This window comes from Triticum aestivum, chromosome 5A, assembly GCF_018294505.1.
Source record: "Triticum aestivum cultivar Chinese Spring chromosome 5A, IWGSC CS RefSeq v2.1, whole genome shotgun sequence".
Lineage (NCBI taxonomy): Eukaryota > Viridiplantae > Streptophyta > Magnoliopsida > Poales > Poaceae > Triticum > Triticum aestivum.
The window spans coordinates 171427134-171715491 of NC_057806.1; positions in this window are offsets into that span (position 1 = coordinate 171427134).

A 288358-nucleotide genomic window follows, 5' to 3' on the forward strand; every position below is an offset into this window, starting at 1 on the left:
GGACAGGAGTACTCAGACACTATTAAACTGGAGTATAACTATGAAGGTAAAAGGCTCCTCCGGTTTATCAGAGGGCTAATGGTACAGATTGTCTATACAAAGTTAAACCGCTTATGTTGGCATGGGGAGAAACAGATTTCACAGAGACATATGACAATTTCGGATCTAAGATAAGATAGAAAAGTAAAAATAATTGGATCTAGAAAGGGTGAAGAACCGAAGCAACTTATGAAGGACTAGATCAATTCTTTGCGCATAAGGATTTGTGGTGATAGAAGAAGAGTAGCTACGGCAAGGAGTACGTCAGGTACGAAATATTCACCTAAAGACCATGGAAGAATAGCACTGAAAGCTCTGATGAACCTCAAGAACAGCGAAGAGTAAGGAAACCCTAATGGATCTAGGAAAGAAGGGGGAAAGGACTTACTGCGACCGCGGAAGCAGCGGAAGGGCGCTGTGGAACTCTGGTGCGAACAGGTTGATGCAGCGGCCGACGGCGAAGCAGAGGCGAGGTTCGAAGATGACGACGGCGCTCGGGTGCGGGGTCATCGAGAGGAAGAAGAAGAGATGAATGGGTAGAGGAAAGAAAAGAAAGGGTCCTCTGCCCCTATTTATAAGGCGAAGCGATAAAACAGCAAGTGCGGGAATCGAGGAGCCCAAAAATGGATAAATTAATAAAAATGTCACCTTGGTGGCTGAATACACATTAAATGAAGGTAATCGTCGACATCAATGAGTAGATGACGTCAGGGCGGTTTATCATCATCTGGAAGTATGACGTCACGGCGGTTTACAAGATCAAGGTGAAGATAGGAGGGAAGATTTTTTCTTAGTGTACAAGATTGACATGAACAAGTTCAAACCAATCTGGGGCCTAATGTTGGGGATATTACTACTGGAGGTAAACCGGCCTTATGTAACCGGGTTAACTCCTTGAAGATCAGAAGCCCATGAAGATGCAAGGATGATGGCGCTTCACAGAGGCCCAAGGCCCAAAGGCGGGTTAAAGCCTGTAAATGTAAACCAACCTAGTCATGTAACTTGTATTGCAAGATAGGAAGGATAGAGACCGAACCAGATACGTGTATGACCCGGCTTCGGGACTCTGTAGTGCGGTGGGCGTCAACCAATGTATATAAAGGGACGACCCGACAGCGGTTTACGGATAGACAACAACTCGAGAGCCATACAAAGCGGATTATCTCCCTGGCCTTCGAAACCCTAGCATTACCAATCACAACTAGACGTAGGCTTTTACCTTCATTGAAGGGGCCGAACTAGTATAAAACTCCACGTCTCTCCTTGTACGGTTTAACCCCTTTAAGCTAACCCGTAGCGATGGCTCCACAACTAAGTCCTTTCACAAGGACATCTGCCGTGACAAACCCACGACACCAATCAATTCCAAATTCAAGAAAAACTCAACTGCCTCTGAAATTGCAAATGCCACTTAATTTCAAACAACATGCATAGATGCTTAGCTAATAATTGTAAAACATTCCGAATTGAAAATTTGGGATGTTACAAAATAGCAATTGAACAATATGTCTCTCCCAACACAAGAATCAACAATAGCATGTGGCACATGGTAAACATGGCAATAGCAACAAGGATCTCCACCAAGCATGCAAATACACATAGAAGTAGTGTAATGGCGAATCACATGTAAGTGCAAGCAAGGGTCACAATTTCATGGTAAAGTCATGTAAAGAGGCATAACGTGCAAAGTGAACACGATAGAATGGGCATAGGATGACAAGTGGTAAATAGCCCATATCCGTGTGAGAGCCAAGTAAAAGAGGTGCGCGTAGTAGTTGCGCAAAGATAACAGTGGTAAGGACAATTTACGGAATCCCAAATCGTCGTTTCTCTCAAGATCTCGTTTCATCAACTCTTGGGATTGTGAAGTTGACGAGTATACATGAGTACCTACACAAAACAAAGACAATGTGAAAATTGTGTGTGCGTGGTATATGTACACATCATCCATCATGATGCGCATGTGCATGTGTTGGTTAACACAAAATAGCCAATGCTCAAATGAATGAGATGCATGATATAAAAACATGTCATCCATCATGAGAGGTTTGTTGTTATGCATGGCATAATGGAGACTCAAATTGTGTAATGCGTCATGAGAGATATGTAGAGCATTGATATTCATGGAATGCATATGGTACAAGCAATTAGGGGAAGCATGAAAAGGATAGGATGTATCAAAATCTCCTAATATGTATGAGGAAACTATGGGGGTCTCCTCATGAGCTTTAGTGGAAACATCACATGGAGAATATTGACAACATCCCAAACAATGCATATCCGAAGCAATGTGTTCATGGCATGTCAAAGTAAATGAATTGCGCAAATCATGTAAAGGAAGCATGGCAATATCATCACATGAGAAACAAAAGACAATGACCATCATCTCGTCATTTATGCCATAAGTGCAAATGGGATTTATTTTAATGGGGCATGCATAGTTACTATGTTGAGATTGAAATGATGCAATATGGGAGATCTCACTCATAGCATATGACAAGTTCAATGGATTGTCAAACATGACATGACCAATATAATTTTCACATGATATTCTATGGAGTATAGCATCACAACTAGGAAACTCAACATGCTCATCATCATATTCATCATAAATGGGTAAGTCATGACATGAGGAATTCGCACTAGCATGAAGCATGGGTGGATCAACATCATGCAAGCAATCATTGGTGAGATAGGACGCTAGTGGGACAAGAGAAGCACCACCACCTATGTTACCTTTGGAGCATTGCTTATGTGTTCTAGGTGAGGTGTCGAAGATCAAGTCGTGGTCATCTTCATCTTGATGGAACCATGTGGGGGTGCATCATCGTCCACCATGGCCATCGTCATCTTCATTGGAGGTATGGACTCATCGAGGATAGGCATGTTGTCATGTAGGAGACCTAGCACCAAAGAAGAAAACACACTTGGAGTAGAGGTTAAGTGATTAGAAATCATAGTGGCCTCACGTGCCCTATCAACTACCTCACTCACTAAGTGTTGTGGCTCACTCACTGCCGGTAAGATGCTCTCACTCATATGGTTGGTGGAGTCACTCAAATGGCTCTCAACCGCACATAGGATGTGTGGCATGCTCTCAAGTGTGGGGCTAGTAGTGGTCACACTCATCCTCTCATAGGAAATGCACTCAATGTCATATATGGTGGAGTCACTCATCTCACTCATAGGTTGGTGGCTCTCCTCACATGGCAATTGGGGCATCTCATCATATGTGGGTGTCAGAGAGATGTATGTGCAAACGTCTCCGTGCTCAACTCCTATCGCCACCTTGGTTGAAGGGATAGTCCCATGCTCAACCTCCTCATCCATAACACCTCCAAAGATGAATGCCGTAGGATATGGCAAAACATCACTCTCATCCGAGACCAAAGAGAGGGTCTCATGCGCGGTCCCATAGCTTGACTCGGAGTAGGAGACATATTGGGGCACCGTCTTCATGTTTTTGAAGAGGTACATACTCACCGCCGTGGTCGAAGGGGATGGTCCTTGCTCGACTGTCTTGTCGCCGTCTTGTTGTAGGAGGCCCATATGATGTGGTACCTTGTATCTCGTCTCCATGACCGAAGGGAATGTCACATGCTCGGCCATCTTCCTTGAGGGGCTTTGGAAGATGGAAGTGTCGCCCTCGCTCGTAGGTGGTCTCCTTGTTGTTAAAGATGTCGATGTAGGTGAACTCGTGGGAAGTAGGCGAAGATGCCATACTTCCAAAGGCAAAGATGCCTTGATAACACTTGGCGAAGATGCCGAAGTGGTGGTGGTAGCGGAAGCTTCCTCTTGGTGGTGGTCATATCGCGGTCTTCTCTTTTGCTCATGAAGCTTGGCCTTAGCGTGAAGTAGGGCTTGTTGGGACTTGTGCATTTGCGCTTAGCGAGCATCTTCATGATGATGGTGTCGTTGTCGTGCTTGAGCTTGTAGTAGATGTTGTTCGTCGTCATCATGCACATGTTGCTTGCTAGTGACTTGCCCTTCATGACGATGTGGATCACGAACGTGATGGTGGTCGCCATGTAGATGTGGACGTGGACGACTTGCACTTGCATCTCTTGGGTGCTCCGTAGATGATCGACTTGCCCACTATCGCCTTGAGGATGATGAAGGGGAAGAACGGTTGATCAACAAGGTACGAATCTCCTCCATCCTTGCATCTAGCTCCTCCTTTTGCATGGAAAGCTTGTTGTCGAAGTAGTCCCTTCTCCTAGCTTCGGAATGTCGTAAGTCGGTGGTGATGTTGTCGATGACTTGCATTGCTCGTTGTAGTCCGAAGTGGGGAGTTTTGTTGTTGTAGTTGTACGCGCCATCATTGTTATGGAAGACCGGAGATGAAATGCCTTGCCTATCCATCAAAAGACTCGAGCAAATATGAGTGGGAGAAAGAGAAGAACTATACCAAATGTACATTGACCTATGTTGAAGATGGATCAATGATCACTCAATAATGTAACAAGGAAATAACACAATTGGTAACGATCTTGTCAACTTCTCACACCTACACAAGTAAGGCTTATAGTGGAGCTCGGTGGGGATAGTGGCACAAAAATTTGATGCAAAATGTTAGCAAGAGTCAATAATGTTGAAAGAGATTCACAAATTCGCAAGCAAAACAAGTAGACCAATAGCAATATGTGGTACATGGAAACACACACACAGATAGATAAATGGGGTCGTGCAACCAAGGAATGAGCACAAAATGTGGAATCCACGGAGAACGCTCGTGTTGCACAACTCTAGAGAGACGCTAGCATGATTGCTCAATAGGCAGATACGACACTTGTGCACAACCTATAGGAGACAAAAATGCAACGACTTCTATCCCAAGTATGCTATATGTATGGTATTCTGGTGATATGATCCAAGATGATCTAGTATACAATATTAATGTAGTATGATGCTATGGTTCTTGCTTATAAGCTCTTTTGCTTATCTTTTCCTTTTGCTTAAAAGCTTGTTTGGCTCTTTCACTTGTGAACTGTTTTCTCATGCAATACTTCACGAACCAAGATAGCAATTGTGTATGCTTATGACAACCTTGTGACACAAGACATGATACCAAGATATGCACCACAATGATATGGTATGTATTCTATGGGAAGTATGATCATTAATGTGCACAAGTAATGTTGCCGGAAATACTCAAAGGATAGTATCGATAGGAAAGGTATGCAAAATGGTCTATGGGGTTACCAATGCAATGGCAAGAATGTATAATGATGAGATATCACGATACTGAGATGATACACAAAGTTGATGACGAGTCCGTGGCGAAGATGAGCGGTGGTGATGTCGATGTCGAACCGTTCCTAGTTAGTCGAAACACCTTAGGAAACAGAAAAACCGCGAACTCAAAATCTCAAATGTCAAATGGTGGTAGCGGAATGCGTAGGTGGTTCCGGAGTTAGCAATGCAGAAGTGGTGGTGGTGGTTGATGACGAAGCAACCATCCCTAAGTAGCCGAAACACCTTAGGAGACTCAAGTCACCACTCAAGCAACCACAAATGCTAAGGGGAACAAAATGGGTTAGGTTGCGAAAGTCGGTGGTGGTTATGCGGATGACATGGTGGTGGCCCTAGGCAAAGATGCCAAAATTCCGAAAATTTTATGGAGTCAAATGGTGTTGGAACCTATCTATATGGATGGGGGATGTCAATAGCTACTCAACGAGCTAAAGAACGTCAAAATCAGACTCCGGATGTGAAAGTTATGGTCAAAACGGTGAAACTCGGAACGCTGAATCTGGGAGGGGCAGCAGTACTGCTTGGAAGGGCGATAGTACCACTTGTGGAGCTCAGTGATAGTACCGCTTGGGGGCGGTAGTACTGCTCGTATCGGGAAAATTTGCAGATCTAGATCGGGATGGACTTTGGGGCGGAAATGGATGATTTCGGGGGCAAAATTTGACGGATTTTGTGGATGGAAGGTGGGGAAACTTGGGAAGATGCTAGATCCACTCGAAAGTAAGCAAATCCATGGATCAAAATCAACAAAACATCATCTAACCAACAAATTACAAATAAATTTGGGGGCTATTTTTGGTGGGTATTTTTGAAATTAGGGAAGAACACAACAAAATTAGACTAGAAAACAAGGGGATAGGGGCTCCAAATTCGTGATCAACCTTGCTCTGATGCCAAGATGATGTAGGGTGGAACCTATACGGCCGATCTTCCACGAAAGGATCGGATCCCGCAAAGAACACAAATAGCACGAGGGGAAACACGAGATAATCACTCAAACCAACAAGAACGATCACACATATGCTAGATCCTCGAACACAAAAAAGATACATGATCTTGCACGAAAGGTAACCGATTCTTCTCCGAAAGGAGGTCTTGAGGTCTTCCTGTTAGGGGTCTTGAATCCAAGTGGATCTTCTCCGAAGAGGCGACGGTCCCTCACGAAGGAGTAGATCTGGATGGATGAGTGAAGCTCTATCTCACATATGAGCTAACACAACGCTAATCTTAATACGGAGCTAGGGGATGAGTGTTTATAGTCCAAGGGGTAAGTTGGGGGTTACACGGGTCGTAGCCCTGTTACTGCGCGCAGGCAAAGCAGTTGTACCAGACACGGGGGCGGTTGTACCACCTGGAGCTCTTGTACTAGTTCCTAGAGGTCTTCCCGGAAGTCAGTAGCAGTTGTACTGGTGGTTGGAGCGGTTGTACCAGTCATATGGCTATTACGGGGACAAACTGGGGTGGTACGGGCCTTGCACCGCTCGATTACAGAAGCTGGACCGGTAGTTGGGCGGTAGTCGAGCGGTTGTACCGGTGGACCGGTAGTTGGGCGGTACATGGGCGGTTATACCGGTGGATCGGTAGTTGGGCGGTACATGGGCGGTTGTACCTCTAGCTCTGCACTGGGAAAATCCCTCTCCATGATCTTGGTGTCCATGTTGCATTCTCCTTGTTGGTTCCTTGGTACCTAAGCACACAAAGTGTCCTTGTTTGAGGTAGTAGCCATGTCCCATGTGGGTCCAAGGGAAGTTTAACAAGGAGAGAGTTCACCTTATGTCCAATGGCACATGTTTGAGGTCTCGTCGTACGTCTACTTGGGGCTTGGGGAATAGTCGTAGTGTACATGGGGATGATCGTAGGATGCTTCGCATCAAGAATCATTTGTGATGCACACAATCGTTCAAAGTGAATGGTTCGGCAACACCACATGCAAAGTTTCCCTCCACATTCCCAAAATTTTGGCCTACCGCCAAAATATCTACCCCGCCCCTTCCCCCTTCCCCACCCCATTTTCTCCCCGACCACAAGTCACATTTCCCCTGTTTTCTGCTTCCTTGCTTCCTTCCTAAGCTATAGCTGCTTCCTTGCTCTCGCCGTCTCGCATCCTACTGCCAGGGTCGCCATGATCTTCTTCAAAGACCTCTCTAGCGGTTCCTCCTCCGGTGACGACTCCTTCACCACCCGGGTATGCCTCTCTTCTCTCTCTCGGGCTATGACTTGGAATGATGAATTTTTACCCGGTGGTCGATTTGAGTGATTTCTTCCTCTTGTAGCTCCCTAGGATCACCAGTGGCAACGAATGGAGCGGGGTGGCTGGAGATCTATCTGCTCGTTGTCACCATCAATCTCCATGCATGAAGCTAGTAGCATTTGAATCTGTGGACAGTGGGGGGAAGTTTCTGGCATGTGCAGAGAAGGTTAGACCCTCTTTCATTGTTACCAATCATTTGTTAGATGTGATTCAGACACTGTCACTGTCACAACCCATTCATACCACACCTTCAACCAAACGCATCCTAAGACAGTGTCACAATTTGTACCTAGTATCTAAAATGGTTGCCATCTCATCAGCGGTGCCATTAGAAAATCGTTTGGCACCGGTTCAGTAGTTTGTGCAGCCAACTTTGGTCCACACATCCGAGAAGCCAAGCAGTAAAATACTAAATCTTTATGGCACAAAGTAACTGGCCATTGGAGAAACTAGGTGTTTCGGAGTCTAGGTCCCTGATTTTTTCCGCTGCATCGGCTCGCGAGTGCAGGGCACCGGTGCGAGATGTAGTAACATCTTCACACCAGTTTTGGCATTCATAGTGGACGGCCTTAGTGCTATTAGTTGTATGTTACTAAATTTGGGCATGTACACACCTGTTAGTATCAATTTGCTGTCATCCAAACACTGTCACTATGCTGTTGCACTTATATTTACCTTCCTCATAAAATGTTCAATTTGTTATTTATTGTACATGAGTAAGAACTTGTAGCATTGTTGTAGTAAATTATAGCTTCTGATGTTCCAGAGTTTGGTTGTTGTCTCAGTAGCAATTAATTCCTTCGCACATTGATCTTTTTGAGAAGATATGTCATAATTAACATGTTTCTTCAGTTTTTCAAAACACGCATTGGTGATTTTCTATGTTGCTATAAACCCATTTCCCCTACAATTGTCACTGATCTAGTTTTTAAATATTATAGGATGAACGGAAGTTCTTGAGCATGTATGAGTGGGTTGATCAAGAGTGGCTATAGTCTTTGAAGATGTGCCTAGCGAAGCTCTTGAGCATGTATGAGGAAGAGAATAAGGTAGGTGACAATGACATGTACCCAGGGTAGGGTCATAGGCCTGACCTAGACGCCCTACCCAAAGACACTGCCCTAGAGTCAAAGACGTTCAAAGTCCAACAAAAGATTCTGACTGAAATCACCTTTGAGTGTAATCCACTCGACGAGTTGTTCCACTCGGATACCCCAATTCCACTCGATATGATCATTACACTCGACAGTACAAAAATCACTCGGAGCACAGAAGACTTACAGTCGCCCCAGCATGGCAACGGTCAGGCGTTCACTCCGTAGTCTTAAAGGTCATTAATAGTCATTTATAGCAGGCGTTACTAGTAACGTCCCTGCCTTAACTCACATTGAACCCTGTGTAACTGAGGGTTGGAGGTGTCTGGCGCACTCTACATAAGCCACCCCCTAACTTTGGTACAAGCGTTCGCACCCCCTATAACTCACACGCATATTCCAATCGACAAGCCTCCAAGGCACCGAGACGTAGGGTTGTTACCTCTTCTGAGAGGGGCCTGAACTCGTAAACCTGCGTGTACAACTTTACCATAGCTAAGGCCTTGCCTCCTCCTACGTACCCCCTACTCTTACTGTCAGACTCACTGCCACGACAGTTGGCGCCCATAGTGGGGCCAGGCATCTTAGCGACTTCCTGTGAGGTTGCAATTTTTCTGATCTGCATTAACATGGTTTCCGGCGGTGGTTTGGCTTTGGGCCACGAGATCCGTCTCGGCACGCTTGTCTTCATCGCCGACGACTCCGCATGGCTCCAAGAAGCTCCCCTTGACGTCCAGGCCCTTCCCGTCCGTGGGGCGGCGCATTTCTGCGTGAGTGCCTGCGGCGTCCTCGTGCGGCAGCCATCGACCCAGTATCGGTCGGTTCCCGCGGCATCCGGTCGGTCGTGGCTCTAGCGGTGGGTGAAGCATGCAGTGGCTCGCCAGTCGGCCACCCCTCAAGTTGCGGCTATCGAGCCCGACGAATCTCTCTACGGACCATTCCACCTGTTGACTGGTTCCGCAGACACTCTTTCCGAGTGCGGAAGCAGCGACCCTGCGGTGGAAGTCCTCATGGTCAACTCGCCTCGCAGCCCGCCTGGGTTCCGTGGCGGCGGCGACGGCGGCCCGTTGTGTGGTCACGACGAATATCATCCCCAAGCCCTCACTTCGGAGCAAAGGGAAGAGCTGCATTGTCGCAACATGGAGGCGCTCCATACCCCCATCATTAGGGAGACCTCTGAGGCTCAGGCCTTGGAAGCTGCATGCCTGACTACCTTGGCTGAGTGCGCGCGTCTGGAGAGTCTCCAATATTCACTCGACGAGCGCGCCCGTCGGCAAATCCCCGAATTCAGTCGACGGCAATGACAATTGTTTCCACTTGAACCTCAGGTATACCGCACTCTGGTCCAAAATCTTGCAGCTGCAACACGTAGAGCAGAGTCAATTCAGCCGTCTCATTCAGAAGCCGGTAGAGGTTTGCTGCAGATTCGAGTGCTGCTCCGAGTAGCAGGTGAACAAAACTCGGCTGTTTCTCAATTGTGCAATAGAATCCATAGCAGATCTGTGGTTGCAGACATAGTTCAGTCAGCACATAGTTTGAGATCGCCTCCGCGGCATGACGATCGTGGTCACCGCCACGATCAGTACCTTGGTCGAGGCCACGGACAATATGATCATCGATATGCCCATGATGACCACCGTCGAGTGCCTACACCCCCTCCGAGGGGCGGACCGTATGCGCCCCGACGGTATGATGACCGACATCCGTATGGTGATGAACGGAGGGCTCCAGCCGACCCAAGAGAGCCTAGGATCGATTCGAGATCACTCGTCGTACAATGTTTGGTCGTCAGGGGCCGGGCTCACAGAGAAGGACAAGACATAGACCGTCCGACTAGAAGCAGAGCATTTGTTTATGGGCCCAAATGTTTCAGTAGAGCCATCCAAGCTGCTAAGATCCCTCCCAACATCAGGTTGGTGTGACGGGCATGAGTAAGTTCATCGGCGAGTCGAAGCCTGACACATGGCTAGAAGATTACCTAGTGGCAGTGCAGATTGGTGGAGGCAATGATGATGTAGCCATGAAGCACCTCCCCCTGATGCTTGAGGGTTCGACCAGAGATTGGTTGAATCAGTTGGCCACTGGAAGTATTTTCTGTTGGGAAGAGTCAGCCCGAGTGTTTATCAAAACATTCGAGGGCATCTGCAAGCGACCTGCTGTGCTGACCGAACTGCAACATTGCGTTTAGAAGCCGAATGAAACTTTAAGGGATTACATCCAGAGATGGTCTACCCTTCATCACGTGGTATAAAATGTGTTAGAGCACCAAGCAGTCTGCGCTTTCAAAGAGGGCGTTCGATACAGAGAGCTCATCCCGAAGTTTGGTCAGCCTGGAGACATGTCTCTGGGTCGAATGATGGAAATTTCCACTCGATGTGCAAATGGTGAGGAAGAAGACCAACTCCGTAACGGTAAAGGGAAGCCAGTCGACCAGGACACTTGAGGTGGAAACACCGGTGGGAAACAGAAGCGCAAGGCGGAAGCTGCAGGTTTCGCAGAGGCTGCAGTTCTGAACCAAGGAAGTTCAAGGGAAAACCTAAGGGGCCGTGGGTGCCCAAAAAGGTGAAAGATCAGTCAGGCAACAACATCCTGGATTTACCGTGTCACATACACACGAAGAAGGATGAGGAGGGTAACCTGATTTTACCCAAGCACACCACTCAACAATGTCGACTCCTGATTCAGCAGTTCCGAGAGGGCCCGCCCCTAGAGAAGGACTCTGATAAGGAGGAAGAGAAGGAAGAAGATGATGGTTACCCCAATGTCAATGCTACTTTGGTGATTTTTGCTGACATCGAGAGCAAAAGTTGACTAAAAGTTATCAACAGAGAAGTGAACCTGGTTGGTCCTGCAACTACGATGTATTTGAAGTGGTCGAAAACTCCCATTACATTCGACCCATCCGATCACCCAGTTCACATTACTATCCCGTGCGGCAACCGTTGGTGGTTGACCCAGCCGTAGGGGCACCCGACTAACCAAGGTTCTCATGGATGGTGGCAGTGGATTGAACATTCTGTATGCCGAGACCCTCCGAGGGGTGGGCATTCCGATGTCCAAGATAAGTGAGAGAAACATGTGATTCCATAGAGTCATCCTAGGAAAGAAAGCAGATTCACTCGGTCAGATCACTCTTGATGTAGTTTTCAGTGATTCAAAAAATTACCGCAAGGAAAAGTTGACATTTGAAGTAGTGGATTTTCATAGTGCCTATCATGCTATTTTGGGCAGACCCGCATATGCTCGTTTCATGGCCCGCCCATGTTACCTTGATATGTCTCCGTCGTATCTACTTTTCCAAACACTTTTGCCCTTGTTTTGGACTCTAACTTGTATGATTTGAATGGAACTAACCCGGACTGACGCTGTTTTTAGCAGAATTGCCATGGTATTGTTTTATGTGCAGAAAACAAATATTCTCGGAATGACCTGAAACTCCACAGAACATCTTAGAAAAAATAATAAAAAATCCTCACGAAAGATGAAGACCAGGGGGCCCACACCCTGTCCACGAGGGTGGGGGGCGCGCCCCCTACCTCGTGGGCCCCCTGATGCCCTCCGACGCCAACTCCCACTCTATATATTTACTTTCAGAGAGAAAAAAATCAGAGAAAAGAAATCATCGCGTTTTACGATACGGAGCCGCCATCAAGCCCTAAAACCTCTCGGGAGGGCTGATCTGGAGTCCGTTCGGGGCTCCGGAGAGGGGGATTCGTCGCCGTTGTCATCATCAACCATCCCCCATCACCAATTTCATGATGCTCACTGCCGTGCGTGAGTAATTCCATCGTAGGCTTGCTGGACGGTGATGGTTCGGATGAGATTTATCATGTAATCGAGTTAATTTTGTTAGGGTTTGATCCCTAGTATCCATTATGTTCTGAGATTGATGTTGCTATGACTTTGCTATGCTTAATGCTTGTCACTAGGGCCAGAGTGCCATGATTTTAGATCTGAACCTATTATGTTTTCATGAATATATGTGAGTTCTTGATCCTATCTTCCAAGTCTATAGTCACCTACTATGTGTTATGATCCGGCAACCCCGAAGTGACAATAATCGGGACCACTCCCGGTGATGACCATAGTTTGAGGAGTTCATGTATTCACTATGTGCTAATGCTTTGTTCCGGTTCTCTATTAAAAGGAGGCCTTAATATCCATTAGTTTCCAATAGGACCCCGCTGCCACGGGAGGGTAGGACAAAAGATGTCATGCAAGTTCTTTTCCATAAGCACGTATGACTATATACGGAATACATGCCTACATTACAGTGATGAATTGGAGCTAGTTCTGTGTCACCCTATGTTATGATTGTTACATGATGAACCACATACGGCATAATTATCCATCACTGATCCGGTGCCTACGAGTTTTCCATATACTGGTTCTCGCTTATTTACTTTCCCGCTACTACTGTTACAATCACTACAAAATACCAAAAATATTACTTTTGCTGTCTTTACTTTTGTTGCCGCTACCACCACTATCATATTACTTTGCTACTAAACACTTTGCTGCAGATACTAAGTTTCCAGGTGTGGTTGAATTGACAACTCAGCTCCTAATAGTTGAGAATATTCTTTGGCTCCCCTTGTGTCGAATCAATAAATTTGGGTTGAATACTCTACCCTCGAAAGCTGTTGCGATCCCCTATACTTGTGGGTCATCATACCTGTATCTTAAGTTGAAGATGCTTGGACCAAGAGGTGTGATCGCAGTCACAGGGAATCGACAGAGGGCAGAGGAATGCCTCCAGAAGGGCTCCAAGATTGCTGACGAGCAGATGGCAGCGGTGGAGTTGGAAGAGTACCAGAAAAATGCCAACCCAAGTGATTTGTTGCGAGCTAAGAAGCCCGCTTCAGATTCAACATTCCAATCGGCTGGAGAAACAAAGCCAGTACAAATTCACCCAGAGGATCCCTCTGCTGCTCCGACTCACATTTCAACAACACTCGACATCAAATAGGAAGAAGTGCTCATCCAGTTCCTCTGTGAGAACTGGGCCATCTTTGCATGGAAACCATCTGACATGCCAGGTGTACCAAGTGAACTGTCTGAGCAGCGTTTGCATGTCGATCGGTCCACCCTGGAGAAAAGGAAGGCAATTGGCGAGGAAGTGGCTCGGCTCCTGTCAGCTAACTTCATTCGCGAGATATACCACTCCGAGTGGCTCGCCAATGTCGTCATGGTCCCCAAGAAAGATGATTCACTCTGCATGTGCATTGATTTCAAGCATATTAATCGGGCCTGCCTAAAAGATCATTTCCCTCTGCCCCGCATCGATCAGATTGTCCACTCGACTGTGGGGTGTGAGCGTTTATCCATTTTGGATGCCTATTTTGTGAACCATCAGATCCGTCAAGATGGGCCCGATGAAATAAAAATGATCTTCATCATCCCTTTCGGGTGTTTTTGCTATGTCACCATGCCTTTTGATCTCAAGAATGCTAGTGCCACGCTCATGCACATGATTCAGAAGTGCCTGCTCACTCAAATCAGTCAGAACATGGAAGCTTACATGGACGACATCGTGGTAAAGTCACACAAGAGTTCTGACCTGCTGACTGACCTCGCTGAAAACTTTGCAAATCTAAGAAGATATGACATCAAGCTCAATCCATCCAAGTGTACATTCGGAGTCCCAGGAGGAAAGTTACTCGGTTTTCTCATTTTCGAATGAGGAATCAATGCTAACCCAGAGAAGATTGGAGCAATTATCCGAATGAAACGCCCCATCCACGTGCATGACGTACAGAAGCTTACAGGTTGGTTGGCTGCATTGAGTCAGTTCATTTCTCATCTTAGTGAAAAGGCACTGCCTCGTTACTGACTGATGAAAAAGTCTGATACATTCGAATGGACTCCTTGTAACACCTCGGATGGAACTTGCCATATTTGTAACTCTGACTCTTGCCATTTCCAGCTTTATGTTATGAGATTCCCTTCGTGGTTGGGTTTTTGTCTTTGTTTTGCATTTTGTTCATGTCATGCATTTCATATCATGTGATCATGCGCATCTCATTTGCATACGTGTTCGTCTCATGCAACCGAGCATTTTCCCCGTTGTCCGTTTCGCAATCCGACACTCCCACATGCACCCGGCGCACCCCTCTTGTCTCTTTTCATGAGCGGGAGAAAAACTTTCTCGGAATGGGTCGAGATTTTTCAAGTGGCCTTGGTACATCACCGGTAGACCGCCTGTCAAATTTCATTCCATTTGGAGGTCGTTTGATGCCCCAACGGTTAACCGGGTAACCGCAAAAAGCCTCTTTTGTGTTGCAACCCAACACTCCTCCAAACAACCCAATAACCCATGTAGACAACATCCATGTTCTCCATCGTTGGATCACGACCGTGTGGGCGAAAACCGCACCTCATTTGGACTCTCCTAGCTCCCTCTACCTATAAATATGTGCATCTCCCCCGAAATCCGGGTAAAAACCCTAAAAAAATATCCCACGCCGCCACCGGACACGTCCGACCTTCGCCAGACGAAATAGCCGCCGCGTCCGTGCCAGTCCGCTGCCACCACATGGCAACCGCCCGCCGCCACCCGCCGCCAGTCCCGCGGGGCCCGCAGCCGGCCCGCGCGGCCTGGGCGCCGCCCATCGCCCGTCCCGCGCCGCGCCACCCATCCCCGCGGCCCTACACCGCCGCCCGCCGCCTCCGCGCCCGTGCCTCGTCTCCGGTCGCCTCCTCCGCCGCCCGGCTCCGCCCGAGCGCCAGCGAGCTCCTCCCGCCGGCGAGCCTCGCCACCGCCGCCGTTCAACGCCATCTCCGGCGACCCCCGCTGCCTCTCCTTCGTCTCTAGCGAGATCCCAGAGGGTGGACGAGATCCACCACTCCCCCAAACCAAATGCGCCCCACCGACCCGGATCTCTCCGTCCGGCGTTGACTTTTCGCGGTGGTAATTTCTTCTAAGTCTTTCCCCCTGATATTTGTTTATGCCTCCTTCACCATCCTGTATCTCGATGACTGTGGCTCCAAATCATGGATATGATATGTCGAAATGTTCGTCCCCTTGAGCTCTTCAAGTTAGCAGCATTTCCATGCATGTTTACTGTCCATGATTATGCCATTTTCATCATTGCAAGAGTGCTATAGAATGTTAACTGTTGGTTCTTAACAGAACATGGTGATTTGTCATTTTTGTTGCATTTGATGTGTGCATCCTTTGAGCATGAGATCTACACGTGTTTTGAACTACAACATGCCATCTTTAAAGGGGTGCAAGTCTTGTATTTATGTGATCTATGTGGTGACTACAACAAGCATGCAAAGTAGTCTCCATGATGTTACTGTTTTCAGGGACTTAGGATTTTGCTAAGTCTTTTTCCTGCTGTTATTTTGATGCCATGTAAACTTGATGCTACCATGAGATCCATGCTTAGTTTGAGATACTTCAGTAAGGGTGTTTTCAACATGTGGTTATGCTCTATCCATTAATGCCTCTGTTTGCAATTATGGAGTGCTTTACCATGTCATTTTATTGCTCTACTTTTGCTATAAAATGTTCCTGGCAGATTGTTAACATGTTAATCCATATTGCCATGGTTGTTGCTAGTGATGCATGTACCCTATGAACTTGCTATTGCCATGGTTAGCTTCATGAAAATGTCTTCTTGGTGTTTGTATGCTTATGTTGTCATTTAATGCATTGTGGTGAGTGGTATGAGCTTCCAAAGTTCCTATCATGAATTTGTATATGCCATGCTCTATTTTTCTTCCAAGTCTGGATCTGTTTATAAAACTTGCTATGTTTACATGGGTGCCATCATATCTTCTCTGCCATTTTGGCTCATGGTCAGTACGGGAGTTTTGTTAAGTGCATTTAGTAGAATCATGCCATTCCTTTTTTTGCTATGATATGTTCCTGTAGCATGTTTCTTTCTTGCTCTAAACATTGCTTCCTGATGTTGTTTATGCCATGTTAGTATTTTCACTAAGTCTGTGAAACTGATATCTTTTGCACTTTTGCCATGCTTGTTTGAACCTGTTCTTGTGTGATTTAGCCGTAGCTCAGTATTCATGTTTTGTCAAGCATCTCATGTACATCACTGCGATGTGCTTTGTTGCTATGTTGGAGTGCAGTAGCTTAGTTTCTTGTTGCATTCTAAGTGCCATCATGCTGTTAAACATAGATTTGCACCATTCTTGTGTTGCTTGTCATTTGCAAACCGTGCATCCGTTTCTGATGATCCTTATATCGATTTCGACCGAAATCACCTCATCTTTCCAGCAGCATATTTTGTTTGCCAAGTTGATGCCTTGATCATTCTTTCCCTTATGGAGCACGCATATGCATTGCATATCATATCTTGCATATCATGCCATGTATTGCATCATGTTGCTTGTGCACTGCACCGTGATGGATTGTTGTTCCATTGCTTGTGTTCTTGCTTTGGGTAGAGCCAGGAGACGAGTACGTGAATGAGGAACCTGTTGAGTACGCTAACGAGGATCAAGCTTTCAACAACTGAGAACATTGCAGGCAAGATGACCATACCCTTGAAATCACTTCTATCTTTGCTTGCTAGTTGTTCGTTCTATCGCTATGTAGCGCTACCTACCACTTGTTATATCATGCCTCCCATATTGCCATGTCAAGCCTCTAACTCACCTTCCTAACAAACCATTGTTTGTGTATGTTACCGCTTTTGCTCAGCCCCTCTTATAGCGTTGCTAGTTGCAGGTGAAGTTTGAAGTTTGTTCCATGTTGGAACATGGATATGTTGGGATATCACAATATCTCTTATTTAATTTAATGCATCTATATACTTGGTAAAGGTTGGAAGGATCGGCCTTTTGCCTGGTGTTTTGTTCCACTCTTGCCGCCCTAGTTTCCGTCATACCAGTGTTATGTTCCTTGATTTTGCGTTCCTTATGCGGTTGGGGTTATGGGACCCCCTTGACAGTTCGCTTTGAATAAAACTCCTCCAGCACGGCCCAACATTGGTTTTAACATTTTCCACCTAAGCCTTTTCCATTGGGTTTTCGCGAGCCCGATGGTCATCTTTATTTTAACCCCCCGGGCCAGTGCTCCTCTGAGTGTTGGTCCAAACTAGAGCCCTCTACAGCGCCACCTCGGGGAAACTTGAGGGCTGGTTTTAGTTCTATGGATTGCTCATCCGGTGTGCCCTGAGAACGAGATATGTGCAGCTCCTATCGGGATTTGTTGGCACAGTCGGGTGGTCTTACTGGTCCTGTATTACCATTGTCGAAATGCCTTGTAACCGGGATTCCGAGACTGATCGGGTCTTTTCGGGAGAAGGAATATCCTTCATTGACCATGAGAGCTTGTGATGGGCTAAGTTGGGACACCCCTGCAGGGTATAAGCTTTCGAGAGCCGTGCCCGCGGTTATGTGGCAGATGGGAATTTGTTAATATCCGGTTGTAAAGAACTTGACACTTGACTTAATTAAAATGCATCAACCGCGTGTGTAGCCGTGATGGTCTCTTTTCGGTGGAGTCCGGGAAGTGAACACAGTCTTGTGTCATGCTTGAACGTAAGTAGTTTCAGGATCACTTCTTGATCACTTATAGCTTCTCGACCGTTGCGTTGCTTCTCTTCTCGCTCTTATTTGCGTATGTTAGCCACCATATATACTTAGTGCTTGCTGCAGCTCCACCTCATTACCTTATCCTACCCATATGATTAAATAGTCTTGATCTCACGGGTGTGAGATTGCTGAGTCCTCGTGACTCATGGATACTTCAAAACAATTGCAGGTGCCGATGATACCAGTGCAGATGATGCTACTGAACTCAAGTGGGAGTTTGACGAGGATTCCGGTCGTTACTATGTTTCTTTTCCTGATGATTATGTGACAGCCTGGGTTTTTGCCCTTTCTTATTTGCTTGATTTTTCATTTGAATTTTTTTGAAACTTGGGGTTTTTGAATCTTTTCATACGGACTTAAACACTTGGGCATCCTTGGCTTTCACCCAAGTGCTTCACTTCCCTCCTAAATCATCATTTCACTTCTGACCCACCCAAAAATAATCTTTGGAATATTTTTCTTAAATGAAAAATATCCATTTTCTTTCAAAAACCCTAAGCCACATCTATTTGCTTCAAAGCAACCCCAATTTTTATGCCTCAGAAAAATCTGAGAAAATTCACAAATATTCTGCGAACCCTAGTGCACCTTCCTGAGCAAAAATATTTCATCACTTTCTGGAATACTTTTGCTACAGAAAATCTTTTCTGTTCTAGACAGAAATGGGGATTTCTACAACAACTACCATTTTACTTGCTCCATTTGACCTGAACTTTCTTGTGCATCTTTACCTTAGTAACTTATAACTAGCCTCCAAAGCACAGCTTCAAACTCCAAGCCATTTGACCACAGTAACATCACAAAGTTACTGACCAGAAACTTACTTGGTGTGTGAAAACTTCTCTACTGCACCTGCATCCAAACCAAATCGTGGTAACACTCAAAACTACCACGAACAACATGCCAGACATTGAGTTTATGCTTAGATCGATCTGATGTCATAGTTCACATGGTGACCACGTTCATCCAGGCGTGCTGGCATGCAGCCGACGCGCTCTGCGACGCGCCCGAGCCTTTGTTGCTCGCGTGCTCGCTTCCCCACCCGCCCAACCACGCCAAACCTCGTCACCATCATCGTCTCAATGTTCTTAACTCCTCCCTGGCGCTCGCCGACGCCGGAGCTCGCCGCAACGAGCACGAGCAAGGTCCGGCCAGCCCAACAGTGCGGAGTGCACTGTGCTCGTCACCATCCTCTTAATCCTGTGCTCGTGTCCGCCAGCCCACAGTGGCCGCATGACCTCCGTCGCCTTCTCACCCTCTCAATGATGCCGCTCGTCGCCGGGCGCTGTGGACAGGTGTCCACCTGCGGAGCCCGAAGCACCCTCGCTGCTCGCCTATAAATAGAGCCCTCCCCAGCCTCCTCGAGCACCATCCAGCACTCACACACACCCCACAATCGAGTAGGAAGCCGGAGCCCAGCCGGGCAGGCCTCGGGCTGCCGTCCCCGAGCTCAAGCTCGCCGGCGATCCCCACTAGTCTCCGCAATAGCTCCAGCCCCTCCCAGGACTGGGCGACCCCTCCAGGGCCTCCGTCTCTCTCCGGTGAGGCCGTCTCGCCCGCCTGGAGCCCCTGCAGTGGCCTCTGCTCGCCGTCTTCCTCCACGCCGACGACCTCCACGTTCTGCCTCCGCTTGCGAGGACGACCTCCCCTAGCTACGCTACGGCTATGGGCAGGTGTGCCTCAATCCCCTCTTGCCATCCTTCCCCCTCGTCTGGGCCAAGGAGCCCTCGTCAATGGCGAGAGCTCCGGCGAAGCCGCAGCCCCCTCTGTTTCCTTCTCCCTCTTCCCCCACATGACTAGCGGGGCCCGCAAGTCAGCCACTCTGTACGCGTGCGAAGCGGTACGAGTGGTGGCGCCCCTGGGCTTTACGCCTTCGACGTCACCCCCAGTCTATTTCTTTTATTCAAATTCATTTGAATTTAGAGAACACTTCATACAGTTATAACTCTTCAACCGTAAGTTGAATTTATTCTTTTTGCATCATGTTCTTTGATAAGAAATCTAGCAGCTCACCAAAGATGAGATTTTTCTGAGCTGTCTAGAATTTCTGGCGATTTTCAGAAGTGTTATTGATATTTTCTTTTTGTGTTTAAAATTATTTTCAGAAGGTGAGTCTTGTCTTGAGGATCACCAGGAGGCTTGTGAACCTCATCTGCACTAAGGCAAGCCACAGCAACATTTTCATGATGCCATTTCAATATTTGTGATTTTCATACTTGAATGAAATGATTAATCCATGCATTTAAATAATTATTGAGTTATTTATATTTTGTTAAATATTGGTTAGTTGTTATGCTTGATTTACAGAATGGTTGAAACTAGTTTAGTGGATAAAGCAAGTTAAGATTTATTTGAGGTGATGTTAGGAATAATTTTCTTATGCATGTAGTAATTATTTAAAGCTACATTTTTCCTTTATAGATTGATGAAAATTTATTAGAAAATAATCTGTTAAATACTTGTTTAATCATATTACTTGTCTTACAGAATGTTTGAACCCAACTTAGTGATAAGAAAATTAAGAGTTGTTGATAGTGAAACCTTTTTGACAAGCATATGAGAAATTTACCGGAGTTACTTTCTTGCGTAAGAAATTAATAAAACTTGTTGCAAAATATTTTGGTTAAGTTGTGAGTCATTTGAGCAAGTAGAGTAATTTGAGTTGTTGACGTTATGCTTGGTGTGTATAAGGATGACATCGGTCATTTTTATCATTATATGATGCATGTGTTGTTTTGCATTTCATGGCATGCTATGACACCGGTCATTTTTAGTTTAAAATTAAACCTGAATATAACTCAACTTGAATATACCGTTGACTGGGCCATGGTGCCGCTGAATCGAGTTTCTTTCCAGTGCAACCACATTTGCCTTTGTGGGAAGGCCTTGATTCGGTCCATTGACACGGCCTCTGGTCGGTGCCTCCATCTAGGGAAGGTTATGTCGTGCTTGCCCTGGCCCGAGAAACAGACATAATGTTGTCTGCTCGTTGATGAGATTATGGTACCGAGTCCCCGAGTGGGAGTGTTTTGATCACGACGGTGGTCGGGGTGTCTTTGGTAAACATGGGCCACCCAGGACCAGCCCGTTGGGGATTTGGGTCGGAGTGGCTAGGAGAGTATTGTGGCAATGGAGGGGTTTTGTCGGAATGCTGTTGGTCCACCCGAATGGGAGTGCGAGGCCATGGGTTCCGTGGTGTGGGTATAGTGCGCTACCTCTGTAGAGTGTATAATCTATCGATAGCCAAGTCAACGGTCACGGACACCTCGTAGTAGGTCCCACCATGAGTCAACATTTAATAAAAATTGCACACTAAGCTATGAACTTTGCATTGTTGATGGATGGCAGAAAGGCCATCGAGGCATTTGGGACCAAATGATGGTCGTGGTTATGATCGCCGTAAGAAGCATGAGTTGTTCTTGAGAAAGACCACTTTGGTGGTGTGTTTGTGATCCAGAGATGATCACGGTTGGTAAGCTATCCCGAGGGACGTTCGAGCATGATCACAACATGTTGACATATGGTGTTGCATTTTTAATAATTGGTTAAATATCATGATATTGTTTGCCATTATGATTATGCCTATTGTGAGCTTGCAAGTACATTCAATGTACTGACCTGGCGTGTCATGCCAGATTTCAGGAAAGTATCGTTGGAAAGGAGCGCTGTCTGAGTCTAGATCGTGTCCGCATCGGTGTCCCTGTGATATGGAGCTTCCTCCACGACGTTATTCCGCTGCCACGTAGTTGTTCGGATCGAGGCCCCTTTATGTTCACTAAATAATGTACATATTGTTCAGCCACACCGAGTGTGCCCCTTGGCCTCGACAACTGTTGTAATGTAACTCTGTTCTGCTAGCATCAATAAACCGGTTGTTATTCTGTACCAGGATGTTGTGTCTTGCCAGAAGACATGGTCTCTTGGTTGGCAATACATGGTAAACCGGTCGCTCTGAGCCGGGGTGCCACAACGCTTGGTATTAGAGCCGCGCTGACTGTAGGCCACGCTAGACTATGAGCCGTTAACTGGACGCTAGATGCGAGTTTTAGTTGAGTGCCGGTAGTAATTTGTGCTGATTGTTGCATTGCATGCATTCGGTTTATATATTTTTATGCTAACCTACTAATGGTTGTGGGTGTAGATGGCTCCGGTGTCGTATCCATGCCAGTTGCAGCTGATGTCGTACACGTCACCGCACCTCCTTCGCAATGTGTGGCGTCGGTTGTACCCTCTCGGAGACGACCCAGTCTATCGTGTGTAGCGGGAGCATCTAGATGATTCAGTATATGAGTATCACGCAGTGGTCACTCTGTGCACTAGTTCCGATTCCAGCTCTTACACTTGCACCTCTCAGAGCGGTTATGCCTCCACTGCTTCTCAGGCTGTCCAATTTGCTGCATTCGAGGTCCTTGTCGAGCTTCGCTACAACAAGGTCCGAATGCAGAACCACGCATGTTTCTACTACTACCCATCTCTGCACGACAACGGTCGTGTCCGTTTACCTCTCATTGATCCGGAGTCTAATAGTGTTGCTAGCCACCTTGCTCATTATGTCACTGCTAGCTATCTCATGATCCACGAGCTGGCTCGAGAGCTGACTCGTACTGCTTTAGCCACTACTTTGGTCACTTCTAGATCCGCCACTAATCCATCTTCACTGGGATTTAGCCCTTATGTCCCAGCCAGTTCTATCTCCCCTATTTCGCCGGTTACTCCCCCGACTAGCACGGGCGTCTCGGCCGCGAACCCTCTCAGTACTCCTGCCGAGTGGGTCTCACTTCTTGCTACCCCTGTAGCCCCGATGCTTCATCCTACCCCTGCCCCTGAGGAAGAGCCCTCGAGGCAGTGCCGTCGTGTTACCTTTAACCCGGAGGTTTCCGTTAACCACATCAGTTCGGGATCTGAGACCACTTCAGGGGAGGACGCCGCCGCACCAGCAGAGCAGTAGTATCTTTGAGTATTCGTAGTTGTCTAGATGATGTATGGATGTAGTCATATGAGTCATGATGTTTCGTTGCATGTATGGGAGTAGTGAACTAGTCATGTTGTTTACTTTTCATGTATGAGTCTATGTGTAATTATGTTGAGACTTTATTCGCCGTTTTTTTCGCTCTTCTGCTTTCTTCCGGGATTTGTCGCTGGCTTTTCTCCAATTTTATTTTTGGGTGTTTCTCACCTCGATTGTGTTGTCTTGGGAAAAATTCACAATAGGATGACGCGGGGAGGCAGCAATAGCTACGTTCGTGAGGGAACTCTTATTCATCATTCCGCACGACAGGCAGGACATTCTCCCGAGCCGTACGTTCAGCCACCACCTCCACCGCCTGATCCTCCCTCCACCGAGAAAATTCTGCATATGTTTGAAGAGAAAAGGAACAATGATCTGATTAAAATATTGAAAAGTGTTCAAGCTATGGTTGGCCAGAATGGAAATCAGAATGGTCATCACTCAAAGCTGTCAGATTTTTAGAGGATCAATCCACCTAGTTTCAGTCAGATTGTTGACCCGTTGGATGCCGACGATTGGTTGCGCACAATGGAGAAAAAGCTTGAGATTGCATGTACTGAAGGAAATGATAAAGTTCCATTTGTAACTCATTACCTTGAAGGCGCAGCTGCCATATGGTGGGAAAATACAAAGGCCATGTGGCCGATTGATGAGGAAATCACCTGGGAGAAATTTAAGGATAAGTTCTGAAAATATCATATCCCTACTGGAGTTATGAAGGCCAAGCAGCGTGAATTTCTCGCGCTCATCCAAGGAAATCGGTCTGTGGCTTAATATCTACAAAAATTCAATCATTTGGCCCATTACTCTCTGTATGACGTGGCCACCGAAGAAAGGAAGATTGACAGATTTCTTGGAGGTTTAAATCCGCAACTTCGGTGTGCTCTCAGTATGTTTGATTTCACGGACTTCCAAACTCTGGTAGATAAGGTGTTCATTGCTGAACGGGAGCACAAGCTTATATCAGATAATAGGCCTGCTAACCACAACAAGCGCAAGTTTGAGCCAAAGAAGGATGGACAACCTATGCACACGGCTCGTACCTGGCAGCAGACTCAGGTAGAATACATGCCAAATTGGAACCAGAATGTTAAAAAGACCACCACTCTAGTCAATAATATTGTGATCCATCCAATGCATGAGGAGCATCAGCGCAATAATTCTTGTTTCATTTGCGGGCAACACGGACATTATGCCAAGCAGTGCCCCAAGAACAACAAGACAAATGCCCTAAGTCGGCCGCAAGTCAATTTTTTGGAGTCGCAGCCAAACCAGCAAAACTTCACCGGGCACGTGCATCATATCTCCGCCGATGAAGCCCAAGAGAAGCCAGAAGTCGTCATTGGTATGTTTTCTGTTAATGACATACCTACCATAATTTTATTTGACTCTGGGGCTTCCCATTCTTTTATTTCTCGGAGTTTTGCCGCCCAAAATAATTTTCCTTGCACAATTTTGAGCAAAAATATGCTGTTACAAACCCTGGGATCTATAATCAAGAGCAATCTGGTCTGCCGTGATCTGGAGATCAATATCAACGGGGCCTGCTTTCCAACATCTCTTATAATCATTGAGTCTGAAAAGTTGGATATTATATTGGGTATGAATTGGTTGACCAAATATCAAGTTTGCATAAACTGCGCAACCCGAGAAGTCAGTCTGACCAGTCTGGATGGGCAGCTCACCAAATTCTATGCTCGCAAGAATATACCCAAGCCAGAATTAGTGTGCACTGATGTGGTTGAATTGGAATTTATTCCTGTGGTCAGTGAGTACCCTGATGTGTTTCCAGAAGAACTGCCAGTTATGCCACCAGATCGGGAACTGGAGTTTGCCATAGATCTTGTGCCCGAAACCGCACCGTTATACAAGAAGTATTATCGAATGACCTCATCAGAATTAGTGGAGCTAAAGAAACAGCTTGACGAATTACTCCAGAAAGGTTATATTCGTCCCAGCTCTTCACCGTGGGGATCACCTGCAATTTTCGTGGGCAAAAAGGCTGGTAGTCTCTGTATGTGCATAGATTACCGCCAACTGAATGAGGTCACCATCAAAAATAAATACCCGCTGCCAAGAATTGATGATCTGTTTGATCAGCTCAGTGGGGCTAAGGTATTCTCTAAAATCGATTTACGGACCGGATATCATCAGCTCAAGATTAAAAGGGAAGATATTCCTAAGACCGCATTCACTACTCAGTGTCTTTACGAATATACCGTGATGTCCTTTGGTCTCACCAATGCCCCTACTTTCTTCATGCATATGATGAACAATGTATTTATGGACTTCCTCAACAAATTCGTGGTAGTCTTCATCGATAACATCCTCATTTACTCCAAGGGTGAAGAAGAACACAAGGATCACCTCTGAGCAGTACTACAACTGCTTCGCGACCATCAGCTATACGCCAAGTTCAGTAAGTGCGAATTTTGGCTCAAGAAAGTTGGGTTTCTCGGACATGTACTATCCGCCGACGATATAGCCATGGACCCGAGCAAAGTAAAGGATGTGCTCGATAGGGTACCACCCACGACCATGACACAGATCCGGAGTTTCCTCGGATTAGCTGGATACTATCGCCGTTTTATTGAAGGGTTTTCCAAAATTGCTAAAGCCATGACGGAGGTGCTAAAAAAGGATACAAAGTTTAGGTGGACAAAGGACTGTGAGAAGAGTTTTAATGAGCTGAAGATACGACTGACAACCACACCTGCATGGACTCTTCCAGACATTTACCGCAGCTTTGATGTGTACTGCGATGCCTCCAGACAAGGTATTGGTTGCGTGTTGATGCAAGACAGCAAGGTAGTAGCATATGCATCACGCCAGCTACGACCTCATGAGGGAAATTATCCTACTCATGATTTGGAATTGGCGGCAGTGATTCATGCATTAAAAATTTGGAGACACTACCTCATTGGAAAAAGGTGCCAAATTTTTACTGACCACAAAAGCCTCAAGTACATTTTCACTCAGCCAGATTTAAATCTCCGTCAGCGAAGATGGTTAGAGTTGGTCAAGGATTATGACCTTGGAATAAATTACCATCCAGGCAAGGCCAATGTCGTTGCTGATGTGCTCAGTCGAAAGCCAGTCAGCTAAAATGTCATGTTAAAATCATTGCCCACCAAACTCCAAGAGGAGATCGCTCAGCTCAACTTGGTCATCATAGAGGCTGACCTCGCTAATATTTGGGAAGTTACCCCCACACTTGAGATTGAGATCCGCAAGGCCCAGCCAGCTGACACCAACCTACAAAAACGTGCCAACGGCCAGATGGCAAAGTAGGCCTCTGACTTTTCCAAGGAAGAATTTGGTACCCTCTGATTCCGTGGATGCATTTGTGTGCCAAATCAACCGGACTTGAAGAAGAAAATCCTGTCAGAAGCCCATTTCAACATAGTGGAAAAGTTTTCTGCAGTTACTCTGATAAAGGAAAGTACCTTCAAGCATGAGGAACATCTTCTTGGCAAGACCTCCCAGATAAGTTTCCAGTTTGTCTCTCTTCCAAGTGAGAACATCAATTTTGTCAGCTTCACGACTTGTTTCTTCGCTTCATCAACATCAGTTTTCAAATTGGCATTCTCTTCTTCCAACTTTCCGACTGAAGCCAGCTTCTTTTCAGCAAGTTCAGTCTTCTCCCGCGCCGTCTTCTGCGCTGCTGCAAGGTCAAGATCCTTCTGCTCCAGAGCTTGCTTCATTTTGTCTAAAGAAATAACATTCTTCAAACGAGACTGGATTTGACGGTTTTCACTATGCACATTTGTTCAAGTGAAGTCACTCGGTTCAAAGGATGAAAAGGAAAGGATGACAAAGTGAGCAGTCGACAAATTGTTACCTCCCATGATAGCGGCTTCATCCTGGGCCTTCTTCAAGTTCTCCTTGGCCAACTCCAGGCCGAGATTGAGTTCAATTTGCTTCCTCTCCAAGTTAGCGTACTTGGTCCCAAGTTCACAAGCTCTCCGCAATTAACAAAAAGACAAGTCAGTCGACAGAAAGAAAGATCAGACACATCCGAATGGAAAGTGTGCAAGTTCAAATAGCCACATCAAAAATAGTACTAAGACTGCTGCCAAATCGCACATTCATCAAAAGTCTCGGGGACTACACCCAGTGGGTGCACTTAGCGTGTCCCCACTGATTTGATTTACCACTAGGCATGGTCCGCCCAGCCCGAGTGGAAGAAGTAAAAAAAGAAGAGAGAGTTATAAGACCACCATCGACTGCCAGCAGTCAACAATGGTCTCGGGGACTACACCCAGTGGGTGCACTTAGCGTGCCCCCACTGGACGAAGAATTCACTCGACACGACCTGTCTGATTCGAGTGAAACGAGTAACAAACATATACATGACACACCCAGTGGGTGTACAAATGTAGAACAGATTGACATCTTACAAATAATAAAGCAGTAGTTTTCAAGTAGCATATCCTAATAGAGCAATGGTCAAGCTGAAAGTCAATCAAAAATCAACAATCAACTTACAATCCCACTAACTCGGCGTTGGTTTGGAGGGCAGAGCTGGCATCATAGGCGTCCTTGCTCGTGTCATACACCACCTTCGTTCGATTCATCATTAGGCCTGCCTGGATCATGGCCTCCTTGGCAGCTCGTACTTAGTCCTCCGGGACGTGATGAGCAACAAAGAGAGGAGTTGTCGGATTAGGTAACAGACGAAGCTGAAGCTTGAAGTTGCACAGTTGGAGCAGGATCCTGAGCAGTCGACACCGAAGGCCTGTCTACCGACAAAGGAACAACAAAGGAAATGGAAGCTTGGACTGGATCATCAAGTTGCTGAATGACTGGCATAGACGCAAAATGAGGCACTTTGCTAGTTGGCACCCTCCTGCTCAAAGTCCGACCCCTTCTCCCTGTGTTCTTTTGAGGCACTTCATCATCATCATCATCGAGAAGTTGGATGACATTTGATGGCACTGCAAAACACTCGGCCATAGGAATTCAGTCGACCATCAAAAACAGTTGGCGAAGTAAGAGCATGGCTGTGGAATCATACTTGCACGAGAAGTGGCCGTGTCTGCGGTTTCCGCGTCACCCCGCTCCTCGTCAACATCCATGGAGGTTACAAAAGTAGTAACACTGAAAGCTCTGAATTTCACCCGGTCAAACAAGAAAAGAGATTTGCAGTAGAGACGAAAGGGAAAGAAAGGAACACTTACGTTGAAGCCACAGACACAACTACCTTGATCCTAGGCATGGCCTTCCGAGGCTTGGGTGGGGAAACTTTGGGCTTCTTCATGTCACGCCTAATATGCGACTCTATCCTAAAGGAACTCGAAGGTCCCACCAAGGATAGAATCGCATATTGACACGCTTTTGCAAGGTGGATATCATTACATTGTACCATTACATAATAGTTAGGATACATACGAAGGCATAGAATGCCACATGAATACATCAAACATCATACATGAGAACAACATCCGACTACGGATGAAACACAAACATAAACTCAAACGACATCCACCCTGCTAGCCCAGGACGCCGACCAGGAACCTATCCCCAGATCGACGACGAAGAAGAAGAACTCCAAAACAAGTAAATATCGCTCTCACGTCATGATCATCGCATTACCTGTACCTGCAACTGTTGATGTAGTAATCTATGAGCCACGAGGACTCAACAATCCCATTACCATGGGTGTTAAGACTAGCAAAGTATAATGAGTAGGAAAGGGGTAAGTTGTGAGGTTGCAGCAGCGACTAAGCATGTATGGTGGCTAACTTACGAGTACAAGAGTAAGATGAGAAACTACGCAAACGGTCGGAAACTAGTAATGATCAATAAGTGATCCTGTCGTGGAATTGTCACGATAGATGTCCTAGTTAAAGGACTTAGTCGTGGAGCCATCGCAACTAGGAAGCTTAAAGAGGTTAATTGGGAAAAAGGATGCGAGAGGTTTATACTGGTTCGGCCCCTTGCGGTGAAGGTAAAGCCTAGTCCAGTTGTTGTGGTATTGCTAGGTTTCGATGACCAAGGAGCGAAATACGCTAGCTTGGCTCTCGATCTGTTGTTTCTTGCCCTAAGACACCGCCTGGTCGTCCCCTTATATACACGGGTTGACGCCCTGCGGCCTATAGAATCTCGGCCGGCTCATACAACGTGTCCGGCTCGGTGACGTCTTTTACATGCCTTAGTTTACAAGTCTTATCATACATGGCGGTTTATACTCATGGGCCTTAAGCCGCCTCTGGGCTTCGGCCTACTACAAACCTTATAATAAACCGTCACCTTGTCTACTCTTCAGGCTTCCTTTAGTTAACCCGCCATTGCTATTGACCCGGCCCCTCCTGGGCGGGTCATTCCTGGTAGTCATATCCCCAATAGATCCTGAACTACTTAGGTTCAAACATAATCCAACTGTGTTCTCCTATCAAACTTCCCTAGAAAGTGTCAGACACGGTTACGCACGCGGTTGGTGTATTTAATTTGAGTTTACTTCAAGTTCACTACAACCGGATATTAACAAATTCCCATCTGCCACATAACCGCGGGCACGACTCTTGAAAGATTAAACCCTGCAGGGGTGTCCCAACTTAGCCCATGAAAAAGTCATGATCCTCGGAGACAATCCTCCATCGCGGGACCCTCCGATCAGACTCGGAATCTCGGTGCACAAGACATTTTGACAATGGTAAAACAAATCCAACAAGACCTCCCAGCGTGCCGACACCCTGATAGTAGCCGCACTTATCTCGTCACAGGCCACGTCAGGATGGGGCATCCTACGAGTAAAACCAAAACCTCGAGTTTCCTCATGGTGGCCCTGCAGTCTACCCATTTGGGACCAACACCATCAACACTGGCCCCCTGTTTATGTAGAAAGAATCCTCGGGTTCATGACGCCCTATGCCAATTGATTACCTAGTTCAATATTATTATGGCAAATGTTAAAACCAATGTTGGGCCTTGCTGGAAGAGTTTTATTCAAAGCGAACTGTCAAGAGGGGGCCATAAACCCTCATCGTGTTAGGGATGCAAAATCAAGGAACATAACATCGGTATGATGGAAACTAGGGCGATAAGAGTGGAAACAAACACCAGGAAAAAGGCCGAGCCTTCCACACTTTTACCAAGTATATAGATGCATTAATTAAATAAGAGATATTGTGATATCCCATGATATCCATGTCCCAACATGGAACAACCTGCAACTACACCGGCAACTAGCAACGCTATAAGAGGGGCTGAGCAAAGTGGTAACTTAGCCAAACATTGCTAGGACTGTGGAAAATGGTTAGAGGCTATCATGGCAAATTGGGAGGCTTGATAAACAAGTAGTAGGTAGCACGACATAGCAACATCATCGAGACAACTAGCATAGCAAAGACAGTAGTGAGATCCAAGGTGACGGTCATCTTGCCTGAAATCCTACTAGGAAGAAGATCGAGTCCATGAAGAAGACGATCCCACATAGTCGAACGAATCCTCACAATCGCAATGAAACAAGAACTATCGAGAAGAAGCAAAACCGGAAAGATGCAAACAATATGGTAAACACACAACACATGATACTCAACCAATTATGATGCATGACAAGGCTATATGATGCTACTCATGTCAAGAGATGATGCATATAAGAACAACACATCAAGGCAAGTTTAAATGAGGCCAGAATCAACATATAACAATTCCGGAAACCCCCATATGCAAATTTCGAAATTGGCCCAGATCTGAATAACACATTATGTTGAAGTTGTTAAACAGCAAGTTAAAGTGCACCAACATGATCATGCGTCTTTCTAGTCAAGTTATACATAAAGTTCATTTAATTCGGAGCTATAGACTAGAAGATATGAGCAAAACAAGTTAAACTTGGCATTGATGCAAATTCAAGCGAAACAACATCACAAACACTCCCAAACATGGATTCAACATGGCATGATGAAACTACATGCAAAACCAAGCCAGTTTCATATAGTGCATGCTCAAAACGGAGCAACTGTTCAACACATGCACTCAATACAAGTTCCAAACACAATCTGCCCAAAACAACAACTAAGTACTTTGCAATCAAGGAAACAACATGCTACAGGAAACATATGGACACAAACGTGATATGAACTCAAGGTACAGACTACATGCTTCAAATAACAACAAGATTCATATTCATAGGCATCAGGATTAATCCAACATGATCAAAGCAAAAGGTAACTTTATAACACAGATTATGACAGTGAAAAACATGGCATACATGTGAGCAGAAATAACATGTTGACATGTTGGAGGCATGAAACAAGCAGGCTACATGACAAGATCATGGCAAAACAAAGCATGGCATTAAAGTATAGGTTAAACATGGCAAAACATGGTTACTAAGAATCTCCATATAACCCCTAGATCAATGGCATTCATCAAGACAAGATTGCAAGACATAACAGATTCTCAGACTTAGCGGAATAAACTGAACATGGTAGAAACATCGGCAAGTAGGCATGTTTGCGAGCTTGGTTAACTCAACATAAAGGATATCATGGCATGTGAATGTAACCAACAGTAAGAAGGCATATTTGTACAGCTGCTCATGTCAAGAACATGGTCATAGGATGCATAGAACACTAGCTATTCTCATGGCAAAACTGAACTTACTGTTAACAGACTGACAACAACATTATTTAGCAATTTAAGGGCATAATAACAACAAGCTACAGTGGGCTGTAAATACAAACAAGGGCATGGATGGATAGAGCATAACAAGATCTACAAAACATCCTTACTGAGCATCTCCATATTATGCATGGATTCACTTGTATCATCAAGTTAACATGGCAACATAATGTAGCAGATTCAGACTTAGCAGAAATCACCAAGTCACTGAAATTAGCAACAACAAGTACCCTACTTTGCATGCTTGTGCTAGTCACCACAGGGCACATAAAAATGCATGAATTGCACCACTATAACGATGGCATGAAGATGCTTCTAAACCATGTTGACATGATGCTCAAAAGATAATCACACAAAATGCTATGAAAAAGAGAAATCAACAAGTTACAATAGTTAACAACACATGACACTTTTGCAATGATGACTAAGGCATCAAGATAAGTAGTAACAAGCATGCAAACTATACCGCCATCTAGAGCACTCAGAGATGAACAATTTGACATATCATACACAACAATCGGACTCACAAGAAGGCAACATGATGCTGATATGGAACCTGGGAACTTAGAAGTTTTTCCGGAAAAAACAGACGGGCGCGACTTAGGTAAACACCACGCAGGGCGAGGGATAGGGACGGACATGGGCTCACCTAGTGGGCTTGGGCCGCTGGCGCTGGGCCTTGGGGAGGCCGCCGGCATGGTGCGGTCGTTGTCCTCCTCGATCCCTCCTGGATCAGGGGAGGAAACGCCCTCGGGGCTCCGGCGAGGTGCCCTTGGACGGCGAGGAGGCTAGGATCCGCCATACCCGGACAGGAAAAGGGCAATGGCGGCGGAGACGACACAGATCTGGGCGCGTGGGGTCGGTGTGGCGTGAATCTGGCGGCTGGCGGCGGAAGCTCCGGTCGTCGATGGCGGTTCCTGCGAGGCCCACGGCGGCGACAGGATGAGAGGGAGCCGAGGGATAGAAAGGGAACATCGATGACGACTTGGTTCACCTGGCGGCGTGGCGGAGAGACGGCTCGCCGGCATTGCAAGGCGGGGTCGGGCGGCGGCGCGAGGTGGCGCCTCAGGGACGAAGCCGTGGGCGGCGGCGGGCGCTAGTTCGGGCCCGACGGGCCAGATCTGGGCTCGCGGGGCCGACGGCTGCGGGAGAGCCGATTGGGTGATGTGGCGGCCTAGGGTTGGCCGGGAGCGACGCTTGGGTGGCGGCTGCCCTCTGGCTGGCTGCCAAGTGGCGCAGTAGAGGTGGAGGGTGCCGAAATTCGAGGAGGAAGCGGCAGCTGATGATTGGGGGTGCGGAAATTGACGAGGAGGGGGCTAGGACGTAGGGGAAGGGGCTAGGGTTCAAAAAATGGACTAGGGGTTGTCCGTTTATAGGTAGGAGGGGCTAGGTTTGGGGGTTTTGCTTCGTTTCGGAGTTGTTCGATCTCCATTGGATGGTCCGAAGTTGAGGGGGTAGGTAAGTGGTCTAGTGGGCTGTGTAGGAGGCCTTGGGCTGAGAAAAGAGAAATAGAATGGCAGCCCGACATGAGTTTCTACAGACCGAAAACGTCCGCCGTTTGACCGGCAACCATGCCGCTATATGTTTAACGGTTGGGCTATCAAACAAGGTCCTAATGTGACGAAACTTGACAGGCAGTCTATCTACACTATAATAAGATCACACGCCAACTTTCATCCCATTCCGAGAACATTTTTATGCCACTTATAAAATAATATTTCGGACGTGTCATGGGCGCGTGCGAGTGTGGAAGGGCTCGGAACGAACACCAGAGAGAACTGGGTGACCGGGACGGATGCAAGTTTTGAAAACATGAGGATGCAATGCACATGATGACATGGCAAAATGCAACACGCAAGCAGATGACATGGCAACGATGACGAATAACAGGAAGACACCTCGCGTATTTGTTTCGGGGCATTATACTTCATGGCCTTCTCTGATGGCTCTAGAGTCGACATCCGAGTGTGTTTCGGGATCTACGCACTCGACGCAGCCACCTTGCCACGTTCCCCTGCAGTGTCTTGGGACTATTTGGAATGATGCTCTGAGCAGGATGTCGAGTCAACCACCTCGCCGCTACTCGAGTCCTTGTTATCATCTTCACCATCGTCTGCATATTCCCAATCAATACTGTTAGCATCACTCTCCACTCCCTCCTGGAGTTACTCCCTGTTTGGCATCAAATAGATCTTGGTATAAATATGCAAGACATAATCTACAAGTATCAGTAGAGTTCAAGAACAATTACAGACTGAAAGGAAAAACACCCGGTAATTCGAGCCTAACCTCTTCTGGCTCGTTGTCGGCATCGAATGGAAGAACCCTCCTGTACCCCTAGGGTTATCCTTGTTCCCGGTGATGCTTTGCAGCCACTGAGCTACCGTCCTTAGCAACCTCCTCCTGGTGGATCCGAGCGGTGTACTCAGAGCCCGAGTACATCCACATGGGATGGTCACGAGCTTGGAGAGGTTGGATGCGTCGACTAAGGAACACCTCCAACAGATCCATGCCAGTCACACCCTCACAGACTAAGTTGACGACTGCATCGACTAAAAGGGACAGTTCACCTTTCTCCTCTGGGGTTACAATCAGTAAAGAAGGCTGGTGGACTCTTTCCGTGGTGAAAGGGGGAGGCCGGTCGACTGACTAGGAGTCGGGATGTCATTGTAGTAGAACTAGGTCGACTGCCATCCTCTGATTGACTCGGGAAGTGTCAGGGGAGGAAAAGTTCTTCTACCCCTAGTTTGAATCCCTAATCCCCTGCACATCTGGATCACGTGCGTCTTTTCGTCAGTCGGGTTAGCCTTCTTCACCGTCTGAGAATGGCAAGGTGAAGATGTGTTTGAATAGGCCCCAGTGTGGCTGGCACCCTAGGAAGTTTTCGCACATGGAGATGAATGCGGCAAGATATGAGATTGTGCTGGGGGGGGGGGAAGTGATGAATATGAGCACGGAAAAAGTTCAGAAAACCCTGAAAGAATGGATGCAGAGGAAGAGAAAAACCTCGCTTGACCTGGGTGGTGAGGAGGACACGCTCACCCTCACGTGGTTGAGGCTCGGACTCCCCCTCCAACAGCCTCTAGGATTTGTCAACGATCATGCCATCGACAGCAATCTTCTCCAGGTACTCTTGCACGACGGTGGAGCGGATCTAGTCTCCCTAGATCCAACTAGGAGGCAGACAGAACCGCTATGACGACCCCCTCGCTGTCTTCTTGCCTTTCCCCACCGCCGTCACCTTCTTCATGCGCTCCAGGGCCGCAGTCTTGTCCTTCCCCATGGCGGTGGAGTGCACGTGGGCTAGGTGGAAGCGTCGAAAGCAGAGGAGAGCGTGGGGGCTAGGTGGGCCCGAGCAATCTCATCACATCCCGCAATAGGCGCTCGCCTTATACATGGTGAAAAAGCTGGCGCAAAGATCGAGACGTCCCCATCTACTCGCTTCGATTACTGCAGCACGCTCTGTCCCGCACGCTTCTCCAAAATTTTGAATCTCGTGAAACCCGGGAACCGTAGAACAATCAATCGCGTCCAAGATTTCATATTTTAATTCACTCGAAGATCTACGACATAATTCACTCGACGACCTCATAATCTATCAAGGCGACTAATGCACGGGTAAAGTTCCAATATGATCTATAGACTCCGATAAAATGGCTCCTAAGCATAGAATCGAGTGAGAGCCAACTTCAACCCTTCTTCGCTCGAACCTCAATCCATTCGGGGGCTAATGACAATGACATGTACCCTGGGTAGGGTCATAGGCCTGACCTAGACGCCCTACCCAAAGACACTGCCCTAGAGTCAAAGGCATTCAAAGTCCAACAGAAGATTCCGACTGAAATCACCTTTGATTGTAATCCACTCGACCAGTTGTTCCACTCAGATACTCGGTCAGGCGTTCGCTCTGTAGTCTTAAACGTCATTAATAGTCATTTATAGTAGGCGTTACCAGTAACGTCCCTACCTTAACTCACATTGAACCTTGTGTAACTAAGGGCTGGAGGGGTTGGCGCACTCTATATAAGCCACCCCCTCCTCTGGCACAAGGGTTCGCACCTCCTATAACTCACACACATATTCCAGTCGACAAGCCTCCGAGGCACCGAGACGTAGGGTTGTTACCTCTTCTGAGAGGGGCCTGAACTCCTAAACCTGCGTGTACAACTTCACCGTAGCTAAAACCTTGCCTCCTCCTACGTACCCCCTACTCTTATTATCAGACTCACTCCCACGACAGTAGGCTTAGAGAAAGTGTTGTCAACACTAAAGAATATTTGAAGATGCGGGATAAAAAGAGGAAGGTGGAGAATGAGCTCAGTTTTTTAAATCATACTTTGCTAAGATGGTGTTGGCAAAGGAGGAGGCACTTTCCTAGTTGGCCAGTGCAAAACAGTTTCTTACTGAACTGAAAGTAGAGGTGGATAAGACGAGCCTAGATGATCTCGATTAGGGAAATGAATATATTGTTCTAATATTGTTCTTATGAAATTGAACTAGCTATATGTTGTACTATGTTGTTTTCATGTAGCTATCATACTGTGATGTTATAATATATTTATGTGCCTGATATGAACTTGGTAAATAGCTGTTCGATATGAAATGTGAATTTGTGTAATACCAGAATTATTAATTGTAAACTAATAAACCTGCTAAATGTGTCACGGAACTTTGCAAACGGTTCTAGCAGTAAAAGCACTTGTGATGGATAGCCCAATGCCACACAGTTTTCTTCATCAAGTCGTGTACGATGTAGTTGATAAAAGCAAACAGTTAACCAAGGCAGAGCGTGTGTGATAGTTACACCTTTCACACATGAGCCTACACATAAAACTGTGTGGGATGTACATACGAACGGAAACGTCTTACCTGGATTGAGTGTGTGGGATGTACATAAGAACGAAAATGTATTCCTTGGATTGACTGTGTGATATACATACGAACAGAAACATTTTCCCTGGATTGACTGTGTGAGATGTACATAAGAACAGAAACATATTCCTTGGATTGACTGTGTGTGATATACATACGAACGGAAATGTTTTTCTGGGATTCACCGTGTGGGATGTACATACAAACATAAATGATTAGGTTTCAATACCTCGCCCGATTGCACATGATCTCATTTTGCCCCCGCCTGTGTCCCCGGAGGGCCTATCCCTGATGATTTATGGGTCGTGTGCGAAGGACCCCCCACTATCGCCCGCACTCACTTGGCGACGGTGCCAAATTCCGTCGCGGAAAGGGGTTAAAAACCGTTTGTATGGCACTGACACGTACCAGTGGTAGCAGCTGAACTTCTTTATATGCTTGATCTAGTCATATAGTCATATATGCATATCTTGTCTTGCAATATCTTTGACTTTACTTGAGGTCCTTACATATAATCTATATAAGATCCTTCAATCCTTGTAGTGGGGACTTATATTCAAGAACCAGGGCAGGTTAATAACCCAATGACTCATGGTCATAAAATTTTGAACAGACCCCTTGGCGGGTTAGGACTGCTAAAAACTCAATTTGGAGCAGCGCGAACCCGGACCTTCTCTGATCCAGCAATTTATAACCTTCATATGATGAAGAACATAAGATTCCCGTAAAAAACAAGATACAATATATATATATATATATACACACACACACACACACACACATGTATAACTCAATACATATAAGCCGGATGTTAAAGCCCGACCGAAAGAATCTGGCCTTTTAAGGCTCAAACTCTTGCTTTCATGAAGCATGGCTTAAAAGCCTTGGTTTATCCTCGCTATTGGTAAGTTGGCCCTCACATGACTTTAAACCGCCGTTTTAACCTTGAATAGTTCAGGGTCACAAAGGATTAACTGCTAGAATACGGCGGGTCATCTTGTTCGGAGTAGCATCAAGCATACAGGTAGGTATAACCAATAATGTGGTGGTTCGCCGAGTCAAAAGGGTTTTGTAAGCTAAATTCATTGAGTTGGAAGCCCCCTAGTGCCCTTATGATCAATTAATCAAGACTCAAACTCAGAAATTTTGAGATGAAATGGTAGAGGCCCCGATTTGGGGATGCCAACTTTATATTTTGATCATAGAAAGCTATATACATTGACAAAGGTACGTACAATGGTGAGAGCCAGTGGCTCAAGTATAGTAAGGCCGAAGATGAGCAATATTCCAAGGGCTGTTGGTCTCTTCCTCGGAGGTACGTGACCTCTTGTGCTCTCGTATATCAATAAGATAATATGACCCATTGTTTAGATTTTTGCTGACACAAAGGGCCCTTCCCAAGGAGGTGAGAGCTTATGCATACATGTCTGATCCTGATTCAAACAGAGCACTAAGTTGCCCTCCTGGAACATCCAACTTTTAACCCGGCGGCTATGATAGTGACACATGTCTTGTTGCTAAATCGCTGGGCGAGCCGCCGCCAGATCACGTTCTTCTTCCAAAGCATTCATGCCATTTTGACGCGCCTTCTCACTGTCTGCTTCAAAGTAAGCCACCACCGTGGGCGAGTCATGACGAATATCACTCGGAAGAACCACCTCGGCTCCGTAAACCATGAAGAAGGGCGTGTATCCGGTTGATCTGTTGGGGTTAGTCCTGATACTCCAAAGAACTGCATGAGGCTCTTCAACCCAACAACCCGATGTTCGCTCTAGAGGCACCATGAGCCGGGGCTTGATCCCCTTTAATATCTCCTGTTTAGCATGCTCAGCTTGCCAATTAGACCATGGGTGAGCTAGTGCTGATACATCAAGTCGGATATGCTCTCTCTGACATAATTGTTTCATAGCACCCTTGGATAAATATGTCCCATTATCTGTAATGATACTGTGAGGATAACCAAAGCGGAAGATCAGTTTTTTGACGAACTGAACCTCAGTCGTTGCCTCACAATTGCTAACAGGATCAACTTCCACCCACTTGGTAAATTTATCAACTACAACAACAAGTGAGTTTTCTTATCCTTAGAACCATATCAAGCCCCCAGACCACAAACGGACAAGTTATTGGGATCATCCTAAGCTCCTGAGCCGGTACATGAGTATGCCTTCCGAATTTCTAACAACGATCACACTTGTGCACCAGGTCCTCAACATCTGCATGAGCCATCAGCCAGAAGAATCCATGCCTGAAAGCTTTAGCCACTAGAGACCTTGATCCGGCATGATGACCAGAGTCCCCAACATGAATCTCATGAAGAATCTCACGACCTTTGTTAGGAGAAACATGGCGTTGAAAAACACCCGTGACACTGCACCCGTGTAACTTGCCATTAATGATTGTCATGGACTTATAATGCATGATGATCTGTCACGCCAAAAGCTCATCCTCTCGTAACTCGCCCCGGGTCAAATAAGCCAGGTAGGGTAGCGTCTAGTCAGGAATAGCATGGAGAGTCGCCACCACCTGTTCTTCCGGGTTAGGAATAGCAAGGTCTTCCTTGGAAGGTAACTTGACATAAGGGTTATATAATACGTCAAGGAACACATTGGGGGGAACCGGCTTACACTGCGACCCAAGCCGAGATAATGTATCAGTCGTCTCGCTTTTGCATCGGTCTATTTGATCCACTTGGTACCCCTTAAAGTGACAAGCAATGTTCTCAACTGCTTGGCAATAAGCCGGCATCAGCGGGTCCTTAGAATCCCATTTTCCTGCGACCTGTTAAGCCACCAAGTCTGAGTCACCAAAACATCTAACCCAATTCAAGTTCATCTCCTTGGCCATTCAGAGCCCGTGGAGCAAAGCCGCATACTAAGTTGCATTGTTAGTAAAAGGAAACATGAGCCTTAAGACATAACAAAACTTATCACCTCTTGGGGATTCCAAAATAACTCCAGCCCCCGAGCCTTCCAACTGTCTGGACCCATCAAAGTGTATAGTCCATATATGTATTATCCGGCTTCTCCTCAAGTGCTGCAGCTCTGTCCAATCATTAATGAAATCCACCAAAGCTTTTGACTTGATAGCCATTCGAGGCACATACTTAATATGATGTAGCCCAAGCTCAATTGCCCATTTGGCAACCCGGCCAGTAGCCTCTCTGTTTGGTATGATGTCTTCCAAAGGGGCTGAACTGACCACTGTAATTGGGTGTCCAAGAAAACAATGCTTCAACTTGCGACTCGCCATGAACACGCCAAACACAAGCTTCTGCCAATGTGGATATCTCTGCTTAGATTTTGTTAAGACATTTTTGACATAATAAACCACCCGCTGAACTAGGTACTCCTTACCCGCCTCCTTGCGTTCGACGACAACCGCAACATTGACGGCCTTATTATTAGCCGCCATGTATAGGAGCAAGGGCACTTTGTCTATAGGAGCAGCCAAGACAGGCAGCTCAACCAACTACTTCTTAAGTGCCTCAAACGCCTCATTAGCTACATTGCTCGAAACGAAGAGGTTAGTTTTCTTCATCATCAGATACAAGGGGATTGCTTTCTCTCCAAGGCGGCCTATGAACCGGCTTAAGGCTGCGATGTGACCCGCTACGCGCTGAACAACATTGATACATGCTGACTTAGAAAGAGAGGTTATAGCCTCAATCTTTTCCGGGTTAGCCTCAATGCCTCTCTCTGAGACCAAGAAACCTAACAATTTTCCAGCTGGCACACCGAAAACACATTTCGCCGGGTTAAGCATCATCTTGTATGCCCTGAGATTGTCAAATGTCTCCTTAAGGACCTCAAGCAAGGTTTCCTTCTTTCTTGACTTAACCACAACATCATCCACATAGGCATGAACGTTTCGGCTAATCTTCTTGTGAAAACAATTCTGAACACAACGCTGGTAAGTCGCCCGAGCACTCTTCAGCCCAAAAGGCATAGACACATAACAGAAAACCCCAAAGGGGGTGATGAAAGCTGTCTTTTTCTTGATCTTCCACTTCCATCTTGATCTGATGATAACCAGAATACGCATCCAGGAAACACAAACTCTCACATCCCGTCGTGGCATCAATGATCTGGTTAATGCAAGGGAGATCAAAAGGATCAGCTGGACATGCCTTGTTAAGATCCATATAATCAACACACATGCGCCAAGTTCCATTCTTCTTAAGCACGAGCACAGGATTAGCCAGCCACTGAGGGTGAAACACCTCAATGATAAACTCAGCAGCTAGGAGTCGGACCACTTCTTCTCTAATAACCTTATGCCTCTCTTCATTAAAATGACGAAGGAATTGGTGAACAGGTTTCATCTTAGGATCAATATTAAGTCAGTGCTCAGCAAATTCTCTCGGTACACCTGGCATGTCAGAAGGCTTCCATGAAAAAATGTCCCGATTCCCATGGATGAACTCGATGAGCGCGCTTTCCTATTTAGAATCCATCCCTGTCCCAATGGTGAGTTGCCGAGATGAGTCACCAGGACAAAATCAACTTGCTATGTATCCTTGAGCGACTTAAACTTGAGGTGCAGGTCAGACTTTGTGGTGGGTTTCTTTAGCAGGGTCATATCAGCTAGGCCAACATTATCCTTATAATATTTGAGCTCCTCTGTGGCAAAAGCTGACTCTGCATAAGCCGCGTCACCTTCCGCACATTCCAGGGCGACTTTCCGCACTACAAAAAAGACACATCCGTGACATTTTGGGCCGAACGAATTTTTTTCTGTCATACTTATGACACTTCTATGACGATAATTGTGACAAAACCCGGTATCATCATAGATGTGGTGGGGTCCTACTTCTATGACAAAAAATCATGACAGAAAATGGGCTTTTCTTCTTGGGCGGACCGGAGACGCAGCTGCATGACATTCTTTGGGCCGTCCATGATGGAAAAAATCGTGGTAGAAGCGAGGGCGAGGAAATTATCTGGGAGTTCCCGGTTTCGGTGGGTGGTTGGGGGCCAAGCGATGCACGTTTCTCTCGTACACATACGTGGGTGGGTGCGAAGATTTGGGATCTAAATGAACCCGAGCGAGGCGTTGGGCTCTAACTGAACTCGAGCAATTGCACTAGCTACGTTATTGAACCCGAGCGATCGATCCCTTGTTGTTAACTGAACCTGAGTGATTCCTTCGCTACTACTGCTAACTGAAGCTGATCGATGCTGCCTCTGGATGAACAGTGAGCCTTGTCGGGGGATTGGATGAACAGTTCCCGGTGGGGGGTTTGATGAACAAGAACCCGTGGTAGTAGAGGCCGTTGTCGCTGGATGAACAGTACCCCGATCGATCGAGCCGGTGGATGAACAGGACCCCATGGAGGGGTGGATGAACAGGACCCCGTGGAGGGCTGGTTGAATAGTAGCCGATGGAGGGCTGGTTGAATAGTAGCCGGTAGGGGGCTGGATGAACAGTAGCCCGTGGAGGGGTGGTTGAACAGGAACCCGTGGAGACGGCTGGTTGAACATTAGCTGGTGGAGGAGCGCGCGGTGGAGGTTGGATGAACAGGATCCCGTGGATGAACAGTCGCAGGTGGAGGCTAGAGGAGGTCGATGATGGATGAACAGGAGCCCGTGGAGGCAGTCGATGGTGGATGAACAGCACCCCGTGGATGCAGTCAACGGTGGAGATGAACAGTATCCCGTGGGGTCCTGTTTTGCGGTACACCACACCCATTCCGATGAACAGGACCCTCGTTTCGACCGTAGCGCTCCAACACAAGTCTGTTTCCTCCATTTTGTGGTATGCCACACCCCTCCCGATCAACAGGACCCCGTTTCCACCGTAGGAGGTCCGTTTCCTCCGTTTTGCGGTACGCCAGACCCCTCCCGATGAACAGGATCCCGTTTCGACCGTGGCCGGTCGAACAAAAGGCCTTTTCCTCCGTTCTGCGGTACACCAGACCTCGTTTCCATCGGCTGTTTCGTCGAAGCCAGTTGGCTCCTGATAAACACGATGACGCATTCCGTGCCGACCCAGCCGGTTGCCTCCCCATGAACACGACGACGACGCAGCTTCTCCGTTCCGACCCAGCCTTGTACACGAGCCCTGGCCTTATGTATGTGCGAGTAGGCATTCGAGACCCCACCCGTATGTACGTACGAGGCCGTATTTTCTTTCTTGCACCCTGGCCGTTGTACATACATGTACATGCTACATGCACGCCTCTTCTACGACATGTGCGCGCCTATACTATGACACGTGTCGTTCCTTACACGACTATGGTTCATCGCTGCAGGCTGCAGAGAGACCGATCATATGTACGTACATGTTCGCGACCAGAATGACAACGCTACCTACATTTTGACCAGGTGGGTCCCGACTGTCAAGCACTTCCTTGCATGCGAAGATATAGCTGGTGGGTCCCAGCAGTCAGGGGGAAATGTTTTTGTCGCGAAATATGGTGGCCCATCCGGTGGGTCCCTGTTCTCAGGTCGAGGAATCATTATTTTCCGTGTAATAAGGAGGCACTTCCTTGCTGCGGTCGTGGACCCAACCATCAGCCTCTCCACGTACATTACTCTTCCGATGGATGTCAGTCATTGACCACATTAACAACGCCGCGCCGAGAGCACCAAGGCAGTGCACGATGGCGAGGCCTAGGAAGGGGACGACGCGGAGCCAGGGAAGACGTGGCAGTGGATGCCCACGTGGAGAGGAGTACGAGGGTTCACTAGTTCGGCTGCGGTGTGAGGCTGCCGTTGCCGCAGGGCCTGGCCAGCGGTGGGAGTAGTAGGGGGCGGTGAGGCCTCCGCGACAGCACAGCTGGCCACGGGAGGCAGGAGCAGGCGCACGACCAGCGCTGCTTTGGGCGGCTGGAGCAAGAAGACCAGAGGTTGAATAAGCACTGCGGCCGTTGGATGGACATCGTACAGTCACTGGAGCTAGAATCGTTCATATTGACTAAGTTGACAAAGCCCTCCATCCCCGTCAACTTAGTAGGCCCACATGTCAGCCTCCCACTATGTTGGGTCCCAGCTAATAGGGGGAGTATTCATTTTTTTGTGCGTAATAAGGAGGCACTTCCTTGCGTGCGAAGATATAGCTGGTGTGTCCTACCTCTCAGTGGGGGGAACATTTTTTTCGTGAAATATAGATGCCCTTCTAGTGGGTCCTAGATGTCAGGTGGAGGAATCATTATTTTGCACGTAATAAGGAGGCATTTCCTTGTGTGTGGCCGTGGATCCAGTGTCATCCTCTCCACGTACAGTCCACACCCGATGGATGTTGTTCGTTGACCACGCCGCGCCGAGAGCACTAGGGCGGTGGAAGACGGCGAGGCCTAGGAAGGGGACGATGCGGAGCCGGGGAAGACGTGGTAGTGGATGCCCATGTGGAGAGGAGTATGAGGGTTCACTGGTTCGGCTGCCGTCACCGCAGAATAATAGGAGGTGTGGGTGAGTAGAGGGATGGCCTGGCCAGCGGTGGGAGTAGTAGGGGGCGGTGAGCCCTCTGTGGCAGCATAGCAGGCCACGGAAGGCAGGAGCAGGCGACACGACCAGTGCTGCTTTGGGCGGCTGGAGCAAGAAGACCAGAGGTCGAAGAAGCACGACGAACGTTGGATGGACATCGTACGGTCACTGCAGCTAGAATCGTTTATAATGACTAAGTTGAAAAAGCCCTTGGTACGCGTCAACTTAGTAGGCTCACGGGTCAGCCTCCAAAACGGTGTGCCCCAGATGTCAGGGGAAGGAATCATTTTTTGGGCGGCTGAAGCTAGAATATCCGAGATTGAAGAAGAAGCACGACATCCATTGGATGGACATCCAACGACCACTGCTGCTAGAACCGTGTGTTAACTATAAGTTGACAAAACCTTGCATACGCGTCAACTTACTTTTTTTAGGGGATGTGTCAACTTAGTATAGGCCCACAAGTGCGTGTCAGAGAACTTATAGCCCATTTGCGATTTGTAAGAATGTACATCCCATTTTTAAATCTAATGGAATTTACTACAGCCCATTTACAGTTTGTTAATAGTACAACCCATTTTCTAGCAAGGACAACGATTAATAATATCAACCAACCATTCAAAACAAAATTCAAAAAAAAATTCCCACATTTTGATGGGATCCGAAATATTTTTATCCCGAAATTTCTAGTCAGATTAAATACAATTTTAATATAAATTTGTATTACGTAAAAATCCAACGAGACATTGCACGCGCAACAATTAATGAAATTAAAATTTTCAAAATGCAAAAATAATATTTTATGAAGTAATTACATGTTTGGTGCATTTTTTATAGTTATTGCCTAGTTTTTATAATTACATCCCATTTAATATTTATTAAAGCCCATTTTCCTATTAAGCCTAATGCATCTGTCCTAGGAAAGATTTGCAGCCCAGCGGGGCGGAGAATAACAAGTTGAACTTGCGTGGGTATTCCTCAAAAAAAAGTATAGGTGGTCTGGCCATTTTCAGCTTGAAAAAAGTTAATATCTGGGCTGGATATCAGGCCTGGGCTAGACGGGCCATAGCCCGCCCAGTTAATACCCTGCTCCCCTCTGAACAACAACGAAAACAGTGCTCAAGAAAAACTCTGAAGTGCTCACACCTCAAAAACAAAAATACTGCTCGAGCTGCTTGGTCCCAGCGGTTGGCCGCTCCTTGTGCAATTCTCTCATTTAGTGACTACATAGGTTGACAATGGTGTGGGACCGTGATGTCAGGAAACCAGGAGGAAGCAAAAAATATAGTTGTACATAATAAGGAAGCACTTGCGTACGTACGGCGATGGCCCTAGTGGGTCCCTACTGTCATCGAGTCAAAATAAAGTCATCTCCTGAATCCTCATGTTCATTGACCATGTTGACAACAACTCGAAGGACGACGGAGAGGGCCTCGCGGGCCCTACGGATGGTCTGATACAGCGTCCGCTGCTCATTCAGGAAGCCGGGATCATCAGACACCTATGAGCACCTTCGAGAGACTGAGACGGCATGAAATGGTAAGGCCGCACTTGGGAGCTCTGGTTTATTTCACACTTGTATTAAGATACAAGTGCAATTTACTCATCATCGGAAACAACGCATAAAATACAGGCGTTATGAAACCGAGGGCCCAAGGTCTGTAAGTAAAACCGGCAGGTTACGCGTGTAATTTGAGAGACCAGTGTATATTTTACTAGTCGAAATCGACCAACTAAGCGCTTCGCCCGAGACAATATGCTTTTATTTAGAAGCGTTGGTTTTACAAGCAGTTTTGGTTGGAAAACGACGATCCAATCACGGCCTAAAATGATGAGTTGGTCAGAAGATCATATGGTTTCACCTCTAACCTACCTGAGTTGTCGTATAGGCTATGAATGAAACATAAGACAATGAACTTCTTAAGCACAGAAACAACAGAAGAGGATGATCTTGTTAACATGCAAATCACGGGCATTAGATCAACATGTAAAACAATATGAAGCATTATTCTCAGGAGGCGCGGTGAATAGCTCGTGATGCCGCATGCCACAACATTCCAAGCTCAACTTTGCAATAAAACTCACAAGGCCTAGAATTACATGGAAAACATTCAGAACAAACTCCTAAAATACCTTACATAAGTCAACATTCATGTGACTATGCATCTCAGCAGAGTAAATATTTACTTCTGAACTGAAGACAGGAATAGGAAAAAACGATCGATGTTGCTCACAACAAAGGGCGTCCCACTCAAAAATATCAAATGCATGTCTTCTGGCTAACATCAATGAGCAAAAATTGACAAGGTTTTACAATTCCAATATATTAAACTAATGTCTTCTTGCTAATATCAATGATTAAACTTTGACAAGATTTTCCCATTCAAAATATGTAATGCCTATGATTGTGGAACAGGCAGGGTTTGTCATCAGTTTGTCATCTGATAGTCTGGTGGCTCAAGGTGATGACGAATGATTAGAGAACCATTCGATGTATTGTGTATGATGAAGTATTATGGAGGACACGAACCATCTAAACATTTTGTGCAGTTCCACTAAAATCAAACTGAGCATCGCTGTGGATTTTGTATTTATATGCTGCCAGAAAACAAAGACACATGAGCACACACATGAATATTGGCCCAGTGTCAACCCACCAATCGGTGGACAAACAAACTGAAAGTACAATAAATAGATTACCATACCCAGATTCCCATCATTGTTGCTTAGAGTGACATTGACAAACTTGGCATCCTGTCCTGGCTTCTTGGTACTTGTTTGCCCAGTGTTCCTCTGAACCAAAAGTAAAGCAACTCCATTCAAACATATAGTCCGGTGGCTCAAGGTGATGACAAATGATTAGAGAACCATTGGATGTATTGTGAATGATGAAGTATTATGGAGGACACAAACCGTCTAAACATTCTGTGCAGTTCCACTAAAATCAAGCTGAGCATCCATGTGGATTTCGTATTTATATGCTGCAAGAAAACAAAGACACATCAGCACACACATGAATATTGGCCCAGTGTCAACCCACCAATCGGTGGACTAACAAACTAGAAGTACGGTAAACAGATTACCATACCCAGATGCCCCATCATTGTTGCTTAGAATGGCATTGACAGATTTGGAGTCATGTCTTGGCTTCTTGTACTTCTTTGAGCACTTTTTGCCAAGTGCACTCCACGTGTTGTAGAGTTTCCTATGCTCTCTACAGACTAGTCATGTCACCAGCGTCTACTAATACTCTGTAAAGCTTCTCGATCATTCCTTGTGTAATGTAGCGCAAACAGTGACTGCTTCTTTCTGCAAAGTGGTAAGACCTACTGGACCCACTAATGCAGTAGTTTGCCTTAGACACATTGGCTCCTTTTGTGCAGTTCAACTAAAATCAAAGTCGGAATAAAACCGAGCTTTAATTTTGATATCCTTATTAGTGGAAGTAGGTATAAGGGAAACTATTACTAAGAAATAACGGTTGATGACTTGTACTCCAAGAAGAAAAACAACTACCGATCCACCTTATCTTAATGGGAAACAAAGCAGGAGAGTAGCAATTCTCAATTAGTGTGATTCATTCATATTAACTGAGACATTATCTTAACAATGCCTTGTTTCAACATGTATAAAGAATGACATAGCAGAAAAGTACCATCCTAAAACAATACGACTGATTTATTTTAACAGAGACATTATCTTAACAATACCTTGATTAAACATGTAGAAAGAACTACAAAGCAGGATAGTACCATTTGTAAAACACTGTAACTGATACGTAATAACAGAGACATTATCTGAACAATACATTTCTTAAACATGTACTCCGGCTGATCCCTAACAGAAATGGTACTCCCGCCGATCCCTAACAAGTGTTGCAATTTTGAACTAAGATTTAGTAGTCAATTCTGAGGAAAGTCGGTACTGACCTTTCAATACTATGATTTGAAACAACTCGTGAGGAAGACCTAAAACAGATCTCAACACATATATGGAAATCCGGTCTCCTTTTGTGCAGTTCCACCAAAATTAAGCGAAGCAAAATGTCGCAATAGCAACAAGTTGAATAGATATCCCTGTTTTAACAAAGGCAAAAAAGGAAGCAATTACTAGCCAATAAAGGAGGATGAAACATGCAGTCACAAAAATGGTAATCCCGCCAATCCCTAACAAGTGTTGCAGTTTTGAACTAAGATTCAGTATTTAATTCTGAGAGTGGCATTGCTTAATTTTACCAGCGGCATTAGATTAACAAAAAGCATAAACAGTTCCAGGGGAGAGTGGGTGCAACAACAACATGTGCTTCCATCTACTTATAAAGGGGGTGATGCAGAGTTTGTTGTAACAAAGCAACAAGCATCATGTCTGGGTTGGTCCCATTTTTGTTCACTACTTAATGGGAAAAGACAGCAATACAATAGCTTCAATTCATCATTTATTTAAAATAGTACCAATACAAGGACCACAACATCTCAAAGCACACTGCACACAATCATGTGGATGAAGGCCTATAGTGACCTTTCATGAGACGACCAACATAAAATACGAATCTACCAACACGAATAGGAAATGCAATCTCGTTTTGTGCAGTTGCACTGAAATCAAGCAAAGTTGCCGGTGTGACATTTAAGTTTGCTATAGCAAAAAGTTGAATAGATATCCTTGTTTCAAGAGGCAAAAAGGAAACAATTACTGGCCAATAAAGGAGGATGAAACATGCGGCCACAAAAAGAAGCATCTACCTTATCTTGATGGAAAACAAAGTATAGGACAGTAGCATTTCTAAAATGGTTGCATTGATTCATATTAACAGAGAAAGTCTCTTAAAACAGTTCATTCGTTAATTCTGAGAGTGGCAATGCTTAATTTTACCAGCGGCATTAGATTAAGAAAAAGCATAAACAATTCCAGGGGAGAGTGGGCGCAACAACACCATGTGCTTCCACCTACTTATAAAGGGGGTGATGTATAGTTTGTTGTAACAAAGTGTCGGCGTCCTGGGAACGGGGGTCCCCAGACTTGCCTGCTTGTGGCCCACGGCGTGGCTCCACTAGTGGCCCTATACGGCCCATCTTCACCAGCAAACACCCAAGACCCTCGCGAGGCGGACGACGCAAGACCTCCTCGGGGGCGGCCTCACCAGGCTGGCTCGCCAGGGGCAGAGAGATCAAGGCAAGGGCCATCTCGCGAGGTTCCTGTCACGCAAGCCATGACGGCCAAGGCCAGGCGGGCACCAGGCGGGCGCCAGCGCGCAGTGTCCTTGTTTCCTCTTTGGTGCTAAAGAGTCAAGCGCAGGCGCGGAGTCCCGAGGCATCAAGTAAAGGTTTCCATATCGGTGCAACGAGACCAAGACCAGCAGGGCGGGAGGACGGAGGTCACCGTGGAACCCAGGACGATGTCATCACCAGAGCCTTTGGCAGGCGAAGACCATCTTTTGTCAGGATAGCTTGTACTAGCTATCTCCCTTCAAAATTGGCCATTGTGGGATCCCTTCCCGCCTAATATCTGGGAGGACCCGGGCCTCTATATATAGGGCTAGCCACCATCGTAGGAAAGAGAGACCGGGGGAAGGATCGGCACACCGAGAGAGAGGGACGATCCTGTACCGCATCAAATCACCAAGCACAAGAGCACCTCTCCTCGGGAGGCTGTTCTTCCCTTGTAACTATTCATCCTCAGCCCTAGAGGCAATCCACCACACCACACTGGAGTAGGGTATTACACCACATCGGTGGCCCGAACTAGTATATATCTTGTGTCCCTTTGTTTTGCGAGTTCGACGCGCTATGCCTTGAGATTGCGGTGAGGGCTTGAGCTAGAGGGAGGAGAGATCTTCGTGCGCACCCCAGTGTTCGAACCTCAAGGGTTTTGCCGAACCCGAAATCCGACATTTGGCGCGCCAGGTAGGGGTGCCCTGAAGCTTTCCTTCCGTTGATCCGCGTCCCATCGCTCCACCACATCCATGTCAGACGCACCCCGAGCCCGCACCGAGCGCCGGGTCGCCCTCGCCGACCATGTCGCTCAGACAGCCCCTGTCGGCGGGCCTCCCCGTCATTCTCCGTCCCCTATTTCCAACGCCGCTACCGACCCGGCAGCAAACGAGCAGCAAGCGTCCTCACTGCACCCCTCCATGCGGCGGGATGACCGCACCGCTACCCCGTCGCTGACTCCGACTGGCTCATCGTCCCACGCTCGCCGCACACCCACGGACGTGCAGGCTGAGCTGCTCATGGCATGCTAGCTCCTGTGCTACCGCCCGGTCGACGACCTCTACGAGGACAGGTTGGACCGCATTGCTGCTGGAGGCTCTCCTGCACCATCCCTCTCACAGCCTCGCCCACCTCCAGCCGCAGGCGGTGTAGCTCATGGAGCGCCTCTGCCGCCTCCGCATCAAGATGGCGCCCTCGCGCAGACGCGCACAGCTCACGGAGCACCATTGCCTCCTCCGCGTCAAGACGGTGTCCTCGCCCCAAGATGCGCGGTCCCGCAGCGTGATCCACCACGCCGTTTGCCCACGCATGAAGAAGTTGCTGGGGGGTTCCCCTGCCGCAAGAAAACGCTCCAGCGCTCCCGGAGGCACGACAAGACCGCTTGCCGCCTGTGGTGGCGATGCGCAGACATCAAGGGCAGGCTCCGCCCCTGCAGAGGTCCCCGGTGGCCACCACAGGCGGTCGCGCCATCGTTCCTGAGCTGTGTAGCGTCGTCTGGCCAGGCAAGTTCAAGTCGGACCTTCCTCCTCGCTACGACGACACTCCCGATCCCGTTGAGTTCCTGCAGCTCTACGAGCTAAGCATCGAGGCGGCCAACGGCGACGAGAAGGTCATGGCGAATTGGTTTCCCATGCCTATCAAGGATGGCGCTCGCTCGTGGCTCCTGAACCTGCCCCCAGGCTCGATCACCTACTGGGGTGAGATGCGTGACCTGTAACACCCCATATGTAACTTGCCATATTTGTATTCCAACTCTTGCCATTTCCGGCACTAAGTTATTCTATTTACTCGTTGTCGGGTTTTTGTCTTCATGTGCTTTTGTCTTTGTCATGCATCTCATATCATGTCATCATGTGCATTGCATTTGCATACGTGTTCGTCTCATGCATCCGCGCATTTTCCCCGTTATCCGTTTTGCATTCCGGCGCTCCTATGTCCTCCGGTGTATTTTTTTACCTCTTTTCGTGTGCGGGTGTTAAACATTTCTAGATTGTACCGAAACTTGCCATGCGGCCTTGGTTTACTACTGGTAGACCGCCTGTCATGTTTCGTGCCATTTGGACTTCGTCTGATACTCCAACGGTTAACTGAGGGACCAAAAAGGCCTCGTGTGTGTTGTAGCCCAACACTCCTCCAAAGTGGCCCAAAACCCACCTAAACCTCCTCCATCATCTAGGTCCTTCGATCACGATCGCGTGGCCGAAAACCATGCTCAATTTGGAGCCTCCTAGCTCCTCCTACCTATAAAAGGGCCACTCCCCAAAAATTCCAAATCCATTTTGCACCCTAACCCTAAATTTCGCACCTCCGCGCACCGGACGTGTCCGACCCGCCCCGGACAACCGCCACTGCCGCCCGCGCCCTACCAGGACGCGCCATGTGTTGCCGCCGGGTCTCCCCCGCCGCCAGCCCGCTCGGCCCGGGGAGAGCCCCCGAAGCCCGCGTGCGCCCTCGCCTCCTCTCTATGCCGCCACATCTTCTCCTCCCGCGCCGGCGAGCTCCGCCACTGGCGGCCGAGCCCTGCCGCCATTCGCCGCTCCGCCCCGGCGTCCGCCGCCTCGCCGCTTCCTCGAGCACTGAGCCCCGCCGCCGTCCTCCTCCACGCTGTCGACCCGCAGCCGCCGCCCTCCTCCTCGACGCTGGTGCCAAGTCCGGCGACCTCGGCAAGTCCGGCGACCCTTCCGTTGAAATTCGGTCTCCGCGCGCTACAGTAACCGTCGGATCCAGATCTGGATCTCGGGTTGACTTTCTCCCCGAACCCTAATTTTCTGCATTCTTCATCTGCTCATAACTGTGAAACCGTGGCTCCGATTCGTGTGTGTAGCATATAGAAATGTTCGTCTCGGTGAGTACTTCAGTTCATCTCATTGCATAATGTTCATTTGAGCTCATCTTGATTCCCTAAATGCTGTTGGAAGAGTGCTAGTTTCTGTTAGTTTCAGGTTCATATCAGTAATTGGACATTTGTCATTTTTGCCAGGATTAATGTGTTCATGCTATGATCTTGAGATCTACATGTGTTTTGAAGTATTCCATGCCATCTTTACAGGGGTGTATGCCATGTATTTTTGTGATCTCTGTGGTGACTAGCACAAGCATGCAAAGTATCCCTCTCAATGTTACTGATTTCAGGGACTTAGAAATATTCCAAGTCATTGCCCATGTTTATATTTTTATTCCATGTGTTCATGTTGCTACCTACTGATCCGTGCCTCTTTTGAGCATGATCAGTGAGGATGTTTTGTAGATATCATGGTGCTCTATCCATCCATGTCTTTGTTTGCATTTATGGAGCACCCTAGCTTGAGTCAATCGAGCTCTACTTTTGCTATTAAATGTTCCTGGCAGATTGTTAACATGTTTAGCAATTTTGCCGAGCTTGTTGTAATTGATCCATGCATGTTTTGTTGTTTTTCTTGCCATGTTTAGCTTATATGCCATGTCTACTTTCTGGGTGTATGCTTAGTTTATCATGCAATGCCTTGTGGTGAGTGCATCGAGCTCGTAAACATGCCTACTTGATATCTGTTTTGCCATGTTCCAGTTTTTCACTAAGTCTGAATCTGTTAATGATAATTGCTATGTTCACATGGTTGCCATTGTATTTTCTGATCCCTTTTGGCTTATGGTTACTAAGGGACTTTTGTTGTATGCTTTGAGTAGCTTCATGCCATGCCTTGCTTTTCCATGATATGTTCCTATCGCATGTTGTTACCTTGATCTAAACATTGCTCCCTGATGTTAATTCCTGACTTGATGTTAATTTCACTAAGTCTGAAACCTGATATCTTTTGCACTTTTGCCATGCTTGTTAGAACCTGTTATTGAGTGAATTAGCCGTAGCTCAGTGTTCATCTTTTGTCAAGCATCTTGAGTGGATCCCTGCCATGTATTGATTTGTCATGTTAGAGTGTTTTAGCATGTTATTCTTGATGCATTTAGATGGCCTCATGCTGTTAATCGCAGACCGATGCCATTTTTGTTTTGCTTGTCATTTCCAAACCGTGCATCCGATTCTGGTGATCTTTATATCGATTTCAACCGAAATCAACTCCTCTTTCCAGTGGCACTCTTGGATTTACAAGTTGAGGCCAGGTTCAATCATTCCTTTCCAAAGCATGCATATGCATCGCATACCGCATCCCGCATATCATGTCATGTTTTGCATTATGTTGCTTGTGCATTTGCACGTGGTTGATTGTTCTCCCTTTGCTTGTGTTTCTTGCTTTGGGTAGAGCCAGGAGACGAGTACGTGATCGAGGAGCCCGTTGAGTACGTTTATGAGAATCAAGCTAACGTCAACTCAGAGAACTTTGCAGGCAAGATGACCATACCCTCGAAATCACTTCTATCTTTGCTTGTTAGATGCTCGCTCTATTGCTATGCCTATGTTACGATACCTACCACTTTCTTATCATGCCTCCCATATTGCCTTGTCAAACCTCTAACCCACCTTGTCCTAGCAAACCCTTGTTTGGCTATGTTACCGCTTTGCTCAGCCCCTCTTATAGTGTTGCTAGTTGCAGGTGAAGATTGGAGTTTGTTCCCTGTTGGAACATGTTTATTGTTGGGATATCATTATTATATCTTGTTTATCTTAATGCACCTATATACTTGGTAAAGGGTGGAAGGCTCGGCTTTATGGCTCGTGTTTTGTTCCACTCTTGCCGCCCTAGTTTCCGTCATACCGGTGTTATGTTCCTTGATTTTTGCGTTCCTTACACGGTTGGGTTATAATGGGAACCCCTTGACAGTTCGCCTTGAATAAAACTCCTCCAACAATGCCCAACATTGGTTTTACAATTCGCCACCTAGCCTCTTTTTCCCTTGGGTTCTGCGGACTCAAGGGTCATCTTTATTTAAACCCCCGGGCCAGTGCTCCTCTGAGTATTGGTCCAACCTGTCAGCTGCCGGTGGCCACCAGGGGCAACTCTGGGCTAGCCTAACAGAACCGTGGACAATCCGGTGTGCCCTGAGAACGAGATATGTGTAGCTCCTATTGGGATTTGTCGACACATTCAGGTGGCTTTGCTAGTTTAGTTTTACCATTGTCGAGATGTCATGTAACCGTGATTCCGAGTCTGATCGGATCGTCTTGGGAGAAGGAATATCCTTCGTTGACCGTGAGAGTTTGTGATGGTATAAGTTGGGACACCCCTGCAGGGATTTGAAATTTCGAAAGCCGTGCTCGCGGTTATGGGCAGATGGGCATATGTTAATGTCCGGTTGTAGAAAACCTTAACCTTAACTTAATTAAAATGAATCAACAGAGTGTGTGGCCGTGATGGTCTCTTTTCGGCGGAGTCTGGGAAGAGAACGTGGTCTCGAGTTATGCTTGACGTAGGTTGTTCTAGGATCACTTCTTGATCATAGTTCATGGATCGTGCCTTTGCCTCCTCTTCTCGCTCTCTTTTGCGTATGTTAGCCACCATATATGCTAGTCGCTTGCTGTAGCTCCACATCATACCTTTTACCCTTCCTATAAGCTTCAATAGTCTTGATCGCGAGGGTGTGAGATTGCTGAGTCCCCGTGACTCACAGGTTACTTCAAAACTAGATGCATGGACCGATGATACCGCTCCAGGTGATTCGACTGAGCTCAAGTGGGAGTTCGATGAGGACTCAGGATGATACTACATTTCCTTTCCAGATGATCGGTGGTGGTGCCCAGTTGGGGCAATCGAGGACATTCTTGCATTTGGGGTTTATCTTTATTTTGGTTCTGTAGTCGGACCTCGAGTGTAACTGGATGAATGTAATGTTATTTATGCTATTGTGTGACGTGGCGAGTGTAAGCCAACCATGTTACTCTTTTCCCTTATTTATTACATGGGTTGTTGTGAAGATTACCTCACTTGCGACATTGCTTTCAATGTGGTTATGCCTCTAAGTCGTGCTTCGACACGTGGGAGATATAGCTGCATCGAGGGCATTACAAGTTGGTAATCAAAGCCTTCCCCGACCTTAGGAGCCCCCTGCTTGATCGAATCGCTAACGTTGTTGAGTCTAGAAAAATGTTTTGAGTCATTTAGGATTATATATATATCAGAGAGTAGGATTCTTTTTACTCCTCAGTCCCTTCATCGCTCTGGTGAGGCATCCTAACGTAGAGTTTTGACTCTTGTCTTCTCAAATTTCACTAAATTATTTTTAGGATCACACGAGTATCTTGGAATCGTTCCGATGGTTTTGTGATGAGAACATTGTTCTTGGTGCCTCCTGACATTTAGGGGTTGTGGCAGTGTCCCGGGGATTTGAGCTCCAAGGTGTTGTCGTCACCATTTTATCGTTGCAATTCTGGAATAACTGAGTTTTGCCGACATCGAAAATCTCTTTTATGCAGTTGTTGGTGAGATAACCTCGACGCCACCTAGTACTGGGGCGGGAGTTCGGGAGTATCGCCATAACTCATATAACGGATGCTTTTCGAAGGTTGAGGTAAATGATTTACGAAGGTTTCTTGGTTATGTGTTGAAGGATGGATACAGCTGGATGTAGGATTTGCTAGCTTTGGGTAAGATATTATGCTTCCCCTATATCCCCAACACCTGATTGCATAATCGGAAAGGTTCGGGAGTTTCATAGGTGGAAATTCTTGTAGCTCTACTATTTCTTCCGCGGATATTTGGTTTGTGATTGGGTAATCCACACCAAGTATTTGTTCTTGTCCATACCTTGTTGTTTTATTCTTCTACCTATATCTAAGTGGCTTCTCAATTTATGGAAATGTGACCATTTCAATTGTAATGCATTCGTTCATTTTGTTCGGATGTTAAGACTATATCTTGCAATTTCAATCCATTTGATTTAGCTTGATTATATGTCTGTCACGATGCTAATGGATGTCACCCTCTTCAGGATGGCTCCTCCAACGCGTTCTAATCCTGAACTGCCAGCACCACCTCCAGCTCCGGAGGCATGGCAAGCTGTGATGGACGCTACCAATGCAAACATGCAGATGCTTTTGCAACTCTTGCAAGAGCGCAACCAAGGGAATCATGGTCATGGCAACAATCAGAATCAGTTTGCTACACTCAACCAGTTCCTCACTAACCAGCCAAAGACCTTCAGCTACTATGTTGAGGCAATAGACGCTGATGATTGGCTCGTGGATATCCGCAAGCATTTTGAGTGCAGCAACGTCAGGCCTGAGGACTTTGTCAAGTTTGCTTTGTTCCAACTCAAAGACCAAGCTACTGAGTGGTATCAACAGTACAAAGATGCCAGAGGAGGCCGTGTGATTACCTGGGATGAATTCCGTCAAGACTTCAAAGCTCACCACATTCCTCAGAGAGTTGTTGAGAGCAAGCGTGAGAAATTCTACAACCTAAAGCAAGTCCTCTTGTCTGTTACCATTACAACATCATGTTCCAGAAGCTCGCCCGTTTCGCTAAGCAAGACGTCCCCGACGAGAAGAGCATGATATATCAGTTCAGAGGTGGCCTTAGAGAAGATCTCCCACTTCCTCTCGTGCTTTTCAAGCCTCAGAAGTACGATGAGTTTTACAACATGGAACTGAAACAAGAGACTGCTCTGCTGAAGTGCGATGCTTCCAAGAAGCGAGTCAGAGATGCGACTCCTTCTTCCTCAACTCCGGTGGTAACTAAGCAGCAAAAGTATTGGTTGCCTCCTCCTCTTCCATTCCACCAGCCATATTAGTAGAAGAGCAAAGGTGACAGTGGATCTTCCCACCCACCCAACCCAGGCTTTCAGAACAAGACTTCGTCTCATGCTCCAAGATCAAGTGCTCCATATCACCGTCTGCTCTCGGAGGTCATGTGCAACAAGTGTCAGCAGAAGGGTCACTATGCCAACAAATGCTTCAATCAGAGGTGTCTTCCTCCTCTTCCTCCCGTGAGATCTTCTAGCAAAGCAGTGGTCAAGCATAACCCCAAGTATTCCAAGGTCAACATGATGAACGCAGCTCAGGCAGAGGACTTGTCAGATGTCATTATGGGTAACCTTCATGTTAACGATATTCCTGCAAAAGTTCTTTTTGACACTAGTGCATCGCATTGTTTCATCTCAAGACCATTTGCATCTAAGAATGAGTTGGATTTTCAAGTTCTCCCTAGACCGATAGCAGTTGTCTCTCCGGGTAAACGCATGAACACTAACTCCATGGTTCCGGATGTTACCATCACAATGGGTGACTACAAGTTTCTGTCTTCTCCTACTGTTCTCGGTGACTTGGATATCGATCTTATTCTTGGAATGGACTGGCTTTCTAAGAACAAGGCTCAGCTTGATTGTGCTGCCAGGCAAATTCAATTGACACATTGGTCTGAGGATGTTATCGTCTTGGCTGCTCATGATGATACCATTCGACTGTTTTCTCTCAACGAGAAGGGCGAGCTGGATGCCATCTCTTAGATTCCAGCCGTTTATGAGTATCAAGACGTATTTCCAGAAGAGCTTCCGGGAATGCCTTCGCACCAGCCAGCTGAATTCATCATCGATCTTGAGCCTGGCACGGAACCTGTTTGCAAATGTCCTTACAAGCTTGGACCTGAAGAGTTGAAGGTGCTGAAGAAGCAACTCGATATTCAAGAACGTATGGGTCTCATCCGACCAAGTTCTTCTCCATGGGGTTGTGGTGTTGTTTTCGTCAAGAAGAGGGATGGAACGGACCAACTTTGTGTCGACTATCGTCCGTTGAACAAGAAGACTATAAAGAACAAGTACCCACTTCCCAACATCAATGAGCTTTTCGAACAACTCAAAGGTGCTCAAGTATTCTCCAAGCTTGATCTCCGTATGGGCTATAATCAGATTCGCATTCCTGAAGAAGATATCCCTAAGACAGCATTCAGAACAAGCTATGGTTCATATGAATACACTGTCATGTCTTTCGGCATTGTCAACGCTCCTCCAACATTCTCTCGCATGATGAACTTCATCTTCAACGCCTACACAAATGACTTCGTCTTGGTCTACCTCGATGACATTTTGGTCTTTTCCAAGAACAACGAGGATCATGCCAAGCATTTGAGATTGGTGCTGGATAAACTCAGAGAACATCAGTTCTATGCGAAGTTTTCAAAGTGCGAGTTTTGGCTCGATGAGGTTCTCTACCTTGGACATATCATCTCTGCCAAGGGCATAGTTGTTAATCCTGAGAAGGTGTCTGCAATTGTGAATTGGAAACCACCTCAGAATGTGAAGCAACTCCACAGCTTCCTTGGGCTCGCAAGCTTTTGTCGAAGGTTCGTTGAGAACTTCTCTAAGATCACAAAGCCTCTTTCCAACCTGCTGCAGAAGCATGTGAAGTATGTATGGTCGCCTGAATGTGACATCGCTTTCAAGACCCTGAAAGAGAAGTTAGTCACTGCTCCAGTTCTGACTCCTCCTGATGAATCCAAACCGTTTGAGGTCTTCTGTGATGCTTCCCTTCAAGGTCTTGGTGCAGTGTTGATGCAAGAGAAGAAAGTTGTGGCCTATACCTGTCGCCAGTTGAAGCCCAATGAAAAGAACTACCCCACTCATGACCTCGAGTTGGCGGCAATTGTCGATGCTCTTTTAACTTGGAGACATCTCTTATTGGGAAGAAAAGTGGACATCTTCACTCATCATAAGAGTCTCAAGTACATCTTCACTCAGCCAAACCTCAACCTCAGGCAAACTTGTTGGGTCGAAATGATTCAAGAGTATAATCTGACTGTTGAATATACTCCAGGCAAGGCCAATGTAATTGCTGACGCATTTAGCAGGAAGGCTTACTGCAATAGTTTGATTATCAAGCCTTACCAACCTGATCTTTGTGAAGCTTTCCGCAAACTTAATCTCCAACTTGTTACTCAAGGATTCGTTGCCAACCTCCAAGTCTCTCCTATTTTGGAAGATTAGATTCGTGAGGCTCAACTTCTTGATGCTAAGGTGAAGAAGGTGAAGATTGGGATTGCCAAGAGTCAACCCAAGTACAAATGCTATCGTCTTGATGACAAGGATACTCTATTCTTCGAGGATCACATTGTTTTTCCTAAAGGTGACCTTCATAAAGTCATTATCAACGAGGCTCACAATCCACTCCTCTCTATCCACCCTGGAAGTACAAATATGTACCAGGACCTCAAGCAATCGTATTCATGGACTTGAATGCAGCGCGAGATTGCTTAATTCGTGAATGAATGTGATGTCTGCAGAAGAGTGAAAGCAGAACACCAACGACCAGCTGGTCTCCTCCAACCTCTTGCCATTCCAGAATGGAAGTTTGACCACATTGAGATGGACTTCATGACTGGATTTCCAAAGTCCAAGCGTGGCAATGATGCTATATTCGTTGTCATCGACAAGCTCACTAAAGTGGCTCATTTTTCTTCCTATCAAAGAATCTATCACAACAGCTCAGTTGGCAGAGCTATATACCTCCAGGATTGTCTCTCTGCACGGCATTCCGCAGTTGATATCTTCAGATCGTGGCAACATCTTTACCTCCAAATTCTGGGATTCTTTTCAGAAGGCCATGGGCACCAACATTCGCTTCAGCACAACTTTTCATCCTCAAACCAGTGGCCAAGTCGAGCGAGTAAATCAAATTCTTGAAGATATGCTCAGGGCTTGTGTCATTTCTTTCGGTATGAAGTGGGAAGATTGTCTTCCATATGCCGAGTTCTCCTACAACAACAACTTCCAAGTGAGTTCGGACAAGGCCCCATTCGAGACTCTCTATGGCAGGAAGTGTCGTACACCTCTTAACTGGTCAAAGACTGGTGAACGTCAGCTTCTTGGCAATGACTTTATCATAGAGGCAGAAGAAATGTGCAAAGTCATTCGTGATAATCTCAAAGCCGCACAATCGCGCTAGAAGAGTTACTATGATAGCAAGCATCGTGACTTGGCTTTCGAGATCAGTGACCTTGTCTACCTCCGCGTCTCTCCAATGAAAGGTACTCGTCGCTTCGGTATCAAAGGGAAGCTTGCCCTAGATACGTGGGTCCTTTCAAGATCATCAGCAAAAGAGGCGATCTCGCCTATCAACTTGAGCTTCCCTCCAACTTTGCAAACGTGCACGACGTGTTTCACATGTCTCAACTCCGCAAGTGCTTCAAGACTCCTGACCGCACCGTCAACTTCGCAGACATTGATCTCCAAGAAGACATGTCTTATCATGAGCACCCAGTTGCTATTCTTGAAGAAATTGAGGGCAAGACTCGCAACAAGTCTATCAAATTCCTAAAAGTCAATTGGTCACACCATTCCGACCGTGAAGCCACCTGGAAACGCGAGGATCACCTCCACTCTGAGTACCTGGAGTTTTTCCAGTCCTAGATCTCGGGACGAGATCCTTTCGTAGTGGTGGAGTGTTGTAACACCCCATATTTAACTTGCCATATTTGTATTCCAACTCTTGCCCTTTCCGGCACTAAGTTATTCTATTTCCTCGTTGTCGGGTTTTTGTCTTCATGTGCTTTTGTCTTTGTCATGCATCTCATATCATGTCATCATGTGCATTGCATTTGCATACGTGTTCGTCTCATGCATCAGAGCATTTTCCCCATTGTCCGTTTTGCATTCCGGCGCTCCTATGTCCTCCGGTGTCTTTTTTTACCTCTAATAATGTGCGGGTCTTAAACGTTTCCAGATTGGACCGAGACTTGCCACGCGTCCTTGGTTTACTACCGGTAGACCGCCTGTCAAGTTTCGTGCCATTTGGACTTCGTTTGATACTCCAACGGTTAACCGAGGGACCGAAAAGGCCTCGTGTGTGTTGCAGCCCAACACCCCTCAAAAGTGGCGCAAAACCCACCTAAACCTCCTCCATCATCTAGGTCATTCGATCACGATCGCGTGGCCGAAAACCATGCTCAATTTGGAGCCTCCTAGCTCCTCCTACCTATAAAAGGGCCAATCCCCGAAAATTCTGAATCCATTTCACACCCTAACCCTAAATTTCGCTCCTCCATGCACCAGACATGTCCGACCCGCGCCGGACAAGCCGCCGCCGCCGCCCGCGCCCTACCAGGATGTGCCACGTGGCGCCGCTGAGTCTCCCCTGCCGCCGGCCCGCTCGGCCCGGGGAGAGCCCCCGAAGCCCGCCCGCGCCCGTGCCTCCTCTCTGCGCCGCCACGTCTTCTCCTCCCATGACGGCAAGCTCCGCCACCGGCGCCGCTCCGCTCCGGCGACCGAGCCCCGCCGCCGTTCGCCGCTCCGCCCCGGCGTCTGCCGCCTCGCCGCTTCCTCGAGCACTGAGCCCCGCCGCCGTCCTCCTCCACGCTGTCGACCCGCAGCCGTCGTCCTCCTCCTCGACGCTGGTGCCAAGTCCGGCGACCCTTCCATTGAAACTCGGTCTCCGCGCGCTACAGTAACCGCCGGATCCAGATCTGGATCTCGGGTTGACTTTCTCCCCGAACCCTAATTTTTTGCATTCTTCATTAGCTCATAACTCTGCAATCGTGGCTCCGATTCGTGTGTGTAGCATATAGAAATGTTCGTATCGACGAGTACTTCAGTTCATCTCATTGCATCATGTTCATTTGAGCTCATCTTGATACCCTAAATGCTGTTGGAAGAGTGCTAGTTTCTGTTAGTTTCAGGTTCATATCAGTAATTGGACATTTGTCATTTTTGCCATGATTAATGTGTGCATGCTATGATCTTGAGCTCTACATGTGTTTTGAAGTATGCCATGCCATCTTTACAGGGGTGTATGCCATGTATTTTTGTGATCTCTGTGGTGACTAGCACAAGCAAGCAAAGTAGCCCTCTCAATGTTACTGATTTCAGGGGCTTAGAAATATTCTAAGTCATTGCCCTGTTTATATTTTTATGCCATGTGCTCATGTTGCTACCTAGTGATCCATGCCTCTTTTGAGCATGATTAGTGAGGATGTTTTGTAGATATCATGGTGCAATATCCATCCATGTATTTGTTTGCATTTATGGAGCACCCTAGCTTGAGTCAATCGAGCTCTACTTTTGCTATTAAATGTTCCTGGCAGATTGTTAACATGTTTAGCAATTTTGCCGAGCTTGTTGTAATTGATCCATGCATGTTTTGTTGTTTTTATTGCCATGTTCAACTTCTATGCCATGTCTACTTTCTGGGTGTATGCTTAGTTTATCATGCAATGCCTTGTGGTGAGTGCATCGAGCTCGTAAACATGCCTACTTGATATCTGTTTTGCCATGTTCCAGTTTTTCACTAAGTCTGAATCTGTTAACGATAATTGCTATGTTCACATGGTTGCCATTGTATTTTCTGATCCCTTTTGGCTTATGGTCAGTAAGGGACTTTTATTGTATGCTTTGAGTAGCTTCATGCCATGCCTTGTTTGCCATGATATGTACCTGTCGCATGTTGTTACCTTGCTCTAACCATTGCCCCCCGATGTTAATTCCTGAGTTGATGTTAATTTCACTAAGTCTAAAACCTGATATCTTTTGCACTTTTGACATGCTTGTTTGAACCTGTTATTGAGTGAATTAGCCATAGCTCAGTGTTCATCTTTTGTCAAGCATCTTGAGTGGATCCCTGCCGTGTATTTTTTGTCATGTTAGAGTGCTGTAGCTTGTTGTTTTTGATGCATTTAGATGGCCTCGTGCTGTTAATCGCAGACCGATGCCATTTTTGTTTTGCTTGTCATTTCCAAACCGTGCATCCGATTCCGGTGATCTTTATATCGATTTCAACCGAAATCAATTCCTTGTTCCAGTGGCACTCTTTGATTTCCAAGTTGAGGCCAGGTTCAATCACTCCTTTCCAAAGCATGCACATGCATGGCATACCGCATCCCGCATATCATGTCATGTTTTGCATCATGTTGCTTGTGCATTGCACGTGGTTGATTGTTCTCCCTTTGCTTGTGTTTCTTGCTTTGGGTAGAGCTGGGAGACGAGTACGTGATCGAGGAGCCCGTTGAGTACGTTTACGAGGATCAAGCTAACGTCAACTCAGAGAACTTTGCAGGCAAGATGACCATACCCTCGAAATCACTTCTATCTTTGCTTGCTAGATGCTCGCTCTATTGCTATGCCTATGCTTCGATACCTACCACTTGCTTATCATGCCTACCATATTGCCTTTTCAAACCTCTAACCCACCTTGTCCTAGCAAACCCTTGTTTGGCTATGTTACCGCTTTGCTCAGCCCCTCTTATAGTGTTGCTAGTTGCAGGTGAAGATTGGAGTTTGTTCCCTGTTGGAACATGTTTATTGTTGGGATATCATTATTATATCTTGTTTATCTTAATGCACCTATATACTTGGTAAAGGGTGGAAGGCTCGGCTTTATGCCTGGTGTTTTGTTCCACTCTTGCCGCACTAGTTTCCGTCATACTGGTGTTATGTTCCTTGATTTTGCGTTCCTTACACGGTTGGGTTATAATGGGAACCCCTTGACAGTTCGCCTTGAATAAAACTCCTCCAGCAATGCCCAACATTGGTTTTACCATTCGCCACCTAGCCTCTTTTTCCCTTGGGTTCTGCGGACTCAAGGGTCATCTTTATTTAAACCCCTGGGCCAGTGCTCCTCTGAGTATTGGTCCAACCTGTCAGCTGCCGGTGGCCACCAGGGGCAACTCTGGGCTAGCCTAACAGAACCGTGGACAATCCAGTGTGCCCTGAGAACGAGATATGTGTAGCTCCTATTGGGATTTGTCGACACATTCGGGTGGCTTTGCTAGTTTAGTTTTACCATTGTCGAGATGTCATGTAACCGTGATTCCGAGTCTGATCGGATCGTCTTGGGAGAAGGAATATCCTTCGTTGACCGTGAGAGTTTGTGATGGCATAAGTTGGGACACCCCTGCAGGGATTTGATCTTTCGAAAGCCGTGCCCGCAGTTATGGGCAGATGGGCATATGTTAATGTTCGGTTGTAGAAAACCTTAACCTTAACTTAATTAAAATGAATCAACAGAGTGTGTGGCCGTGATGGTCTCTTTTCGGTGGAGTCCGGGAAGAGAACATGGTCTCGAGTTATGCTTGACGTAGGTTGTTCTCGGATCAGTTCTTGATCATAGTTCATGGATTGTGCCTTTGCCTCCTCTTCTCGCTCTCTTTTGAGTATGTTAGCCACCATATATGCTAGTCGCTTGCTGCGGCTCCACATCATACCTTTTACCCTTCCTATAAGCTTAAATAGTCTGGATCGCGAGGGTGTGAGATTGCTGAGTCCCTGTGACTCATAGATTACTTCAAAACTAGATGCAGGGACCGATGATACCGCTCCAGGTGATTCGGCTGAGCTCAAGTGGGAGTTCTATGAGGACTCAGGACGATACTACGTTTCGTTTCCAGACGATCAGTAGTGGTGCCTAGTTGGGGCGATCGGGGACATTATTGCATTTGGGGTTTATCTTTATTTTGGTTCCGTAGTCGGACCTTGAGTGTAACTGGATGGATGTACTGTTATTTATGCTATTCTGTGACGTGGCGAGTGTAAGCCAACCATGTTACTCTTTTCCCTTATTTATTACATGGGTTGTTGTGAAGATTACCTCACTTGCGACATTGCTTTTAATGCGGTTATGCCTCTAAGTCGTGCTTCGACACGTGGGAGATATAGCCGCATCGAGGGTATTACAAGTTGGTAATCAGAGCCTTCCCCGACCTTAGGAGCCCCCTGCTTGATCGAATCGCTGGCGTTGTTGAGTCTAGAAAAATGTTTTGAGTCATTTAGGATTATATATATATCAGAGAGTAGGATTCTTTTTACTCCTCAGTCCCTTTGTCGCTCTGGTGAGGCATCCTGACATAGAGTTTTGACTCTGGTCTTCTCAAATTTCACTAAATTATTTTTAGGATCACACGGGTATCTTGGAATTGTTCCGATGGTTTTGTGATGAGAACATTGTTCTTGGTGCCTCCTGACATTTAGGGGTTGTGGCAGTGTCCCAGGGAGTTGAGCTCCGAGGTGTTGTCGTCACAATTTTATCGTTGCAATTCTGGAATACCTGAGTTTCGCCGACATCGAAAATCTCTTTTATGCAGTTGTTGGTGAGATAACCTCGACGCCACCCAGTACTGGGGCGGGAGTTCGGGAGTATCGCCATAACTCGTATAACGGATGCTTTTCGAAGGTTGAGGTAAATGATTTGTGAAGGTTTCTTGGTTATGTGTTGAAGGATGGATACAGCTGGATGTAGGATTTGCTAGCTTTGGGTGAGATATTATGCTTCCCCTGTATCCCCAACACCTGATTGCATAACCGGAAAGGTTCGGGAGTTTCATAGGCGGGAATCTTGTACCTCTACTATTTCTTCCGCGGATATTTGGTTTGTGATTGGGTAATCCTCACCAAGTATTTGTTCTTGTCCATACCTTGTTGTTTTATTCTTCTACCTATATCTAAGTGGCTTCTCAATTTATGGAAATGTGACCATTTCAATTGGAATGCATTCGTTCATTTTGTTCGGATGTTAAGACTATATGTTGCAATTTCAATCCATTTGATTCAGCTTGATTATATGTCTGTCAAGATGCTAACGGATGTCACCCTCTTCAGGATGGCTCCTCCAACGCGTTCGAATCCTGAACCGCCAGCGCCACCTCCAGCTCCGGAGGCATGGCAAGCTATGAAGGCCGCTACCAATGCAAACATGCAGATGCTTTTGCAACTCTTGCAAGAGCGCAACCAAGGGAATCATGGTCATGGCAACAATCAGAATCAGTTTGCTACACTCAACCAGTTCCTCACTAACCAGCCAAAGACCTTCAGCTACTATGTTGAGGCAATAGACGCTGATGATTGGCTCGTGGATATCCGCAAGCATTTCGAGTGCAGCAACGTCAGGCCTGAGGACTTTGTCAAATTTGCTTCGTTCCAACTCAAAGACCAAGATGCTGAGTGGTATCAACAGTACAAAGATTCCAGAGTAGGCCGTGTGATTACCTGGGATGAATTCCGTCAAGACTTCAAAGCTCACCACATTCCTTAGAGTATTGTTGAGAGCAAGCATGAGGAATTCTGCAACCTGAAGCAAGGCAGCTTGTCTGTTACCAGTACAACATCATGTTCCAGAAGCTCGCCCGTTTCGCTAAGCAAGATGTCCCCGACGAGAAGAGCATGATATATCAGTTCATAGGTGGTTTCAGAGAAGATCTCCAACTTCCTCTCATCCTTTTCGAGCCTCAGAAGTATGATGAGTTTTACAACATGGCACTGAAACAAGAGACTGCTCTGCTGAAGTGCGATGCTTCCAAGAAGCGAGTCAGAGATGCGACTCCTTCTTCCTCAACTCAGGTGGTAACTAAGCAGCAAAAGTATTGGTTGCCTCCTCCTCCTCCATTCCTTCAGCCTTATCAGCAGAAGAGCAAAGGTGGCAATGGATCTTCCCACCCACCCAACCCAGGCTTTCAGAACAAGACTTCGTCTCATGCTCCAAGATCAAGTGCTCCATATCACCATCCGCTCTTGGAGGTCACGTGCAACAAGTGTCAGCAGAAGGGTCACTATGCCAACAAATGCTTCAATCAGAGGCGTCTTCCTCCTCTCCTCCCGTGAGATCTGCTAGCAATGCAGTGGTCAAGCATAACCCCAAGTATGCCAAGGTCAACATGATGAACGCAGCTCAGGCAGAGGACTTGTCAGATGTCATTATGGGTAACCTTCATGTTAACGATATTCCTGCAAAAGTTCTTTTTGACACTGGTGCATCGCATTCTTTCATCTCAAGACTATTTGCATCTAGGAATGAGTTGGATTTTCAAGTTCTCCCTAGACCAATAGCAGTTGTCTCTCCGGGTAAACGCATGAACACTAACTCCATGGTTCCGGATGTTACCATCACGATGGGTGACTACAAGTTTATGTCTTCTCCTACTGTTCTCAGTGACTCGGATATCGATCTTATTCTTGGAATGGACTGGCTTTCTAAGCACAAGGCTCAGCTTGATTGTGCTGCCAGGCAAATTCAATTGACACATTTGTCTTAGGATGTTATCGTCTTTGTTGCTCGTGATGATACCATTCGACTGTTTTCTCTCAACGAGAAGGGCGAGCTGGATGCCATCTCTCAGATTCCCGTCGTTTATGATTATCAAGACGTCTTTCCAGAAGAGCTTCCAGGAATGCCTCCGCACCAGCCAGTTGAATTCGTCATCGATCTTGAGCCTGGCACGGAACCTATTTGCAAACGTCCTTACAAGCTTGGACCTGAAGAGTTGAAGGAGCTGAAGAAGCAACTCGATATTCAAGAATGTATGGGTCTCATCCGACCAAGTTCTTCTCCATGGGGTTGTGGTGTTCTTTTCGTCAAGAAGAAGGATGGAACGGACCGACTTTGTGTCGACTACCGTCCATTGAACAAGAAGACTATAAAGAACAAGTACCCACTTCCCAACATCAATGAGCTTTTCGAACAACTCAAAGGTGCTCAAGTATTCTCCAAGCTTGATCTCCGTATGGGCTATCATCAGATTCGCATTCCTGAAGAAGATATCCCTAAGACAGCATTCAGAACAAGCTATGGTTCATATGAATACACTGTCATGTCTTTCGGCCTTGTCAATGCTCCTCCAACATTCTCTCGCATGATGAACTTCATCTTCAACGCCTACACAAATGACTTCGTCTTGGTCTACCTCGATGACATTTTGGTCTTTTCCAAGAACAAGGAGGATCATGCCAAGCACTTGAGATTGGTGCTGGATAAACTCAGAGAACATCAGTTCTATGCGAAGTTTTCAAAGTGCGAGTTTTGGCTCGATGAGGTTCTCTACCTTGGGCATATCATCTCCGCCAAGGGCATAGCTGTTAATCCTGAGAAGGTGTCTGCAATTGTGAATTGGGAACCACCTCAGAATGTGAAGCAACTCCGCAGCTTCCTTGGGCTCGCAAGCTATTGTCGAAGGTTCGTTGAGAACTTCTCTAAGATCGCGAAGCCTCTTTCCAACCTTCTCCAGAAGCATGTGAAGTATGTCTGGTCGCCTGAATGTGACATCGCTTTCAACACCCTGAAAGAGAAGTTAGTCACTGCTCCAGTTTTGACTCCTCCTGATGAATCCAAACCGTTTGAGGTCTTCTGTGATGCTTCCCTTCAAGGTCTTGGTGCAGTGTTGATGCAAGAGAAGAAAGTTGTGGCCTATACCTCTCGCCAGTTGAAGCCCAACGAAAAGAACTACCCCACTCATGACCTCAAGTTGGCGGCAGTTGTCCATGCTCTTTTAACTTGGAGACATCTCTTATTGGGAAGAAAAGTGGACATCTTCACTAATCATAAGAGTCTCAAGTACATCTTCACTCAGCCAAACCTCAACCTCAGGCAGACTCGTTGGGTCGAAATGATTCAAGAGTATAATCTGAGTATTGAATATACTCCAGGGAAGGCCAATGTAATTGCTGATGCATTGAGCACGAAGCCTTACTACAACAGTTTGATTATCAAGCCTTACCAACCTAAGCTTTGTGAAGCTTTCCGCAAACTCAATCTCCAACTTGTTCCCCAAGGATTCCTTGCCAACCTTCAAGTCTCTCCTACTTTGGAAGATCAGATTCGTGAGGCTCAACTTCTTGATGCTATGGTGAAGAAGGTGAAGATTGGGATTGCCAAGAGTCAACCCAAGTACAAGTGCTATCGTCTTGATGACAAGGATACTCTATTCTTCGAGGATCGCATTGTTGTGCCTAAAGGTGACCTTCGTAAAGTCATTATGAACGAGGCTCACAATTCACTCCTCTCTATTCACCCTGGAAGTACAAAGATGTACCAGGACCTCAAGCAGTCGTATTGGTGGACTCGAATGAAGCGCGAGATTGCTCAGTTCGTGAATGAATGTGATGTCTGCAGAAGAGTGAAAGCAGAACACCAACGACCAGCTGGTCTCCTCCAACCTCTTGCCATTCCAGAATGGAAGTTTGACCACACTGAGATCGACTTCGTGACTGGATTTCCAAAGTCCAAGCGTGGCAATGATCCTATCTTCGTTGTCATCGACAAGCTCACCAAAGTGGCTCATTTTCTTCCTATCAAAGAATCTATCACAGCAGCTCAGTTGGCAGAGCTATATACCTCCAGGATTGTCTCTCTGCACGGCATTCCGCAGTTGATATCTTCAGATCGTGGCAGCATCTTTACCTCCAAATTCTGGGATTCTTTTCAGAAGGCCATGGGCACCAACATTCGCTTCAGCACAGCTTTTCATCCTCAAACCAGTGGCCAAGTCGAGCGAGTCAATCAAATTCTTGAAGATATGCTCAGGGCTTGTGTCATCTCTTTCGGTATGAAGTGGGAAGATTGTCTTCCATATGCCGAGTTCTCCTACAACAACAGCTTCCAAGCGAGTTCGGGCAAGGCCCCATTCGAGATTCTCTATGGCAGGAAGTGTCGTACTCCTCTTAATTGGTCAGAGACTGGTGAACGTCAACTTCTTGGCAATGACTTGATCACAGAGGCTGAAGAAATGTGCAAAGTCATTCGTGAAAATCTCAAAGCCGCGCAATCGCGCCAGAAGAGTTACTATGATAGCAAGCATCGTGACTTGGCTTTCGAGATCGGAGACCATGTCTACCTCCGCGTCTCTCCAATGAAAGGTACTCGTCGCTTCGGTATCAAAGGGAAGCTTGCCCCTAGATACGTGGGTCCTTTCAAGATCATTGGCAAAAGAGGCGATCTCGCCTATCAACTTGAGCTTCCATCCAACTTTGCAAACGTGCACGACGTGTTTCACGTGTCTCAACTCCGCAAGTGTTTCAAGACTCCTGACCGCACCATCAACTTTGAAGAGATTGATCTCCAAGAAGACCTGTCTTATCATGAGCACCCAGTTGCTATTCTTGAAGAAACTGAGCGCAAGACTCGCAACAAGTCTATCAAATTCCTGAAAGTCAAGTGGTCACACCATTCCAACCGTGAAGCCACCTGGGAACGCGAGGATCACCTCCATTCTGAGTACGTGGAGTTTTTCTAGTCCTAGATCTCGGGACGAGATCCTTTCGTAGTGGTGGAGTGTTGTAACACCCCGTATGTAACTGCCATATTTGTATTCCAACTCTTGCCATTTCCGGCACTAAGTTATGATATTTCCTCGTTGTCGGGTTTTTGTCTTCGTGTGTTTTGTCTTTGTCATGCATCTCATATCATGTCATCATGTGCATTGCATTTGCATACGTGTTCGTCTCATGCATCCGAGCATTTTCCCCATTGTACGTTTTGCATTCCGGCGCTCCTATGTCCTTCGGTGTCTTTTTTTACCTCTAATAATGTGCGGGTCTTAAACGTTTCCAGATTGGACCGAGACTTGCCACACGGCCTTGGTTTACTACCGGTAGACTGCCTGTCAAGTTTCGTGCCATTTGGACTTCGTTTGATACTCCAACGTTTAACCGAGGGACCGAAAAGGCCTCGTGTGTGTTGCAGCCCAACACCCCTCCAAAGTGGCGCAAAACCCACCTAAACCTCCTCCATCATCTAGGTCATTCGATCACGATCGCGTGGCCGAAAACTATGCTCAATTTGGAGCCTCCTAGCTCATCCTACCTATAAAAGGGCCACTCCCCGAAAATTCTGAATCCATTTCGCACCCTAACCCTAAATTTCGCTCCTCCGTGCACCAGACGTGTCCGACCCGCGCTGGACAAGCTGCCGCCGCCGCCCGTGCCCTACCAGGACGTGCCACGTGTCACCGCCGAGTCTCCCCCGCCGCCGGCCCGCTCGGCCCGGGGAGAGCCCCCGAAGCCCGCGCGCGCCCGCGCCTCCTCTCTGCGCCGCCACGTCTTCTCCTCCCGACGGCGAGCTCCGCCACCGGCGCCGCTCCGCTCCGCCGACCGAGCCCCGCCGCCGTTCGCCGCTCCGCCCCACGTCCGCGCCTCGCCGTTCCTCAGCACTGAGCCCCGCCGCCGTCCTCCTCCACGCCGTCGACCCGCAGCCGTCGTCCTCCTCCTCGACGCTGGTGCCAAGTCCGGCGACCCTTCCCGTTGAAACTCGGTCTCCGCGCGCTACAGTAACCGCCGGATCCAGATCTGGATCTCGGGTTGACTTTCTCCCCGAACCCTAATTTTTTGCATTCTTCATCAGCTCATAACTCTGCAATCGTGGCTCCGATTCGTGCGTGTAGCATATAGAAATGTTCGTATCGACGAGTCACTTCATTTCATTCCATTGCATCATGTTCATTTGAGCTCATCTTGATGCCCTAAATGCTGTTGCAAGAGTGCTAGTTTATGTTAGTTTCAGATTCTTATCAGTAATTGGACATTTGTCATTTTTGCCATGATTAATGTGTGCCTCCTATGAACTTGAGCCCTACATGTGTTTTTGAAGTATGCCATGCCATCTTTACAGGGTGTATGCCATGTATTTTTGTGATCTTTGTGTGACTAGCACAAGCATGCAAAGTAGCTCTCGTATGTTGCTGATTTCAGGGACTTAGAAATCTTCTAAGTCTTTGCCCTGATATATTTTTATGCCATGTATCTATGTTGCTACAGAGTGATCCATGCCTCTTTTGAGCATGATTCAGTAAGGATGTTTTGTAGATATTGTGGTGCTCTATCCATCCATGTCTTTGTTTGCAATTATGGAGCACCCTAGCTTGACTCAATCGAGCTCTACTTTTGCTATAAAATGTTCCTGGCAGATGTTTACGTGTTAAGCATTTTTGCCGAGCTTGTTGTAGTTGATCCATGCATGCTATGTGTTGTTCTTGCCATGTTTAGCTTCTATGCCATGTCTACTTGCTGGGTGTATGCTTAGTTTGTCATGCAATGCCTTGTGGTGAGTGCATCGAGCTCGTAAACATGCCTACTTAATATCTGTTTTGCCATGTTCCAGTTTTCTACTAAGTCTGAATCTGTTAACGATAATTGCTATGTTCACATGGTTGCCATTGTATTTTCTGATCCCTTTTGGCTTATGGTCAGTAAGGGACTTTTGTTGTATGCTTTGAGTAGCTTCATGCCATGCCTTGCTTTGCCATGATATGTTCCTATAGCATGTTGTTATCTTGCTCTAAACATTGCTTCCTGATGTTAAATTCCTGACTGTTGTTATTTCACTAAGTCTGTAACCTGATATCTTTTGCACTTTTGCCATGCTTGTTTGAACCTGCTATTGAGTGAATTAGCCGTAGCTCAGTGTTCATCTTTTGTCAAGCATCTTGAGTGGATCCCTGCCATGTATTTTGTTGCTATGTTAGAGTGCTGTAGCTTGTTGTTCTTGATGCATTTAGATGGCCTCGTGCTGTTAATCGCAGATCGGTGCCATATTTGTTTTGCTTGTCATTTCCAAACCGTGCATCCGATTCCGGTGATCTTTATATCGATTTCGACCGAAATCAACTCCTCTTTCCAGTGGCACTCTTGGTTTTCCAAGTTGAGGCCAGGTTCAATCTTTCCTTTCCGAAACATGCATATGCATCGCATATCGCATCCCGCATATCATGCCATGTTTTGCATCATGTTGTTTGTGCATTGCACGTGGTTGATTGTGTCTCCCTTTGCTTGTGTTCTTGCTTTGGGTAGAGCCGGGAGACGAGTACGTGATCGAGGAGCCCGTTGAGTACGCTTACGAGGATCAAGCTAACGTCAACTCGGAGAACTTTGCAGGCAAGATGACCATACCCTCGAAATCACTTCTATCTTTGCTTGCTAGATGCTCGCTCTTTTGCTATGCCTATGCTACGATACCTACCACTTGCTTATCATGCCTCCCATATTGCCATGTCAAACCTCTAACCCACCTTGTCCTAGCAAACCGTTGTTTGGCTATGTTACCGCTTTGCTCAGCCCCTCTTATAGCATTGCTAGTTGCAGGTGAAGATTGGAGTTTGTTCCTTGTTGGAACATGTTTATTGTTGGGATATCATTATTATATCTTGTCTACTTTAATGCACCTATATATTTGGTAAAGGGTGGAAGGCTCGGCCTTATGCCTGGTGTTTTGTTCCACTCTTGCCGCCCTAGTTTCCGTCATACCGGTGTTATGTTCCTTGATTTTGCGTTCCTTACACGGTTGGGTTATAATGGGAACCCCTTGACAGTTCGCCTTGAATAAAACTCCTCCAGCAAGGCCCAACCTTGGTTTTACCATTTGCCACCTAGCCTTTTTCCCTTGGGTTTCCGGACTCAAGGGTCATCTTTATTTAAACCCCCCGGGCCAGTGCTCCTCTGAGTGTTGGTCCAAACTAGAGCCCCTTGCAGCGCCACCTCGGGGAAACTCGAGGGCTGGTTTTAGTTGTACGGATGCTTATCCGGTGTGCCCTGAGAACGAGATATGTGCAGCTCCTATCGGGATTTGTCGGCACATTCGGGTGGCTTTGCTGGACTTGTTTTACCATTGTCGAGATGTCTTGTAACCGGGATTCCGAGTCTGATCGGATTGTCTTGGGAGAAGGAATATCCTTCGTTGACCGTGAGAGCTTGTGATGGGCTAAGTTGGGACACCCCTGCAGGGATTTGAACTTTCGAAAGCCGTGCCCGCGGTTATGGGCAGATGGGAATTTGTTAATGTCCGGTTGTAGAAAACCTGAAACTTAACTTAATTAAAATGAATCAACAGAGTGTGTGGCCGTGATGGTCTCTTTTCGGCGGAGTCCGGGAAGAGAACACGGTCTCGTGTTATGCTTGACGTAGGTTGTTCTAGGATCACTTCTTGATCATAGTTTCTCGACCGTGCCTTTGCCTTCTCTTCTCGCTCTCATTTGCGTATGTTAGCCACCATATATGCTAGTCGCTTGCTGCAGCTCCACCTCATACCTTTACCCTTCCTATAAGCTTAAATAGTCTTCATCGCGAGGGTGTGAGATTGCTGAGTCCCCGTGACTCACAGATTACTTCCAAAACCAGATGCAGGGACCGATGATACCGCTCCAGGAGATTCGACTGAGCTCAAGTGGGAGTTCGATGAGGACTCAGGACGATACTACGTTTCCTTTCCAGACGATCAGTAGTGGTGCCCAGTTGGGGCGATCGGGGACTTTGTGCATTTGGGGTTGTTCTTTATTTTGGTTCCGTAGTCGGACCTTGATTGTATCTGGATGAATGTAATGATATTTATGCTATTGTGTGACGTGGCGAGTGTAAGCCAACTATGTACCTCTTTTCCTTATTCATTACATGGGTTGTGTGAAGATTACCTCACTTGCGACATTGCTTACAATGCGGTTATGCCTCTAAGTCGTGCTTCGACACGTGGGAGATATAGCCGCATCGTGGGCGTTACAAGTTGGTAATCAGAGCCTTCCCCGACTTAGGAGCCCCCTGCTTGATCGAATCGTTGGCGTTGTTGAGTCTAGAAAAATGTTTTGAGTCATTTAGGATTATATATATCGGAGAGTAGGATTCTTTTTACTCCTCAGTCCCTTCGTCGCTCTGGTGAGGCATCCTGACGTAGAGTTTTGACTCTTCTCTTCTCAAATTTCACTAAAAAATTTAGGATCACGCGGGTATCTTGGAATCGTTCCGATGGTTTTGTGACGAGAACATTGTTCTTGGTGCCTCCTGACATTTAGGGGTTGTGGCAGTGTCCCGGGGAGTTGAGCTCCGAGGTGTTGTCGTCACAATTTTATCGTTGCAATTCTGGAATACCTGAGTTTCGCCGACATCGAAAATCTCTTTTATGCAGTTGTTGGTGAGATAACCTCGACGCCACCCAGTACTGGGGCGGGAGTTCGGGAGTATCGCCATAACTCGTATAACGGATGCTTTTCGAAGGTTGAGGTAAATGATTTCCGAAGGTTTCTTGGTTATGTGTTGAAGGATGGATACAGCTGGATGTAGGATTTGCTAGCTTTGGGTGAGATATTATGCTTCCCCTGTATCCCCAACACCTGATTGCATAACCGGGAAATTTCGGGAGTTTCATAGGTGGGAATTCATGTAGCTCTAGTATTTCTTCAGCGGATATTTGGTTTGTGATTGGGTAATCCTTACCAAGTATTTGTTCTTGTCCGTACCTTGTTGTTTTATTCTTCTACCTCTATCTAAGTGGCTTCTCAATTTATGGAAGTGTGACCATTTCAATTGGAATGCATTCGTTCATTTTGTTCGGATGTTAAGACTATATGTTGCAATTTCGATCCATTTGATTCAGCTTGAATATATGTCTGTCAAGATGCTAACGGATGTCACCCTCTTCAGGATGGCTCCTCCAACGCGTCAGAATCCTGAACCGCCACCACCACCTCCACCTCCGGAGGCATGGCAAGCTGTGATGGCCGCTACCAATGCAAACACGCAGATGCTCATGCAACTCTTGCAAGAGCGTAACCAAGGGAATCATGGCCATGGCAACATTCAGAATCAGTTTGCTACACTCAACCAGTTCCTCGCAAACCAGCCAAAGACCTTCAGTAACTGTGTCGAGGCAACAGACGCTGATGATTGGCTCGTGGATATCTGCAAGCATTTCGAGTGCAGCAACGTCAGGCCTGAGGACTTTGTCAAGTTTGCTTCATTCCAACTCAAAGACCAAGCTGCTGAGTGGTATCAACAATACAAAGATTCCAGAGGAGGTCGTGTGATTACCTGGGATGAATTCCGTCAAGACTTCAAAGCTCACCACATTCCTCAGAGTGTTGTTGAGAGCAAGCGTGAGGAATTCCGCAACCTGAAGCAAGGCAGCTTGTCTGTTTACCAGTATAACATCATGTTCCAGAAGCTCGCTCGTTTCGCTAAGCAAGACGTCCCTGACGAGAAGAGCATGATTTATCAGTTCAGAGGTGGCCTCAGAGAAGATCTCCAACTAGCTCTCATGCTTTTTGAGCCGCAGAAGTACGATGAGTTTTACAACATGGCACTGAAACAAGAGACTGCTCAGCTCAAGTGCGATGCTTCCAAGAAGCGAGTCAGCGATGCAACTCCTTCTTCCTCAACTCAAGTGGTAACTAAGCAGCAAAAGTATTGGTTGCCTCCTCCTCCTCCGTTCCGTCAGCCTTATCAGCAGAAGAGCAAAGGTGGCAATGGATCTTCCCACCCACCCAACCCAGGCTTTCAGAACAAGACTTCGTCTCATGCTCCAAGATCAAGTGCTCCGTATCACCGTCCGCTCTCGGAGGTCACGTGCAACAAGTGTCAGCAGAAGGGTCACTATGCCAACAAATGCTTCAATCAGAGGCGTCTTCCTCCTCCTCCTCCTGTGAGATCTGCTAGCACCGCAGTGGTCAAGCATAATCCCAAGCATGCCAAGGTCAACATGATGAACGCAGCTCAGGCAGAGGACTCGTCGATGTGATTATGGGTAACCTTCCTGTTAACGATATTCCTGCAAAAGTCTTTTTGACATCTGTGCATCGCATTGTTTCATGTCAGATCCATTTGCATCTAAGCATGACTTGCGCTTCCAAAGTTGTTACCTAGCGATGTCAGTTGTCTCTCCGGCTAGTCTGAGGCTAACTCATGGTTCCGGGATGTTTCTATCATGATGGGTGCGACTTCAAGTTTCTGGCTTCTCCAATGGTCTTGGTAACTCGGATATTGATCTTATTCTTCGGAATGACTGGCTTTCTAGCACAAGGCTCAGCTGATTGTGCTGCCAGGCAGATTCAATTGACACATTCGCTGAGGATGTAATCGTCTTTGCCGCTCGTGATGATACCATCCGACTGTTTTCTCTCAATGAGAAGGGCGAGCTGGATGCCATCTCTCAGATTCCATCGTTTGTGAATATCAAGACGTCTTCCAGAAGAGCTTCCAGGAATGCCTCCGCACCGGCCAGTTGAATTCGTCATCGATCTTGAGCCTGGCACGGAACCTGTTTGCAAACGTCCTTACAAGCTTGGACCTGAAGAGTTGAAGGAGCTGAAGAAGCAACTCGATATTCAAGAGCGTATGGGTCTCATCCGACCAAGTTCTTCTCCATGGGGTTGTGGTGTTCTTTTCGTCAAGAAGAAGGATGGAACGGACCGACTTTGTGTCGACTACCGTCCATTGAACAAGAAGACCATAAAGAACAAGTACCCACTTCCCAACATCAATGAGCTTTTCGAACAACTCAAAGGTGCTCAAGTATTCTCCAAGCTTGATCTCCGTATGGGCTATCATCAGATTCGCATTCGTGAAGAAGATATCCCCAAGACAGCATTCAGAACAAGCTATGGTTCATATGAATACACTGTCATGTCTTTCGGCCTTGTCAATGCTCCTCCAACATTCTCTCGCATGATGAACTTCATCTTCAACGCCTACACAAATGACTTCGTCTTGGTCTACCTCGATGACATTTTGGTCTTTTCCAAGAACAAGGAGGATCATGCCAAGCATTTGAGATTGGTGCTGGATAAACTCAGAGAACATCAGTTCTATGCGAAGTTTTCAAAGTGCGAGTTTTGGCTCGATGAGGTTCTCTACCTTGGGCATATCATCTCTGCCAAGGGCATAGCTGTTAATCCTGAGAAGGTGTCTGCAATTGTGAATTGGGAACCACCTCAGAATGTGAAGCAACTCCGCAGCTTCCTTGGGCTCGCAAGCTATTGTCGAAGGTTCGTTGAGAACTTCTCTAAGATCGCGAAGCCTCTTTCCAACCTTCTCCAGAAGCATGTGAAGTATGTCTGGTCGCCTGAATGTGACATCGCTTTCAACACCCTGAAAGAGAAGTTAGTCACTGCTCCAGTTCTGACTCCTCCTGATGAATCCAAACCGTTTGAGGTCTTCTGTGATGCTTCCCTTCAAGGTCTTGGTGCAGTGTTGATGCAAGAGAAGAAAGTTGTGGCCTATACCTCTCGCCAGTTGAAGCCCAACGAAAAGAACTACCCCACTCATGACCTCGAGTTGGCGGCAGTTGTCCATGCTCTTTTAACTTGGAGACATCTCTTATTGGGAAGAAAAGTGGACATCTTCACTCATCATAAGAGTCTCAAGTACATCTTCACTCAGCCAAACCTCAACCTCAGGCAAACTCGTTGGGTCGAAATGATTCAAGAGTATAATTCAAGTATTGATTATACTCCAGGCAAGGCCAATGTAATTGCTGACGCATTGAGCAGGAAGGCTTACTGCAACAGTTTGATTCTCAAGCCTTACCAACCGGAGCTTTGTGAAGCTTTCCGCAAACTCAATCTCCAAGTTGTTCCTCAAGGATTCCTTGCCAACCTCCAAGTCTCTCCTATTTTGGAAGATCAGATTCGCGAGGCTCAACTTCTTGATGCTATGGTGAAGAAGGTGAAGATTGGGATTGCCAAGAGTCAACCCAAGTACAAATGCTATCGTCTTTATGACAAGGATACTCTATTCTTCGAGGATCGCATTGTTTTTCCTAAAGGTGACCTTCGTAAAGTCATTATGAACGAGGCTCACAATTCACTCTTCTCTATCCACCCTGGAAGTACAAAGATGTACCAGGACCTCAAGCAGTCGTATTGGTGGACTCGAATGAAGCGCGAGATTGCTTAGTTCGTGAATGAATGTGATGTCTACAGAAGAGTGAAAGCAGAACACCAACGACCAGCTGGTCTCCTCCAACCTCTTACCATTCCAGAATGGAAGTTTAACCACATTGAGATGGACTACGTGACTGGATTTACAAAGTCCAAGTGTGGTAATGATGCTATCTTCGTTGTCATCGACAAGGTCACTAAAGTGGCTCATTTTTCTTCCTATCAAAGAATATATCACAGCAGCTCAGTTGGCAGAGCTATATACCTCCAGGATTGTCTCTCTGCACGGCATTCCACAGTTGATATCTTCAGATCGTGGCAACATCTTTACCTCCAAATTCTGGGATTCTTTTCAAAAGGCCATGGGCACCAACATTCGCTTCAGCACAGCTTTTCATCCTCAAGCCAGTGGCCAAGTCGAGCGAGTAAATCAAATTCTTGAAGATATGCTCAGGGCTTGTGTCATCTCTTTCGGTATGAAGTGGGAAGATTGTCTTCCATATGCCGAGTTCTCCTACAACAACAGCTTCCAAGCAAGTTCGGGCAAGGCCCCATTCGAGATTCTCTACGGAAGGAAGTGTCGTACACCTCTTAACTGGTCAGAGACTGGTGAACATCAGCTTCTTGGCAATGACTTGATCGCAGAGGCAGAAGAAATGTGCAAAGTCATTCATGATAATCTCAAAGCCGTGCAATCGTGCCAGAAGAGTTACTATCATAGCAAGCATCGTGACTTGGCTTTCGAGATCAGAGACCATGTCTACCTCCGCGTCTCTCCAATGAAAGGTTCTTGTCGCTTTGGTATCAAAGGGAAGCTTGCCCCTAGATACGTGGGTCCTTTCAAGATCATCATAAAAAGAGGCGATATCGCCTATCAACTTGAGCTTCCCTCCAACTTTGCAAACATGCACGACGTGTTTCACGTGTCTCAACTCCGCAAGTGCTTCAAGACTCCTGACCACACCGTCAACTTGGCCCGGGAAGAGTGCTAGTTTCTGTTAGTTTCAGGTTCATATCAGTAATTGGACATTTGTCATTTTTGCCATGATTAATGTGTGCATGCTATGATCTTGAGCTCTACATGTGTTTTGAAGTATGCCATGCCATCTTTACAGGGGTGTATGCTATGTATTTTTGTGATCTCTGTGGTGACTAGCACAAGCATGCAAAGTAGCCCACTCAATGTTACTGATTTCAGGGACTTAGAAATGTTCTATGTCATTGCCCTGTTTATATTTTTATGCCATGTGTTCATGTTGCTACCTAGTGATCCGTGCCTCTTTTGAGCATGATCAGTGAGGATGTTTTGTAGATATCATGGTGCTCTATCCATCCATGTCTTTGTTTGCATTTATGGAGCACCCTAGCTTGAGTCAATCGAGCTCTACTTTTGCTACTAAATGTTCTTGGCAGATTGTTAACATGTTTAGCAATTTTGTCGAGCTTGTTGTAATTGATCCATGCATGTTTTGTTGTCGTTCTTTCCATGTTTAGCTTCTATGCCATGTCTACTTGCTGGGTGTATGCTTAGTTTATCATGCAATGCCTTGTGGTGAGTGCGTCGAGCTCGTAAACATGCCTACTTGATATCTATTTTGCCATGTTCCAGTTTTTCACCAAGTCTGAATCTGTTAACGATAATTGCTATGTTCACATGGTTGCCATTGTATTTTCTGATCCCTTTTGTCTTATGGTCAGTAAGGGACTTTTGTTGTATGCTTTGAGTAGCTTCATGCCATGCCTTGCTTTTCCATGATATGTTCTTGTAGCATGTTGTTGCCTTGCTCTAAACATTGCTCCCTGATGCTAATTCTTGACTTGATGTTAATTTCACTAAGTCTGAAACCTGATATCTTTTGCAGTTTTGCCATGCTTGTTTGAACCTTTTATTGAGTGAATTAGCCATAGCTCAGTGTTCATCCTTTGTCAAGCATCTTGAGTGGATCCCTGCCATGTATTTTGTTGTCATGTTAGAGTGCTATAGCATGTTGTTCTTGATGCATTTAGATGGCCTTGTGCTGTTAATCACAGACCGGTGCCATTTTTGTTTTGCTTGTCATTTCCAAACCATGCATCCAATTTCGGTGATCTTTATACCGATTTCAACCGAAATCAACTCCTCTTTCCAGTGGCACTCTTTGACTTCCATGTTGAGGCCAGTTTCAATCATTCCTTTCCAAACCATGCATATGCATTGCATACCGCATCCCGCATATCATGTCATGTTTTGCATCATGTTGCTTGTGCATTGCACGTGGTTGATTGTTCTCTCTTTGCTTGTGTTTCTTGCTTTGGGTAGAGCCGGGAGACGAGTACGTGATCGAGGAGCCTGTTGAGTACGTTTACGAGGATCAAGCTAACGCCAACTCAGAGAACTTTGCAGGCAAGATGACCATACCCTCGAAATCACTTTATCTTTGCTTGCTAGATGCTCGCTCCATTGCTATGCCTATGCTATGATACATACCACTTTCTTATCATGCCTCCCATATTTCCTTGTCAAACCTCTAACCCACCTTGTCCAAGGAAACCCTTGTTTGGCTATGTTACCGCTTTGCTCACCCCCTCTTATAGCGTTGCTAGTTGCAGGTGAAGATTGGAGTTTGTTCCCTGTTGGAACATGTTTATTGTTGGGATATCATTATTATATCTTGTTTATCTTAATGCACCTATATACTTGGTAAAGGGTGGAAGGCTCGGCCTTATGCCTGGTGTTTTGTTCCACTCTTTCCGCCCTAGTTTCCCTCATACCAGTGTTATGTTCCTTGATTTTGTGTTCCTTACACGGTTGGGTTATAATGGGAACCCCTTGACAGTTTCGCCTTGAATAAAACTCCTCCAGCAAGGCCCAACCTTGGTTTTACCATTTGCCACCTAGCCTCTTTTCCCTTGGGTTTCCGGAGCCCGAGGGTCATCTTTATTTAAACCCCCTGGGCCAGTGCTCCTCTGAGTGTTGGTCCGAACCGAGTAGACTGCGGGGCCACCTCGGGGCAACTTGAGGGTTGGTTTTACTGGTAGGATGTCTCATCCGAGTGTGCCCTGAGAACGAGATATGCGCAGCTCCTGTCGGGATTTGTCGACACATTCGGTCGGCTTTGCTGGTTTAGTTTTACCATTGTCTAGATGTCTTGTAACCGGGATTTTGATTCTGATCGGATTGTCTTGGGAGAAGGAATATCCTTCGTTGACCGTGAGAGCTTGTGATGGGCTAAGTTGGGACACCCCTACAGAGATTTGAACTTTCGAAAGTCGTGTCCTGCGGTTATGGGCAGATGGGAATTTGTTAATGTCCGCTTGTAGAAAACCTTAACCTTAACTTAATTAAAATGGATCAACAGAGTGTGTGGCCGTGATGGTCTCTTTTTCGGCAGAGTCCGAGAAGAGAACACGATCTCGAGTTATGCTCGACCGTGCCTTGCCTTCCTCTTCTCGCTCCCTCTTGCGTATGTTTAGCCACCATATATGCTAGCCACTTGCTACAGCTCCACCTCATACTTTTACCCTTCCTATAAGCTTAAATAGTCTTGATCGCGAGGGTGTGAGATTGCTGAGTCCCTGTGACTCACCGATTACTTCAAAACCAGATGTAGGGACCGATGATGCCATTCCAGGAGATTCAACTGAGCTCAAGTGGGAGTTCGATGAGGACTCAGGATGATACTACGTTTCCTTTCCTGACAATCAGTAGTGGAGCCCAGTTGGGGCGATCGGGGACATTGTTGCTTTTGGGGTTTATCTTTATTTTGGTTCCGTAGTCAGACCTTGATTGTATCTGGATGAAATGTAATGATATTTATGCTATTGTGTGACGTGGCGAGTGTAAGCAAACTATGTTACTCTTTTCCCTTCTTTATTACATGGGTTGTTGTGAAGATTACGTCACTTGTGACATTGCTTTCAATGCGGTTATGCCTCTAAGTCGTTCTTCGACACGTGGGAGATATAGCCGCATCGAGGGCGTTACATGACCGCTTCGTCGCCAACTTCCAGCGCACTCGCGACCGCCCTCCGGCCGTGGGTGACCTGCGCTGCATCAAGCAATAGCCGGGAGAGACCCTGCAGAAGTACATCCAGCGCTTCAACAGTGTGCGTCTCAAGATGTCGAAGGTGACAAACGAGGCCATCATCTCAGTGTTTTCTGATTGCGTCCGCGACATCAGGATGAAGGAGGAGCTCGCCATCCACGAAGAGCTATGCATGACTCTAGAGCTGTTCAACATAGCGACCAAGTGTGCAAGAGCTGAGGAGGGGTGTCTCTCCCTCCTCGAGCTCCCTAATGCAGACCCATAGGAGAAGAAGGCCAAGGTCAAGGACGTGAAGCACAAGGGAGTGGCTGGACTAGCAGCAGAGCCAGACACCAAGTGCAGCCGGGACCTCCCCGAGTCGTCCAAGGGCGGCCATCCATTCTGCACCTTCCACAACGTGCGCAGCCACAACACCAACGATTGTCAAGAGCTCAGGTCCATTCGAGGTGGATGCTTCAGTTGACGCCCCGAGTGCAATGACCGGGGCTATGGCCAAGGAGGGGGACGAGGCGGAGGACGTTGGGACGACCACGGCACCCGCCGGGAGTGGCACGACCAGCCTCGCGAGGACGCTGGCAGGACCAGCCTTGTGAGGGTGCCTGGATGGACCACCCTCGCGAGGACCGTCCTCAGGGCAATCCTGGTATCCCTCCGCTGCCGCCACCCAAGGAGGAACAACGACCACCATCAGGACGAGGGGGCTGGGGTCTTCTAGGAGCTGCGCGCCATCGCTTGCATCTTGGGTGGTTCTCAGGCCATCCTAGCGCATCTTCAAGCAGTTCTCTCGCGAGGTGAATGCATCCCTCCCTAAGCTCGAGGCCACATGCCCGCTCAGAAGGTCCAAGTACGCCTTCACCTTCAGCTCGGTGGACCATCTCAAATGTGCGGTGACCGCCGGCGTCCTCCCGATGCTCTGTTCACCTGTCATCAGCAATGTCCAAGTCACAAAGACCCTCATCGACGGCGGTGATATGTCCATTTTGCATCATGATTTTATATCGATATTTATTGCATTGTAGGCTGTTATTCCACATTATGTCACAATACTTATGCCTATTCTCTCTTATTTTACAAGGTTTACATAAAGAGGGAGAATGCCGGCAGCTGGGATTCTGGGCTGGAAAAGGAGCAAATATTAGAGACCTATTATGCACAGCTCCAAAAGTCCTGAAACTTCACGGAAGACGTTTTCAGAATATATGAAAAATATTGAGCGCAAAAAGTTCACCAGGGGGGCCACACCCTGCCCACGAGGGTGGGGGCGCGCCCTACCCCCTAGGTGCGCCCCCTACCTCGTGGGCCCCCTGGGGGGCCCTCCGATGGCCATCTTCTTCTATATGGAGTCTTTCGATGAGGAAAAAATCATAAGCCATCTTTCCAGATGAGACTCCGCCACCACGAGGCAGAACCTTGGCGAAACCGAACTAGGGCTCTGGCAGAGCTGTTCTGCCGGGGAAACTTCACTCCTGGAGGGGGAAATCATTCTCATCGTCATCACCAATGCTCCTCTCATCGGGAGAGGGCAATCTCCATCAACATCTTCACCAGCACCATCTCCTCTCAAAACCCTAGTTCATCTCTTGTATCCAATTCTTGTTTCCAAGTCAGGGATTGGTACCTGTGGGTTGCTAGTGGTGTTAATTAGTCCTTGTAGTTGATGCTAGTTGGTTTATTTGGTGGAACATCATATGTTCAGATCCTATATGCATATTAATACCCCTCTGATTATGAACATGAATATGTTTTGTGAGTACTTACGTTTGTTCCTGAGGACATGGGAGAAGTCTTGCTATTAGTAGTCATGTGAATTTGGTATTCGTTCGATATTTTGATGAGATGTATGTTGTCTCTCCTCTAGTGGTGTTATTGAACGTCGAATACATGGCACTTCACCATTATTTGGGCCTAGAGGAAGGCATTGGGAAGTAATAAGTAGATGTTGGGTTGCTAGAGTGACAGAAGCTTAAACCCTAGTTTATGCGTTGCTTTGTAAGGGGCTGATTTGGATCCATATGTTTCATGCTATGGTTAGGTTTACCTTAATACTTTTGTTGTAGTTGTGGATGCTTGCAATAGAGGTTAATCATAAGTGGTATGCTTGTCCAAGTAAGGGCAGCACCCAAGCACCGGTCCACCCACATACCAAATTATCAAAGTATCGAACACGAATCATATGAATGTGATGAAAACTAGCTTGACGATATTCCCATGTGTCCTCGGGAGTGCTTTACATCATATAAGTGTTTGTCCTGGCTTGTCCTTTGCTACAAAAGGGATTGGGCCACCTTGTTGCACTTTATTTACTTTTGTTACTTGATACTCGTTACAAATTATCCTATCACAAAAACTATCTGTTACCTATTATTTCAGTGCTTGCAGAGAATACCTTGCTGAAAACCGCTTATCATTTCCTTCTGCACCTCATTGGGTTCGACACTCTTACTTATCGAAAGGAGAAAGATAGATCCCCTATACTTGTGGTACATCAAGACTCTTTTCTGGCGCGGTTGCCGAGGAGTGAAGCGCCTTTGGTAGGTGGAATTTGGTAAGGAAAAATTTATATAGTGTGCTGAAATTTACTGTCACTTGTTACTATGGAAAGTAATCCTCTGAGGGGCTTGTTCGGGGTATCTTCACCCCGACCAGTATAGCAAAGAGTTGCTCCTCAACCTACTAAACCTACTGAAAATGAAAAATGTCTGCTTTGAAATTCCTTCGGGTATGATAGAAAAACTGCTAGCTAATCCTTTTGCAGGAGATGGAACAATTCATCCTGATGAGCATCTAATATATGTGGATGAAGTTTGTGGATTATTTAAGCTTGCAGGTGTACCCGAAGATTTTATTAAGAAGAAGGTCTTTCCTTTATCTTTGTAGGAAGATGCATTGACATGGTATAGGCTATGTGATGATACGGGGTCATGGAACTACAAACGATTGAAATTGGAATTTCATCAGAAGTTTTATCCTATGCATCTTGTTCATCGTGATCGCAATTATATATATAATTTTTAGCCTCGCGAAGGAGAAAGCATCGCTCAAGATTGGGGGAGGCTTAAATCAATGTTATATTCATGCTTCAATCATGAGCTCTGAAGAGAAATGATTATTCAAAATTTATAAGCTCGGGTTTCTGATAACAATTGCACCATGCTTGATACTTCTTGTGCTGGCTCTTTTATGACGAAGACTATTGAATTCAAATGGGATTTGTCGGAAAGAATTAAACGCAACTCTGAAGATTGGGACCTCGACGAAGGTAAGGAGTCAGGTATGACACCTAAGTTTGATTGTGTTAAATCTTTTATGGATACCGTTGTTTTCCATAAATTTAGCACTAAATATGGACTTGACTCTGAGATAATAGCTTCTTTCTGTGAATCTTTTGCTACTCATGTTGATCTTCCTAGGGAGAAGTGGTTTAAATATCATCCTCCCATAGAAGTAAAAGTAGTTGCACCTATTAAAGTTGAAGAAAAGACTATCACTTATAATGATCCTATTGTACCTACTACTTATGTTGAGAAACCACCTTTTCCTGTTAGGATAAAGGATCATGTTAAAGCTTCAACTGTGGTTCGTCAAAGCAATATTAGAACTTATACACCTCCTGAGCAAATTAAAGTTGAACCTAATATTGCTATTGTTAAAGATGTCTTGTCTGGTAATATTGGTGGGCATGTTATTCATTTCCGTGATGAGACTGCTAGAATTGCTAAACCTTGTGCTAAAGATAAACCTAGATCTTTGGTAGGCATGCCTGTTATTTCTGTTAAAATAGGAGATCATTGTTATCATGGCTTATGTGATATGGGTGCTAGTGCTAGTTCAATACCTATTGACTTATATAGAGAAATTATGCATGACATTGCACCCGCTGAGTTAGAAGATATTGATGTCACAATTAAACTTGCCAATACATATACTATTTCACCAATGGGAATTGTTAGAGATGTTGAAGTCTTGTGTGGGAAAACTAAATATCCTCCTGATTTTCTTGTTCTTGGTTCCCCACAAGATAGCTTTTGTCCCATTATATTTGGTAAACCCTTCTTGAACACTGTTAATGCTCATGAATTTAATTTCTCTAAATTTAGATTGCAAAAAGGATGTTGTTACTGTTGGTTTAGGTGATATGTCTCATGAATTTAATTTCTCTAAATTTCGTAGACAACACCGTGAAGAGGAATTACCTAGTAAAGATGAAATTATTGGTCTTGCTTGTATTGCCGTACCTCCTAGTGATCCTTTAGAACAATATTTGCTAGAACATGAAAATGATATGTTTATAATGAAAGAAGGGAAATAGATGAAGTATTCTTTAAACAGGAACCCATCCTGAAACACAATTTGCCTGTTGAAATCCTAGGGGATCCTCCTCCACCCAAGGGTCATCCCGTGTTTGAGCTTGAACCGTTACATGATACTCTTAAATATGCTTATCTTGATGAGAAAAAGATATATCATGTTATTGTTAGTGCTAACCTTTCAGAGTATGAAGAAGAGAGATTATTGAAAACTCTGAAGAAGCACCGTGATGCTATCAGATATACTCTTGATGATCTTAAGGACATTAGTCCCACTCTATGTCAACATAAAATAAATTTGGAGGAAGATGCCAAACCAGTTCGTGATCATCAACGATGGCTGAATCCTAAGATGAAGGAAGTGGTAAGAAAGGAAATACTAAAGCTTCTTGAGGCACGTATAATTTTGTCCCGTTGCTGATAGTCAGTGGGTAAGTCCTGTCCATTGTGTCCCTAAGAAGGGAGGCATTAATGTCGTTCCTAATGATAAAGATGAGTTTATCCCGCAAAGAATTATTACAGGTTATAGGATGGTAATTGATTTCCGCAAATTAAATAAAGATACTAAAAAAGATCATTAACCCTTACCTTTTATCGATCAAATGCTAGAAAGATTATCCAAACATACTCATTTTTTCTTTCTAGATGGTTATTCTGGTTTCTCTCAAATACATGTGTTAGCCAATGATCAATCAAAGACTACTTTTACTTGCCTTTTTGGTACTTTTGCTTATAAACGTATGCCTTTTGGTTTATGTAATGCACCTGCTACCTTTCAAAGATGCATGATGGCTATATTCTCTAACTTCTATGAAAAGATTTGTGAGGTTTTCATGGACGATTTTTTCGTCTGTGGATCCTCTTTTGATGATTGCTTAAGCAACCTTGACCGAATTTTGCAGAGATGTGAAGAAACTATTCTTGTCTAGAATTGGGAAAAGTGCCACTTTATGGTTAATGAAGGTATTGTTTTGGGGCATAAAGTTTGTGAAAGAGGCATTGAGGTTGATAAAGCTAATGTTGATGCTATTAAAAAGATGCCATGTCCCAAGGACATCAAAGGGATAAGAAGTTTCCTTGGTCATGCAGGGTTTTATAGGAGGTTCATTAAGGACTCCTCCAAAATTTCTCGGCCTCTGACTAATTTATTACAAAAATATATACCATTTGTTTTTGATGATGATTGTGTAGAAGCATTTGAAATACTTAAGAAAGCATTGATCTATGCACCTATTGTTCAGCCACCTGATTGGAATTTACCTTTTTAAATTATGTGTGATGCTAGTGATTATGTTGTAGGTGCTGTTCTAGGGCAAAGGGTTGATAAGAAATTAAATGTTATTCAATATGCTAGTAAAACTCTAGACAATGCTCAGAGAAATTATGCTACTACTGAAAAGTAATTCTTAGCAGTTGTATTTGCTTGTGATAAGTTTAGACCTTATATTGTTGATTCTAAAGTAACTATTCACATTGATCTTGCTGCTATTAAATATCTCATGGAAAAGAAAGATGCTAAACCTAGACTTATTAGATGGGTTCTCTTGCTACAAGAATTTGATTTGCATATTATAGATAGAAAGGGAGCTGAGAACCCGTTGCAGATAACTTGTCTAGGTTAGAAAATGTGCTTGTTGACCCACTACATATTGATGATAGCTTTCCTGATGAACAATTAAATGTCATAAATGCTTCTCATACTGCTCCATGGTGTGCTGATTATGCTAATTACATTGTTGCTAAATTTATACCACCTAGTTTCACATACCAGCAAAAGAAAATGTTCTTTTATGATTTGAGACATTAATTTTGGGATGACCCACATCTTTATAAAGGAGTAGATGGTGTTATTAGACGTTGTGTACCTGAGCATGAACAGGAACAAATCCTACGCAAGTGTCACTCCGAGGCTTATGGAGGACACCATGCTAGAGATAGAATTGCACATAACGTATTGCAACCTGGTTTTTATTGGCCTACTCTCTTCAAGGATGCCCGTAAGTTTGTCTTGTATTGTGATGAATGTCAAATAATTGGTAATATTAGTAGATGTCAAGAAATGCCTATGAATTATTCACTTGTTATTGAACCATTTGATGTATGGGGCTTTGATTATATAGGACCTTTTCCTGCCTCCCATGGATACACACATATTTTAGTTGCTATTGATTACGTCACTAAGTGGGTAGAAGCTATTCCAACTAGTAGTGCTAATCATAACACCTCTATTAAAATGCTTAAAAAAGTTATTTTTCCAAGGTTTGGAGTCCCTAGATATTTAATGACTGATGGTAGTTCACATTTTATACATGGTGATTTTCGTAAAATGCTTGCTAAATATGATGTTAATCATAGAATTGCATATCCTTATCACCCACACTCTAGTGGTCAAGTAGAATTGAGTAATAGAGAGCCTAAATTAATTTTGCAGAAGACTGTCAATAGATCTAGAAAAAATTGGTCCAAGAAACTTGACGATGCATTATGGGCCTATAAAACTGCATATAAAAATCATATGGGTATGTCCCCTTATAAAATGGTTTATGGAAAAGCATGTCATTTACCTCTCGAACTAGAACATAAGGCTTATTGGGCTATTAAAGAGCTCAACTATAATTTCAAACTTGCCGGTGAGAAGAGGTTATTTGACATTAGCTCACTTGATAAATGGAGAACCCAAGCCTACGACAATGCCAAGTTGTTCAAAGAAAAAGTTAAAAGATGGCATGACAAAAGAATACAAAAGCGTGAGTTTAATGTAGGTGATTATGTATTGCTATACAACTCTCGTTTAAGATTTTTTGCAGGAAAACTTCTCTCTAAATGGGAAGGTCCTTATGTTAACGAGGAGGTCTATTGTTCCGGTGCCATAAAAATCAACAACTTCGAAGGCACAAATCCAAAGGTGGTGAACGGTCAAAGAATTAAACATTATATCTCAGGTAATCCTATAAATGTTTAAACCAATGTTATTGAAACCGTAACCCCGGAGGAATACATAAGGGATACTTTCCGGAACGTTTCAGACTCCGAAAAGGAATATGTATGTCATACGGTAAGTAAACCGACTCCAGAACAATTCCAATGGCAATATTTCTTCGTTTTGGAATGTTTAGAAAAATAGAAAAATAAGTAGTCCGGGAAGGACACGAGGGCTCCACGAGGGTGGAGGGCACGCCCTACCCCCTGTGCGTGCCCCTACCTCGTGGGCACACTCATGTGCTCTTCGGACTCCGTTTGCTTACATGTTACATATTTTGGTCGGTAAACATTCATTATATAATCTCCCGGATGTTTTGACTCTCGTATCACACAAATATCTCTTGTCTTTGTTTCGAGCTGTTTTATGTCAGGGTTACCAAGGCCAGGCATTATGTCGTCTCCCTCCTCCTCTAAACATGAGGGCAGAGATGCTTGGCTAATGAAGATAGAGCTGAAGAGAGGAGAACCCATGGAGGTCTACAAGGATGAAGGGATCAAGAAGACCACGGAGGACCAAGTTCCGGCGACAGAAGACATCCTTCAACTTGGTCAAAATCTTCTTACCCCAACTGAGATCGAAGATTTCAAGGTGATCGAGTTAGCTCGTATAAAAAATAAGTATCTCAAACGTGAAAATATTTTGTTGAAGGAGCATATCATCGCACTCAAAGGCATTATCCGCAAGTTAGAAGACCTCCTACGCTCGATGTGCGACTATCCATCACCAACAACTACACCTTCTTCACCAACAAAAGAGACATAATCACATGGGTGTGGGCACTCCCCTTGGCAACTGCCAAGCTTGGGGGAGTGCCCCGGTATGGTATCACCATCACTTTTATCTTTACCGTTTTTCTTAGTTCGATCCTTTTGATAATATTTTGATCTAGTAGAATAAAAGTTCTTAGTATGATCTAATTGTGAGTTTTGCTTTATGATCCTTCTATGTAATCGAGTCCGTGAGCTATATATAATAAAGATTAGTGCTCAGTCAAGGGCTTGATTACTTTGCCATGATCTTGAGGGAATAAAATAAAAGAGAAAGAATAAAAAGAAATAAAAGAGATCATATGGATCTTATGGAGAGTAATGAGCTCACATAGAAAGAGTATGATGAATAAAAGTTGTTGAGAGTTGACAAACATAGTTTTGGTCATCGTTGCAATTAATAGGAAGTAACAAAGAAAGAGAGGTCTTCACATATAAATATACAATCTTGGACATCTTTTATGATTGTGAGCACTCATTAAAATATGACATGCTAAAGAGTTGACGTTGGACAAGGAAGACAACGTAATATGTTATGTTTTCTTACATCTGAGATAAATTATATTGTCTTGGATCATCCAACATGATTGAGCTTGCCTTTACCCCACATGCTAGCCAAATCCTTTGCACCGAGTAGAGATACTACTTGTGCTTCCAAACACCCTTAAACCAGTTTTGCCATGAGAGTCCACCATATCTACCTATGGATTGAGTAAGATCCTTCAGGTAAGTCGTCCTTGGTGCAAGCAATAAAAATTGCTCTCTAAGTATGTATGATTGATTGGTGTGGAGGAAATAAGCTTTATATGATCATGTGACATGGAAGAAATAAAAGCGACAGAGTGCATAATAAAGGTCCATATCACAAGTGGCAATATAAAGTGACGTTATTTCGCATTAAGATTTTGTGCATCCACCATAAAAGCGCATGACAACCTCTGCTTCCCTCTGCGAAGGGCCTATCTTTTACCTTTATCTCCTACCTTACATAAGAGTCGTGGTGATCTTCACCCTTCCTTTTTACATTTTATCTTTTAGCAAGCACAACATGTTGGAAAGATCCTGGTATATATGGCTAATTGAATGTGAGTTTTCATGAACTATTATTGTTGACATTACCCTTGAGGTAAAACGTTGGGAGGCAAAACTATATGCCCCTATGTTTCTCTGTGTCCGATTAAAACTCCATACCCATAAGTACTGCGTGAGTGTTAGCAATTGTGAAAGACTAAATGATAGTTGAGTATGTGGACTTGCTGAAAAGCTCTTATATTGACTCTTTCCTATGTTATGATAAATTGCAATTGCTTCAATGACTGAGATTATAGTTTGTTAGTTTTCAATGAAGTTTATGATTCATACTTGAAATTATGATTGAATTGTTACTGTAGCATAAGAGATCATATGACAAGAATTATATAAGTTTCTGTTCTAAGAATGATCATGATGCCCTCATGTCCGTATTTTATTTTTATCGACACCTCTATCTCTAAACATGTGGACATATTTTTCGATTTTGGCTTTCGCTTGAGGACAAGCGAGGTCTAAGCTTGGGGGAGTTGATACGTCCATTTTGCATCATGCTTTTATATCGATATTTATTGCATTGTGGGCTGTTATTACACATTATGTCACAATACTTATGCCTATTCTCTCTTATTTTACAAGGTTTACATAAAGAGGGAGAATGCCAGCAGCTGGGATTCTGGGCTAGAAAAGGAGAAAATATTAGAGACCTATTCTGCATAGCTCCAAAAGTCCTGAAACTTCATGGAATACGTTTTCAGAATATATAAAAAATACTGAGCGCAAGAAGTTCACCAGGGGAGCCACACCCTGCCCACGAGGGTGGGGGCGCGCCCTACCCCCTGGGTGTGCCCCCCTACCTCGTGGGCCCCCCTGGTGGCCCCTCCGATGGCCATAATCTGCTATATGGAGTCTTTCAATGAGGAAAAAATCATAAGCCATCTTTCCGGACGAGACTCCGCCGCCACAAGGTGGAACCTTGGCGGATCCAATCTAGGGGTCTGGTGGAGTTGTTCTGCCGGGGAAACTTCCCTCCGGGAGGGGGAAATCATCTTCATCGTCATCACCAACGCTCCTCTCATCGGGAGAGGGAAATCTCCATCAACATCTTCACCAGCACCATCTCCTCTCAAAACCCTAGTTCATCTCTTGTATCCAATTCTTGTTTCCTTGTCAGGGATTGGTACCTGTGGGTTGCTAGTAGTGTTAATTACTCCTTGTACTTGATGCTAGTTGGTTTATTTGGTGGAAGATCATATGTTCAGATCCTATATGCATATTAATACCCCTGTGATTATGAACGTGAATATGCTTTATGAGTAGTTACATTTGTTCCTGAGGACATGGGAGAAGTCTTGCTATTAGTAGTCATGTGAATTTGGTATTCGTTCGGTATTCTGATGAGATGTATGTTGTCTCTCCTCTAGTGGTGTTATGTGAACGTCGACTACATGACACTTCACCATTATTTGGACCTAGAGGAAGGCATTGGAAAGTAATAAGTCGATGATGTGTTGCTAGAGTGATAGAAGCTTAAACCCTAGTTTATGCGTTGCTTTGTAAGGGGCTGATTTGTATCCATATGTTTCATGCTATGGTTAGGTTTACCTTAATACTTTTGTTGTAGTTGCGGATGCTTGCAATAGATGTTAATCATAAGTGGGATGCTTGTCCAAGTAAGGGCAGCACCCAAGCACCGGTCCACCCACATACCAAATTATCAAAGTACCGAACGCGAATCATATGAACATGATGAAAACTAGCTTGACGATATTCCCATGTGTCCTCGGGAGCGCTTTACATCATATAAGAGTTTGTCCAGGCTTGTCCTTTTCTACAAAAGGGATTGGGCTACCTTGCTAAACTTTATTTACTTTTGTTACTTGTTACTCGTTACAAATTATCCTATCACAAAACTATCCGTTACCTATTATTTCAGTGCTTGCAGAGAATACCTTGCTGAAAACCTCTTATCATTTTCTTCTGCTCCTCGTTGGGTTCGACACTCTTACTTATCGAAAGGATCATCAGGCAGCGCAAGGATCAGTGTCCTGTCCGTCGAGACGATTGACAGCCTTCAAGTGCCATACGATTAGCTTCAGCCCACCAAGCCTTTCTCAGAAGTGACCGACGGCTCCACCACCCCGATAGGGGAAGTTCATCTCCCTGTCACCTTCGGTTAGCATGACAACTAGCACACCGAGCTCGTCGACTTAGAGGTCGCCCACATCCATCTGCAGTATGATGACATCCTCGGGTACCCAGCGTTAGCCAAATTCATGGAAGTGACCCACCATGGCTACAACGACCTTAAGATGTCGGGAAGCGGCGGAGTCATCACAGTCCCCTGCGAAGAAAGAGAAGCGGTGTGCTCCCTCGAGCACGCCTTCCAAGCTGCAGCAATCGAAGACCATGACAGCGCGGGTGCGCAGTACCCTCCTGCGGCCAACCCTAAGAAGAAGAAGCAGCTACTCCGCACTGGGCCTCAGGGGAAGGCGCCTCTAGTGGTGCCACCTCAGGATCGGTGCCCACACCTTGGGCGCCTCCCTCCCTCGCATAGGAAGGCGTGTCGGGCGCCCTCCTTGGGCAGGGCTCGGGGGCTCTCTTCTGGAGGGCCTCCGACCTGGCCGACCTCACGAGGGAGGCGCTCGGGCACCACGTGGAGGCATGCTTCGTGGCACATTTCCCTCAAGAGGGCACCAGGCAAGGAGCGCCCGGCGCTCAGGAGTTCATCATCAAGGCCACCCAGGAGCTCCAGGAAGCAAGGGCAATACGCGGCGACCGCCGCCCACCTGGTGTAGCTCCCCACCCGGGTGAGGGTGGCGAGCTGCGCATCTGCGTCGACATCCCAGGGCTCAATAGGGCTGCATCTCAGGAGCATTTTTCGCCTTCGCGTGCTGGCCGGTGTGAGGGTCCACCTCATAGCTACGTGCGCATGCCGTTCGGCCTACCAAGCGTGGAAGCCGCCTTCCAGCACAATCTAGAGAGCATCCTGGCAACCCAGGAAGCCAGGCATCACACGGTACTAGCGGAGATGTAGACAGTCCTCAGGAGGCTAGCTGAGCCCCCAGAGCCTCCTGAGGCTCAGGGTCTCGACGACTCATGCGGAGCGGCTTCTTCAGCGTGCACCTTCAGCTACCCCAATGCTCCATCAACAACGAAACTAGGTGACGTTTTCCAAGTTCATTCAGCCGGGAGTGCCCCTCGGGCTGTATTATTCCCAGGTTGCATGGGCCTGTCCCTGTGGCGTGTATCTTCTTGCATCTTTAGTTTACCCTGCTGGGGGCGCCCCTCAGGCTGCATCATCCCTAGGCTGCTTGGGTCCGACCCAGTGGCATGTATCATTCTGGCATTTACCTAACCTAGTTTGCTCTCCATGCCTGAGTTATTTATGGTCATTACCTGCTTGATTGTCACCCGCCACGGGAGCCGCGCGCCGATCGTCTTTCTTCATGATCCTTCACATAAGAAGGCTAGGCACGGCATCTGTGCTCGGGTCCGTCCCTGCAGTGTTGATAAATCCAATGGCTGAGCTCTGTCTGGCGGGACGGCCCCATTCACGTCACCTCCTGGGGTCGTTGGTTCTTGGCCTACTCGCGCGATAGCCTCAGGAGATTCGTTCGGCGTACGTTGTCTAACCATCTCGCAGGACCACCACAGTCAACAAGAACCAAGACCAGGAGCAACCCGCCTTGAGGTAGGGCCTCGTGAGTCCCGCGCTGTCTCACGAGTGCCTAGACACACCTCGTCTAGCCCTGCCGTGCAAGCCACGTGTGATGGCGGGGCTGTACATGCCCCAGGGGCTCCACTCAGAGGGAGCCCTCACCCACACACTAGTGGAAGCACCATGCTCCGTGGTGGCAGTCGACACTGTTGAGGAGCGGCTATGCCCGTGCAAGTGCGGAAGCGCTATACTTCGCGCTGGTGATAAACAACTCAGGGCGGCCCCATGGCCGTATCAACCTTAGGGAGCCTCCGAGCTCACTATCTGGCCTCATCGCAACACCTCCCCTCGGGAGAGTCGCGCGAGGGTGCTGGGCACGGGGGCTGCGCTCGGGTCAAGCCCGAGCATACACCACCCTGCCAGGTCCCTCGGACCTGGTCGTCGCATGTCCTCCCAAGAGGAGCCAAGGTATGAAGGTCGTTTGAACGTCAAGGGGGACTCCTGAGCATCGCGACTCAGGAGCCTAACTAGCCACGTAGCCCCTCACTCCTTGGTCCGTCCTGGTGATCCAGACGGTCTAATGGCGGCTGACGTATGCGCGGGGTCAGGCCGTGCCGATGTAGAACACTAGGCCTACTCCCGCATCTCCTTTCTAAAGGTCATTTGCGTGTCAAGGGGGAATCCTGAGCATCGCGACTCAGGAGCCTAACTAGCCACGTAGCCCCTCACTCCCTGGTCTGTCCTGGTGATCCGAACAGTTCAATGGCGGCTGAGGTATGCGCGGGTCAGGCCCTGTCGACGTAGAACGCTAGGCCTACTCCCGCATCTCCTTTTTATAAGATATTCGCGCATCAAGGGGGACTCTTGAGCATCGCGACTCAGGAGCCTAACTAGCCACGTAGCCCCTCACCCCTTGGTCTCGTCCTGGTGATCTGGACGACCCAAGGGCGGCTGAGGTATGTGCGGGGTCGGTCCCTGCCGACGTAGAACATAAAGCAAATGGTAAGGAAATAGCAAAATCTCAAGCAAATATTACAAGACATATTGTTCTTCCGATACCAAACGAAAGTTTAAACGCCTCCATGTGGCATGGTGCATATCGCAGTAGTTAAGCAGGAAAGGAGCCGCCACAAGGTCATCTCGTCATCCCCGGAAGCCGTCGTCGCCCGCAAGGGATGCTTCTCCCATAGCGGCGTGGAACCTCTTCAGCAGGGCCTCCACCTGACCCTTCATGGCTTCGGCAGCAGTTTCATAGTGCTCGGCATCCATAGGCTCCAGCCGCTCGTCAAGGTGGGCAGCAGGATCGTGAATATGGAGGTGGCTGAAGACGCACGTCAGCGCGGCTGAGGAAAGGATGCGGGCTTCTGCCTTTGGCAAGGGGCCGATACCGCTCACGACTTCCTCAAGCGCCCCGACCAGATAAGGAAGTAGCTGGGTGGGACCCTCGTCGTCGGTGGCCAGTGGCTCCTCCAAGCCCTTCTCGTAGAGTGACCGCAGCACCGTGCGAGACCTCTCCTCGAGGAGCTTGAAGGCCATGCGGTCTTCGGCCAGGACCTGTGCATTGGCCTCCGGCTCGTCCTTTTTTGCCTCCACCTTCTGCTCCAGCTTCTCCAGCCGACTGTGCTCCACAGTCTGCGCCTCCGCCAACTTCCTTAGCTTGGCATCGCGACCCCGGACGGCGTCCTCCCGGGCCTTCATCTTCTCCTCCTCCACCCTGCGGCCCCGAGCTTCGTCCGCACGCTCACTGCGCATGGTCTTCAGTTCGGCCTCCAGCAACTGGCAGCGATCTTGGGTGGCTCCGGCATCCTTCAGTGTCGCCTCATGAGCAGCCGTAGCTTGGGTGACGGACTTCTTGTCCTTCTCGGAGTCCACAACAGCCTGGCTCAACGCCGCTCGGACGGCAACGTCTGAATGGAGCCAGCCAGAGATCAGCTCCAGACGCCCGGCCACCAGGAGACGGTCGATGCCTTGAAGATCCTGCCGCAGCAAGGTCAGTGCAGAAAGAGCGCGCTCCAAGATGTCGGGGGAGGCAGAAGGATCCGAGGTCAGCAGAGCGGTGGAGGAAGGAAGAGGCAACATCGTCACGATGGCTTTGAGGCTGAGGGCTCCTGAGCTTCGGGGACCTCAGCAGCCGAGCCGGACGCGGGCGCCTTTGGTGCCAGCGGGGCTGCCTCCTCCTGAGGATGCTCCCGCAATTTTTGTGAGGACGACTGGGACGGGGAGGCACGAGCATCTCCATCATCCTTCCCTACGGAGGAGGGAGCGTCCTTCGTGGGTGATTTGGTCCCAGGCATGACCACTGTGTCCTCCTTCCTCCTCTTCGCCACGGGCGTCGGCCTAGTCAAGCAACAGAAGGCGTCAAGAATCAGCAGCAGAAGCAGGAGCAAGGCAAGACAAGGATACTTACTGGTCCACCGCGGTGTAGTCCCTCGGCTTCCTGAGCTTGAAGCCTAAGAGCCTCCCAGCCATAGGCACGGGCGCAAGGGCTCTAGACACAGAAAAGGGGGCAGTAGGCAAGTTGGAAGCAGCTTCAGGCAGCGACAGAATAGGGGCATCGTCTCGGGAGACTAGCGCCAACCTTCCTCTCGTCGGAATCTCGACCGACGACTTCCTCCGGGGACTAACCTTGGAACTCGAGGAGCCCCTGCAGTACGCAGCTCCTCCCCTTCTAGGAGGACATCGGCCTCGTCATCATCATCAGGCAGGGTGCGGAGGATGTCGGCCTTGCGTAAGGGGGAGGTCTCCCCCACCCCTTCGTGGGATGCCTCCGAGTCGCGCTCCTCCTCTCCCTCCTCGCGAGACTCACCGGAAGACACGACCACCAGAGTTGTCACCACCGGAGTGTTTGTGGGCGCAGGCGGCATGAGCCCACACTCGTCGAAGACAGGTAGAGCGGCGACAACCTTTGCCCCATCCGGGCGGCGGTACAAGGGAACAAGGCCATCAGGAGGGTACCCTTGGTCGTCCCCGACCAAGGAACGAAGAGTCGAGTGCAATTCCTCAACGGAAAGGGGCTCTAGGCGCAGGCGGAGGTCGTCCCCTTCGTCTCCATGCTTCCACAGTGGGCACGGGCGCGACTGGAGGGGAGCCATGCGTTGCGCCATGAATTCTCGGGCAATCATGGCCCCCGTCAGCTTCGCCGTTCTCGAGTCGTTGAGCTTCAGGTCGGCGGTCATCCTCTCCAGCACCTGGGTCACCCGCGGGTCAGTGAGCTTCACATGAAGCCACCCCTCATGGGACATAGTAATCTCCATCGGCAGCACCAGCCGGGGATTGACGCGCTTGGTCTCCATTAGGACCCACTTGCTCCTGAAGCCCTCGGCCTTCTTCCTGGTCTTCGAGATGGTATTGGTCTTGTTGGTCACGATGAAGCCAACGCAGCCTAAGAAGGGGCCCTCCTAAGCCAAAGAAAGAAGAAGTGGCACAGGAGTGCCACAGATGGCATCACTCCGATGTACGCCTCGCAGTAGAAGGAAAAATTGACAGGAGAAGGACGGAGTTGGGATGAAGATGGTGGGCGTGGATCTTATAGTGACTGAGGATGGAGTAGAAGAAGTTGGAGAAGGGGGGAACCAACCCGACAACGATGCTACTCGTAAAGAAGGGGTAGAAGGTGCTGCGAGAGTCCTCGGGCTCGGTGGAGCCAACCCGGAGCATAGTCTTCCTCCTCTTCTCACCCTCCACCGTCATCAATCACATGGCGGCCAAGTTCTTCTCCGACACACTCGACGCGTCGAGCACGGGCTCCTACCAGGATGACGAAGGGGTAGCCCGGGCTTTCTTGGGCGCCATCGACGGCATGATCGAAGGAGTATATGGATGGATCTAGAGTCTCTAGAAGCGAAGGGAAAGAAAGGGGATCTGGAGCAAGACAAAGGAAAGCAATGAAGGCAAATACAGCCCCCGCCAGCCTTTTGCCAGTCGGGCAGTTGCCGAGGTAGTGTGGGGAAGCGGAGACGCCCACGACCAATCAACCACCACACATCAACCAAGGCCGCAGGGAAAGAAAGGGGATTTGGAGCAAGACAAAGGAAATCAATGAAGGCAAATACAGCCCCCGCCAGCCTTTTGCTAGTGGGGCAGTTGCCGAGGCAGTGTGGGGAAGCGGAGACGCCCACGACCAATCAACCACCACACATCAACCGAGGCCACAGGCTGTTAGGGCCCACGGCGCTCCGCACTTGCCCCTTGGCTTCGCCTCGAAGCCAAGCCCGAGCGCGTCTTAGGCCCGGGAACTACTGTTGGCGTCCTGGGAACGGGGGTCCCTAGACATGCCTGCCTGCGGCCCACGGCGTGGCTCCACCAGCGGCCCTGTATGGCCCATCTTGACTAACAAACACCCAACACCCTCGCGAGGGGCCAAGCCTCATGAGGCGGACGACGCAAGACCTCCTCGGGGCGGCCTCACCAGGTTGGCTCACGAGGGGTGGAGAGACCAAGGCAAGGGGCACCTCGCGAGGTTCCTGTGACGCAAGCCATGACGACCAAGGCCAGGCGGGCACCAGGCGGGCGCCAGCGCACGCAGTTTCCTCGTTTCCTCTTTAGTGCTAAAGAGTCAAGCGCAGGCGCGGAGTCCCGAGGCATCAAGCATAGGTTTCCATATCGGTGCAACGAGACCAAGACCAGCAGGACGACAGGACGAAGGTCACCGTGGAACCCAGGACGGCGCCATCACGAGAGCATTTGGCAGGCGAAGACCATATTTTGTCAGGATAGCTTGTACTAACTGTCCCCCTTCAAAACTGGCCGTTGTGGGATCCCTTCCCGCCTAATATTTGGGAGGAGGACCCGGGCCTCTATATATAGGGCTAGCCACCATTGTAGGAAAGAGAGACCGGGGGAAGGATCGGCACACCGAGAGAGAGGGACGATCCAATACAGCATCAACTCACGAAGCACAAGAGCACCTCTCCTCAGGAGGTTGTTCTTCCCTTGTAACTGTTCATCCTTAGCCCGAGAGGCAATCCACCACACCACACTTGAGTAGGGTATTACACCACATCGGTGGCCCGAACCAGTATAAATCTTGTGTCCCTTTGTTCTGCGAGTTCAACACGCTAAGCCTTGAGATTGCGGTGAGGGCGTGAGCTAGAGGGAGGAGAGTTCTTCGTGCACACCCCAGTGTTCGAACCTCAAGGATTTTGCCGGAACCAGAAATCCGACACAAAGCAACAAGCATCATGTCTGTGTTGGAACAATTTTTGTCCACTTAATGGTAAAAGACAGCAGTTCAATAGCTTCAATCCAACATTTATTCAAAATAGTACCAATACAAGTAGCACAACATCTCAAAGCACACTGCAGCATCATGTGGATGAAAGTTGGTATTGACCTTTCTTGACCAAGATTTGAAACAACTTGCGAGGACGACTTGAAAGAAACCCCAACACATATATGAAAATCCATGATCTCCTTTTGTGCAGTTCCACCAAAATTAAGCAAATTTGCTGGTGTGGCATTCAAGTTGAACTGCACAAAATAGTCTTTAAACAAAAGTGTTTCACGTAGCGAACCGAAATGTCGCAATAGCAACAAGTTGAATAGATATCCCTGTTTTACAGAGGAAAAAAAGGAATCAATTACTGGCCAATAAAGGAGGATGAAACATGCGGCCACAAAAATGGTAATCCCGCCAATCCCTAACAAGTGTTGCAGTTTTGAAATAAGATCCAGTAGTTAATTCTTAGAGTGGCATTGCTTAATTTTACCAGCGGCATTAAATTAACAAAAAGCATAAACAGTTCCAGGGGAGAGTGGGCACAACAATAACATGTGCTTCCATCTACATATAAAGGGGTGATGCATAGTTTACTGTAACACAGCAACAAGCATCATATCTGGGTAGGTCCCATTTTTGTTCACTACTTAATGGGAAAAGACAACAATACAGTATCTTCAATTCAACATTTATTTAAAACAGTATCAATACAAGTAGCAGAACATCTCAAAGCACACTGCACAATCATGTGGATGAAGGCCTGTACTGACATTTCATGAGACGATAAAGATAAAATACAAATCTGCCAAAACGAATAGGAAATCCAATCTCATTTTGTGTAGTTGCACTAAAATGAAGCAAAGTCGCCGGTGTGACATTTAAGTTTGCTATAGCAACAAGTTGAATAGATATCCCTGTTTTAATAGAGGCAAAAAAGCCCTACAAAAAAAGACACATCCGTGACATTTTGGGCCGAACAATTTTTTTTCTTTCATAGTTATGACACTTCTATGACAATAATTGTGACAAAACACGGTATCATCATAGATGTGGTGGGGTCCTACTTCTATGGAAAAAAATCATGACAGAAAATGGGCTTTTCGTCCTGGGCGGGCTGGAGACGCAGCTGCATGACATTCTTTGGGCAGTCCATGACGAAAAAACCATGGTAGAAGGGAGGGCGAGGAAAATATCAGGGTGTTCCCAGTTACGGTGGGTGGTCGGGGCCGAGCGATGCACGTTTCTCTCATACACACACGCGTGTGGGTGCAAGGCGTTGGGCTCTAACTGAACCCGAGCGAGAGGCATTGGGCTCTAACTGAACCTAAGCGATTGCACTGCACGCTACGCGTTACTGGACCCGAGCGATCGATCGATGGCTGTTTACTGAACCAGATCGAGCGATTCCTTCACTACTGCTACTAACTGAAGCTGATCGATGCTGCCTCTGGATGAACAGTGAGCGTTGCTGGGGGGGGGGGTTGGAAGAACAGTTCCCGGTGGGGGTGGATGAACAGGACCCCATGGTGTTGCCTCTGGATGAACAGTGAGCATTGCTGGGGGTTTGGATGAACAGTGAGCATTGCTGGGGGGTTTGGATGAATAGTTCCCGGTGGGGGTGGATGAACAGGACCCCATGGTGTTGCCTCTGGATAAACAGGACCCCTATCGATCGAGCCAGTTGGGGCTGGATGAACAGGACCCCGTGGAGGGCTGGATGAACAGGACCACCCCGTGGAGGGCTGGATGAACAGTAGACGGTGGATGGCTGGATGAACAGTAGCCCGTGGAGGGGTGGTTGAACAGGAGCCAGTGGAGAGCGTTGGTTGAATAGTAGTCGGTGGAGTAGCGCGCGATGGAGGCTGGATGAACAGTCGCAGGTGGAGGCTGGAGAAGGTCGACGATGGATGAATAGTAGCCCGTGGAGGCTGGAGGGGGTCGACGGTGGAGATGAACAGTATCCTGTGGAGTCCCGTTTTGCGGTACGCCACACCCCTCCTGAGGAACAGGACCCCCATTTCGACCGTAGTGCTCCAACACAAGTCTGTTTCCTCCGTTTTGTGGTACGCCACACCCCTCCCGATCAACAGGACCCCCATTTCGACCATAGGAGGTCCGTTTCCTCCGTTTTGCGATACGCCAGACCCCTCCCGATGAACAGGATCCCATTTCATATGTGGCCGGTCGAACACAAGGCCGTTTCCTCCATTCTACGGTACGCCAGGCCTCGTTTCCATCGGCTGTTCCATCCAAGCCCTCCCGATGAACACGAAGATGCATTCCATTCCGACCCAGCCGGTTGGCTCCCCATGAACACGACGACGATGCAGTTTCTCCGTTCTGACCCAGCCATGTACATGAGCCCTGGCCGTACGTATGCGCGAGTAGGCGTTCGGGACCTTGCATGTATCTACGTACGTGTTCGTATTTTCTTTCTTGCACACTTGCCACTGTACGTACGTCTACATGCTACGTGCATGCCTCTACTATGACACGTGCGCGCCTCTACATCAACCATATGTACGTACACGTTCCCGACCAGAATGACAAAACTACATACGCTTCGACCAGGTGGGTCCCGACTGTCAGGCACTTCCTTGCCTGTGAAGATGTAGCTGGTGGGTCCCAGCAGTCAGGGGGGCGAAACGTTTTTTTTGCCCGGACACACTTCCTTGCATGCAAAGATGTAGCTGGTGGGTCCCAGCAGTCAGGGGAAATGTTTTTTTCATGAAATACGGTGGCTCGTCTGGCGGGTCCCCGCTATCCGGTGGAGGAATAATTATTTTGCGCGTAGTAAGGAGGCAATTCTTTGCTGCGGCTGTGGACCCAACTGCCAGCCTCTCCATGTACAGTCCACGTCCGATGGAAGCCGTTCCTTGACCACGCCGCGCCGAGAGCACCAGGGCGGTGGACGACGGCGAGGCCTAGGAAGGGGACAACACGGAGCTGGGGAAGACACGACAGTGGATGCTCACGCGTAGAGGAGTATGAGGGTTCACTGGTTCGCTGCGGTGTTAGGCTGTCGTCGCCACAGAATAACAGTGGTTGTGGGTGAGTAGAGGGATGGCCTGGCCAGTGGTCGGAGTAGTAGGGGGCGGTGAGGCCTCTGCCGCATCGCAGCCGGCCACGGGAGGCAGGAGCAGGAGGCACGTCTGGCACTGGTTGGGCGGCCGGAGCAAGAAGACCAAAGGTTGAAGAAGCACTACGGTCGTTGGATGGACATCGTACGGTCACTGGAGCTAGAATCGTGCATATTGACTAAGTTGACAAAGCCCTCCATCCCTGTCAACTTACTAGGCCTACAAGTCAGCCTGCAACTATACTGGGTCCCAGCTAGCAGGGGGAGTATTCATTTTTTTGTGCGTAATAAGGAGGCACTTCCTTGCGTGTGAAGATATAGTTCGTGGGTCCAAGCTGTCAGTGGTGCTAACGTTTTTTTCGCGAAATACAGAGGCCCTTTCGTTGGGTCCCAGATGTCAGGTGGAGGAATCATTATTTTGCGCATAATAAAGAGGCATTTCCTTGCGTGCAGCCATGGACCCAACTGTTAGCCTCTCCACGTACAGTCCACTTCAGATGCATGACGGTCATTGACCATGTTGACCAGGCCGCTCCGAGAGCACCTGTAACATCCCAAATTTTCAATTTGAAATGTTATACATTAGATCATGATGCATATCATATTTTATTTGCATTTTAGTTGATCCTAGAAATTCTATGCAACTCAATGACCCACGGAGAGAGTTGGGGATTTCGTTATTTTCATATTTGAGTTTTCTCAAATTTTGAGGATAGGATCATTTGATTTTATTTATTTTATCATCAAATATTTCTATTACAAAAATATGAGAGAGGGAATAAAATGACTTTCCCAAAATAAAGAAATATTGAGGATTTAATAATAAAATCAAATAAGATTTTATTTCAGAGTTTTTCGGTGTTTTATTTGAATTTAGGAAAAAAAGTGTGTTTTTCAAAATTGCAATTAGGTCCCAAATAAATGTTCACCTTGTGAGGCTTGATTTTAGAAGCCCGTGAAAATTTATTTCAGAATTTTTGGAGTCCGTTTAGTATTTCTTTTTATTTTTTTTCTTCCGAGCGGAATAATTTAAAAAAAACCGATCGGTTTTCGTCGGTTTTCGCCGGTTTATTAGATTCGGTTTTTTTAATAGATTAGTTTTTCGGTTTATTTAGTTTAGCGAGCGTTTGTCATTTTTCTTTTTCTCGGATTAAATCCGTGATTTTTCTAATCGCGATTCCTGATCCGATTTTCGTTTTAGTATAACTTTTCGCTCGTTTATCGGAATCAGGCGATTCAAGCACCTAGAGTTTCGTCTCGAAACCCTCTATCCGTTTAACCAACTTAAACAAGATTTTGCTACTGTAAAATTTGCCCTAGATCCAGATTACTAGAACGAAGTTGTTTTCTTTCGTCGTTTGACTTTCGTCGCTTTGTTCGATTTGATTCGTTTTGCCAACCGGAGTTCTTAAGTTGAACTTTCTGGTTAGATCTCTTATTTGAGTTTTACATGTGCATTAGATAAGTACTTATTGTATGCCCGTTTGTTTGCGATAGAGTATCCGGAGTGCGCCGCCTGTTACTTCGAATCGTTAGGTTTCCCGGATCATCAGCAAGGCAAGTAACACTTTGATTATACCCTTTCTACTACCCAGTTTTATTGCATTAGATCAAACCTCGCACACTGCATGATTAGGATCTAATTAAATTGTGGGATGGGAAGTAGATGAGGTAGTACCTATTACCAGAATATTATCAAACCTTTGGGAGTTACTTCTGCGTTTGCTTATTATGCCATGCTATGCTAGTAGACGTGGATTGGGTGAGTGAAATCCATGACAGATGTGAGATTGTTAATTAATGGTTTATCTAAGGTGGCAACTTAAACACACATCTGGGTGGATTGAGGCACCTTGGTATTCCAGGACTTGCCTGTTTTCTTTTGGACCGCCACCCAGGCTCAAAGGGATCATAAGACTATTCATACTAGAAACTTCCGTGTGCAGCCACAAGCTATTATGGGAAAAGTGCGCAAACCTCTGCAGAGTGTAATAAACTAATCATGATTAGCCGTGTCCCCGGTTATGGACATCTTGAGTATCTAGTACTTGGATTTTCATGTGAATCTCAACATGTTACTCTAAATTAATTTTGTTGGGTTATGTTTAATGATGATGCTTAATTGGGATTGAGAATGCTGTCAACCATTCTCAATGTTTAACAACCACCATGATAGTAATTAAATGTATTCCTTTGAAGTAGGGAAAAATTGGCATTACGCAAAACTGTAACCATAGAGCTTTGCACCAGCCAAATATGCATATAGTATAGCTGTTTCATTCCATTACTCTCTATGTGTTACCTTGCCAGCATATTCCATGTGCTGATCCGTTTCGGGCTGCAACGTTAATGTTGCAGACTTTTCAGACGACGACTAAGTAGTTTTAGGTCGTGGTTCTATACTCAGTGATGCCGTTGGAGTTGATGGACTCACTTATCTTCCAAGCCTTCCGCTGTTATCGTTATTAGATGGCCTTAAGCCATATTTATTGTAATAAGTTCTCTTCTGAGACACTCGATGTAATAAGTGTGTGATTGCTACTCTGCTATAAATCCTCCGAGTACTGTGTGGTGTCAGCATTACTGATCCAGGGATGACACCGGAGCACAGAGATCAGACTGTTTGAGGTCTGGTCGCTACAGAGATGGTATCAGAGCACACGCTGACTGTAGGACACGACCACTAAGCTAAAGACCTAGATCACTACTCACTCTCTTCTCTTCTGACTTCTCATCTTTTCTACTCTTTAGGATGACGGATGCAAGGAACAAGTTCACCCAACCAGATGAAGATACACCCTTTGGACGCCACTTGAAGGAAGTCACTAGATACCTGAACATAGGAATACCAAGCTTCATGGGAACCTACAACGCCACTTTACCTGAAGAAGAGCGCTGGATGATTCAAGTTCAAGTTCCAGGAAGGACGTTCATGCCAGTCACTGAGCCCATAGAGTTTTCTTTTGATGCCCCAACTTGGAGTCTAGGAAAGAGCATGGCAGCTCACATCGCCATGGGACGCATTGGAGAAGTCTACCGCAAGGATCTCAAGGATACTATCTACCAGATTTGTGGGCGCCGAGATGAACACTGGGAGATGATCAGCACCAGGAAGGATAGATCAATCGCAACTTTTATCCAGGAATTAAACCAGCACATTCGACGCCAGGAGAACCAGATGTGTGCCGACATGATAGATCTGAAGAAGGCTAATTTTAGAATCAAGAAACTGGAGGAAGAACTCAAGGCTACACGTGAAGATTATGAAGAAGAAATTGAAGTATTGGTGGAGAAGAATGACGACTTGATCAAGAAGATTGGAATATTTATGGGAGGCCCGACACCAGTAGATGAAGACGAAGAACCCAAGGAAATTAACCCAGAAGACTACATCATCATCGACGGCACCGACTCAGAACCAGACAATAACAATGATGACTATGTTGACGAAGCTGGAGCAGATATCTTGGAGTCAACGACCGAAGAATATTTCTAGTAGACCACCTCATCAGTAGTAGTAGTCCACCATATAAATATAGTAGTCCGAGCACTTTGCGATAGTTAGATCGATTGTATGCCTTTGCTTGATTGATTGAAGTGAATTGTTTGCTTTTTCCTCATGTGCATATGGGTAGTGTTTTCTCTTTAGACCCCCTCTATTCTTATATCTCATCTTTTCTAAACCCACAGATGCCTCCGAGACGTGACCCCGGGTTTGCTTTCCCACCGGAGCTCACCCAGTTGATCCAGCAACAGATCACATTGATGTAGTTGCTAGTCCAGAATCAGAACTAGGGGAACAATAACAACAACCCACCACCACCACCACCTGTTAACCACTTAGCCCGTTTCCTTAGGCTGAATCCGCCGGTGTTTTCCAGTAGCACCGAGCCGATAGTAGCAGATGATTGGCTCCGCAAGACAGCTAGGAAGTTGACCACAGCAGGATGCACAGATGCGGAGAAGGTGAAGTTTGCCGCACATCAGTTAGAAGGACCCGCAGCATTATGGTGGGAGAATTTCACCGCCACTTTCCCAGTCGACACTGTCACATGGGACCAGTTTCAGCAGGCTTTTCGTACTGCACATGTTTCAGCAGGAGCTATGGCCATGAAGAAGCGTGAGTTTGGTAACTTGCACCAAGGAGGACGGACAATTGGCCAGTATGTGGAGGAATTTAGTAAGTTAGCACATTATGCCCCAGATGACGTCGCTACGGATGCAGCTAAGCAGAGAAGTTTTTGGAAGGACTGAATGATGAGTTGAGCATGCAGTTGATGGTAGCCACCTTCAACAACTACCAGGAGTTGGTAGATCGTGCTCTTATGATTGAAGGGAAGCAGCAGCAAATTGAGAATCGCAAGAGGAAGTATGGACAAGGAAAGTACAATTCAGGAGCTCAGCAGAAGCCACGTTTTACCCCTAGACCGGGAGGACATTTTCAGCATACCCATGGAGGAGGTAGCTCGCACAATCACAATGGCACCAAAAATGGTAATGGCAATGGAGGAAGCAACGGCCAGAACCGCACCAACCCATCAACCCCAGCCAAGAAGGACCTAAGCCAAGTCACTTGCTATAAGTGTTCGAAGACCGGACATTATGCCAATGAATGTCCTGAAGGCCAAAATGGCAATGGAAGTTCTGGGAAGAAGCCGAACCCTTTCAACAGGGGACAGGTGAACCACGTTAGCGTGGAGGAGGTTGAAGCTCAGCCTGATGCAGTAATAGGTAAGTTTTTGGTTAAGTCATTTACTGCACTCGTTCTTTTTGATACTGGTGCATCGCATTCATACATCTCAAGGGGATTTGTGGATAAGTATAACCTACCAACCCAAGCCCTTAGGTCACCCATGTTAGTAACCTCGCCCGGAGCAGAGTATGTGGCTAGTCTATGGTGTGATCGGTTACCATTAAGGATTGGTAACTATGTTTTTCCCTCAGACCTAATAGTATTGGAATCTCAAGGATTGGATGTGATATTAGGCATGGATTGGTTATCAAAGTATGAAGGGAATATTGAATGTGCTAGTAAGTCAATTTTGCTTACCACCCCAGAAGGGAGAAGGATCAAGTATGTATCCCGGCATGTGCCAAAGAGGACCCAAGTAAATTGCCTAACAGGAGTTGTGCAGGAGGAAGTACCAGTGGTAAGGGATTTCCCTGATGTATTTCCAGAAGAGTTGCCAGGCATGCCACCAGATAGAGATATTGAGTTTTTGATTGAGCTATTGCCACACAGAGGTCCAATATCAAAGAGACCATATAGGGTGCCAGCAAAAGATTTGGTGGAAATTAAGAAGCAGATTAAGGAGTTACTTGATAAGGGATATATCCACCCAAGTTCTTCGCCTTGGGGATCGCCAGTACTTCTAGTAGAGAAGAAGGATGGATCGTTAAGGATGGTTGTTGATTATCGAGGATTGAATGAAGTAACAATCAAGAACAAGTACCCATTACCAATGATCAACGATCTGTTTGATCGATTGCATGGAGCTAAGGTATTTTCCAAGATCGATCTGCGATCAGGATACCACTAGTTGAAGATTCGAGAAGAGGATATTCTGAAGACAGCTTTTACCACCAGGTATGGGCTGTATGAGTATACCGTTATGTCATTTGGTCTAACTAACGCACCTGCCTATTTTATGAACATGATGAACAAAGTGTTTATGGAGTTTTTGGATAAGTTCGTCGTAGTGTTCATTGATGATATCCTAGTTTATTTGAAGAATGAAGAGGAACATAAGGAGCATTTGCGTTTGGTACTTGGAAAGCTGAACATCAATTATATGCCAAGTTCAGCAAATGTGAGTTTTGGTTGAAGGAAGTAGGATTCCTCGGACATGTTATATCTGGTGAAGGTATAGTAGTAGATCCCGCTAAAGTTGAAACCGTGACCAAGTGGGAAGCCCCAATAATAGTTGGAGAGATCCGGAGTTTTCTTGGACTCGTAGGATACTAGCGGAGATTTATTGAGAATTTCTCAAAGATTGCGAAGCCTATGACAGAGTTATTAAAGAAGGATACCAAGTTCATATGGACGAGGAGTGTGAGGCAAGTTTCCAGGAGTTGAAGAAACATTTGGTTACCTCACCAGTGTTGATTTTGCCAGACCAGACCAAAGATTATGAGGTGTACTGCGACGCTTCATGTCGAGGACTTGGAGCAGTGCTCATGAAGGAAGGGAGAGTTGTTTCATATGCCTCAAGACAACTGAAGCCTCATGAGTTGAATTATGCTACGCATGATTTGGAGTTAGCAGCCATAGTGCATGCTTTGAAAACATGGAGACATTTTCTCATTGGTAATCATTGTGAGGTGTACATGGATCATAAGAGTTTGAAGTACATTTTCACCCAGAAGGAATTGAATCTCAGACAAAGGAGATGGTTGGAGCTTTATCAAAGATTATGAAATGAAATTGCATTATCACCCCGGAAAGGCTAATGTAGTTTCTGACGCATTAAGTCGTAAGAGCCATGACAATACGTTAATGACGGGAGAAATACCCAAGGAGTTAGCAGAAAATCTTCGTGAACTATGTTTGGAAATAGTTCTGAGAGGCTATGTAGCAACATTGGAGATTCCGTTAGGTATGATGGATAGAATCAGAGAAGCTCAGAAAACTGACAAAGAGATTGCCGCTATAAAGGAGAAACTGAGCAAAGGAAAAGCTAAAGGATTTCTTGAGGATGAACACGACACCCTATGGTTCGAAGACCGTGTTTACGTGCCCAACGACCCGGAGATCAGGAAGTTGATTTTGCAAGAGGCACACGACTCACCGTATTCAATTCACCCAGGAAATACCAAGATGTATTTAGATTTGAAGGATATTTTCTGGTGGTTCGGAATGAAGAAGGATATAGCGGAGTATGTAGCCGTTTGTGATGTATGTCAGAGATTAAAGGCAGAGCATCAGAAGCCAGCAGGATTGTTACAACCATTGCCGATACCCGAATGGAAGTGGGATAAGCTAGGCATGGATTTTATCACGAGATTGCCCAGGACTCGTTCAGGCTATGACTCAATTTGGGTTGTAGTTGATCGATTGATGAAAGTAGCTCATTTCATCCCAGTAAAGACCACTTACACCAGTGCTAAGTTGGCAAAGATATACATGACCAGGATCATATGTCTGCATGGAGTTCCAAGGAGTATTGTATCAAATAGAGGAACCCAGTTTACCTCAATGTTCTGGAAGCAGTTGCACGAAACTTTGGGTACCAGGCTAGAATTCAGTACAACTTTTCATCCACAGACAGATGGACAGACCGAGAGGGTAAATCAGATATTGGAGGATATGCTGAGAGCTTGTGCGCTAGATTATGGATCTAGTTGGGACGACAATTTGCCATATGCAGAGTTCTCTTACAACAACAGTTACCAAACCAGTTTAAAGATGGCCCCTTTCGAAGAGGTGGAGGACACCGTTGTCATGGGACGAAGTTGGAGACCGTCAGTTGTTTGGTCCTGACTTGATTAAAGAGTCTGAACAGAAGGTGAAGCTGATTCGCGATAGGCTCAAGGTAGCCCAGTCTAGACAGAAAAGTTATGCAGATTCTAAATGCAAGGAGACAGTTTACGAAGTTGGAGATAGAGCTTATCTTCGAGTATCTCCACTTCGGGGAACAAAGTGTTTTGGAGTTAAAGGGAAGTTAGCACCACGATTTGTAGGACCATATCGAGTTTTGGAATGTATGGGAGAAGTGGCCTACAAGTTGGAATTGCCTGAAGGATTGTTAGGAGTACATAATGTGTTCCATGTTTCCCAGTTAAAGAAATGTCATACGGAGATGGCTGACATACCGTTGAGAGACACAGTGCCTTTAGAAACTATTCAGTTGGACAATGATTTGACCTACGAGGAGAAACCAGTTAAGATCCTCGAGTTTGCCAGCTGAGTTACTCGCAGCAAGGTTATCAAGTTTTGCAAAGTTCAGTGGAGCCCCCACACAGAGGATGAAGCCACCTGGGAGCGAGAGGAAGATTTGCTCAAAGACCACCCTCACCTATTTTCTAGCCAACCCGAATCTCGAGGGCGAGATTCATCTTAAGGGGGGTAGGTTTGTAACATCCCAAATTTTCAATTTGGAATGTTACACATTAGATCATCATGCATATCATATTTTATTTGCTTGGTTGATCCTAGAAATTCTATGCAACTCAATGACCCACGGTAGAGTTGGGGATTTCGTTATTTTCATATTTGACTTTTCTCAAATTTTGAGGATAGGATCATTTTAATTTTTTTTATTTTATCATCAAATATTTCTATTACAAAAATATGAGAGAGGGAATAAAATGACTTTGCCAAAATAAAGAAATATTGAGGATTTAATAATAAAATCAAATAAGATTTTATTTTGGAGTTTTTCGGTGTTTTATTTGAATTTAGGAAAAAAAGTGCGTTTTTCAAAATTGTAATTAGGTCCCAAATAAATGTTCACCTTGTGAGGATTGATTTTAGAAGCCCGTGAAAATTTATTTCGGAAGTTTTGGAGTCTGTTTAGTACTTCTTTTTATTTTTTTCTTCCGAGCGGAATAATTTAAAAAAAACCAATCGGTTTTCGTCTGTTTTCACCGGTTTATTAGATTCGGTTTTTTTAATAGATCGGTTTTCCGGTTTATTCAGTTTAGCGAGCGTTTGTCGTTTTTCTTTTTCTCGGATTAAATTCGTGATTTTTCTGATCGCGATTCCTGATCTGATTTTCGTTTAAGTATAACTTTTCGCTCGTTTGTCGGAATCAGGCGATTCAAGCGCCTAGAGTTTCGTCTCGAAACCCTCTATCCGTTTAACCAACTTAAACAAGATTTTGCTACTGTAAAATTTGCCCTAGATCCAGATTACTAGAATGAAGTTGTTTTCTTTCGCCGTTTGACTTTCGTCGCTTCGTTCGATTTGATTCTTTTTGCCAACCGGAGTTCTTAAGTTGAACTTTCTGGTTAGATCTCTTATTTGAGTTTTACCTGTGCATTAGATGAGTACTTATTGTATGCCCGTTTGTTTGCGATAGAGTATCCGAAGTGCGCCGCCCGTTACTTCGAATCGTTAGGTTTCCCGGATCATCAGCAAGGCAAGTAACACTTTGATCATACCTTTTCTACTACCCAGTTTTATTGCATTAGATCAAACCTCACACATTCATGATTAGGATCTAATTAAATTGTGGGATGGGAAGTAGATGAGGTAGTACCTATTACTAGTTTATTATCGAACCTTTGGGAGTTACTTCTGGGTTTGCTTATTATGCCATGCTATGCTAGTAGACGTGGATTGGGTGAGTGAAATCCATGACAGATGTGAGATTTTTAATTATTGGTTTATCTAAGGTGGCAACTTAAACACACATCTGGGTGGATTGAGGCACATGGGTATTCCAGGACTTGCCTGTTTTCTTTTGGACCGCCACCCAGGCTCAAAGGCATCATAAGACTATTCATACTAGAAACTTCCGTGTGCAGCAACGAGCTATTATGGGCTCTAGCATAGTTGACTAAGTCGTGTGAACTCTTACAGTGGTAGACTAGCAGATGTAGGGGATGTAGGTGGTACGGTCTACCCGATCGTAAGGTGCTAGCGCTTCTGAAAGACTATGTCTCGGTCATCCGTCTTCTCAAACACCATGTAGTGCGAGAAACCAAACGGAGGCGATCGAGTCTTGTGGGGAAAAGTGCGCAAACCTCTGCAGAGTGTAATAAACTAATCATGATTATCCATGTCCCCGGTTATGGACATCTTGAGTATCTAGTACCTGTATTTTCACGTGAATCTCAACATGTTACTCTAAATTAATTTTGTTGGGTTATGTTTAATGATGATGCTTAATTTGGATTGAGAATGCTGTCAACCATTTTCAATGTTTAACAACCACCATGATAGTAATTAAATTTATTCCTTTGAAGTAGGGAAAAATTGGCTTTACGCAAAACTGTAACCATAGAGCTTTCCACCAGCCAAATATGCATATAGTATAGCTGTTTCATTCCATTACTCTCTATGTGTTACCTTGCCAGCATATTCCATGTGCTGACCCGTTTCGGGCTGCAACGTTAATGTTGCAGACTTTTCAGACGACGATTAAGGAGTTTTAGGTCGTGGTTCTATACTCAGTGATGCTGTTGGAGTTGATGGACTCACTTATCTTCCAAGCCTTCCGCTGTTATCGTTATTAGATGGCCTTAAGCTTATTTATTGTAATAAGTTCTCTTTTGAGACACTCGATGTAATAAGTGTGTGATTGCTACTTTGCTATAAATCCTCCGAGTACTATGTGGTGTCAGCATTACTAATCCAGGGATGACACCGGAGCACAGAGATCAGACTGTTTGAGGTCTGGTCACTTGTAACGCCCTCGATGCGGCTATAGCTCCCACGTGTCGAGGCACGACTTAGAGACATAACCGCATTGAAAGCAATGTCGCAAGTCAGGCAATCATTACAACATCCCATGTAATATAGAATAAAAGGGGGAGATACATAGTTGGCTTACACTCGCCACGTCACATCATAGTACATAAATAACATCCATCATACAAACACTCATGGCCCGACTACGGCGCCAAAATAGAAGAAAACCCAACATGCGACAAGGCCCTGAATCGAACCCCAACTAGGCACCACTACTGATCATCGGGAAAGGAAACGTAGTAACGCTGAGAGTCCTCGTTGAACTCCCACTTGAGCTCGTACTCGTCACCTGGAGCGGAATCACCTGGACCTGCATCTGGAGTTATAGTATCTGTGAGCCACGGGGACTCAGCAATCTCGCACCCTCGCGATCAAGACTATTTAAGCTTGTAGGAATGGGTAAGGCAAATATAAGTGGAGCTGCAGCAAGCGACTAGCATATATGGTGGCTAACTTATTCACAAAGGAGAGCGAGAAGAGGAGGCAAAGTGCGAGCGAGAAGCTAGAAGGCAACCTGCGCAAACATTACTCCAACACCGTGTCCACTTCCCAAACTCCGCCGAGAAGAGGCCATCACGGTAACACACTCAGTTGATTCATTTTAATTAAATTAAGGTTCAAGTTATCTACAACCGGACATTAACAAATTCCCATCTGCCCATAACCGCGGGTACGGCTTTCGAAAGTTCAATCCCTGCAGGGGAGTCCCAACTTAGCCCATGACAAGCTCTCACGGTCAATGAAGGAATAGACCTCCTCCCAAGACGTTCCGATCAGACTCGGTATCTCGGTAACTCAAGACACTTCGATAGGTTAAAACAAGACCAGTAACACCGCCCGAATGTGCTGACAAATCCCGATAGGAGCTGCACATATCTCTTTCTCAGGGCACACTCAGATTGTCCTAGGTACGGGTAGGCCAGCCCAGAGTTGCCCCTGGTGGCCACCGGTAGCTGACAGGTGGACCAACACTCAGAGGAGCACTGGCCCGGGGGGGCGGGGGGTAAAATAAGATGACCCTTGAGTCTGCAGAACCCAAGGGAAAGCAAAGGGCTAGGTGGAAAATGGTAAAACCAATGTTGGGCATTGCTGGAAAAGCTTTAATCAAGGCGAAATATCAAGGGGTTCCCATTATAACCCAACCGCGTAAGGAACGCAAAATCCGGGAACATAACACCGATATGACGGAAACTAGGGCGGCAAGAGTGGAACAAAACACTAGGCGAGAGGCCGAGCCTTCCACCCTTTACCAAGTATATAGATGCATTAAGATAACATAGCAATATAATGATATCCCAACAAGTAAGTAAATGTTCCAACAAGGAACAGCCTCCAATCTTCACCTGCAACTAGCAACGCTATAAGAGGGGCTGAGCAAAGCGGTAACATAGCCAATCAACGGTTTGCTAGGACAAGGTGGGTTAGAGTGTCAACATGGCAATTGGGAGGCTGACAAGCAAATGGTAGGCATCATAGCATTGGCATAGCAAAGAGCGAGCAAACTAGGATAGCAAAGATAGTAGTGATTTTGAGGGTATGATCATCTTGCCTGCACAGTTGTCAGAGTTGACTGGATCCTCACAAGCAAACTCAACGGGCTCCTCGGTAGCGAACTCGTCTCCCGGCTCTACCCAAACAAGACAAACAAGCAACAAGGATACAATCAACCACGTGCAAGACCAAGCAATGCGATGCAATGATGAAATGCTATGCGGGATGCGATGCGGGATACAAAATGCAAGATACGACAGGAAATGCATGAATCTGGCCTCAACATGGAATTCCAAGGGTGCCACTGGAAAGATGAGATGAAATCTCTTGATATAAAGAATGTCGGAATCGGAGTTACGGTTTGGAAATGGCAAGCGTTTTAAGAATGACACCGGTCTGCGATTTACAGCAAGTAGGCATCTAAATGCAACGAAATGAACATGCTACAGCCACCAAACATGACAACAAAGTACATGGCAGGGATGCACACAAGATGCTTAACAAAAGATTAGCACCGAGCCACGGCCAATTCATCCATTATGAGGTTCAAACAAGCATGGCAAAAACGCAAATGCAAAACAGATTCCAGACTTAGTGAAATTAACACTTGTCTGAAATTTCAGATCATGAAGCCCTCTTCGGAGCAGCAAAACAACATGATACATGACCTGATTAAGACAAGAACATGGCATGGAGCTACTCAACAAGCTTAACAAAAGACCCAAAGTGACCTGGGGCCAAAAGGGTCCACAAAATATACTAACGGGCACATGAACATAGCTAAAACACAATCAGTTTTCAGACTTAGTGAAAACTGAGACATGCTGAAATATAACTCACAAAGGCATGTAAACGAGCTCGATGCACTCACTATGGTGCAAGTCATGGCAAGGTAGGTATACATACATAAATAAGGCACAAAATACAAGATGGACATGGCAAAAACAATGGCATAGCATGCACGGATCAACTACAACAACATCGGCAAAATCGCAAACGAGTTGACGATCTGCCCAGATTCACCACGAAGCAAAAGTAGAGCTCGATTGACTCAAGCTAGGGTGCTCCATAAATGCAACCAAAGACATGGATGGATAAAGCATAACATGATTAACAAAACTCCCTTACTGATCATCCTCAAAAGAGGCACGGATCACTAGGAAACAAGCTGAACATATGGCATCATGAACTAAACAATCCCAGACTTAGTGAAAACAACTAAGTCTCTGAAAACAGATTTCCCGGGTGCCTCACTTTGCAAGCTTGCACAAGTCACCACACACATCCTAAAAATGCATGAGTTGCACCTCTGGAAAGAAGAAAAAATCCTTAACAAGACATATGAAGGACTCACAGGCATATCATGCACACATTAATCATGGCAAAAATGACAAAAGTCTAAGATAAACTAGCAGATCTGACAATTAACTCACGAAGCCTCCTTCTAACAGCATTTTGTGCATCAAGATGAGCCCAAATGAAAATGACGCAATGGAATGAAATGATGTACTCATCGAGGCGAACATTTTGATATACTATATGTCCAAAACGGAGCTACAGATGAAAAGTTACGGGGCCTCGAACAGGAGCATATGAAGTGAAATTCCTGGGACTTAGCAAAAAAAATCAACCTCTCGGATCAGATCTAGGGTTTCGCACGGAAACCGAGGCATGGTGGCACTGTAGCTGGCCGGAACCGAGGCCGCCGGTGATGGAGTTGGGCGGCGCGGCGAGCTCCGGCGGGCGGTGAGGACGGCGGAGGGCGGCGGGGTCGAGGCGGTGGCGGTCGGCGCCGGCGATGGCCTCGGCGGCGAGCGTGGCTCCGGCAGGGAGGAGGCGGCGGGGAACTCCGGCGGCGAGCGGCCGGAGATGGCGGCGCGGCGGCTCCGGCCACCGGCGTGGGAAGAGGCGGCGGCGAGAGGAGGGGCCGGGAGGCGCTGCGGCCGGCTCGGGCGATGGGCCTCGGGGGCCGTCCCCGGGCCTGGCGGGCTCGCGGCAGCGGAGGCGGCCGGCTGCCATGTGGCGGCTGCGGAGAGGCTGGCGGCGGCGGCGGACGTGTCCGGCCGGGGACGGACGTGTCCGGCCGGCGCGCGGAGGATTTTTCTAGGGTTTCGTGGGGGAGGAGAGATCCGAAATGGAGGGTGTCTATTTATAGGCATAAGTGGAGCTAGGAGAGTCCAAATGAGGTGCGGTTTTCGGCCACGCGATCGTGATCGAACGCTCTAGGACATGGAGTAGAGTTTGGTGGGTTTTGGGCCAAATTAGAGGGGTGTTGGGCTGCAACACACACGAGGCCTTTTCGGTCCCTCGGTTAACCGTTGGAGTTTCAGACGAAGTCCAAATGGCACGAAACTTGACAGGCGGTCTACCGGTAGTAAACCAAGGCCTCTTGGAAAGTCTCGGTCCAATCCAGAAATGTTTAATCCCCACACACGAAAGGAAGCTAGAAATGGCCACCGGAGGAGAACGAAGCGCCGGAATGCAAAACGGACAACGGGGAAAATGCTCGAATGCATGAGATGAACACGTATGCAAATGCAGTGCATATGATGACATGATATGAGATGCATGCCAAAGACAACAACACACGGAGAAAAAACCTGAACCCGAGGAAATAAATATAACTTAGCACCGGAAATGGCAAGAGTTGGAGTACAAATAGGGAAAGTTACATCCGGGGTGTTACATCGCTACAGCACCAGGGCGGTGGACGACGGCGAGGCCTAGCAAGGGAACGACTCGGAGGCATGGAAGACTCGGCAGTTGTTTTCCACGCGGAGGGGAGTACGACTGTACGAGGGTTAACTGGTTCGTCTGCCGTCGCGAGAGAATAACAATAGGTGTGGGTGAGTAGATGGATGGCTAGGCCAGTGATGGGAGTATGGTGGGCGGTGAGGCCTGCGCGGCAGCACAACCGGCCGGGGGGAGGAGGGAGCAGGCAGTCCCGTCGGCACTTGTTTGAGCGGTTGGAGCAGGAAGAGCAGAAATTGAAGAAGCATGACGGCCGTTGGATGGACATCGAACAATCACTGCTTGTGCGTCAACCTTTTTTAGGAAAGCCTCAAATCTGTGGAAGACATCATATTGCCCATCTGCCATTATTTCTAATAATTTACAGGCCATTTGCTCATTCTTAAGGTTTTTTTGGAGCCCATATTCTTTTTGTTAGCATTACAACACATATTGTGGCCACAGTTAAAAAATTATACGAAATTTTGAATATTTTGGTGCGGTCCGAACTGTTTTTAATCCCAAAATTTCGAGTCACATTCAAACTGATTTTAAAAATAAATGTATATCAATATAAAATCCAACAAATTGTCTTCACATAAAAATCAATGCAATTTAAAATCTCGAAATGAAAAAAAAGAAATTTGAAACTAATTGCCAGTTTGATGTGTTTTAAAAATGTACAACCCATCTTTCTCAATACTGATAGGCCATTTTCTCGGCCAGAAGAATGAAGCTCTCCTCGTCTTGAAAGATTTGCAGCCAACAGGCCTGACAAAGCGACTTACTTTGCAAATCATGAAAAAACTGGTCTGTGGCCGTGGACCCAGCTGTCAGCCTCTCCACGTACAGTACTCTTCTGATGGAAGTCGGTTGTTGACCAAATTGACCACGCCGCGCCGAGAGCACCAAGGCGGTGGGCGACGGCGAGGCCTAGGAAGGGGACAACGCGGAGCCGGAGAAGTCGCGGCAGTGGATGCCCACGCGGAGAGGAGTATGAGGGTTCACTGGTTCAGCTGCGGTGTGAGGCTCCCATCGCTGCAGAATAACAGGGGGTGTGGGTGAGTGGAGGGATGACCCGGACAGTGGTGGGAGTAGTATGGGGGAGGTAAAGCCTCCGCGGCAGTACAGCCGGCCACGGGAGGCAGGAGCAGGCGGCACGACCGGCGCTGCTTTGGGCGGCTGGAGCAAGAAGACCAGAGGTTGAAGAAGCACTAAGGCCGTTGGATGGACAACATACGGTCACTGGAGCTAGAATTGTTCATATTGACTAAGTTGACAAAGCCCTCCGTCCCCGTCAACTTAGTAGGCCCACAAGTCAGCCTCCCACTATGGTGGGTCCCAGCTGGCAGGAGGTATTCATTTTTTGTGCGCAATAAGGAGGCACTTCCTTGCGTGCGAAGATATAGTTGGTGGGTCCGACCTGTCAGCGGAGGGAACATTTTTTCACGAAATACAGAGGCCCTTCCGGTGGATCCCAGATGTCAGGTGGAGGAATCATTATTTTGCGCGTAATAAGGAGGCATTTCCTTGTGTGCGGCAGTGGACCCAGCTGTCAGCCTCTCCACGTACAGTCCACTTTCGATGGATGTCGTTCGTTGACCATGTTGACCATGCCGCGTTGATATGTCTCCGTAGTATCTACTTTTCCAAACACTTTTGCCCTTGTTTTGGACTCTAACTTGTATGATTTGAATGGAACTAACCCAAACTGACGCAGTTTTCAGCAGAATTGCCATGGTGTTGTTTTATGTGCAGAAAACAAATATTCTCGGAATGACCTGAAACTCCACGGAACATCTTAGAAAAAATAATAATAAATGCTCGCCAAAGATGAAGACCAGGGGGCCCACACCCTGTCCACGAGGGTGGGGGCACCCCCCCTCTAGGGCGCCCCCCTACCTCGTGGGCCCCCTGGATGCCCTCCGACGCCAACTGCAACTATATATTTGCTTTCGGAGAGAAAAAAAATCAAAGAGAAGAAATCGTCGCGTTTTACGATACGGAGCCGCCGCTAAGCCCTAAAACCTCTCGGGAGGGCTGATCTAGAGTCCGTTCGGGGCTGCAGAGAGGGGGATTCGTCGCTGTCGTCATCATCAACCATCCTCCATCACCAATTTCATGATGCTCACTGCCATGCGTGAGTAATTCCATCGTAGGCTTGCTGGACGGTGATGTGTTGGATGACATTTATCCTGTAATTGAGTTAGTTTTGTTAGGGTTTGATCCCTAGTATCCATTATGTGCTGAGATTGATGTTGTTATGACTTTGCTATGCTTAATGCTTGTCACTAGGGCCCGAGTGCCATGATTTCAGATCTGAACCTATTATGTTTTCATGAATATATGTGAGTTGTTGATCCTATCTTGCAAGTCTATAGTCACCTACTATGTGTTATGATCCGGCAACCCCGAAGTGACAATAATCGGGACCACTCCCGGTGATGACCATAGTTTGAGGAGTTCATGTATTCACTATGTGCTAATGCTTTGTTCCAGTTATCTATTAAAAGGAGGCCTTAATATCCCTTAGTTTCCAATAGGACCCGGCTGCCACGAGAGGTTAGGACAAAAGATGTCATGCAAGTTCTTTTCCATAAGCACGTATGACTATATACGGAATACATGCCTACATTACATTGATGAATTGGAGCTAGTTCTGTGTCACCCTATGTTGTGACTGTTACATGATGAACCGCATTCGACATAATTATCCATCACTGGTCCGGTGCCTACGAGTTTCCATATACTGGTTCTCGCTTATTTACTTTCCCACTGCTACTGTTACAATCACTACAAAATACCAAAAATTATTACTTTTGTTGTCTTTACTTTTGTTGCCGCTACCACCACTATCATATTACTTTGCTACTAAACACTTTGCTCCAGATACTAACTTTCCAGGTTTGGTTGAATTGACAACTCAGCTGCTAATACTTGAGAATATTCTTTTGCTCCCCTTGTGTCGAATCAATAAATTTGGGTTGAATACTCTACCCTCGAAAGCTGTTGCGATCCCCTATACTTGTGGGTTATCAAGACTAATTTCTGGCGCCATTGCCGGGGAGCATAGCTCTATTCTTTGAGTCACTTCGGATTTATATCTGCTTATCATTATGAAGAACTTGAGAGATCCAAAAACCAAGATCTATCCCTCAACTACGAGGGGAGGTAAGGAACTGCCATCTAGCTCTGCACTTGATTCACCTTCTGTTATGAGTAAGCTAGCGACACCTAAACCTGCTTCTGCTATTCGTTCTGATATGTCGCATGTTATTGATGATGCTACTTCTGCTATGCATGATACTTACGATGAAACTGCTTCTATGCCTGATACTACTGTGCCCCTTAGTGAATTTCTTGATGAACAAATTGCTAGGGCTAGAGAAAAAGAAGCTATTGAATCTGAATACGATGATGAAAGTGATGATGAAAATATGCCTGTTATTTCGGAGGGATATCTTTTTGATATGGAATCTTCTGCCGCTATTTTAGCTTGCAGGGATAGATATGAGCTTGAGAGGTTATTAGTTAAATGGAACAAAGAATCACTTAGAGATAAAATGAAACCCGACCCTGCTTTTGCTACTTAACCTATTTGTGTTCCTGATAAGGATTATGAATTCGCTGTTGATCTTGATATAATTACTTTGGTTGAATCTGATCCGTTTTATGGCTATGAATCTAAAACTGTTGTGGCACATCTTACTAAGTTAAATGATATAGCTGCCCTGTTCACTAATGATGAGAGATCGCGTTACCTCCATATACTCAAAATATTTCCGTTCTCATTAAATGGTGATGCTAAGATATGGTTTAATTCTCTTGATCCTGGTTGTGTGCGTAGTCCCCAGGATATGATTTATTACTTCTCTACTAAATATTTCCCTGCTCATAAGAAACAAGCTGATTTGAGGGAAATATACAACTTTGTGCACATTAAAGAAGAGAGTCTCCCACAAGCTTAGGGGAGGCTTCTCAAGTTACTTAATGCTTTGCCTGATCATCCTCTTAAGAAACCCGAAATACTTGATATCTTTTATAATGGACTAACCGACGCTTCCAGAGATTACCTGGATAGTTGTGTTGGTTCTCTTTTCAGGGAAAGAACACCGGATGAAGCTGAAATTCTATTGAATAATATGTTGACAAATGAAAATAATTGGGCACCTCCTGAGCCAGCTCCCGAGCCAGCTCCTACTCCAATTACTGAGCCTATTCCTAAACCAACTCCGAAGAAGAGAGGTGTTCTATTTCTCAGTCCCAAAGATATGCAAGAGGCAAAGAAATCTATGAAAGAGAAAGGTATTAAAGCTAAAGACGTTAAGAATTTACCTCCTATTGAAGAAATACATGTTCTTAATTCATCGCCTATTGAAGAAACTTATGAGCTCAATTCTTTATTTATTGAAGAACCTCCTGACCCCGATATCCCGACACAGGTAGTAAAGGTAAATTCTCTCTCTATATATATGATAAAGCTGAAGTTTCTCCTACTAAAATTGCTAGTCAGTGCTTGGATGAGTTTGATAACTTTATGTTTAAGAAAGACGACTTCAATGCTTATTTTGGTAGACAATTAAAAGAAAATGCTTATATGATTAGACGCTTGGGTGATTATATGGCTAATATGAAAGGTGAACTTAAACTTGTTAGCAAACATGCTTCTATGGTTACCACGCAAGTAGAACAAGTGCTTAAAGCTCAAAAAGAAGTGGTTGATGAAATGAATAGTAAGAAAAATGATTATGCCGTTAGAGTGGCTACTAGAACTGGTAGAATGACTCAGGAACCTTTGTATCCTGAAGGCCACCCTAAGAGAATCGAGCAAGATTCTTAGAGAAATAATATTGATGTTCCTAGTTCTTCTAAAAAGAAGAAAAAGAAAAATGATAGAACTGTGCAAACTTCTAGTGAACCTATTGCTGAACCACCTGATAATCCAAATGATATCTCTATGTCTGATGCTGAAACACAATCCGGTAATGAACATGAACCTAATGAAAATATTAATGATGATGTTCATGATGATGCTCAACCTAGTAATGACAATGATGTAGAAATTGAACCTACTGTTGATCTTGATAACCCACAATCAAAGAATCAACGTTATGATAAAAGAGACTTTGTTGCTAGGAAACATGGTAAAGAAAGGGAACCTTGGGTTCAGAAACCCATGCCTTTTCCTCCAAAACTATACAAGAAAACGGATGATGAGGATTTTGAGTGCTTTGCTGAAATGATTAGGCCTATCTTTCTGCGTATGCGATTAACTGATGTGCTCAAAACAAATCCTTATGCTAAATATATGAAGGATATCATTACTAATTAAAGAAAGATACTGGAAGCTGAGATTTTTACCATGCTTGCTAATTATACTTTTAAGGGTGGAATACCAAAGAAATTTGGAGATCCCAGAGTACCTACTATACCATGCTCCATTAAAAGAAATTATATTGAAATTGCTTTATGTGATCTTGGAGCCGGTGTTAGTGTTATGCCTCTCTCTTTATATCGTAGACTTGACTTGAATAAGCTGACACCTACCGAAATATCTTTGCAAATGGCTGATAAATCAACCGTTATACGTGTCGGTATTTGTGAGGATGTGCCTGTTGTGGTTGCAAACGTTACTATTTTAACGGGCTTTGTTATTCTTGATATTCCCGAGGACGATAGTATGTCTATTATTCTTGGAAGACCTTTTTTAATACTGCAGGGGCTGTTATTGATTGCAACAAAGGCAATGTCACTTTTCATGTTAATGGTAATGAGCACACGGTACACTTCCCGAGGAAACAACCTCAAGTTCATAGTATCAACTCTATTGGAAAATTCCATCGATTATATTTGGAGGTTTTGAATTTCCTCTTCCTACTGTCAAGAAGAAATATGATATACTTATTATTGGGGATGTGCATATCCCTGTTGAGGTAACCTAGTGTTATTCGAAATTTCTCCGGTTTCATGTTAATCGGAATGAGTTTGTTAACAAGACTTGATCAACCTTGTTAGTGGATTCCTTTTGACAAGCATGAGATGGATGAAACTAGAAGCAAAACCTTCTGTACCCTCTCTATACTTTCTGTTATTTAGTCGAAATAAAGTAAAAATAGTAATTTCTATCTATTTCCTGACTTATCCGTGCAATATAAAAATATCCCAAAAATAAAAGTCCTCAGAATGACATGCCAATTTACTATGATTTTTTCGGGTATATTTGAGGATTTACTGTGCAAAAATTACCGCGGGAGGAGCTGCCACTTGGCCACGAGGGTGGTGGGCGCCCCCCTCTAGGGCGCGCCCCCCTACCTTGTGGGCCCATGGTGGCCCTCCTCCACTTATCCCAGCACCCAACTTCTTCCTCTGTCTCACACAAACCCGAAAAACCAACTCAAGCACGAGTTCCAGCCATTTTTGCTGTGATTTTTGATCTCCTTGCTCAAAGCACCTCTCACAAAACTGGTTGGGGAGATTGTTCCTTGGTATGTGACTCCTCCATTGGACCAATTAGTTTTTGTTCTAGTGCTTTATTCTTTGCAAATTTGTGCTGCATAGGTGACCATGTTCTTGAGCTTGCATGTCAAATTTATATGGTCAAAAGTAGTTTTGATGCATGATATAGGCCCTAGGCACTTGTAGGAGTAGTTGCTATCAATATTATTCAGTTTGGTTCACTTTTATTTTGAAGTTACTAAAAATTTCAGAATTTTTCAGAAAATGATGAGCGGATTATTTAGGGGCTCATCGAGCCAAAGCTCGAAGGAAAAGGCACCGAAGCCTAAGTATAATTTGTCGCGCACCACGGAGATTCGGGCATGTGAATGGCCTTCTGATGATTTCTTGAGAGCAGCCGATATCTATGAAGATTTTCATGAATTGGCTCATAATGCAGGCCTCACTGCTTTCCTCCCCGACCAATGCGATCAGTATCTCTTACTCACAAACACCTTTGTGCAAAAATTTCATCTTCATTCTAGGAACTCACCACCTACGGTGGAGTTTCATTTATATGATGAGCATAAGCAGATGTCACTTTATGATTTTTGTTGGATTTGTTTAGTCCCTTTTGTGGGCAAGACAGAAGAACCACATCATGATGATGTGGTTGGGTTTATTGATACTATCACTGTAGGAGAAACTAGGAAGGTTTCCGATGCACGAATCACTTGCATACATTTTCCTGTTTTACGTTACTTTGCATTATTTTCTAGTGGTTGCTTAATTGGAAGCGGAAACTGTGGAAACCTATGTATCCCTGATATAATTATTCTGCTCCACGGTTTATACAGTGATAACACTTTTAGTATGGGCGGTATTATTGCTAGACGGTTAAGTATGAACCGTACCAAAGGCCCCATATTTGGAGGCATCTATGCTACACGCCTAGCCGCACATTTTAACATACCTATTAGGCATGCTGAGAAGGAAGAAAAGGTGCTGCCCCGTGTTTATATAGATCATAAAAGTATGGAGGCACAAGATTTTATTGTTAAGAATAGGGCAGGAGAGCTTAAATATCAATTGTTCTTTAACAAACATCATCTTGAGACTATTATCCTGCCTGCTCCTTCTTTGTTTGATTTGACTGTAGGCTCATACCTTGTTCCGTTGACGGCTATTCACGCCTACCGAAACCCTGCACCAGCCGAGGAGCCAGAACCGAAACCACATTTTGATCCTTCACGGCAGTCTAACTATCAGTGGGATCCAGATATGATTGCCAGCCAGTGGCAATCGGAGCCTTCTTCTCCCTCGTCACAGTACGACCCCAACAACTATTATTATGGATATCAGCCAGGCCAGCATAGACCAACTTAGGCCAAAAGCCTAAGCTTGGGGAGTACGTATTTCTCACCGACATTACATTTATGTTCACACACACTCATTGCTAGATGTGGGTGCTCATACTCTTTCACTGTAATATCCATGCTATTTTATTTTCTTTTTCCTACTTTCTTCTTGTGTGTTTGTTAAACCTTAAGAAAAACCAAAAAAATTAGTAGTAGTTTATTTTTCTGCTGTAGTAGTAATAATTAAAAAGAAAACCCAAAAATATTTCCCGTTCTTCTTTTGTTTGTTGGGAGCTTTCCCGTGTAAATAGTTTTTATTTCTTCTCTTTCCTTTGGGGGTCAGTAGGAGAAGACCATGATTAAATTTTTGAAGTGGCTCTTATATGCATTATTGTTGATTTAACCCAGAGCCCATATTGCCTTGTCTTCTCATGTTTATTGAATGCTCGCAGATTCTAGCTTAGTCCAATGCACGTGCACTCTTATTATTATTCACACCGTTCGATCGTGCAAGTGAAAGGCAATTATGATGATATATGATGGACTGACTGAGATGAGAAAAGCTGGTATGAACTCGACCTCTTTTGTTTTTGTAAATATGATGAGTCCCTCGTTCTTGATTCAGCTTATTATGAATAAACATGTTTGCAATGACAATTAGAGATCATAGTTGCTTGTGCCATGCTTGATTAGTTATGAGTTATAATGATTTACCTTGTGTGCCAACATGCTATTGCGATGATTATGATGTGGTATGATGGGGTGGTATCCTCCTTTGAATGATTTAAGTGACTTGACTTGGCACATGTTCACGCATGTAGTTGAAACGAATCAACATAGCCTTCACGATATTTATGTTCATGGTGGATTATATCCTACTCATGCTTGCATCCAATGTTTATTAATTTTAATGCATGTACATGGCTGTTGTCGCTCTCTAGTTGGTCGCTTCCCAGTCTTTTGCTAGCCTTCACTTGTACTAAGCGGGAATGCTGCTTGTGCATCCAATGCCTTAAACCCCAAAGTTATTCCAGATGAGTCCACTATACCTTCCTATATGCGGTATCTACCTGCCGTTCCAAGTAAATTCGTATGTGCCAAACTCTAAACCTTCAAATAAACATTCTGTTTTGTATGCTCGAATAGCTCATGTAACAACCAAGGCTGTCCTTATCTTCCATGTTAGGCGGGTTATTCTCAAGAGGAGTGGACTCCGCTCCTCACTCACGAGAAAATGGCTGGTCACCGGGATGCCCAGTCTCATGCTTTATGCAAATTAAATTAAAATTAATTGCAAACAAAACTCCCCATGGGACCTGATGTATGTTGGAGACACTCGTTGTTTCGAACAAGTCATGGATTGATGCTTGTTGGTGGAGGGGGAGTATAAACTTTACCATTCTGTTTGCGAACCGCCTATAATGTGTTTAGCATGGAAGATATCGCCATCTCTTAGTTGCTACGTTGACAATGAAAGTATACCGCTCAAAATACAATTTATCTCTATTGCAAAACCGAGATCTGGCACCTCTACAAATCCCTGCTTCCCTCTGCGAAGGGCCTATCCATTTACTTTTATGTTGAGTCATCACCCTCTTATTAAAAATCACTAGTTGGAGAGCACAGCTGTCATTTGCATTCATCACTATTAATGTATGTTGGGTGTGACTATGATTGGATCTCTTTTACCATGAATTACAATGTCTAGTCAGTCCTTGATCTTTAAAGGTGCTCTGCATTTATGTTTTGCGGTCTCAGAAAGGGCTAGCGAGATACCATCTTTTTATATCATATTATGATTGTTTTGAGACAGTGTTGTCATCCGAGATTTATTATTATGACTTGCTAGTTGATTATGCTATTGATATGAGTAATTATGAGACCTGAGAATTATTGCAAATGTGGTTAGTTATGATCTATGCTAAAAACTTGAATGATGGCTTGACATAGTTACAACAACAAGAGCAAACAGAGGTTGTAAAAGTTTTTTTTCTTTCATTCAGTTTGTCAACTGAATTGCTTGAGGACAAGCAAGGGTTTAAGCTTGGGGGAGTTGATACATCTCCGTCGTATCTACTTTTCCAAACACTTTTGCCCTTGTTTTGGACTCTAACTTGTATGATTTGAATGGAACTAACCCGGACTGACGCTGTTTTTAGCAGAATTGCCATGGTGTTGTTTTATGTGCACAAAACAAATATTATCGGAATGACCTGAAACTCCACGGAACATCTTAGAAAAAATATTAAAAAATCCTCTCCAAAGATGAAGACTAGGGAGCCCACACCTTGTCCACGAGGGTGGGGGCGCCCCCCACCTCTAGGGCGTGCCCCCTACCTCGTGGGCCCGCTGGATGCCCTCCGACGCCAACCCCAACTCTATATATTTGCTTTCGGAGAGAAAAAAATCAGAGAGAAGAAATCATCGCGTTTTACGATACGGAGCCACCGCCAAAACCTCTCGGGAGGGCTGATCTGGAGTCCGTTCGGGGCTCCGGAGAGGGGGATTCGTCGCCATCGTCATCATCAACCATCCTCCATCACCAATTTCATGATGCTCACCGCCATGCGTGAGTAATTCCATCTTAGGCTTGCTGGACGGTGATGGGTTGGATGAGATTTATCATGTAATCGAGTTAGTTTTGTTAGGGTTTGATCCCTAGTATCCATTATGTGCTGAGATTGATGTTGCTATGACTTTGCTATGCTTAATGCTTGGCACTAGGGCCCGAGTGCCATGATTTCAGATCTGAACCTATTATGTTTTCATGAATATATGTGAGTTGTTGATCCTATCTTGGAAGTCTATAGTCACCTACTATGTGTTATGATCCGGCAACCCCGAAGTGACAATAATCGGGACCACTCCCGGTGATGACCATAGTTTGAGGAGTTCATGTATTCACTATGTGCCAATGCTTTGTTCCGGTTCTCTATTAAAAGTAGGCCTTAATATCCCTTAGTTTCCAATAGGACCCCGCTGCCACGAGAGGGTAGGACAAAAGATGTCATGCAAGTTCTTTTCCATAAGCACATATGACTATATACAGAATACATGCCTACACTACATTGATGAATTGGAGCTAGTTCTGTGTCACCCTGTGTTATGACTATTACATGATGAACCGCATCCGACATAATTATCCATCACTGATCCGGTGCCTACGAGTTTTCGATATACTGGTTCTCTCTTATTTACTTTCCCGCTGCTACTGTTACAATCACTACAAAATACCAAAAATATTACTTTTGCTGTCTTTACTTTTGTTGCCGCTACCACCACTTTCATATTACTTTGCTAGTAAACACTTTGCTGCAGATACTAAGTTTCCAGGTGTGGTTGAATTGACAACTTAGCTGCTAATACTTGAGAATATTCTTTGGCTCCCCTTGTGTCGAATCAATAAATTTGGGTTGATTACTCTACCCTCGAAAGCTGTTGCGATCCCCTATACTTGTGGGTTATCACGTGTCGAGAGCACCAGGGCGGTGGACGAAGGCGAGGCCTACGAAGGGAACGACACGGAGCTGGGGAAGACACGACACGAAGTATGAGGGTTGACTGGTTCGCCTGCCGTCGCCGGAAAATAACAAGAGGTGTGGGTGAGTAGAGGGATAGACAGGCCAGGGATGCGAGTATATGATGGGGCCGTGAGGCCTGCCCGGCAGCACAGCCGGCCGCGGGAGGCAGGAGTAGGCGGTTCCGACGGTGCTGGTTTGGACGGCTGGGGCACGAAGATCAGAGGCTGAAGAAGCACGATTGCCGTTAGATTGACATCTAATGGTCTGACGCTGGTAGAGTCGATTGTTGACTAAGTTCTTTTTGATAAACCTTGTGTACGCATGAACTTAGTAGGCCCACAAGCCAGCCTCCAAATATGTGGCAGACAACATAGAGCCCATTTGCTATTTTTTTTAATAATTTGCAGCCCATTTGCTAATTCTTAAGTAATTTATTACAACCCATTTTCTGCCCAGGACCACGGTAAAAAAGTTCAACCTTATTTTGCATATTTCAGTGGAGTCCGAACTTTTGTAATCCCGAAATGATAAAAAAAATTAAGAGCTTATTGATTTGCCAAAAAACTCATTTTGTTTTTGTAAGCAAATAAGACGTGGGACAATTGAGTTGGTTTAAGGGAAAACCAGTGGTAAAAAAATCAGCGCTGGGAGGGAAAACAACAACAAAAATAAGGCTGTAAATATGAAAAAGGGAAATTTATGCATTTTGAATATAACGATACATGTATATGAACTAGTAAAACTATAGGTAGAAATTAGAAAACGGATGTAGGACATGCGTTTTAGGAGGAAAATAGAACTGGCCTGTGTGTTTGATTCAGTAAAAAAAGTGCCTGCGGATGTTGTAAGACAAAATATAACTAACGCTGGCGGGCTAGAGGCCAGTAGATACCTGCTGTATCTTTGTGCCCCGTTGTCTTCATGGGCTGGGCCTGTTAAAAACAAAACCAAGCCTGGGCAGTCTACAGCCGAGTTGAAACTTGCTCGACCTGAAAAAACAATATGTGTGCTCAATAAATGAGAGAATTCTGCAAGTACAGACTGATAACTGGGATGCAGCAGGGATATTGTTTTTTCATCATGATAATAAGAGCATGCACTTCATTCAAAAAATTTGGAGAACTGGGAATTCGAAGGGCAGGTGCTTATGCTACCCATCAAATAAAAATCAGGTGCCTAAAATTCGTTTCGAAACAAATGATTCAGCTTTATATCCACGTCTACCCTCGGCATGATGGTTGGAAGCAAATGCCAAGTTCATACCAAAAGATCGTTAACAACAATACCAATTTGCGGACGACATGGTAGTACAAGTACCAATACCAAACTAACTTATAATCTTTTTACTCCTAGCCCTAGTGTTCGTCTGGTAGAAAATCTTGCAAAGGACTAGCTCCCGCTCCTTCTCGTGCTCCAGGTCCCCGAGGTGGTACTGGTGCATCTCCCAGTTGGTCCTCTTCTGGTCGAAGTTCTTGTTGGTGTGCAGCACCAGAACCTTTTTGCTGCCCGTCTACCGGCCATCGACCATCACCGGCAAGGTATTGCCTATGTTGTGCCACATCGCGTGCATGCCGCACTCCGACTGTATCTTGCGATGCGTCCACGTGCCCCTTTTGAATGCCATGGAATTGCGCTGGAAGAAATGCTTGCTTAGGCCACTTAGTGTGATACCTGCAGTATTGTCGAATACAGGTTTTAGTGTATGTAGTTGGCATTTTCATAACATCTTTGGCATGTTGCAGTCACTTGTTTCACTTTTTATTAATTGTCAAATTGTAATTGCTTCACTAGGTCTGCATCTAAAAAAATAGAGCTATAAACAAAGGAATATGTTTGTGCAAGTAGACGGTCGATCGGTGTCTTACCTGGTAGTTTCTCAGGATGGGTGTAGCATATGCTGTGCTCACTATCGATGGTTGGTATGAACAAATCGATGAGAGGGTGAGATCTCACGCTGTCCGCACTCACTTTGGCCTCAAGGTGCTCGATCAGCTCATGTTCCGTGGGATCGAACTTGACACCAGCCGGTAGCACCGGCCAATCCTTCTTCGACTTGCATGGGTTAATTCCAGTTATATGGTACTCAATGTATGATCAATCGACTGTTTTAAGTGAATGATGAAAGATTTCGACAGATAAGTGGTACTCCAAATCTAAAGTCCAGAATACCCGAACACGCCGCCGAGATTCTTGTGTCACCTCACGCGCAGCATTTTGTCATGTCAACTGAATGTGTGGACATGATGAATAATTTGACTGGCGTATACTAGTACTTCTACTGTACTACTTACTAGTCATATTTAGTGTCACATTTTAACCATAGGTTTAACTAACAAGTACGCACTTGAAGCCTAAGTGATATACATACATATATATATACATATATATATATATACTGCACATCATCTCCATCATCATTATCAGTACATCTTGCGCAGGTGAGTTAGGATGCACTTGATCCCAGAAAGGTATCTATCTTTCAAACCAGAGGAGTGCTTCAAACTAACAACAGTACATAATATCCAACAAAAGAGGGTCGTGCTACACCAGCAGAATACATGGCTCAGTCTACATATCAGTATGAATCAAGTTGTGCATATTTGTTGTTGGCATGAACCACATCGCCGCATGTCGGGTTTGCAAAAGCCATCCATCGCATGGAAGCTTGATGCCATTCACACACTGAAGATTATCTCACAATAAGCTATGTCGACGAATCTCTGGATATGGTGATTCATGATACCCATGGTATGATGTGTAAACACAGTCCCCCTGGAGAATGGAAGTTGCATAGCACGGTAATCATCGCCGGTGATATGATCGATGATTGGTTGGATGATTGAATAATTTAGCCGAGGAACATGGAGTGGTTGCCAAGGCTGTAAACCCGCCTCCAGTTGAATACGCCTGGCCCAACGGAGCTGGGATCTTTCTCGAACACGAAGCAGCCATAGCCATCAATGTCACGAACGCCCCAGGCATTATGCTGCATGTGGTTTGATGAAATGGTTTGGTCAATTTGGTACGTGCAAATGAGCATCAAATGACCACCATCAGCTGAACGAGCGATAAACCACCACCCATCGGCTGGTATGATTCCAGGTCCTGGAATCATGAAGGCCAACGCATTTGCGTTTGCTGCAATAATTCAAATTGGAGACCAAAAGGACAAAAATAAACAATCATGTTCAGAGTATGTGTGGAATTAAGATTATTATAATAGTGACACATATCATAGACAGAGAATTGCAATGTCGTGGTCATAATCATACCCCAAATTAAAAAAATTAAGCCAATGGCTTTCATATTCTAGCAATATATCATTTTTCAAACATCATGTAACAATGAGAGGAAAACAGATATGACAGGGCCTACTCATATTCTACCATAGCACTTACTAAAGTTATCATATCAACTCTGACAATAACATGTGTTGTTATAAAAATCCTGGAAATGAGAGTAACATATAGCAATCATGAGGTTATACTCATAATATCTATTCTAACAATCATTAGATACCAATTGTTCTCATATCAACTCTAACAATAACATGTGTGGTCATTAAAATCTAGGAAATGAGAGGAACATATAGCAATGATGTGGTTATAGACATACTATATATTCTAAATTTGTAACAATGAACAGGCAGTCGTATTCTTAAGGTAAAGATGAGATGAGATAGAACAATTACACGACGATAGATTCCACCAGTATAGGCAGCTAAACTGTGCGTCGACCGCATAAACGATTCCATCATGCACTATAGCATCAGACAGAAGTGTTGGATAAAGAGGATCGATGATGTGCCATAACCATGTGTGGCGAATGGATTCCAGATAGACTAATCCCATGTTGAACACGGAAATGAGCTTGTAATCCATGTAGTCTTCTGATGGTGTGGGCAGTTCACAGATTACAACCTACAGCAAACAGAGGTCGAGCCAAAAGCTCGATGTGTCTCGTGCGTAGTAGGCAGGAGTGTCCGGCGGGCCGCAAGGCTCGATGGCGGCGGTATCCAAAGATGGAAGGGTGATCTTTCGCTGGGTGTAGATATCCATGAGATGCCACAGACTACCGGATTGGTGGATGAGTATGATCCAATTGGCCTTCATGCCCGCCCAGTAGTGTCCGCGCATGAAGGACAGGTGGACGGGTACTGGTAGCATGTCGAGGGGCACCACGACAACCTCCATAGGATTGTCAAGTCAGTGTCTGGGCCACCTGTGAGGATCGGGCATCAGCAAGCAGGGTGTCTTGAAAAGATCCGGCCGGTTGCAGATGAGTAGACGGTACAAAGACACCGAGCATGCGGCCGGACGGACGGTGCTGAGTAGGTCCATACGATTATAGATCTGCTCCAAAAGAACATTGGGGAGGGAATTCCAATCGCGGCTCTGTGTGTCAGTCGGTTTTGCCATTGGGGTTTTTGGTGCCTGCGAGCCAGCGGGAAAGTGGATTCGGGCGGGCGAGCGAAGAAGCTTCTCCTCGTGTGGCCGAGCAGTGAGCGGGGGGATATGGTACGCGCGAGCTACCAAGGAAGATAGTGCAGGCGGGCGAGCAGAGAGCGGGGGGAAATGGTGTGCGACCGACAATGGGGAAGAGAGGAGGAAGAAGAGTGGGAGACGGGGTAGAAAGTGCATTACATCTCAATTCTACTACTACTACCAGGATATACTGTCATTCGGAGTGTAAATAGTTACACCGATGACCTATGTGTCTACCACAAGAGGGCCCATATGTCAATTGATGGAGGACAGAAGCGTGCTCTACTGGCAAACATGACGGCAGTACTGGGTAAGGCTGACTTAGTAACACCAACATGTTGGTTCAGCTTATTAATTAAGTGTCCCATCTGCTGCAGCGTGTATTGTCACTTCACCGCGAAAACTAGTTGAATAGTTCTCTCTGACCGAGATGGGGAATAATGGATCACAAAGACTTCCTTTCTACATTATCCCTATGCCTCTACGCTCACTTCACTCATTTTGCTCCGTACGTAGTCACTTGTTGAAATCTCTAGAAAGACAAATACTCCGTATATGGGAACAGAGGGAGGATTTTACTCCGTGTTTGGGAATAGAGGGAGTATCACCATATAGAGGGAGTATCACCATATGAACAACATTCGGTAACCACATACAAGCTTCCTTTATAACCCTAGCGTCATCGAACCTTAAGTGTGTAGACCCTACGGGTTCGGGAGACATGCAGACATGACCGAGACGTTCTCCGGTCAATAACCAACAGCGGGATCTGGATACCCATGATGGCTCCCACATGTTCCACGATGATCTCATCGGATGAACCACGATGTCAAGGACTTAATCAATCCCGTATTCAATTCCCTTTGTCTATCGGTATGTTACTTGCCCGAGATTCGGTCGTCGGTATCCAATACCTTGTTCAATCTCGTTACCGGCAAGTCACTTTACTCGTTCCGTAACACATCATCCCGTGATCAACTCCTTGGTCACATTGCGCATATGATGATGTCCTACCGAGTGGGCCCAGAGATACCTCTCCGTTTACACGGAGTGACAAATCCCAGTCTCGATCCTCATAAAACAATAGATACTTTCGGAGATACCTGTAGTGCACCTTTATAGTCACCCAGTTACGTTGTGACATTTGATACACCCAAAGCACTCCTACGGTATCCAGGAGTTACACGCTCTCATGGTCAAAGGAAGAGATACTTGACATTGGCAAAGCTCTAGCAAACGAACTACACGATCTTTTGTGCTAGTCTTAGGATTGGGTCTTGTCCATCACATCATTCTCCTAATGATGTGATCCCGTTATCAACGACATCCAATGTCCATAGCTAGGAAACCATGACTATCTGTTGATCACAACGAGCTAGTCAACTAGAGGCTCACTAGGGACATATTGTGGTCTATGTATTCACACGTGTATTACGATTTCCAGATAATACAGTTATAGCATGAATAAAAGACAATTATCATGAACAAGGAAATATAATAATAATACTTTTATTATTGCCTCTAGGGCATATTTCCAACACTACAAGCACCGCTAGGTGACGCACCTATTCTCCCTGCAGAACAAGACGTTATGAACGCTTGGCAGGCACGTTCCGATGACTACTCCCTCGTTCAGTGCGGCATGCTTTACAACTTAGAGCCGGGGCTCCAAAAGCGTTTTGAGAGACATGGAGCATATGAGATGTTCGAAGAGCTGAAAATGGTTTTTCAAGCTCATGCCCGGGTCGAGAGATATGAAGTCTCCGACAAATTCTTCAGCTGTAAGATGGAGGAAAATAGTTCTGTCAGTGAGCACATACTCACTATGTCTGGGTTACGTAACCGCTTGACTCAGCTGGGAGTTAATCTGCCGGATGACGTGGTCATTGACAGAATCCTTTAGTCGCTTCCACCGAGCTACAAGAGCTTTGTGATGAACTTCAATATGTAGGGGATGGAAAAGACCATTCCTGAAGTATTTGCAATGCTGAAATCAGCAGAGGTAGAAGTCAAAAAGGAACATCAAGTGTTGATGGTCAATAAAACCACTAAGTTCAAGAAGGGCAAGGGTAAAAAGAACTTCAAGAAGGACGGCAAGGGAGTTGCCACGCCCGGCAAGCAAGCTGCCGGGAAGAAGCCAAAGAATGGACCCAAGCCCGAGACTGAGTGCTTTTATTGCAAGGAAAGTGGTCACTGGAAGCGGAACTGCCCCAAATACTTAGCGGAAAAGAAGGACGGCAAAACAAAAGGTATATGTGATATACATGTAATTGATGTGTACCTTACCAGTACTCGTAGTAGCTCCTGGGTATTTGATACCGGTGCAGTTGCTCACATTTGTAACTCAAAGCAGGAGCTGCGGAATAAGCGGAGACTGGCAAAGGACGAGGTGACGATGCGCGTCGGGAATGGTTCCAAGGTCAATGTGATCGCCGTCGGCACGCTACCTCTACATTTACCTACGGGATTAGTTTTAAACCTCAATAATTGTTATTTAGTGCCAGCTTTGAGCATGAACATTGTATCGGGATCTCGTTTAATTCGAGATGGCTACTCATTTAAATCCAAGAGTAATGGTTGTTCTATTTATATGAGAGATATGTTTTATGGTCATGCTCCAATGGTAAATGGTTTATTCTTAATGAATCTCGAGCGTAATGCTACACATATTCATAGTGTGAGTACCAAAAGATGTAAGATTGATAATGATAGTCCCACATACTTGTGGCACTGCCGCCTTGGTCACATAGGTGTCAAACGCATGAAGAAGCTCCATGCTGATGGACTTTTAGAGTCTCTTGATTACGAATCATTTGACACGTGCGAACCATGCCTCATGGGTAAAATGACCAAGACGCCGTTCTCAGGAACAATGGAGCGAGCAACCAACTTATTGGAAATCACACATACTGATGTGTGCGGTCCAATGAGTGTTGAGGCTCGCGGTGGCTATCGTTATGTTCTCACCCTCACTGATGACTTGAGTAGATATGGGTATGTCTACTTAATGAAACACAAGTCTGAGACCTTTGAAAAGTTCAAGGAATTTCAGAGTGAGGTTGAGAATCAACGTGACAGGAAAATCAAGTTCCTGCGATCAGATCGTGGAGGAGAATACTTGAGTCACGAATTTGGCACACACTTAAGAAAATATGGAATAGTTTCACAACTCACGCTGTCTGGAATACCTCAACGTAATGGTGTGTCCGAACGTCGTAATCGCACTCTATTAGATATGGTGCGATCTATGATGTCTCTTGCCGATTTACCGTTATCTTTTTGGGGCTATGCTTTAGAGACTACCGCATTCACTTTAAATAGGGCTCTATCGAAATCCGTTGAGACGACACCGTTTGAATTATGGTTTGGGAAGAAACCTAAGCTGTCGTTTCTAAAAGTTTGGGGATGCGATGCTTATGTCAAGAAACTTCAACCTGAAAAGCTCAAACCCAAGTCGGAAAAATGCATCTTCATAGGATACCCTAAAGAAACTATTGGGTATACCTTCTACCTCAGATCCGAAGGCAAGATCTTTGTTGCCAAGAATGGATCCTTTCTAGAGAAGGAGTTTCTCTCGAAAGAAGTAAGTGGGAGGAAAGTAGAACTTGATGAAGTACTACCTCTTGAGCCGGAAAATGGCGCAGCTCAAGAAAATGTTCCTGAGGTGCCTGCACCGACTAGAGAGGAAGTTATTGATGATGATCAAGATACTTCTGATCAAGCTCCTACTGAAATTTGAAGGTCCACAAGGACACGTTCCGCACCAGAGTGGTACGACAACCCTGTCTTGGAAATCATGTTGTTAGACAACGGTGAACCTTCGAACTATGAAGAAGCGATGGCGGGCCCGGATTCCGACAAATGGCTAGAAGCCATGAAATCCGAGATAGGATCCATGTATGAAAACGAAGTATGGACTTTGACTGACTTGCCCGTTGAGCGGCGAGCCATAGAAAATAAATGGATCTTTAAGAAGAAGATAGACGTGGATGGTAATGTGACCATCTATAAAGCTCGGCTTGTCGCTAAGGGTTATCGACAAGTTCAAGGGGTTGACTACGATGAGACTTTCTCACCGGTAGTGAAGCTGAAGTCCGTCCGAATCATGTTAGCAATTGCCGCATTCTATGATTATGAGATATGGCAAATGGACGTCAAAACGGCATTCCTTAATGGTTTCCTTAAGGAAGAATTGTATATGATGCAGCCGGAAGGTTTTGTCGATCCTAAGAATGCTGACAAGGTGTGCAAGCTCCAACGCTCGATTTATGGGCTGGTGCAAGCATCTCGGAGTTGGAACATTCGCTTTGATGAGATGATCAAAGTGTTTGGGTTTACGCAGACTTATGGAGAAGCCTGCGTTTACAAGAAAGTGAGTGGGAGCTCTGTAGCATTTCTCATATTATATGTAGATGACATACTTTTGATGGGAAATGATATAGAACTCTTGGACAGCATTAAGGCCTACTTGAATAAGAGTTTTTCAATGAAGGACCTTGGAGAAGCTGCTTATATATTAGGCATCAAGATCTATAGAGATAGATCAAGACACCTCATAGGTCTTTCACAAAGCACATACCTTGATAAGATATTGAAGAAGTTCCATATGGATCAGTCTAAGAAGGGGTTCTTGCCTGTGTTGCAAGGTGTGAAATTGAGCTCAGCTCAATGTCCGACCACGGCAGAAGATATAGAAGAGATGAGTGTCATTCCCTATGCCTCAACCATAGGTTCTATTATGTATGCCATGCTGTGTAGCAGACCTGATGTAAACCTTGCCGTAAGTTTGGTAGGAAGGTACCAAAGTAATCCCGGCAAGGAACACTGGACAGCAGTCAAGAATATCCTGAAGTACCTGAAAAGGACTAAGGAAATGTTTCTCGTCTATGGAGGTGACGAAGAGCTCGTCGTAAAGGGTTACGTCGACGCTAGCTTCGACACAGATCTGGATGACTCTAAGTCACAAATCGGATACGTGTATATTTTGAATGGTGGGGTAGTAAGCTGGTGCAGTTGCAAGCAGAGCGTCGTGGCGGGATCTACATGTGAAGCGGAGTACATGGCAGCCTCGAAGGCAGCACATGAAGCAATTTGGGTGAAGGAGTTCATCACCGACCTAGGAGTCATACCCAATGCGTCGGGGCCGATCAAGCTCTTTTGTGACAACACTGGAGCTATTGCACTTGCCAAGGAGCCCAGGTTTCACAAGAAGACAAGGCACATCAAGCATCGCTTCAACTCCATTCGTGAAAATGTTCAAGATGGAGACATAGAGATTTGTAAAGTACATACGGACCTGAATGTAGAAGATCCGTTGACTAAACCTCTCCCTAGGGCAAAACATGATCAACACCAGAATTCCATGGGTGTTCGATTCATCACAACGTAACTAGATTATTGACTCTAGTGCAAGTGGGAGACTGTTGGAAATATGCCCTAGAGGCAATAATAAAAGCATTATTATTATATTTCCTTCTTCATGATAATTGTCTTTATTCATGTTATAATTGTGTTATCCGGAAATCGTAATACATGTGTGAATAAAAGACACCAACATGTCCCTAGTAAGCCTCTAGTTGACTAGCTCGTTGATCAACAGATAGTCACGGTTTCCTGACTGTGGACATTGGATGTCATTGATAACGAGATCACATCATTAGGAGAATGATGTGATGGACAAGACCCAATCCTAAACATAGCATAAGATCGTATAGTTCGTTTGCTAGAGTTTTCCAATGTCAAGTATCTTTTCCTTAGACCATGAGATCGTGTAACTCCCGGATAACGTAGGAGTGCTTTGGGTGTGCCAAACGTCACAATGTAACTGGGTGACAATAAAGGTATACTACGGGTATCTCCGAAAGTGTCTGTTGGGTTGACACGGATCAAGACTGGGATTTGTCACTCCGTATGACGGAGAGGTATCACTGGGCCCACTCAGTAATGCATCATCATAATGAGCTCAAAGTGACCAAGTGTCTGGTCACGGTATCATGCATTACGGTACGAGTAAAGTGACTTGCCGATAACGAGATTGAACGAGGTATTGGGATACCACGATCAGATCTCGGGCAAGTAACATACCGATTGACAAAGGGAATTGTATATGGGGTTGCTTGGATCCTCGACATCGTGGTTCATCCGATGAGATCATCGAGGAGCATGTGGGAGCCAACATGGGTATCCAGATCCCGCTGTTGGTTATTGACCGGAGAGCGATCTCGGTCATGTCTACATGTCTCCCGAACCCGTAGGGTCTACACACTTAAGGTTCGGTGACGCTAGGGTTATAGGGATATGTATATGCAGTAACCTGAATGTTGTTCGGAGTCCCGGATGAGATCCCGGAAGTCACGAGGAGTTCCGGAATGGTCCGGAGGTAAAGATTTATATATGGGAAGTCCTGTTTCGGCCATCGGGACAAGTTTCGGGGTCATCGGTATTGTACCGGGACCACCGGAAGGGTCCCGGGGGTCCACCGGGTGGGGCCACCTGTCCCGGGGGTCCACATGGGCTGTAGGGGGTGCACCTTGGCCTACATGGGCCAAGGGCACCAGCCCCAAGAGGCCCATGCGCCTAGGGTTTCAAGGAGGGAAGAGTCCTAGGAGGGGAAGGCACCTCCTAGGTGCCTTGGGGAGGAGGGATTCCTCCCCTTGGCCGCACCCCCTAGGAGATTAGATCTCCTAGGGCCAGCGCCCCCCCTTGGCCCTCCTATATATAGTGGGGGAGATGGAGGACTTCTTACCTTGACCTTTGGTGCCTCCCTCTCCCTCTCCAACAAATCCTCCTCCTCCATAGTGCTTGGCGAAGCCCTGCCGGAGTACTGCAGCTCCATCAACACCACACCGTCGTGCTACTACTGGAGCCATCTCCATCAACCTCTCCTTTCCCCTTGCTGGATCAAGAAGAAGGAGACGTTACGCTGACTGTATGTGTGTTGAACGTGGAGGTGCCGTCCGTTCGGTGCTAGGATCTTCGGTGATTCGAATCACGTCGAGTACGACTCCCTCATCCCCGTTCTTTGAACGCTTCCGCTCGCGATCTACAAGGTACGTAGATGCATCTAATCACTCGTTGCTAGATGAACTCCTAGATGGATCTTGGTGAAACCGTAGGAAAATTTTTGTTTTCTACAACGTTCCGCAACATTGTTTGCTTATTTTGATGAATCTATGGCTAGTAAAAGAGTTTATAAACCATAGAGAAGTTGGAATACAGTAGGTTTAACACCTATATAAATAAATAACGAGTTCATTACAATACCTTGAAGTGGTGTTTTTTTCGCTAACAGAGCTCACAAGATTTTCTATTTTGAGTTTTGTGTTGTGAAGTTTTCAAGTCTTGGGTAAGGATTTGATGGATTATGGAACAAGGATTGGCAAGAGCCTAAGCTTCACGATGCCCATGGCACCCCAAGGTAAAATTCAAGGACACCAAAAAGCCTAAGGTTGAGGATGCCCCGGAAGGCATCCCCTCTTTCGTCTTCGTCTATCGGTAACTTTACTTGGAGCTATATTTTTATTCACCACATGATATGTGTTTTGCTTGGAGCGTCTTGTATGATTCGAGTCTTTTATTTTTAGTTTACCACAATAATCCTTGCTGTACACACCTTTTGAGAGAGACTCACATGATTTGAAATTTATTAGAATACTCTATGTGCTTCACTTATATCTTTTGAGCTATATAGTTTTTGCTCTAGTGCTTCACTTATATCTTTTAGAGCACGGTGGTGGATTAGTTTTATAGAAACTATTGTTATCTCATGCTTCACCTATATTATTTTGAGAGTCCTTTAGAACAACATGGAAATTTTCTATAATATAAGAACTTTCATAGAAGTGCATTGAATACTATGAGAAGTTTGATATTTGATAATTGTTTTGAGATATGGAGATGGTGATATTAGAGTCATGCTACTTGAGTAGTTGTGAATTTGAGAAATACGTGTGTTGAAATTTGTGATTCTCGTAGCATGCACGTATGGTGAACCGTTATGTGATGAAGTCGGAGCATGATTGTAACGCCCCGAGACCGATGTGCCATGTGTCCTCCGCTTATTAGTTGTTGTTGCCATGCGGCCTTGGTTTACTACCGGTAGACTGCCTGTCAAGTTTCGTACCATTTGGACTTCGTTTGATGCTCCAACGGTTAACCGAGGGACCGAAAAGGCCTCGTGTGTGTTGCAGGCCAACACCCTTCCATTTTGGCCCAAAACCCACCTAAGCCCCTTCCATCCTCTCGGTCGTTCGATCACGATCGCGTGGCCAAAAACCGAACCTCATTTGGACTCCTAGCTCCCTCTACCTATAAATACGTGCACCCCGTTCATTTTCGCGGACGAAACCCTAGCCCCTTCTCCACCGCGCCGCCGGACACTTCTCCACCGCGCCGGACAATGTCCGCCGCCGCCGCCACCTCACCCGGACCACCGCCTCCCCTGTCTCCGGCGACTCTTCCGGCAATCCTCGATGTTCGTGCCACGGAACCCTAGATCTGAGATCTGAGAGAGGTTGATTTTTCCGTAAGTCCCCGAAATTTCCATGTTTCATATGCCCATCTTCATCGTGCTGTAACTTTGCATCCGTTGATCCATTTTGGGCATATAGCATATCAAAATGTTCATCTCAGAGATTACACCATTTCATTCCATTGCATCATTTTCATTTATGTTCATCTTGATGCCCGAAATGCTGTTAGAAGAATGCTACTTGAGTTATTTGTCAGATCTGCTGCTCCATTTAGATATTTGTCATTTTTGCCATGATTATTGTGTGCATGATATGCCCATCAGCTCTACATATGTTTTGTTAAGGGTTTTGCCATCTTTCCAGAGGTGTAACCCATGTATTTTTGTGATGTATGTGGTGACTAGCACAAGCTTGCAAAGTGAGGCACTTGGTAATGCTGTTTTCAGGGACTTAGCATTTCCACTAAGTCCTTGATCTGTTTATCTCATATGGCCATATGTTCATGTTGTTTCCACTAATGTTGTTTTCAGGGACTTAGTATTTTTGTTAATCTTGTAGTGCTCTATCCATCCATGTCTTTGTTTGCAATTATGGAGCACCCTAACTTGAGTCAACCGAGCTCTACTTTGCTACTTCGTGAATCCGGGCAGATTGTCTACTTGTTAGCGATTTTGCCAAGGATGTTGTAGTTGATCTGTGCATGCTATGTTATTGTTCTTGCCATGTCTAGCTTGTATTTTGTGTATTCTTGATGGGTGTATGCTTAGCTTGTCATGACTTTCTCTGTAGTGAGTGCATCGAGCTCGTTAAAATGCCTACTTGATATCTGTTTTCAGCATGCTCCAGTTTTCACTAAGTTTGAGAACTGATTATGTTTTTGCCATGTTCACATGCTTGCAAATGTATTTTCTGATCCCTTTTGGCTCAAGGTCACTAAGGGACTTCTGTTAAGCTCTTTGAGTAGCTCCATGCCATGCTTTACTTTTCCATGTTCAGGTCCTGTAGCATGTAGTTTTGTTGCTCCAAAGAGTGCTATCTGATCTGAAATTCTAGACAAGTGTTAATTTCACTAAGTCTGAGATCTGTTTGCCAAATGCATTTTTGCCATGCTTGTTTGAACCTGTTAATGGATGAATTGGCCGTAGCTCAGTGCTAGAATTTTGTTAAGCATCTTGAATGCATCCCTGCCATGTATTTTGTTGTCATGTTTGAGTGCTGTAGCATGTTCATCTTGTTGCATTTAGATGGCTACTTGCTGTAAATCGCAGAATGTGGTCATATTTGAATTGCTTGCCATTTCCAAACCGTAACTCCGATTCCCGTGATCTGTATATCGTTTTCAAGCGATTTCATCTCACCTTTCCAGTGGCACACTTGGATTTCCAAGTTGAGGCCAGGTTCATGCATTTGTTGTCAATTCTTGCATATGCATCGCATCCCGCATATCATACCATGTTCATGTGTTGGTTGTTTACTATGTTGTGTGCTTCTTTCCGGTGTTTGCTTCTTCGGGTTGGTTCCGGTAACATCACATTTGTGAGGACCCGTTCGTCTACATCCGTTTTGTCTTCTTCATGGACTCGTTCTTCTTCCTTGCGGGATTTCAGGCAAGATGATCATTCCCCGAAATCACTACTATCTTTGCTATGCTAGTTGCTCGCTCTTTTGCTATGCCTATGCTGCGATACCTACCACTTGCTTATCATGCCTCCCATATTGTTAAACCAAGCCTCTAACCCACCTTGTCCTAGCAAACCGTTGTTTGGCTATGTTACCGCTTTGCTCAGCCCCTCTTATAGCGTTGTTAGTTGCAGGTGAAGATTAAAGTTTGTTCCTTGTGGGAACATGGAGATGTTGTTCCTTGTTGGAACATGTTTACTTGTTGGGATATCACAATATATCTTATTTAATTAATGCATCTATATACTTGGTAAAGCGTGGAAGGCTCGGCCTTATGCCTGGTGTTTTGTTCCACTGTTGCCGCCCTAGTTTCCGTCATATCGGTGTTATGTTCCCTGATTTTGTGTTTCCTTACGCGGTTGGGCTATTATGGGAACCCCTTGACAGTTCGCCTTGAGTAAAACTCCTCCAGCAATGCCCAACATTGGTTTTACCATTTGCCACCTAGCCTTTTCTTTTCCCTTGGGAGTCGCGCTCTCGAGGGTCATCATTATTTTAAACCCCCCAGGCCAGTGCTCCTCTGAGTGTTGGTCCAAACTGTCAGCCGCCGGTGGCCACCAGGGGCAACTCTGGGCTGGCCTACCGGAAGTTTGGACAATCTGAGTGTGCCCTGAGAAAGAGATATGTGCAGCTCCTATCGGGATTTGTCGGCACATTCGGGCGGTGTTGCTGGTTTAGTTTTACCCTGTCGAAATGTCTTGTAGAACCGGGATATCGAGTCTGATCAGAATGTCTCGGGAGGAGGTCTATTCCTTCGTTGACCATGAGAGCTTGTGATGGGCTAAGTTGGGACACCCCTACAGGGATTTGAACTTTCGAAAGTCGTGCCCGCGGTTATGGGCAGATGGGAATTTGTTAACGTCCGATTATAGAAAACCTGAAGTTGACCTTAATTAAAATACATCAACCGCGTGTGTAACCGTGATGGTCTCTTCTCGGCGAAGTCCGGGAAGTGAACACGGTGTTGGAGTTATGTTTGACGTAGGTTGCTATAGGATCACTTCTTGATCATACTTTTATCGACCATGCTTTTCCTTCTCTTCTCGCTCTCATTTGCGTATGTTAGCCAACATATATGCTATTCGCTTGCTGCAGCTCCACATCATACCTCTACCTTACCCATAAGCTTAAATAGTCTTGATCGCGAGGGTGCGAGATTGCTGAGTCACCGTGGCTCATAGTTACTTCCAAAACCAGTTTGTAGGTGCCGTTGAGTCCGTGCAGATGACGCAACCAAGCTCAAGGAGGAGCTCGTTGAAGATCTTGTCCTTTGTGTTGTTTCGTTCTAGTTGATCAGTAGTGGAGCCTAGTTGGGGTCGATCGGGGACCTTGTCGCATTTGGGGTTCTTCTTTTATTTTGGTTCCGTAGTCGGACCTTGATTGTATCTGGATGATCTAATGTTTTATTCATGTAATTGTGTGAAGTGGCGAGTGTAAGCCAACTATGTATCTTTTCCCTCTATTGTATTACATGGGTTGTTTGAAGATTACCTCCCTTGCGACATTGCTTTCAATGCGGTTATGCCTCTAAGTCGTGCTTCGACACGTGGGAGATATAGCCGCATCGAGGGAGTTACAAGTTGGTATCAGAGCCTTCCCTGACCTTAGGAGCCCCATTGCTTGATCGTTTTTAGCAGCCGAGTTGTGTCTAGAAAAATGTTTTGAGTCATTTAGGAATTATATATCAGAGAGTCTAGGAGTTCTTTTTACTTCCCAGTCTCCTCATCGCTCTGGTAAGGCATCCTGACGTAGAGTTTTGACTCTTCTCTTCTCAAATTTCACTAAAAAAAATTAGGATCACCCGGGTATCTTGGAATCGTTCCGATGGTTTTGTGACGAGAACATTGTCTTGGTGCCTCCTGTCAGGGGTTTTGTGGCAGTGTCCCGGGGAGTTGAGCTCCGAGGTGTTGTCATCACAATTTTATCGTTGCAGTTCTGGAATACCTGAGTTTAGTACGCCGACCTCGAAAATCTCTTTTATGCAGTTCGTTGGTGAGATAACCTCGACGCCACCCAGTACTGGGGCGGGAGTTCGGGAGTATTGCCATAACTTGTATAACAGATGCTTTTCGAAGGTTGAGGTAGATGGTTTCCGAAGTTTTTCTCGGTTATGTGTTGAGGGATGGATACAACTGGATGTAGGATTTGCTAGTTTGGGTGAGATATTATGCTTCCCCTGTATCCCCAACACCTGATTGCATAACCAGAAAGGTTCAGGAGTTTCATAGGTGGGAATTCAAGTAGCTCTTAGGATATCTTTCCGACAGATGTATGGTATGAAATTGGGGTTCGACGTCTAGTGGTCCGCATATTCACAGTCGGTTTTACAGTGGTCTTGTTGTGTCTTAAAGAGTCCTTGGCTATGCCGACTCGGGGACGCTTCATATGTCATGTGCACTGCCTTGTACATGATGGTGCTGTATGATTGAGCCCGTGTAGGCCCCACCACGAAAACTTCGGACGAAATCTCTATCATATGTTTCTTCCGGCTTATTCTGCAAGCCAATCCTTTGTTTTGTTTTGAGTTGTGGTATTCGAGTTGCTTCAATGACAAGTGTTGATTCCATACCTTCCCCAAATGGTGTTCTCATACTCCGATGTGAATACTAATCCTTCTCGATCATAGAGTCTGTCATGTCAATCCTTTTCACCGGTGTGTTTCTCTTCAAGTGGATCCGAACATTTCAACATCCGCAAGATCCAATCTCAGCTTTCTCAACGGTGTCGTTTTCTTCCATCCCAAGTTGCCTTTGTTTTCCCACCCACCCACCCTTTTTCTTCAAGGACTCGGATTTCTTTATCAAGTATCCATTTTATTATGGAAGTCTCTCCATTCTTCTTCCTTCATGTTCTTACCCGGTGATGCTCATGAAGATTTTAACGAAGTTTCTAGTTCACCATTATTCATTCTTTTTCTTCTCCGGTGGTTTCAAGTCAAGCTTTGTTGATCATGTCCTTTCCGTATTTCAATGTTTTCTCATGCCGGTGCAATTCTTAATCGTTCACCTCTCGCTATTCTATTATCCCGGAGTGCTCAAGATATCTCAGAAGGCTCGTCTTGTCATCCAAGATCCGCTCAACCTATTTCGAGATTGTTATCTCATTCAAGCCATGTAACTCAACCGGTGCAATCTCTCTCTTTAAATCATTTCAACGGTGTTTCTTTTGAGTGGGCCCTAACCCACAGGTCTTTTCCCAAGATCTTACCTGACTCTTCCAATCTTCCTGGAGCTATCCTCATATTTCTTTTCAAAGTTTGACGTAAGAATGATTTATCATCAGTCAAATGTCTTCTCCTAGATCTTTCACAATTTTTATTTTTTTTCATCGTTGGCTCAACTTTTATATTCTTATTTATTCCGGTGCCTCAATAATTATTGGTGGTATTTCTCGTCGTCATTCTCAGATTTTGAAGACCGAAGAAGACTTGTTCCTCCATATATTGCTCCATTCTCTTCAAGATTCGTGATTCTAACTTGTTGCCATCCTCTCATAATTGTTCGATTGTGAGAATTCTTTTTATCCATCCGGAGTCCATCAATTCAGGTTTATTCATTCTCAGCTTTCAGCTCTCTTTCTCCAATCCTACCGGTGCATCGTTCAAGAGATCTCTAATCGGCTCGTGATCTCTTCGTTCTCATGGGTCTAAATTCCCTCAAGCATCTTCATTCATTTGCTAATTCTTCCCGGTGTCTTCCTTATATTTTCTTTGTTCATTTTTAATTCTTACGATGGTTCGTTCAAGACTTCTCTTCCTTCGTTATCATATCAATTTATTCGTTATTTCAATCCTACCGGTGGTGCGTTGAAGACCTTCCCAAGTTAACGCTATATCTATTTAATCCTTTCGACGAGAATAAGTGGTATGCCAAATCCGCTGCTTGTCATCAATTTAAATTGGTGAAGGATAAGCATAATGAATTCTTATTCTTGTTTCATCGAGTTTATTCAATTCCTGTTTTCTAGAGTGGCTCATCATACTTATTCTTGGTTTCAAGTGCTCATCTTTCTTTCCCGGAGTTCCAAGCTCTAATTATCACGGAGATCCATCTAAATCATTACAAGGTTTCACCTTGTGTTTTCAACTTCTCTTTCTTTTCGTTACCTTTTGTTTATCGGAGTTCTTCATGAAGGTTCTACATGATGGTTCATCAAGGATTTATATTCCTTCTCGAAACGTTCATCAATTTTCTTTTCAGAGGAGCTCTAGCATTCTTCATCTTGCAATCCTGAGTGCGATTTCTTTCTACCATATCTTTGGAGGTGGTATTATGTCATTCTTGATAATTTGAGTTCATGCTTCATGATTCACATATTGTTAAGAATGAGGTATTTTAAGTCCATCAGTCTCTTCATTGGAGTTATATTGGGTTATATTGCACCTAAAGCCTTCCCTGAGGATTGTTGCTATCATGGTGTTTATATTTGACCCAAGCTCTTCTTTATCCTTCCGGTGAAATACTTTCTCATCTCCTTGTCCATATCAATACAATTCTTTCCCGTGAGTGGCAGATTGTCACCTCATAATTTGAGATGTACCCCATAAGACCATTTAAAGCTTATTCTTTTTGTTGTGGGTTTTCACAACAACTCCGTTCAACCCTTCTCGTAAGGATGCCTTTTCAAACTCTTTTGTGGCAGAAATTGGCTTTTTCTTCTCCATTCTTTATTTCAATGATCTATCTTCTATTTCTTTCCTCCGGAGGCATGTGATGTTGCTCTCTTCAACCCATCTTCTTGTTTTGTCAGGATCGTGTTCTTTTCTTGGGTTATCCATTTAACCGGAGTATTGTGCCCCTTTGCTCAAGTTCTTTTCGCCGTATCAAGCTTTGCATCTTTTTTCAACCGGAGCGTTTTCAACTTTCTTCTTCCTCGTTCCTCTTTCCTAACGGAGTGCCTTATACTTCGTTCATCTCCGTTGTATTGTTTTCTCGAAATTGCTCAACCTTTCAAGGTTCTTTGGTTTCACTCATTGGTCAAAGAAGCAACTTAGTTTTTACCCCTTCTCTTTCTCTTCCGTTTTTCCCCCGGTGCCATTCTAGATCTCGGGACGAGATCCTCTCGTAGTAGTGGAGTGTTGTAACGCCCCGAGACCGATGTGCCACGTGTCCTCCACTTATTAGCTGTTGTTGCCATTTCATGTACATACGTGTTCGTCTCATGCATCCGAGCATTTTCCCCGTTGTCAGTTTTGCATTCCGGTGCTTCGTTCTCCTCCGGTGGTCATTTCTGTCTTCTTCTCGTGTGTGCGGATAAAACATTTCCGGATTGGACCGAGAATTGCCATGCAGCCTTGGTTTACTACCGGTAGACCGCATGTCAAGTTTCGTACCATTTGGACTTCGTTTGATGCTCCAACGGTTAACCGAGGGACCGAAAAGGCCTCGTGTGTGTTGCAGGCCAACACCCTTCCAATTTGGCCCAAAACCCACCTAAGCCCCTTCCATCCTCTCGGTCATTCGATCACGATCGCGTGGCCGAAAACCGCACCTCATTTGGACTCTCCTAGCTCCCTCTACCTATAAATACATGCACCCCGTCCATTTTCGCGGACGAAACCCTAGCCACTTCTCCACCGCGCCGCCGGACACTTCTCCACCGTGCCGGACAATGTCCGCCGCCGCCGCCACCTCACCCGGACCAATCCGGAGCTGCCACGTCGCCCCGCCGCCGCTCCCCGCCACTCCGCGCGCGCCACCTGTCAGAGCCGCGCCCTCCTCTCTCCTCCGCCACTGCGGGCCCGCGGGGCCCGAATCGCCCGCGCCTCCGTTCGGCGAGGCTGCGCCATCCGCGCGAGGCAGCCGCCGCTCCATCCTCGCTTCGCCGCCCGCCGTCTCGTCACCGGCACACTGGCCACCATGCCGCATCGCCGTTGTTTCGCCCCCCCCCCCCCGCCGCCATGTGCTCCGTGCCCGCGCCGCGACCGCGCCAGGCCGCCGCCCCCACTCCTCTCCGGCGACGGATCCGGCGCCGAGCTCCCCCTCCGGCGAGCTCCTTCCTCTCCCTCACTGCTCCAGCCACCGCCTCCCCTGTCTCCGGCGACTCTTCCAGCAATCCTCGATGTTCGTGCCACGGAACCCTAGATCTGAGATCTGAGAGAGGTTGATTTTTCCGTAAGTCCCTGAAATTTCCATGTTTCATATGCCCATCTTCATCGTGCTGTAACTTTGCATCCGTTGATCCATTTTGGACATATAGCATATCAAAATGTTCATCTCAGAGATTACATCATTTCATTCCATTGCATCATTTTCATTTATGTTCATCTTGATGCCCGAAATGTTGTTAGAAGAATGCTACTTGAGTTATTTGTCAGATCTGCTGCTCCATTTAGATATTTGTCATTTTTGCCATGATTATTGTGTGCATGATATGCCCATGAGCTCTACATATGTTTTGTTAAGGGTTTTGCCATCTTTCCAGAGGTGCAACCCATGTATTTTTGTGATGTGTGTGGTGACTAGCACAAGCTTGCAAAGTGAGGCACTTGGTAATGCTGTTTTCAGGGACTTAGCATTTCCACTAAGTCCTTGATCTGTTTATCTCATATGGCCATATGTTCATGTTGTTTCCTAGTGATCCGTGCCTCTTTTGAGGATGATCAGTAAGGATGTTTTGTTAATCTTGTAGTGCTCTATCCATCCATATCTTTGTTTGCAATTATGGAGCACCCTAACTTGAGTCAATCGAGCTCTACTTTGCTACTTCGTGAATCCGGGCAGATTGTCTACTTGTTAGCGATTTTGCCGAGGATGTTGTAGTTGATCCGTGCATGCTATGTTATTGTTCTTGCCATGTCTAGCTTGTATTTTGTGTATTCTTGATGGGTGTATGCTTAGCTTGTCATGACTTACTCTGTAGTGCCTGCATCGAGCTCGTTAATATGCCTACTTGATACCTGTTTTCAGCATGCTCCAGTTTTCACTAAGTCTGAGAACTGATTATGTTTTTGCCATGTTCACATGCTTGCAAATGTATTTTCTGATCCCTTTTGGCTCAATGTCACTAAGGGACTTTTGTTAAGCTCTTTCAGTATCTCCATGCCATGCTTTACTTTTCCATGTTCAGGTCCTGTAACATGTAGTTTTGTTGCTCCAAAGAGTGCTATCTGATCTGAAATTCCAGACAAGTGTTAATTTCACTAAGTCTGAGATCTGTTTGCCAAATGCATTTTTGCCATGCTTGTTTGAACATGTTAATGGATGAATTGGCCATAGCTCAGTGCTTGACTTTTGTTAAGCATCTTGAATGCATCCCTGCCATGTACTTTGTTGTCATGTTTGAGTGCTTTAGCATGTTCATCTTGTTGCATTTAGATGGCTACTTGCTGTAAATCGTAGAACGTGGTCATATTTGAATCGCTTGCCATTTCCAAACCGTAACTCCGATTCCGGTGATCTTTATATCGTTTTCAAGCGATTTCATCTCACCTTTCCAGTGGCACACTTGGATTTCCAAGTTGAGGCCAGGTTCATGCATTCCTTGTCAATTCTTGCATATGCATCGCATCCCGCATCCCGCATATCATACCATGTTCATGTGTTGGTTGTTTACTATGTTGTGTGCTTCTTTTCGGTGTTTGCTTCTTCGGGTTGGTTCCGGTAACGTCGCGTTTGTGAGGACCCGTTCGTCTACATCCGTTTGTCTTCTTCATGGACTCGTTCTTCTTCCTTGCGGGATTTCAGGCAAGATGATCATACCCCCGAAATCACTACTATCTTTGCTATGCTAGTTGCTCGCTCTTTTTCTATGCCTATGCTGTGATACCTACCACTTGCTTATCATGCCTCCCATATTGTTAAACCAAGCCTCTAACACACCTTGTCCTAGCAAACCGTTGTTTGGCTATGTTACCACTTTGCTCAGCCCCTCTTATAGCATTGTTAGTTGCAGGTGAAGATTGAAGTTTGTTCCTTGTGGGAACATGGAGATGTTGTTCCTTGTTGGAACATGTTTACTTGTTGGGATATCACAATATATCTTATTTAATTAATGCATCTATATACTTGGTAAAGGGTGGAAGGCTCGGCCTTATGTCTGGTGTTTTGTTCCACTCTTGCCGCCCTAGTTTCCGTCATATCGGTGTTATGTTCCCGGATTTTGCGTTTCCTTACGCGGTTGGGCTATTATGGGAACCCCTTGACAGTTTGCCTTGAGTAAAACTCCTCCAGCAATGCCCAACATTGGTTTTACCATTTGCCACCTAGCCTTTTATTTTCCCTTGGGAGTCGCGCTCTCGAGGTCATCATTATTTTAACCCCCCCGGGCCAGTGCTCCTCTGAGTGTTGGTCCAAACTGTCAGCCACCGGTGGCCACCAGGGGCAACTCTAGGCTGGCCTATCGGAAGTTTGTACAATCTGAGTGTGCCCTGAGAAAGAGATATGTGCAGCTCCTATCGGGATTTGTCAGCACATTCGGGTGGTGTTGCTGGTTTAGTTTTACCCTGTCGAAATGTCTTGTAGAACCGGGATACCGAGTCTGATCGGAATGTCTCGGGAGGAGGTCTATTCGTTCATTGGCCGTGAGAGCTTGTGATGGGCTAAGTTGGGACACCCCTGCAGGGATTTGAACTTTCGAAAGCCGTGCCACGGTTATGGGAAGATGGGAATTTGTTAACGTCCGGTTGTAGAAAACCTAAAGTTGACCTTAATTAAAATACATCAACCGCGTGTGTAACCATGATGGTCTCTTCTCGGCGGAGTCCGGGAAGTGAACACGGTCTTGGAGTTATGTTTGACGTAGGTTGCTATAGGATCATTTCTTGATCATACTTTTATCGACCGTGCTTTGCCTTCTCTTCTCGCTCTCATTTGCGTATGTTAGCCACCATATATGCTAGTCGCTTGCTGCAGCTCCACATCATACCTCTACCTTACCCATAAGCTTAAATAGTCTTGATCGCGAGGGTGTGAGATTGCTGAGTCCCCGTGGCTCACAGTTACATCCAAGACCAGTTTGCAGGTGCCGTTGAGTCCGTGCAGATGACGCAACCAAGCTCAAGGAGGAGCTCGTTGAAGATCTTGTCCTTTGTGTTGTTTCGTTCTAGTTGATCAATAGTGGAGCCCAGTTGGGGTCGATCGGGGACCTTGTCGCATTTGGGGTTCTTCTTTTATTTTGGTTCCGTAGTCAGACCTTGATTGTATCTGGATGATGTAATGTTTTATTCATGTAATTGTGTGAAGTGGCGAGTGTAAGCCAACTATGTATCTTTTTCCCCTATTGTATTACATGGGTTGTGTGAAGATTACCTCCCTTGCGACATTGCTTTCAATGCGGTTATGCCTCTAAGTCGTGCTTCAACACGTGGGAGATATAGCCGCATCGAGGGTGTTACAATGATTTATTTATTGATTGTCTTCCTTATGAGTGGCGGTCGGGGACGAGCGATGGTCTTTTCCAACCAATCAATCCCCCTAGGAGCATGCGCGTAATACTTTGTTTCGATAACTAATAGATTTTTGCAATAAGTATGTGAGTTCTTTATGACTAATGTTGAGTCCATGGATTATACACACTCTCACCCTTCCACCATTGCTAGCCTCTCTAGTATCGCACAACTTTCGCCGGTACCATAAACCCACCATATACCTTCCTCAAAACAGACACCATACCTACCTATTATGGCATTTCCATAGCCACTCTGAGATATATTGCCATGCAACTTTCCACCATTCCGTTATTATGACACGCTTCATCATTGTCATATTGCTTGCATGAACATGTAGTTGACATCGTATTTGTGGCAAAGCCACCGTTCATAATTCTTCATACATGTCACTCATGCATCATTGCACATCCCGGTACACCGCCGGAGGCATTCACATAGTGTCATATTTTGTTCTAAGTATTGAGTTGTAAGTGAATAAAGTGTGATGATCATCATTATTAGAGCATTGTCCCAAGTGAGGAAAGGATAATGGAGACTATGATTCCCCCACAAGTCGGGATGAGACTCCGAACGAAAAAAAGAAAGAAAAGAGGCCAAAAAGAAAAAAAAAGGAGGCCCAATTGAGAAAAAAAAATGAGAGAAAAAGAGAGAAGGGACAATGCTACTATCCTTTTTCCACACTTGTGCTTCAAAGTAGCACCATGATCTTCATAATAGAGAGTCTCCTATGTTATAACTTTCATATACTATTGGGAATTTTTCATTATAGAACTTGGCTTGTATATTCCAATGATGGGCTTCCTCAAAATGCCCTAGGTCTTCATGAGCAAGCAAGTTGGATGCACACCCACTTAGTTTCTTTTGTTGAGCTATCATATACTTATAGATGTAGTTCATCCGGTGCATGGCAATCCCTACTCACTCACATTGATATCTATTAATGGGCATCTCCATAGCCCGTTGATATGCCTAGTTGATGTGAGACTATCTTCTCCTTTTTGTCTTCTCCACAACCACCAGAGTGCTATATCCATGGTTCACGCTCATATATTGCGTGAAGATTGAAAAAGTTTGAGAACATCAAAAGTATGAAACAATTTCTTGGCTTGTCATCGGGGTTGTGCATGATTTAAATATTTTGTGTGGTGAAGATAGAGCATAGCCAGACTATATGATTTTGTAGGGATAACTTTCTTTGGCCATGTTATTTTGAGAAGACATAATAGCTTAGTTAGTATGCTTGAAGTATTATTATTTCTATGTCAATATTAAAATTTTATCTTGAATCTTTCGGATCTGAACATTCATGCCACAATGAAGAAAAATTACATTGAGAAATATGTTAGAAAACATTCCACATCAAAAATTCTTCTTTTATCATTTACCTACTCGAGGACGAGCAGGAATTAAGCTTGGGGATGCTTGATACGTCTCCAACGTATCTATATTTTTTGATTGCTCCATGCTATTATATTACCTATTTTGGATGTTAATGGGCTTTATTTTACACTTTTATATCATGTTTTGGATTAACCTACTAACCGGATGCCCAGCCCAAATTGCTATTTTTTTTTCCTATTTTAGGGTTTCGATGAAAACGAATATCAAACAGAGTCCAAACGGAATGAAAACCTTCGGGAACATGATTTTCTCCACAAACGTGATCCAAGAGACTTGGAGTGTGCGTCAAGAAACAAGGGAGGAAGGAACGAGGCAGGGGCGCGCCCTCCACCCTCGTGGGCCCTCCGTTGCTCCACCGACGTACTTCTTCCTCTTATATAAGTCCACGTACCCCCCAAACATCCAGGGGCACCACGAAAACCTAATTCCAGATCCCATCTTGGGGCCTTTTTAGGAGCTCCGCCAGAGGGGGCATTGATCATGGAGGGCCTCTACATCAATTCCATGGCCTCTCCGGTGATGTGTGGGTAGTTTACTTCAGACCTACGACTCCATAGTTATTAGCTAGATGGATTCTTCTCTCTCTTTGGATATCAATACAAAGTTCTCCTCGATCTTCTTGGAGATCTATTCGATGTAATCTTCTTTTGAGGCGTGTTTGTCGAGATCTGATGAATTGTGGGTTTATGATCCAGATTATCTATGAACAATATTTGATTCTCCTCTGAATACTTTTATGTATGATCGGTTTATCTTTGCAAGTATCTTCGAATTATTAGTTTGGTTTGTCCTACTAGATTGATTTTTCTTGCAATGGGAGAAGTGCTTAGCTTTGGGTTCAATCTTGCGGTGCTCGATCCCAGTGACAGAAAGGGAACCGACACGTATTGTATTGTTGCCATCGAGGATAAAAAGATGGGGTTTATATCATATTGCATGAGTTTATCCGTCTACATCATGTCATATTCCTTAAAGCATTACTCTGTTCTTATGAACTTAATACTCTAGATGCATGCTGGATAGCGGTCGATGTGTGGAGTAATAGTAGTAGATGCAGAATCGTTTCGGTCTACTTGTCTCGGACGTGATGCCTATATACATGATCATACCTAGATATTCTCATAACTATGCTCAATTCTATCAATTGCTCGACAGTAATTCGTTTACCCACCGTAATACTTATGCTCTTGAGAGAAGCCACTAGTGAAACCTATGGCCCCCGGGTCTATCTTTCATCATATTAATCTTCCAATACTTAGTTATTTATTTTTCCTTATATTTTACTTTGCATCCTTATCATAAAAATACCAAAAATATCATCTTATCATATCTATCAGATCTCACTCTCGTAAGTGACTGGGAAGGGCTTGACGACCCCTTTATCGCATTGGTTGCGTGGTTCTTATTTTTTTGTGTAGGTGCGTGGGACTTGAGCGTGATCTCCTACTGGATTGATACCTTGGTTCCCAAAAACTGAGGGAAATACTTATGCTACTTTGCTGCATCACCCTTTCCTCTTCATGGGAAAACCAACGCAGTGCTCGAGAGGTAGCTGGTCCACAATTGCTATCTTCTTCAATCTCATGTAGGCATCATCATACATATTGAAGCCCAGCCAGTCTGAAAGGCCGATCCCAGTGGTGGAGAAGGGGTCTACCGAACGGCCGCACTGCTGTGGATGTTGTGCAAAATGATGGTGGTATCTGGCCAGAGGTATGCAAGCCAATCTTTGTTGGCACCGACCCAGACCTATATATAAGACGGTGGGTAGCGGAGAAATTACGGGATGGAAATAGAATAACTAAGTACTACATGATCAAACTCCATTACTGACCTTCTCATCGGACAAAATCCGACTACCTCTCAATGTCGGCAACTCTAGCAGAGTCAACGTCCAACCATGGCCAGGGAGCGGTGGACTGTTCGAAGGATTGTCCCATAGAAGAACCTTCTCCTCGAGGACGCATGGAAGACCAACAAGCATGGCCTTTCCTAAGCCTTTTTAAGCACCGTCTTGAATAAGTTGGTGCAGGAAGGACCGAGTCTTGCGGCGGTGAGGACGTCGAAGCGGCGTGCGATTTCTCCCAGAGGATCATCGTCCAAGGTCTCCCAGCCCCGACGAGGAGGAGAACCACCTGGCGAATCCATGGGAGCAGCGATGACCTGTCTTCTCTTCGGGGGGAGGGGAACTGGCTAGGAGGAGATAACTACATGGCCTCTGTAACACCCCGAGACCGATGTGCCAGGTGTCCGCCAGTTATTCGCTGTTGTTGCCTTGTCATTTGCTTGCGTGTTGCATCTTTCATGTCATCATGTGCATTGTGTGTTTTTCATACATATTAAGTTGTTGCATGTTCCATGCATGATTCTTGCTTCATCACCTTCTCCTTCCCTCCACTTCCTTCTTTTGGCAAGTGTCACGTTCCCTTCTCTTTTAATGTTCATCTTTGCCTCAATATTCTAACACCATGCACCTAGCCTCTCTGTCAAATTTCATCTCTTTCAAAATTGTTTTGGTTAGGGTTTAAAATGGTTCAAGTTTAAATTTAATTCAAACTTGAATTATTTTTACTTCCTTTAAAATCTCCAAACCAATTTTGTTAAATAGAGCTCATTTTCAGGATCATGAATATATTTTTATATTTCTCTAGCTCCTCTCATTTTCCCCCTGCTTTTCCTTTTTGTATTTCTGCTGAAGAAATAGAAAAGAAATAGAAAAGCAGCAGCAGCAGCTACCTGGGCCTCGGCCACCCGGCCGGCCCATTAGCTCAGCCAGCGCCGGCCCATTCCTCTCCTAAGGCCCGGCCGCCCCATTCCCACCTAAACCTAGCCCGAGCCCCTCGTGCAACCCCCTCCTCTCGGTCTCCCTCGCGCCGCTAGGAGACAGCGAGTGCGCTGCCCGATCCATCTCCCTCTCGATCCCTCCCTCTCTCGTTGTCTTCCCTTCCCCCCTTCGTCCTCCTCGTGCGCCGCACCTCCTACCCCGAGCGCCACCCCATGGAGCCGCCTTCTCTACTCTGGTGAGGCCGCTGCCACGCCATCTCACCTCCTCCCCGTCTCCAGCAAGGCCGCCGCACCAAGTCCCTAAAGCCACACCCATCGCCCTTCTCTCCTCGCGCCGGCGACCTGGAGCGCCGCGTCTCCGACCGCTCTCCTGCAGCCAGTGCCTCCACCGTCGCTGCCTCGCCATCTCCATGCCAGGAGCCTTGCGCTCCCTGAAGCCGCCGCCCGCACCTCGCCTGCGACTTCTCCGCGCTGGCGACCTCCATCGAGTCTCCCTGCTTCGTCTGGCCGCCGCGCCACCATGCTCCAGCGCCGCCTCGAGGTCATATTCCTCGACCTCCATGCCGTCCCGCAACTCCCTCGCCCCGCTCGATCTGGACACGGGATCCCAAGCGCCTCGACCCGCTGCCTGCTTGCCGGAGCAGCAACATCAGCCCCATGCACTGCTCGGGCCTCCCCTGCATCCTCCTCACCGCTGAACCGGCCTCCTCTCCATCTCCTCTGCGCCAATGGGCCTCGACGCCCTTGTTGCTGCGGCTGCTAGACCACCATGGCGCCATCAGGAAGACTCTGGCCACCACCGAGAACCGCCAAACCTGTCAAGGCGTGTACAGAGAGACCCAAGTCAGGAGACTACCGATGGCCCTCCAAGTTCAACAATCGTCGACATCGGAGTTCCACTACTTCAACAGGTGTACAACTACGCGGTTTCACTAAGTACCCCTTCAGATTCGTCGAGTTCGACTACCCCGCAAGAACCGGAGTGCCAAGTACCTGTACCGCCTTCTTCAGAATCCTAAAACCGCCAAGTACCCCTTCAGTTTGGCAAGTCCGAAAGTTCGTCTTCACTGAACGTTCACACGATCGTAACCGGGACCGTGAGGCATCTTCTTTGAGATTTTTGCCAAGTACCACGATGATGCTTCTTGTTCATCTACCGCCGTTTTCGGACCCGCTAAGAACGGCAAGGACCTCGGCAAGTACCTTGACACCCGATGCATAGAACAACTACCGTCGCCGACGACCCGAGTACCACTACCGTCGACCCTCAAAGACTCCATAGACGTCAGGATCCTCGCCGTGACCTCGAACATCTACGAAATGTGCACGACTACAAAATGGGTACCACTACCATTGTCGAAGACCCGTGTAACGGTAACGTCAAGTTTGACTACCGCCGCGTGAACTACTACTCCCACTACCACCGTTGCGAGAACGTCTACTTCCCTCGATGAACTCGTTCCACCAGAAACACATGCTTCGAAGGTATACCACCGAAACGAGCTTCCGAGAATGAATGCATGTTGTATGATATGCTCATGTTCGAACCGTGTCCGAGTTGTCATTGCACGTTCCTCCTCGGTTGCCATGCCGTTGACCCATGGGAAACCCGGTATCCGGGAGCACCCCACCGTTCAACGCATGACATGCTCCCATCACACTTGTTCTTTTCCACTGGCATCTCAATCGAGTTTCCGGAACCGGAACGTTGCCGTGGCACCGTTTCCATTATCGTCGCCGTGGCACCCTTTCTTTCCGCCATGATGACAAATGCTCCATATTATGCTCATGTCAACTTTAAATTAAAATTGCATAAAACTTGTCCATGTCATCCGCATCATAATAACAACAATTAAAATGTTTAAATTGTTGTTTGCTTCTAAATTACTAATGCATATGTGGATTTACCGGATTGTTGTTTGATGGTTCCGACCCCATTTAAATTGCTTATATTGTGTAGTTTACTTTTGCTTCACCTCTTGCCCTGGTTGACAACATTTAATATTGTTGGGTACATAAACAGGATCGAACTAAATAAGTCACGTGGTGTTTCCCCAATATGCAACGGAGTTGCATATTGAGCTCCACTTAATTTGTAGGATTGCTTGTGCATATTGCCATGACATGCTTCTTTAAACCGAACATGCATCATGCTTGGATGTGCATCATGCCATGATTATGTGGTGGTTGTTTACCATGATTGTTTGCTTATTTCCGGTGTTGCTTCTTCGGGTTGGTTCCGATAACGTCGTGTGTGTCAGGATCCGTTCTACTACGTCCGTTTATCTTCTTCATGGGCTCGTTCTTCTTCCTTGCGGGATTTCAGGCAAGATGACCATACCCTTGAAATCACTTCTATCTTTGCTTGCTTAGTTGCTCGCTCTTTTTCTATGCCTATGCTGCGATACCTACCACTTGCTTATCATGCCACCCATACTGTTGAACCAAGCCTCTAACCCACCTTGTCCTAGCAAACCATTGTTTGGCTATGTTACCGCTTTGCTCAGCCCCTCTTATAGCGTTGTTAGTTGCAAGTGAAGATTGAAGTTTGTTCCTTGTTGGAACATGGAGATGTTGTTCCTTGTTGGAATATGTTTACTTGTTGGGATATCACAATATCTCTTATTTAATTAATGCATCTATATACTTGGTAAAGGGTGGAAGGCTCGGCCTTATGCCTGGTGTTTTGTTCCACTCTTGCCGCCCTAGTTTCCGTCATGCCGGTGTTATGTTCCCGGATTTTGTGTTCCTTACGCGGTTGGGTTATAATGGGAACCCCTTGACAGTTCGCCTTGAATAAAACTCCTCCAGCAAGGCCCAACCTTGGTTTTACCATTCGCCACCTAGCCTTTTTCCCTTGGGAGTCGCGCATCCCGAGGGTCATCTTTATTTTAACCCCCCTCCCCGGGCCAGTGCTTGTCTAAGTGTTGGTCCGAACTAGAGTCCTTTGCAGCGCCACCTCGGGGAAACTTGAGGGCTGGTTTTAGTTGTACGGAGAGCTCATCCGGTGTTGCCCTGAGAACGAGATATGTGCAGCTCCTATCAGGATGTCGGCGCATCGGGCGGTCTTGCTGGTCTTGTTTTACCTGTCGAAATGTCTTGTAACCGGGATTTCGAGCCTGATCGGGTCTTCCCACTAGAAGGAGTATCCTTCGTTGACCGTGAGAGCTTGTGATGGGCTAAGTTGGGACACCCCTGCAGGGATATGATCTTTCGAAAGCCGTGCCCGCGGTTATGGGCAGATGGGAATTTGTTAATGTCCGGTTGTAGAAAACCAGAATATGATCTTAATTAAAATACACCAACCGCGTGTGTAACCGTGATGGTCTCTTCTCGGTGGAGTCCGGGAAGTGAAGACGGTGTTGGAGTATTGCTTCACGTAGGTTGTTGTAGGATCACTTCTTGATCATACTTTTTATCGACCGTGCTTTGCCTTCTCTTCTCGCTCTCATTTGCGTATGTTAGCCATCATATATGCTAGTCGCTTGCTGCAGCTCCACCTCATACCTTTTACCTTACCCATAAGCTTAAATAGTCTTGATCGCGAGGGTGTGAGATTGCTGAGTCCCCGTGACTCACAGATACTTCCAAAACCAGCTTGCAGGTGCGGTTGAACCGTGCAGATGACGCAACCAAGCTCAAGGAGGAGCTCAATGAAGATCTTGCCCTTTGTGTTGTTTCATTCTAGTTGATCAGTAGTGGAGCCCAGTTGGGGTCGATCAGGGATCTGTGTAGCATTTGGGGTAGTCTTCTTTTATTTTGGCTCCGTAGTCGGGCCCTGATTGTATTTGGATGATGTAATGCTTTATTCATGTATTTGTGTGAAGTGGCGATTGTAAGCCAACTATGTATCTTTTCCCTTATTGTATTACATGGGTTGTTTGCGAAGATTACCTCACTTGTGACATTGCTTTCAATGCAGTTATGCCTCTAAGTCGTGCTTCGACACGTGGGAGATATAGCCGCATCGAGGGCGTTATGTTTTTGTTTGTTTTACCCTACATTTTCTGATGCTAGCTATTACATCACTGCTACGATCCTCCGTTCATTACTTTTTTGTGTGTTCTTGATCTTCCCAAGTTGCATGACTAATTTGATGCTTCTATTATTTATGGAGCTGCCAACTCCATCAAGAAAAATATTTGTACTTTTGGGGTTGGCACCTCGAACAAGCATAAAAATAGAGGGAAGCAGATATATTGTCGTGTATGCACACACCCTTCTTTCATTAGTCTAGATGAACCATTGATGATCAATTCGAACCAGTGCATGCGATTAAAATTAATTTTACCTAAACAGAGGGTGCAGAATAAACTAGAACAAATAGATTTGCAACCACGAGATGTTGACGATATCTTCAAAGAACATTGCAACAACAGCGAGGCTTCACAGCAACATATGGTAAGCCAGTGTGTTTTAGTACATGTGAAATGTAATGCGTGTGGGAAGCTTTCTTGGCTTGTGCCCTCAACCTGTAATCCTATAGAATAACAAATAGTTCAGTTGTCTGCTTTGCTGTATTGCTTGATTCGAATGCTTGTTTGTTACTTGTTACGCTATACCCGAGTTGGCCAATATGTCAGCAGTGCCTGCTGTACTATCGTAAAGAAATGCACGCCTAGTTCATTTGAGTCCTTAACTTTTCCTCTAAACTTCATCACAAGACTGTCTTCGTAGCTTATATGAGGCCACACTATTAAGTGCTTTCTCATATTATTTCTACTGCTTAGATGCCTTGGCAACTTAAATATAGCGGTGGTTCACTCCCTTTCAAATAGGGATGTCAACTAGGTCCCGTTTAATCCCAATTAAAGTCCACTAGTGGTATGATAGTTCAAAAGAGTTTTTGTTTTTTGAGGAAATGAACCAGGGAGCTAGCAAAAACTAACTAGATGGGACTGGCGGATGTCGTTTATTTGCCACTTACATCCCTAGTTTCATCTTACCATTTTAATTTCTTTTCGGCTGATGCTGCTTCAAACCATTTAAATATAGCTTGCCATGCTCAGCAATAATTCGTATGTCGTTTACCATGTAAGATTACTACCTGGATCATGCGATAACTATCTCTTACTTATGTCCAGCGAAAACCTTTCAGGACGCCGTTCACACTAGGACACAATGTACAACCCTAGAATCTATTTGTGGAAGCAGTACACCATCCATGTTACCAGATGGTAGCAGTTCAGAGGCAACACCGCCGGAGAGAAGTCTGAGCACATATATTATAGTTCTTGAGGCTCTACTAGAGGCAGAAAGAGATGGTGTGGCTACCATGAATGAGGTAATCTCGATCTTGAAGCTGGAAATTATGCAATTAGCTGCACGCATTATGCAAGCAACCCAAGAATTGGAGGAAGTAAGAATGTTGCATTTGAAGACGAAGGAGGTCCTGCTGCTTCTGCTATCTAATGCCCAGGGTAATCCCAGTTCTTCTTTAGATAGCAGTTGAAATTGTCATTAGATTATTATACTTGCATGTTGTGTCATGTCTCTGAATGGATTATGTTGTAAGACCCCCTATGTTGTCCATGTGTTGTAATGATCCAAATTTTTTAGGCGAAGTAATCCTCAGTACTTGTATAATTGACATAAGGTGAACTGTTTTGCATGTGAGCATATTGTATTGGATGAAATAACTGTTTGACTCAAAGTGTATCCAACCTACTGAATTCGAAGATCATGACATTTCTAAATCATAATCATATATAAAGCTGGAATAAATCTTTGTTGTGGTTTTGAAGAAATAAATAACAAAACATAGAATTATCTGTGGATATTCATAATCGAATAGAAACTGGATTTGGATTTAGTTGTCAGGGCCCAGGGCAAACGTGAATGCTAATTCTCCCAAGTTTTGAACGAAGCAGCTAAACACCCACAATCATTGGTGGGCTGCCCGAAGCAAGTGTTTGCAAGATGGAAATTACTGTCTACCCCTGACACTTGACATCCTTATCGACCGGATTTACACTTCTGTTGATAGGGGTAGACTAGTAACTTCAATCAGACGTGACACGATGGCCCCTGAGCCCATTCAGACACGGTGGGCGCCAAACGTAGGTGGAAAAACACATTTGATTCAAGCTCGTCTGAAAGATATGTGTCTCTCCATCAATTTCCCCATTCATCCATGGTGGGCGGCAAAACAAACTCTCGTCGTCCAAAATTGATGTAGGCTAATATTTTAAATAGGGACAGATGTGTAACTGTAACACCCTCGATGCGGCTATATCTCCCACGTGTCGAAGCACGACTTAGAGGCATAACCGCATTGAAAGCAATGTCGCAAGTGAGGTAATCTTCACACAACCCATGTAATACATAAGGGAAAGAGATACATAGTTGGCTTACAATTGCCACTTCACACAATTACATGAATAAAGCATTACATCAACCAGATACAATCAAGGTCCGACTACGGAACCAAAATAAAAGAAGACTACCCCAAATGCTACACAGATCCCCGATCGTCTCGACTGGGCTCCACTACTGATCAACTGGAAACGGAACAACACAAAGGACAAGATCTTTATCGAGCTCCTCCTTGATCTTAGTTGCATCACCTGCTCGGTAACATCGGCACCTGCAAACTGGTTTTGGAAGTATCTGTGAGTCACGGGGACTCAGCAATCTCACACCCTCGCGATTAAGACTATTTAAGCTTATGGGTAAGGTAAAAGGTATGAGCTGGAGCTGCAGCAAGCGACTAGCATATATGGTGGCTAACATACGCAAATGAGAGCGAGAAGAGATGGCAAAAGCATGGTCGAACAACTATGATCAAGAAGTGATCCTAGAACAACCTACGTCAAGCATAACTCCAACACCGTGTTCACTTCCCGGACTCCGCCGGAAAGAGACCATCACGGTTACACATGCGGTTGATGTATTTTAATTAAGGTCAACTTCAGGTTTTCTACAACCGGACATTAACAAATTCCCATCTGCCCATAACCGCGTGCACGGCTTTCAAAAGTTCATAACCCTGCAGGGGTGTCCCAACTTAGCCCATCACAAGCTCTCACGGTCAACGAAGGATATTCCTTCTAGCGGGAAGACCGGATCAGACTCGTAATCCCGGTTACAAGACATTTCGACAATGATAAAACAAGACCAGCAAAGCCACCCGAATGTGCCGACAAATCCCGATAGGAGCTGCACATATCTCTTTCTCAGGGCACACCGGATTGTCTAAACTTCCGGTAGGCCAGCCCAGAGTTGCCCCTGGTGGCCACCGGCGGCTGACAGGTTGGACCAACACTCAGAGGAGCACTGGCCCGGGGGTTTAAATAAAGATGATCCTTGAGCCGGACGACTCAAGGGAAAGAAAAGGCTAGGTGGCGAATGGTAAAACCAATGTTGGGCCTTGCTGGAGGAGTTTTATTCAAGGCGAACTGTCAAGGGGTTCCCATTATTACCCAACTATGTAAGCAACGCAAAATCCGGGAACATAACACCGATATGACGGAAACTAGGGCGGCAAGAGTGGAACAAAACACCAGGCATAAGGCCGAGCCTTCCACCCTTTACCAAGTATATAGATACTTTAATTAAATAAGAGATATTGTGATATCCCAACAAGTAAACATGTTCCAACAAGGAACAACATCTCGATGTTCCAACAAGGAACAAACTTCAATCTTCCCCTGCAACTAACAACGCTATAAGAGGGGCTGAGCAAAGCGGCAACATAGCCAATCAATGGTTTGCTAGGACAAGGGGGGTTAGAGGCTTGGTCAACACATATGGGAGGCATGATAAGCAAGTGGTAGGTATCGTAGCATAGGCATAGCAAAAGAGCGAGCATCTAGCAAGCAAAGATAGAAGTGATTTCGAGGGTATGGTCATCTTGCCTGAGATCCCGCAAGGAAGAAGAACGAGTCCATGAAGAAGACAAACGGATGTAGACGAACGGGTCCTCACAAACACGACGTAATCGGAACCAACCCGAAGAAGCAAACACCGGAAAGATGCACACAACATAGTAAACAAACCAGACATGAACATGGTGTGATATGCAGGATGCGGTATGCGATGCATATGCATGATTTGCAAAGGTATGATTGAACCTGGCCTCAACTTTTAAATCCAAGAGTGCCACTAGAAAGGTGAGGTGATTTCGGTTAAAGTCGATATAAAGATCACCGGAATCGGATGCACCGATATAAAGATCACCGGAAATGGCAAGCAAAACAAATATGACACCGGTCTGCGATAAACATCAAGTAGCCATCTAAATGCATCAAGTCAAATATGCTACAACACTCAAAAATGGCAACAAAATATATGGCAGGGATCCACTCATCATGCTTGACAAAAGATGAACACTGATCTACGGCCAATCCATCCATTAATAGGTTCAAACAAGCATGGCAAAAGTGCAATTGATAAACAGGTTTCAGACTTAGTGAAATTAACACAAGCCTGGAATTCCGGATCAGGTAGCACACTTTGAAGCATGAAAACTATATGCTACAGGAACTTAACATGGCAAAGCAAGGCATGTCATTAAGCTACTCAAAGCACTTAACAAAAGTCCCTTAGTGACCTTGAGCCAAAAGGGATCAGAAAATACAATTGCAAGCTTGTGAACATGGCAAAAACATAATCAGATCTCAGACTTAGAGAAAAACTGGAACATGCAAATCTGTTAACGAGTAGGCATGTTTACGAGCTCGATGCACTCACTACAGAGGAAGGCATGACAATCTAAGCATACACCCATCAAGAATACATGTTATATAAGCTAGACATGGCAAGAACAACAACATAGCATGCACGGATCAACTACAACATCCTCGGCAAAATCGCTAACAAGTAGACAATCTGCCCAGATTCACGAAATAGCAAAAGTAGAGCTCGATTGACTCAAGTTAGGGTGCTCCATAATTGCAAACAAATACATGGATGGATAGAGCACTACAAGATTAACAAATCACCCTTACTTATCATCCTCAAAAGAGGCACGGATCACTAGGAAACAACATGAACATATGGCATATTGATAAAAACAGATCAAGGACTTAGTGGAATTGCTAAGTCCCTGAGATCAGCATTAAGGAATGCACCACTTTGCAAGCTTGTGCTACTCACAACACACATCACAAAAATACATGGATGGCACCTCTGGAAATATGGCAAAGCATATAACAAAACTCATGTAGAGCTCAGGGGCACATCATGCACACATTAATCATGGAAAAAATGAAAAATAGCTATTTGATGCAGCAGATCTGACAATTAACTCAAATAGCTCTCTTCCAACAGCATTTCGGGCATCAAGATGAGCTCAAATGAAAATGATGCAATGAGATGAAATGATGTACTCTTTGAGACAAACATTTTGATATGCTACACGCGCAAAACGGAGCAACGGATGATGAATTATGACATGATGAACACGGGCATTTGAAACTGGAAAACTAGTGGACTTAGAAGAAATTACCACCTCCAGATCTAGATCTAGGGTTCCGAGGTCAACGACGATGCCGGTGGCTTCTCCGGCGATATCGCGGCGAGACGGCGCCGGAGGATGGCCGGGGAGCTCGAGGACGGCCGGATCCGGTCCGGCCCGACCGGATCCGCGGCAAGGGCGGCGGTGGCGCGCGCTCGAGTGAGCAGAGGCGCCGGCGGAGGTCGTCGCCCGCGACGGCGAGGTGGCGGCGACCGGGCGGCAGCGGCCGGTGGCGAAGAGCGGCGCTGGGGCGGAGCTGCAATGGCGCGGCGGCGGAGGTGCGCTGCGGTGAGAGGCGAGGCGGCGGGTGCGGGCACACGCCTGCGGGCGGCGGTGGCGGCGACCGGGCTGCACGGGCCGGATCTGGGCCCCGCGGGCCGCGTGGTGGAGAGGGAGGTGGCCGGTTGAGGTGGCGCTCGCCGATTGGCACGGGAGGCGTTGGTGGGTGACGTGGCACAGCACCATTGGGCGGGAGGACGTGGCCGGCGGGGCGGACATTGTCCGACGCTGTGAGGACGCGTCCGGCCGGGCGAGGGAAGGAATTTTAGGGTTTCGTCCGTGAATTTGGAAGGGTTGCACATAGTTATAGGTAGAGGGAGCTAGGAGAGTCCAAATGAGGTGCAGTTTTCGGCCACATGATCGTGATCGAACGCTCTAGATGATGGAGAGGGTTTTGGTGGGTTTTGGGCCAAATTGGAGGGGTGTTGGGCTGCAACACACATGAGGCCTTTTCGGTCCCTCGGTTAACCGTTGGAGCATCAAACGAAGTCCAAATGACACGAAACTTGACAGGGGGTCTACCGGTAGTAAACCAAGGCCGCATGACAAGTCTCGGTCCAATCCGAAAACGTTTAACGGCCGCACACGAAAAGGGATAGAAAGGGACAACGGGTGACATAGGAGCGCCGGATTGCAAAACGGACAACGGGGAAAATACACGGATGCATGAGATGAACATGTATGCAAATGAAATGCACATGATGACATGATATGCAATGCATGACACGCAAGCAATGACAAGGCAACAACAACGAATAATTGGCGGACACCTGGCACATCAGTCACGGGGCGTTACAACACTCCACCACTACAAGAGGATCTCGTCCCGAGATCTAGAATGGCACCGGGGGAAAAACGGAAGAGAAAGAGGAGAGGTAAAACTTAGTTGCTTCTTTGACAAACAAGTGAAACCAAAGAACCTTGAAAAGGATAAGCCATTTCGAGAAAAGAGTACAACGGAGATAATGAAGTTGAAAGCACTCTGTTAGCAAAGAGGAACAAAGAAGAACAACTTCGGACAGCACTCCGATTAAAAAGAAAGGAATTGAATAAGAACTTGATAAGGTGATAGAACTTGAAAAGAGGGCACGACACTCCGGTTAAATGGACAATCATGAAAAGAACATGATCTTTGTCAAACGAGATGATGGGTTGAGAAGAGCAACATCACAATGCCTCCGGAACGAAAGAATAGAATATAGATAATTGAAATAAAAGAATGGAGAAGAAAATGCCAACTTCTGTCACAAAAGAGTTTGAAAAGGCATCTTTAGGAGAAGGGTTGAACGGAGTTGTTGGAACACCAACAACGAAAAGAATATGCTTGATATGGTCTTATGGAATACATCTCAAATTTTTGAGGTGACACCCAGCCACTTACGGGAAAAGAATTGGATTGATATGAACGAGGAGACGAGAAACTTATTTCACCGGGAGGATAGATGAAGAACTTGGATCATATATTATCACCATTAATAGCATTACTCCTTAGGGAAAACTTTAGGTGAAATATAACCCTAGATAACTCCAATGACAAGATTGATGGATTTAAAGTACCTCATTCTTAACAACATGTGAATCATGAAACATGAACTCAAATTATCAAGAATGATATAAAACCACCTCCAATGATACGGTAGAAGGAATTGCACTCTGGATTGCAAAATGAAGAATGCATGAGTTCTTTTGAAAAGAATCTCGATGAACACTTCGAGAAGGAATTAGATCCTTGATGAATCACCATGTTGAGCCTTCGTGAGAACTCCGGTAACAATAGGATAACGAGAAGAAAGGGAAGTTGAAACAACAAGGTGAAACCTTGTAATGCTTTAGATGTATCTCCGTGATGATATAATTGAAATAACTTTGAGCTCCGGAAAGAAAGATGGACAACTTTAATCGAGAATTTGATGAACCTCTGGAATAGGGAATTAGTCAATTGGATGAACAAGAATAAGGATTATGTTATGCGTATCCTTCACCAATTTAAATTGATGACAAACAATGGATTTGGCATACTACTTATTCTCGAAGAAAGGATTAAGATAGATATCGCGCCAACTTGATAAGGTCTTCAACGAAACACCGGTAGGATTTGGAAAAAACGAATGAATTGATACAATAACAAAGGAAGAGAAATCTTGAACGAACCACCGTAGGAATTGGAAATGAACGAAATAAAGGGGTGAATCACCGGTAAGAATTAACAAATGAACGAAGATACATGAGAGAGTTTAGATACAAAAGAACGATGATATCATGAACTGATTAGAGAATATTTGAATGATGCACTGGTAAGATTGGAGAATGATAACTGACAGCTGAGAATGAATAAATCTGAATTGATGGACTCCGGATAACAAACTGAGAAGGCTCTTGAATTGCTCCGGATAGGTAAAAAGAATTTTCACAATCAAAACAATTATGAGAGGATGGCCTCGAACTAGAACCATGAATCTTGAAGAGAAAAGAACAAGATTGACAGAAAAAAACTTCTTTAGTCTTCAAATGATGAGAATGACAACGAGAAGCACCACCAAGAATTATTTAGACACTCCGGAATGAAGAAAAGAGGAGTGGTTGAGCCAAAGATGAAAAAAAATTTGAAAGATCTCAGAGAAAAGCATATGACAGATGATGAATCATTCTTACGTCAAACTTTGAAATGAATTTGAGACTAAACTCCAGGAGAATAAGAAGAGTCAGGTAAGATCCTAGGAAAAAACCTGTGGGTTAGGGCCCACTCAAAAGATACACCGTATAACGATTTGAAGGAGGGATTGCACTGTTTGAATTGAATGACTTGAATGAGATAACCACCTTGAATGATCTTGGGCGAATGCAGAGTGGAAAACACGAATCTTCTGAGATATCTTTGGCACTCCGGAACAAATGAATAGTGAAGAGTGGATGATTATGAGGTGCACTGGTATGATAAAACTTCTGAAACGAGGAAAGGATATGATCAACACCAAAAGCTTGAATTGAAACCACCGGAGAAGAAAATGAGTGACAAGAGACGAACTTGAAGCTTCGATAGCATCTTCTTGCGAATCACCGAATAAGTATATTGACGGAGAAGGAATGGAGAAGCTTCCCATCAATAAAAATGGATACTTGATTAAGAAATATGAGTCCTTGAAGAAACAAGGGTGGGAGGGTGGGAAAACAAAGACAACTTGGAACGGATGAAGAAAACACCGTTGAGAAGAACTGATAATTGATCTTGCGAATGTTGAAGTGATCGGATCCACTAGAAGAGAAACACACCGGTTGAAAAGGATTGACATGACACTCTCGATTATCATGAAGTATTAGTATCCCCATAGGAATATGAGAACACCACTTAGGAAAAGGCATGGAATCAACATTTGACTTCGAAGCAACTCGAATACCACAACTCAAAACAAAACAAAGGATTGGCTTGCAGAATAAGCCGGAACAAACATATGATAGAGATTTCGTCCGAAGTTTTCGTGGTGGGGCCTACACGGGCTCGATCGTACAGCACCATCATGTACAAGGTAGTGCACATGACATACGAAGCGTCCCCGAGTCGGCATAGCCAAGGACTCTTTAAGACACAACGAGACCACTATAAAACCAACCGTGAATAGGCGGACCACTAGACGTCGAACCCCAATTTCATATCATACATCTGTCGGAAAGATATCCTAGGAGCTACTTGAATTCCCACTTATAATCTCCCAAAAATTTCCGGTTATGCAATCAGGTGTTGGGGATATAGTGGAAGCATAATATCTCACCCAATCTAACAAATCCTACATCCAGCTGTATCCATCCTTCAACACATGACCAAGAAACCTTCGGAAATCATCTACCTCAACCTTCGAAAAGCATCTGTTATACGAGTTATGGCGATACTCCCGAACTCCCACCCCAGTACTGGGTGGCGTCGAGGTTATCTCACCAACAACTGGATAAAAGAGATTTTCGATGTCGCCAAACTAAAACTCGGGTATTCCAGAACTGCAACGATAAAATTGTGATGACAACACCTCGGAGCTCAACTCCCCAGGACACTTCCACAACCCCTAAATGTCAGGAGGCACCAAGAACAATGTTCTCGTCACAAAACCATCGGAACGATTCCAAGATACCCGCGTGATCCTAAATTTTTTTTTGTGAAATTTGGGAAGAGAAGAGTCAAAACTCTACGTCAGGATGCCTTACCAGAGCGATGAAGGGACTGGGGAGTAAAAAGAATTGCTAAACTCTCCGATATATGATTCCTAAATGACTCAAAACATTTTTCTAGACTCAACAACGGCTGCTAAAAACGATCAAGCAGTGGGGGCTCCTAAGGTCGGGGAAGGCTCTGATACCAACTTGTAACGCCCTCGATGCGGCTATATCTCCCACGTGTCGAAGCACGACTTAGAGGCATAACCGCATTGACAGCAATGTTGTAAGTGAGGTAATCTTCACACAACCCATGTAATACAAAAGGGAAAGAGATACATAGTTGGCTTACAATCGCCACTTCACACAATTGCATGAATAAAGCATTACATCAACCAGATACAATCAAGGTCCGACTATGGAATCAAAATAATAGAAGACTACCCCAAATGCTACACAGATCCCCGATCATCCCGACTGGGCTCCACTACTGATCAACTGGAAACGGAACAACACAAAGGACAAGATCTTCATCGAGCTCCTCCTTGAGCTTAGTTGCGTCACCTGCTCGGTAACATCGGCACCTGCAAACTGGTTTTGGAAGTATTTGTGAGTCACGGGGACTCGGCAATCTCACACCCTCGCGATTAAGACTATTTAAGCTTATGGGTAAGGTAAAAGGTATGAGGTGGAGCTGCAGCAAGCGATTAGCATATATGGTGGCTGAAATACGCAAATGAGAGCGATAAGAGAAGGCAAAAGCACGGCTGAACAACTATGATCAAGAAGTGATCCTAGAACAACCTACGTCAAGCATAACTCCAACACCGTGTTCACTTCCCGGACTCCGCCAGAAAGAGACCATCACGGTTACACACGCGGTTGATGTATTTTAATTAAGGTCAACTTCAGGTTTTCTACAACCGAACATTAATAAATTCCCATCTGCCCATAATCGCGGGCACGGCTTTCGAAAGTTCATAACCCTGCAGGAGGGTCCCAACTTAGCCCATCACAAGCTCTCACGGTCAACGAAGGATATTCCTTCTAGCGGGAAGACCCGATCAGACTCAGAATCCCGGTTACAAGACATTTCGACAATGATAAAACAAGACCAGCAAAGCCACCCGAATGTGCCGAAAAATCCCGATAGGAGCTGCACATATCTCTTTCTCAGGGCACACCGTATTGTCTAAACTTCCGGTAGGCCAGCCCAGAGTTTCCCCTGGTGGCCACCGGCGGCTGACAGGTTAGACCAACACTCAGAGGAGCACTGGCCTGGGGGTTTAAATAAAGATGACCCTTGAGCCGGCCGACTCAAGGGAAAGAAAAGGCTAGGTGGCGAATGGTAAAACCAATGTTGGGCCTTGATGGAGGAGTTTTATTCAAGGCGAATTGTCAAGGGGTTCCCATTATTACCCAACCATGTAAGGAACACAAAATCCGGGAACATGACCCCGATATGACGGAAACTAGAGCGGCAAGAGTGGAACAAAACACCAGGCATAAGGCCGAGCCTTCCACCCTTTACCAATTATATAGATACCTTAATTAAATAAGAGATATTGTGATATCCCAACAAGTAAACATGTCCCAACAAGGAACAACATCTCCATGTTCCAACAAGGAACAGACTTCAATCTTCACCTGCAACTAACAACGCTATAAGAGGGGCTGAGCAAAGCGGTAACATAGCCAATCAACGGTTTGCTAGGACAAGGGGGGTTAGAGGCTTAGTTCAACAAATATGGGAGGCATGATAAGCAAGTGGTAGGTATCGTAGCATAGGCATAGCAAAAGAGCGAGCATCTAGCAAGCAAAGATAGAAGTGATTTCGAGGGTATGGTCATCTTGCCTGAGATCCCGCAAGGAAGAAGAACGAGTCCATGAAGTAGACAAACGGACGTAGACAAACAGGTCCTCACAAACACGACGTAACCGGAACCAACCTAAAGAAGCAAACACCGGAAAGAAGCACACAACATAGTAAACAAACCACACATGAACATGGTATGATATGCGGGATGCGGTATGCGATGCATATGCATGATTTGCAAAGGTATGATTGAACCTGGCCTCAACTTGGAAATCCAAGAGTGCCACTGGAAAGGTGAGGTGATTTCAGTTGAAATTGATATAAAGATCACCGGAATTGGATGCACGGTTTGGAAATGGCAAGCAAAACAAATATGACACCGGTCTGCGATAAACAACAAGTAGCCATCTAAATGCATCAAGTCAAATATGCTACAGCAATCAAACATGGCAACAAAATACATGGCAGGGATCCACTCATCATGCTTGACAAAAGATGAACACTGAGCTACGGCCAATTCATCCATTAACAGGTTCAAACAAGCATGGCAAAAGTGCAATTGATAAACAGGTTTCAGACTTTGTGAAATTCACACAAGCCTGGAATTTCAGATCAGGTAGCACACTTTGAAGCATGAAAACTATATGTTACAGGAACTTAACATGGCAAAGAAAGGCATGTCATTAAGCTACTCAAAGCACTTAACAAAAGTCCCTTGGTGACCTTGAGCCAAAAGGGATCAGAAAATACAATTGCAAGCATGTGAACATGGCAAAAACATAATCAGATCACAGACTTAGTGAAAACTAGAGCATGCAAAACAGATAGCAAGTAGGCATGTTCACGAGCTCAATGCACTCACTACAGAGCATGGCATGACAATCTAAGCATACACCCATCAAGAATACACATTGTATAAGCTAGACATGGCAAGAACAATAGAATAGCATGCACGGATCAACTACAACATCCTCGGCAAAATCGCTAACAAGTAGACAATCTGCCCAGATTCACGAAATAGCAAAAGTAGAGCTCTATTGACTCAAGCTAGGGTGCTCCATAATGGCAAACAAAGACATGGATGGATAGAGCACCACAAGATTAACAAATTATCCTTACTGATCATCCTCAAAAGAGGCACGGATCACTAGGAAACAACATGAACATGTGGCATATTGATAAAAACAGATCAAGGACTTAGTGGAATTGCTAAGTCCCTGAAATCAGCATTAACGAATGCACCACTTTGCAAGCTTGTGCTAGTCACCACACATATCACAAAAATACATGGATAGCACCTCTGTAAAGATGGCAAAGCATAAAACAAAACTCATGTAGAGCTCAGGGCACATCATGCACACATTAATCATGGCAAAATGACAAATAGCTATTTGGATGCAGTAGATCTGACAATTAACTCAAATATCTCTCTTCCAACAGCATTTCGGGCATCAAGATGAGCTCAAATGAAAATGATGCGATGAGATGAAGTGATGCACTCTCCGGGACGAACATTTTGATATGCTACACGCGCAAAACGGAGCCACGGATGATGAATTATGACATGATGAACATGGGCATTTGAAACTGGAAAACTCGTGGACTTAGAAGAAATTACCACCTCTAGATCTAGATCTAGGGTTCCGAGGTCAACGACAATGCCGGTGGCTTCTCCGGCGATGTGGCGGCGGGACGGCGCCGGAGGATGGCCGGGGAGCTCGAGGACGGCCGGATCCGGTCCTAGCCCGACCGGATTCGCGGCAAGGGCGGCGGTGGCGCATGCTCCGGCGAGTAGAGGCGCCGGCGGAGGTAGTCGCCCACGGCGGCGAGGTGGCGGCGACCGGGCGGCAGCGGCCGGCGGCGAAGAGCAGCGCCGGGGAAGAGCTGCAATGGCGCAGCGGCGGAGGTGCGCGCCGGCGGGAGGTGAGGCGGCGGGTGTGGGCACACGCCGGCGGGCGGTGGCGGCGGCGACCGGGCCCGCGCGGGCCGGATCTGGGGCCCGCGGGCCGCGCGGTGGAAACTGAGGCGGCCGGTTGAGGTGGCGCTCGCCGATTGGTGCAGGAGACGGTGGTGGGTGATGTGGCACAGCGCCATTGGGCGGGAGGACGTGGCCGGCGGGGCGGACATTGTCCGGCGCGGTGAGGACGCGTCCGGCGGCGCGAGGGAAGGAATTTTAGGGTTTCGTCCGCGAATTTGGAAGGGTTACACATATTTATAGGTAGAGGGAGCTAGGAGAGTCCAAATGAGGTGCGGTTTTCGGCCACGCGGTCGTGATCGAACGCTCTAGATGATGGAGAGGGTTTTGGTGGTTTTTGGGCCAAATTGGAGGGGTGTTGGGCTGCAACACACATGAGGCCTTTTCGGTCCCTCGGTTAACCGTTGGAGCATCAAACAAAGTCCAAATGGCACGAAACTTGACAGGCGGTCTACGGTAGTAAACCAAGGCCGCATGACATGTGTCGGTCCAATCCGAAAACATTTAACACCCGCACACGAAAAGGGGTAGAAAGGGACGACGGGTGACATAGGAGCGCCGGATTGCAAAACGGACAATGGGGAAAATGCTCGGATGCATGAGACGAACATGTATGCAAATGAAATGCACATGATGACATGATATGCAATGCATGACACGCAAGCAATGATAAGGAAACAACAGCAAATAACTGGCGGACACCTGGCACATCGGTCACGGGGCGTTACAGTAACTTCCCTCAGAGGTGACACAACCGCCCTACATGTCAGCTCTGTTCATACACCGTGGGCGCCAACTGTGGGCGGCAAAAACACCCTCTCCTCGCCTGAAATCGTTACCGGCAAATATTTGGGTGATGCGAGATGACCATCCTATCCCCAACCGAAGTGATGTCCGAAATTTTAAATGGGGGATAAGTTTGTAACTTTCCCACATTTCAGACAAGCGCGTCCCAAAGTTTGAGATCCCCCCTCCCCCTCCATTTCCCCATCCATACACAGTCAACGCCACGACAACCTCCCCACTGTGGCCAGCCTCCTCCATCCGCCACCCCATCCTCCACCTTGCCGGAGCCGCTACCCCTACCCCGTCGTCCACTTCAAGAGATGGATGTCTCTCATGTACGGCGTCGGACCAGGATCCTTTCATCGCCTCGTCTCGCATCATCGGCGTCGTCGTCCACTTTGTCGTTGCCGCTCCTACGACCGCCTCGTCCACGGCAACATGATTTATCCCCCAGCCCGGCCGTCTGCCATCTAAAGTCTTCTTCCCCGCCGTCGACAGCCATCGCACCCGTAGCACCCTCAATGTATCAGCAGGGGCCTACACGGTGTCGCAGGAGAGGTGGTACTCTTCCATATGTGCTTAAGTTATTGATCTCACCCAAAAAATAGATCTTAAATTCTTTACTGTACTTTTCTTGTTCGTACCAAATCGTAGTGGCTAGTTGAATGCAAACATTGGTTGCGAAGTAGCTTTGTCCAGTTTGCACCTTCAGATCTGCCATGTCACGGTCACTATACTCGTAAAGCTTATGGTCTCCCCCCTTTATATTCACTACCATCATCATAGGTGCTTCACTGCTTCATGTCATGCTAGCACTGCTCCTCAAGACCTCAACGCATCAAGCTAAACAACATCCCACTCATAATTCCAAAGCTTACATGTTGAAATACGAATCTGATATGATGCTCATATTACTAAAACAAAGGACGTTTAATTGGTCATCTAATGTTCCTATATTCGTTTCGAAAAGCATGTGCGCCACCCACTGGTCCAGCTAGTTCCACTTTCCTGATTTTACTCTTGATGCTTAGGGTTTTCCCCTTTTATCTACTCTACTATGATCTGCGTAGGTGCTTTCTGTCATACTAGCGTTACTCGACCCTTCAAGCTAAACAACACAACACTCAAAATTCCAAAGCTTAGTTGTTCAAATATGATTGTGATATGATACCGATATTAGTTAACAGACACATTTAATTGGTTAGCTAAAGGTTCCACTTGAGTTTCCAAATGCATGTCGCGACATATAGAGAGACAGGAGAATTGCATTTATTTGTCACTTGTTGACTATACTTTATTGTCCATACCAAATCTTAGTTGTTATTTCAAAGAAAATGTCGGTTGATAACTACCCTTTGCGCGGTTTGCAGCTTCAGATCTACCATCCCACTGCCACGGTCAACACTATACTCATCATGCTTACGGTTTCCCCATTTTATAATGACCATGATCAGCCTACGTGGTTCGTGTCATAATATTACTGCTCCACCCATTGAGCTAAACAAGCTTAGTTGGACAAATTCAAATCTGATATTATACTAATATTAGTAAAACTGAGAGATGTTTAATTGGTTAGCTAAATGTTCCTACTTTAGTTTCAAAATGCATGTGAGCCACATATGGAGAGACCGGAAGGAATAGTATTTCTCTGTGCGCTCTAGTTCATCATGGGTGGCCAACCGACATTGTATGGAAAGACTTGTAATATCTTCAATCTGCTTGCTCTTCTTCTCTTCTTTAAGATGACCCTCTTCTTTTGCGGTCGACTAGTCAGGTCGAGTTATTCTCCCTTAGTATATTTTGAATCTGTCAGGTCAGGTCAACTTTTTCTTCTTTACTATATGTTGAAGCTATCATCTGCGAAGTATCATCACTTCTGGAGCTCTCATATTTTGAGTATTAGGCCACATTATATTAATGCACAAACCAGATTATAGCATGCATGGAACCTCTTAGAAGAATTGCAGAGATAGCACAAAGGGGTTTACAGGGAGGATGTATTGGATTAGAATCACTTCTGCATTACAAAAATAATCTCACTTGTTTTTATGTTTTCATGCATGTTAGGTATTGAACATTATCATAATGAATATGAGAATGGGCGCACGAGATGAATATTGTGGAACAATCCACTGGCTAACAAACTTGGCATGGTGGAGGATGGCCTATCTTATTCATCCATCAAGGTGCATGCTCTAACTTGGCAAGGTTGTATTGGCCGCACATATTTTGCATATGACCTCTTGCATTACTTATACTTTGTTACACCATCTGCTTAGTTTAAGCATCATATATGAGTATATGCCATACCTATCCATTTTCTGTACCTATTCCATGTGTCGTCATACTATGTTTTTCCAGTCAAATGTTGTTCTTTCATAATAGATGTCCAAAAGGAAGAGGGCGATTGCAGATCCTCAAGGAGTACAAACTAGGTATTTGGAAAAGGTAGTTATACCTATTAAATCAGATAGATCAGCAGCCACAGAAAACATAGGCCCAACTATAACAGACTTTACCCCTACTCTAATGGCAAAACCCCTATTAGAACTGCTAACAGCCCAGCGTCAGGTACTCTCTATGATATCAGTTCAAAATTTGAACTCCTAAATTTCTGCATGTGCCTTACCTTCTCTCTTGTATGAAAACTAATTTCAGATGAATCTCCTTGCTCAAAGGATCATAGGATCTCACGACAATACTGGGCTCTGCATTGCTCTTGTGAGTACCTCTTGCCCTTTGTCAGCATACTTACACTCATTGTTGTTTGATTATGTAGCATCACTGTAAATGTTCGCTTCTTTATCCTCCCTTTGCTTGAAATTATAAGATCTATATTTACTCTTAGATAAATGTAGAATTAACACAATGGTTATGAAGTTTTGGATTGCTCCCTTTGTATCGAATTAATTGTTGATCAATTGGATGTATTTAGACCTTAATAGTGCTAGATACATCCATTTGAGCGACAACTAATAACGGACGGTGGTGGTATTAATGTACATGCATCACGAGAGAGTTGATTGTCTAGCATTACTCTACATCTTATCTGCCATGCCCTCCATTTTCTCCAAATTATCATATCTACATTTACTCTTACAAAAATGTTGAATAAAGCCAATGCCACTGCACACGTTGATGTTTGCATTCCTCTTGTCAGTACCTTTTGCCTTGTAACGTTGTACTTAATTAATTGCTATTTGATTATGTATCATAAGTCTGCATCTGAGCTTCATTATCCTCTATTTCTTCCAATATTATTTGATCTATATTTACTCTTTGCAAAATGTAGAATAATGGCAATGCTTATAAAGAATTTTCTTTGGGGAATTTATTGAATTATCTTTCCATCAACATGGAGAAGGGCTTTGTCCAGCCCGTGTTAACATGTAATGTAAGTTCATCCTTCTCGAGCCTTCAAACTTTGTTCTATTATAGATTTGGATAGGCATCATTTCCTCACTGATGTTTACATCTGATTGGATGTTTGCAACAACTACCAGTTTTAAACTGTAGTTGTAAAAACATGTTCCTTATGCAGAATAGATCCATTTATTTGCTTATATAATTGTGAAACCTGTTACGTGTCTCCTTGTTTATCTTTCAGAGTCGTATCTCTTGTGCCAGGCAGAACTTTAGGAAAGATAGCGAGCCAAACCATCTTGAGGACAGCGAGATGACCCCAAGGTCCTGTCTTGATGAAGACAGTGAGTTGAAGCTACTCACCAGCATGTGTGAGACAACCTCTGTGCAGTCGCTACCTCAATCAGTTCGACTTCTTCAGTCTCAACTTAAAGCGGAAAGGCTTGCTTCAGCTCAGCTCCGACTTGAAGCCAAAGATGTAATGAAGATGTCATGGGACTGCCTTGCACACTATGGTGCCATATAGCTAGGGATGAAGCATCTATCGTTGACACAGCTGAGGTCTCATCCGCTGGTTCGGTTGCTTGCGGGGCCCGAGCTTGCTATGTCTAGTGCCTTCTGAAGTGCTCTCAGTTTTTTATATTCTTTTGTCGGCGCGTTTATATGCACTGGTGGCGACCTTTGATGTCCAGTGTATGTAATCCGTGTTCATGTTGCGCTTTATTATCACCACTAGCGAACTTTGATTCCCAGTGGATGTAATATGCCGTAATTTCTTTGTTGTATAGTCTAGGTTTATTCTTTGGTCGATATGCTATAATTTAGGCCAGAAGATTCATTGGATCTCAGTGTTGTCGGTCTTCAGGCCGGCACGTTACTCATATGGGCCAAAACATGGGCCTATAATCATCTTGGGCCATTAGCAGGTCTAAACCTATAGTAGTTTCCCTCCTTTAACAGGCCATGGGCTACATATTTACTGTAGTGACACTGGGCTTCCTACGGGCCGTAGAAACAATGGGCCTTCTACGGTCTGTAGAAACAATGGGCCGTCTATGGGCCGTATCATCATTGGGCCTTAGACGGGCCGTATGATCGATTGGCCAAACATGGGCCAAAAACAGACCGCATTATGGCCATAAACGGGCTAGAGTTGGAGTCGTCCGTTCATGGACCGACCATAACGGGCTGTCGTTAATAGGCTGTATTTGATGACGCTATGAACACTGCCCAACGTATTAACGGGCCTCAAACGGGCCGACTGTAACCACGGGCTGAATTTGGCCCACAAGCAGAAAATGGCAGTAAAGAACCATAAGTAACCGAATGCTGGAAATGAGCCCAAGAATAAATGGGCCCTGAGAAGGCCAAAAGATAACATGGGCTGCAAACGGCCCAATGGATTAATGGGCCGTTAATGGTTATAAAGTGATACACTATTTAGTACGGGCCAGTTTCACCACGGGCTGTTAATGGGCCAAGAGTTACAAAGGGCCTCATATGGGCTGAAAGACGTCATGGGCCATACATGGGCCAGAACTTAAAATGAGATGGAATCATATTGGATGGCCCAGATGACGCTACTGGGCTTAATTCGGATAGGCCGTAACGGGCCCTGGGTTAGCGGGCTGTAAATGGGCTATATGCGAACAGGCCGATAACAGGCTTTCTGTGGGCCGGCCCGGCACCTTTTGACCAAGTCAAACGGGCCGGCCTTTTCACAGGAATGGGCCTCTGTTCGGCCGTGCCATGTGTCGACGTATCATAGGCGCCTTCGGTCCAATGAGTGGATGACATCTTTCCCAACGATGAGCCGACATGTGTTCCATCCAGCCAATGATGATTTTACACGTGGAAAATCCCCATTGGTCGGGGCTGTTAGCGGGTTATCATATCCAAAACCGGACCCGATAGCTTAACGGCGTTCCGTTACAGTGGATGCCACATGTCGGTCGCCCTTGACTAAAGCACTTTCGTGACGCGCGATTTATCGTCATGGAAGGGGACACTTCCATGATGATAATTTTGGTAATGTCATGGAGCAGTAGCATTTCTAAGATGGTTGCATTGATTCATATTAACAGAGAAATTCTCTTAAAACAGTTCAGTAGTTAATTCTGAGAGTGGCATTGCTTAATTTTACCAGCAGCATTAGATTAAGAAAAGGCATAAACAATTCTAGAGGAGAGTGGGCGCAACAACACCATGTGCTTCCATCTACTTATAAGGGGGTGATGCAGATTTTGTTGTAACAAAGCAACAAGCATCATGTCTGGGTTGGTACCATTTTTGTTTAGTACTTAATGGGAAAAGAGAGCAATACAATAGCTTTAATTCAACATTTATTTAAAATAGTACCAATACAAGTAGCACAACATCTTAAAACACACTACACGATCATGTGGATGAAAGAAAGTACCAACCTGTCATGACGCACACAAGATCACCTACGAATCTGCCAACACAAATAGGAAATCCAATCTCGCTTTGTGCGGTTGCACTGAAGTCAAGCAAAGTCGCCCGTGTGACATTTAAGTTTGTTATAGCAACAAGTTGAATAGATATCCCTATTTTAACAGAGGCAAAAAAGGAAACAACTACTGGCCAACAAAGGAGGATGAAACAAATGGCAACAAAAAGAAGCATCTAACTTATCTTGATTGAAAACAAAGTAGGACAGTAGCATTTCTAAAATGGTTGCATTGATTCATATTAGCAGAGACATTTTCTTAAAAAAACATTCATTAAGAATGTAATTTACTTTTAACAGTGGCATTGCTTCAATTTTCTAGAAGCATTCTTAGATTAACAACAGCAAAATAGTTGTATGGGACATGGGACATGCGACATGCCAACACCATGTGTGTCCACACGTATAAATGGGTGATGTAGAGTATGTAGCTAAGCAGCATATCTACGTTGGTCCCATATTTGTTCTCTTTGAACCTTTTTCCTATGTGAGGGTAGCAAATCTAGTCCTGCACAAACTACCCAACCCCCCCAGTTTCTTTCCCTTTTCAACAAAGCGATCGGTTCCTTACAGATGTGTGTACTGGGTTACCCCCTTTTCCCTTTTCGACCAACAAAGCGGCTGGATAGCCAGTCTATACTACGTCCCCTCACTCCTTTCCTCATTGAACCACATCCTAGATTCATGCTCCACCCCACCGCACCCTTCTTTCCTCTTTGAACCAAGACCTAGATTCGACTACATAATCAAAAAGGATCTGCATGCAGCTACAACATTGACGGTTTCAAAGAAACTTATACCTTAGGGTTGTCGGGATGTGGCAAGGCGTGCGGCGGGAGGCCGGATCTGCCCACACTACGTACGGCAGCAAGGAAGAAGGGTTCGGTGGCCCTCCCGCACAGGCGCTGGGTGAAAGAGAACAGCGCAGCCGGCAGTGGATTTCCTCCCTCGTCGAAGGCGATCGAGTGAACGCTGCACCTCCTCCCCTTCCCGGTGCGACGTGATCCGGACGCCTCCTTCACCAGCTGTGAGGGGGGAGAGAGAGTCAGAGGCCAATGTAGTCTTGTTTAGATCTAGTGAACAGGGTGAGAGACTATGAATATAGCAAACCCTAGCAAAGCAACGCTAAGCCTCCAGCGTGTATATATATATGTAGTGCAGCGAGAGTGTGGAGAGTGCAAACCCTAGCGAACAAGCACCGAGGCTCCAGCTTATATAGTGTACTATATATATATTGTATTACGGACTGAGCTTCGGTGCCTTAACTGCACCTGCCTTTGGCTGTATGATAGGTGGGCCAGCCACATTTTGGGCCCACCTCTCATAAAACCAAAGGCAGGTGCACTAAGTCAATGAAGCTGCATCCATATAGTTCTTGTGTATACTACTAATATATAGTGGAGTGGTTTTTTCTCTCCATAACAATTGTTTTAAATTGTGTAAGTACGAAGCGAAACTCTTTATTTAATGTACCAGTGAAGAAAACTACTACTTCCGATGAACTAACGATCCACGCGTCCTGGTCGCAGTTCCTGTCCTTCACGTGCGGTACACTACCCTCCCTTAAGTGAACAAGCACACATGCGCCAAATTATCGGAAACGTGTGAGAGTGTGTAAAAATAAAGAATTTTAATTTCAATTATCGGAAATGTTTGAGAGTATGTACAGTTTGCCCTCTCTCGATAATTATGGTTTGTTGTGTTCGGCCTAAACTTGGTCAAACTTTATAAAGTTTAACTTCAGTCAAATCTAATATGCGGAGTAAATAAAAATGGAGGGCAACTACATCCATCCGGGTTTTTAGTCCACACCATTTTTTAATCAAAGTTAATAGCTGGACAAATAAAATTACAGGGGAGCTGAAGACAAAGCTGTGAGAAGGCTTAGAAATCAATACAAGACTAATGCTCTTAGTACCAACGTCGATCCTTCTTCGAGGAAACATTTGTTTCATAGCCAATTGTGTGATAAAATTGCACCAACGTGAAAGACGACTACGTCCCCAACGCAACCAAGCATAGAGGACTGATGGAAGACATCTTGTTTTTTGTCAAAAATCAATCAGCTTCACCAGCCGACGCAACCATGAGGCGCAACCATGAGCATCGATAGGTCATCGTGGTGATGCATCATCCATTTGGCATCAAGTTTGGGTGAGGCACCTATGAAGTTTGACAAATCCTCACTGTGGTCTGTTTCTTCTCATTAATCAAGCTCGAGGAAGGAAGAACTACGTGGCAGAGGATAGTGAGGCGGAACAACAATGGCCATCCAATTTTGTGCAGTTCCTCTAAAATTGAGGAAGACATGTCTGGGTATGGAGATACGCATCGCTCTTTACAAAATATAAAAAAGGGATATAGTGTTGTTACTTTGTTTTGGCAGTGGTACAAGATTAACAATGGCATCTGAATTGTCAATAAGAATTAATGAAAAGTACACCAACAAACAGAAGCATCATGATTACCTTGATGGGAACTAAACTAGGATACTCGAGAAAAAAGCATTTCTTCATTTAACCAGTGATAGTATTAGATTAGCAGTAGCAATAGGAGCATATGGACAATGACCACACAACCACCATGTACTTTTTGTCGAAACAACATGTATACCTCCATCAAGGCATAAATCAAGACAACTTTTCGAGTGGCATTTCCTCTATAATAGTAGGTGATGTTGGACCAGCCGATGAACCCTAGCTACTATACATGGGGAGTTGAGGTGTAGTCGCATAGAACAAAACCCGCATGCAGCAACCTGGGGAGCTGGACCAGTACAAGAAGTTATACCTCAGGTGGGCGAGATGTCGCTTAGCCTGGCGGGCGGGATATTCCCACATGACGGTAGTGAACAAGGGCACGGAGGAATTTCGTCCGTGCCAGCGCCGGCTCCGAGAGGACGGTGCGCATCAGCTTCCTCCATCGCCAATGGTGACAACGTCAACACCGCACCTCCTCACCTCTCGCAGCGGACGGGATTCGGCCGGATCTGTGACCACATGTGAGGAGAGAGATAGAGTGGACACTGTCTTCTTGTTTTGATATGGAGAGGGTGAGAGAGCGAGACGCGAGAAACTCTATCAAACAAGAGGCTATATATACAATGGAGTAAAAAATCTCTCCATAGCATTGGTTTTAAATACTCCCTTCATTCCCTTATACAAGGCCACTATGAAAAATACATTTTGCATCTGTATAAGGCCACTAACAATAATCGAAAACTGACCAAGAAAGAAAACTCAATCAAAAACACGCCCCCGCTTCCAGGTCGCGAGAGTCATCGCGCACACACACATAGACATAGACATGCATATCCGTGTTTACATAAAATTCCATCTCCATCTCCATCTCCATTCATATTTGTCCAGCTGGCACATTATTTACATTGTTAACTATATACGCAGTAATATTAACGTACATCATCTCTTGTTTGCGGGCGTCCGGACCGCTGCCACGCCCACTCCTGACCAACCCGAACCCTCTTCATCACCCACGTGTGCTTCCCGCCAGAAATGGTCAGTGCCGCATTCATGCCCGGCCAGAGCGGAGCGACCTCTCACTGGCGCCGGCATTGAAGCGGCATGCCGATCTAGAGAGTGCCGCCCGTGCTGCTTCCCGGTACACGCAACTGCTCCACGTTCAAAGGTCGCAATAGCCGGCCACAACATGCATGTAAAAAGTTCTTGGGAGTCCGTGCTATAGCTAGTTGTCCTCCCCCAACTCGTCTATCTCTTCCAGTAGTGCTAGTACTCCATGGCACGATCGATCGACAAGCAGGTGGGAAAGTTATCATATACTCCGTTTGCGGTGAGTGGCATGCCGAGCGACCGTGTGGGGTGGAGCCGTGGAGGAGGGCGTGACACGAACACGACAGATGTGATTTAAATGTTGGTTTTGCTCGATGGCGTGATCCAACAAAATGAAACGTTTGTTTCTCTCCGATTCCATTTTTTCTCCGGAAAAACAAAAACTTTCCACTCCATTTTGTAGCATCAAAAGTATGTCTAGAGGGGGGGGTTGATTAGACTACTTGACCAAATAAAAATCTTGCCTTTTCCCAATTTAAGTCTTGGCAGATTTTAACAACTTAGCACAAGTCAAGCAATCAAGCTACACATGCAAGTCTAAGAGTATAGCAGCAGAATGTAAAACATTGCACATGAAGGTAAAGGGAGGAGTTTGTAGGGAGCAAACACAATATAGACACGGATATTTTTGGGGTGGTTCCGATAGGTGGTGCTATCGTACATCCACATTGATGGAGACTTCAACCCAGGTAACCGTTGTGCGAGTCCACGGAGGGCTCCACCCATGAAGGGTCCACGAATAAGCAACCTTGTCTATCCCACCATGGCCATCGCCCACGAAGGACATGCCTCACTAGGGTAGATCTTCACGAAGTAGGTGATTTACTTGCCCGTACAAACTTGTTGGTTCAACTCCACAATCTTGACGAAGGCTCCCAAGTGACACCTAACCAAATCTAGGAGACACCACTCTCCAAAAGGTAATAGACGATGTGTTGATGATGAACTCCTCGCTCTTGTGCTTAAAATAATAGTCTCCCCAACACTCGACTCTCTCTCATAGATTTGGATTTGGTGGAAAGATGATTTGAGTGGAAAGCAACTTGGGGAAGGCTAGAGATCAAGATTCAAATGGTTGGAATGGAATATCTTGGTCTCAACACATGAGTAGGTGGTTCTATCTCAGAAAATGAATGCTGAAGTGTTGGCACGTTCTGATGGCTCTCCTTACTAATGAAGGAAGGGGCAGACTAAGGAATAGTCTAGTGGTGGGAAGGGGCTGATGCATTCCCACCCACCCAGGTTCAAGGCATGGTACTTGCAATTTGGATTTGTTGCACCAATTATACTGTAGGGGGTTCCCTTACAGTCTTTCAGTCAAAAGAACTTCCTTTGTGGCGCCATTGGTGGCACACCGAGCACTGGAGCGAGGAAGAAGAAGCAAGCGAGAAAGGAAGAGATGGGAAATGGGGGCTCCGCCCCCATCCCATTTATAGAAAGAGAAGGCCAACCGGCACCCCCCACGATCGCAGGTAAAGATGGTTTCCCTTGCATGTCACAGGGACTCGTCATGTCGTCCAGTCGCCGAGCCAGCGTGGGGAAGCGGAGACGCCCACGTCCAATCAACCGCCATGCGTCAACCGAGGCTGCAGGCTTTTGGGGCCCGTGGTGCTCCGTGCTTGACCCTTGGCTTCGCTGCAAAGCCAAGGCCGAGCGCACCTTGGGCCCGGGGGCTACTGTCGGCGTTCTGGGAACGGGGCTCCGCAGACTTGCATGCCTGCGGCCTGCGGCGAGGCTAAGCGAGCAGGCCGTACGACCCACCTTCATCAAACAAGGCATCCAAGACCCTCGCGAGGGGCCAAGCCTCGTGAGGTGGACGACGCAGCACATCCTCTGGAGTGTCCTAGTTGGGTAGGCTCACGAGGAGCGGAGATATCAAGGTGAGGCGAACCTCATGAGGCTCTCATGACGCATGCCGTGACGATCGACACCAGGCGGGCGCCAGGTGGGCACTAGCACGTGCAGCATCCTTGTTTACTCTTTGGTGCTAACGAGGCCAGCGCATGCGAGGAGTATCGAGGCATCAGGAAAAGGTTGCCATTTCGGTGCAACAAGACCAGGACCAGAAGGACGACAAGACGGAGGTCATCATGGAGCCCGAGATGGCGTCACCACCAGAGCTTTTCGCGGGAGAAGATGTACGCCCTCGATGCGGCTATATCTCCCACGTGTCGAAGCACGACTTAGAGGCATAACCGCATTGAAAGCAATGTCGCAAGTGAGGTAATCTTCACACAACCCATGTAATACATAAGGGAAAGAGATACATAGTTAGCTTACAATCGCCACTTCACACAATTACATGAATAAAGCATTACATCATCCAGATACACACAAGGTCCGACTATGGAACCGAAATAAAAGAATACTACCCCAAATGCTACACAGATCCCCGATCGACCCCAACTGGGCTCCACTACTGATCAACTAGAATGAAACAACACAAAGGACAAGATCTTCAAAGAGCTCCTCCTTGAGCTTGGTTGCGTCATCTGCATGGTAACCTCGGAACCTGCAAGCTGGTTTTGGAAGTATCTGTGAGTCAATGGGACTCAGCAATCTGACACCCTCGCGATCAAGACTATTTAAGCTTATAGGTAGGGTAAAAGGTATGAGGTGGAGCTGCAGCAAGCGACTAGCATATTTGGGTGGCTAACATACGCAAATGAGAGCGAGAAGAGAAGGCAAAAGCACGGTCGAACAACTATGATCAAGAAGTGATCCTAGAACAACCTACGTCAAGCATAACTCCAACACCCCGTTCACTTCCCGGACTCCGCCGAGAAGAGACCATCACGGTTACACACGCGGTTGATGTATTTTAATTAAGATCAACTTCAGGTTTTCTACAACCGGACATTAACAAATTCCCATCTGCCCATAACCGCGGGCACAACTTTTGAAAGTTCAAATCCCTGCAGCGGAGTCCCAACTTAGCCCATCACAAGCTCTCACGGTCAACGAAGTATATTCCTTCTCCCAAGATAATCCGATCAGACTCGGCATCCCGGTTACAAGACATCCTCGACAATGGTAAAACAAGTCCAGCAACACCGCCCGAATGTGCCGACAAATCCCAATAGGAGCTGCACATATCTCGTTCTCAGGGCACACTCAGATGAGACATCCTACGAGTAAAACCAACCCTCACGTTGCCCCGAGGTGGCCCCGCAGTCTACTCGGTCGGACCAACAATCAGAGGAGCACTAGCCCAGGGGGGTTTAAATAAAGATGACCCTTGAGTCTGCAGAACCCAAGGGAAAGAAAAGGCTAGGTGGCGAATGGTAAAACCAATGTTGGGCATTGCTGGAGGAGTTTTATTCAAGGCGAACTGTCAAGGGGTTCCCATTATAACCCAACCGTGTAAGCAACGCAAAATCCGGGAACATAACACCGATATGACGGAAACTAGGGCGGCAAGAGTGGAACAAAACACCAGGCATAAGGCCGGGCCTTCCACCCTTTACCAAGTATATAGATGCATTAATTAAATAAGAGATATTGTGATATCCCAACAAAATATCCATGTTCCAACATGGAACAAGCTCCAATCTTCACCTGCAACTAACAATGCTATAAGAGGGGCTGAGCAAAGCGGTAACATAGCCAAACAACGGTTTGCTAGGACAAGGTGGGTTAGAGGCTTGGCTTAACAAAATGGGAGGCATGATAAGAAGTGGTAGGTATCGCAGCATTGGCATAGCAAAAGAGCGAGCAACTAGCAAGCAAAGATAGAAGTGATTTCGAGGGTATGGTCATCTTGCCTGAAATCCCGCACGGAAGAAGAACGAGTCCATGAAGAAGACAAACGGATGTAGTTGAACGGGTCCTCACAAACGCGATGTTATCGGAACCAACCCGAAGAAGCAACACCGGAAAGAAGCACACAACATAGTAAACAACCAACACATTAACATGGTATGATATGCGGGATGCGGTATGTGATGCATATGCATGATTTGGAAAGAAATGATTGAACCTGGCCTCAACTTGGAAATCCAGGAGCGTCATTGGAAAGGTGAGGTGATTTCGGTTTAAATCGATATAAAGATCACCGGAATCGGATGCACGGTTTGGAAATGGAAAGCAAAACAAATATGGCACCGGTCTGCGATTAACAGCAAGTAACCATCTAAATGCATCAAGATAAATGTGCTACAGCACTCAAATATGGCAACAAAATACATGGCAGGGATCCACTCATGATTCTTGACAAAAGATGAATACTGAGCTACGGCTAATTCATCCATTAACAGGTTCAAACAAGCATGGAAAAAGTGCAAATGATAACAGATTTCAGACTTAGTGAAATTAACACAAGTCTGGAATTTATCATCAGGATGCACACTTTAGAGCATGAAAACTACATGCTACAGGAACATAACATGGCAAAGCAAGGCATGGCATGAAGCTACTCAAAGCACTTAACAAAAGTCCCTTAGTGACCTTCAGCCAAAAGGGATCAGAAAATACAATTGCAAGCATGTGAACATAGCAAAAACATAAACAGATTCAGACTTAGTGAAAAACTGGAGCATGCAAACAGATTAACAAGTAGGCATGTTTACGAGCTCGATGCACTCACTACGAGCCATTGCATGACAAACTAAGCATACACCCAGTAAATAGACATGGCATAGAAGCTAGACATGGCAAGAACAACAACATAGCATGCATGGATCAACAACAACATCCTCGACAAAAGAGCTCGATTGACTCAAGCTAGCGTGCTCCATAAATGTAAACAAAGACATGGATGGATAGAGCACCACAATACTAACAAAACATCCTTACTGATCATCCTCAAAAGAGGCACGGATCACTAGGAAACAACATGAACATATGGCATAAAGACAAAAACAGGACAAGGACTTAGTGAAATTCTAAGTCCCTGAAATCAGCATCAACGAATACGCTACTTTGCATGCTTGTGCTAGTCACCACAAATATCACAAAAATACATGGCATACACCTCTGTAAAGATGACATGGCATATAACAAAACACATGTAGAGCTCAGGATCATAGCATGCACACATTAATCATGGCAAAAATGACAAAAGTGCATTTGCTGAAACAGATCTGACATGTTCCTCACATAGCCCTCTTCCAACAGCATTTCGGGCATCAAGATGAGCTCAAATGAAAATGATGCAATGAGATGAAATGATGTACTCGTCGAGACGAACATTTTGATATGCTACACGCATGAATCGGAGTCACGATGACGAATTTGTGATGCGATGAAGATATGCAAAAATTACTGGGACTTGGTAGAATTCTCACCCCCTCGCGAGATCTAGGGTTCGTGCACGTGAACCGAGGCATGGAAGATCTTGCCGGAGTCAAGGGGGCAGCAGCCGGATCTGGCCGGACTTGCGCCGGGAGGAAGAAGGAGGCGGCCGGGGAGGCGTGCGGCGGCGTGGAGGCGGAGGAGGTCCAGTGGGGCACGCCGGGCGGCGATGCCGCGGCGCACGGCGCGGCGACTGCGTTGGCGAAGGGCGGCGGTGGCTGGAGCAGGCGACCATGGGCGGCGGGGTGGCGGCGACCTGTGGCGGCGGAGGCGGCTCGGGCGGAGCTGGATCTGGGCGGCGGGGCTCCCAGGCGGTGGGGCGCGCAATGGGCCTCGGGGGCCCGGTTCGGGCCCCCCGGGCCGGCGGCGGAGAAGGCAGCGGCGGGACAGGTGGCGGGAGGCCATTGGCACGGACGGCAGCGGCGGGTTCGTCCGGCCGGGTTCGGACATGTCCGGCACGGTGCGAGGGAAATTTTTAGGGTTAGGAGGAAGAAGACCCGGGAATGAAATGGAGGGGTCTTTATATAAGCATAGAGGGAGCTAGCAATGTCCAAATGAGGTGCGGTTTTCGGCCATGCGATCGTGATCGAACGACCGAGATGATGGAGAGGTCTTAGGTGGGTTTTGGGCCAAATTGGAGGGGTGTTGGGCTGCAACACACACGAGGCATTTTCGGTCCCTCGGTTAACGTTGGAGTATCAAACGAAGTCCAAATGGCACGAAACTTGACAGGCGGTCTACCGGTAGTAAACCAAGGCCGCATGACAAGTCTCCGTCCAATCCGAGAACATTTAACACCCGCACACAAAAAGAGGTAGAAAGGGACACCGGGTGACATAGGAGCGCCGGATTGCAAAACGGACAACGGGGAAAATGCTCTGATGCATGAGACGAACATGTATGCAAATGAAATGCACATGATGACATGATATGCAATGCATGACAGGCAAGCAATGACAAGGCAACCACATCGAATAACTGGAAGACACCTGGCACATCGGTCTCGGGGCGTTACAGAAGACTACTTTTGTCAGGATGGCTTGTACTAGCTTTCCCCCTTCAAATTAGCCCGCCGTTGTTGGCTCCATTCCCACTCAAGATTTGGGAAGAGGACCAGGGCCTATATAAGTAGAGTTAGCCACCACCATGCAGAAGGATAGAGAGACGACAGAGGGACAGAGAGATAGAGAGAGAGGGGGAGAGAAAGAGGACGATTCAGATCACTCTCATCCACGCAAGTTAGCCAAGCACAAGAACACCTCAACCTCAAGAGGCTGTTCTTCCCCTTGTATTGTTCATCATCAGCCCAAGAGGCGATCCACCACCACGACACTGGAGTACATGGTGTCTTTCTTTGTTGCGAGTTCGTCGAGTTCGTCCGCGAGATCTTCGCAAGCTAGGGCGTAGATTGGTGGAAGGAACATACTCCGCGCGCACCCCGGTGTTAGAACCTTAAGGGTTTGCCAGAACCCCACATCCGACAGCGTTGAGCCAGGTCGCGGCGACATCTAAGGGGGAGAAGCGAGACGCAGCTCAGGCAGTAGTTGCTCGTGAGGTGGCGCTGAAGGACGTCGAGGCCGCCCAAGGTCGCTGCCGGGTGCTGGAGGCCAAACTGAAGATCCTGCATGAAGAGCGTGCCGAAGATGCCCGTGGCTGTAAGGCGGAGGAAGACAGGATGAAGGCCCGGGAGGACGCCGTCAAGGGTCGCGACGCCGAGATGGAGTAGCTAGCGCAAGCGTAGGCCTCTGAGCGCGGCCGGCTAGAGGACCTGCAGAAAAAGGTGCAGGCTGAGAAAGCCGAACTTGATGCCAAGATGAAGGTTCTGGCCGAGGACCACGCGGCCTTCACGCTTCTCGAGAAGAGGTCTCGCGAGGCTCTGAAGTCACTCTATGAGAAGGGCTTGGAGAAGCCGCTGGCCACCAATGAGGACGGCCCCGCCCAGTTGCTTCCCTACTTTGTCGAGGTGCTTGAGGAAGTCATGCGCGGCATCGGCCCCATGGTAGAGGAAGAGGCTCACGTCCTTTCTTCAGCCACGCTGACGCGCGTCTTCAGCCACCTCCATCTTCGTGATCCTGCCGCCCGCCTTGATAAGATGGTGGAGCTTGTGGATGATGAACACTACGTAGCCGCCACCGCAGTCGTGAAAGGCCAGGTGGAAGCCCTGCTGAAGAAGTTCGACGCCTTCGCCCCTGCGGCTTTGACCAGTGGTGCAGGTGAAGGCGTCGCCACCCAGGAGGGGGCGCCTCTTGCGGGTATCGGCGGTGTCCAGGAGTGACTGGCTTGTGGCTCCTTTCCTGTTGAAACTCCTGCAGCATGTAGCGTGCCTTGTGGAGGCGTTTAAACTTGTGTTTAATGTTCGGAGAAGAATATGTCTTGTAATATTTCCTTTGAGATTTTGCGATTTCCTTCCCATTTACTTCACCTTCTACGTCGGCAGAGCCCGGCCACATACATACCTCAGCCGTTGTTGGGTCGTCCGGAGACCAGGACGAGCCCAAGGAGTGAGGGGCTACGTGACCAGTTAGGCTCCTAAGTCGTGATGCTCAGGAGTCCCCCTTGACGCGCAAACAGCCTATGGGAAAGAGGCGCGAGGATAAATCTAGTGTTCGACGTCGGCAGGGCCCGGCCCCGCGCATACCTCAACCACCGTTGGGCCGACTAGAGACCAGGACGGAACAAATGAGTGAGGGGCTACGTGACTAGTTAGGCTCCTGAGTTGCGATGCTCAGGAGTCCCCCTTGACGTTCAAATGACCTTCATACCTTAGCTCCACTTGGGAGGGCGCGCCATGACCAGGTCCGAGGGACCTGGCGGGGTGGCGTACGCTTGGGCGTGACCAGAGCGCAGCCCCCGTGCCCAGCCCCCTCGCACGGCTCTCCCGAGGGGAGGCGTTGTGATGAGGCCGGACACCGAGCCCGGGGGCTCCCTGAGGTTGATACGGCCATGAGGCCGCCCTCGGTTGTTTATCACCAGGACGGACCATGGCGCTTCCGCACTTGCACGGGCATAGCCACTCCTCGGTAGTGTTGACTGCCAACGCGGAGCATGGTGCTTCCAATGGTACTTGGGAGGAGACTCCCTACTGCAGAGAGCCCCTGGGGCGTGTACAACCTTGCCCTGACACGTGGCTTGCACGGCAGGGCTAGACGAAGTGTGTCTGGGCACCCGTGAGCCAGCGGAGGACTCACGAGGCCCTACCTCAAGGTGGGTTGCGCCTGGTCTTCATTCTTGTTTGCTGTGTTGGTCATGCATGGTGGTCAGACAACCTGCGCCGAACGAATCTCCTGAGGTTATTGCATGAGAAAACCAAGCACCAACGGCCCCAACAGGTGACGTGAACGGGGCCGGCCCGCCAGACAGAGCTCAACCGTTGGATTTATAGACGCTGCAGGGACGGGCCCGAGCATAGACGCCGTGCCTAACCCTCTCATGCGAAGGGTCCTGAAGAAAGACGATCGACGCACGGTTCCCATGGTGGGTGACAATCAACCAGGTGATAACCATAGATAGATTATGCATGGAAAGCAAACTAGCTCGGGTAGATGCATGAACGATACGTGCCACTGGGTCCGGCCCGAGCGGCTTGGGGATGATGTAGCCCGAGGGGCGCCCCCAGCAAGGTAAGCTAAAGATATAAAAAAGAAAGGATACATGCCACAGGGACGGGCCCACGCGTCCTGGGAATGATGCAGCCCTAGGGGCGCTCCCAGCTAAATGAACTTGGAATGTGTCACCTAGTTTCGTTGATGAACGGGTGTTGAGGTAGCTGAAGGTACGTGACGAAGGGGTTGCTCCTCACGAGCCACTGGGGCCCTGAGCCTCGGGAGGCTCTAGGAGTCCGGGTGGTTCCTTGAGGACCGTCGCCATCTCCACTAGGTCTGCGTGGTGCCTGGCCTCCTGACCCGCCATGATGCTCCGCAGGTTGCGCTGGAAGGCAGCAGCCATGCTCGGCAGACCGAACGACAAGCGAACGTAGCTATGAGGTGGGACCACGCAGTGTCCCATGCGCGCAGGCCAGAAACACTCCTGAGATGCGGCTCGGTTGAGCCCTGGTATGTCGATGCAGACGCGTAGCTCACAACCCTTGCCAGGGTGGGGAGCATGTAAGTGCATCTAGTGCCACCCCTAGTTGGTTTTGGAGTATTGACGACAAACCTAGTTGAGGGACTAATGTGTTTGTGAGAATTGTAGGATAACACAGGTAGAAGTCCCTCATTGATTCGGTTTTCCTACCAGAGATGACCCCTAAAAATGTATGAAGACATTGAAGTCAAAGGTGGTATATGAAGATATTCACATTGAAGACTATGACAAGAGAAGACACCGCATGAAGCCTATGGAGCTCGAAGACTTAGATCTTTCGTAGTTCTTTTTCTTCTGTGTTGAGTCATAGGAACCACCGTACTGTTAAGTGGGGTCCAAGAGAACCAGTCAGAATGACTGAAGTGATGCTTAAACAAAACCTATGTCTTCGAGTGAAGACTTTGAGAGCGAATCTTGTCCAGAGTCGGACAAGTCAGCTTTGCTTGTAGCCCAAGTAAAGTTGCCGTGTGAGTTTGAAATCTGACCGTTGGAACACGTGTCAGTTCCTTAGTGACCCAGGGTCATTTCGGACAAATCAGGTCGGGTTGCCTAGTGGCTATAAATAGCCCACCCCCTACAACCATAAACGGTTGGCTGCTCAGATTCAGAGTACGGCTTTTGTCGTTTGAGAGCAACCCACCTCGAAGCCTTTGAGAGAGAATTCCTTGCGAGGATAAAGCCCTAACCACCCAGAGCCAAAGAGAATTAGGCATCACTTAAGTCTTCTTGTCTGTGTGATCTGAAGACTTATTACACTTGAGGACTGTGCATCCTCCAGCCGGTTAGGCGTCGCGTTCTGAGCATCCAAGAGACATTGTGGATTGCCGGTGAACAAAGTCTGTGAAGGTTTGGGAGTCTACCTTGAAGACTTACCAGAGTGATTGGGCGAGGTCTGTGTGACCTTAGCTCAAGGGGAATACGGTGAGGACTGGGTGTCCTGAGCTGCGTGTTCAGGACTGGGTGTCCGGGACTGTGTGTCCTAAGGTTTAAATACCTAGCCGCCCTAACCAGACGTACAGTTGTCACAGCAACTGGAACTGGTCCAACAAATCATTGTCTTCAACGAGTCACTGGTTTCATCTTTCCCTTCCCTTTACTTACTGTTACTCCTTGTGAAGTCATTGTATGTTTGCACTATCTTTTGTCTTCACTGAGTGACTGCGTGTTCTGTGTTGCTTCACAATATCTTCCTACCTAATCTCTACTACATTGCTGCTATAAGTCATTGTGCTCTCACTTCATTGAATACTTGACTATGGTTTGCCTAGTGTAGTCTACCTTCCGCTGCATGGTAATAGGTTTATTTCTATCGTTCGTCTTCGAAACTTTCACGTTTTGAAGACTTTCATAAAAATCGCCTATTCACCCCCCTCTAGTCGATATAACGCACTTTCAATTGGTATCAGAGCGAGGTGCTCCCTTGTTCTGTGTGATTCGGTTTAACCACCTAGAGTTTTAGCTATGTCGACTGCAGGGATAATTAAAGTCTCCGCTGCGTGCCCCGTCTTCGATGGAACTGAATATCCCTACTGGAAGAATAAGATGCGCATGCATCTTGAAGCCATTGACGTCGACCTATGGTATGTCGTCAAGAACGGCGTTCCCAAGGCTGGAGAAGGTGTCACTGCTGCTGATGTCAAGAAGTTCGTTCAACTGGACTCTACTGCCAAGAATATCATCTGTGGTCATCTGACCAAAGGACAGTATGGCCGTGTGAGTGCTTTGGAAACATCTAAGCTGGTCTGGGACTGGCTCTCCAAGGTCAATGAAGGCGTCTCAACCCAGAGAGATCAGAGAATCAGTGTCCTTCGCAACCTCTTCAACCGCTTCAAGCGAAATGACAATGAGAATGTCCAGCTCACATTTGACCGACTCACTGACATCACAAATGAGCTTCAAGCCCTCGGCGCTACTGAGATCACCAAGCATGAAGTCGTCAAGACACTACTGAGATCACTTGACAGTTCGTTTGACACCCTAGCCCTGATGATTCAAGAACGACCTGATTTCAAGACACTCGATCCGTCCGACATACTTGAGAGGCTCAACACACATGAGTTTCAGCTTTCTGAGAAAAGAGATATCTACGGTCCAAACTATGGGCGAACTCGTGCCTTGAAGGCAAAAGCTGTCTCCTCATCTGAAGAAGAATCTGACAGCAGTTCTGATGATCCTGAAGACATTGGAAAGGAACTTGCTATGCTTGTGAAGAAGTTCCAAAAATTCACCAAGAAGAAAGGCTTCAGAAAGTCTTCACGATCAAGCTCAAGGAATGATGAAGCTTCTGCTCATGACTACAAGAAGAAAACATGCCACAAGTGCAAGAAAACTGGCCACTTCATCTCTGAGTGTCCGCAGTGGGACAATGAGAACAGAAAGAAGAAGAAGAGCAAGGAATATGACTCTGACGACAAGAAGAAGAAGAAATACTCAAAGTCTTCTTCCAAGTCTTCCTCAAAGTCTTCATCACACAAGAAGAGCTCATCTGGCAAGGCACGTGCGTTTGTTGGCAAGGAAATGGATTCAGAGGAGGAGTCCGCTTCTGAGGAGGCGGAGGTGGAGTCTGAGGAGGAGTCCGATTCTGGCGTTGCAAGTCTGGCTACAGCATACGTTGCCAAGTCCATCTTCAATACTGAAGACAATGACTTCACCACCGACACCGATGCAAACAACAAGGACTACTCTGCTCCTACCTACTGCTTCATGGCACGCGGTGCCAAGGTAAACACACGCACTACTCACTATCAAACATCTAGTGACGATGACTCTGATTGTGATTCAAGACCCAGCTACAAAACACTTGCTAAAATTGCAACTGAACAACAGAAAGCCATGGAACATATTCAAAAACTGTTAGACAAAAGCGATGATCTGTTGGGCGCTGAAATGACTCGATCTGAGTCCTTAATTGAAGACATAAAAAATCTTCACGTTAAGTATGAGGAACTTGAAAGTCGTCATGAAACGCTCTCAACAACTTATGAAAAGCTTTCCTATGATTATCTTCAAAGGAAGCAAGATCTTGAGAAATTGAGAGCGGCTCATGAAGATCTTCAAAAGGAAAATGAGTCACTTCGCGCCGAACAGATCAGTTCCGCTCAGGAAGGATTTGAACCACCATGTCTTAAATGCATTGAGCGTGATAATGCTACTTCTGTTGCTGAATGTTCTACTGCTGCTACTGTTGCAATATCTTCAACTGTTGATGTGGTAACTAACCCCTCTGCTGAGGATACCACTGCTATTGCTGATGAGAATGCTAGGTTGAAGACATTGCTTGAAACAGGGATGTACAAAAGTCTTAAAGGACATCAGACACTATGTGATGTCCTCAAAAGGCAGATTCTGAACCGAAACCCGAGGAAAGAGGGTGTCGGGTTCATAAGGAAAATGAATGCTGATGGCTCTTACTGGAAACCCGAGCAGTATCCCAAAACCACATGGGTTGCTGCAAAGGAACCTTCAGCTGATCCATCCAATCTATCTGGCTTCACTTGTGCTAACCCCATTGTCATCGATGAATCCTTTGATGCAAACTATAAACTGTTTAAGAATCAGAATGGTGAAGTGTTTGCCAGGTACATTGGTACTAACTGCAGGAATGGACCGCCTATGAAGAAGATCTGGGTGCCCAAAAGGTGTTTGGAAAATCTTCCTGTGAATGTCATCATGACACCACAGATGAAGAAGACAAACCCCAGACCACAGGCTTCATACGGCCCAAAGGCTTCATACAGACAGAGGACTCACCTGAGTCGCACTAACGCAAATGTTTTGCAGGGAAACCATACTCAGGCCTATGAATATGAGCGCGGTTCATCGAACCGCCATGTTCATAAGACCAAAAACTATTCTGCTTATTCTTATGAGTATTATTGTCCGCCTGCAAGACTTTTTGCTAGGGCTCCAAAGCCAAAGTTTTCAGACGCTGCACTTAGACTTATCGCTTCTAAGCCACCCTTGAAGATGTGGGTGGTTAAGAAGGCTTAACTCTCTTTTGCAGGGAAAGGTCTCCAGCAGAAAACCAAAATCTTCTGACGCTATTGCTGGGGACCTTAAACATCTTGTAGGGCGCAAGATCAAATGCCCGAATGGTCTTACTATGTACTTCGTTCCTGAATCGCTTGCTACTCTCCCTATCAGTCCTAATCTGGATCTAAGCTTTCATAACCCACTGGTTCGTCAAATGTTTTTGCTTCACAATTCTCTTCGTGAAGCCTATCCCCCTAACTGCACTGTAGGGTACGACACCAGCGTCTACAGAATGGATTATTGATAGTGGGTGTACAAATCACATGACTGGCAAAAGAAGCCTTCTTATGGACTCAACCTTACGTCCATCCGACAAGAGCCACATCACATTTGCTGACACTGGTAAAAGTAAGGTATTGGGTCTAGGTAGAGTTGCAATCTCAAGGGATCAACACATGGATAAAGTCATGCTTGTTGAATCCCTTGGCTTCAACTTAATGTCTGTCTCAATGCTTTGCGATTTAAACATGATCGTAATATTTGGAAAATATCGTTGCCTTGTTCTAATGGAATCTGACAAGTCTCTAGTATTTGAAGGGTATCGAAAAGATGATTTGTACGTGGTAGATTTCTCAGCAGGACCACAGCTTGCCGTATGTCTTCTAGCAAAAGCTTCAGAATGCTGGCTCTGGCATCGGAGGCTTGGGCATGCTGGCATGAGGAACCTCCACACCCTTGCAAAGAAGAAGCATGTCATAGGCATCGAGGGCGTCAAGTTCAAGAAAGATCACTTATGCGGTGCCTGTGAAGCAGGAAAGATGACGAGGGCCAAACATCCCTCGAAGACAATCATGACTACTACTCGACCCTTCGAACTGCTTCACATGGATCTTTTCGGTCCCACTCATTACTCAACTCTTACTACTACTGCTTGTCTCTATGGCTTTGTCATTGTTGATGATTATTCTAGATATACTTGGGTGCACATAATCCTTTACAAGACTGAAGTGCAGGATGTCTTCAGACGCTTCGCCAATCGAGCAATGAACAACTATGGCGCCAAGATAAAGCACATCAGAAGTGACAATGGCACTGAATTCAAGAACACTGGCCTTGATACATATCTTGATACCTTGGGCATCACACATGAATTCTCAGCCCCGTACACGCCACAGCAGAATGGCGTCGTCGAACGCAAGAACAGAACACTCATTGAGATGGCCAGAACGATGCTAGATGAATACAAGACTCCAAGAAAATTCTGGCCTGAAGCCATTGATACTGCATGCCATACAATCAATCGTGTTTATCTTCACAAGCTTCTGAACAAGACATCTTATGAGCTCCTTACTGGCAAGAAGCCAAATGTCAGTTACTTCAGAGTATTTGGCGCCAGGTGCTGGATCAAGGACCCACATCACACCTCAAAGTTTGCACCAAAAGCACATGAGGGTTTTATGCTTGGATATGGAAAGGATTCGCACTCCTACAGAGTCTTCAATCTCTTTCATTATAAAGTGGTTGAAACAGTGGATGTGCGGTTCGATGAGACCAACGGTTCACAAAGAGAGCACCTGCCAAATGTGCTAGATGAAGTTCCATCCAGTGAATCAATCAAGCTAATGGGAACTGGAGAAATTATACCTTCTGAAGCTCATCCTGAAGAAGAACTTATCATCTCAGCACCTGATCAACCTGAAGACAATGCTCAGCCTGAAGACATTCCCTCTAACAACGACAATGATCAGCAAGAGCAAAATCTTCGCCCTGTACATCCTCGTGTTGCCAATGAAGTGCAGATTGAAAGAATAATTGATAGCATCAATGCACCCGGTCCACTCACTCGTTCAAGGGCAACTCAGCTAGCAAATTTCTGTGGGCACTTCGCATTCGTCTCAATAACAGAACCCAAGAAAGTTGAAGAAGCCTTCATGGAACCTGAATGGATTCAAGCTATGCAAGAAGAGCTTCAACAGTTTGAGCTGAATAATGTATGGGAACTGGTTAAGCGTCCCGATCCTCGGAAGCACAACATAATAGGCACAAAATGGATATACCGCAACAAACAAGATGAGCATGGTCAAGTTGTCAGAAACAAAGCTCGTCTCGTTGCTCAAGGATATACTCAAGTGGAAGGCATTGACTTCGATGAAACATTTGCTCCTGTGGCTAGACTTGAAGCCATACGCATACTGCTGGCCTATGCAAATCATCACAACATACTTCTTTATCAAATGGATGTGAAGAGCGCCTTTCTCAATGGCAAGATTGAAGAAGAAGTGTATGTTGCACAACCACCTGGCTTTGAAGATCCAAAACATCCTGACATGGTATACAAGCTCAACAAGGCACTGTATGGCCTCAAACAAGCCCCTCGGGCCTGGTATGACACACTCAAATACTTCCTGAAGAGCAAAGGCTTCATACCTGGTTCCCTCGACCCCACTCTCTTCACGAAGACATATGATGGTGAACTGTTTGTGTGCCAAATATATGTGGATGACATTATCTTCGGCTGCACCAATCAGAAGTACAGTGAAGAGTTTGGATATATGATGCAAGAGCAATATCAAATGTCTATGATGGGAGAGCTGAAGTTCTTTCTCGGTCTTCAAATACGACAGCAACGCAACGGCATCTTCATATCTCAAGAGAAGTATCTCAAAGATTGCCTGAAGAAGTTCGGTATGCAAGACTGCAAAGGCTTCACGACGCCAATGCCAGCCAAGCATCATCTGGGTCCTGACGATAATGGTAAAGAGTTTGATCAAAAGGTATACCGCTTCATGATTGGTTCTTTGCTTTATCTATGTGCATCTAGGCCAGATATTATGCTTAGTGTTTGCATGTGTGCTCGATTTCAAGCGGCACCAAAGGAGTCGCATCACTTAGCTGTGAAGCGAATTCTTCGATATTTGGCTCACACCCCAACTCTAGGATTATGGTATCCAAAGGGCTCAGAGTTTGATCTGGTTGGATTCTCAGATGTTGATTATGCTGGTGACAAAGTGGATCACAAGTCTACATCAGGCACATGTCACTTTCTGGGACGATCACTTGTATGTTGGTCTTCTAAGAAGCAGAACTGTGTATCTCTCTCCACTACTGAATCTGAATACATTGCTGCTGGATCTTGCTGCGCTCAGCTTCTGTGGATGAAGCAAACACTCAAGGACTATGGCATTCATCTGAAGCAAGTGCCACTCTACTGCGACAACGAAAGCGCCATCAAGATTGCCAACAACCCAGTTCAGCACTCGAAGACAAAGCACATTGAAATTCGTCATCACTTTCTCAGAGATCATGTTGTGAAGGAAGATATTGATATCCTACACGTCAACACTGAAGAGCAATTGGCAGATATCTTCACCAAGCCCTTGGATGAGAAGAGATTTTGCAAGTTACGGTGTGAGCTAAATATCCTGGAATCCTCAAATGTCCTGTGATCAGGCACACATCCTAACCCTTATGCATATTGATGACTTAGATGTGCAACACACGAAGTAAAGTATATCTTCAATCAATGAAGACATACATTCTAAGTGTGAATACATTAATGTGGAATTTGACTTCGGAGCGCCACGATAATTGTGCGCCGTGTCTGGGTCTAATACTTCCTATACGGTGGGTAACGCCACCACCAAATGTTCTATTTGAAGTGTTTCACTCATGGCGTTACCTTGCTATGTCTTCACATTTGGTTTGGCTTCAATCTCAACATGTTTTCATGATTATCTTCACTATGTTGATTATATACATATATACTAGTGTTCTGTCCTCTACAGCATTCACTTATAGCTATGTCTTCTTGTTGAATCTTTTGAACTAAGTGAATGTGATCGGACCCTAACCTCTCTGTGCTTTCTATCTCAAACTCTATCTCTCCAAATCATATGCATTCTATTGAAACTGTCGAATGTCTTCTCTGCGTCCTTGTCAGCAGAAGATACAGAGACAAACCTTAAGTCCGTTTTCAATGCTCATTCCTCCACATGAAACCCGGAGAAGTAGGAACGACCACCCGACAATCCAGGCGTGCGTGGGACGTGGAACAAACCCCAAAATTCTGCATGATGGCCACGTGTTCCTCAGATGCGAATCGCCAGGGGCACCTGTGTAATAACGCAGTGCCGCCCCTGTACCTATAAATACACACTTCACAGCGGTCATTATCTCTTCTTCCACTCTCGCACGAACCCTAGCGCCACCGCTAGCCCTCGACGACGCCGGCGACGAAGCGCTTCGCTGCCGCAACCTCTCCGACGCCGTCTTCACGCCGACCGCGGACATCGTCCTCTCCGCCGTCGCCGTAGGTGTCCTCCGTCGCCAAGTTAGGGCACGGAAGATCGAACTGCTCGGCCTCCTCTTCCACTCCGTCTAGCAGTTCTTAGTGTGGTAAATAAAACTTCCTTTTTACGGCCCCGTTGATCCTATGGCTTTGTCACTTTCTACCACAAGCAGTTTCTATTCACACAAGTTGGATCTCTCTCATACTGCATCTCATAACATGCCTAGTATATTCACTTATGCTTCACAAAGTAGTTAGATTCCTCACTTGTACTGATCTCTGGATTCGTACAAATCTGGAACCAACTCCTTATCTATGAGTGAATGTCTTCGCACGATGAGGTCAATGTCTTCTAAACTGATTTATATTCAAAATCTTCTGAGAATGCATATGACCTCTTCCCCTTCCCTCGCACCTTAATGCTGTCACAGGTACATGTCCGTGGGAGAATCCCTTGGTTCTCATAGTCTGCATTCATTTGCAGAATTCTTACAGCATCATATAAATTCTCCCGAAGCCAGTTCCTGTCTGTCCAGCAAGCGAAAGCCCTTGAAGCCTTTGAACGTATTGAAGCCTTTCAGTTTAAAGTTCATGGCTTCAGAGAAATCAGCAAGGAAGGGTGGCAGAAAGCGTCGTGGAGAAACATCAAGAGATCTGCCAGATGACCTCTCAGAACTGTACAAGACAGATCCTGAAGAGGATTACAATCAGCGCAAAACACGAATCCAATGGATTCGACGCTATTGGGCAGAACAGTGGTTCAAGTACAGATTTGTGACAAAGGAATATGCTGAAAAGAATGCCATCAAGCGACCATGGGGAGACATCCTCTACAAAAATCTTCAACCCAGGACCAGAGATGAAGCCATTGAACAAGGCTTCTATCCCTGCATGGTCCGTGGACCACAGCCTGCGGATGCTGACCCATCGTCACTGCTATGGTGTCGTGACGACATTCTGTTCAAGCGCAACTTTCAGTTTGCCCAGAACTCAGCGAAGCAGAACAAGAAGACATTGGGACTAGACTTCAACCCTGGTCCTTCTGCTCCAAGGGCTGACGGCACACGGGATGCAGAACCCAATGTCGTCGGTCCTTTCTACAACCTTGAAGGTCTCATCACCCATATCTTGGTTCAAGGGACAGCCGTGAATGAGCCTGCAGCTGACGCTGAATCAGATGAAGCGCCTGCAGCGCCGAAGCCAAAGAAGTTGAAGAAGCCTAAAGCTTCAAAGCCTGCCCCTTCACCAAAAATCTCACGGGCGAAGCCACTGGCAACTGCACCTCCTGAAGACAGTGTGCAGTCTGAAGATTTGTCACGCATCTCCAAGCCCCAGAAGGTCAAGATGCCTCTGCCACACACCGGCCAAGAGCTAACTGCTGCTGCCATTCTGCGCAATGATGCCATTGATCTATCAAGTGATGAAGATCTTGCAGATGACGCTCTTGAGCAACTCATCAAGAGCAAAGAAGAAGCAGAAATCTTCAATGATCTGCCGCTCTTTGATGTAACAATCATCCACAACTTCATTGATGAGTGGTTTGACACGCCAAACATCAGCTTCGAAGATCTCCAACTACCCATTGGCCTCAGTGTCGCCTTCCATGGCGCCATTGCTTCAGAGTTAGCCATCGCCCAGCGCATTGTTGAACTGAAGCAGAAGATTGACTTTGAGAAATCTCAGTTCAAGAAGCATATGGCCAAGCTCAGCGTGCAAGACGTGAAGAACTTCAAGATTATGCTGCACGAGCTCAAGGAAGCCTTTCTAAAGAAACGTGCAGAAGCTCAGGGTTCTCGTGAGCGCATGAAGGTCCTGGCTGATAGGTGTGTGCAAGCCTACAATGAGGCTGAGAAGCGCAAGGCCCTTGGGCGTCCTGGCATCGACCCCAGGATGGCTGCCAAGAAGAAGAAGAAGCCCGCTATGGCTGAACCTGAAGCACCAAGGCAGGAAGCAGATCCCCTTGTCTTCCCAACTAGCATGACTGGCCCGAAGCCAAAGGCCAGGTCAACCGCTTCAGAACTGAAGAAGACCAGGACTGCTGAGGCTGAAGCAAGGAAGAGAAAACATCCTGAAGCCTCTGCTACTGCCCCCGCCAAGAAGAAAAGAAAGACCAAGAAGGAACGGGCTGCTCCCACAGAGCCCTTGATTGTTGAACCCATTTCCATGGTTCACCCCGACGCTGATCCACAAGAACGTCAACTGACTGTCCATGAGCCTGCTTTCACAGAGGCTCATGAAGCTGAAGACTTTCCAGCAGCTGATCCCATCGCTGCTGAAGACATTGGTCACCATGACCATGTTGAAGATGATGCAGCCCTTCCTCAGCTAGAGCACCAACAGGTATCATCGCCTGTGCTAACGCACAGCGAACTCATCAGCATTGGTCGTCCACTGACGCCAATTGCACAGGATGCTTCATGGGCGGATCGCCCACAAGAGGAAGAAGACTTTGAGGCCCAGCCAACACCAACTCCACAGGCGTCACCCGCGTTGCGCAGGCTTCGCAAAGGTCCAAGGCCTCAAGTCTCTGCGACTGAAGATAAAACTGCTGAAGACAATCCGGCTGCATCAGCCGCTGAAGAAGAAGTCCCACAAGTTGCCACTCCCCTGTCCCACCAAGAAGCGGTTCTCGAGGAGAACGTGATCGTGACCGACCCTCCTGCTCGTCAAGTGGAGGTTGAAAATCTTGAGGCTGCCACCACCAACACCACTGAAGCCACTGACGCTGTCATGGCTGAAGCTAATGTGGAGCCCTCACCAACAAAAGCACCAGAAGTCAGCGAAGCCACTGATCCCGCTGCTTCTGTTCCTGCGTCTGCTGCCGGTCCCCAGTTCGACTATCATGTTGAGCACAGGCCTCAGGTACAGAAGCCAATCCCAAGATTGCCCAGGTTCCCAGGTCCTGCATCAGCACCTGGCTCCTTCAATATCAATGGCTTCAGAGCAGACAACACATTCTTCAATAGCTCCAGGAACCCCTACTCAAGGGAAAGAATATCATCTGATCGGTTCTGGAGCTATCCGCAGCGAAGCTATTACTCATGCGTTCTTTACAACCAAGGTCGCATCTTCCCACACAAGCGCCTTGACATTGAAGCAATAGCTGGTCTGCCCTGTCTGGAAGAAGCTCTGGATTGCTTCAAAGAGGTTGGACTGCTGCCGTTCGTCACTGACCAAGAGCATTGGAATGAAGAGTTGCTGCTCCAATTCTATGCCACACTTCACATCCGCGGGTATAACAGAGATCCGAAGACTTGGGTCCTGGAGTGGATGACAGGAAACGTTCATCACGAAGCCAAAGCCTTTGACATCATTGAGCTCACTGGTTTGCCCACTCCTGGCGATCTCTACGAGCATGGCTGTCAGCTTCATAGTGAAGCTGTTGAGAGCATCTTTCAGAAGACTGAACCTAATATGAGTCAGATGCTCAGTATGATGAAGCCATTGCCCCAAGATGCTGCTTATCCCACGGAGTTCTTCGTTGAAGACCTTGAGTATCTGCCAAGGACCATTTATCACATCATAAGGCGAACTCTCTGGCCAATCAAAGGACATTCTCCCCATGCCAAGCTGGAAGGTGCAATGAAGACTTTGGTCTTCTATATTCTTCATGGAAAATGCTTCAATACACAGGATTTCTTCATTCGCCAACTTGCTGCATCTGGCTCTGATCTGTTTGGTTTGAAGTTCTACGCCCCTTGGGTGATGCGGCTGATCAAACTTCACTCCGCTATCTCATATCAGCCCTCTGCCCGCAATCATCGGATCTTTTTGCCTGATGTGGATATGTCTATTGAAGCCATCTATCCTGAGCCTGCCAAGGAACCTCTAAGTCTTCAGAATGCAGAGCATCAAAGTTTTTCTCAGAACGTTGAAGGCGTTGAAGCCGTAACTCGTGTGTATCCTTTGGCTGGCACTACACGTGCACCGCATCCTGCTCTCACTGAAGCCACTGATAGCACCATTGCCCAACGACCCAAGAAGCGCACTCGTGTTCTCAATGACCGAGAGCTTCTGGTGGCTCTTCATCAGAAACAGGATAGGCATCATGACTGGCTGAAGCGTCAAATGCAAAGCCTCTTGGTGGATGTTAATCGCATTCGCAATCTTGCCACCAAGAATGCCTTTGTTGCTCATGAAACCTCTCGACGCACATGGAAAGGGCTGACGCTGCTGTGTTCTGAAAATGATCTTCAAGAGGATGGCTTCTCTGAGCGATTCAAGTTTGACTCCACACCTCCTCGAAGGGCAGTGCTGCGACGAACTCCATCCCTTGAAGACTCTGAGTTCTCTTCCTCTGCTGCAACTGTGAATGCCAGAGTGATCGAGGATGAAGACGATGCTACTTCATCGCCACCTCCTTCTTCTGCACCGCCGAACACCACTGACGACCCTGCTGCTTCACCTACTCTTCATGGGAACGAGTAGATGCTCTATGTCTTCGAACCTTTTTGGTCCTTACTGACAAAAGGGGGAGAAGCATATGAGTTTGATAGTCTTCAAGCGGGTCCATATGGGCGGGTGCTTTATATTTTGCTTCGTGCTTACAACTCTCGTTTTGATACATTTGGTTCTTTGAGTTGTAACACTTAAACTCGATGGTCGTCTGCTACTTATTTGCCACCTTGTGTTGCGATGATAAATTCCGCATGTGCGACGATAAATTCCGCACTTAGATCATTTTGCAGACGTCCATTTTCCATTATGCATGTCATTATCTTCACATACTTTCACATGCATAGTGGATTGTCATCATAAGTTGAAGTGGATCTCCACAAGCACAACCTGCCATGTGCATTTGCATTCCAAAAGCAAATTACTTATATGCACATCTTCAGGGGGAGCCCTTGCAACTTATGAAGACAATTCCTTATCCTTTACAATTTCACATATTATATTCCCCGTTGAAAACTTCAACTAGTTTGTCATCAATCACCAAAAAGGGGGAGATTGTAAGTGCATCTAGTGCCACCCCTAGTTGGTTTTGGAGTATTGACGACAAACCTAGTTGAGGGACTAATGTGTTTGTGAGAATTGCAGGATAACACAGGTAGAAGTCCCTCATTGATTCGGTTTTCCTACCAGAGATGACCCCTAAAAATGTATGAAGACATTGAAGTCAAAGGTGGTATATGAAGATATTCACATTGAAGACTATGACAAGAGAAGACACCGCATGAAGCCTATGGAGCTCGAAGACTTAGATCTTTCGTAGTTCTTTTTCTTCTGTGTTGAGTCATAGGAACCACCGTACTGTTAAGTGGGGTCCAAGAGAACCAGTCAGAATGACTGAAGTGATGCTTAAACAAAACCTATGTCTTCGAGTGAAGACTTTGAGAGCGAATCTTGTCCAGAGTCGGACAAGTCAGCTTTGCTTGTAGCCCAAGTAAAGTTGCCGTGTGAGTTTGAAATCTGACCGTTGGAACACGTGTCAGTTCCTTAGTGACCCAGGGTCATTTCGGACAAATCAGGTCGGGTTGCCTAGTGGCTATAAATAGCCCACCCCCTACAACCATAAACGGTTGGCTGCTCAGATTCAGAGTACGGCTTTTGTCGTTTGAGAGCAACCCACCTCGAAGCCTTTGAGAGAGAATTCCTTGCGAGGATAAAGCCCTAACCACCCAGAGCCAAAGAGAATTAGGCATCACTTAAGTCTTCTTGTCTGTGTGATCTGAAGACTTATTACACTTGAGGACTGTGCATCCTCCAGCCGGTTAGGCGTCGCGTTCTGAGCATCCAAGAGACATTGTGGATTGCCGGTGAACGAAGTCTGTGAAGGTTTGGGAGTCTACCTTGAAGACTTACCAGAGTGATTGGGCGAGGTCTGTGTGACCTTAGCTCAAGGGGAATACGGTGAGGACTGGGTGTCCTGAGCTGCGTGTTCAGGACTGGGTGTCCGGGACTGTGTGTCCTAAGGTTTAAATACCTAGCCGCCCTAACCAAACGTACAGTTGTCACAGCAACTGGAACTGGTCCAACAAATCATTGTCTTCAACGAGTCACTGGTTTCATCTTTCCCTTCCCTTTACTTACTGTTACTCCTTGTGAAGTCATTGTATGTTTGCACTATCTTTTGTCTTCACTGAGTGACTGCGTGTTCTGTGTGGCTTCACAATATCTTCCTACCTGATCTCTACTACATTGCTGCTATAAGTCACTGTGCTCTCACTTCATTGAATACTTGACTATGGTTTGCCTAGTGTAGTCTACCTTCCGCTACATGGTAATAGGTTTATTTTTATCGTTCGTCTTCGAAACTTTCATGTTTTGAAGACTTTCATAAAAATCGCCTGTTCACCCCCCCTCTAGTCGATATAACGCACTTTCAGAGCAACGCCAGGTGGGTGATGGTAGCCGCGTATTGCTCTTGCTTCCTGAAGCTCCTTAGATACCTTGGTGATAAACTCCTGGGCACCGGGCGCTCCTTGCCCAGTGTCCTCCTAAGGGAGACATGCCGCGAGGCACGCCTCCAAGTGGTGCCCGAGCGCCTCCCTCGTGACGTTGGCAAGGTTTGAGGCCCTCTAGAAGAGAGCCCCCAAGCCCTGCCCAAGGAGGGCGCCGAGCGCGTGTTCCTATGCGATAGAGGGAGGTCCCCCAGGTGCGAGCGCTGATCCTGACGAGGTTCCACTTACGGCGCTGCCCTCCAGAGGTACGGCACGGAGTAGCTGCTTCTTCTTCTTGGGGACGACCTCAGGAGGCTACCGAGCTGCGTTGTTGTCGGGGTCTTTGATTGACGCTGCTTGGAAGGCGTGCTCGAGGGAGCACACCACATCTATTTCTTCGAGGGAGCACACCACATCTCTTTCTTCGCAGGGCACACATCTCTTTCTCCCTGGCATGTTGAGGACATTGTAGCCGTGGTGGGTCACCGCCATGAACTTAGCCAGGGCTGGATACCCGAGGATGGCATTATACAGCAGACGGCTGTGGGCGACGTCGAAGTCTATGAGCTCAGTGTGGTAGTTGTTACGTTCTCCAAAGGTGACTGGGAGGCGGACCTGAGCTATCGGGGTGATGGAGCTGTCGGTCACTCCTGAGAAAGGCTTAGTAGGTTGAAGCTAATCATAGGGCACTTGTAGGTTGTCGAACGTCTCAACGGACAGGACGTTGAACCCTGCGCCGCCTTCGATGAGGGTCTTGGTGACATGCACGTTGCTAATGATGGGTGAACAAAGCAATGGGAGAGCGCCAGCAGTAGCCGCGCACTTGAGCTGATCTGCCGAACTAAAAGTGATGGCACACTTGGACCACCTGAGCAGGCGAGTGGCCTCGAGCTTGGGGAGGACCGCATTCACCTCGCGAGCAAATTGCTTGAATATACGCTGTGAGGCCGGGGCTTGAGCTTCGCCCAAGATGCAGGCGATAGCACGCGGCTCCTGGAAGCCCCAGCCCCCTTGTCTTGATGGTGGTCATCGTTCCTTCTTGGTGGTGGCGGTAGTGGAGGAAGACCGGGGTTGCCCTGAGGGCGATCCTTGTGAGGCTGATCCCTCCAGGAGCCCTCGCGAGGCTGATCTTGCCAGCAGTCCTCATGAGATCGGTCGCGCCACTCCTGGCGTGGGCCATGGTCGCCCCAACGTCCTCTGCCACGTCCTCCTCCTCGGCCGTAGCCTCGGTCGTTGCACTCAGTGCGTCGACCGAAGCGTCTGTCGTGAATGGCCCTGAGCTCTGGACAATCGTTGGTGTTGTGGTTGTGCACATTGTGGAAGGCGTAGAACAGTCAACTGCCCTTGGATGACTCAGGCTGGTCCCTCCCGCGCTTCGTGTCCGGCTCCACCGCGAGCACGGAGACTCCCTTGCGCTTCACGTCCTTGGCCTTGGATTTCTTTTCCTCCGGGTCGGCAGCTAGGAGCTCGAGGAGGCTAAGGCGCCCTTCCTCAGCCCTTGCGCACTTGGCCACCAGGTTGAACAGCTCCAGGGATGTGCAAAGCTCCTCGTGGATGGCGAGCTCCTCCTTCATCTTGACGTCGCGGACGACGTCGGAGAACGCAGAGATGATGGCCTCGTCCGTCACCTTGGGGATCTTAAGGCGGATGTTGCTGAAGCGCTGGATGTACTTCTGGAGGGTCTCTCCCGGTTGTTGCTTGACGTGATGCAGGTCACCCGTGGCCGGGGGGGGGGGTCGTGAGTGCCCTGGAAATTAGCAACGAAGCGGTCGCGCATCTCGTTCCAGGAAGAGAAGGAGCCTGGAGGCAGGTTCAGGAGCCACAAACGGGCGCCGTCCTTGAGTGCCATGGGGAACCAATTAGCCATGACTTTCTGGTCTCCATTCGCCGCCTCGATGCTCAGCTCGTAGAGCTGCAAGAACTCTACAGGGTCGGGGGTGCCGTCATAGCGAGGAGGCAGATCCGGCTTGAACTTGCCTGGCCAGGCGATGCTACGCAGCTCGGGGGTGAAGGCGCGGCAGCCGGCCGTGGTGATCGGGACCTTTCATGGAGGTGGATCCTGCTCTTGGCTTCCGCGTGCCACCATGGTAAGTGGTGCATGGCCCTGCCACGGCAAGTGATCCTGACACAGCGGCGCGGGGAGCGGTGGAGTGCTCTATTGCGGTCGAGGGACTTCTTGATAGTTTCTTTCTTCACGCACGGGCGCTTGGCGCGGCAGGTCGCGCCACGGAGCAGCGCGCCTCGGCGCCAAGGGGCCGTCTTGGTGCAGAGGCGGTGGAGGTGTTGCATGAGCTACATCGCCCGCAGCTGGCGGTGGACGAGGCAGCGAGAGGGATGGTGCAAGGGAGCCCTCTGCGGTGCTGACAAGCTCGGCGATGCGATCCAGCCAGTCCTTGTAGAGGTCGTCGACTGGGCGGTAATGCAGGAGCTCGCGCGCCATGAGTAGCACAGCCCATGTGTCCGTGGGAGTGTGACGAGTGTGAGATGAGGAACCGGTTGGGGTCAGCGATGGAGTGGTGGTGCGGCCGTCCCGCTGCATTGAGGGGTGCAACGAGGATGCTTGCTGTTCGTTCCCCGCCGGGCCGGTGGCGGCTTTGGCGGCGGGTGACGAAAAACGACGGGGAGGCCCGCCGACAGGAGCTGTTTGGGCGACGCGGGCGGCGAGGGCGGCCCGACGCTCAGCTCGGGCACGACGAGCGTCTGACATGGTTGCGGTGAAGCGGTGGAACACGGAGCGACAGAAGGAAAGCTTCGGCGCACCCCTACCTGGCGTGCCAAATGTCGGATTTCGGGTTCCGGCAAAACCCTTAAGGTTCGACCACTAGGGTGCGCGCGAAGATCTCCCCCTACCAACTCACGTTCACAACCTCGCCACGATCTCTAAGGCTAACTCGACGAACACGCAACACAAGGGACACAAGATTTATACTGGTTCGGGGCACCGTTGTGGTGTAATACCCTACTCCAGTGTGTTGTGGTGGATTGCCTCTTGGGCTGATGATGAACAGTACAAGGGGAAGAACAGCCTCCTGAGGAGAGGTGCTCTTGTGCTTGGTGAACTTGTGGTTGTGAGGATGGATCTCCCTTTGATCCAATTCCCCCTCCTACTATGGTGGCTAGTCCTATTTATAGAGGCCCTGGTCCTCTCCCCAAATATTGAGCGGGAAGGGAGCCAACAACGGCCAATTTGAAGGGGGCAGCTAGTATAGCTTATCCTGTCAAAAATAGTCTTCGCCTACCAAAGGCTCTGGTGGTGACGCCGCCTTGGGCTCCACAGTGACCTCAGTCCTGCCGTCCTGCTAGTCTTGGTCTCGTTGCACCGATATGGAAACCTTTGCTTGACGCTTCGATACTCTTCGTCTGCGCTTGCCTCCTTAGCACCAAATAGGACCAGGGCTGGCGCCCACCTAGCACCCGCCTGGTCTCGATCGTCATGGCTCACGTCATTGGAACCTCGTGAGGTTTCCCTGGTGTCGGTGTCAAAACCGGCGGATCTCGGGTAGGGGGTCCCGAACTGTGCGTCTAGGCCGGATGGTAACAGGAGGCAAGGGACACGAAGTTTGACCCAGGTTCGGGCCCTCTTGATGGAGGTAAAACCCTACGTCCTGCTTGATTAATATTGATGATATGGGTAGTACAAGAGTAGATCTACCACGAGATCGGAGAGGCTAAACCCTAGAAGCTAGCCTATGGTATGATTGTTATTGTGTATGTTGTCCTACGGACTAAAACCCTCCGGTTTATATAGACACCGGAGAGGGTTAGGGTTACACAAAGTCGGTTACAATGGTAGGAGATCTACATATCCGTATCGCCAAGCTTGCCTTCCACGCCAAGGAAAGTCCCTTCCGGACACGGGATGAAGTCTTCAATCTTGTATCTTCATAGTCCAGGAGTCCGGCTGAAGGTATAATCCGGCTATCCGAACACCCCCTAATCCAGGACTCCCTCAGTAGCCCCTGAATCAGGCTTCAATAACGACGAGTCCGGCGCGCAGATTGTCTTCGGCATTGCAAGGCGGGTTCCTCCTCCAAATACTTCATAGAAGATTTTGAACACAAAGATAGTGTCCGGCTCTGCAAAATAAGTTTCCACATATTGCCATAGAGATAATAATATTTACACAAATCTAATCTGCTGACGTATTCCGTAGTGTGACACACCACAGCCAAGCCTTTATCCGAGTCATTTTATTATCCCACCCCAGCGCGTCATGCGAGGTGGTTTCCTTGGCACGTCTTGTTAAAGCGGAGATCGTGTCCCCTTATTCCGGGATTATCATCAATACGGGCGTGGGTAACCCAACCGCTTCTAGGACTCCTAGATTATAGGCAAGTCCAAACGGACATGGAGAGGATGCTTGATATTCACCCTCTTTATAAAGGGACAAGGCTTTTATTTTTCCCTCCCGTGCTCAATCGAATCCTTCCTCCACCTCAACCTCAAATGCCCAAAGTTCAGGTCAGGTGCTCCGTACCTTCAGTCATGTCCGGATCTAGCCTTCAAGGTCGATGGGTGCCTTCTTCCGTCATGGAAGAAGACATCAAAAAGTTGAGGGAGGCCAGATATCTGACCGCCGAGATTTTGCATCGGCTGCCTCCCCGAGGGCAGGCCGTCCCCACCCCCGAACCCAACGAGAGCGTCGTGTTCGTCTCCCACTTCCTAAGAGGTCTAGGCCTTGCTCTGGATCCTTTCGTTAGGGGTTTGATGTTTTATTACGGGCTAGACTTCCATGATCTAGCTCCGGACTCCTTTCTTCATATCACGACATTTATTGTCGTGTGCGAGGCCTTCCTCCGGGTTACCCCTCACTTTGGCCTATGGCTCAAGACCTTTGAAGTAAAGCGGAAGATGACCGAGGGGCAACATGCAGCGTGTGGAGGTGCCTCAATATGCAAGATGACGGGAGCTCCATGGCCCAAAGGTTCCATCCCAGCGGTGTCTGAATTGTGGCAACAGGAGTGGTTCTACATCACGGCTCCTAGAAGTGCCAAGTGGGCGGCCGGAGGAGATGTACAAGTCATTCTTTGGACCATAGGTGGAGTGTCCGGAAATCACCGAGGACGTGGGCCTGAGTAGTAACTGCGCCGCCAAACTGGTAAGGCATCTTCCGGCCGAACATACTATCTCTCCTTTGTTACGAAGTTATTTCTGAGAGTTTGTTTTTTGACAAGGACTGGCTAACAAAGGCGAAGTTGATTCGGTGTTCGGCCCCCCTCCCTGAGGATTTGGAAAATGTGGTACTGGAAAAGATGCTCAAGGTCGCACGCTGCCCGGAGCCCTTGAAGGAAAATACCGGGGAGGATAATACGGGCGGACGTGGGCCCCCAACGCTGCCCATTCTACCCGAGGGAGCGAGCGTCTCCATGAAGGAAGACGACCGGAGGAGGAAAAGGACTGCGCCCGGGGATTCGGAAGCCGAAGCTTCCAAACAGGAGAAGAAGTCTCCCACAGAGGGTCCTACCTTGGGGGGTGCTTTTGCCGCACAAAGTCCGTGGGGGATCAATTCTCCAGCGAGTCGTTAGTGACCCGAAATACTGTAATAGCACAGGTATGCCATCTTTTCTTCTGAGGAAATAACCACCGCACATATCTTTTGCAGTTCGGGCCTTAGCCCCTCTCAATTGAGCTCGTCTTCGGGGGATCTTCTTCCAGAGATGATGGAGAGAGAAACACCTCCTCCGGACTCCTCCGCTCCGGAAGCGGGTGACTCGCGGAGGGCCTCTTCGAGTCCGGCAAGGCCAGAAGATAGTCCCATTGACCCCCGAAGCTCCCAGTGTCCGGCTCCCAAAGAGAGCAAAAAAAGAGTCCGACACCATCTAGTGTGCAATCGGATGTTCTGAGGGAGTTGGTGGGGCGAGCGGCCATTTCAAATGAACACCGTGTGCTGATGAATACGGTGATGGAGAGAATCTCGTTCACCGAAAGCGGATTGCATGAAGGTTTTATGATTCTACTGACAGGCTTTGATGTACGTAAAAGAATGTATGATAGTCCTGCACATGCTAGGTGTGCCATGTGTAGATAGTAGCCCCTGAGACTCTGGTTGTCGTCGGAAACGACGATGAACAGAGGATCATATTCCTAGGTAATAACCAAACTGCCTCTATGTGCAGGTGATGGAAGCTCCGGTGGCTAGCCGGACTAGCGAGTTTGCCCATTTAGAACGGCAGTTGGATGCGGCAGACGCCAACATCGTGCTTGTTAACAAAAGGCTTGACGAGGCACAGGGTAAGTGTCATTACCTGGTAAACGCCACATAGGAAGAGCAGGATGATGCCAGTATCTTTAATATGTTGTGACTGCAGATGGAGCTGCCACTGTTGATGCCTTGCCAGCAGAACTTGCCCGAGCCAAGGAACAAGCGAGGTTGGGTAATGGGGCTGCTTTGAAGGCGGCCGAAGAGTTGCAAGCCGAGAAGGCCGCACATGGAGAGAGCCGAGACAAGATGGCCAAGATGGCCATAGAATTAAAAGCTGCCGCCGACCATTGCCGGGTTCTTGAACAGGAAAACCAAGCGAAGGCATCGGACCTTGAGAAGGCTGCTGCGACGAGAAAAGACCTCCGCTCTGCTATGAGGGCAAAGAAGGTGGAGCTGCGGGAAGCCGGGGATATTGTAGCTAGGAAATCCTTTATGTTGCGGAGGAAGTTCGGAGATCCATGGTATGCCCCTCTGGATCGGCTGTGGAGTTCGGAGGATGTGTATATGGATTTGGCAGCGAGCGCTGCGGATGCGGCCAAGTACTTCTAGGGTCAGACGGACCATGAAGTAGACCATCAGTTTTGGAGACAATTCCATTCTCCTGAGCGTCCGCTTTCATTGACTGACCAATTAGCCGAATGGGCCGAACTAAATAGGTTGTCCAGACTCTCCATGAGGTCTGTTGTGGATCAGCTATGGCCGGAAAGGTCAAAACCGAACAGCTATTTCAGCTCGGTGCAACAGTTCCTTGACATGGTGCCGCGCATTAATGCGATGAAGAGGTCGGCGTGCATAGAGGGCGCACGGATGGCCTTTGCCCGTGTTAAAGCATACTGGGCGGAGATGGATGCTACCACTGTTGCAGCGCGGGATTCGGCCATAGGTCAAAGGGCTCCTGAGCACTACTTTGAAGAAGTTCTTGAGGGTGCTCGTTTGATAGAGACCCAGTGCTCAAAAAATATTATGTTTGAGTGATATGTAATCTCATTGTAAGCAAAATGCATTTATAAATTTTTATAAGGCCATTTTTATACTTATGCCTGAAAGTAATATGATGCCTCCTGGGTGGCCGTTTATGTATACATGTGTATAACCTGAAAGTGTCAGGACCCCGACTCAATGCCACATCGATCTAGCATGTAACACCTCATATCACTTTGCGGCCTCACGCACGGTATTCCCACGGGTGTTGCCTTACCTTTGCCCGGGACCGTTTGCGCCTTTTGGCACACGTATATGACAGTGTCGCTAGCATCCATATGATAAGGAGCCCGGGCTGACATGGCTAGTCGTAAACCCAAAGTGGCACAAACTTACAGGGACAGGCATCCATGACCCAGCATCGAACGTGTCGGTCATCAGCGAGTGAATCCAGGCTGTAGCACTGGGCTAGCAGGACTCCGGTATTCATCGCGTGACATTTCCCCGAAGGGACAGACACAGGAACGAAGAAGGACACATGCCGGCCAGCCTAAGTGTTCCGGAGCAGTAGCAAGCTACCATGGCTCAGTGGAAACACTAGGAGACATTTCCCGGTAAGAGAGGCTACTAAAGATAAACAACTAGATGGTCAGATCCCACACATACCAAGCATTTCAATAACATACACACAATATGCTCGATATGTGCAATACAACATGGCATCACAAAATGACTCTACGACTCAAGTAGTTTATTCAATAGGCTCCGAGGAGCGAGATATTACAAACATGGGTCTCATGACCCAACACTCAGAGCATACAAATCAAAGCACAAGCGGAAGCTATCATGTCTGAGTACAGACATCTATAAATGAAAAAGGCTGAGAAGCCTGACTATCTACCAAATCCTGCCGAGGGCACAAGATCGTAGCTGAGGTAACAAGCTAAACGTCGAAGACCACGCGGAAATACTAGTGAGACTGAAGTCTCTCTGCAAAACATAAAATAGGCAAACGTGAGTACAAATGTACCCAGCAAGACTTACATCAGAACTATCTACATATGCATCATTATCAACAAAGGGGTGGTGGGGTTTAACTGCAGCAAGCCAGCTTTGACTCGGTGGCTATCCTAAACTACGACTGCAATGTAACTCTTTGAGGTGGCGCACACGAGTCCACATATTCACCAACCAATACCCCACTATGGATCCGCTCCCGTCTCCCTACGAGAACGCCATCCATAGCACTCACGCTTATCTTGCGTATTTTAGAGTATCCACTTTCACTTGTCTATGAACTGATATAAGCAACCCAGAGGTCCTTTTCCGTGGACACGGCTATTCGAATAGATTAGGTTAACCCTGCAGGGGTGTACTTCTTCACACACGCTCTCACCACTTACCGCCGTTTACACGACATGTACTCGGCAACCTTCAAGCGGAAGCCCAACGTGGGTGTCGGCCACGACCTACCTAATCACTCAAGTCTCTAGTCCAGGTTTATCGCCTATTCGGGTTCCATCCATGAGGAGATCCGGCCGGAGTTTCGCTCACAGCCCCAAACGATGTGAACAGGGTTCCGTCACACCAAACGGGCGCCCGGTTTACCCGGCCACGTGCCTACCGCATCACAGCCCACCCCTACGGTCAGCGCTGTCCACGGCCTCCAGCATACTACAAACACCAGAAACTACTTGCAACTCCTGGACAGAGGACAAGGGTGATCAAGAAGCCGAGAGGGTCCATTGGTTTCGGGCCCAATGCGTGGTAGTAGCTGAATCATGGATCACAAACACAGAACTCAGTTCCTGAGGACGGCTGCAATGAGACAACCCACCATGTACTCCTACATGGCCTCTCACCGCTACCTTTACCAAATCATGTTCACACACTTAGCTCACACACAGTAGGACAGGTTCACACGCCTCTGATTCATCCCCGATGAATCAGACCTGACTCAACTCTAAGCAGTAGCAGGCATGACAAACAAACATGAATGAGTAGGCACAACAGGGCTCAAACAACTCCTACTCATGCTAGTGGGTTTCATCTAATTACTGTGGAATGACAGGTCATGCAGAGGATAAAGGGGTTCAACTACCGCAGCAAGTCACAGATGAATCGATGTTGTCCTAATGCAGTAAAAGAGAGCAGGAGCGAGAGAGTGGGATTTTATCGGAATGAACAAGGGGGTTTTGCTTGCCTGGCACTTTTGAAGATAACATTGAGTCTTCATCAGTGTCAACGATCACATCATCGGTATCACGTCTATCGAGAGGGGACAAATACCGGCAACACAGAAGGGAACACAATCAATGCAATGCACAATATGATGCATGATCATGACATGGCAAAATGAATGTGTTTTGGGCTAATGCAACTAGCAACAGATTAAATGAAGTTGGTTTGAATACAAGATTCAAATTCAAACTCCATATGTGATTATTCAAATGCCATTTAATTGATTTGTGCCTAAACAGCAGCTATAAGTTGTTCTAACATGCATGAAAATGGCACAGATGGATTCCTTGAATTTTTCTGATAATTTTTCATATATAATTTATTAAATTTGGAGTTACGGTTAATTTTCTATGAATTTTGGAAGTTTTAGTCATTTTCTGAAATTTATAAATCATTTAGGATTTATTTAAATTCCAGAACAAATACTGCGTCAGCATGACGTAATAGTGACGTCAGCAGGGTCAACCGAGCGCCCCAGGTCAAACCTGACGTGTGGGGTCCACACGTCAGTGACACAGGGACTAATCCCGCGTTGACCCGGGCTGGTTAGCTTTGACTAAGCCCTGGGGCCCACTTGTCAGCGTCAGTAGGTGGGGGGGTTAGTGACTAATTAACTAAGCCACGTCGACTTCGCCGGAGTTCGGCCGGCGACGACCAAAACTGCGGCGGGAGCTCGCCGGAGTGGCGCTGCGAGGGGTTTTGGGCCAAGCCAAGGGCACCAGAGGGTAGCCCGTGCCCGTGCGCATCTAGGGGGCCATCGGGAGGTGCGGGGGTGGCCGGAGCTCGCCGGAGTGGGGGCCGCAGCGGCTGCCGGAGCTCGGGTTTGGGCGGAGCGAGGTTACGGGGCGCTAGGGGGCTGGCTGAGGGGCTATGCGGACTCCTGGGGCAGCTAGGAGCACGCTAGGCTCGTCGGACTGGCCGCAGCAGCACGTCAGTGCCATGCCCGGCGTCCATGGCGGACGGCGGCGCTCGGGAATGTGGCCGGGGTGCTACGGCACGGAAACGAACAAAATGGAGGAGGGGAAACGGAGTGGAGCTCACAGGGATCGCGCAGGGAGGGTCAGCGAGCTCGGGGGCGCGCCGGAGTGGCCGAATTCGACGGAGAACGGCGCCGGGGCCGAAGCTCGGAGATGATGACGATGGCGGCTGCTCGGGGCCCTTCCGGTCACGTGGCTCGGTGAGGGGGTTGGCGACGAGGTGCAGGAGCTCGGGAGCACGTCGGAGAGGGGAGGGGGTGGCCGTGGTCATGGGTACGGCGACGATGGCGGCGAGCTCCGCTCGGTGGTGTGCGCGAGAGGGAAACAGAAGAGGGAATGGGGTCCAGGGGGAGAGAGGGGAGGTGCAGGGGGCGAGGGCGGCTCCGTGGCGTCGCGAGGGAGTCGGGGAGGCTGCCACGGCGAAGCAGGAGGTGGCCGGCGCTCTTCGGGCGCGCGCCACGCCTCGCCTCTGCCTACTGGCAGAGGAAGAAGAGGACAAGGAGGGGAGGTGGGCTGGGCCGGCTAGAGGGGGGCTGGGCCAGGTAGGCTGCCGGTAAGTGGCCCAGGTAAGCTCTGTTCTTTTTATTTTATTTCAGTTTTCTATTTTGCAGGTTTGTTTTGAATTTGGTTTTGAAACCAATTCAATTTATTTTGCTTCTGACAATATTTTTAGGAGCTAAAAGAATTAAAACAATGCTCCACAAAAATATTTCAGAATTATTGGACCTATATTTATTTAATAGTAGATATAAATCCAATTCAAATAATTATTGATTTAATTCAAATGCCCAAATTAAATGTTTCTGAGACACCAAAAATATTGGTTTGGATTTTACCTCTTGCCAATATTTCCAGAGGATATCAGGAACATTTTCTTGGACACATTTGAGAAGATTTAATTGTTGGTTATTTTTAGAGGTTTCTGAGGCTTTGAAAATTCCTCAATTCAAATTTCATTTGAATTTAAACATGATGCAGCAAGAGGTCTAGCCTAGTGCATTACCAGAAGCTAGGGATGTGACAACTCACCCCCACTAAACAAGAATCTCGTCTCGAGATTCAAGCGTAGGGTAGGATGAAGGGGAAGCGGAAACTAGTACAATCTTCACGATCCAGGTTGCACTTCAAATGAACGTTGATTTGAACACCATCTTTGCCTTGTCGTCTTGCTCTGAGAAATCCTGCCAACATGGCCTGGAGGGGAAGGAGACTCTAGAAGGGTCGATCTTCTCGAAGGTCGAACAACTCAGGATTAACTCACGGAATGAGACATAGAACCATCTCTCGAGTTGAGACACGAGATACACATCCATAGGAATGGAGTGAAGCAGATGACGAAGGTTCACTAGGTAGACCACAATTTCACGCTTAAGAAGGTGGTAAACGATTGTCAACGTAGCGAGGAGTTGAGTTGCCATGATACCATAACGATACACCTTAGGGAAGGTGACTCGTAGAGATATCCCCTTAAGTGGCCAAAAGAATTACTTTTGATTCAAAGATCATTGAAACTCTTTAAACCAGCCTAAGGCAATTCTCGAGCGATCGTTTGGAGGGGGTCAGTAGAATGGCATACTCGGACTTGGATGATGTGGATTACCTTGTTGAAGACAACGCAATGGATGAATTTACTTATCACCGGAAATGGAAGGGACATTGGTGGTGCAAGCTGGGAACAAAATGCAAATGCTGGGAACGATTCTGGTAACTGGGGAAGAACCCAACAATAGAGAGTGAATTCACTGTTGGAGTGGTTATAGCATAACCGAGGAAATCTGGGGCAATCCCAGCTAGTGCCGATGATAACACGTAGCGCTTGTGCGTGCTCTCAAGAACTTGAGCATTTCCATATTCATCGAGGTTTTACCAACATCCGTGTCAAGGGTTCGGTAACACAACTTACTGCCATGATGAATGATGATGGAGGATGCAGATGCAAAGGAAGATAACACCTTCTCAGATTACACCTTAGCGAAGCCAAGGAACAAAATCTGGATGATCGACCGAGAGACATTTAGCACTCCGCTTCTAATGTTCTCCTTGATGTGCTAGTGTATCCCATTCATAGATACGGTTTGATAACTAGAACATCAAGTAAAGGTCGGACTTCGGGAACACAACAAATCATAAGGCACAACTAGAGAGTAAATCCTACGAAGTCCTTATGGGAAGGTGGCCAACTTCATCAATCAAGATATTATAATAACAGGTCTTCCGGCTGGGTGTGTTGGCCATGACATCCACTTTATCGGTTATCGCGAGACCAATATTATAGTTCTTGGGAAATGTTCCAAACCATCATATCTGCCTGAGATTCAGATCTGGTTGGTGTCAGGATATTCCAGACTCATCGAGTCTAGGAAGAAAAACGAAAGTTTGCAACACAAATCGACGAGATGACGTTGCGAGATTCTCGGAAGATGAACTACGATAGCAAGCTCCAAAACATGAGCTGGTTCTGCTACAAACATGTGAACACGTTGTCCAAGACAAGCATGACCACAAAGTAGTCTTATAATAAAACACTACCGAGTTCAGGTTGGGGAACCATCAGCGAGGATATCGAAGTTCTTTCATAAGTCCGGATTAGCTCTTATGGAGGAACTCCTTCTCCTTGAACAAATCAATCAGTGGCTTGGTGTGCTAGGGATACATATAGATTGAAGGTTGCAAGTCTTCAAACCACAGCATTCTTCGCACGTGTGCATGACTGATTTGGAATGATTCCAAAGAAAGCAACATTGACTTTCTCGAATCCACGGCGGCAACTTGCATCAGATGCACATGAATTAAAGGAAGTCACTACCTTCATCCAAACATATGCTTCATGAGCTAGCATGAACAAATGCTTTCAAAAGTTTCCAACACTAGCTTAATGTTCAGCAAAATTATGGAGAAGACAAGGATGTTGTCAATGGGCACAACAACAATTCATCTGGGTTTCCTTTTAAAAGGAATTCCATAGTTAAGTGAACAAGTGATAGCATTGGTCAGACCTAAAAGATATAATGGTGTATGCTCGAGGGATCAACCACGAAATAAGACAACATTACGAGCATCGTTGGTACTGATTTGATTTGACGATAGCCCACACTCAAATCAAAGGATTGATAAGACAATAGGTCCAGCAACTGATCACAAGGACCAATCGATGAAGATATCATCTTTCTTCAACACACACTACACAAGAATATCCCTTTGGATGAACTAAATCGGGCAAGCTTCTATCTTCCAACTCTCCAAGTTGATGCATAGCTTAACCAACTAGCTCAGGGGTATCCAACACGGATTCTTGGAGAAAGGGTGGTTTACAGGATAAACCAACTTGATCACGAGCTTAACATAACAGTCAGGCGACAACCTGGTGATACTTTCGAGAAGATATTCGGAAAATCACGAACCACCGATATGTTACTAAGCTCGAGAACAATCTTGCTTTTCAGAGCAAGATGATATGATCAAATGAGCGAGGACTTGACAAAATCCTAACTCATCAATCAAAGAGTGCACCAGGAAATAAAGACTAGGTAGCACGATCAATCTTAGAATGGTGATTCAATAACCAACATACTAAGAATAAGATTATTGTCCATTAACTACCAAGCAATGGGGTTGCTAGGAGTATTGAGTTCACACATCATGATTCACTTGTCGGCACTCCGGCTGCAACAACACGGAACCGAGGAATGAACAATGATGGCAAGAAGTATCACTGTACCAAGAGTTCATAGGATGGTGTGCAATTCCTATAACAATCCCGATATAAAGATGGTAATACTTCAGGGTAGAACAGGATCAAAGGCTGGATTAGCAATTTGATCTGCGGGGCACAACTTCTTTGACCCAATCCTGGATATGGAAGAGGTACTGGAGTTTGTTTCTCCTAGTCATTCTGCGATAGAATGGCTTGACGGACCACAAGAGTATTAGGCATCGATAAACGAACGCACGCATACTCTTGACTATCAATTGATAGACGAGGGTCAGAATGCAACTAAAGAGATCAACTCAAAGGATCATATAATTTTCTGAGTTGTGGACGCATAGATTAGTATGTCGAACCAAGTTCAACATATTTCTTCCGGATAACCCATGCAGAAAGGTAGAACTGGCAGAGTCACGATTTATGAATGGAGAACTCCTCAAGAGTACTCTAATTGTGATTTTTTTGATCCAATAAACATCTGCCATAAGTAGTTCATGGTATTTGGAAGAAGAAGATAACACGGACTTCAAGGACTATCGCAAAGGTTACTAATATCCTAAAGGCACTAGCAATTACTATCAACATGAAGTAGGTAGAGTGAATCTCGGGTTCAGAACCCAGGAGTAGAATACCTACTACTAAGTAGCATCACGGGATGCTTCCGAGAATAAAGGCCAGAATCTTCACACTAGGACACAAATCATGGCTAGACCACTAGATGATCCCCTAAGCACTTAGGGTCATAATAATAATTCCAACATATATGTCGAGGCAATAATTACCTCAACACACCGATTAGTGTGGTTAATCTGGCCCATGGGAACATCGGAAACAGAAGGAAGGGATTTGCAAATGCATCGGACTATTTAGAAACCTGGGATGACTCGGACAGCATAACGGCTATAATTGCTCAAAAAGATTTGAGACAATCACAAAAATGGTGGCATAACCACTCAGAAGCACAATATCAAGGTTCCGAGATCAACAATTAACATACGGAAGTAGTAGGAACTGAACTGAGACTTAAATCCAACAATCTTATAAGTCTACTGATTAGTAACACGTGATCCTAATAGAAAGAAGAGATAGCCTAGTTCTTAATCCCCGCAGGAAAGATAAGATGACTCAGATCAGAAGGGCATGAGGTATAAGGAGTACAAAGAGCCTTACGTTCCATCCCACAATCAATTCCCTTATATAACTAAAGAATTTCTAAACTCAACTTCGACCAGTTTGGCTTGGTAATCCTACAGGCAATCAAGCTCTGATACCAACGCTGTCAGGACCCCGACTCAATGCCACATCGATCTAGCATGTAACACCTCATATCACTTTGCGGCCTCACGCACGGTATTCCCACGGGTGTCGCCTTACCTTTGCCCGGGACCGTTTGCGCCTTTTGGCACACGTATATGACAGTGTCGCTAGCATCCATATGATAAGGAGCCCGGGCTGACATGGCTAGTCGTAAACCCAAAGTGGCACAGACTTACAGGGACAGGCATCCATGACCCAGCATCGAACGTGTCGGTCATCAGCGAGTGAATCCAGGCTGTAGCACTGGGCTAGCAGGACTCCGTGAACCGGGCTGTAGCGGCTAACAGGACTCCGGTATTCATCGCGTGACATTTCCCCGAAGGGACAGACACAGGAACGAAGAAGGACACATGCCGGCCAGCCTAAGTGTTCCGGAGCAGTAGCAAGCTACCATGGCTCAGTGGAAACACTAGGAGACATTTCCCGGTAAGAGAGGCTACTAAAGATAAACAACTAGATGGTCAGATCCCACACATACCAAGCATTTCAATAACATACACACAATATGCTCGATATGTGCAATACAACATGGCATCACAAAATGACTCTACGACTCAAGTAGTTTATTCAATAGGCTCCGAGGAGCGAGATATTACAAACATGGGTCTCATGACCCAACACTCAGAGCATACAAATCAAAGCACAAGCGGAAGCTATCATGTCTGAGTACAGACATCTATAAATGAAAAAGGCTGAGAAGCCTGACTATCTACCAAATCCTGCCGAGGGCACAAGATCGTAGCTGAGGTAACAAGCTAAACGTCGAAGACCACGCGGAAATACTAGTGAGACTGAAGTCTCTCTGCAAAACATAAAATAGGCAAACGTGAGTACAAATGTACCCAGCAAGACTTACATCAGAACTATCTACATATGCATCATTATCAACAAAGGGGATGGTGGGGTTTAACTGCAGCAAGCCAGCTTTGACTCGGTGGCTATCCTAAACTACGACTGCAATGTAACTCTTTGAGGTGGCGCACACGAGTCCACATATTCACCAACCAATACCCCACTATGGATCCGCTCCCGTCTCCCTACGAGAACGCCATCCATAGCACTCACGCTTATCTTGCGTATTTTAGAGTATCCACTTTCACTTGTCTATGAACTGATATAAGCAACCCAGAGGTCCTTTTCCGTGGACACGGCTATTCGAATAGATTAGGTTAACCCTGCAGGGGTGTACTTCTTCACACACGCTCTCACCACTTACCGCCGTTTACACGACATGTACTCGGCAACCTTCAAGCGGAAGCCCAACGTGGGTGTCGGCCACGACCTACCTAATCACTCAAGTCTCTAGTCCAGGTTTATCGCCTATTCGGGTTCCATCCATGAGGAGATCCGGCCGGAGTTTCGCTCACAGCCCCAAACGATGTGAACAGGGTTCCGTCACACCAAACGGGCGCCCGGTTTACCCGGCCACGTGCCTACCGCATCACAGCCCACCCCTGCGGTCAGCGTTGTCCACGGCCTCCAGCATACTACAAACACCAGAAACTACTTGCAACTCCTGGACAGAGGACAAGGGTGATCAAGAAGCCGAGAGGGTCCATTGGTTTCGGGCCCAATGCGTGGTAGTAGCTGAATCATGGATCACAAACACAGAACTCAGTTCCTGAGGACGGCTGCAATGAGACAACCCACCATGTACTCCTACATGGCCTCTCACCGCTACCTTTACCAAATCGTGTTCACACACTTAGCTCACACACAGTAGGACAGGTTCACACACCTCTGATTCATCCCCGATGAATCAGACCTGACTCAACTCTAGCAGTAGCAGGCATGACAAACAAACATGAATGAGTAGGCACAACAGGGCTCAAACAACTCCTACTCATGCTAGTGGGTTTCATCTAATTACTGTGGAATGACAGGTCATGCAGAGCATAAAGGGGTTCAACTACCGCAGCAAGTAACAGATGAATCGATGTTGTCCTAATGCAGTAAAAGAGAGCAGGAGCGAGAGAGTGGGATTTTATCGGAATGAACAAGGGGGTTTTGCTTGCCTGGCACTTTTGAAGATAACATTGAGTCTTCATCAGTGTCAACGATCACATCATCGGTATCACGTCTATCGAGAGGGGACAATACCGGCAACACAGAAGGGAACACAATCAATGCAATGCACAATATGATGCATGATCATGACATGGCAAAATGAATGTGTTTTGGGCTAATGCACTAGCAACAGATTAAATGAAGTTGGTTTGAATACAAGATTCAAATTCAAACTCCATATGTGATTATTCAAATGCCATTCAATTGATTTGTGCCTAAACAGTAGCTATAAGTTGTTCTAACATGCATGAAAATGGTACAGATGGATTCCTTGAATTTTTCTGATAATTTTTCATATATAAATTATTAAATTTGGAGTTACGGTTAATTTTCTATGAATTTTGGAAGTTTTAGGCATTTTTCTGGAATTTCAGAAATTTAGATTATTTAAATCCAGAAAGCATTACTGCGTCAGCATGACGTATGCATGACGTCAGCAGGTCAACAGGGCCGGCTCGGGTCAATCCTGACGTGTGGGGTCCACACGTCAGTGACACAGGGGCTAATCCCGCGTTGACCCGGGCTTTGACCCACTACGGGGCCCACTGTCAGTGGCTGTGGGGGGGTGTTTAAGCGTCATTAGTGCTAATTAGGCGTGCCACGTCGCAGTCGCCGGAGTGTCGCCGGCGACGACCAAAACTGCGGCGGGAGCTCGCCGGAGTGGCGCTGCGAGGGGTTTTGGGCCAAGCCAAGGGCACCAGAGGGTTGCCCTTGCTTGCGCGCATCCAAAGGAGGCACGCGGGAGGCGCGGGGTGGCCGGAGCTCGCCGGAGTGGGGGCCGCGGCGGCTGCCGGAGCTCGGGTTTGGGCGGAGCGAGGTTACGGGGCGCTAGGGGGCTGGCTGAGGGGCTATGCGGACTCCTGGGGCAGCTAGGAGCACGCTAGGCTCGTCGGACTGGCCGCAGCAGCACGTCAGTGCCATGCCCGGCGTCCATGGCGGACGGCGGCGCTCGGGAATGTGGCCGGGGTGCTACGGCACGGGAACGAACAAAATGGAGGAGGGAAAACGGAGTGGAGCTCACAGGGGTTGCGACGGTGGCCTCGGGGAGCTCGGGGAGGCACCGGAGCCGACGAATTTGACGAAGATGGCCGGCGGGTCCGAGGTAGAAGACGACGTCGATGGCGGCGATGCGGCACGTCTGGGGCCTCGTGGCTCGTTGAGGAGGTAGAGGGAGGACCCGCGGAGCTTCCTGGGGCGTCGGTGAGGCTAGGGGTGGCCGGTGGCCATGGGTACGGCGACGATGGCGGCGAGCTCCGCTCGGTGGTGTGCGCGAGAGGGAAACAGAGGAGGGAATGGGGTCCAGGGGGGAGAGAGGGGAGGTGCAGGGGGCGAGGGCGTCTCCGTGGCGTCGCGAGGGAGTCGGGGAGGCTGCCACGGCGAAGCAGGAGGTGGCCGGCGCTCTTCGGGCGCGCGCCACGCCTCGCCTCTGCCTACTGGCAGAGGAAGAAGAGGACAAGGGGGAGGGAGGTGGGCTGGGCCGGCTGGAGGGGGGGGCTGGCCAGGTAGGCTGGCGGTAAGGTGGCCCAGGTAAGCTCTGTTCTTTTTATTTTATTTCAGTTTTCTATTTTGCAGGTTTGTTTTGAATTTGGTTTTGAAACCAATTCAATTTATTTTGCTTCTGACAATATTTTTAGGAGCTAAAAGAATTAAAACAATGCTCCACAAAATATTTCAGAATTATTGGACCTATATTTATTTAATAGTAGATATAAATCCAATTCAAATAATTATTGATTTAATTCAAATGCCCAAATTAAATGTTTCTGAGACACCAAAAATATTGGTTTGGATTTTACCTCTTGCCAATATTTCCAGAGGATATCAGGAACATTTTCTTTGACACATTTGAGAAGATTTAATTGTTGGTTATTTTTAGAGGTTTCTGAGGCTTTGAAAATTCCTCAATTCAAATTTCATTTGAATTTAAACATGATGCAGCAAGAGGTCTAGCCTAGTGCATTACTAGAAGCTAGGGATGTGACAGAAAGATTGCAGTCGTCGGCTTCAACCCCCACGCATATAATGCGGAGGTGCTCTCAAAAACACGCGTTCACACTTAACCCAATGTCTTGGTCCTATTAAGGAGGTGATAGCGGAGCGAGCGAGGCAACCGGACTATAACGCTTTAACACTTTCATTTAGCCATAGGAGTTTGACAGTGGGGCTACTAGATAGCCCCTAGTGGCTCCGCACTCTCCTGATTCCGGGGTGTGTACATGCCTAGCCGGAAAACGGCCCTTCGTTAAGGCGGAGGAATTCTAACATTCCCATAGGTCATCGAGTGGTTGACCAGTCTCACGCTTTATCATGACAGTCAGGTTTCGGCTTTCTCTACTAAGGTGCTCGTCCGGATGAACCAGGGCACAATCGCAACAGTTCTCCTGGTGCTACCTTAGCCGGTAAAGCGGAACGTAAGGCACCAAAACACAGGAGCCGGGCAAACCCAACATTTGACCAAAGACAATGATTCGGAGCTGATGCATATAGGGCCAAACTTGCGATGCCGAACACTCCCTAAGGTATTTGGTCTTCGTGGTATAAACCGGGCCTAAATAATGGCCTTTGTAAGAAGCCCCTTGTGTCCAGGTACGTGCATTGTTCTGGCGTGGCCACATGCCAAGACATCAGCATCCTTCTCAACGGTGGATATGTATCAACAAGAGACAGTAAAAAAGGTTTACGCAGGGTCTTAATCTAAAAAGAATCCTTGGAGCGGGTCCCTGCTGCACGTCTGCACCCGTGTCTCAGTTGTGCCATATCCTGGACGGGTGTAGCACGATGATCGTCTATAAAAGAGAGGAAGTTAAGTGAAAAATTTGTCCTGCAAAAAGATAGTTTTTAAAGAAACCATGTATAATTCAAGACGAGAAGAAATTGCCACTTGTCTGCGCGCGTTGAGCCCCTTGTATTGACAAATAGGGGTGTGACCATTTATTCAGTGTAAGTAGCGGCGCCGGACTCGATTAGTTGTGTTTGAGGTCTTGACGACCTATTGGATGCTTTCACTGGTCCGGGCGCCTTTAGTGTGCGGCTGCCAAGGCAGCCTCACTCTCTTCGGCGCGCAGAGATCGCTTGATATTTCCGTGCACTGAAATGATGCCACGTGGACCGGGCATCTTGAGTGTGATGGAGGCGTAGTGTGGTATTGCATTAAAGCGAGCGAAAGCTTCGCGTCCGAGCAGTGCTTGATAGCCACTTTGAAACGGAGCGATGTGGAAAATTAAATGCTGGCGACGGAAGTTACCAGGGGAGCCGAATATAACTTATAGTAGGAGGGAGCCCGTACAACGAGCCCCTGGGCCTGGCGTTACTCCTTTAAAGGTAGTATTGCTATGGCGAATTTGTGTTGGGTCTAACCCCATCCCGCGGATTGTATCCTGATATATTCGGTTTAGGCTGCTGCCGCTGTCCATCAAGACTCGTGTGAAGTGATATCCGCCAATTACTGGGTCTAATACCAGGGCAGCCCATCCTGCGTGTCGGATACTTGCTGAGTCATCGCGATGGTTGAAAGTGATCGGTTGAGACGACCAACGGCAGGACTTCGCGGTGACAGGCACTTGGGTATATTTTCCTGGGAGTGCCGCGTTGTTTTTTCCCTTGATCACGTGTAACACGTTTACTGTTTTGACTTCTGGTGGAAATTTCTTTTGTTCCCCCGTGTCTTGCTTGGGAGGCTCGTCCTTGTCTTCACTTGGTGTATCCTCCCCCTTGTGTACGGCGTTGAGCTTGCCGGACTGCTTGAAGACCCAACATTCTCTGTGGGTATGATTAGCAGGTTTACCAGGGGTACTACGGATCTGACATACTTGATCCAGAATTTTGTTGAGGCTGGACAGTTCATCCCTGGTGCCTTTAGGCGGCGGCTTTTGACCTGGCCAAGAGCTTTTGAATCCGGCATTTACTGTCGTGCCCTTCGTGTTGTCCTCTTTATTCTGGCGTTTGTTATTGCCGTTGCGCTGTGATTTCCCGTTTCCATCTCTAACTTCAGATGTACTGGGGTCGCTGGTGCTGCATCTGGCTAGCCAGCTGTCCTCACCCGCGCAAAAGCGGGTCATGAGGTCGTTAATGCGGCCATCGTTCTCGGCTTATTTTGGCCGAGGTGTCTGGCGAGCCATTCATAATGGACGCTATGCTTGAAAGCTGCCAAGGCTTCGGTGTCCGGGCAGTCGACAATCTGGTTCTTTTTAGTAAGAAACCTATTCCAAAGCTTTCTTGCTGACTCTCCGGGCTGTTGAGTTATATGACTCAAATCGTCCGCATCCGGAGGTCGGACGTAAGTCCCTTGAAAATTTGCCCGAAAGGCATCTTCGAGCTCTTCCCAACTTCCAATGGAGCTTTCGGGGAGGCCTTTGAGCCAGTGACGAGCTGGCCCTTTGAGCTTGAGGGGTAAGTACTTGATGGGGTGGAGATCGTCTCCTCGAGCCATTTGGATCTGAAGGATGTAGTCCTCAATCCAGACCCAGGGTCTGTTGTTCCGTCGTATGCCTCTATGTTTACGGGCTTCAATCCCTCTAGAAATTCATGGTCCAGCACCTCATCGGTGAAACATAGGGGGTGTGCAGCACCCCTGTAGCTGGGTGTACCGCGTTGTTCGGATGTTTGTTGTGTTGCATTGTATGCTGGGGCGCGCTTGCGTGGTCCATAGATGGATATTTTTGCGCCATCCTTTGGGTGTGAGCCCTCGCATGGGTCGCGTGTTGTATGGTGAGTGGCGTTGTATGCCGCTCTGTGTTGATAGAGGGGTCGTCTATCCGACCAGGTGGCTGCTTTGATATTTGGTTGTGGGGGGTCTGAGGCCTCCTCATCGAATTTAGATAGCAGCTTCCGCTTTGGGTAGCTCTTGGAGGGGCGATTGTTGCCATACATCGCTGCTGTGTTGAGTATTTTACTCCATCTGATTTGGAGTGTGTCTTGCGCAACCTTGAGCCTTTGCTTCTTCTTTTTCAGACTCCTCGTGGTGGCAACAAGCCTTTTACGGGCATTCTGCTACTCCGGGTGCCTGTCTGGCGTTATGTCGTCCGGACCATTATCCTTAATAGAATTTGTTTGTTTGGTTTGATTACCCGGATTCTCGTTGTCCGGCAGCGGTTCGCCCTGCTCCAGCGCTGGGTCTGTGTGATCGCTATTTTTGTTGAGGCGGGATTTGGGGCGGCGCTTGCGTCGCCGCTTTGACTGCTTTTCGAGGGAACAAGCCTTCGGTGCGTCCTTCCGCTCTCCATCGTCATCTTTTGGTGCGTCCACCATGTATACGTCATATGACGAAGTGGCGTTCCAGGGCCCAATAGGCGCTGGTTCTTCATCGTCTCCTTCATCGGCGTCCATACCGTCGATGTCTTCGGAGTCGAAGTCGAGCATGTCGGTTAAATCGTCGACAGTGGCTACAAAGTGGGTGGTGGGTGGGCTTTGAATTACTTCATCATCGGTATCCCAATCTTGCTGACCGTAGTCCGGCCAGGGCTCTCCTAATAAAGAGAGAGACTTTAATGATTTCATAATATCGCTGAAGGGCGAGTGCTGAAAGATGTCCACGGCAATAAACTCCATGATCGGCGCCCAATCGGATTCGATCGGCAAAGGTGTGAATGGTTCAGAGTCCGGAGAGGAGTCCGGCTCCTTGGAATCACAAGTCTCGCGGAGTGCGGGGCTGGTGTACGGCTCGATCGCCGTTGGGATCGGAGCCCCCGAGGCAGCGTCCAACCACCCATCCTTGATTGGTGCAGTTGGCTCCGAATTAAGGGTAAAGCCGATACGGGTGCGGCCTCCAGGGCACTGTTCGGAGGTAGAGCTGGATCATGCTTGTCGGGACAGTGCGGCGCGCTCAGCAGTGGCTTGAATCCGTCGAAGATCAAGTCCCCGCGGATGTCAGCCGTGTAGTTTAAACTTCCAAATCTGACCTGACGGCTAGGGGTGTAGCTTTCGATCTGCTCCAGATGGCCAAGTGAATTGGCCCGCAGTGCGAAGCCGCCGAAGACGAAGATCTGTCCGGGGAGGAAGGTCTCACCCTGGACTGCATCGCTATTGATGATCGTAGGAGCCATTGAGCCTGACGGTGACGACACAGAGGAACTCTCAATGAAAGCACCAATGTCGGTGTCAAAACCGGTGGATCTCGGATAAGGGGTCCCGAACTGTGTGTCTAGGCCGGATGGTAACAGGAGGCAAGGGACACGAAGTTTTACCCAGGTTCGGGCCCTCAATGGAGGTAAAACCCTACGTCCTGCTTGATTAATATTGATGATATGGGTAGTACAAGAGTAGATCTACCACGAGATCGGAGATTCTAAACCCTAGAAGCTAGACTATGGTATGATTGTTGTTGTGTATGTTGTCCTACGGACTAAAACCCTCTGGTTTATATAGACACCGGAGAGGGTTAGGGTTACACAAAGTCGGTTACAATGGTAGGAGATCTACATATCCGTATCGCCAAGCTTGCCTTCCACGCCAAGGAAAGTCCCTTCCGGACACGGGACGAAGTCTTCAATCTTGTATCTTCATAGTCCAGGAGTCCGGCTGAAGGTATAGTCCGGCTATACGAACACCCCCTAATCCAGGACTCCCTCACCTGGCCTCGATCTCTCCGCCCCTCGCGAGCCAGCCTAGTGAGGCCGCTCCTGAGGAGGTCTTGTGTCGTCCGCCTGACGAGGCTTGGCCCCTCGTGAGGTTCTTGTATGCTTGTTGGTGAAGATGAGCCGTATGGGCCCGCTTGCAGAGCCATGCCATGGGCCGCAGGCAGGCAAGTCTGGGGATCCCCTTTCCTAGAACGTCGACAATGGTGAGCATTGCTCCTTCCGTGGCCCTACTACATCATTTCTTCTCGCTGTACCTGATCGATCCTCGACAATGCTCGGGATGCCTAAGCTTCTAGGCCGTGGCTGCGACGGCAAGCTCGGGGATTGACTTTGAGCTCCCACCATCTGCGAGTGGGTTTCAGACAAGGTGGGTGTTCGTGGACGTCGGTGTGCTCAGCCCCCTGCTTTTGCCCCCTTTGGCGCTCACCGTTCCCAGCTTCGGCTGGGGCCACGAGAAGCTCGCGGACCCCCTCCTTGCCTTCGTCTGGCTCCGGTTGAAGAGGCTGAGAAATCTCGGCGTGACTGCGCCATGGTGATGAAGGAGTTCCTCCGGAGGCACGTCGCCCCACTCCAGCGCCATTCCCAGCCGATGTGGGCCCTGTGCGGTGGCCAGGATCGCATGAGGCTTCAGGAGTCGTGGCTTCCACTCGAGGCGCGAAGAACGGTGCTCGAGGTCCTGACGGGCGACTCCTCGCCAGCCGATATGCCGTAGGAGGGCTATCTTCTGTACTGCTGCTCGAACAAGGTGGAGTTCGCGGGGCAGATGCCCCCCTTCGATGAATGCAGACTGCGTCCAGCCGGCCTTGAAGGGCCCCGCGAGAACCCTGTCTCCGTGGTTCCCCTTCTTGCCGCCAGCGCCAAACTTACCACAAGAGTGGATGCAGGGGGGCAAGCACCGCTGGAGGCTGGAGGCGCGGGTGCTGAGGCGTCGGCACCGCTCAAGGGTCCCGAGGCACCACCCTCGGGAGCCCGCGAATCTTGCCCCTTGGTGACAGCTGACGGGGCGACGCAATCCGCTGCTCCCGAGACTGAAGCCTCCGAGGTCTCAGCAGGTCATCATGAGGCGGAGCTAGTGGGCTCCCCTCAGCCCAGCACTCCCGAGGTCGCCACGTCAGGTGCCCCACCAGCCACGTCCAAGGCTTCGGCAGGCTCCATCTGGAATTTGATGCGCTCCGCAAGAGGAAAGGGTCTCCAAGCTACAACAGTGATGCCTTCCGGCCGTTGAAGCAGAGGAAGTATATCGCCATAGACGAGTGAGTACCTTATCTTTGTAATTTCTCGAGTGCTGCTTCTCCTCCTGACTGTGGCTCCTCAGGGTCCCTTCTGCTAAGGCGGCGAATTCTCCACGGAAGCAACCTTCTCTTGTCTCAAATCCCCCGCTGGCCTTGAGCGCCCAAGCCAGCTTGGTGCACCCGGCGCGAGTGAGGGAGTCCTGGACTAAGGGGTCCTCGGGCATCCGACCTATTGGATAAGGGCCGGACTGATGGGTCATGAAGATACGAAGACCGAAGACTCTACCCGTGTCCGGATGGAACTCTCCTTGGCATGGAAGGCAAGCTTGGCAACCAAATATGAATATTCCTTTCTCTGTAATCGACCTTGTGTAACCCTAGATCCCTCACATATCTATATAAACCGGAGGGCTAGGTTCGTAGATAGACACACATAATCATGGCCAGGCTAGACTTTTAGGGTTTAGCCATTACGATCGCATGGTAGATCAACTCTTGTAATACTCATATTCATCAAGATCAATCAAGCAGGAAGTAGGGTATTACCTCCATAGAGAGGGCCCGAACCTGGGTAAACATTGTGTCCCCCGTCTCCTATTACCATCGATCCTAGACGCACAGTTCGGGACCCCCTACCCGAGATTCGCCGGTTTTGACACCGACATTGGTGCTTTCATTGAGAGTTCCACTGTGCCGTCAAAAGATAGGATCGAGGGCTAGCCTTGTTCTCAAGGACAACGTCACCTCCGGAGGAGCACTGGCCCCAGGCCAAAGTCTCTGGCTGGGTGGCTTCAATATGACCGCCTGTTCGGCCATTAAGCCGACGATGACATTTCGGGTCATCAAAAATCCTCTTCAGGTTGACTCTAAGTACTCCAAGCAGATGGATCCGGTGAGTTGTTGGGGAACGTAGTAATTTCAAAAAAATTCCTATGCACACGCAAGATCATGGTGATGCATAGCAACGAGAGGGGAGAGTGTGTCCACGTACCCTCGTAGACCGAATGCGGAAGCGTTAGCACAATGCGGTTGATGAAGTCATACATCTTCATGATCCGAGCGATCAAGTACCGAACGCATGGCACCTCCGAGTTCTGCACACGTTCAACTTGATGACGTCCCTCAAACTCCGACCCAGCCGAGCTTTGAGGGAGAGTTTCGTCAGCACGACGACATGGTGACGATAATGATGTTCTACCGACGCAGGGCTTCGCCTAAGCACCGCTATGATATGACCGAGGTGGATTATGGTGGAGGGGGGCACCGCACACGGCTAAGAGATCCAAGGGATCAATTGTTGTCTCTATGGGGTTCCATCTGGCCACGTATATAAAGGAGTGGAGGAGGAGGAGAGGGCCGGCCCCTATGACACGCCCTGGAGGAGTCCTACTCCCACCGGGAGTAGGATTCCTCCCCTTCCAAGTAGTAGGAGTAGGAGACAAGGAAGAGGAAGAGGGAAGAGAAGGAAGAAGGGGGAACCGCCCCTCCCCCTAGTCAAATTCGGACTAGTTATTGGGGGGAGTGCGGCCTGCCTCTCTCTCCCCTAAAGCCCAGTAAGGCCCATATACTTCTTCCCCCATATTCCCGTAACTCCCCGGAACTCCGAAAAAACCCGAACCATTCGGAACCTTTCCGATGTCCGGATATAGTCGTCCAGTATATCAATCTTTACATCTCGACCATTTTGAGACTCCTCGTCATGTCCCCGATCTCATCCGGGACTCCGAACGACCTTCGGTACATCAAAACACATAAACTCATAATATAACCATCATCGAAATTTAAGCGTGCGGACCCTATGGGTTCGAGAACTATGTAGACATGACCGAGACACGTCTCCGGTCAATAACCAATAGAGGAACCAGGATGCTCATATTGGCTCCTACATATTCTACGAAGATCTTTATCGGTCAAACCGCATAACAACATATGTTGTTCCCTTTGTCATCGGTATGTTAGTTGCTCGAGATTTGGTCGTCGGTATCTCAATACCTAGTTAAATCTTGTTACCGGCAAGTCTCTTTATTTGTTCCGTAATACATCATCCCGCAACTAACTCATTAGTTGCAATGCTTTCAAGGCTTAAGTGATGTGTATTACCAAGTGGGCCCAGAGATACCTCTCCGATAATTTGAGTGACAAATCCTAATCTCGAAATACACCAACCCAACAAGTACCTTCGGAGACACCTGTAGATCACCTTTATAATCACCCAGTTACGTTGTGACGTTTGGTAGAACACAAAGTGTTCCTCCGGAAAACGGGAGTTGCATAATCTCATAGTCATAGGAACATGTATAAGTCATGAAGAAAGCAATAGCAACAAATTAAACGATCAAGTGCTAAGCTAACGGAACGGGTCAAGTCAATCATATCATTCTCCTAATGATGTGATCCTGTTAATCAAATGACAACTCTTTGTTTATGGATAGGAAACATAACCATCTTTGATCAACGAGCTAGTCAGGAAGAGGCATACTAGTGACACTCTGTTTGTCTATGTATTCACACATGTATCATGTTTCCGGTTAATACAATTCTAGCATGAATAATAAAAATTTATCATGATATAAGGAAATAAATAATAACTTTATTATTGCCTCTAGGGCATATTTCCTTTAGTCTCCCACTTGCACTAGAGTCAATAATCTAGTTCACATGTTTATGTTATTAGTTCACATCTCCACGTGACTAATATCCAAAGGGTTTACTAGAGTCTATAATCTAGTTCACATCGCTATGTGATTAAAACCCAAAGAGTGATCATGTTTTGCTAGTGAGAGAAGTTTAGTCTATGGGTCTGTAACATTCAGATCCATATGTATTTCGCAAATTTCTATGTCTACAATGCTCTGCACGGAGCTACTAGCTAATTGCTCCCATATTCAATATGTATCCAGATTGAGACTTAGAGTCATCTAGATCGATGTAAAAAGCTTGCATCGACGTAACTCTTTACGACGAACTCTTTTATCACCTCCATAATCGAGAAATATTTCCTTAGACCCCTAAGGATAATTTTGACCATTGTCAAGTGATCTACTCCTAGATCAATATTGTACTCCTTTGACAGAAAGATGCTAAGGTATACAATAGGACTAGTAAACAGCATAGCATACTTTATAGAACCTATGACTGAGGCATAGGGAATGACTTATCATTCTCTTTCTATTTTCTGCTACGGTCGGGTTTTGAGTCTTTACTCAACTTCACACCTTGCAACACAGGCAAGAACTCCTTCTTTGACTGTTCCATTTTGAACTACTTCAAAATCTTGTCAAGGTATGTACTCATTGAAATAACTTATCAAGCGTCTTGATCTATCACTATAGATCTTGATGCTCAATGTTTAAGCAGCTTGATCGAGGTCTTTCTTTGAAAAACTCCTTTCAAATACTCCTTTATGCTTTCTAGAAAATTCTACATTCTTTTTGATCAACAATATGTCATCCACATATACTTATCAGAAATGTTGTAGTGCTCCCACTCACTTTCTTGTAAATACATGCTTCACCGCAAGTCTGTATAAAACCATATACTTTGATCACTTTATCAAAGCATATATTCCAACTCCGAGATGCTTGCACCAATCCATAGATGGATCGCTGGAGTTCTCTCACTTTGTTAGCACCTTTAGGGTTGACAAAACCTTCTGGTTGCATCATATACAACTCTTTTTAAGAAATCCATGAATGAATACAGTTTTCACATGCATTTGCCAGATTTAATAAAATGCGGCAACTGCTAACATGATTCGGACAAACTTTTAAGCATCGATATGAGTGAGAAAATCTCATCATAGTCAACACCTTGAACTTGTCGAAAACACTTTTCGACAATTCGATCTTTGTAGATAGTAACACTACTATCAGCGTCCGCCTTCCTCTTGAAGATCCATTTATTCTTAATGACTCACCAATCACCGAGCAAGTCAATCAATGTCCATACTTTGTTCTCATACATGGATCCAATCTCAGATTTCATAGCCTCAAGCCATTTTGCGGAATCTAGGCTTATCACCGCTTCCTCATAGTTCGTAGGTTCATCATGCTCAATTAACATGACTTCCAGAACAGGATTACTGTACCACTCTTGTGCGGATCTCACAGCAGTTGACCTACCAGGTTCGGTAGAAACTTGATCTGAAGTTACATGATCATCATCATTAGCTTCCTCACTAATTGGTGTAGGAGTCACAGAAATAGATTTCTGTGATGATCTACTTTCCAATAAGGGAGCAGGTACAGTTACCTCATCAAGTTCTACTTTCCTCCCACTCACTTCTTTCGAGACAAACTCCTTCTCTAGAAAGGATCCATTCTCAGCAATGAATGTCTTGCCTTCGGATCTGTGATAGAAGGTGTACCCAACTATCTCCTTTGGGTATCCTATGAAGACACATTTCTCCGATTTGGGTTTGAACTTATTAGGATGAAACTTTTTCTTATAAGCATCGCAACCCCAAACTTTAAGAAACGACAACTTTGGTTTCTTGCCAAACCACATTTCATATGGTGTCGTCTCAACGGATTTAGATGGTGCCCTTTTTAACGTGAATGCAGTTGTCTCTAATGCATAACCCCAAAACTATAGTGGTTAATCGGTAAGAAACATCATAGATTGCACTATATCCAATAATAGTACGGTTATGACGTTCAGACACACCATTATGTCGTGGTGTTCCAGGTGGCACGATTTGTTGTGAAACTATTCCACATTGTTTTAATTGAAGACCAAACTCGTAACTCAAATATTTGTCTCTGCGATCAGATCGTAGAAACTTTATTTTCTTGTAACGATTATTTTCCACTTCACTCTTGAAGTTCTTTGAACTTTTCAAATGTTTCAGACTTATGTTTCATCAAGTAGATATACTCATATCTTCTCAAATCATCTGTGAAGGTCAGAAAAATAACGATACCCGCCGCGAGCCTCAACACTCATCGGACTGCATACATCAGTATGTATTATTTCCAACAAGTCTGTTGCTTGCTCCATTGTTCCGGAGAACAGAGTCTTAGTCATCTTACCCATGAGGCATGGTTTGCAAGCATCAACTGACTCATAATCAAGTGATTTCAAAAGCCCATCAACATGGAGTTTCTTCATGCACTTTACACCAATAGGACCTAAACGGCAGTGCTACAAATAAGTTGCACTTTCATTATTAACTTTGCATCTTTTGGCTTCAATATTATGAATATGTGTATCACTACGATCGAGATCCAACGAACCATTTTTCATTCGGTGTATGACCATAGAAGGTTTTATTCATGTAAATAGAACAACAATTATTCTCTAACTTAAATGAATAACCGTGTTGCAATAAACATGATCAAATCATATTCATGCTCAACGCAAACACCAAATAACATTTATTTGGGTTTAACACTAATCTCGAAAGTATAGGGAGTCTGCGATGATGATCATATCAATCTTGGAACCACTTCCAACACACATCGTCACTTCACCCTTAACTAGTCTCTGTTCATTATTCAACTCCCGTTTCGAGTTACTACACTTGGCAGCTGAAACAGTATCAAATACCGAGGGGTTGCTATAAACACTAGTAAAGTACACATCAATAACATGTATATCAAATATAGCATTGTTCACTTTGCCATCCTTCTTATCCGCCAAATACTTGGGGCAGTTCCTCTTCCAGTGACCAGTCCCTTTGCAGTAGAAGCACTTCGTCTCAGGCTTAGGTCCAGACTTGGGCTTCTTCACTTGAGCAGCAACTTGCTTGCCGTTCTTCTTGAAGTTCCCTTTCTTTCCCTTTGCCCTTTTCTTGAAACTAGTGGTCTTGTTAATCATCAACACTTGATGCTCTTTCTTGATTTCTACCTTCATCGATTTCATCATCATGAAAAGCTCGGGAAACGTTTTTGTCATCCCTTGCATACTATAGTTCATCACAAAGTTCTACTAACTTGGTGATGGTGACTACAGAATTCTGTCAATCACTATTTTATCTGGAAGATTAACTCCCACTTGATTCAAGTGATTGTAGCACCCAGACAATCTGAACACTTGCTCACTGCTTGAGCTATTCTCCTCCATCTTTTAGCTATATAACTTGTTGGAGGCTTCATATCTCTCAACTCGGGTATTTGCTTGAAATATTAACTTCAACCGCTGGAACATCTCATATGATCCATGACTTTTGAACGTCTTTGAAGTCCCGATTCTAAGATGTTAAGCATGGTGCACTAAACTATCAAGTAGTCATCATATTGAGCTAGCCAAATGTTCATGACGTCTGCATCTGCTCCTGCAATAGGTCTGTCACTAGCGGTGCATCAAGGACATAATTCTTCTATGCAGCAATGAGGATAATCCTCAGATCACAGATCCAATCCGCATCATTGCTACTAACATTTTTCAACTTAGTTTTCTCTAGGAACATATCAAAAATAAAACAGAGGGGCTAAACGCAAGCTATTGATCTACAACATAGATACGCTAATACTACCAGGACTAAGTTCATGATAAATTAAAGTTCAATTAATCATATTACTTAAGAACTGCCACTTAGATAGACATGTCTCTAATCATCTTAGTGATCACGTGATCCAAATCAACTAAACCATGTCCGATCATCACGTGAGATGGAGTAGTTTTCAATGGTGAACATCACTGTGGTTATCATATCTACTATATGATTCACGCTCGACCTTTCGGTCTCAGTGTTCCGAGGTCATATCTGCATATGCTAGGCTCATCAAGTTTAACATGAGTATTCTGCGTGTGCAAAACTGGCTTGCACCCATTGTAGATGGACGTAGAGCTTATCACACCCGATCATCACATGGTGTCTGGGCACGACGAACTTTGGCAACGGTGCATACTCAGGGAGAACACTTTTATCTTGAAATTTAGTGAGAGATCATCTTATAATGCTACCGTCAATCAAAGCAAAATAAGATGCATAAAAGATAAACAACACATGCAATTAATATAAGTGATATGATATGGCCATCATCATCTTGTGCTTGTGATCTCCATCTCCAAAGCACCGTCATGATCACCATCGTCACCGGCGCGACACCATGATCTCCATCGTAGCATCATTGTCGTCTTGCCAACTGTTGCTTCTACGACTATCGCTACTGCTTAGTGATAAAGTAAAGCAATTACAGGGCGATTGCATTGCATACAATAAAGCGACAACCATATGGCTCCTGCCAGTTGCCGATAACTCGGTTACAAAACATGATCATCTCATACAATAAAATATATCATCATGTCTTGACCATATCACTTCACAACATGCCCTATAAAAACAAGTTAGACGTCCTCTACTTTGTTGTTGCAAGTTTTACGTGGCTGCTACGGGCTGAGCAAGAACCGTTCTTACCTACGCATCAAAACCACAACGATATTTCGTCAAGTTAGTGTTGTTTTAACCTTCTTAAGGACCGGGTGTAGTCACACTCGGTTCAACTAAAGTTGGAGAAACTGACACCCGCCAGCCACCTGTGTGCAAAGCACGTCGATAGAACCAGTCTTGCGTAAGCGTACGCGTAATGTCGGTCCGGGCCGCTTCATCCAACAATATCGCCAAACCAAAGTATGACATGCTGGTAAGCAGTATGACTTGTATCGCCCACAACTCACTTGTGTTCTACTCGTGCATATAACATCAACGCTTATAACCTGGCTCGGATACCACTGTTGGGGAACATAGTAATTTCAAAAAAATTCCTACCCACATGCAAGATCATGGTGATGCATAGCAATGAGAGGGGAGAGTGTGTCCACGTACCCTCGTAGACCGAAAGCATAAGCGTTAGCACAACGCGGTTGATGTAGTCGTACGTCTTCATGATCCGACCGATCAAGTACCGAACACACGGCACCCCCGAGTTCTGCACATGTTCAACTCGATGAAGTCCCTCGAACTCCGATCCAACCGAGCTTTGAGGGAGAGTTCCGTCAGCACGACGGCGTGGTGACGATGATGGTGTTCTACCGACGCAGGACTTCGCCTAAGCACCGCTACGATATGACCGAGGTGGATTATGATGGAGGTGGGCACTACACACGGCTAAGATATCCAAGGGATCAATTGTTGTCTCTATGGGGTGCCCCTGGCCACGTATATAAAGGAGTGGAGGAGGGGGAGAGGGCCGGCCCCTATGGCACGCCCTGGAGGAGTCCTACTCCCACCGGGAGTAGGATTCCTCCCCTTCCAAGTAGTAGGAGTAGGAGAAAAGGAAGGGGAAGAGGGAAGAGAAGGAAGGAGGGGGCGCCGCCCCTCCCCCTAGTCCAATTCATACTAGTCATTGGGGGGGGGGCGCGGACTGCCTCTCTCTCTCTCCCCTAAAGCCCAATAAGGCCCATATACTTCTTCCCCCGTATTCCCGTAACTCCCCGGTACTCTGAAAAATACCCGAAACCACTCGGAACCTTTCCGATGTCCGAATATAGTCGTCCAATATATCGATCTTTATGTCTCGACTATTTCGAGACTCCTCGTCATGTCCCTGATCTCATCCGGGACTCAGAACTACCTTCGGTACATCAAAACACATAAACTCATAATATAACCATCATCGAACATTAAGCGTGCGGACCCTACGGGTTCAAGAACTATGTAGACATGACCGAGACACGTCTCCGATCAATAACCAATAGAGGAACCTGGATGCTCATATTGGCTCCTACATATTCTACAAAGATCTTTACCGCTCAAACCGCATAACAACATACGTTGTTCCCTTTGTCATCGGTATGTTACTTGCCCGAGATTCCTTAGTCGGTATCTCAATACCTAGTTCAATCTCGCTACCGGCAAGTCTCTTTACTCATTCTGTAATACATCATCCCACAACTAACTCATTAGTTGCAATGCTTGCAAGGCTTAAGTGATGAGTATTACCGAGTGGGCCCAGAGATACCTCTCCGACAATCGGAGTGATAAATCCTAATCTCGAAATACGCCAACCCAAGAAGTACCTTCGGAGACACCTGTAGAGCACCTTTATAATCACCCAGTTATGTTGTGACGTTTGGTAGCACACAAAGTGTTCCTCCAGTAAACGGGAGTTGCATAATCTCATAGTCATAGGAACATGTATAACTCATGAAGAAAGCAATAGCAACAAACTAAATGATCAAGTGCTAAGCTAACGGAATGGGTCAAGTCAATCATATCATTCTCCTAATGATGTGATCCCGTTAATCAAATGACAACTCTTTGTCTATGGATAGGAAACATAACCATCTTTGATCGAGGAGCTAGTCAAGTAGAGGCATACTAGTGACACTCTGTTTGTCTATGTATTCACACATGTATCATGTTTTCTGTTAATACAATTCTAGCATGAATAATAAACATTTATCATGATATAAGGAAATAAATAATAACTTTATTATTGCCTCTAGGGCATATTTCCTTCAGGAGTTGTCGTCTTTAAATGAGCTCCTAGATCGCTTCGCCGCCCTGGGGGTCGGCACGGACTATGATCGGATTGGGCTTAAACCCGACCAGAGAGAACTTAAAACTCTACCGATCACTCATCAAGTAGCGGTAGTAGAGGAGCAAGACGGCAACTCTTCCTCTATATTAAGGAAGAACTACGTTCGGATCTCCAAACTTGAAGAGCCAGACACCTATCTGCAGAAAGACAAGTCATGTCCTTCGAACAAAGAATCGGACGACAAGCCCAAAAGATCAGCTGACAACCCGGAGCCCGAACCACTAAATCCGGAGATTCTTCAAACTCCGGATCCTAATTTGGGTCAGGGTTCGAACTTCAATCCACCCACCCACCAAGACATAGGCGCTCTCAGGGGCATACGGCAGCAGTATATGGAAACGGCCCATCACTTCTAGGCCAGATTCCTCATTGTCAAAGATTGGATTGAAGATTGCCACGACGAAGACGCGATCACAGCGTTCCACAGCAATTGCAGGATGAACGAATCCTCGACGCCATCAACCGTCGTCACATAACACGCTTTGTATACTTGGAAACCATAGTATACAAGTACGGCACAATGGAAAGCGCCTAGAAAACTCAGGCAGCCGGCTGGGAATCGCCGGTTTCCACCCAACCCCTCGTTCAGGTCAAAAGGACCCACCCTAGTGGCACGCCCGACCCAATAACAAAGAAATATAAGCCCATTACGGAACATCGAACCGTTCTGGAGGGATGGCTCGATGGACCATGCAAGCTACACACAACACCGGATACTATATCAACTCACAGCCTTAGAGCATATTGGATACTCTGGCAGGTGGCCAAAAGCGGTGAGGATATCCTCACCAAAAATAACCCGGAGCAATATACTCCAGAAGACGACGACCCCAGAGTACTAACGGTCTTCGAGGCCTTCGCTTCAAACAATAAGCATAAAAGGGCACTCCGCGACCTTGCCGAAGTCTGCCAAATCGCAGAAACAAACTATTGGAACGACACGACCATAACTTTCAACGCCGAGGACAAACAAAAATTCAAGATAGTTCGGGCACCAGCCGCCTTAGTCCTTAATCCGATCGTGGACGGCTTCCGACTCACCAAGGTTCTCATGGAAGGCGGCAGCAGACTAAATCTCATCTACGAGGATACACTCAGTAAAATGGAAATAGACAGGAGCCGCGTCAAGCAAAGTAGCATGACCTTCCGGGGAATTATTCCCAGTCTGGAGGCGTGATGCGTGGGAAAAATCACACTCGACGTGGTGTTCGGCGCATCGGAGAACTATCGTACCGAAGAACTAACCTTCCTAGTGGCCCCTTTCAACAGCAGATATCACACCCTATTGGGGCGGGACGCATTTACACGCTTACAGGCTATACCTCACTATGGGTACATGAAGCTCTAGATGTCAGGGCCCAATGGCATAATCACTGTCGCTAGTGATCCAGACATAGCACTCCATGCCTAAAACAAAACCGCATCGCTCTCCCTTGAGGCATTATCTGAAGCCCTCGTGGCCAAAGAATTAACTGCATTATTCTCCATGGTGGATAAGGACGACGTAATCTTAGACAAACGACCCAAATCCACCTCCTTCAAACCAGCAGAAGAAATAGTCAAATTCCAAGTCCATCCAACGGACCCCAAGAAGACAACATCTATTGGGGCACAACTGGACCCAACGGTCGACACCGCGCTATGAGAATTTCTGCGTGAAAACTGGGATATATTTGCCTGGCACCTTTCAGATATGCCAGGAATACCACGTATATTGGCCAAACACAGCCTCAACATACTGAAGGGATTTAAAGCGGTCAAATAAATACTGCGGTGTTTTCCGAACCCAAACATCAAGCGATGGGGGAGGAGCTAGCCAAGCTAATCGAGGCTGGATTCATTAGGGAAATAAAATATCCATCTGGCTAGCAAACTTGGTGATGGTGCCAAAGAAGGATAAATCCTAGCGCATGTGCGTCGATTCCAAAGACCTCAATAAGGCCTACCCTAAGGATCCCTTCCCCATCCCCCGCATCGACCAGATTATCGATGCCACCGCAGGACACGATTCGCTATGCTTCCTCGATGCATATTCCAGATACCATCAAATCAAAATGAAGGAGTCCGATCAAGCTGCAACGACATTCATTACCCCATATGGGACATTCTGCATCAACACCATGCCCTTCGGGCTTAAAAACGCAGGGCCACATACCAACGCATGATTCAAACATGCCTGGAGAAACAGATCGGCAAGACAGTTGAAGCATATGAGGACGACGTCGTCATTAAAACTAGGCATGTCGACTCACTAATAGACAATTTACGTCTTACATTCGACAACCTCCATGCATATGACATAAAACTCAATCCGGAAAAGTGTGTTTTCGGCATTCCTGCTGGAAAGTTGCCGGGCTTCATCGTTTCCAATAGACGAATTGAAGCAAATCCAGCCAAAATTCGAACCTTGTCGCAATTAGCCACACCAACGGACCTTAAACATGTCCAAAAACATGCTGGGTGCGTGGCAGCGTTAAGCCGCTTTATCTCTAGATTTGGGGAAAAACCATTGCCATTGTATCGCCTCCTCCGGCGCACCAATCACTTCGAGTGGACGGATGCGGCAACAGCCAGACTAGAAGAAATAAAAACCCTTCTGGCGAGCAACCCAATCTTGGCTGTACCAAACGTCGGCGAACCCATGTTATTATACGTATCGGCAACACACCAGGTGGTAAGCGTCGTGCTCGTCGTAGAACGACAGCAGGACAGACACAAATTCCCAATTCAGAACCCGGTATACTACGTATCCACCATCCTCACACCATGCAAATCTCGGTACCCTCATTATCAAAAGATAGCATACGCGGTCTTCATGGCATCACAGAAGCTATGGCACTACTTCCTAGAATGTTCTATCACGGTGGCTTCCGAAGTACCACTAAATGATATAATAAACAACCGTGATGCTACGGGCCGGATAGCCAAATGGGCCATTGAGCTCCTTCCATTCAACATAACATCCAAACCGCGCCGAGCCATCAAATCCCAAGTACTGGTAGACTTTATCGCCGAATGGACAGAGGCCAAACTCCCTAAAGAGTAGGACATATATTCCAACTGGGTTATGTATTTCGATGGTTCCAAAATACTGGCAGGACTAGGAGCGGGCGTCATTTTAATGTCCCCCACTGGAGACGTAGTCTGGTACGTACTCCAAATATTATACACAGACTCCAACAACGCAGCCGAATACGAGGCCTTATTACATGGTCTCCGGATGGCTGTCTCTATGGGCATACAACGCCTGGAAGGGCGCAGGGATTCAAACCTCGCAATGTCTCAAATAAATGGAGATTTTGATGCCAAAGATCCGAAGATGGCGGCTTACCGCTATGCCGTCCTGAAAATATCATCTCAATTCGAGGGGCTTGAGTTTCATCATGTGGCTCGAGAAGGCAATCAAGTGGCGGACGTCCTCGCTCGCATGGGCGCCAAGCACGACCCTGTCCCACCAAATATCTTTCTGGAAAGGCTCCGTAAGCCGTCTATGGTGTGGCAAGGGGAGAGCGGTAACACCAGTCCGTATCCGAACACAACCCCAGCCTCCAAACACAACAATATAATCGGGGGCTCAGCCACCGAAATAACACCGTCGGCCCACCTAATCATGGCAGTCATTCTCCCATGGACTGAACCCTTCTTGGCCTACCTTAATAGGAAAGAACTCCCAGAGGATCAGAATGAGGCTTGCCGCATTGTTCAGCGCTCGAAGGCCTACAAGGTTCATGAAGGAGAGCTCTGTAAGAAAAGCGCTACCGGAGTTCTTCAAAGATGTATCTCCGAGGAAGAGGGGCGGCAGCTCTTGGCTGAGGTTCATGCCGGACTCAGCGGGCACCACGCTGCAACTCGGGCCCTTGTTAGCAAGGCCTTCCATATAGGTTTTACTGGCCAACGGCCTGCGTAGATGCACATGACCTTGTCCAACATTGCATCGGATGCCAGCTATTTGCCAACCAAAGCCCCATGCCCCCCACTGCTCTACAAACAAAACCCATCACTTGGCCTTTCGCGGTCTGGGGGCTCAATATGGTCGGACCCCTTAAAGGAGGAAGCCATAAGATAAAGTATTTGCTGGTCATGGTGGATAAATTCACTAAGTGGATAGAGGCCAAACCAGTCAAAACAGCCGAGGGAGGACAGTAATAGACTTCATATCCGGCGTGGTGCACCATTATGGTGTTCCACATAGCATCATCACCGATAATGGCTCCAATTTCACAGCCGATGAGGTGAAAACTTGGTGTGCTGGCATTAAGCTCGATTACGCCTCTGTCTATCACCCGCAAAAAAACAGTCAAGTCGAATGGGCTAATGGTCTTATTATGAGCCGCATTAAACCTAGACTAGTGCGGTCTTTGAAAGAATCAGACAAACAGTGGGTTGAGGAGCTTGACTCTCTACTCTGGGGGATGCGGACCACACCCAACCGCACTAATGGATATACACCTTTCTTCATGGTGTACGGTGCGGAAGCTGTGTTGCCCTGCAATATTATCCATGACTCACCTCGAGTGCACATGTATGAAGAGAGAGAGGCCGAGCTTGATCGGCAGGACAGCCTAGATACCCTGGAGGAGTAGCGCGATGTTGCAGAAGCCCGTTACGCATTTTATCAACAACAGTCCCGCAGATACCAGAGTAGAGAAGTACGCGCCAAAACTTACAATGTCGGCGAACTCGTCTTACACTTGCCGGAGAATAAAAAGACAAACTCAAGCCTAAGTGGGAGGGTCCCTTCATAATTGACGAGGTTGTCACGGGAGGAGCATGCTGCCTGCGTGCTGCATCACACAATCTCTAAGAGCCGAACCCCTGGAACGCGGCAAGACTCCGAAGATTCTATGCCTAGCGCCGAACTATGTGTTTGTCTCCTTCTCCCTGTTGTGTCCTTTAATTTTTCCTCGCTTTTCATTTTTTATTTTTGTCCGGAACTCAAACTCTTTCGCACGGCTAAACCATGCACCTGTGATGTACACATCCTTGAGCATGTACGTCCACTATACCTGGGGGCTTCCCGGATAGAAGCTTATTTTCCGAGCAACAAGCTCATCACATATGTGTTTCTTCTTATATGTACCTTTTATTTTTTTCTTGCCATTATATGCATTAATATGACTTAAGTTTTGGCCAATTTGGGTTGCCTGGCTCCTGTGCTTATGCCCTATGTTCCCGTTAGTTCGGCTAGGGCATAAAGGGAGCACCTCTGCGATTGTTACTACCAGGTCATCTGGATGTGTACCTCAGACTGAGTGAAGCCGAAAGCTAGCGTTCTTAAGAGCATACTCGGTCGGTGGAGTAAAGATGCTTTATATTCCTTCCATTATGAACCCCCAGATGATTACCTATATTGTAATGTTATCAATGACAGTTCGGACATGCACTTTAATGCATGCACACCTAGGGAAAGGATCCCCTAACGGAACTATTCTCCCTAGAAGATGTTTCTTACCATCATAATGTAATATAACATAACTAGCCGGATACACATTGTCTGTTCAAGCAACTATGACCCCTATGCCTGGTTCCCACGCATACCCCGGTCTATTTTACCACTAAGGTATTTGGCAACACTCCGCACCTTCGGGTCCAGAGGTTGAAGCGAAAAGGTCCGCATGAAAATTGTTTTTATAATTCATCTAGAATCACATATGTCAAGGAAAGTACATAGTCACTAGGACTCAAAAATTTCCTCCTCTATGGTGTCCAGTAGGCAGTTTAACTTAAAATCCTGCTGGGAGTACTTGGCGCTACTTCTACTTGGTCATATACCAAATTAACGGGAATTTCTTTTCCATCTGACCCTAGAGGTCCGACCCAAGCCATATGATTCGGATCAAGCTTGGTATACCGTGTGTTCACCATGGCCCAGGCTTCCCGCACACCTTCCCGACAGGCCGATATCTTCCACAGTCGAAAGCGCCGCCGTGCTCCCTTGAATAGTTGTATCAGCTCCTCCATTTTTCCTGGAGGGGAGGCGGATGGCCATAGGGCCTTGGCAACACTTCGCATCACCTGCCGAGCTTGCTCGTGCACCTGCGATAGCGCTTGTAGGAGATCGCTCGATGATCCGGACATTTCCTCTTCGGGACGACCGGCCAGCATACCTGTAGATATAACTCTATCAACACCTTCTGTCTCCGAATTATTCGAAAGTAATGTTCGACCACATACTGGATAAGCCACCTCACAGCCTTTTACTCTCCTTTACGGAGTCCACCAGCTAGGCCCGTACATCTTTCAGTTCCTCACCCAGTTGGGTGTTCGAATCTTGGAGCTTGTTTTTCTCCACAACAACCTTTGTTAACACACGCTCGCGCGCGGCTAGAAGTTTTTTGGATCCTCGTTCTCAGCTTCGAGCGGCTTCCAGATGTTCTTTCAGTTGATATAATGATCCAATTAAGAGGTAAGCAACCGTGTTAGCATTATTGGTATACCATTATGTTTTATCGATGGAGGGAAACATTACTAGGAGATGCCTTCTTGGATTTCTCCAGTTCGGCATTGGCAGCAGCTAGCTGGGTCCAACACTTTTCTAGCTCCGGAGATAACACACTGTTCTTCTCCGTCATCACCTGGTTATACATTGATCCTTAAATCACTTTAAGTCTCGGGGGCTACCAGTGTATGATTATTAAATCTACGCTTACCCGAATATCTTTCAGATACTGGTCTGTGGCTCGGACAAGACCATCCCGAGCAGCTCGGATGTATGCATCAGCTGAATTAAAGGCATCAAATGCCTCTTTTGAAAAAACCGGGATTACAAAGAACGGCCCTCCGATGACGATGATTCGTAGTGCTCTTCACTTCAGAGTTCGTGATGGAAATGTCGTCTAAATCCTCTATGGAGGGACAGTTCGGTGCCACTCCCGTGTCAGCCCTCGTCCTTTGGGAAGGGTCCGGAACCTGACTGGTGAATGCACGTCCGGACGGATCCTCGGACACAGTCCAGCGGATACTTTTCCTGATAGAATGCGGCAAATGGCATTACAATTTGAGGTGACGATCAGAAAGGGTATTCTTGAAAAGAAAAGCCTTACCTCTTTAACGAGGGTTCTGCCGTGTTATCGTTTGCCTTCCTCTTCGAAGATGCGCCAGGCGTGGGTGCTGCTCTCCTCGGAGATGCTTCTGGTGCATGTTGTGGTGCTGAGCACCTCCCCTTTGGAACACGAAATAGTGTGGTGGGTGAGGCATAGTAAGGGAGCTCTTTCAAAGAAAGTGCCTTTTAAATTACTTACATGCGAAGTGGGAAGGAGGCCGGGGTAATCGGCGATGATGGGTACATCTGTATTGTCAGAGCTCGTCTGATAGAATATTCCATCCTCGAGCTCCACAAATATGTCTGGATCTTCTTCATATACGGGGTCAAGATCCCGGCTGCGATTCTCCGGCTCAGGGGCAGGGTCATGGATCCCCTCGACAGCCTTTCGCCATTCCTGTTATAAGCGGATAGGATGCTGCCTGTAAAAGATAATTCAGGGAGAGGAGTAAAATAGTGGAGTTAGAGCTTACCCAACTAGGAGGATTATACATGGAAAATCCGTCTCGATATTGGAGACAGGTGAACTCCTCCTTCTCCCCTTGATACAGTTCGGCCAATATTTTGGCCAGGGTGGCGGCGGTCTTTGGTCCCTTCCGACCGCAGCGTGAGGCGTCGTCTTCCCCATTGTAGTGCCACATGGGTAGCCCTCAGGAATTGGAGTGGTTGGACCCCTCGTGCTATGGAAACCACCATTACCTCGACTATTGACAATCCCGACTGGGAGAGCATCTTAATCTTGCCTAGCAGTAGGCTCACCTCTGAGCTATTCTATTCCTCGAGGCTCCGAGGACGCCAGCTATTGCGTTTATTCAACGGAGCACTTGAAAAATTCGGGGAGGCTCATACGGACTGGGTCGGGAAGAGCAACGTCGTCTATATAGAACCTTTCGGAAGGCCACTCTTCGGAAGCCTTCTTCGGCGTGCCGGACAGGTATCCGGTATCGGCGATGCGCCACACCTCGGCTCCCCCACTTCAAATATTGACCCTCCTTGATTACGAGGAACGAGGCAGAACAGTCTTCTGCATAAATCGAAATGGGCCTCACAGGTGACAGCAAGGAATAGCTCACATAGAGGGACATAGCCTGCAATATGCAGGATGGAGGCGGGAGTAAGACTATGCAGTTGGAGGCCATAATATTCCAGCAGACCTCGAAGGAAGGGATGGATGAGAAATCTGACACCTCTTAACAAGAAGGGGATGAAGCATACTCGTTCCCCCCTGGACGGAGTGGGGAAGTTCTCTGCTTGAGCCCCAGCATTGAAGGACGTCATCCCTGCTCGTACGGGGACCAAATCCGCAGGAGGAAGAAAGTCGTGTGTTTGCAACTTCACTAGATGACTGTGAGATACAGAACATCTCTCCCATTCACCCTTTTCGGAGTTGTGGGGTCGAGAGGAAGAGATGGGAGCGCTAGCCATGTTGGGGTGGTTCTGCTCTGCAAGCTCTGAGAATTTGTTTCGTGGAATTTGGAGGGGATCTGAGATCTATTCTCTTTAAATAGGCACCTTTTTGGTACGTTTAGGGTGGTATATGTAAAATACCCTGACCTCTTGTATTCACTCAACACGTGGAAGTTGAAGTCAGGAAGGCGCGGAAGCCAAGGGGCGCAACATTAAATGGAGAGTCGAATACATCACTTTAAAGTCGTAGGAGGAGGAACCCACCTTGCAATGCCGAAGAGTATCTGTATGCCAAACACCACGTCATTGAAGTCTGGTTCGGGGGCTACTGAGGGAGTCCTGGACTAAGGGGTCCTCGGGCGTACAACCTATTGGATAAGGGCCGGACTGATGGGTCGTGAAGATACGAAGACCGAAGACTCTACCCGTGTCCGGATGGGACTCCCCTTGGCGTGGAAGGCAAGCTTCGCAACCAAATATAAATATTCCTTTCTCTGTAGCCGACCTTGTATAACCCTAGATCCCTCCCGTGTCTATATAAACCGGAGGTCTATGTCCGTAGATAGACACATGTAATCATAGCCAGGCTAGACTTTTAGGGTTTAGCCATTACGATCTCGTGGTAGATCAACTCTTGTAATACTCATATTCATCAAGATCAATCAAGCAGGAAGTAGGGTATTACCTCCATAGAGAGGGCCCGAACTTGGGTAAACATTGTGTCCCCCGTCTCCTGTTACCATCGATCCTAGACGCACAGTTCGGGACCCCTACCCGAGATCCGCCAATTTTGACACCAACAGCAAGGTTGGCCCGAAGAGGCAAACATGCTAGCCTGGTGCCTTGAGCCCGCGCCTTTGCCGTCTCTCCTACGTGGCCTCGCCTAGGGTGCATCAAGTGTGCCAAGGGCTCCTCCTCTGGTTGTGGATGGTAGCTGGATGACTTCGATCTTGGACCCTTCTTGGAGCAACGGGCCTCAACCCATCTGGGCCCCTACCGAAGCCTGGTCGGCGGCCCGGGAGGCGCCAGCCCCAACCTCCTGCCAAAAGGGCGTGAGTCGCTTCGGACTTCGTCGGCTACCCCCACTGCGGGGGAAGGGCCCGGTTGCGCGCTTAAGTTTGCGCACGAGCGGAGCGTCGTCCGCCATGAACTCTTTCAGGAGGCAATGGGCGCGATGAGCTAGCTCGGCGGAAAACTCACGGATGTCGACACTCGCCTCAAAGCTGAAGGCTTTCGGCTCGTGGAGGACTGGCATGAACTGAAGGTGGCTATCAACCTTGGGCGCCTCCAGCGCGAGCACGCCAATGCGAAGGCTGAGGCATCCCTGGCAACCTCGCGAGAGGCCAGAGCCCGGGCCTTGGAGGAGGCCAGGGAGGCGGACAGTCGCCGCAAGGCCGCCAAGGAGCGTAGGCAAGAGCTCCAGGCCTTGAACGCCTTCCTAGAGTAGCAGGTGGAGGCACGCAGAGTAGCCCTGGCATCGTTGAAGGGCGCTCCGTCCGACGACTAGGAGATCTTCAGGCACGAGGAAACACTGTTGCTGGAGGCCATGGAGCGCAGCCTTGAACTTGAGCGGTTGGAGACGAGGGAGCGCCAAGTCGCTCAAGCAGAGGATGTTGTCGGCGCGTGCGAGGCCAGGACCCAGGAGGAGGTCGACTGTAGGGTGGCCGAGGCTCGCGCGGATCTTGCTGGTAGGTACGACCTAAAGTTGAAGCTCGTAGAAGGCGAAGGTGTGGGTAGGACAGCTGCCCTCAGGTCAGGGCTGGCTGAGGCGGAACAACGCGAAAAAGCTGCCGCAGTCGCCCTGATCTTGGTGCAGGCCGAGCTGGCATCCGCCCGTGCTGAGCTGCTCTCTCTTCAGCAGCGGGTTGCCAGCACCGAGTCCCTTGCACAACAAATCAGGGAGGAGGCACTTTGCCGGCAGACGCTACTGCGCGAGCATGCTCCCATGCTTCGGGACCTCAGGATGAAGGCTAACCAGGTGCTTGGTACCATCTGCGATGAGCATGCCCCTCATCCCCACACCGAGGATTACGCCATCCATCTTCACTTGTTCACTAATGTTGTTGTCGGCGTTCTAGGAACGGGGGTCCCCAGACTTGCCTACCTGCAGCCCGCAGCATGGCTAAGCTAGCAGGCCGTACGGCCCACCTTCATCAACAAGGCATCCAAGACCCTCGCGAGGGGCCAAGCCTCGCGAGGCGGACGACACAAGGCCTCCTCTGGAGCGGCCTAGTCAGGTAGGCTCACGAGGAGCGGATATATCAAGGTGAGGCGAACCTCACGAGCCTCTCGTGACGTGAGCCATGACGATCGACACCAGGCGGGCGCCAGCGCACACAGCATCCTTGTTTCCACTTTGGTGCTAAGGAAACCATCGCAGGTGAGGAGTACCGAGGCATCAGGCAAAGGTTTCCATTTTGGTGCAACAAGACCAAGACCAGAATGACGACAAGACGGAGGTCATCGTGGAGCCCAGGACGGCGTCACCACCAGAGCCTTTCGCAGGCGCAGAGCACCTTTTGTCAGGATAGCTTGTACTAGTTGCCCCCCTTCAAATTTGCCATCGTTGTTGGCTCCCTTCCCGCTCAAGATTTGGGAAGAGGACCAGGGCCTCTATAAGTAGGACTAGCCACTGCCATAGGCGAGGGAGGACATCTTAGATCACTCTCACCCACACAAGTTGGCCAAGCACAAGAACACCTAAACCTCAGGAGGCTGTTCTTCCCCTTGTATTGTTCATCACCAGCCCAAGAGGCAGTCCACCACCACCACACCGGAGTAGGGTATTACACCACAATGGTGGCCCGAACTAGTATAAATCTTTTGTCTTTCTGTGTTGCGAGTGCGTCGAGTTCGTCCTCGAGATCTTAGCGAGCTAGGGCGTAGATCGGTGGGAGGAAAAGACTTCGCGCGAACCCAGTGTTCGAACCTTAAGGGTTTACCAGAACCCCACATCCGACATTTGGCGCGCCAAGTAGGGGTGCGCCATAGCTCTCCTTCCATCAGTTCATCGCTCTGTCGCTCCATCGTATCCATGGCGGACGCTCGCCGTGCTCGAGTTGAGCGCCGGGCTGCTCTCACCGCCCGCGTCGCTCAGACGGCTCCCATCGGTGGGCCACCAAGTCGTTCTCCGTCTCTCGCCACCAACGCTGCCACCGGACCAGTGCGGAACGAGTAGCAGGCGTCTTTGCTACATCCTTCGGTGCGGCGGGACGGCCGCACCGCCACTCCATCGCTGGCCCCAGCCAGCTCTTCATCTCATGCACACCGTGCTCCCATGGAGGCGGGGGACGCACTCATCGCCGCAAACGAGCTCCTGCGGTACTGCCTATTCGACGACCTCTATGAGGAGTGGCTTGACCGCGTCACCGAGCTCGGCCGCGCCGTAGGGGGCTCCCCGACGTCGTCCCTCTCTCGGCCTCACCCTCAGCCAGCCACGGGCGACGAGGCCCGAGGCGCACCTCCACCACCCCAACCCAAAGATGGCGCCTTGGCACCAAGGCATGCGGCCCCGTGGTGCGATCCGCCACGACCGGTGCCCACGCACGAAGAGAGAAGCTGCTATGAAATCCCAAGGCCGCGTGAAGCTGCACCCACACTTCCTGCGCCGCCTCGTCAAGACCGTGCACCGCTTGTGGCGGTGCCGCATGGATCTCGACAAGACCAAGCTCCACCTCCAAGGCGGGCCCCAGTAACCACGGTCGGCTGCCGTGCCTACACCCCCGAGCTGTGCAGCGTCGCCTGGCCAGGCAAGTTCAAGCCGGATCTGCCTCCTCGCTACGACAACACCGCCGACCCCGCAGAGTTCCTGTAGCTCTACGAGCTAAGCATCGAAGCAGTCAACGGCGACGAGAAAGTCATGTCAAACTGGTTTCCCATGGCTCTCAAGGATGGGGCCCGCACCTTACTCCTGAACCTGCAGCACGGGTCGATCTACTCTTGGGATGAGATGCTGAAAGCACAAGTGCTCCCTAGGTGGTTTTGATAATTGATGACAACATATCTCTTGTTGAACTAACATTTCTATCTAGCATGTTTCAGGTAAGTTCAACAATGGAGTGGCATGGACTAAAGGTTGTGGGAACTCCTTCAAGATGCTAAGGACAAAGGATTGGCTAAAGCTTCAAGCTCAAGACTCTTCATTTCACATTTTAGTGATCCAAGATCACATTCAGTCCATAGGAAAAGCCAATACTATCAAGGAGGGATGAGGTGTTGCTTAATGAGCCTCTTGCTTTATGTGCTTAATGATATGCTCCAAAATCCTCAGCTACTTTCCCACTTCCACATATGACCTAAACCCTAAGCCAAACTCGGTCCTATCGATTCTTCCTATCCGGCGCCACCGACATGTTGAATTCAATGTGGTACCTTGTACTCACTCTCTACATGTCATCCCAGTCTTGGTATTCTTGTGGTTTCTTTTGTTTGCTCTGGCTAGTCGACGTAGCTGTGTTATCTAACCTTGTTTGTGCAGGTCCATTCCATCCTAAGCCAACTCAAGACGACAAGGTAAGTATATGCATCAAAATCATGAGCATGAGGAGATCTTGCTTATGTACATACTGTTTGCAAGAAGGACTCATGAGCATGAAGGTATTTTCCTTGATAATCTTTTGCTCAGATGCATATCGCCAAGATGCATGTAACACATTTCCTACTCTGTCATGGTTATGCTCTCACATGTCTCTATATTTCATATTTACATGAGTGCATACATGTAGGGAGAGCCTATGCTTGTTACATGTCTTTCCAAAGCTTTACTTGTTGTTCTTTATATCTTTATCTAAACCTTTGATGTATGTTGCCATCAATTACCAAAAAGGGGGAGATTGAAAGCACAAGTGCTCCCTAGGTGGTTTTGATAATTGATGACAACATATCTCTTTTTGAACTAACATTTCTATCTAGCATGTTTCAGGTAAGTTCAACAATGGAGTGGCATGGACTAAAGGTTGTGGGAACTCCTTCAAGATGCTAAGGACAAAGGATTGGCTAAAGCTTCAAGCTCAAGACTCTTCATTTCACATTTTAGTGATCCAAGATCACATTGAGTCCATAGGAAAAGCCAATACTATCAAGGAGGGATGAGGTGTTGCTTAATGAGCCTCTTGCTTTATGTGCTTAATGATATGCTCCAAAATCCTCAGCTACTTTCCCACTTCCACATATGACCTAAACCCTAAGCCAAACTCGGTCCTACCGATTCTTCCTATCCGGCGCCACCGAGTTTCAGTTGTCATAAGCCACTGCCAAACCCTAATCAGTTTGGTCTCACCGATGGGATCTCGGTCTCACTGAGATGGGCTTGCAAACTCTCTGTTACCCATTGCAATATTCTCGGTCCCACCGAGATATGCAATCGGTCCCACCGAGTTTGCTTGATCAAATCTCAGTTTCACTTATTACCCAAATCGGTCCCATCGAGTTTGAGTAATCGGTCAAACCGAGTTTTGGATTTACCCTAACCCTAGCACATTTGTCCCACCGAGTTGATCCAGTCGGTCCCACCGAAATCTCTAACGGTCACTAGGTTTACATTTTCGGTCCGACCGAGTTTATTGATTCGGTCCCACCGAGATTGGAAAACTGTGTGTAACGGTTGGATTTTGTGTGGAGGCTATATATACCCCTCCACCTCCTCCTCATTCGAGGAGAGAGAGCCATCAGAACACATACACCATTCCAAGCCATATGTTCTAAGAGAGAACCACCTACTCATGTGTTGAGATCAAGATATTCCATTCTTACCATATGAATCTTGATCTCTAGCCTTCCCAAGTTGCTTTCCACCAAATCCAAATCCTATGAGATAGAGTTGAGTGTTGGGGAGACTATCATTTGAAGCATAAGAGCAAGGAGTTCATTACCTACACACCATTTGTTACTTCTTGGAGAGTGGTGGCTCCTAGATTGGCTAGGTGTCACTTGGGAGCCTCTGACAAGATTGTGGAGTTGAACCAAGGAGTTTGTAAGGGCAAGGAGATCGCCTACTTCGTGAAGATCTACCGCTAGTGAGGCAAGTCCTGTGTGGGCGATGGCCATGGTGGGATAGACAAGGTTGCTTCTTCGTGGACCCTTTGTGGGTGGTTGCTACTTCGTGGACCCTTCGTGGGTGGAGCCTTGTGTGGACTCGCGCAACCGTTACCCTTGGGTGGAGCCCTGTGTGGACTCGCGCAACTGTTACCCTTCATGGGTTGAAGTCTCCATCAACGTGGATGTAGGATAGCACCACCTATCCGAACCACGGGAAAAACATTCGTGTCTCCAATTGCGTTTGATCTCTCCAAACCCTTCCCTTTACATTCTTGCAAGTTGCATGCTTTACATTCCGCTGCTCATATAGTCTTTGCATGCTTTCTTGATATATATTGAGTGTGTTGAAATTGTGCCTAAACTCCACTTAAACCGAAAAAGCTTAAAAATTGCAACTTGAGCATTATGTGTCTAATCACCCCCCTCTAGGCACATCTACTTCTAGATCCTACAAGTGGTATCAGATCTTTGGTCTCCATTGCCTTGGTTTAATCACCATTGGAGGAAGATGGATGTGTCTACATTAGGGAGTCTTAGGCATAGAGTGCCTATTCTTGATGGAGAGTACTTTCATGGGTGGAAAAATGAGATGCTTGTAATCTTCAATCAATATCATTTGAACAAGTATATTGCTAGCCCTTGTGCACCTCATATTAATCCTTTGCATCCCACCCTAGATGAAGACATTGACATGATTCGCAATCTTAGAACTATTGAGCTCATCATTAGAGGATTGCCCAAAAATTTGATTGCTAGCTTGCCTACTCAAAATTGTGCCTATACTATATGGAAATTTCTTGAGGAACGATTTCCCAATCATTCCTTGAAAACCTTGGATGAAATTCTCCATAAATCTATTGCCTTGAGTAAGATGAACTCTAGTGATCCCAGTTTTGGTAAATGTCTTTTTAAACTTGCCAATCTTAAGCATGCTAAAGGAGATGTTGGAATCATTAATGATATCATATTCAAAGCTATAAGAATTCATAAAAGTAACCACTTTGATCATTTATCTAATGAATTACCCTCTCTAGGAAATGATGAGTCACAAGATCATGTTGAACATGAATATTATGATGATGATGATAGTAACTTCGATCTTGATGATGCAATGAGACATTTTGGTCTTATGGCAAATCTTCGGGGATATGAATCAGGAGGAAAGGAATGGGTTCTTGATAGTGGATGTACTGATCATATGACCGGAGATGAAGAGATGTTTCGTGAGCTTGCTGAAAACAACGGCCCTCGAAAATATGTCACTTTGGTGATAATTCAAAGGGTAAAGTGGTTGGCCTTGGTAAGGTGGCCATATCACATGATAGTTCCATTCAAAATGTCATGCTCGTTGAATCTCTTGGCTACAACTTACTTTCAGTATCTAGACTTGCTGATTTCAGTTTGAATGTCCTATTTACTGAGGTAGATTGCCAAGTATTTCGTCGAGACAATCATAAAATGGTCTTTACGGGTATGCGTAGAGGTGATCTTTACATTGTCGATTTCTCTAAAAAGGCACAACCTAAAACTTGCTTTGTTGCTAAATCCTCAAAAGGTTGGTTGTGGCATAGACGACTAGGTCACGTTGGCATGAGAAACCTTGACAAGCTTATTAAAGGAAATCATATCCTTGGAGTTAACAATGTCATATTTGATAAGGATAGACTTTGCAGTGCTTGTCAAGCAGGTAAACAGGTTGGAAGAAGACATCCCATGAAGAACATCATACCACAAGGAGGCCACTCGAGCTACTTCAGATGGATCTTTTTGGTCCCAACGCCTACAAGAGTCTTGGTGGAAATTCTTTTGGTCTAGTTATAGTTGATGATTTTTCAAGATTTACGTGGGTGTTCTTTCTTAATGACAAGTCGCAGGTCCAGAAGATCTTCAGAAACTTCGCTAGGAAGGCCCAAAATCAGTTTCATGTGAAGATCAAGAAGGTTCGGAGTGACAACAGAACGGAGTTCAAGAACGCAAATGTGGACACCTTTCTTGATGAAGAAGGGATTTCACACGAGTTCTCGGCTACGTAGACACCTCAACAAAATGGAGTTGTTGAGAGGAAGAACCGGACGCTCATCAAAATGGCAAGAACGATGCTTGATGAATACAAGACGCCAAAGCACTTTTGGGCAGAAGCAGTTGAGACAGCTTGTCACGCAACAAATCGCTTATATCTTCACAACCTACTCGGCAAGACGGCATACGAGCTTCTCACCGGTAACAAACCCCAAGTTGGATACTTTCGAGTATCGGCTCAAAGTGCTACATTCTTGATAAGCATCGTCGTTCAAAGTTTGCTCCTAAAACTCATGAAGGTTTTCTACTTGGTTATGGCTCAAACTCTCACACTTACCGTGTCTACAACAATTTCACCCGAAAGGTTGAAGAGACGGTAGATGTGAAGTTTGATGAATCTAATGGCTCGCAAGTAGAGCAATTGCCAATTGATGTAGGAGACAAAGACTCTTCAGAAGCAATTCAAGACTTGTCCATCGGCAAAATTCGTCCAACGGAGGTGAAGGAGAGTACTTCATCCGTCCAAGTGGAAGCTTCTACTTCATGACAAGGTGAACCAAGAATCGACACGGAAGCATCCACAAGTGGGACACACCAAGATGAAGAAAACGAGGAAGTACGTCAAGATGAACATCAACAACCTCCTTCTCCACCACGACAAGAGAACGACGACGTCAACAATGAAGAAGGCCAAGAAGAAGAACAAGATGAAGAAGATGTTCAACGAAGACCCAAGCAAAAGCTCTCACGAGTTCGAGCAAGAATTGCCAAAGATCATCCCGTCGAGCAAATCCTCAATGATATACAAACCGGGAGAATCACTCGCTCAAAAACTCGTTTAGCTAACTTTTGTGAAAACTATTCATTCATCTCTAGCATTGAACCTATGAAGGTTGAAGAAGCATTGGAAGATCCGGATTGGATAAACGCTATGCATGAAGAGCTACATAATTTTGAGAGAAACCAAGTTTGGACATTGGTTGAGAAGCCCGACAACAACCACAACATCATTGGTACCAAATGGGTGTTTCGCAACAAGCAAGATGAAGATGGACAAGTGGTTCGCAACAAAGCACGTCTCGTCGCCCAAGGGTACACACAAGTCGAAGGTATGGACTATGGTGAGACGTATGCTCCCGTTGCTAGACTTGAGTCCATTCGCATCTTACTTGCCTATGCTAATCACCATAATATCACCTTGTACCAAATGGACATTAAAAGTGCTTTTCTAAATGGTGAAATAGAGGAGGAAGTTTATGTCAAACAACCTCCCGGCTTTGTCAATCCTAAGAAACCAAATCATGTTTACAAACTTCACAAAGCTCTTTATGGTCTTAAACAAGCTCCTAGAGCATGGTATAAATGCTTGACCAAGTTCCTTACTACAAGTGGTTTTGAAATTGGTAAAATTGATTCTACTCTTTTTACTAAAAGGGTTAATGGAGAACTATTTGTATGCCAAATTTATGTTGATGATATCATATTTGGTTCAACTAACCCTCTCTTTAGTGAAAAGTTTGGAAAGCTAATGTCAGAGAAGTTTGAGATGTCTATGATGAGTGAACTCAAATTCTTTCTCGGGTTGCAAATCAAGCAAACTAAGGAAGGTACATTTGTCTCTCAAACAAAGTACACCAAGGACTTATTCAAGAAGTTCAATATGCAAGAATGCAAAGGTATGTCTACACCCATGCCTACTAGTGGACATAATGATTTGACCAAAGATGGTGAACCTGTTGATCAAAAGGTTTATCGCTCTATGATTGGTTCATTGTTATACCTATGTGCTTCACGTCCCGATATTATGCTAAGTGTGTGCATGTGTGCACGATATCAAGCTGCTCCTAAAGATTGTCATCTTAAGGCTGTGAAAAGGATAGTGAGATATTTAATCCATACACCAAATTTTGGCATTTGGTATCCTAAGAGGTCTTCTTTTGATCTTGTTGGCTATTCCGACTCGGATTATGCCGGAGACAAGGTTGATAGAAAGTCCACTTCGGGTACTTGTCAATTTCTTGGCAGATCTCTTGTGTCTTGGTCTTCCAAGAAACAAAACTCGGTATCCTTATCCACCGCCGAAGCGGAATACATTGCCGCTGGTTCATGTTGCGCTCAATTACTTTGGATGACCCAAACTCTTAAAGATTATGGGATTTATGTGAAACATGTTCCACTGCTTTGTGACAATGAAAGTGCTATCAAAATTGGTCATAATCCTGTACAACATTCTCGAACTAAGCATATTGAAGTTCGTCATCATTTCATTCGAGATCATGTTGCTAAGGGTGACATCAATCTTAAGCATGTTCGCACCGATAAGCAATTAGCGGATATATTCACTAAACCGCTTGATGAGAAAGTGTTTTGCAGGTTGAGAGGAGAATTGAACATCATTGATGCTTCGAACTTGGAGTAGAAACTCCATTGGATACATGCAAGACATGAGCTTATGACTAATCCATGATATATCTCTGATGATAACTATCTTATGTCTTGGATATATTTGCACCTTGCATGTTGTCTAACCCATGTAGGTGCTTGGTTGAATCTAATTCCATGAGATTGCGACTCACTCATATCTTGAGCAATCTCTACATCACCAAGACCTATACAATAGTGGTTGAAGACAAGGAAGCACAAAACCATTCAAACATATCTTTTGACAAATTCTATATTAAGCTTCATGATTGTCATTTATGGATACACAAGTGCTTTTCCTTGCAAGAACTAACCCGTGTAGGTAGATGAACTCAAACTCCAAATGGTGCTCCCAACTCTCGATGAGCTACATCAACCTTGAGCACCCACACAAGTTCAACTACATGAGCAAGAACCACACCACCACCCAAGGTATGTTATTCCATCTTAGAGAAGCTTTACTCCAAGACATGAGTCAAAGCAACTCAACAAGATGTGAATACATCAAGATGCTTAAACGAAAGATGGTAACCCCATTTTGAGCTTAAACGGTGAGTATGACCTATGATCAAGTGTTCTCACTTGACTCCTAAGTCAATATACTCTAACATAGGTGACTGTGTCACCGCCAAATTCTAGATGAAGATCTCTTGTGTTCTTTTCTGAGTTATTGCATTTGTCCCTTGCATATTCGTTTCTTTCTTTTTCAATCAAAAAAAACTTCATCTAGAAACTTTCACTCTTTTCTTTTTGGTTTTTGTTCTACATATTTCTGCATCAAATTCCTTGCAAATCTTTCAGCTAATTCATTGCAAATCTTTGTGAGATCTTACTTGACTAGTGAGCTGAGGTGACAAGTGTTTTTCTCTGTGATGAACTCGGTTTCACCGAATTGTCATTTTCGGTCCAACCGAATCCCTTCGGTACTACCGAAACACGCCACTCGGTGCTACCGATTTCGCAACAGGAAAAACAGTTTGCCACATATTCTATATTTCTTCTGATCCGGCTCCACTCAATGAATCTTGTCCTCTACAAGCATCACAGTTTTATTCACTGCCTTGTGCTGAATCTCAAGGACCAAACCTATTCGACGGATTCCAGGACAAACCTTCTTGGAAATTGATGTCAAAGGGGGAGAGAGAGATCACATCAAAGGTTATCATCAGGGAGAGAGAGAGATCTACAAAGGAGAAAGTACTAAGGGGGAGAGAATACTCAAGGATCCCATATATTAAGGGGGAGAAAGAAATACTCAAGGATCCCAGATGCTTGATGTTCAAGAGGAGAGATGCCACATGTCTTTTTGGGGGAAAGACATGTTCATATGAACTCATTTGAATTAAGTTCTATTCATATCTTTCATCTCTGATTTTCTGTTTCCTATCTTCTCCCAATATCCCATGTACGATTCAGGGGGAGCGAGACACCTAAGGGAAAGAAATCAGTCAAATTCATTGCATATCTTTATTCTTGGGGACATGTTGAATTCAATGTGGTACCTTGTACTCACTCTCTACATGTCATCCCAGTCTTGGTATTCTTGTGGTTTCTTTTGTTTGCTCTGGCTAGTGGACGTACCTGTGTTATCTAACCTTGTTTGTGCAGGTCCATTCCATCCTAAGCCAACTCAAGACGACAAGGTAAGTATATGCATCAAAATCATGAGTATGAGGAGTTCTTGCTTATGTACATACTGTTTGCAAGAAGGACTCATGAGCATGAAGGTATTTTCCTTGATAATCTTTTGCTCTGATGCATATGGCCAAGATGCATGTAACACATTGCCTACTCTGTCATGGTTATGCTCTCACATGTCTCTATATTTCATATTTACATGAGTGCATACATGTAGGGGGAGCCTATGCTTGTTACATGTCTTCCAAAGCTTTACTTGCTGTTCTTTATATCTTTATCTAAAGCTTTGATGTATGTTGCCATCAATTACCAAAAAGGGGGAGATTGAAAGCACAAGTGCTCCCTAGGTGGTTTTGATAATTGATGACAACATATCTCTTGTTGGACTAACATTTCTATCTAGCATGTTTCAGGTAAGTTCAACAATGGAGTGGCATGGACTAAAGGTTGTGGGAACTCCTTCAAGATGCTAAGGACAAAGGATTGGCTAAAGCTTCAAGCTCAAGACTCTTCATTTTACATTTTAGTGATCCAAGATCACATTGAGTCCATAGGAAAAGCCAATACTATCAAGGAGGGATGAGGTGTTGCTTAATGAGCCTCTTGCTTTATGTGCTTAATGATATGCTCCAAAATCCTCAGCTACTTTCCCACTTCCACATATGACCTAAACCCTAAGCCAAACTCGGTCCTACCGATTCTTCCTATCCGGTGCCACCGAGTTTCAGTTGTCATAAGCCACTGCCAAACCCTAATCAGTTTCGGTCTCACCGATGGGATCTCGGTCTCACTGAGATGGGCTTGCAAACTCTCTGTTACCCATTGCAATATTCTCGGTCCCACCGAGATATGCAATCGGTCCCACCGAGTTTGCTTGATCAAATCTCAGTTTCACTTATTACCCAAATCGGTCCCACCGAGTTTGATTAATCGGTCAAACCGAGTTTTGGATTTACCCTAACCCTAGCACATCGGTCCCACCGAGTTGATCCAGTCGGTCCCACCGAAATCTCTAACGGTCACTAGGTTTACATTTTCGGTCCGACCGAGTTTATTGATTCGGTCCCACCGAGATTGGAAAACTGTGTGTAACGGTTGGATTTTGTGTGGAGGCTATATATACCCCTCCACCTCCTCCTCATTCGAGGAGAGAGAGCCATCAGAACACATACACCATTCCAACTCATATGTTCTGAGAGAGAACCACCTACTCATGTGTTGAGATCAAGATATTCCATTCCTACCATATGAATCTTGATCTCTAGCCTTCCCAAGTTGCTTTCCACCAAACTTCCCAAATCCAATCCTATGAGAGAGAGTTGAGTGTTGGGGAGACTATCATTTGAAGCACAAGAGCAAGGAGTTCATTACCTACACACCATTTGTTACTTCTTGGAGAGTGGTGTCTCCTAGATTGGCTAGGTGTCACTTGGGAGCCTCCGACAAGATTGTGGAGTTGAACCAAGGAGTTTGTAAGGGCAAGGAGATCGCCTACTTCGTGAAGATCTACCGCTAGTGAGGCAAGTCCTGTGTGGGCGATGGCCATGGTGGGATAGACAAGGTTGCTTCTTCGTGGACCCTTTGTGGGTGGTTGCTACTTCGTGGACCCTTCGTGGGTGGAGCCCTGTGTGGACTCGCGCAACCGTTACCCTTGGGTGGAGCCCTGTGTGGACTCGCGCAACCGTTACCCTTCGTGGGTTGAAGTCTCCATCAACGTGGATGTAGGATAGCACCACCTATCCGAACCACGGGAAAAACATCCGTGTCTCCAATTGCGTTTGATCTCTCCAAACCCTTCCCTTTACATTCTTGCAAGTTGCATGCTTTACATTCCGCTGCTCATATACTCTTTGCATGCTTGCTTGATATATATTGACTGTGTTGAATTTGTGCCTAAACTCCACTTAAACCGAAAAAGCTTAAAAATTGCAACTTGAGCATTATGTGTCTAATCACCCCCCTCTAGACACATCTACTTCTAGATCCTACAAATGCGCGACCGCTTCGTCGCCAACTTCCAGGGCACTCGTGACCGCCCGCCGGCCGTGACCGAGCTGCACCGCATCAAGCAACAACCAGGGGAGAACCTCCAGAAGTACATCTCATGCTTCAACAGCACCGGCCTCAAGATTCCCAAGGTCACGGATGAGGCCATCATCTCCGCATTCTCCGACGGCGTCCATGACGTCAAGATGAAGGAAGAGATCACCATCCATGAGGAGCTCTGCACGTCTCAGGAGCTGTTCAGCCTGGCGACCAAGTGCTCGAGAGCTGAGGAGGGGCGCCTTTCCCTCCTTGAGCTGCCAGCCACAGGCATAGAGGAGAAGAAAGCCAAGGCCAAGGACGTGAAGTGCAAGGAAGCGGTACTGCTAGCTGCGGAGCCCGACACTAAACAGGGCAGAGATCAGCCTGAGTCATCCAAGAAGAACCGACCGTTCTATGCCTTCCACACCTGAATACCCACAACACTAGCGACTGCCAAGAGCTCTGAGTCCTACGCGAGGGACGCTACGGTCGACGCCCCGAGAGCAGCGACCGAGGGTACGGCCATGGAGGAGGACGAGGCGGATGCTGCGACGACCGGAGCCCGCACCAGGAATGGCGCGACAGGCCTCTTGAGGACCGTTGGTAGGACCATCCTCAGGACGGGCCATAGAGGGACCAGCCTCGTGAGGATCGCCCCCAAGGCAACACCGGTCTTCCTCCACTGCCGCCACCAAGAAGGAACGACGGCCATCATCAGGATGAGGGGGCCGGGGGCTTCCAGGAGCCGCGTGCAATCGCTTCAATCTTGGGCAGCGCCCAGGCCCCAGCCTCTTAGCGCATCTTCAAACGGCTCGCTCACGAGGTGAATGCGGCGCTCCCCAAGCTTGAGGCCGCGCGCCCGCTCAAGTGGTCCCAGTGCACCATCATTTTCGACTCGACAGATCAGCTCAAGTGAGCGGCCACCACCGGCGTCCTCCCGATGTTGCGTTCCTAGTCATTAGCAATGTGCATGTTACCAAGACCCTCATCGATGGTGGTGCAGGGCTCAACGTCCTGTCCGTCGACACTTTCGACAAGCTCCAAGTGCCATATGAGAAGCTCCAGCCCATCAAACCTTTCTCAGGAGTGACCGACGGCTCCACCACACCGATAGGGCAGGTTCGCCTACCTGTCACCTTCGGCACACGCGACTACTACTGCACCGAGCTCATTGACTTTGACGTCGCGCACATCCGCCTGCCGTACAACGCCATCCTCGGGTATCCGGCTCTGGCAAAGTTCATGGCGGTCATCCACCACGACTACAACGTCCTCAAGATGCCTGGACGTGGCGGGGTCATGATGGTCCCGTGTGAAGAAAGGGATGCGGTGTGCTCCCTCGAGCGTGCCTTCCAACCAGCAGCAATTGATGACCCAGACAGCAGAAGTGAGGGCCCTGCTACCTCTTGAGCACTGCGTTGGTTTTCCCCGAAGAGGAAGGGATGATGCACCAAAGTAGCGCAAAAATTTCCCTCAGTTTTTGAGAACCAAGGTATCAATCCAGTAGGAGGCTACGCGCGAGTCCCTCGTACCTACACAAAACAAATAAATCCTCGCAACCAACGCAAATAGGGGTTGTCAATCCCTATAAGGCCACTTACGAGAGTGAGATCTGATAGATATGATAAGATAATATTTTTGGTATTTTTATGATAAATATGCAAAGTAAAATAAAGGCAAAGTAAATAGCAAAGGAAATAACTAAGTAGTAGGAGATTAATATGATGAAGATTTGACTCGGGGGCCATAGGTTTCACTACTGGCTTCTCTCGAGAGCATAAGTATTCTACGATGGGTGAACAAATTACTATTGAGCAATTGACATAATTGAGCATAGTTATGAGAATATCTAGGTATGATCATGTATATAGGCATCACGTCCGAGACAAGTAGACCGACTCCTGCCTGCATCTACTACTATTACTCCACTCATCGACAGCTATCTAGCATGCATCTAGAGTATTAAGCTAAAAACAGCGTAACGCCTTAAGCAAGATGACATGATGTAGAGGGATAGACTCATGCAATATGAAGAAAACCCCATCTTGTTATCCTCGATGGCAACAATACAATACGTGCCTTGCTGCCCCTACTGTCACCGGGAAAGAACACCACAAGATTGAACCCAAAGCTAAGCACTTCTCCCATTGCAAGAAAGATCAATCTAGTAGGCCAAACCAAACTGATAATTCAAGGAGACTAGCAAAGATAACCAATCATACATAAAAGAATTCAGAGAAGATTCAAATATTATTCATAGATAGACTTGATCATAAACCCACAATTCATCGGTCTCAACAAACACACCGCAAAAAGAAGATTACATCGAATAAATCTCCACAAGAGAGGGGGAGAACATTGTATAGAGATCCAAAAAGAGAGAAGAAGCCATCTAGCTACTATCTATGGACCCGTAGGTCTAAGGTAAACTACTCACACTTCATCGGAGGGGCTATGGTGTTGATGTAGAAGCCCTCCGTGATCGATGCCCCCTCCGGCGGAGCTCCAGAACAGGCCCCAAGATGGGATCTCGTGGACAGAAAGTTACGATGGTGGAATTAGGGTGTTGGCTCCATTTCTGATCATTTGGGGGTACGTAGGTATATATAGGAGGAAGGTGTATGTCGGTGGAGCAACAGGGGGCCCATGTGGGTGGAGCGCGCGCCTGGGGGGGGGGGGTAGGCGTGCCCCCCTACCTCGTGGCCTCCTGTTTTCTTTCTTGACGTAGGGTCCAAGTCTCCCGGGACTTGTTCGTTGAGAAACTCACGTTCCCGAAGGTTTCATTCCGTTTGGACTCCGTTTGATATTCCTTTTCTTCGAAACCCTAAAATAGGCAAAAAAATAGCAATTCTGGGCTGGGCCTCCGGTTAATAGGTTAGTCCCAAAAATAATATAAAAGTGGATAATAAAGCCCAATAATGACCAAAACAGTAGATAATATAGAATGGACCAATCAAAAATTATAGATACATTGGAGACGTATCAAGCATCCCCAAGCTTAATTCCTGCTCGTCCTCGAGTAGGTAAATGATAAAAATAGAATTTTCGATGTGGAGTGCTCGGTGGCATAATTTTAATGTAATTCTTCTCAATTGTTGTTTGAATATTCAGATCCAAAAGATTCAAGACAAAAGTTCATATTGACATAAAAATAATAATACTTGAAGCATAATAACTAAGCAATTATGTCTTCTCAAAATAACATGGCCAAAGAAAGTTCATCCCTACAAAATCATATAGTTTAGTCATGTTTCATTTTCGTGACACAAGAATGCTCTCATCATGCACAACCCCGATGACAAGCCAAGAAATTGTTTCATACTTAAGTAATTTCAAACCTATAAACTTTCACGCAATATATGAGCGCGAGCCATGGACATAGCACTATGGGTGGAATAGAATATAATGAGGGGGTTATGTGGAGAAAACAAAAAGGGGGAAAGTCTCACATCAACGAGGCTAATCAATGGGCTTTCGAGATGCCCACCGATTGATGTTCATGCAAGGAGTAGGGATTGCCATGCAACGGATGCACTAGATCTATAAATGTATGAAAGCTCAACAAAAGAAACTAGTGGGTGTGCATCCAACTTGCTTGCTCACGAAGACCTAGGGAACTTGAGGAGGCCCATTGTTGGAATATACAAGCCAAGTTCTATAATGAAAAATTCCCACTAGTATATGAAAGTGACAAAACAAGAGACTCTCTAACATGAAGATTAAGGTGCTACTTTGAAGCACAAGTGTGGCAAAGGATAGTAACATTGTCCCTTCTCTCTTTTTCTCACATTTTTTTGGGCCTTCTCCTTTTTATGTCCTTTCTTTTTTCTTTATTCCTCACTTGGGAAAATGCTCTAGAAAATGATGATCATCACACTTCTATTTATTTACAACTCAATGATTACAACTCGATACTAGAACAAAAGATGACTCTATATGAATGCCTCCGGCGGTGTACCGGGATATGCAATGGATCAAGAATTACATGTATGAAAGAATTATGAATGGTGGCTTTGCCACAAATACTATGTCAACTACATGATCATGCTAAGCAATATGACAATAATGAATGTGTCATGATGAACGGAATGATGGAAAGTTGCATGGCAATATATCTCGGAATGGCTATGGAAATGCCATAATAGGTAGGTATGTTGGCTTTTTTGAGGAAGATATGAGGTTTATGTGTGAAAGAGCGTATCATATCACGGGGTTTGGATGCACCGGCGAAGTTTGCGCCAACTCTCAATGTGAGAAAAGGCAATGCACGGTACTAAAGAGCCTAGCAAGGATGGAAGGGTGAGAGTTCGTATAATCCATGGACTCAACATTAGTCATAAAGAACTCACATACTTATTGCAAAAATCTACAAGTCATCAAAAACCTCGGTACTATAAGCATGATCCTAGGAGGATAGATTTGTAGGAAAAGACCATCGCTCGTCCCCGACCGCCACCCATAAGGAAGACAATCAAATAACACCTCATGTTTCAAATTTGTTGCATAACGTTTACCATATGTGCATGCTACATGACTTGCAAACTTCAACACAAGTATTTCTCAATTTCACAACTACTCAACTAGCACGACTTTGATATTATTACCTCCATATCTCAAAACAATCATCAAGCATCAAACTTCCCTTAGTATTCAAAACATTCTTAAGAAAATTTTACTAACTTTGAATACCTAGCACATTAGGATTTTAAGCAAATTACCATGCTATTAAGACTCTCAAAATAATCTAAGTGAAGCATGAGAGATCAATAGTTTCTATAAAACGAATCCACCACCGTGCTCTAAAAGATATAAGTGAAGTACTAGAGCAAAACTATATAACTCAAAAGATATAAGCGAAGCACATAGAGTATTCTAACAAATTCCAAATAATGTATGGCTATCTCAAAAGGTGTGTACAGCAAGGATGATTGTGGTAAACTAAAAGGCAAATACTCAAATCATACAAGACGCTCCAAGCAAAACACATATCATGTGGCGAATAAAAATATAGCTCCAAGTAAAGTTACCGATAGAAGTAGACGAAAGAGGGGATGCCTTCTAGGGCATCCCCAAGATTTGGCTTTTAGGTGTCCTTAGATTATCTTGGGGGTTCCATGGGCATCCCCAAGCTTAGGCTCTTGCCACTCCTTGTTCCATAATCCATCAAATCTTTACCCAAAACTTGAAAACTTCACAACACAAAACTTAAAGTAGAAAATCTCGTGAGCTCCGTTAGCGAAAGAAAATAAAAGACCACCTAAAGGTACTATAATGAACTCATTCTTTATTTATATTGGTGTTATACCTACTATATTCCAACTTCTCTATGGTTTATAAACTATTTTACTAGCCATAGATTCATCAAAATAAGCAAACAACACACGAAAAACAGAATCTGCCAAAAACAGAACAGTCTGTATTAATCTGTAGCTAGCGCACGATCTGGAACCCCAAAAATTCTAGAATAAATATATGGACGTGAGGAATTTATCTATTAATCATATGCAAAAACAATTAACTAAATAACACTTTCCAAATAAAAATGACAGCAGTTCTCGTAAGCGCTAAAGTTTCTGTTTTTTACAGCAAGTTCAACAATACTTTCCCCAAGTCTTCCCAACGGTTCTACTTGGCACAAACACTAATTAAAAACACAAAAAACACAACCAAAACTGAGGCTCGATAAATTATTTATTACTAAACAGGAGAAAAAATCAAGGAATAAAAATAAAATTGGGTTGCCTCCCAACAAGCGCTAAAGTTTAACGCCTCTAGCTAGGCATAACAAGCAAGAATAGATCTAGGTATTGCCATCTTTGGTAGGCAATCCATAAGTGAATATCATAATAGTTTCATAAGGTAATTTAATTTTCTTTCTAGGAAAGTGTTCCATGCCTTTCCTTAATGGAAATTGGAATCTAATATTTCCTTCCTTCATATCAATAATTGCACCAATCGTTCTAAGGAAAGGTCTACCAAGAATAGTAGGACATGAAGGATTGCAATCTATGTCAAGAACAATAAAATCTATGGGCACATAATTCCTATTTGAAACAATAAGAACATCATTAATTATTCCCATAGGTTTTTTAATAGTGGAATCCGCAAGGTGCAAGTTTAGAGAGCAATCATCAGAATCACGGAAACCTAACAAATCACACGAAGTCTTTGGAATCGTGGAAACACTAGCACCCAAATCACATAAAGCATAGCATTCATGATCTTTAATTTTAATTTTAATAGTTGCTTCCCACTCATCATAAAGTTTTCTAGGGATAGAAACTTCCAATTCAAGTTTTACTTCATAAGATTGCATCAAGGCATCAACAATATGTTTAGTAAACGCTTTATTTTGACTATAAGCGTGACGAGAATTTAGCACGGATTGCAACAAGGAAATACAATCAATCAAAGAGCAATTTTCATAGTTAAATTCCTTGAAATCCATAATAGTGGGTTTAGCAACATCCAGGGTTTTAATTTCTTCAATCCCACTTTTATCAAATTTAGCATCAAGATCAACAAATTCCGAATTCTTAGAACGCCTTCTAGGTAAAGGTGGATCATATTCAGTCCCATCATTATCAAGATTCATATTGCAAAACAAAGATTTAATAGGGGACACATCAATAACTTTTAGATATTCATCTTTATTTTCATAGCAATCCGGTTTAGCGGCCATCTTATTAACTAAGGTAGCCTGCCTATCCGAAATTTCAGCAGTTAACTTCTCAAGATGAGCAATTTGGGATCATAAACCATCGAATTCTTTAGACATATCATCAAGCTCTTTATTCATAAAACTAATAAAACATTTCTGTTCTTTAAGCTCGTTTCTGAAGAAACTATTATGTTCAAATTGCAAGACCATGAAACTCTTGACATTGCTTTCGATCTCTTCTAATCTTTTAAGGTTAAGGTCACCAAATTTAGGCAGAGCCATCGTGACAAGCAAGCAACCTAACGCACAAGCAAACAAAAAGCAAGCAGGCAAAAGAGGCAAATAGAGAAAGAGAGGGAGGATAGAGAGAGAGGGCAAATAAAACGGCAAGGGTGAAGTGGGGGAGAGGAAAACGAGAGGCAAATGGCAAATAATGTAATGCAGGAGATAAGGGTATGTGATGGGTACTTGGTATGTTGACTTTTGCGTAGACCTCCCCGGCAACGGCGCCAAAAATCCTTCTTGCTACCTCTTGAGCACTGCGTCGGTTTTCCCCGAAGAGGAAGGGATGATGCAGCAAAGTAGCGTAAGTATTTCCCTCGGTTTTTGAGAACCAAGGTATCAATCCAGTAGGAGGCTACACGCGAGTCCCTCATACCTGCACAAAACAAATAAATCCTCGCAACCAACACAAATAGGGGTTGTCAGTCCCTATAAGGCCACTTACGAGAGTGAGATCTGATAGATATGATAAGATAATCTTTTTGGTATTTTTATGATAAAGATGCAAAGTAAAATAAAGGCAAAGTAAATAGCAAAGGAAATAACTAAGTAGTAGGAGATTAATATGATGAAGATTTGACTCGGGGGCCATAGGTTTCACTAGTGGCTTCTCTCGAGAGCATAAGTATTCTACGATGGGTGAACAAATTACTATTGAGCAATTGACATAATTGAGCATAGTTATGAGAATATCTAGGTATGATCATGTATATAGGCATCACGTCCGAGACAAGTAGACCGGCTCCTGCCTGCATCTACTACTATTACTCCACTCATCGACAGCTATCCAGCATGCATCTAGAGTATTAAGCTAAAAACAGCGTAACGCCTTAAGAAATATGACATGATGTAGAGGGATAGACTCATGCAATATGAAGAAAACCCCATCTTGTTATCCTCGACGGCAACAATACAATATGTGCCTTGCTGCCCCTACTGTCACTGGGAAAGGACACCTCAAGATTGAACCCAAAGCTAAGCACTTCTCCCATTGCAAGAAAGATCAATCTAGTAGGCCAAACCAAACTGATAATTCAAAGAGACTTGCAAAGATAACCAATCATACATAAAATAATTCAGAGAAGATTCAAATATTATTCATAGATAGACTTGATCATAAACCCACAATTCATCGGCCTCAACAAACACACCGCAAAAAGAAGATTACATCGAGTAGTTCTCCACAAGAGAGGGGGAGAACATTGTATTGAGATCCAAAAAGAGAGAAGAAGCCATCTAGCTACTAACTATGGACCCGTAGGTCTAAGGTAAACTACTCACACTTCATCGGAGGGGCTATGGTGTTGATGTAGAAGCCCTCCGTGATCGATGCCCCATCCGGCGGAGCTCCGGAACCGGCCCCAAGATGGGATCTCGTGGATACAGAAAGTTACGGCGGTGGAATTAGGGTTTTGGCTCCGTTTCTGATCGTTTGGGGGTACGTAGGTATATATAGGAGGAAGGAGTACGTCGGTGGAGCAACAGGGGGCCCACGAGGGTGGACGGCGCGCCTGGGGGGGGGGGGTAGGTGCGCTCCCTACCTCGTGGCCTCCTCTTTTCTTTCTTGACGTAGGGTCCAAGTCTCCCGGGTCTTGTTCGTTGAGAAAATCACGTTCTTGAAGGTTTCATTCCGTTTGATATTCTTTTCTTCGAAACACTAAAATAGGCCAAAAACAGCAATTCTGGGATGGGCCTCCGGTTAATAGGTTAGTCCCAAAAATAATATAAAAGTGGATAATAAAGCCCAATAATGTCCAAAACAGTAGATAATATAGCATGGAGCAATAAAAAATTATAGATATGTTGGAGACGTATCAGGCCCTCCGGAGGCCATCCCCAAGAAGAAGCAGCCGCGCCGCGCAAGATCTCGGGAGGATGGCGTCACGGCAGGAGCCTCGTCAGGGTCAGCGTCCGTCCCAGGGGCGCCTCCCTCTATCGCATAGGAAGGTGCACCAAGCGCCCTCCTCGGGCAGGGCTCGGGGGCTCTCTTCTGGAGGGTCTCAGGCCTTGCCAACCTCATGAGTGAGGTGCATGGGTGCCACATGGAGGCGTGACACACGTCACGTTTTCCTCAGGAGGACATAGGGAAAAGGGGTGCCCACCGCTCAGGAATTCATCACCAAGATCACACAGGAACTGCAAGATGCAAGAGCCATGCGTGGCGACAGCCGCTCACAAGGCGCAACTCACCGCCCAGGCGAGGGTGCTGAGCTGCGTGTCTGCGTCGACGTCCCAGGGCTCAACAGGGCCACGTCTCAGGAGCGCTTCTGGCCTTCGCGTGTGGGCCATTGCGAGGGCCCGCCACATATCTACATTCGCATGCCCCTCGGCTTGCCGAGCGTGGCGTCGGCCTATTAGCGTGCCATGCGGCCTGACCTGGCGGCTCAAGAGGCCAGGTACCGCGTCATCCTGGAGGGAATGGAGACGGTCTTCACGAAGCCTCCCGAGCCCCCAGAGTCTCCCGAGGCTCAGGGCTCCGGTGGCTCATGAGGAGTCCTTTCTTTGACGCACGCCTTCGGCTGCACCAACTCTGCTTCGTCTACAGATCCAGGTGACATCTTCCAAGCTCGTTTAAGCTGGGAGCGCCCCTTGGGATGCATTATTCACAGGCCATGTTGGTCCGTCCCTACGGCATCTATCCCATTTGTTGATGTCTTTAGCTTACCTTGCTGGGGGCGCCCCTCGGGCTGCATCATCCCCAAGCCGCTCGGGCCGGACCCAGTGGCATGTATCTTCCTGCATTTACCCAAGCTGATTTGCCTTCCCTGCTTAACTTGCCTGCGGTTATCACCTTTCTCGATCATCGCCTCCCACGGGGCCTCCTCGCAGGCACGGCGCTGGTGCATGGGTCTGTCCCTGCCATGCCAACAAATCTGAGCGGTCGAGCTCTGGCTCGCGGCATGCCCCGCACACGTCACCTCACCAGGCCCTCAGTGCCTTCACTTCATCCGGACCAACCAGCGGCAGGCTGACGGCTGTAACGGCAAACCATATTCTTCTTGTGCCTGTCCACAGGGACCCTGCGGGGAGGATCTCAGGCAGCACCGCTAGTCTCCTTTTCTCTCATGCAATTCGCTTGCGCGTCAAAGGGGGGGGGCTCCTGAGCATCATGACTCAGGAGCTCTTACTGGCTCTCCAGCCCTCACCCCCTGGCCTTGACCACGGCATCGCGACCTGGCATACCAGTGGCGGCTGAGCTCGCTCGAGGGCCGGGACCTGAGGACGCAGAGCACTAAGGAGAGCATGGGAGGAGGGAAACTTGTATGGGCCGGCATGGCTATGCCGCACATGTTGGCGCGCAGCCCCAATGCAACGTCAGGAATCGCCAGGAAGTTCACAAGATAAGTCTTGCCCTCGGATCGGCTAAATGTCTGGGCCTTATGGATACTCAGGCCTTGCCGCAATCCCGTTGCGGCCACGTCAACTCCCTTTTTTCCCTTACCATGGCCGCTTGAGTGCTAAGTGGGGACCTCCTGAGCATCGCACCTCAAGGGCTCTTACTGGACCTCGAGCCGCACACCTCCTGGCCTTGACCACGGCACGCGACCTAGCATACCAGTGACGGCTGTAGCCTGTCTGGGGACCGGAACCCGTCGGCGTAGAGCAACAAGCTATTGTGAGGAAAGAAAGGGGGACCAAGCCTTAATGGGACGCGCGTTCATCAAACCTTCATAATAGGGAAGATAAGCACAAAAGACATTACAGACCCTTACATGCCCCCACGGGGAACTTCATCATTCTTCGTAGGAAACAAAAGCTAAAACTAAGGAGGATCCTATCTACACCCCCTCCCCCCGTGGCAGATGCCATCATTAACAGTGGGCCACGGGAGGCCGGCGCCAGCCCCATCCAGATCAGCGGCGGCGACGGCGGGACGCGGGAGCACTGCTCCGAGCACGACGAGAGCTCGGGTGCACGTAGCTGTCGTTGCTCATCTTCGGAGTCTTGTAGAGCTCAGGAGAGCTGCTGGACTCCCAAGAGCTACTGCTGCTGGAGTGGTCGCGAGCGGAGCGCGCATCATCTTCGCGCTCCTCTCTAGAGCAGCACTCCAGGCGACGGGCCTTGGCATCGAAAACTTTGAAGAAGAGGGTGGAGACTCCATTGTATTCGAGATGGGTCGCGAGGGCGCCCCTCGCGCGGTAGACCCGCGCGATCTCGCCCTAGCCGCGAGTCATGAAGATCTTGCCGGTGGGGACCGCTTCGATCTCCGCTCCCATCGCCGGAGCGCCGCAACCGGCGTGCTGCAACCAGAGCTCGAGAGGCCCCCTCGGCGGCATCATGTCGGAGAAGAATCGCGGGAAGCGGATCTAAGAGCTTGGGGGCATCAGTGCCCACAGCACCAGCTCACGCGAGGAGTCCGCGGCGTGGATTCCTGGGGCGATGGTGCGTGTCGCTGCGGCATGGCGACCCCGGGGCGCAGCACCGGTGGCGCAGCTCATCGCTTCGCCTTCCAGTGTCCTTGGCTTGGGCATACAGGGGAAGTAGATACCCTGGGGGAGGCCACTCACACCAAGGCCTCGCCACCACCTGCATCGCCGCTTCTTCGCGACGATGGATCGACCTCTTCTTCGGCGGAAGTTGCTCTGGGACATCTCGGGGTGCCTTCCCCTTTTCTTCGGCGGAGAACCTTCTGATAGGCACCATCGGTGCTAGCGACGAATCAAGGAAGAAGAAGCTAATAGCGGAGCAAGGAGAAAGAAGCAACCGAGCAAGGAAGGGATGGGAAACGGGGGCTCCTCCCCCTCCCCATTTATAGCAAGAGAAGGCCAACTGACACCTCCCACGATCGCAGTTAATAATGGTTTTCCTTGCATGTCGCAGGGACTCGTCATGTCGTGCAGTTGTCGAGGCAGCGTGGGGAAGTGGAGACGCCCACGTCCAATCAGCCGCCACGCGTCAACCGAGGCCGCATGCTTTTCGGGCCCGCAATGCTCCGTTCTTGACCCTTGGCTTCGCCGCGAAGCCAAGCCCGAGCGCATCTTGGGCCCGGGGGCTACTGTCGGTGTTCTAGGAACGGGCGTCCCCGATCTTGCCTGCCTGCGGCCCACGACATGGCTAATCTAGCAGGCCGTATGGCCCACCTTCATCAACAAGGCATCCAAGACCCTAGCGAGGGGCCAAGCCTCACGAGGCGGACGACACAAGACCTCCTCCGGAGCGGCGTAGTCAGGCAGGCTCACGAGGAGCGGAGATATCAAGGCGAGGCAGACCTCACGAGGCTCTCGTGGCGTGAGCCATGACGATCGACACCTGGCGGTTGCCAGGCGGGCGCCAGCGCGCACATCGTCCTTGTTTCCTCTTTGATGCTAACGAAACCAGCGCATGTGAGGAGTACCGAGGCATCAGGCAAAGGTTTCCATTTTTGTGCAACAAGACCAAGACCAGAAGGATGGCAAGACGGAGGTCATCATGGAGCCCAAGACGGCGTCACTACCAAAGCCTTTCGCAGGCGCAGACCACCTTTTGCCAGGATAGCTTGTACTAGATGTCCCCCTTCAAATTTGCCCGCCATTGTTGGCTCCCTTCCCGCTCAAGATTTGGGAGGAGGACCAGGGCCTCTATAAGTAGGACTAGCCACCTCCATAGGCGAGGGAGGACATCTTATATCACCCTCACCCACACAAGTTGGCCAAGCACAAGAACACCTCATCCTCAGGAGGCTGTTCTTCCCCTTGTATTGTTCATCACCAGCCCAAGAGGCAATCCACCACCACCACACTAGAGTAGGGTATTACACCACAACGGTGGCCCGAACCAGTATAAATCTTGTGTCTTTCTGTGTTGCGAGTGCGTCGAGTTCGTCCTTGAGATCTTAGCGAGCTAGGACGTAGATCGGTGGGAGGAAAAGACTTCCCACGCACGCTAGTGTTCGAACCTTAAGGGTTTGCTGGAACCCCACATCCGACAGTTGTGATGCGCCTCAAGAGCCGTGATGAGAGGGCTCACGAGCTTGTGGACGAAAAGTGCTGAGGCCTTCTCCGGCACGCATTCTCCCGCGTCTTCAGCCATCTCCAGAACACCTATCCTAACTTTCATTTTGCCCTCGCCATTGCCCCAGTGCCCCGCGGTCATACGGGGCAACCTCGCGCACTGGGTGGACAACAATGTGGACGCTCTGGTTAGGGCCTATGCTTCTGATGACGACGCGGTGGTGGTCGCGGCGGATGAGCGCGACGTGGTTGATGGCTGCGCTGTTGATGGAGGTGTGGCTGATGCGGTGAAGACAGCGACAACGATGGCATCAGCAGCCTGTCCGGAAGCGATTCGAGGGACGAGGCGAGCGATATGTCCGGCTGAGCCATCGCTCCTTTATTTTGAACCTGCATGCAAAAGCTTGGGTACGGCGCCTCACGATCTAAGAGCATGAAGCCCCTCATGTAAATAGACTACCACTTCATTCCTTAGGCTAGGCTTAAAGCATGCTTTTGGGTGCTCGCGACTCCCCTTACGGGCTTGATGCCATAACTTACTTTGGTTTAGCCGGGCTTCAAACTGGTTTGGCGGTTGTGGACGTGCATTCCTTCTAAGAGGAGCCCCTCACGAGCTCGTGAGGTTTTGGTTTCCTGAGAGGTCCGCCGGTCCACCCGAGAGAGTCTCGCGAGAAGCGAGCACCAGTAACGGCAATGTGTGCGCGCAGCGCGCATACGCCTCTGCGAGCCCCCGCTCGCGAGGTGCTCATAAGGTGGGAGGTAGCGGACGCGAACCTCAAACAAAACACAAATCTAGAAACTTACAAAATCAACACGAACGAAAAAGGATGCCCCCCACGATTGCCAATGGAAATGCAACTTCAAATTCAAGATCAAAAGCTGCGAGTCTGAGCTACAGAAAGGAGGTCAAAAGCAAACAGCCGCGTCCAGCACCTAGCTAGTATTCTTGTCTTCGAGTCTTCTCACCAGCGCGGAGCTAAGTGCTTTCATAGGCCATGAGCATAGTCATTGGGGGACAGTGTCGACGGCCAGCGCGGAGCATGGTGCTTACACTAGGACATGGGCGGGAGCCCCCGAGGCCCGAGGGCGGCACTCCGGAGACTCCAGGGCGTGTATAGCCCCACTCATTATTACGTGAGAGTGTCACGAGTGGAGACCTTCATAGGTGTGAACCTTACTTCATATCGCCAGGCGAGGGGCCCACCTTGCGCCGCCCTCGACCATCGTTGGGGCGTCCGGAAACCAGGCCGATAGCAAGGGGCAAAGGGGACGCTAGCGGAGCCCTCGGCGACCATGGGCCCTCTGCCGGGGGGAAAGCTCGCTAGTGCCTCCCCGACAGAGGACCTACCTCCCGGCTCCTCCCCCGCAGCCCTCAATGCGCTTCCCCTGGTGGAAGGGGGGCTGCCGTGCTGGGGCCGTCGTCCACCGCTATGACCTGATTCACTTGCGACCCATGGTTAGCTTAAGCCTGCTCCTGAGAGATTAGTGGTGCCCTATAGCTGTTGTCACCAGCGTGGTCGGCGAGGCTCCTGGGGTGGCTCCTGGAAGGCCTCAGCTTCCAGCGTCTCCTCTTCCCAACCCAGCTCGAGGAACGAACCGGGGTCGTCTTCTGGTGTGTACTCCTGGTCCATCACGTGGGGCACATAGGCCTCTAGAGCCATCGGCCCAGAAACTTCGTTGAGGTGCCCCACGCTCCACGTCGCTTGGCTCGGCGCGCCAGGATGGTAGGGCGGCATCTTGCCGGGACCGTGGGTGGCGATGCTTACGCCTGCACCCATTGGGGGAGGCATAGTGTGTGGTTGGGTGTCCGGTGCCGCTGGTTGCACCGATGCCGACGAAACCTCTTGGTGCGCCTGGGGGCCCGTGGGCGCGACGGGGCCCACCGAGTGATCTGGCCGCAGAATGAGGCGTAAGCAAGGAGCAGAAAGGCGGCGTACCACTGGATGCGGTGTCCAACAGCTCGGCAACATGCTCCAGCAATGCATCCCGGCCGCTCTCTATCAGTCGGCATCGCACCAGCTCCCGCGCCACTATGAGCGCGGCCCTCAAGTTCGCTTGTCCCCATCGGGAGTGCAGAGCCGTCATCGTGGCGTAGCTTGAGGCCCTTGCAGCGGCCCGCATGCGCTGCGGGGTAAGGGTGGAAGGTGTCGGACCACGCCGCCCATGCCTCGATGCGTTTGGCGGTGCGTGTGCCGCCTGGAGCGCGGAGTTGAGGTCTTATTGGTCGGACAATGCTGCCCAGGCTGGCCAGGCTGCCCAGTGGTCAGTGTCGGCCCTCGGGTCGCTGGACATCGGTGCTACACAGTGTTGGCGGGTCTGCTGATGGAAGAGAGGCTTCGACGCACCCCTACCTGGTGCGCCAAATGTCGGATTTCGGGTTCGGCAAAACCCTTGAGGTTCCAACACTGGCGTGCGCACGAAGATCTCCCCTCCCTCTAGCTCACGCCCTCACCGCAATCTCAAGGCTCAGCGCGTCGAACTCGCAGAACAAAGGGACACAAGATTTATACTGGTCCGGGCCACCGATGTGGTGTAATACCGTATGCCAGTGTGGTGTGGTTGATTGCATCTTGGGCTGGGAATGAATGGTTACAAGGGAAGAACAGCCTCCTGAGGAGAGGTGCTCTTGTGCTTGGTGAGTGTGGTGGCCTTGGTTGAATGGATCCGGTCCAAGATGAGATGTCTGCCTACGGTGGTGTCTAGTCCTATATATAGAGGCCCGGGTCCTCTTCCCAAATATTAGGCAGGAAGGGATCCCACAACGGCCAATTGGAAGGGGAACAACTAGTACAAGCTATCCTGACAAAAGATGGTCTTCGCATGCCAAAGGCTCTGGTGGTGATGTAATCCTGGGCTCCATGGTGACCTCTGTCATGCCGACCTGCTGGTCTTGGTCTTGTTGCACCGATATGGAAACCTTTTCCTGATGCCTCGAGACTCCTCGCCTGCGCTTTCCTGTTTAGCACCAAAGAGGAAACGAGGACACTGCGTGCGCTGGCGCCCGCCTGGTGCCCGCCTGGCCTTGGTTGTCATGGCTTGTGTCACAGGAACCTTGCGAGGTGCCCCTTTCCTTGATCTCTCCGCCCCTCGCAAGCCAGCCTGGTGAGGCCGCCCCCGAGGAGGTCTTGCATCGTCCGCCTCGCGTGGCTCGGCCCCTCGCGAGGGTCTTGAGTGTTTGCTGGTGGAGATGGGCCGTACGGTGCCACTGACGGAGCCATGCCGTGGGCCACAGGCAGGCAAGTCTGGGGACTCCCATTCCCAGGACGACAACAACTCCATTGGCATTGAACTTTCATTCAAAACCAATACCTTGATTCTTACGGTGCCTTCCTTGCTTGTGTATAATTTCCTCAAATTTCTTACATCCGGCAAGACTCTTGTAGACACCTTTCTCTATAATTCCCTTTAATAGGTTATTAGTGGAATCAAGAGAACTACTAGAGGCAATAATATTGGATTTAACATGATTGTTGTTACTACTAGAAGAAGAATCTTTCTTACTCTTATTGCTAGATTTAACTTGTGGCATTTAAGTAGACAAGAGTAAACGCTTGGCAACGTAAGAAGAACTTTTCTTGCGAATATCATCATTGATTGCCGTTAAGAACCCATGGTCTTGCGCAAGGTTGAGCTTTTCAAAGCGTAACTTCTCATGAGTCTTTAAAAGGTCTCGATTGTCTTCCAAGGTAGTTTCATGAGTTAACTTAAGAGTGTTTAGTTCTTTAGTTAGATGCTCAATCTCCTTCTTATCACATTCATTTGTTTTATCTTGATTAGCATGATTAATAGGAAGTTCATCATAGTTTTCATCACTAGAGTTGTCAACAAGTAAATCATCATCACCTAGCAAATCATCTTCATCACTATTGAAATCAACATACTCAGGGTGTGATACCTTTGGCCCTTTAGCCATGAAGCATCTTCCAATTCCTTCATTTGGTGAGTCAAATATGTCATAGGAGTTGGTTGACACAAGTGCTAGACCGGCAACACCTTCATATAGAGTATATTTGGAGTCGGAGTGATAACTTCTCTCGGAGTGATTAACAGAGTCGGAGCAGGATACCCATTCACCAACATGCGCTTGATGTCTTCGTTTTGTGTAGATCCTTGATGATTTGTCCTTCCTTTCTGAATCCTTGCTTCTCCGTGATGTTCTTCATTCATAATGGCCATCTCTACTCCTCCTATCTATAGGTGGTGATTCTTCTCTTCTACTTATCCTTTTTGGTGAATCTTCTCTTCTTTTGTAGGGAGCGGTGCACTCATTGGAGTAGTGTCCAGGTCTTCCACAATTGTAGCAATTAAGTTCATGACTCGAAGATCTTTTGGCATTGTAGGACCTTGACTTGGAACTCCTTTCCTTGCTTCTACTCTTGTAGAACTTGTTGAAGTTCTTCACCATTAGGCTCAATTCTTCATTGAAGGCTTGTTTCTCACTTGATGATGTAGGAGCATCACATGAGGCTTTGTAAGCACCACATGACTTGTTGTGAAGCTCTTCCTTATCCTTGAGTGACATCTCATGAGAAAAAATTCTTCCAATTACTTCCATTGGCTTGAGATCTTTGTAGTTGGGCATCATTTGGATCAATGTGCGCATAGTATCATATTTTCCATCCAAGGCTCTTAGGATCTTCTTGATGACGAATCTATCAGTCATCTCTTCACTTCCTAAGCCAGCAATCTCATTTGTGATGAGAGCGAGCCTAGAGTACATTTCAGCGACACCTTCACCATCCTTCATTTTGAACTTGTCAGCCTGACTTTGAAACACATCCAATTTGGATTCCATGACGGAGTCGGTACCCTCATGCATATCAATCAAAGTATCACAAATTTCCTTTGCATTCTCAAGACGACTGATTTTGTTGAATTATACGGGGCACTATCCGTTGAAGAGAATATCACAAGCTTGAGCATTGTATTGCAGCATCTACAACTCTTCTGCGCTAGCTTCACGGTTTGGTTCTCTCTCATCAAAGAATTCACCTAGCAAGCCAATACACATAATAGCCCAAATGGCGGGTGTCGGATCACGGGTTCCGGCAAAACCCTTAAGGTTCGAACACTGGGGTGCGTGCGAAGATCTCCCCCTTATCGATCCGTGTCCTAACTTAGCCTAGATTCATGAACTAACTTGACGAACTCGCAACACAAAGGACACAAGATTTATACTGGTTCAGGCCACCATTGTGGTGTAATACCCTACTCCAGTGTGGTGGTGGTGGATTGCCTCTTGGGCTGAGGATGAACAATACAAGGGGAAGAACGGCCTCCTCAGGTCGAGGTGTTCTTGTGCTTGGTGCACTTGTGTGGCTGAGGATGATCTTGGATCCTCTCTCTCTCCTTCTCTCCCTTTGCCTATGGTGGTGGCTAGTCCTATTTATAGAGGCCCTGGTCCTCTCCCCAAATATTGAGCGGGAAGGTATCCAACAACGGCCAATTTGAAAGGGGACAGCTAGTACAAGCTATCGTGACAAAAGGTGGTCTTCGCCTGCTAATGGTTCTGGTGGTGATGCTATCCTGGGCTCCACGGTGACCTCCGTCTTGCCATATGGAAACCTTTGCTTGATGCCTCGGTACTCCGCGCCTGTGCTTGCCCCCTTAGCACCAAAGAGGAAACAAGGACGCTGCGCGCGCTAGCGCCTGCTTGGCGTCCGGGTGGTCTCGACCGTTATGTCTTACGTCATGGAAACCTCACGAGGTTTGCCCAGCCTTGAACTCTCTGCCCGTCACGAGCCAGCCTGATGAGGCTGCTCCTGAGGAGGTCTTGTGTCGTCCGCCTCGCGAGGCTTTGCCCCTCGTGAGGGTCTTGATTCCTTGTTGATGAAGATGGGTTGTATAGGCCTGCCAGCAAAGCCACGCCGTGGGCCGCAGGCAGGCATGTCTAGAGACCCTCGTTCCGAAAACGCCGACAGTAGCCCCCAGGCCCAAGGCGCGCTCGGGCTTGGCTTCAAGGTGAAGCCAAGGGTCAAGTTCAGAGCACTGCGGGCCCCAATTGCCTGCGGCCTCGGTCAACACATGGCGGTTGATTGGACATGGGCGTCTCCGCTTCCCCATGCTGCCTTGATACCCGCCTAGCTAAATGGCCACCGCGGTCTACATGGTTATTCTTCCATCGCCTGCGTCATTCTCCTCCGATTCCTCTGCTACCCCCAGACTCAGCTCCTCTTTCCAATCTGACCTTATCTCTGCTCGCCCCATCGCCATGGCATTGACGCAAGCGGATAAAGGGAAGAAGTCTCTGTCTTCAGCTAGTGCGCCCTGGGCCGCCGAGCCCACAGTAGGCCCATCGCAGGTGCTCAACGATGAGGCCATGGGCAAGGTGCATCCCATGCTCGCATCCATCTTCAACGAGTTGGGAGAGACAGTGGCTTGGCCTACTTCCCGTGCTCGCATTGACCAGACGGCCACTGAGGTCCCCTTCTTCATCGATGCCCTCTTGGCCGGCTTGGTCCCTCCTTTCTCCGCCTTCCTCAACAAAGTGCTTTCCCATTAACAGATCCACATGCTGCACCTTGATCCCCAATCCGTGACCCTGCTTGCCGTCTTCGCCTTTGTTGCGAGGCCATGGTCGGCATTGCTCCTTCCGTGGCTCTTTTCTGCCACTTCTTCTCGCTGCACCTGATTGATCCTAGGTAGAGCTCCGGGTGCCTGAGCTTTCAGGCCATGGCGGCGACGGGATTGACTTCGAGCTTCCACAGTCCGTGAGCGGGTTACGGACACGCTGGGTGTTTGTTGACACCGGAGTGCTCAGCCCCCTGCTCTATTATCCATCTGATCCCGCCATTCCTAACTCCGGTTGGTGCCACCGGAGGCTCGCCGATCCACGCCTTGTCCCCGTCTGGCTGAGGTTGAGATGGCTCAAAGACCTTGGCGTGACTGCGTCTATGGTGGTGAGGGAGTTCGTCCGGCGCCGAATTGCTCCGCTTCAGCGCCACTCCCAGTCGATGTGGGCCTTGCTCAGCAGCCAGGACCACATGAGACTTCAGGAGTCTAAGGTCCCCCATGAGGCGCGGTGAACGGCGTTTGATTTCCTGACGGGCATCCCATTGCCAGACAACTTGCCGAGGAAGAGTTGTGTTTTGTATCGCTGCTCAAACAAGATGTCCTTCACGGAGAAGATGCCCTGGTTCGACAAGTGGGGTTGCGCCCAGCTGGCCTCATGGGGCCCCGTGAGAACCCCATCGTCGTGGTTCCTTTCCTCGACGCTGATGCAGAGCTCGCCCCTAGTGTTGGTGCAGGGGGGCGTGCACCGCTGGGGGCCGATAGTGAAGGTGTCGAGATGCTGATGCCGCCTAGGGCTCCCGAAGCATCGACCTCGGGGTCCCGTGACTCTTGCCCTAGGTTGGCGGTTGAAGGGGCGGTGCAGCCCGCATCTCTCGTGGCCAGGGCTCCTGAGGCCTCGGCAAGTCACTGCGAGGTAGAGCCGGCTAGCTCTCCTCAGCCTGGCGCTTCTGAGGCTGCCCCTCCGAGCACTTCTCCAACCGCGCCTCGTGTCGGCCTCCATGTCCAGTGCTTCGGCCGGCTGTGCGTGGACTTCGCAGAACTCCGCAAGAGAAAGGGGTCCCCAAGCTGCGGTAGCGTCACCTTCGGGCCGTTGAAACGGAGGAAGTATATCGCTGTTGATGAGTAAGTACCTTATCTTGGTGACCTTCTCTGTGCCGCTTTCCTTCCTGACGATTGTGCCATCAGGACCCCTTCTGCCAAGGCCGTAAAATCTGCTGAGAAGCAGCACCCTCTCGTCTCCTTGCACACGCCAAGCTCGAGCGCCGCAATCTTGTGCGCCGCCCATGGCGTGGGGTCCGCCGCGGGAGTTGGCCCGTCATCAGGGCATCTTGAGCTCGCGCCTTCGCCGTCCTTCCTTCACGGCCTGGCTCGGAGCGCGGCAAGCGTGCCAAGGGCTCCTCCCCTGAGCACACCCGGCGGCTGGCTGGCTTCGATCCTAGGGTCCTCTTCAAGCAGCGGGCTCCGTTTAGTTCGGGCCCCTCGCGAGACCCAGCCAGTGCCTGGGGCAGCGCTAGCCCCCATCCTCCTACTGAGAGGGGACGTACCGCCTTAGGTGCCACCCACAGCCCCCGTAGCGGAGGGGGAGATGAGTCATGCGCTCGAGTTCGAGCACGGGAGGAGCGTTTTTCGTCATGAGCTCTTCCAGGAGGTGATGGGCGCGATGAACCGACTCGGTGAAGAACTTGAGGGTGTCGACGCGTGCCTCGAGGACGAGGATCTTCGGTTGGCGGAGGAGTGGCACAAGCTGAAGGTGGCCATCAACCTCGGGCGCCACCAGCACGAGCTGGACAATAGGAAGGCCGGGGCTTCTCTTGCAGCCTCTTATGAGGCCTGCTCCCAAGCTCTGGAGGAGGCTCGGGAAGCCGACCGCCGTCGCAAGGCCACGGAGAAACGTGCGTGGGAGCTCCAAGCCTGGAGCGCTGTCTTGGATCAGCAGGTGGAGGCGTGTA